This window comes from Crotalus tigris, unplaced genomic scaffold (genome assembly GCF_016545835.1).
Source record: "Crotalus tigris isolate CLP2741 ecotype Arizona unplaced genomic scaffold, ASM1654583v1 scf7180000019068.10715455, whole genome shotgun sequence".
Lineage (NCBI taxonomy): Eukaryota > Metazoa > Chordata > Lepidosauria > Squamata > Viperidae > Crotalus > Crotalus tigris.
Window position 1 is genome coordinate 7,083,632 of NW_024097358.1, and position 269,326 is coordinate 7,352,957.

Consider the following 269,326-nt stretch of genomic DNA (forward strand, 5'->3'; position numbering starts at 1 on the left):
TCGGTTGTGTCCATGGAAATCCATGTGGTTGTAATAGTCTGTTGGTGGTTTCTGAGATGTTTTTGATGTATAGCAGTGTTATCCTTTTCACACCTTGCATTGGTTGAACTGTAGTAGATTGAGTGATCAGGCATTTTTGATAAAGTTTTCTGGGTATCCATTTTATTGGAAGACATTGTATAGATGTTTTGTTTTCTTTTTCTGATGTTCAGGATTGCTGCGGTGCGTTTGTGCTCATCTAAATAGTGTTCTTACAAAGCTTCTTTTGTGGGAGATTGGGTTGTTACTTTGGTAGTGGAGCATTTGTTTGGTGTGGGCAGTTTTTCAATAGATTCATGTGTCTAATTTGCCATCATTGCCTTTGCTGATGAGGATACCTAGGAAGAGGAGCATGTGATTTTCTTCTTCCCTTGCAAATTTAATTATTTTCATATTTTGGTGTGTTTTTTCTAGTTGGTTCTTTTTTATTATGACAAAGATGTAACCTATATACCCTATCCATACTTTTGTGTGGGAGCCCTGTAGATTCCAGGGATTGCATTATGGTCTCAACTATAAGTCCAGAAAATGATGATCCCATGGGATTTCCTTCAATTTGTAGATATATTTGTCCATCAAACTGAAAGTATGTGGTCAGGTAAAGGATGATACAGTCCATGATTTTAGGCATTTCAATCTTGGTGTATTTGGTTGGTTGGTGTGTAGTAGTATTGTCATGGATTTTTTTGCTACTTCTGGGTATATTAGCTCTGATGATGTTACCTAGTTCAGTAATGAAATGTCTGCAAAAAAACCACCAAGCTCACAATCAGTTTTCACAATCAGGCTGGTTGAACATACTACAAATCAAGGACATGACATGATTGTCAATATGTCAGAATGAGAAATAGGGGTACAGGATTGTCAGTACAGTTTATAGTATGCACAATAATATTATACACAATATTTATTTATTAAATGTCTATCTCACATTTAGGAGTTCAAAGTGATAGTGTTCACTTCTATTTCCCTTATAACAAGATCACTGTAAAGCAGATTGGGCTGAAAGAAGCTTTTATAAAATATTAGTTATCATTTGCTAGCTCTTTCCTCCATATTAATTTTGTCTTTAAAGCCATGAAAAGAAATATCCAAACGAATAAAACACAATTAACTATACTGAATAACAAGCTTGATACACACACACCGAGATTTTCCTTGGGTATCTTTTTCAGGCAGGTGAATTTATTAAAAATCAAATAGCACAGTTACTCAAGAACCAATAGCCTTCCAGATATTGTAGGAATCTGCATCTTATGAACCTTGGCTAAAGCTCAGGCAATATGGGAGTTTATAGTTCATTTATATCAGTGATGGTGAATCTTTTAGAGACTGAGTGCCCAAACTGCAACCCAAAACCCACTTATGCATCGTTGAGTGCTGGGTGGGTGTGGCCCATTGGCTAGGTGTGGTGAATTGGGTGGGCATGGTTGCGGTGGTAACGGCAGACTGGGTGGGACTAAAAAGTTCAATCAATCAATTCCAACTTTGCAAGATCTTTTTTTTTCCCGTGAGAAGTTGAAATTGACTGATTGAACCTTTTTTTTTTTTTTTGCACATGGTGGCGGAGGTCTAAAGCAAAAAGGTTTTATAAAACCCAGCTGAAGGCCTAGGACTGAGGCGACGGCACCCGTGCCCATAGAGAGGGCTCTGAGTGCCGCCTCTGGCACCTGTGCCATAGGTTCGCCACCACTGATCTATATCATGCATGTCAAACTTGCTGCATCATGTGACGTGTCGCAATGTATTGTGACTTTTTTTGCATTGCCGGAGCTGGGATGGGCATGGCATGGTAGTGCCCACTACTCCAATAATCTGCCTATTCTTGGCTGAAGCCTTCTCCAATTTTCTGAATGAAGATGTTTGATATAGAATATTCTGCAGAAGCCTCACTACACTAACCTAACATCACAGGCTACATAAAAAAATAAACTGATACAGCATTCCAAATAAAATTCTGCCAGAAAAAGAGCTGAAACAAGGCAGAGAGAAACTGCATATAAAAACAGACAATGCAATTTTTTTTACCTTGTCAGTCTGTGACTATGTTTCTACTATTAGCATGAGCTTAAATTAAAAAAATAACCCAGACTTAAATATAAAATCTCTTTCCCTATATTTTCATATTGTGGAAGCAGGAGAGAAAGAGATAAAATGTTAATGTAGACAGTTGTCCCATCCCAGCACCATAATTATAACCATCCCAGCGCCATAAGAGGAACACATAACTAAGGCAGAATACCAACAAATAGCCTGAACCTGCAAAGATGAAATTAGGAAACCTAGGGCTCAGTATTAACTAAGACTTGCAACAAATGTTAAAAATAATAATGTTTCTTTTAACACATAAAAAAACAAGAGAAAAGTCAAAGAAACCATCAGTATACTAATGGGAGATGATGGCCAGGAAGTAATGACCAGTAGAGAGAAAGCAGAACTGCTTAATTCAGTCTTTTCATCTGTCTTCATGCAAAAAGATACTATAATCCAATTTACCAAAAATAGAACCATTAAAGACAGACTAGGAATACAAACTAAAATAAACAAAAATAAGATAAAGAGAACACCTGTCAGCTTTAAACAAATTCAAATCACCCGGTCCTGATGGATTATATCCCAGAGTTCTGAGGGAACTGGCAGACGTGATCTCTGAATCATTGAGGTCTTCTAGTACAGCTCCCTCTCTTCCTTGTGGCAGCCCCTCAGATATTGGAACACTGCTATCATGTCACCCCCTAATCCTTCTTTTCACTAGACTAGACATACCCAATTCCTGCAACCGTTCTTCATTTGTTTTGACCTCCATTCCCCTAATTGTCCTTATTGCTCTTTTCTGCACTCTTTCCAAAGTCTTAACATCTTTTTTATAATATGGTGACCAAAACTGAATGCAGTATTCTTGCTAAGGCTTTATGTAGCAGTTTTCTTCTTTAAGATTTTCATCTATGGAATAAGCAATAGGTTTGTTAAAATCAGCTCTTTTAAAGTTTAAGACATTGGTTTTATTATATTCTATTGTTTCTGTTTGCCGTATATTGAATTCCACTATGACATGGTCACTCTTCCCCAAAGGACTCACAACTTCAACCTGTTAGTAAGAATTAAGTCCAGTATAGCTGTTTCTTTAGTTCTCTCCTCTACATTTTGGATGACAAAGTTGTCAGCTTGGCTGATCAGGAACCTGTTTGGTCTCCAACTTGATGCAGAGTTTGTTTCCCAGTTGATGTCAGGGTAGTTCAAGTCCTCCATTGCTACTGTAGTATATTTTCTACATATATTTGTTAACTGGTTAGTAAAAAGTTCATTTATTTCTTCTGCTTGATTGGGAGGCCTGTAATTACCTATGGCAGTGATGGCGAACCTTTTAGAGACCGAGTGCCCAAACTGCAACCCCAAACCCACTTATTTATCACCAGGTGCCAAGTGGGTGTGGCCAAGGTGGGCGTGGTCACCTCAATATTGCTCATGGGGAGGGACACCTGTGGGGCCGGGCAGGGTTGGGGGAGATCCAGGAGGTCTTTGGCAGGTGGGGCGGTGGGCAGGAGGCTTGTCCTGCGGAGTGACGTGAGGCAGGGTGGGCGTGCCATTGTCGCAGGGCAAGGCAAGGCAGGGGCCGGGGCGGCTGCTGCCTGACACCATCAGCCCCCACACACAGAGGCCAGCAAGTGCATGGGGGCCGACAGTGTCTGTCAGCAGCCACAGCCTGCCGGCCCCTCAACTGGCACACTCTGGGGCTCCACAGCCCACCTCCATCAGTTCAGAGAAGCTGCCTCTGAGCTGGATGGCCGGCCGACAGCTGAGGAGATGATGCAGAGAGTTGTGCCAGGGAAAAGGAGAGCATGTGAAGCCAGGAGGTATGGGACGGGGAGGGAGGGAAACCAGCCGTGCTGGGATGCAGCCGGCTACATGGGACCTTCGTGAGTTAGTGGGCGGCTGGTTGAAGAGGGACGGTTGCCATTTCCCGGGCATGGCGCACGTGCCCACAGAGAGAGCTATGAGTGCCGCCTCTGGCACGCATGCCATAGGTTCGCCACCACTGACCTATGGTAATGTCATTCTTTTTTCCTTTTATATTGACCTATATGCATTCTAGGAGGCTTACATTCTTGGTTTTGTGTATTTCATAGTTATGTAGTGATTTCTTATGTATAAAATGCAACTCCACCTCCTCTTTTGCTAAATCTGCTTCTTTTGAACAGTTTGTTTGTCTTAAACTGTATGTTCTAGATAACTCTTTTTTCTTCTGAGGCTGCTGAGTCTTTTGGTTTAGATAGAATGTTTTGGAGGGATTTAATTTGGTTGTGTGCCACAGAGATGCCATGTGGTTGTAATAGTCTGTTGGTGGTTTCTGAAACATTTTTGATGTATGACAGTGTTATCTTTTTCACACCTTGCATTGGTTCAGCTGTGGTAGGTTGAGTGGTCAGGCACTTTTTGATGAAGATAACTGGATATCCATTTTGTTGGAAGACATTGTATATATGTTCTGGTTCCTTTTTTAGATCTTCGGGGTTGCTACAGTGCATTCATGCTTGTCTACATAGTGTTCTTACACAGTTTTTTTAAACATTTTATTAAGATGTAAAGTAAAATACAGAATACAAAGCAAATAGTAGGACACAGTGGGAAGAAAAAGGGAAAAGGGAGGGAAAGAAAGGAAAAAGAAAAAAAAGAGATTGACTTCCAACTTTCCCTGTTGCAGTAGAATAAAACATTAACGTCGAGCCTCAACTTTTTACTTTTTCACAATAGTATAAACTAGCCATTTCTGTAACAACAATCAATCTAATCAGTGAAATCCAAAATCAAAGTTGCATTCTTTTCCACCTCAAGTGCAAAGCCCAGAAGCGGTCTCCATGTAGAAACGAAGGTATTTGTATTCTTTTCTGTAATCAAAACAGTCTATTTTGCCATCTCTGCCAACTCCATCAGCTTATGTAGCCACTTACACAGCTTTTCTTGTGGGAGGTTGGGTTGTTATTTTGTTAGTGGAGTACTTGGTTGATGTGAGTAGTTTTCCATAAACTTGTACGTCTAATTTGCAATCACTACCTCTGCTGATGAAGATATCCAGGAAAGGGAATGTTTTGGTTTCTTCTTTTTTTATTCGTTTGAAGATATTGTTGATAGTTTTGTAAGTTTTTTTTCTAGTTGATCCTTTTTTGTTACGTTAAGGGTATCATCTGTATACTGGATCCATACTTTGTATGTATGAGAATGCTATAGATTCCAGGCATTGCATTATTATTATCTCTGCTGAGTCCTGAAAGGGGTGATCCCATAGGTATTCCTTTGATTTGTTGATATATTTTGTCTATCAAACTGAAAATATATGGTCAGGCAAAGGTTGATAAAAAACAATAATTCTAGGTATTTCTATCTTGGTATATTTGATTAGATCAGGTGTACTGTAAAGTAGTGCAGCTTTGGATTCTTTGGCTAATTCTGGGTCAATGGATGTAATGAGTCCTGTGACATCAAATGAGAGCATGATTTCATCTTCATCTATTGCCACCTCTTTGATTCTTTGGAGGCACTTTGATAGGGAGTTGATGGATATTTGCTTCCCTCTGTGAGATATCCAAGCCTTTTTGCCAATGTTTTGGCAATGTTGTAGGTTGGAGTGCCTCATAATGATACAATTGGATGAAGAGGTATATCTTGTTATGTATTTTGGGGCATCCATAGAAGCATGGGAGGGTGGGTGCATTACTTTTCACTTGACACTTGTCGTCTTTGGTGATTTGATCTTTCTTGGTAAGATTGCTGAGAGTGCTCTTGATCTAGTTGTCTAGTTTTTGTATTATATTGGTTTGGTTTTCACTATAATTCATCATATAGGACATGGGTGTCAAACTTGCTGAGTCACGTGATGTATCGCAATCTATCGTGACACTTTTTGCATTGCCGGAGCTGGGGTGGGTGCGGCCTCCATATGATACAATGGGACCACGGGCCGGCAGTTTGACATCCCTGATATAGGAAAACAATCCATAATATGTTGTGAACTGTTCATGATAGCAATGGTTCAGCCTTTCTGACACTCAGGATTCCAGCATTATTGCAGTACAGAAATTCAATCCTCTGCTACAAATATTCTTTTCCATCAGTAACATATTGCCTCAAGGTTATCATTTGCTTACCCTGGTTACTGAATAAATCTTAATTGGCTAGATAAGAAACTAAGCCAAAACAAAGAATTATAACTTACAGCATGTTTGTACAACCTGTTAGCCATGGATAAACTAATAATAACACTTCCTTTAAAAAGTAATAGTGACTCAGATGGATCAAAGTTCTGCCTTGATCAAACTTTAGATATCATAGGAGGCCTAATTTAAGTCACAACTATTTACAATCAGATGCAGCCAAGAATCTGGTTTGATCATGCTTCTCATTATAGACCAGTGGTTCTCAACCTTTCTAATGCCGCGACCCCATAATACAGTTCCCCATATTGTGGTGACCCCCAACCACTTATACATCACCGGGTGTCAGGGGCATGGCCAAAGAAAAGGGGGGGGAAATGGTGGACAGCCTTGTTTGGCGACCCCCGTGAAATGGTCTTTCGACCCCAAATGGGGTCCCGACCCACAGGTTGAGAACCACTGTTATAGACATAGCTGGAAGTCACACAATTTGCTTACCCATATTCAGTTGAGCCACGGTATGTCCATTAACCTCATTTTCTGAGTTTGCACAGTACACTCAAGTAACTTCAGGACTAAGTTGCACAATGTGAGGGTAAACTGTAGTAAGTTTACACTTCACACTGTGTGAACAGAATCACTCTTATACTGAGTTTGTAGCATGCTGTAAACACTTTGTCCCAGATTCCAATGTAATAATAACAAGAGGGCCTCAATCATTTCAAGACCCAAATATACCGTATGTCTTCATGTTCTAATTATAACACTGTGTAGTGGGGTGGTCTTAAAGCATCCCAAGACTCTAATGTTTTTGCTGTGAACAAAATAAAATCCTTTGGAATTTGTTGCCATGGGATTCAACAAAACCCTCTTTTAATTGCTTCTTTACATAACTTTGATTTGTTGGCCAGCCTTACTCTTATATTATAAACATGTGGCCACTAGATGGCTCTGGCTATCCAATTGGTGCAGCCCTTGCTCAGATCCTTTGTGTGCTTGTATTTGGGTGCCTTTGCTTTATCTTTTTTCAATATGTCAGTGCAACTTTATTTTTATCTCAAGGTGATTCAGATGTACATTGGACATTGTTGTGATGCCTTTGTACATCCTCGTTATTGTCACAATTATACAAACATAACATTTCCCCCCAAGAACTGCAATCAGTTGAGTATAGTGGAATGAGCTCATTAGCTACAAAACCATAGAGTTTTAGAGGAACAGTATAATAATTATACAGCAGAAATATAACTCATCTCATATACAGTAATAATTTCTACCACAGTGTTTTAAACCACTCAACAACATGAACTTCTTAAAATTACTGTAAAGACCTTCAATGTCTTATGTATGGAGAACCTCATTTCTGGGATCAATCTGGAGGAAACAATTTGGAAATATGAATGCAGACAGGTGTTACATTTTTTGCAACTGTCTGGCAAAGAAGCAGGTTGGCAAATTCCAAGGAATATATAAGTCATTCAGTTGGAGAACTATTTTAGCAAGTGTTTGCATATTACAGTAGATTAAAACATTTGATGTTTGACTCATAATGTCTTTCAAACCATGGATTATACTGTGGTTAAAGAGAACCTTGGCCATAATCTGAAATTAATCCCCTGGAAAATCAGCAGAGTGCAGAAACAGCCACCAGAGCTACTTGAGAATTAACATCCTTGTTTGCTTCTTATTTGTATGGGGGAGGGGAGAGAAGAGACTTTGTTTTGAAAATGAAAGAATGATAAAACTTCATCTTGCACTTTCACCTCTGCCCAACTCCAGCACAAAGCAGAAGTGCAAAGCTTGACTTCTGGCTGTTTTTCCAAACCCTTAATAGCTCCATTCTAGGTCACATAACTGAGATTGCAGTTTAGAACGAAGAAGTCAGCAACTTTCTTGGCTCCTAAAGGAATGTAATGAGGTTTTTTTTTCCTGCTGCAGCTTCTCACCTAATTTTCCTTTGTTCCCTTCTTCTTCCACACCAAACGTGATCCCATTCTGTTCCTTTTTCTTAGAGTAATCCTGCTGATGATATTCAGGTAGCCAGACTGTGTCCTGAGTTTATTTTCTCTGCAATATGTCATTAGTTTGGAAAGAATAAAAAACTGTTATGGCCATCTGAATTTTACTATGTCTTCTGGGGCATATTTGCTAAGTGAATGTTTTCCCCATGATTAATGCAAAGGTATATTTAATGTGCATGCAAATACAGTATTTCCACTTACCTCTGTGTAACAGAAACAACCATGTATTATAAAAAACATATTATGTAATAATGCTAATCTGAATAATATTCTTTATGATATGTCAAGTGCAACCTCAGTGATTTGGGAATAAAAAGTAGGTCTCCTGCAGCCAACCACTGTAGTTTAGGTGACTATGGAGGAGGGTCATGTTTGGAAATCTCTACTTCCCTTTAAAAAGAGCGTAAACTCAAAAACAATGTTGTGCCTCTCAAAAACGTGTGGACATTTGTGCAGATACAAATGTAGAATCTCTGTTCTTTCATAGTGTCCGTATCTGTCCACTTAGACTCCCATTATTTCCCTTGTTTCTCTCAGCAGAGGCAAAAAGCATACTCGGGTCACTGCAGATGTAAACAACTCATACTTGGCAGTACTGCAATTCCCCTGCATCAAGGAGTCTCCTTGCCAAATTCCTGCCTCCTTCTTCACCCGCTAGGGGAACACTGACATAGCCACAATGACAAAAATGGAGATGTCTTGTTTGCGGGGAGAGCTCCGTTTCCCCACTCCAGCCTCAATAACCAAGTCAAATCCTTATATAGTCTTTAAAAGGAACAAATTAAAGCAGAATTAATAAAAACAACTCTCCCTCCTCCCGCTCCCAACTAGCAAAATAAAACACGCCTTGCTTTGTAACAGGAAGTTTTCATAGCCAAGAATTGTACACCACACACATACATACACACACACACACACACACACAGAGAGAGAGAGAGAGAGAGAGAGAGAGAGAGAGAGAGAGAGAGAGAAGCTAGGATCCTGCATGTACACGTGCAATATCCCCGCCTCTTCACTTGGCACATGTCACTGCAGCAGAGAAGTCTAGTGAAAAAGTTGTGTCTAAAAATGGATCGTGCTTCACATGGCAACAACACGTGACCGAAAGAGGCAAGGCTTTTTTTAAACAAGCAGTCCTTACTGAGAGGAGGCTCTGGAAAACAAGCAACAGAAGAGGGCAAATCACATGGGAAGCTGTAAAAGACAGCCCTGGATTGCTGGCAAGCAGTTGCCTGGAAAAGCCACAGCAACTGATTTGGCTGGCTGAGACAGACTTTTGTCTCAAACAGAAAACGTGATAGAAGCAATTGCCAAATCTACCTATTCCCAACAAAAATAACTCCTGGGGATTTAAATATCTACCTTTAGCATTGTACAGGCTGGTTATGCAGTACACTATCTAAACCAGCGTACTTGAAACCTAGTAATTTCAAGAGGTGCGAGCTGAAATTCCCAGAATTTCACAACCAGGGTGGAATTTGATAGTTTGTAGTTTATCATGTCATGAGAACTCAACCATACTATAGTTGCTGCACATTCTGTGAACATTCAATATGGTTTGTTTGAACTAAATATGTTAGGGAACACTGCAATTATATTTTGTTAAACTGGATTTCTAATTTAGGATGCTGGCTGAACCTACCTGGCAGGTATTAGTATAAACCTCCCCTACTGAGGTTTATGCTAATGAATTCACAATAAGTTCACAAACCAAGCCAGGTTTCCCAACCTAGAACTCTGCAGTTTTGCTGAGCTTCCGCTGCTATGATTCCCCAGTTAGCAGATGCTGGCTGGGGAATTATAAGAAAGTACAACAGGAAGAGCCTCATGTTAGGAGAAGCTGTTGTAAGACATAGCCAAGTTGGTATGCCTTTGCCTAAGCATTATTTCACTATAGCTAATATTGTCATTATTAGCTGAATCTGCATGTGTTAAACCATAAATCAACATATATAAATCTACAATGTATAGTTCAAATATTGTCATCATCAGTCATTCAATTGTGTCTGACCCTCAGCTACTCTATGGATCAGCACCCTCCATGTGTAATAGTCGCCTCCAACACCAAGTTCAAAGGTGTCCATCCTTCTCCTATCTACCTTTTCAGAGTCCAAATTCCACAACCAAAAGTAGCAATCAAAAAAAATATTGCATTAATTAATCTGCATTTGGTTGTGAGGCTGATATCTTTACTCTTCCAGATATTATTCATGCCAGACATTGCAGTTCTTCCAAGTGCTATATGCCTTCTGATCTCAGGGCTGCAGTCACCACTCTGGTCAATTTTAGAGCCCAGAAAGATAATTCCTTTATTGTTTCAATGGTCTCATTGTCAACTTTGCACTCTGACCTATGTATTCTATGCAGAGAATACATTATCTTTGTTTTCTTGATGTTGAGATGCAGTCCAAATTTGCAGTCCAAATTTTTCACTTTCATCTTAGACTCCAGATCCTTTTTGCTTTCTTCAAGTAATGTTGTATCATCTGCATATCGGGAATTGTTGATATTCCTACCACCAATTTTAACCCCAATGGTAGCAACTATCTTTTAGCATATTTTGCAGATCCAGGCTACATGCATAGATTATGGTTCAGTGTTGTGCAAACCCAGGCAACTAGATTGAAGGAATAATTAAATCACAAGTATGTCTTTGGAAGAACAGACTAAGTGTTGCATGTTAAAGAAGTATTTCTCACCTAGAGATTGCAACCCAACACCTCACTGACATCAGTAAGAAAATATATTCCAGATTAGAGTTTCAGGTTTTCAAATGACTAAACTGCAATTTGGGGAATACAGCAGCCAGGGGTTATTTGTCAGGGGTTTAAGATTGAGCCACAAATTTTGGCAATCCAGATGTGGCTACGCAGTTTAATTAATATTGGAAATTAATCAGACCCAGTAATATTTCATCATATAGGACAGCGGTTCTCAACCTTTTTAATGCCGCGACCCCCAACCGGTCGTAAGTGGAGGACTACTCAACCAGTCATAAGTCGAGGACTACTCAACTGGTGCAGCACCGTTTGCAGAATGGGACTTTTGGCAGGGCAGAGACAGCCTAGACAATTCCTATTGGCTTTTGAAAGCCAATAAAATTAGACTCTATTCAAGAGAATCTATTCTATTGGCTTTCAAAAGCCAATAGAATAAAAGGGAGTAGCACAGCTAAGGAAAAGGGGGGAAAAATGGCGGACTGCGTTGTTTGGCGACCCCTGTGAAATAGTCGTTCAACCCCAAATGGGGTCCTGACCCACAGGTTGAGAACCACTGATATAGGAAAACAAGCAATATGTCGGCTGGGGAATTCTGGGACTTGAAGTCCACACATCTCACACACTTATCAAGTGTGAAGATTTAAGCTTCTATGATAGATGTATTTAATTACCACCCTTCTTTATTAATGATGGATTCCTGTTAACTACCAAAATAGGCATGAAATAAAAGTAATTGTACTATATGGCAACATCCCCACATAGTGCATTGCTAGTTTTGTGATATAGTGAGATTCCTAGTTTACTGGCACTGCCTGTTATTAATTTCCCTTCCACTGAAATAATTAGGAATTGCACGATTTAATAGTGCTGGAATTTCAAGTTTAATTCCTATAGTATTGGGATATCTCTTCTATCAGATTTCCATGGGGTTCCAGAAAGATACAGTATGTGAAGGACAGGAAATAGTCCCCAAACAAGGATGACCAGAAGATTAAAATGTAATTATTGTTGTAGCTAAAAACAACTAATAATTGTTAATAGGCAAATATGTGTATCTTTGTGTATAAAATTATCAGGTGGAATCAGTCCACTGCAGATGGAAATTCTTTTTACTATTGAAAATTACTGACTGTACTTTGCTACCCTGGTCCAGTGCAGTTGATAAATAGATTTTTTTTTAACCAATTAGTCTGGGGCTGAGCAGGAGAGAGACTAGTCCAAAGTCATGCAGTTGACTTCAGTATCTAAGGGAAGAACAGAACTTGATACATTATAATGATTCTGGAAGATAGGATATTTTGATTATCTTCATCCTAAAGATCAAAATTGACCTACCCTGGGCCTCATACATGGAATTTAGAATAATATAGAATAATACCTTCATAGGAGAAAAAAACACTATTTTATCAATAATTAAAATATATTCTCAAGAATCATTCAATAAGATTGAAGTCAATTGTATCCCTCCTGAAATTGTCACCATCTCATTTTCACCTGAAAACTTCCAGTAAATGAGTCCATCTATGCCAACTATGCCATTGTTCATTTCCGCAGCTTTTACTGTCAAGAAATAATATCCTGTTTTTTAATTTCCATCTGTTTGTTCTCCTCCTGCCCGAAAGTGTCAGGAGTTAATATCTCTACCTTTTTTCTGTACCCGATGGCCTGTTACAAGCCAAACCCAAGTAACATAAATCCACCAACCACTTAGTCCAGGGTAGGCAACCTTGGCTCTTTTATGACTCGTGGACTTCAACTCCCAGAATTCCTGAGCCAGCATAGAATAGCTGGCTCAGGAATTCTGGGAGTTGAAGTCCACAAGTCATAAAAGAGCCAAGGTTGCCTACCCCTGGCTTAGTCCGATGTCAAAGATTGTTAATACATACCTGAGAACTGACCCACAAGGCCACTTCTTTAGCGCTTTTTGTCTCACGTGCAAAAATCTGCAAATAAAACTTTTCATGGTAGTAAGATAAAATTTGCTATCTCTATCCATGAAGCTATTGCTAAAAGTATAACTACAGTGGCCTGTGGAAAAGCTGGCATCCTAGCGATGTGTAACAATCACAGACTAGTGAATCATTAACTTAAATGATGGTGCATCCCAGTTCTGCAGCTAATTCCTTCTCAGTTATTAAATAGCTGCCAAACAAGTTTCTTCAAGCCAGCATGCCAATGGGCAAGGAAATGATGAGTTACTCAGTGCTAATTGTGTCCAAGTGTTTCCCTGCACGTGCAAGATGCCTTTATTGCTCAAGTGAGAGTAACAGGCTGTGGCACAAATTGGTATGGGAAAAAACAGTCAAAGTTCCCTAGTGCAATTGTTGGCATATAAGCTGACTTTGAATTTCCCCTAAGCTTTATTGAGGAACTAAAAACAATGACAAGACAAGCAACTACAGCACTGTGAAATAGATGCTATATGAAACTGGACTGAGGGCAGTGGTGGGATTCAAATATGTGAATAACCGGTTCTCGGTGTGGATGTTGCTTCCGGAAGTCCATTCTGGGCCTGGACAACAAAAAATTAGCTACCAGTTCTACCGAAGTGGTGTGAACCAGCTGAATCCCACTACTGACTGAGGGAAAGAAATCTGATGTTAGGAGCTGACCTGCAAAGCTCTTCTCTCTTAAAAACTTCTGCAGCGTTTTGGCAAGATACACCCAGAAAAATGGATGGTGGCCACCCTAGACTGCTTGATGCATATTTGATATTCTGTAACTGTTCTGTGCCTACCTGGCTGCATTTGCAAAGCCATCCAACCACCAAAAAGCAAGATGAAGGAGAATTCTTGGCTTTGTCTAGGAAAAAGAGTTAGAAATCTCTCTGCTGAAAAAACTGCAATGCTATGCCTAGAAGTTTTTTTTTTTTTTAAAAAGGAATACAACCTTATTTAAGGAATTGCCCTACATTCCAGACTATCTCAGTTTCACAAGTAGCTAAAATTATACCACACCCAATGCAACTCCACCTTCCAACTCAAAGCTCTACAGAACTCACAAGACTACCAGTGTACCTCACACACTATCTCACATACATTCCTACAATATACAGTACAATATATACATACAATATATATATAAATATTACATTTCACAAACTCCTCAAATCTTTCCCTTTAAAAATGAAAACTGCTACAGGTAGTCCTCGATTTATGACCACAATTGAGCCCAAAATTTCTGTTGCTAAGCAAGACATTTGTTAAGTGAGTTAAATGAGTTTTGTCCCATTTTATTACCTTTGATTTTGCTTGCCAGAAGGTCACAAAAGGTATCACCTGACCCCAAATCACTGCAACTGTCATAAATATGAGTCAGTTGCGGAGCATCCGAATTTTGATAATGTGTCCATGAGGATGCTGCAGTGGTCGTAAATGTGAAAAACAGCATGTCACTTTTTTCAGCGCTGTTGTAATTTTGAATGACCACTAAATGAACTATTGTTAACTGTAATAAACTCCTTGAAGCTACCTCCAGGATAATCAATATCCTAATGGCCATTTGCACCATGCCCTCCTTAAAAAAAAGTACCAAATTCCAGAACTTACCAGAACTCAGTTTCATTTATCCCAGACTTCAACAGGCACTTTTCAGAATACTTGCTCTTCTCACTGTTTTCCTAAAATATACAATTAAAAAGAGTGGAGAATCTTTAACCTATAAGTTTGAAGCGGCCTGCAAGGGATTCATAACAAATCATGGAAAGCTTCCCTTTCTGATTCTTCTCAATCTTCACAATACTTCTTTGTTGCCATGCAAGAGGAATTGGGCAACAACCTATGCTTCATCTGGCTTAGTCTCCTTCTGCATAAAGGGAGCTTGGGGGATTTTCCTTCCTTGGTACAGAGCAAAAAACAAAAAAACGAAAAATCTTGCAGCTATGTGAGTCCTTATCTCAAGGCCAAGGCCTTGAAGGAGAGAAGAGCTTCTCCCAAGCTTTTTCCTGGATGATGTCTGACCTTGTTATTGTTGCTCCACTTTAGGGAGATTCGAATTCAGATTTTCATAAAGTCACAACATCCACTAATTGACCTTAGCTTAGTTACAATCCTTAAACCAGAGTTTTTAAACTTTGCATTATTGTGACCCCCCCCTTTATAAACAAATGATTTCAATGGAGTTACAAATAGGCAAGAATTAAATATATTACTTACTTAACAATTTGCACTTTAATCTATATATTGCCAACCCAAAGTGCATTTTGACAGCATGAATTTTGACAGTGAGCCTGGTGAGGATGAATTCCCTTCCGGTGGGCGGTTTTGGGGCACTCGGTCTCTAAAAGGTTCACCATCACTGGCACAGAGTCTCCTGCCTGAGCAAGGAATTGGACTAGAAGACCAAAGTCTCTTCCAGCTCTGTTATTCAGTTACTCTTTATCATCTTTGTTGCTCTTCTCTTGTTGCTCTTTTGCCCCTTAGGAATGACTCTGTAGTTATTGTCCTTTGGCCTTAAGAAAGAGGGCACTCCAATGAGAGACTTTCCTTTTGGGTTTGCTCCAGAGAAGAATGAGCACCGGGGAATAGTGTCTGGTCCATATCCACCTCTCCCATCGTTTGACATTCATTCTTACTTCTTCCTGTTCCCTAAGGAAGTTATTGGGAAGCCAGTGTGTCTTCTAATAATGATGATGCAAAATCAGTGGAAATGTTCAGAAGTATTTATTCTGTCTGATTAGTTAATTTAGCCTTTATTTCCAGTGCACAGCTATTCCTGTTTCATGTCTAGTAGCAGGTGATGGCTGGTAGGACTGGGAAGGAGATCTTTCATATCAGGAATAGACACGATTTTGATGATAAGGAGCATCAAAAGAAGTTGTGCAATATTTGATAGTGAGTGAGCCTTTGCCAGAGCTTCAGGAGTAGATTACAGGGGTGTGTGTTTTTTTTGTCCTTCCTGCCCTTTTTTTTTTTTTTTTTTTTTTGAGGGGTTTCTTGATTTGGTGTAGCATTGAGCCTTCTTGGCTTTCTCTGCAATCCTCAAGTGTTTCTAACTTCAACATTACAAGTATTGCAAATATTTGGCTTTTGTCTTCAGAGGAAATTCCAAGGAACACACAAAAAAGTCTGCACATGGGACTTTGGTTCACTTGATCATTTTTTACAAAAGAACAAACCATATTAGAGAAGAAACACAGTGGGATAGAGGCAAATATTTGATGATTAAGCTCAGTCGAAAGTAATGCAGATAGCAATATTAGATCTAGATATGTTTATGTCACCCAAGCAGTCCAATTCTATGTATTCTTACAAAAAAGGATTTCAATATTATACCCTAACTTTGATGAAAATTATTTTGGCATAACAATTCAATTATAAATCAGTTAGTTTTAAGGATACACAAGGTTGGGATCACTGTCTTTTACACTACTATAAGTTAGCAACATAGCTGCTATATTTTGGCCATTTTAACCTTCTAGACCAGTGTTTCTCAATCTTAACAACATTAAGCTATCTGGATTCCAATTACCAGAATTCCCAGACCAGCCATGCTGGCTGGGGAATTCTGGAGCTGAAATCCAGACTTCTTAAAGTTGCCAAGATTGAGAGACACTGGTCTAGATATTCCTCAATGGTAGCCTATATATAGGATGCACAGTTTCATTACACCAGGTCTGAACTTCTATGTCACATCCTAGTACAAAGGCTGTTGATAGATTAGCCTTGACTCCCCATTGCAAAATGTTGATCTTAGAACCTGACTATTGTGAGAAGCTGTTCTTTTCACTCTGGACCAGTTATGAAATTTTGCAGAAAAGCTTTTTTTTTTTGGAAGGGCCTTGCTTGGAGAATCCTGTTAGGTGGACCCAGGAGAAAGTTTTCCCCAATAGTGTTCTAAACAGTGACACATATTCCCTGTGGAATTGTCATTACCCCAGCATTGTTTCTTTTCTTGATCCCATTCTCTGAGCTGGTGACAAGCAGGCTTTGATGTTTAGATATGTAGATTGAGGTGCTCCTGCCCTGTGCTCTGAGGAGTGAAGTCCGGGAAGGAAGATCCTCAAGTGTGGATTATTATGAGGGGGTCTGATGGCTTCCCTTATTTTGAAAGGATTCCTGTTCCTTTGCTGGAGCCAATGAAGTACTAGTCTAAGTGTTAGGATTGTAAGTCTTTTCTGAGGTTTGCTGACAGTACAGAGAAATGCTTTTAAGGGGGTGGGAGCAAATCAGAGGCTTCTAACCTCCAAGGGTCTTTTCTATGTTCTTTTCTATTTAAATTCTAACACTTTTTCTAACAAAACTTAAAGATGCAACAATTTGGCTTTTCAAAAGCATTTTGACTGGATTATTTTTTAAAAAAAAAATCGTATGATTATTACTTACTCTGTTAAACCATTTTGGTTTTTGAAAAGGGAACATATAAATATTCGAAATAAATAAGCCGTCATGCTCCCCTTTCTTGCCTGAGCAAAGGAAGGAATAAATCACGTTCTAAAAAAAATAGGAATCAAGTCAAAGTTTTGAAAACACCAGATACATATCAATGCCATTGGGTTTCGGGCGCGTGTCTACTGCTTACGCGCAGGAATGCCTGCCCACCTTTACTTTGGGTTCTCTTGCCAGGTTTTCCTCCTGGTTTATGTAAGTAGCCGCAGGAGAGAGGGAAAAGGGAGCGGCGGCTTTGCACGCGGCTAAGCCAGCTCCTTCCCCTGGTGGTCGCTGCTGCTGCCGCGGTTGCAGCCTGCCCTGCTTGGCTCGGCCAGATCACGAGGGCCGGCCATGAGCTATTGGGCGGCTTGCCCCGCTCTACTTCCTTTCCGCGAAGCCAATCGAGGTGACTGCCTTCCTTGACCCAAGCCTGGGAGAGAACGGGCTTGATCTGCTTTCCCCTGTTCTTTCGTCCCTAGTAGTAGCTCCCGCGGCCAAGAGGCATCCTCCGAGCGACCAAGGCGCAACACAAATGTAGGGCGAGTTTGGAGGAGCGTGTTCGCCCCAGCGTGACCTCCCCAACCATGCAAAAGAATTTAGACCGCCTCATGATTGCGAGGGTCAAACAAGCTTCCGTGCCGGGCAGCGAGCCCAAACTTCTTGGCACGGCTTGCCGCAGCCCTCTTCCAACCCTTCCCTTTACACCCTCTGCCTCCCCTTCTTAATGCAGAAGCCGTTAGAGAGGGTGGGTCGGCGGCGACTCATTCGGTGGAAGGGGGCGGTTGACAGAGGCAAGCTGCTGCAAATCGCCCGCTTTAATGACCAAGATACCAAATATCTCAGGCAGAGGCTTAACTTTTGAAGCGACTAGGCGACGGGCAAAAAGCCGCGCTAATTCCTCTCAGTGAAGCAGGTCGCCGCAGGGGGGAGGGATCTCGCTTTGGATAGCAAACGCTGCATTGCAGGAGGAAAACGTGACTGAGGAAGAACAGGACTCGACTGCAGTCCAAGAAACGCGGTGTTGCAGTGTGGCATACTGAAAAAAAAATATTCCTATATGATGTAAGCAGGAAAGTTTTACTCTGCTTTGCTCCAGGATCCCAGAAAAAAAAAAATTGTGCTTTTCGCCACCACTAACCACTGCAAACCTAAGTTTTTGAGAGTGTATACATATTTATGTATATGTGAATAAGAATAATTTTAAAGCGGATCTTAATTTAGTATACGTAAACATTCCGATGAAGGTTCTAAAAAACCTTAGTCATTGTTGATCAATTGATCATCGACTAGCAGTGATATTTTCACTGCAGTATATTATGGTATCCTGGATTTGGGCGCTGCATAACTCAGAGAACTAGTGATACCTTGAAATACCTTGTTACTAGAAGATGTTATTAGTTTTAGGGGACACTAATTAGAAAAACATAATATATAATTTATGGGCTATTCAGCATCATTATACAGAGTGGTTCCAAGGTACCACAAATCATCAACAAGGGTTGATAAACCTATAGCAGTTGCACATAGGACTGAACCATAATTAAGAACAAGCACGTTGAAATGCTATTGCAAAAAATTCTGATCTACATGTAGGATTATATACAACATTGCAGAAAGTAACACTTGTAAAATAGTTTAATTGTACATGGAAAATTTTAATAGCATTTATTTGTATATGCTGTTAAATGTAAACATTCAACAATATTCACATAGGATAGAAAGTTTGGTGTGTTTTTTTGGGGGGGGGAGGACCGTTTGTGGAGGAAATTCTATAAGCTTATTTATTGTGGGAATGCTGCCACTGTTGTAACATTTGGTACAAATGAGGTTATGTTAAACCAGTAAGTAGGGTTTATTCATTCAGTATAGCATGTAATTTGAATTCAGCAATTGTGTTTTGTTAATTTGACTATTTAGCATGCTGATTGATCCTAACTATAGTTGAGTCCCTGGGCAGTTAATAAAAATTAAAGACATAAAACTAATACTAATATTGGGGGTCTGGAACTACTTTCCTAGAGACCTTAGATTATGCCCAATAAAACCAACTGACAACCAGCATAAATTTTCAGGCAGGAATCTGTACATTGCACAGCTTAACAGTTTAGTTGCTCTACTATACCAGTCTGGAGCTTTTTTTAAACTTGAAAAAAAGTATATAATGCATTGTTGTTATACATTTTCATTCAACATAAATTCCTTAATGGGTAAAGTTGAATTGCTGATTTACCAGATACATGGGTAAAAGATGCTCCTGTGGAAATATTTCAATAGTTAAACACACATGAAACTTCGATTTTAATAACTCTTTGGAATCTTATCCTCTAGGAAAACAATGCAGTTAATTGCAAGATCATAAATCCATCATTCTAACTAACTGGTTGCACAGCATTCCATCTGTTCCCACAAAATCATCAGAAGGTGGGCGCTCCTCCTTTGATGTCCTTTTGTACCCTGTAGTTTCTTCCTGGATGTAAAATTAATGTCTACAACACTGCCTATTTGATTGTACCTCAAATATGTTGCAGGTCTCTAGGCTTAATTTCTAGATTAAGCCTGACAAGATGCTTAAGACATTATGGCAGCAACAGAAGAGCAGGTTGTTCCACATTAGATCTTATCCTTGCCCCCAAAACCATTGCAATTCACTAGGAACAACTTCTGTTTGGTTGCCCAAGAGATCTGTGTGATTTTTAGGATTTTGTCATGGTCCTGCCCACTTTTTGGAGTGCAGCCCCAAAAGACATGTTATTGAAAAAGGTATACATCCTTAGATTTATTAATTTGTGTGGTCCTTTCTCAAGTCTGATTCACTTCCCTTTTGAATAAAAGCTGAAGAAACAAATGTAGGATGTGCAAAATGGAAGACAACTAGCTTTTCTTCATAGGGTAGAGACCATTTTTTGCAGCCTTAAAGAAATCTAGTTGCAATATCTACTTTAAAGAACTGTACATACATAGAACTTTCACATTTAACTGCTTTTCTCTGCTTAGATCAGTGGTTCTCAACCTGTGGGTCGGGACCCCATTTGGGGTCAAACGACCATTTCACAGGGGTCGCCAAACCACGCTGTCCGCCATTTTTTTTCCTTTTCCCTAGCTGTCCTACTCCCTCTTATTGGTGGCTACACCCACTTGGGGGTCACCACAACATGGGGAACTGTATTATGGGGTCACGGCATTAGAAAGGTTGAGAACCACTGGCTTAGATATTGTAGCATGCTACTATTTGTTTCCCATTCATGTAGTCTCTGCAGCATATTGATCTTTGATCCACTCTCCACTTTAATGGATTATTTAGGAACTACTTAAAGATAGAATTTTGATCGGGCCTCATTAAGCATGATCAAGCTAGTTAAATCCATAATAAACAGTTAAATCAATATTGTTTCCATTTAGCCTGAGGAAATGAGGTAAGTCAAAGCAAGTCATCTCTGGAAGTAAAGTTGCCTTGCGGTAAACATCAATTCCTGATGATTATAGCATTGTGACATAAATACAGGTAGTCCTTGATTTTCAACCACAGTTGAGATCAAATTTCCCATTGCTAAGTGAGACAGTTGCTAAGTGAGTTCTGCCCCATACTATGACCTTTCTTGACACAGTTCTTAACTGAATCACTGCAGTTGTTAAGTTAGTAACACATTTGTTAATCAGTGGTTCTCAACCTTTCTAATGCCGTGACCCCATAATACAGTTCCCCATGTTGTGGTGACCCCCAAGTGGGTGTGGCCATCAATAAGAGGGAGTAGGACAGCTAGGGAAAAGGAAAAAAAATGGCAGACAGCGTGGTTTGGCAACCCCCGTGAAATGGTCATTCGACCCAAATGGGGTCCCGACCCACAGGTTGAGAACCACTGTGTTAAATGAATCTGGCTCCCCCCTTGACTTTGCTTGTCAGAAGGATGCAGAAGGTATTCACATGGCTGGGACACTGCAACCGTTATAAATACATGCCAGTTGCCAGTTTTGATTACATGACCATGGGGATGCTGCAATGATCATAAGTGGGAAAAATAGCCATAAGTCATTTTTCAGTGCCATTATAACTTCAAATGGTCACTAAATGAATGGTTGTAAATCAAAGACTACCTGTATGTTTATGTAGTTTCCTTGGCAGCAATCTGGAATTAGTTTTGCTTTGTATATATGTATTCTCAGACTGCTCTGCAGTGCTTGGATTTCCTTTTGATCTCCCATCCAAGTACTAACCAGGTCTTTTAAGTATAAACCAGGATTAGTTAAATCCAGCCAGGAATGAGAATTATTTGCTGAAGGGTGTGCTGTGAGTTTATTGATAGATAGCGGTTTGAATCCAGATCCCCATTTGAGGGGGGAAACATACTGTTGAGTTTCAATATGCCAAGCCATGATTAGTAGAATATAGTAAATCACAATTGGCTGGGCTTACACAAAATACTAAGCTGTAAACTTATTTAATAATAGTAACTGGGATTTCCATTGCTAAGCTATGTGATTGTAAAGCTCAATGACAATTGATTATCGCTTGGCATCATCAATTCCGTCAATCCCCAGCTGCTCTCATTAAGCAGGAACCTCACATGATCATGGCTTGTGATTTCCTGCCAGTTCTCCATTTGCTTGTGGGAGGCCTGTGGAAAGGCTACCGATGATCATGTGGCCAACCCAGAGTCAGAAACCTAGGCCAGTTGCAGAGCACCTAGATTGCAGTCATGTGACCTGGGGAACTGCAACGGCCAGAACTTTGAGGACTAGTTATAAGCATCACTTTTTCAGTGGTGTTGTAACTTCGAACACTCACTGAATGTAACCGATAATGACCTGTGCTGTTTTAAAAATGGCTGAGCTCAGATATCATGTTAGATCGTGTTAGAAAAAATCGTATTTACTGCAGAGAGTCATGGCCCATCAATGACTCTTACAACAGGGGGCCTAAACCCCCCCCCCCATCCATGGACTAGCACTGGTCTACAGCATGCCAGCAACCATCCACGCAAACAAGCGAAGCCTTATCCATGGGATGCAGGCAACATGTGAAATCACGTCTCCTCCAGTCCGCGGATAAACCTCTCCCCACAGAACCAGTCCCTGGTGCCCAAAAGCTTGGGAGCTGTTGCCTTATATGATACCTGGTGGATCGGGTCAACCTCGGGATATTTTTTTTGCATAGAGTGATGGAAAATATATTATGGAGAAAAAAGATGTCCTTAAGAAACTCATTTCTTAAATTGCTGACCTACCTATTTTTCAAATGCAGGATTTCAGCCCATGGAAGAACAGACAATGCTCATTTAGTGATCCCAATTGGAACCAGCAACTTGGTCATTAAGCAAAGTGGTCACTAAATAAAACCATGATTGTGCTTATAATCTTAGCTCGACTTTCTATTGCTTTATAGCAGTGGTGGTGAACCTATGGCACGAGTGCCAGAGGCGACACTCGGAGCCCTCTCTATGGGCACGCATGCCGTTATCCCAGCCCCGCCTCCCATCCCAGCCCTGTCCTCACCAGCAGCCTGCCCTGGAAGAGAGTCATCCCTGGGTGTGGCCTGCGCGGAGCAGCACAGCCAAGCACATGTCAGTGGGCAGCAGATGATGCTGAGGGGCGCGGGCAGAGGGTGTGGCGCTGCCAGGCTGCCTGGGCGATCTGTGATGGGCTATGGATAGCCCTGAGGGTGGGCAGGATGAGGGCAGAGCAGGGTGGGTGGGCAGAGTGGGGGTGGGACAGGGCAGTTTTTTTCACTGCTTTATAGCCTGCAAAGATTGTAAATATGAGGATTGGTTCCACAATTTCTCTGTCATTGCCTTATCACAGCAAATGGTTGCTAAACAAAGTAATCACGAAATGAGGACTGCCTGCCATCTTCTGCAAACAAATGAAATTATTTTGTCAAAATTATTTGACAAGCAGTTCACTACCTATGGTCTGAATTGTTGCATTGAGGCATGTAAAACAGAAAAATCAAGTGATTCCTGCACTTTATAAAATACAGTTTTTAAAAGGAATGATTTTAAACCCTTTATTTGGGACTACTTCAGTTCCCAGAAAACAAGGTGATGAGAAGATACAAAACAAAACTCTTTCATCATGCAAACTACCATGGGCTATGGAGCTCTGCTACAGCATATCCTGACAGTCAATAGTTGATGCTAATAACAATAATAGAAAAATGCACATTATGCATTGGGATGTTCAGAGTATTAAGGGTACTGTCAATTAACACTGAAAAAGCAAATATTCTTTTTCCAAAAGGATGTCCCTAAAACTAGCCAAGATGAATCAAGCAAAAGGACATGGCTCATCTCTGATTGCCCTTTGTTCTGTAATCTTTGGGGCAAATTGTCCTGATCCAGCAAGTTGTGTAATGAAGTCAGCAAATACATCAACATGTAATATGGCAAAACAAAATGCACACTTTTAAAAATTACTTTGTGTTGTTTTGCAGTTGAATAATACTTTCCCAATATCAGAACTGCACTCACAGTTGTACACATATTTACAAGATTTCTCAACATGTTTCATTTTTTGGAAATGATTGAGATAATGTAGAAAACTGGAAAATAAAAATACCAGATAGGCAAAATATGGTAGCATAGTGGGAGTCAAAACAGTTTAAAAGTTAGGCAAGATGTTAATCTGTTTACTTCTTTCTCAAACTTGCACCTGCCTGCAAATTTTATAAATAGCTGGCAAAGCTAGTTCAAACATGCAAAATCAAAAATGATGCAACTGCCAGGCTGTCACACCTTCTATATACATTTGTACAACAAATGCCAACGTGGGAATTGATGTTTTCAGAGATGCAGAAATTTCTCAGTGTCACACATGTTTGAAGAGGCCAATTAAAGACCAAGCAGTTAAATTGGATGTACAATTTAAGCTTGATAAGTGTTAATCTGGGTTAGGGCTACTAGGTTTGAGTTCAAAATCTAGATGACCATTAGTCAGCAGCAAAGGGTTGAGTTTGCTATATCTCTTAGCATTTGGTGATTATCTGCTTTTTATACTGCCCACCCAACCTTCTAGTTCTTTTCTCAGCTTTTGGGGAAGTCTTACTTGAGGACCACAAACTTGGAGAGAGATTGCAGTAGCTCAAGATCTGATGCTCAAAAGTAGGAATGCATTCCATTCTGTTATTGCTACATTTACCCCAAAGGACAGATTGGCTGTGTTTATACAATGCACTTGTTGAATTAATCCATTTTGCATAATCCATTACAAATTATATAGATAGCATGGATTAGCACAACACACATACACAAAAACTGGACAAAAGCTAATATTGATTAAACATAATGTACTGTACAATACTAAGTCTTTTAAGCATAGTGGTTAAGTGTGCTGTGTGATCATAGTGTGCACATTAATCCTAGGCTATAAGGCTAAGTATTGACTCAAAACACAGACTGGATGGAAATAAGTAAGAGCAGGTGGTTAAGCATAGATCTATGGGAAAGGAATTACTTTAACCAGACAAAACAATCACTCCATAATAGCCCATGAGAAGAAAGCTATTTCTATAGTGTAAGGGAAACAAAACCTTCAGTGTGAGGAAAACAATAATGAAAGAGACAGCTACTCTGAACCATAGTGAAGCTCCATTGGGAGGGTCTATGACAACTCATCGCGGCCAACTTGCCACGGGACAATTCTTCTGTGGGACAAGAATTACACTGATATCAAAGAAACAGTGGAATAGAATCATTAAAGGATGCCAAAGGAGGAACAAAATGCAATGTGAATGACAAAAGTTAAAATATTTTTTTAAACTATTTTAAATAAATAAATTGAATTGTTGAATTGTCTCGCAGTGAGTTGGCCATGGCAAGTTGACTTTGGCAAGTTGGCTGAGGTGAGTTGTCCAATTCCACTACAGGGACATAAGGCAACCCAGAAAAGGTGATGAGAGAAATGTGTAGAAATATCAAGGCACATGCTTGGCATCTGGGGCATACCTGATTGCCCCATACTTGATTGCCCACAAAAGAGCCCAACAAGCATCTGAAGTTTCCCTGTTATCTACTTAGGGCACCTGAGCCATGTTGTTTGGACTGGCTTACATACATTTGGCAAATGTCATACTGTATTTGAATATTCAGAGTATAGGTGAGAGAGGCTCCACCTGGGCTTTGTATTGAAGTTCTCCCGGATTCCAAGGTGTTGTAGAAGGAGTGAGCACAACAGCCTGACTGGGTGTTTGTGGTTTGGTTACTTCTGCAGACAAGGTGGTTATGGAGGCAAATTCAGCAGCAGGTTCCATTGTGGAAAATGTGGCTTTTCCTGTCTCTCCATCATCCAGTACTTTTTCTTGGAAATCTGAGTAGGCAGGGCAACGGGCAACTGTTCCATTTTTGACTGGTTTAGGCTTAGGCTTAAATTATTGTTACAGTTTTCAAACAGTTTGGATGATTGGGAGGGACACTTATCCAAAACATATTTCCTAATCCAACAGTTGACTATATTAGATCATATGAACACAACCCATGGAATTTCTCAGCATGCAGCAAAATAGAAGATCAATCTTTTGGCTAATAACTACCTGTACATTGGGTTCAGATCTCAGACTAAACCTTCAGGTGATCAGATTAACCATATCATAAAACCATAAAATGTAAGATTAAATAGTAACATCAACAATCCCACCATCAACATATTCAGTAACACACCCCAAAAAGTTAAGATTCCAAAACTCAATGAAAGACAATAGTTAACAGGGAGGAGGACTTCTATTTTGGGACAGGATATTCTCTATGGCTGCACTCCATTGACTTTCTATTCATTTAGCTTCACAATATGATTTCCCAACTCAAATGTGGGAATGTGGGAGTTTCCTAGAATAGTCCCAAAGTTCCTGCATAATTCAAGAAACATTCTTGGATCAGCAGATAGGAATAGATTGTTTAGGAGCAATCACACTCAATACCCATGCCAGCTCTGAATTCCAATAGTCGATTAGGGACATAGTGAAATTAGATAATTGATTACCCAAGTATAAGGCACCTGGGGCGGGGCATCTTAATGGTTCCTGCACCATATGGAGGCCAGAGGTACTAAATGTCAGGATGACCAAAAAGTGATCTGACCATGATGAAATATTAGTAGAAATGTCTTCTACCTTCAGACTGAAATATCTGCTCCCAAGATAAAAACCAGATCAAGCATACAGGCACCGGTATGAGTTGGGTCAGTTTCAATTTGGGACAATTCCATGAACTCCTGGACCATTCTGTCTCCCATAGCTAGGACATGAAGATTAAAATCCTTTAGCACAAATAGCTGCGATCGTAAGCATTTTTCCTTTCAGCATGATGTTGTATGCAAGTGTGTAAGAGACAGAGTTTGCATTACAGACAAGTTTGGTCTTATGATTCCAGATAATACATATGATAGAATGGGGGAAATTAATCACCAGACCAGAGATGAGACCAGGATGTCCAGGAAATGCTATGATGTGAAAGTTCTATCTGTGAAGAATGCAGTTCAGAGGACTTACAGCTTCCTCTTCCCAATTACCAGCAACTATCCTATCGTCAGGATCCTATTGTTGTTATTATCATCATCATTATTATCCTATCCTATGCTACATATAAGATATTTGGGAGGTTTACTACCTGGAAAGAAAGGACATGTAATAAATAAAGTCCACGGTTTTGTGCAGGGCTTTTTTTCTCATAGAACGCCCAGAATGGAGTTCTGGCACCTTTTTTGGGTGGAACCTTGTAGGATAGGCAAGGCGGGTTGTATGACGTGTGAGTTCCGCCACTTTTTTTTTTTTTAGAAAAAAAGCACTGGTTTCGTGAACCAAGGAGTAGCCTGCATTACAACTTCATCTTCCATGTTAATACATCATCAGCAGGCCAGGTAATGTGTACTAGAATTTGAGAGAATTTGTAGTGTATAAATTGTAGTTGACGGCTTATTGTGTCAAAGTGTACCCACCAAATAAACCATTAATAAACCATGATTTAATACAGTGCTTACCCCAAGTCATACCTTTTTTTATATTTCATGTATTTCACTTGGTCTCTTAATTCTTGATCATTAACAGATGTTTCCAATTTGGGTTTATAGAGAAATTAGAATATATGGCTTGGTTTATACAATGGAACGGCTCGAAATATTTTTTTATTTCCTCATGGTTTGGGAAGTTATATAAACCTAGACACCTCTGATTTTTAATAAACCATTATTAAAATAAGATTTAATATCCTAAGTGAAAATGCCCTAGATTCACATATTATTTTGAATCATAAATTATGATGTAGTGTAGAAATAACTGAACTGGTTAGAAAGAAATTAAAGGCAGCCTAATCCCAAATATCAAATATGTCATGCTGAAGTGGGCATAACCTTTAAATTAGTTTTAGTCTTAACTTGTTCTCCAAACTTGAGTTGATCATTATTTTAGGTTCAGAGAGATGAGAACTTGTATTGTAGGTTACATTTTGGTTAAAATTCTGATTTGCAAAATCCCCATATGTAGGATTACCAGATCTGGCTTTCCCAAATCCAAATGACCACTAGAAGGCACAAAGAAATATAGAAAACTCTAACTCTACTGCCATCTAATGGTCATCCAGATTTTTGTGACTCAAATTTAGTGGGCCCTTCAGATTTAGATGACATAGGAAACTACTGGTCATTGCAATAAACATCTTGAACCTTTTGGAAAATGCAATGGCTAAGATAGTTCCATTTTCTGATTAAATCCTTGTTGAACTCCCTGTAGAAAGGGAGTTCCCAAAATTTATAGGCAGTTTAATTACCAGACACTTGGTCAATATTGCCCTATCATATTGGAGGAATGCTGTGTTATGCTACGACACTATGATTTATGCCAATGGTGCTCCACCTATGCCTTGCCATAGACATATCAATACATGCAGTTCTTTCCCAATCAGGTGTGTGTTTGCTGGGTTAATTTTGCAAATCCCCCCCCCCATGATATCATTCTTCTCCAATCTAATGACTTTTAGAGTATTACTACTCCCAGAATTAAGATAATTCTGGAAGCTGCAGTCTCAAAACTCCTGGAGGGCATCAGACTGGAACTTGTAGCTAAAGTCTTACCATTGTGGCTCAGACTATTATCTCTTATAAGAAATCTTCTCCTTTAAATTTCAACCAATATACAGAATATCTAAATATTTTTAGATGTCTTTAATGTTCAGATTTCCTACTGCCATGATACTATCTTGTCTTGCAATGAGGCCACTTAACTATTATACAGAAGATGCTATTAATGTTTAAGATGAGCTATATAAATAGTAGGTATCATGCTGATGCACACATGCTTTAGAAAACAGTTGGGAATTGTACTACTTTCCACAAGTCACACTTTCATAGTAGGCACTGTCTACTCTAAAGCATGCTTTTGGAAAATGTGTTTATTCTAGTTCAACTGGTCTGTACTAAAAGGGAATCAGAGTGGGCAGAAAACAATAAACCACTGGTTTCCCGTCTTCAGTGGCATGCATTCCTCTGAACTATATATACAGTACACATTGTTTCACAGTGCCTTCCTTCGCTTACTCAGCAATTGCTCTAGACTCTCCCAGATCTCAGTGAAGTGAGTAACATCCCTTAAGGAAGACCTGATTACAATGTGATACCTAAATCCAAGTGCAGGAATGCAGCCAAATGAGTGTTGCTTCACAAGGCACATGGCATTTAATGAGACTCTTGAGCAGACAGCATGGAACATATTAAAGTGGGGGTAAGCAACCTATGTTTAGACTACAATTCTTACATTCCCTTGTCATTAGCCAGGATGCTGGAGTTCATGGGAGCTCAGAGCACTCCACAGAGAATAAAATAGCTCCTCCATGTTCATTTATTTTTTAAAAAGGGAAGTTAGTATTCTCCAGATATGCTGAGTTCAACAATTCCTTCATTAACACATCAGGAAGCCACCAGTTTGAGGAAAGCTGCTTTTAAGACAATGATGTGGCCTAGGGCAGGGGTCCCCAACCCCCAGTCCATGGACCAGTACTGGGCTGCGGCATGCCAGCAACCAGTCTGCACAAACAAGCAAAGCCCCGTCCCCAGGGTGCAGGCAGCACCCAAAACCATACACCCTCTGGTCTGCGGAAAAATTGCTCTCCATGGAACCAGTCCCTGGTGCCCAAAAGGTTGGGGACCTCTGGACTAGAGAGAGGAGGAAGCAACTTTTGCTTGCATAACAAGGAAACAGCTTTTGATGAGATACAATTTGAAAATTCCATATAACATAGCTTACTCTTAAAGTAAGTATAGATCCTGGTTTATCTTTACATCAGCATTTTTCAACCTCAGCAACTTTAAGATAGTTGAATTTCAGCTCCCAGAACTCTCCAGCCACCATGTTTGGGTGATGTTGATGAAAGCTACTTTAGATTAAGAATAAATCCCTGAAAAGATCATTTTAAATATCACTTTCAGAGTAGCCAAATTAGCGTAACAAAGCATTTGATTCTATAAACCAGAAATTCATTTCCTCCAGGTGCTCTACTACTCCACAATCACTTACTGTTTGATATTGGTCAGGATTATAGACATATGAAGTATAAAACACTTGGATGTTACAATACTGCTAACCAAAAGAGGGATGGATATGCAGATTTCTAATTATGCTGTTACTTTCATTACCAGCCAACCTGATGGGATTTGAAATCCAACAAATTCTGGAGGAGTGTATGATGTTCAAACCTGTTGAAGAGTGATAATTGAGATGCACCCCCTCTCCCATTTGAGCACTTTTTGACAGCATGGCTGGCAGCACAAAAGTATTAGATAGCATATGTGTGTGAATAGTGATCAAAAATATTATCAGTGATTTTTCAAAACAGGATGATGTTTGCTACTGTAAGGAGGAAAAATTCGGGAGAAAAGATAAAGAACGATTGCACTGGAGAAGGTCCACTCTTATTCTGAAAAAATATCAGCGAACAAAAATTCTTTTTTCATTTCATTACGATTTTTTGTCAACTCTACTTGGCAGTTGTGGTGAAGGGGGACGAGCAGAGCTTCTTATCACACATCACGTTAAAACATCACGTTTTTCATGAATACTCCCTCTTTCCACTTTGTTATGCTTAAGCTTCAGCAACTCTCCGGCCAAACGGGAGCGAGAAAAATAATACGCAAAGTCACTGCTTAAGGATGCAGCTTGACGAAAAGATGCGCAAGCGCAAAAAAAAAATGTAGAGGGAACTACAACTCCCTGCCACCCTTGCGTTCAAGTCCTGTAACGAAGCCCAGTGCAATGTGCCTGCTATTGCTGCAGCAGCAGTAGAAAGTGTGTCACTGGGACACGAGGCTCTCCCTAGGAGTCACATGGTGGATGTTCCTGAGCCGCGTGTTGGTGTCTGCGCAGTTGCAAGGAGAGAGTGAGCTTTGGCAGATTAACATTTTGCAGGAGAAGAGAGAGGCAGTGGCATAATCGAGCTCCGGCTGGCGTGAGAGAATCTTTGCACGCGCAGTCAAGCTCCAGTTCTTTCCCATCTAAGTGCCGGTGCAAATTACGAAGTTTAAAGAAGCAAATCGCCATCATCCCGTGCAAGCATTGCAACATAACTTCGGGCAGGGGGGAAAAAAGAAAGAGGAGAGGAAGAGAGCAGTTCTTTGCTTTCCTCCCTCCTCACTAATCGAATCTCAACTTGCATCATCGCTTGATATGAATGACAACTATCATCTGAACAGAATGGCGACTTTGGATGACAACAACAACGCTCCAGGTAAGCCCCTGCTTTTCATCTATCCGATTCCCACATCGATTTAATTTTCCCGTATTAAAAAAACGACGCTTTAACCTTCCTCATTCGCACATGTACTCTTGATACCTTTTGTGTGGGATAAAGCCCAGTCTCAGAGCTCAGCCTCCTTCTCCGATACGTTTGGTTTGTGCAATAGCACCCCAGCTAATCGGAGTCTGTTTTGTCAGAATAAGCTGGAAGGATACGCAGGGATCACACCTACCCAAATAGGGTGTTTATTTATGAAGAAGTTGCTTCTGAAGGAGTCTTTCCGAACCGCCATCCCACAGAATATACTTTGGGAAGTGGGAGGAAAGTCCGGAGGAAAATCGCTTAGATCCTCTCTTCTAGCCTGTTCCCATCTCCCGGTCAAAAATCATTAATTTGCCAGACGTGCACTGTGGCTCCCTCTTGGGGATCGGTAGAAAAGGGAGTAAAAAATTAAGTATCAGTTTTAAGGGAGGAGATCAACCTCCTCTTAATGAAAGTGTAGAGCTAAGCACTTGGGTCACTAATAGTCGCAGGCGGCGCCCTCTCTTGTCCTTTGAATTGAGGGGCCGATGGCGAATTAGGGCAGTCCGGAAGAAAAAGGAGCTGTTTTGCTTTCCTGTTGCGGCTCACAATTATTTTTCAATGTAATTTCGTCTGAGAGAATCAGGAAATTCGTTATCTCCTTCTCGATATTCTCCCCGCGCAGCTATGTTATCGCCCTGAGATGTCGCTCCCAGGGACCTTCCACCTCCCCCCCCCCAACGTTTGAAATCGCGTTGCCCCATTCTGGAATCCCACCCTTTTTTGGGATTCCCCCAGTGTGAGTCTCACGTGTCCTCTGTTCGGACTCAGCCACGTGCAAAGTTTGTTTTCCTCACCAGCTCCGCCCCTACCACCCATTGGCCTATCCCGCCTCAATTATATCTTTAACCACGCCTATTTTCGAAGTCATCATTCGGGAAGAAACAGTGTCCTGTCTCCTCCCTCCTGGGTGGGCCTTCTGATGGTCTTTGCTCGCGGGTGGAGGAGGAATCGGAACCAATGGAGGATGAGGGGAAGGGCAAAGCGTGAGGGGCGGAGCTGAGACAGAGAGGAGGGCAGGGGAACCATGTGAGAACGGGACACGTTGGGGAGACTCGTCAGACCTGCCAAGCTTATTGGTGCGTCTCCTATTCATTAAAATCAGTGAGGAACGGCGCTAGATCTTTGGGGCATATGAAAATTTTGATTAAGTCATGAGGCCAGTCCGAATGCCAACTGCGTGAGTGGAACCTGCCTGTTTTCTGCATCTTGGGATGTGCCCAGATAAACTAAAAATTAAATCATACGAGCATTTCAACCCTTGAACCTCTTCATTTTATTCTGAGACTAATCTGTCCCTACCACCACCACTAACCGCACCAGATGGCAGCCCCTAGCTAACCTTGATTAACTGTATAATCTAGGGTTACCCACTCCCGCTCTGTTGACCAGTACCGGGCCGCAGCATGCCAACAATTGGGCCGCAAACCAGTCCCTAGTGCCCAAAAGGTTGGGGACCTCTGGTATAAGCTGCTATAAAACTGCCAAGGAAAGTTTATGAACATAGTTGCAAGTAGCTGAACTTGATGCAAGATATGTTGCATTTGTTTTAAGGTAACTGTCATCACAATACAAGAGAAATAGATTCATTGAGGGGATTTCCTGAGTTATCCATATTGCTGGATTGTAAATTTCTTTAGCAATGAAACCTACTGGGATTGGGGTTGTCCACACCCCATATAATTGCACTCGTTTATATTCAGTATATTAGGGTTTGGTTTCTTTCTGAAAGTGGTTTGTATATATGTATATATGTTTAATAGTAATCTGTTATAATAAGTGATCAAATTCCCCTTTTCCTGCACATATATTTGTAGTGATGTCTTTATATCCAAATAGCTCTTACGCAGTTTTATTGCAAGCTTTCCATTGAGACTAATTCATACTAGTTTGTCCTCATGAAGTGAACAAATTGACAACTTCTAGCTTTGTATCCAAGACTAACATGTTGGCACTGCTCCAATATTATCTATACTCTCCATTTGGGTGACATATATTACAAGCAGACATGACACACCTTTCCCTTCTTTAGACCCATTTGGAAGTTCTCCAGCTTGATGTGCTCGTAACTTTCAGTGCTGTCTTGTGCCTTCAAGCATTATTTATTCTCTATGACTCACCTGGTATGGTCTGTTTTAATATTCCTGGGAGGGACAGCTGCACATGTGCACAGCTTCCTCCTGCTCCACCCTTCATGGTGTGATCTGGCAGATTTTCAAACCCTGCTGCTTACCTGTTAAACAAATAGAGAAGGAAGTGTGTTGTAAAGGAGAGAACAGCAGCGGAGGAGAAAAAAGGTCCTCGATCCTACAATTTGGCAGGAGTTCCCTTAGATCCAAATCAGAGACAAGATGATAAAGATGTTTGCCTTAACCAGCCAAGGGAGTTTTGGCTGCTTTCCAGGTCTCCCTGGCAGTTCTTAATTCAACTAGACACTTAACTGAAACTATCTTCATCTTATTTGTCCTTGATAACATTCCTGGTCATTATGCTTAAATTCAGAGATTGTCAAAAGTTTCAGATTAATACTGGGCTGCAGGGCATTTGGAGCAGTCTAAACCAGGAATAGTGAAATTGCTTTTGGGATGTTTGTTGTCTTTAAAGTTACTGAGAATTTCCTTTGGCTGCAGTAATTGGTGCTTTTTTTAAACAACAACAACAGAGATCATCTAGTCCAACACCCTGCTCAGTCAGGAAACCCTATACCAAGGCTTTTCAATCTTTTCACCCATTGTACCACTTTTAGGATATGGCAATATCCAAGTACCACCAGTCACCTAGCAAAGTGTCAAAAACTTGATGACCCCCCCAAAAAAGGAAAAAAGTGATAAAGTACAGGTAATTCTCAACTTACAACAGTTTGCTTAATGACTGTTCGAAGTTACAGTGGCACTGGAAAAAGTGCCCCCCAAGCCACAGCCGAGCAAGACACCTGCCTGCCCGCTCAATGGCGTTCTTCCTGCTGTCCAAGGTTTTCATTGTTGTGAGCATTTCTGTTGAGCAGCAGGGTTGGGGGGGGAGTTTAGCTTTTATTCCCCCCCCCCATCTGCTGGGTGGTTGCAGCAGGTTTTGATCACTTCACATGACACTGTGACCGTCATAAATATGAATCAGTTGCCAAGTATCTGAATGTAAATCACAAGACCCTGGAGATGCTGCAACATTCTAGCTGATTGATGCTTCTTCAGGGCTCAGCAGAAGCACCAGGATCAGTGCCAAGCTCCAGCTGGAGCCTGGCGCGAATCCTAGTGCTTCCACTGAGCCCTGACAGCCCTGCAGCTCCAGCCATCTCTCATTCAGGCTTGTGCGGTGCTGCCACTAGTTCAGCTCATTCCCTTCCCCCACTACTACTTTTCTAAGATGGTCGCGTACCACCTGTCAGATGCTAATGTACCACAGGTGGTACCCGTACCACTGGTTGAAAAGCCCTGCCATATACTATTTCAGACAAATGGCTGTCCAGTCTCTTCTTAAAAACTTCCAGTGTTGGAGCATTCACAGCTTCTGGAGGCAGGTTGTTCCACTGATAAATTGTTCCAACTGTCAGGAAATTTCTCCTAGTTTGCTTCTCTCTTTGGCTAGTTTCCATCTGTTGCTTCTTGTCCTGCCTTCAAGTGCTTTGGAGAATAGCTTGACTCCCTCTTCTTTGTGGCAGCCCCTGAGATATTGGAATACTGCTATCATGTCACCCCTAATTCTTCTCTTCATTAAACTAGACATACCCAATTCCAGCAACCATTCCTTATATGTTTTAGCCTCCAGTCTCCAGTTTCTGATAAGAAATGTCATTCATAAGCCACCCCACTCCTCACCCCATTTTGCAGCCTTCTGATATCAGTTGACACTTAGATTGCCATTTTTATTTTCTGCAGCTGCAAAAGGAAAAAAAGCCCTCTCATTTCCCCACTTACTCTCATTGAAACCTCATTTCTGCAGAACCAGTGGCAAATTAGTGGATAAGCAGGTTGCCTCTGCCTCATTAAATATGGAGAAAAAGTCCCTTATAATGTAAGAGGTACAAATGAATGAAAGGAGTCCCATTTGTGGAGCCCCTATTCTGATCTTCCTTGTTGTCTAAGAAGGTTAAGATCTAGATTAAAAGTTACAATTTCAACAGGATCAGGAATCCAGTTTCCAGGTGCATTGAGAGTTAGAGGATACTTACTAGGATTTTTTTTTAACCTAATTGGTATTTGGGAGTATAAGGGAATGTCGTGTGTGTGTGTGTGTGTGTGTGTGTGTGTGTGTGTGTGTGTGTGTGTGTGTGTGTGTAGGAATGCCTGAAATGAGTTTATATTATCCATAACACTAGAATTGGAGAGGGGGTGGTGGTGGATGTTTCAGATACAAGAAATTCAGTAATGCAGGCAGTACAGCAAATAAAAAAAATAGATGCAACTTCTAAAATATGCCTAGGCATATTTATTTATTTTTTTAGGCAGTAAAGTACTACAGAGATTTTTTTTTCTGAAGAAGGATTCTTCGCTAATCCCAGTTTTGGATGGAAAATATTTTGTGGGGGCAGTTGGGGGGGGAAAGTATCTTGCATTATGATACTAAAAGAGTAGTACAAGGGTAGAAGACCTTAGCTAGGAGGTCTTGTCTTGATTAAGGCAGGTGACATCTTAACCTTTTTTGATGATGTAGAGCAGCCAAACATAGGTAGCAAGTTCTAGCAGTTCAGCCTTCTCAAATGGGATGCATTTCAGGTATGTTGGGACTGCAGATCCAGAAATCCCTGCCAAGACCTCAGTTTGGGAAAGGCTAAATTAATTCATGCCCTTCCTCTTCTCTGTTGGCAAAGGAGAATGCCTTTGGATTGCCAGGCATAACTGGTATTGTTTCAGTTTCTCCTAAGCAAGTAGTCCCAGCTCTTGGGCTGCACTTAATAACTGAGCTGGCAGAGATAAAGCTTGGCAGTCCCAGCCAAGCCTGGCTTGTTGTCCAAAGCCTACCTGGGCATCGAATGTGCTTCTCCCACGTGATCTTGTTTATAATCCTTCCGGTATGGATAATTTTGTTTTTGTTGCTCCAAGATTCCTTGGCAGTAATACTTGCTTCCTGGCAAGTAGCGCAGTTCTGAAACCTTTTTGAAAGTCTTTTCTTAATCACCAGGTTCCCAATTTAATTGGTCTTTTAGATATGATGGATTTTTTTAAAAGAAATAATTATTTTGGCTTCCACCTGTTTTTCAGTGAAATTTTGGCTGCCTGATTCATTGCTATAAATTGTTTGCTTTTTCATATCCCACCCCACCCCACCCCCATTTGCAGTTTACTATATAGGTCAGCATCTGAAAGCAGAAAGAATTGGATTGCAAAATAAATAATTTTGGTGAGATGAGTTCAGAGTTCGCAGCTAGGAAATAAATTTTATAAAGTTTTATCCAGATGTGTTTGGGAAGAAAAGTCTGCCACACTTCCCATACACTGGGCTGCTTTGTTTTCCTGCTCCTAAGTTTATTTACAGTAGTGCTGTTGTAATTCATCCTCGTCCAGTTTCTAGTACATGGACACTGTGTTCCCATTCACTGTTCTGCCACATTTTATGCAAGTTGATTGTCCATATTGTAAACTGATTCACTAATTGCCACTAATTGGGTATATGATGATACACACAAATAGTATGATATGAGAGGCATATAGGAAGGAAATAAATTTTGTAGTTGCAGATGATGAGAGTTGACATTCCTTTCTTAAAGTAAATGTCTATGGAGATTCTCAGTCATTCAAGTCTGGTTGTCTCAAAGATGCTTTTTGAAGAGGCAACTGGACTTTTTTGTTTTTCTTTCCTTCCATTCCCCACCATCCAGTCAGAGCTGAGATGAGAAGCGAAATGGCTTCAAAGAAAAATAAATCCAGTTGCCTTTTGAAAAAGCACCTTTGAGACTTTTTTAAAGTATAATGCTAGCTAGAGATGATTACCCTTGATAAGCAAAAATGCTTCTGTATTTCAGGATAAATGCTTGAAACAGAGTTGATTCAGTAGATAAGAAGCAAGGAAAAACTCTCATAGAAATTTAAAGTTTGGAAGGTATCTGGAAGCCATCTAATCTAAAAGCCTGTGTGCTACAATAATCTTACTAAAGCATCCTTGAATGGTGGGCATGTCAGTCTTCCAGACATTTATTCATCTGGCTGAGATGGAATGTAAAGTATTCTCATGGAATTCTTGCCTTACATATATGACTCAGTAGATCTAGATTGCTAGCTGTATATGAAATAGGGAAGCAATTTAATCCCAAGTCAATCCTTTGATGTATGTGGGAGTCTTTGTATTATTACCCTTAGCAGCTTGCTAAGTCTTCAGCTATTTGTTCACTAAACATTTCTTGAACCACATTGCCTCTCTGCTAGTATAATAAATGAAATATTTTCTTTTCTCAAATACATTCAGAAATGCACAATGTTCTTTTTTTAGTAGTGGTTTTCTAAGATAAAGTTCAGCATTTGGCAAGGTGTTTCTGTCTCTTCTCTTTCTCCTTTCCTTTTTCTTCTGCATTTCTAAAACCTGTTTCTTTGGTCACTTCCCTAATCTGAACTCTCCTAGTGTGCAAAAATGGCCCTTCCCAGAATTCCTAGCCTGAATGGCTAGAGCAGTGTTTCTCAACCTTGACTACTTTAAGATGTGTGGACTTCAATTCCCAGACTTTCTAGATGAGCACGCTGGCGGGGAAATTCTGGGAGTTGAAGTCCATACATCTTAAACTAGTCAAGGTTCAGAAACACTGGGCTAGAGGTATTTTGGGAAATGCAGTCCTGACACATTTGGAAGTGCCAGATGAGGAAAGGCTGTCTTAGCCTGGAAGCCTACAAGACTTCTGTTTTTAAAACACAGTTACAATAATCTTAAATGAAAATCCTCTTGAAAGGGTTTTATTTATTAGATATATGCCCTTCAAAATGTGTGGACTTAAACTCCCAGAATTCCCCAGCCAGCATGTTGGGGGACTTTGGGTAACCTTCAAGGGGCAGGTTCTAAGGTGTTTAGAATTTTTAGGATCAGTATCAGTACTTGAAATATGTGGTATGGTGGTGCAGTGGTTAGAATGCAGCATTGCAGGCTGACTCTGCCCACTGCCAGGAGTTCAATCCTGATTGGCTCAAGTTTGATTCAGCCTTCCATCCTTCTGAGGTCGGTAAAATGAGGACCCAGATTGTTGGGGGCAAATATGCTCTATAAACTGCTTAGAGCAGCAGTGTCAAACTGCTGGCCTGTAGGCCAGATGTGTAATGCAGAAGCCACGCCCACCCCATTGCTGGCAATGGCAAAACTCTCCCAGTACATTGCGCGATGTCACGTGACATCATGAGTTTGACATGTCTGGCCTTTAGAGAATACTATAAAGTACCATGAAGCAGTATAGGAGTTCTATTACTATTGCTATTGAAATATGTCCACTAGAAGTATGTCAGGAGTATCTCACAGGATCTGTATCTTGTAACCGTGTTCAGGTGCAGCATTTTGAGTCAGCATAGTTTTTAGAATTTAGCAAGGAGAGGACATGTTGTAGTAATCAAGGAGATATTGCAAAGGCATGTAAAGTGCCAAGATTCTCTTCGTCACTGCACTGTTGATGAATCCAGTGGCAGCTGAGTATCAAACCTGTTCATTCAGTGGGAGAGCAACTGTATTTAAAACAGAACTCCAATTCACTGGTCCCTTTTTATGTCTTGTCAGCATCTTGGTTTTGTTGGATTTAATTTCAGTTTGTTTTCCATTACCCCACCAGATGCTACCTAGCATATGATGAGTTTCTTCTTTAAAAGATTTATGGTAACTTTTTGAGGTGAAGCAGTTGGAATTACATACTGTATTTTATAATCTGTTCCACCATTGACAGATTTACTCTGGAGGGTGAGAGATTACTATCTGTTGACAATCCCATGTATCCTTAACTATGGGGTCAGGGTAGAACCTCAGATTCGGCTCCAAAAGGTTTTTTGGCATATTGATGATCCTGGGATTAGTCTTCATAGCCCCAACTTTATATAGAATAGCATAACAAGCAGCTGCTTTGAGGTGTGTCATATGGGGCCACATTCATACCTGGATGCAATTCTAAGGATCTTTTGGTGGTAGAACCCAGGTACTGTATAGCCCTCAGAATGCATGATCTAGATTATTATGATCAGTTGGAATTTATGAGCAGAGGATAGTAAGTAACTGATCCTGGGTACACTTTAAAAAAGAAGACTGAATCTATTTTAATAATGGGATGGAATACCACTAGAAAATCCCAGGGCTGTATACAAGTCTGAGAAATAGAAGAGATTATTGTGACAAACCATTTTTGTATTATTCTCAAAAGAACTATGTGAATATGTCAGAGTAGCTGCCAGCAGTCAAGCTTGATTCAGTGGAATGTTTGCCATTTTGTTTATCTGAGAGAAAGGCTGCTCCAATATTTTAGTTTACTTTTGTCCGATATGAGCTCTACAGCTTCATGTTGTCAGGGGGATTACTTGCAACAGTGAAATTTAAAAATCTATCCTATTTCTAAGATGGTTAACAGTTTGTCAAGCTTCACCTAGATGGCATATTAGAGACATCCAGTTACCTGCCAGAAACAATCAATTGGGAGACTATGCAAGTGCTCTAGGGTAAGAGACTATCAGATTTTTTTTCTTTTTCTTTATGCAGGTGGTGTGATCAGTTACATTGGTTCAAATGGATCTTCCCCAAGTTGCACCAGTCCCATTTCTTTGTGTGGCAGTGACAGTTTGAATGGCAGCTGCCAACTGTCATCCCATCCAGCGTTTCCCAACTACTTCCCACCTTCGCCCACTGGATCTCTGGTGAAAGATTCTGGACGTCTCTACGGGGGTGGTTCAGCTGGACTTTGTGATGATGCTTCCCCATCGTCATCGTCATCTTCCTCCTCTTCCTACAGCTCTGGAGGTTCTCCAATGGGACTCCAAGTGACCTTGGATGATGGGAGGCGTGTCTCCCCTATCAAAAGCACCACCAGCAGCAGCATCACGAGTGAGTGATGAGCTGGAAAGCTGCGCTTTGGGGGATGGGATCTGATTGAGAATGCTGAGGTGAGCATGGATTTGGGAGTGAGTGTTGAGATGACCACATCTCACAGGGTAGTTGTGGGCTCACAGTTCCATCAACTACCGACTCTTTTGGCAGACTGGGATTCAGGTACTTCAGTTTGTCAGTGTTGCCTTTCTGACATTGATTCTAGCTGTGTTCCTCAAAACCAGCTATGTGCATCCAATGCTTTGAAAGCTCACCAATATTGAAGAGGCTGAAGCTGTAGCATTGTGAATCAATCTTCACACAAAGAATCTCACAGTCTTTGTCTCTCTCCTTCAGAACTCAATGGGATGGTCCTTCTATGTAAAGTTTGTGGTGATGTTGCTTCCGGCTTCCATTATGGTGTCCATGCCTGTGAAGGCTGCAAGGTAAAGTTTTTGATGTATATACAACAGAAACATGTTGGACTTCAAAATTCACCTGGCTTAAGATTGTGAGAAGGGGGTTACCTCAACATACTCAAAACTTTCCAATACTTTGAACAAGGAGAAAATATCTCTTTTCACATAAATGAATCTATGAGAATATCCTCTTTACAAGTCTTTGATTAGAGACTGAGACCTGCTTGTGGGCATAGTAGCACTTTTGAGCATATTGTGCTGTAGAGATCAGGTCTATGTATTGCTCTTAGTGACATCGAACATTTATAGTGTGATTTGATTACTTATCTGCTCTTTTGATAGCTCCGTCTCTGAGTTAACTGCTCGAGACTCCCCATCCAAATGCAATGGTACTTAATAGAGCCATTCCAACTGTTTTATTTGGGGATAATAAAAATTGTCAGCATTTCTAGATGGTATAGCTCAGGGGTAGGCAACCCAAAACACTCAAAGAGCCACTTGGACCCATTTCCCACTAAAAACAAAACACTGGGAGCCACAAAACCCTTTTGATATCTAAAAGGAAGATAACACTGCATATATCCTTTTTTACCTTATATATATGTGTGTGTGTGTATATGTGTCACACACACACATATACACATGTACACACACACACACACACACTCTCACACACACACACACACACATATATATATATCATAAAGGTAACAAAGGATATATGCAGTGTTATCTTCATTTTAGATATCTGTCTCTCTTTCTTTCCGCCCTTGGTCTGCCAGTCCTCTTCCCCCACTCTCTTTCTCTCTCTCTCTTTCCTCTCTCTCCTTCTCTCTCTCTCTCTTTCTCCCCCCCTATCCCATCTGCTCACCTGGCAAGCTGGCTTCAGGCTGTTCTCCAACAAGCTCAGAGGTAGACAACCTCGGCTTTTTTATGACTCAGGGACTTCAATTCCCAGAATTCCTAAGTCAGCATAGCTGGGCTAGCTAGCTCTCTCCTGCCCTTCCTGCTTCCTGCAGCAAAGGGAGGAGCCACGCCCAAAAAGATTTTCAGCTTGTCGGAGAACAATGAGTCCACTCTCTTTTACACACACACACACACACACACACACACACACAGAGAGAGAGAGAGAGAGAGAGAGAGAGAGATGGAGAGAGACAGAGAAGCAGGGAAGCGCAAGTGCCTCTCTCTGTCTCTCTCTGCAAATGGCAGAGGAGGCTGGGAGCCACAGGGGAAGGCTCAAAGAGCCGCATGCGGCTCCAGAGCCGCAGGTTGCCGACCTGTGGTATAGCTGCAAGAATGCTTTGGATGCTGACATGCAGCTAAGCAGGGTATAGGATTCCTCTGCAGTCAATTCTGCTTCAGCTATAAAAATATTTTAATACAAAGGCAATACAATGCATTGTTTTTAGAGATTCTTACTTGCAATTACTATGGAGAAAATATTTTTGTGTCAGACTATATGTAGGTAAATAGCAAATGTAGTTTTTTTCTCCTCTCAGATTTGCGCTATAGACTAGTGTTTCTGAACCTTAGCAACTTTAAGATTTAAGCAACTTTCATTTTCAGCTTTCAATTTTCAGGTCCAATTTTCACCTTTCAATCAACATGGAGAATTTTGGGAGTTGAAATCCACCAGTTAAAGTTGCCATTGTTGAGATTGCTCTAGACATTTATAAGCTAATGAGGTTCCTACCCTCTTTTCCTAGGGCCAAGCGTGTAACAGAATTGTTGCATGAAAAAAAAATGCTCTTGAGAACATTGACACCAAAAGCACTTGCAGTTATATTCTGCTTCACAATCCCTGGTTAAAAATGCCTGTGTCTCACAACTGCAGGGTTTCTTTCGGCGCAGCATTCAGCAGAACATCCAATATAAAAAGTGCCTGAAAAACGAGACTTGCAGCATTGTCCGCATTAATCGGAATCGTTGCCAGCAGTGTCGCTTTAAGAAGTGCCTGAGGGTTGGCATGTCTCGTGATGGTGAGTTCCTGTGGCAGGAAATTAGAGTTCTCAGGAAGAGCAACAGTCCAGTCTTGTTTAAACCTTTTGGTGGACTCTCTGGGTGATCTCCAAAGATACGATATTTATTCAAAGGGTAAATCATATACACTACAGTACAGACGTTTTGGGTTGTGTTGCATCTTTGGGGCAGATGTTGTTGACCCTGGAGAGCTCCTAAAAGGTCTTAATAAAAAAAGGTCTGAAGTTGGAAATGGCAAGAGATGGTGGGGAGAGAGGAGTGACAAGAGTTGCTGTCTTTCTCCACTGGTAATGTACCTCCTGGAGATATTAGGATCAGGTTCTTGCATGGTGCACTTGGGCAGCATTGTTGAAGGGCTTGGGGAAGGTTATGTGGGGGTTGGGGTTTTTTGGGGAGAGAACAAATATTTCAGTCTTGTGGAATTTCTTTGCTTGCTGGCATAGATTGTTCTCTAAAAGGACTAAGCACAGTTAGACCTGGTTAGTACTTGGATGGAAGGAAATCTCAGAAATGTATGCTGGAAAAATAAAATGGAAGCAATGGCAAACTACTCTGTATTGTGGCAATGATGAGAATATATGCCACCTAACTCTAAACAATTTGATACGTGTAAAACCCCCAGATTTCCATTGATTAATTTATCCCGCTATTGTTTTATTTGTCACCAAAAGGGAAGGCATGTGTAAGCCTTCTTTCCTTAACTCATCAATAGAAAGTTGTTGAAGATGATGTTTATCCCATCCCTGCTTCACTTCACTGGGCTTTTTGGAAGAGTTTTTGCTTCTAAGAAAAGCCATGGATTAGATTGCAGTGTTTAAATACCCATGTTGATCCTTGGATTCCATAGAAATATTTAATGTATTGTCATCTTTTTTCTGTGTCCTGTGCAGCTGTACGATTTGGGCGCATCCCCAAGCGTGAGAAGCAAAGGATGCTGGCTGAGATGCAGAGTGCAATGAACATGGCTAATAACCAACTGAGTGCACAGTGCCTCCCTGAGAATCTGCCCACAGGGCATCCACAGTCCAGTACTCTCTTGCTGGGCCATCAGTCTCAACTGGCACCTTCTTCCCCACCTTCCCGTGTAGCCTCCCCACCCCAGACATTTCCTTGCTTCTCCCAGTTTTCTCAGCAGTTAACACCTCCACGATCCCCAAGCCCTGGAGATGTCATGGAGGATGTCATCGCACAAGTGGCTAAAGCCCACAAAGAGATTTTTGTTTATGCCCATGACAAACTGGCTACGGGGCCCCACCCACCAACAGGGAGTAACAGTTCTCCTAGTTGGGACAACAACTGGTTGGTCAATGGCTATCACACCAGTGGGCTGCATCTTCAAAATGACAATTGGAACCCTGGCTCTGCCTCTAGCCCTGCTTGTCACCAGCATATCAATGGACATAGGTTTTGTCCCTCTGGGGAAACAGACTTCTCCCTTAGGCAAGGCGAAACCAAAGTCTTGGTAAGTGTTACATTGCCATGGACCTTCTCATTTGCCTTTCAAATTCAGTTGTTGCTAAATTGTTCTTCGGCTGCTGCTGGTTGGGTTTGTGGCCAGAAAATCAAGTACTTCCCTGGGATGGGAATGAAATTCAAATCAAGAAAGTTATGTTCGTCTTAGTCATTTGGTTAATTATTCACCATGTGATTGGGGTGTATTTTTATCTCCACTATTTTTATGTTCTGGATGCTTATTGTTTATTAAAATTAGGTTAGTTGTTCTGCTGGTGCCTTAAGAGAAGTTGCTGCTTATTTACCTTATTCATCTAAGGAAGAGGGTTTATTTTCCCCGTCTTTAAAGTTTGTTCTGCAGATGCAGATGTTCTTTTTATTTCATAAACTATTATGGATCCTTCAGCAAACAATAGCTGGAATATTTTTCTTAGAATAATAAATAATGCCCATCCATTTGGAGTAGTGTTCAATAACCTTTCAGAGCCTTTTGACCTCTGAGTGAAGGTCAGAGAATTTGCCCCATTAAAAACTGATTGGGTGTGCAATCTGAGGTTGCCATTATATAAGAGGTAATCTGCCCAAAATAATGGCAGGAGATGGATCCTGCTGTTCAACTATATGCATGTAAAGGAAGGAATGTGTGCATTGTAAATTCTCAGTATTTCACTGTGGTTGCACTAATCACTATGTGAAAGCTCAGTTTTCATGATTTTTTTAAAAAAAGAATATGAGCAGTAAGAAAATCAAAGTTTGCTAAAATTTTATTTTAAGAATGTACATCACAATTAGCAGGTAAGAAAACTTTTTTTTCTTAGAGCTATGGAAAAAAATTATGCACACAGCCAGAAATGGTGCTTAGCAGTTTTTTTTTTTTTGCAGGGTTACCTATTTCCAACCACTTTAATCCATACCCTAGTTTGTCCTTACATGACTATTTCCCCTCCTAACAGGCGTGCCCAATGAATTGTCATCCTCATGGTTACAGTGGCCGCACAGTTCAGGAGATTTGGGAGGATTTCTCACTGAGTTTTGTGTCAGCTGTACGAGAAGTTGTGGAATTTGCTAAACACATTCCGGGATTTCGGGAGCTGTCACAACATGACCAAGTCTCACTACTCAAAGCTGGCACATTTGAGGTAGGAAAATTTCCACCTACAGTTTAAGATCCTCCTTAGTCACAAGCTATTGATATTCTGTGCTGGAAATACTTCTTCCCAGAAACCTACTTCGTATTTGTAAATAGTGCATAGCAAACACAGAGCAGCAAGGTTGTTTTTAAATCCCATCACAAATTTCCATCTTTTTTTCTTTTAGTACCAAGAAAGCATTAAAAAGACATTGTGTGTTGGCTTCTCTCTCAAATATAAACTAATTAGAAATAATTAAAGATTGTTGTCAGAATGGTCTGCTTCTAGGAGACTGTAACCTAGCCACACCCAGAGCAAAATAAGTGCTTTGAAAACCAGGAAAAGAATTTAGCTGAAATTCTGACACATCGTTTTTGAGATCTTTGAAAAACAACCACCTTGCGATTTGATCCTTAGTATGTTGCAGCCTAACTTGAGAGATGATCGACATCATTTTTGCAAATTAATAGTGGAGAAAAGGATTAGGGCTAATCTTTGCCAACATGTCTGTATGATATGGGATTATGTGTTTGGGCAATCTCAGCATCATCAAAAATTGTCCTTTTGTATCTTCATTACATTTAATGTATACTTAAAATGAGTGCCATTTGTGGCGCATCACAACCTTTGCATTTCCTATGGATACCACTGGTCCTGATGTTACTATGCAGATATTTTCCAATGTTAAGACATATTTATTGACATAAAGTCAAATTTTTATGACTTTTCAAAATAAAATTTAAGTCAACATAGTTATACAAATGTGCCAGGTATATTTTACTGGAAATGTGGATATCTGTATACATAGTAGTGGAGAAAGATAAAGATAACTTCATGTTTTAGCCCATGGGATTGCCATATCTCTCAAGCTTATGCTATGATAGATAGATGAGAGTTTGCATTATATTCTTAAACTCATTGGCTTTGGAAGCATCTTGGAAGATTCTTGGCAGGAAACTCAAGTATTGAAAAATGGTGAGTTACATCCTAAAACTTGTATTCATGGAAAACTCAAGATGATTGTGAAGTAAGCTGTGTGTGTAAGTTTCATTTTTCTTCTTAAGTAGGCATATTGATGGGCTTTTTATAGCAGTGAAAGACATCAAGAGAATGTAATACATTAGATTCTTCATTTTGAGTCTGAACGTTGCCGTGGCATGAAAGGCACAAATTGCAATAATTATAATTACCCTTCCTAAATTGTAATTATAATCTCAAAATGTGAAAATGTTTCTGATGTCATTTTGGTGTTTGTTTTTTCAAAAAAATTAAAAAGCACTTGACAAGTGTTTGTGGAAGCATACTTATATTCTGAAAGTTCTTTATCTTTTCTCTCTAACCCCAGGTGCTAATGGTTCGGTTTGCCTCCCTTTTCAATGTCAAGGAGCAGACTATAACATTCACCAGTCACACAAAGTACAACCTTGAAGAGTTGTGGGGGATGGGCATGGATGACTTGTTAATATCCATGTTTGAGTTCAGTGAGAAGCTTAGTGCCTTGCAACTATCTGAAGAAGAACTAGGCCTCTTCACAGCAGTGGTGCTGATCTCTGCAGGCAAGTATCCCTTGACCCCAGTCCCAATATACAGACTTTCTGATTGTATCCTTTGCCCAGCATAGCCTGTTCACATTTGTTTGCTGTCCCTGCCATACCTTGCCAGATTTGTGATTCTTCACTATCCAAATGTAGCCCCCAGCTCCCTCACACAAATCTTTTTTTTTTTAGTCCCTACCCTTCAAATACCCGAAACCTTGTAGGTGTAACTGAAATCCTCCGTATTCCTCTTCGATCCCATAACCTCTCCCTTCAACAGTATATTTTAGCGGTTTATGTCCTTGGGGACAAGACCTTTGTTTGCTGTGAAGTAAGATGCATGGTCATGGTTCTTTAGAAATCATAACCATGTTTCAAGGATTGTGATTTGCAGATCATCTCTGGCATGATTTTCTTACAATTGGGCATTCTTGTGACCTGAAGGGAGACTAGACATTTCTGATAACTGCTGTCTGGACTCTGGTTTTATGTACTTCCTTTACAGCAGTGGTTCTCAACCTGTGGGTCGGGACGCCATTTGGGGTCGAACGACCATTTCATGGTCGCCAAACAACGCAGTCCACCATTTTTTCCCCTTTTTCCTTAGCTGTGCTACTCCCTTTTATTCTATTGGCTTTTGAAAGCCAATAGAATAGACTCTCTTGAATATTGGCTTTCAAAAGCCAATAGGAATTGTCCAGGCTGTCTCTGCTCTGCTGAGCCCGCCAAAAGTCCCATTCTGCAAACGGTGCTGCACCAGTTGAGTAGTCCTCGACTTACGACCGGTTGAGGGTCGCTGCATTAAAAAGGTTGAGAACCACTTTTTTACAGCCTTGCTACACAGTACTTATTGTCGATCCCTCTCTATGTAGATCGCTCAGGCATCGAGAACCCAGCATCAGTGGAGCAGCTACAGGAAACACTGATCCGGGCGCTGCGAGCCCTCATCCTCAAGAATCACCCCCAGGAAACATCCCGCTTTACTAAATTGCTTTTGAAACTGCCTGATCTACGCACCCTCAACATGCACTCCGAAAAGCTGCTCTCCTTCCGCATTGATGCTCAGTAAAAGATAGCGCAGGCAGAAATACTGCGAGTCCAGGCTCCTGACCAATTATCCTTGCTTTATTGCACTAACCAGACTATTTTGGGCCTGGATATGGCTATTTATGTGGGGGTAGCAGCTGCTCCTCCTGCCTGCTCAGAAATAAACAGCACAACCGCCTTTGTAAATATATCTGTGTATATTGGAACTGTGTGAAGAGAATATCCCTCTTCCTGGCTATGGTGCCAATTTCAGGAGAAAAATACAATGAAAGCAAACTGGATGGTTGTCGTCCTCTTTTTGTTCATTTCTTGCTCTCCTAAGTTGAAACTACGGTGGGAATTGGGATCAAGTGTGGCATGATCCTCATGATCCTTTGGCTGCTACCAGAAGGAAAACAAGTCTTAGATACAGGCAGGTAACTGGAGCCCCATTTGTTTTTTCTAGGGAGGGTGATGTGGTATGAAGTCCTGTAAAAACCACTAGGTGAAAAGGCTCATCTGCCTTATTGTTTCCTTAAAATGTTCCATCTTTTATGTTTTCCTTTCTGGTGTAGGAGACCTATGAAACCCTTTGTAATAGATGCCACTTCCAGGCAAACTAATTTTGAAATAATACCCCGTTAGTAGGAATGCAAGAGAACTAAACCACCTTCTTTGAAATACTCCTGTCTAGCAAAAAGAAAAAGAAAAAAGGAATAAACCATCATCCATCCTCAGATTAAATTGAAATAAAATGAGGCGATGATGTCAGTTGGCCTCTTTTTCCACATCCTGAATTCTTGGTGAACTTTCTGTGTGTAGTGGAACTGAGGTTGTACTCATTAAGGGAGGCTTGATGGGTACAATGGTAGAACAATTGTAGAACAATTTCAGCCCCAACCCTGTACTCAAGTTTTGGCAGTTAAAAGAAAGGATGTTATATACCAGCCACCATTTACCAGAAATGAGACACCAAAAGTCAGTTGGGGCTGTGAGGTTTTTTTTGTCTTTGTTTAAGGGTAGGTTTGTTTGTTTTTTAATCATATATTTATTACATAAATATATAGTAAAATAGACCAGCAACAATTACCATAAAAATATCTTTCTTTAAAATCCTGACCAAAAACACAAAAAGGGTTATTTTTTTTCCCCTGCCCCAGACTTTTCAGGGTTATTTTTTTTTCAAAATCGCACGTCACAGACAAATTGTGATTGTCGTTATTTTTTTACATCAGCAGCTTCCTGCTTCCCAGATGCAAAAAAGGAAAAGGAAAGGAAAGAAAAACAGAAACAGAAAAAAGAAAAGACAGTAAGGGAGAAGGGGGAAAGGGGTGAGGCAGAGGGAACACTTTCCCCATCTGGTTTTTCTTTCCCTCTGAACTCTTCCCCCCAACCCAACCCCCCCCCCTTCAGAAAACCCCATCTCCCAAATGTACATTCACTAACTCCCTGCTCACAGTTTCTTTCCCTGCTCTGGACTGCGAGGGAAAAACCACGATGCATAGTATATTGGGGTTTAAGTATAAAGTTAAGTACAAAGTTGTCTCCTTATTGGAAACTCCTTTCTATTCTCCCATAATCTTTGATGATAATCTAGATCCAAAATTTTAAAAAAAAACACCCTTTCAGAAAGAAAGACTGGCTGGGGTGTGTGTCAAGAAGATAGTGGGATATCATTTATAGGACTGCATGAGGTATGTGTTGGCAAAGAAATACTGAAAGGAGGTATGGGAATAATCATCAGTGTCTCTCCATGAACAAATCTATAATGTGAAAAAAAAAATCTACTTCTTACCCACAAATTTTCAGTCATTAAGTGCCCTGCATGGATGGAGGAAGAAACTTAGGGGCATTGTGTCCTGAAAAGCAACACCTTTTACTACAGATTGCAAAGGATTTTGCTTCTCCAGGAAGGGTGGCTCCCACCCCCATAGAGGTGGCACAGCATACAAAAGAGGTGGGAGAGATACTGTGTTCCTTGCACTGAACTTTGGGCAAAATGTGAGCATGCCATGATGGGGGAGAATGACACCTGAGGTGGCAGAGTATCAAAGTATGAACTATCGTGGGAGGGATTCACACCCTGAGATCTTTGCATCACTTTAAGGATAAGTTATGACCTAGGCAGCAGCCAATGTACCTTCCTACCCCAGCTGACATAAAATGAGGGACACTGCCCTCTATAGGTAAGTGGGCACATAGGAGTAAAGTCAGAGGCCTCCTTTCTCCATTAGCAGCTTTCTTGTGTAGAGTGTCTTGCATATATAAATCTTTAGTACAAAGAGGGAAAAAGGAAATTCTACTTTTCTGCATTCAAACTCCATATGGAAAAGCTATTTCAGCTCCCCTTACGAGGTGGTGTTACGTATGTGCTGGTGATGGAGAGAAGAGAGTTTTAAATGAGGACTACAATCCAGATCCTAAAAAGACATTTACAGGTAGTCCTTAACTTATGATCATTTGAAGTTATGATGGTGTTGAAAAAAGTGACTCATGACAGTCCTTGATCTTATAATCACTGCAGCATTTCTGCGTTCATGTAATCACAATTTTGGTTCTAGGCAATTAGCATGTATTTGTGATTGTTGCAGCATCCTAGGATCATGTAACCACCATATGTGACCTTCCCAGCTAATTTGCGATAAGCAAAGTCAATGGGGGAAGTCAGATTTGTTTAACAGTTGAATGATTCAGTAATAACAGCAGCAAAAAGGTCATGAAATCAAATGTGACTTGCTTAATGACTGCATCACTTAGTGACACGCTTCAGTTCCAATTGTGATTTTAAGTTGAAGACTACTGTGCCATTTTAGCTTAAGGGGGGTGCAAAATGCATTCATTCCTCACAGCTGATGAAGTGGTGTTGCCCAGGCTGAAAAGGTTTACTTTGGCTATAATGTTTTAAGTAATCAAGTAATCCCTGTGAAAAAGGGGCTCTTGCCTTTTCCTTGTAAGATATAACCAAATGAAGTTGGCTGTTTTACAACATGCTATTATTTGATCATACTCCAAAGGTATGGATTGAAACTATAAAGAAACTTTGAATTAATCTAGTATTGTAAATTCTAGCTGAAGTGATAATCTGTGCTAGTTCATTCACAAACCTATTGCTATCTAACCATGTTATCTAACAAGCCACTATTATAAAAATGTCAACCGGATCATCATCCAAAGACTCATGGTCTCAAAAGATGAAAAATCATTTTCTTAATTTTAAATACCTCAGGCTGGCTTTCTATCTTTAAAAAAAAGAAACCAAAAACTTAGTTTCTCAAATTATTAATGGGAATACATAATTTAGCCAGATCACTTCAGCCTGCTAGGCAAGAACAATGAAGGGTTCATAGCTCTACACTGGGTGCTAAGCTGAAATCACAGAAATGTTTCTAATTGGACAGACCATCTCTCATACCTTTCAGAGTATCATAGGGACAATTAAACACATCAACTAAAGTAGTATAATAATTAGCCAAGTCGAATGAACTAAAATAGCTGACATTTCTGTCTCCCCCTACACCTGCCTTTCATTTGAGACATTGGCAGGAGGCTTTGCATGTATGTTGTGCAAAGTGCAGATGGGGTTTAACACTTTGTATACATAGGATATCTGCACACAGTTGAAAGAACTATACTTATCAAATACATATGCTCTAGATGAAGTCAAGCAGGAAGTTCTGCACAAGCTCAGTGAAATGAATGAGTAGTCCCACTCATTTCAGGTAGTGTTTAGAAACTGTTTCTTTTCAGTTCAACTACATGTATTATATATACACATAAATATGTTCAGGCTCCTTCATCCAAGGTCATATCATTTGTGACTATTTTCTCAGGACTATAAAGCCAATCTTACATCTTGAAGTTCAGTATGTGTAGGAAATTCATAAAGGAGAGTACCAAAATACTATTTTATAGAGGCTGTACTATTTGATATAAGGCAATGAGGAATTATTATCCTGCCCCCTCCTTCCTGATAATCAGGGGCATCTTTACATGCTTTGTAGATTTCAAACATAAGATGTTCCAGTTACACCTTTTCAAGGCAGAACTAGTTTACAAGTTGGGTTACATATAAAATATTTACAGAATTACAAATGCTGAACAGACTGTTCACTTGATTGTTGTGTGAAAGTGTGTCCTTGCTGGCAACTTATACAGTATTATTAAGGCTTCTGGAAAAATGAGTATAGAAAACTAACGTCAAGATGGGGTAGCACTGAGCCTCGAATGGTAGTTCAGCTGCCCTGACAAGATGGGGGAATCTGAGACATTGGTGAAGTGAGGGCAAATGACAAACATGTTTGAGACAGAAACAAACAAGAATGAAAAAAATGGGGTAAGGTTACAGCAAGAAGGAAAATGTCTGCAAACATACAGAAACACATATATCTACATATAAGATATACCTCAACTCTGCCACAAATGTTTGGCAGAAATGTTTGAACCCAGAGAACAGGCAAGGCTCAGTACTTCTAGCTTTTAGATATATTCTGCCAGGCACAGCAAGAATTCTCAGTATGGGAGAGAACAAACCTGCCTATAAACAAGGAATACAAAACTGGCATGATAGAAGCAGAAAGACACTGTTGTGTGTATGAGATAGGGACCTTCTTTTCATAGAGAAGCAAATTTGTATTAGATATGTTTGTTACCTCTTAAGAATATTAAAATGCATACAAAGTCTATTAACTCAAAACCACAAGATTGGACACCCATACATCTGAGGTAATTTACACCGCAAATTCACAAGTCCCTCATTTACAGTATTACAAGTAAAACCTGCACATTTAGACATGAGCCAATGCTGATAGGGTGTTCAGGACACATCTGGGGTCACCATAAACCAGAGTGTATCTTTCTCATATATCAGGAAGATGTTTATGTAGGAACACCACCAACAATCAGAATAACAAACCCATTGAGATAAAGAATACATGTGACCTCAGCAGGGTCTCCTGGCAGTAGTACAGTGCCTAAACTGTTTCATGGCTTGTGCCTTTGCTCAGTCTACAAAAAGTGCAGAACAACCTGCCTTTGGATGGCACTCAATTTTTCTTATGCTGCCCAAATTTTAAAAAAACAGAAACAATCTGTTAGGGCCCTGGGCTGCCAAAGATGATGATGCACCTTAAAGTACATATAGTACAGGGGGCAAGGAAAACTCATCTCAACCCCCTCCCCTCCCAAAAGAAGGTAGGGTATTAATTCTAAATGAAGATGGGATTTGGAATAAGGTAATGACAGGAGGATTGTTTGAGATCTGTTTTTGAGCTTCTGGGTTAAGGGGTAAATTGCAAATTAGTTACCTATGCAAACCTTTTCAGCCTGGCAAGAAGGGTTATAAGTGGCAAGAGAGGCAAGGTTTCTGCAGCCCTTCACAGGCAGCAGAAGTATATAGGTAATCCTTGTTTAGCAATTGCCTCAGTTATGACAGTGATGAAAAAACTATGCAACTAATCTTTGCATTTACGACCTTTGCAGGTCTGTAAAGTAAAAGAAACTGGTATAAGATCGTAAGCACAATCGGTTTCACTTAGTAACTACTTCATTTAACAACCAAATTGCCAGGGGTAAATGAGGATTACCTGTAGCTCATTTTTCTGTTACCAAAATAAATGGCATTAGCCTCCAGAAGTTTTTTTTTTCTTTTAAAAAAGTATATGGCAGGATTTTGGGTCAGAACATGAAAGGCTGGCTGCTGAGGGAGAGTAGTAAGTCAAGAACTAGCACTAGAGAATAATGTTTGTTTTTCAGTGTGAGATTGTCCAGCTGGAACACCTTGATCTGTGGGGAGAGAAAGGAGGGAAGGAAAAGAGAATAAAGAGGCTGACCTTAGGCAAGAATGCCAAATGCACTGGAACAGTTTTTGGCAGACAGGCTGGGGAAGAAGATCTTAAAAATCATTATTCTAGGTCAAAATCAGTTTTTCATTTTTTTATGTATTGCTTATTCTAACCAAAAAATAAGAAGAAATATGAGACCTTCCAAACACTGTAAATAGTTTTGCAGAATGCTTGGCTTCAGGAGCCCTGTTTTTCTGCACCTCTGTTTTGAAGCAAACAGCCCCTCACTTGGATGCCATGTGAATTTAGACAACTGGAATACACTGGTATGAAATTAAGACTGAAGATAACTTTATCAGTTAAAAGGTGATCTGAAAAAGGATTTACTCGGGTTCTTCTCCACAATACATTGGCTTCAACTCAATTAATGGAATTTCTGGAAGCTGAACTTTAGAATTAACCCAGATGTTTGAGCTGATTAATAATTTTATTCTGATTTTTTTTGGAGAACATTTAGCAAGGTGGCTAGGATTTGATTGCTGAAGAAAGCAACAACTTTTTAAAAAAATCCTCAGAAAAAGACAATTATCATGTTTATTTGTGCAAGATTTCTTGGCCTAAATAAGTGGGCAGAGCACTCTGAAATACTCCAGACATTTTCAAAATGCCATGTAAGAAGCACAATGGCCACAAATACACAGCTTCAAAAGGAAAATGCAGAAATATTTTGTATACTGGCCATTTTGTAATAGGTGCCAGCTTGGGACAAGCATTCCATCTTAAGTGAGCAAAAAGAAGTAATCTTTTAAGAAGAGGATTTCAAATGGCTGGTTTTTTTTCAGCCTGCCCTTATGCTGGTTTTTAATATTTTTTAGCTGATCAGTCCAACTCTTTGATATTTACATTCATTTCTAACCTAATTGAATTGATATTGTTTCAAACTCCTTTCAGCTGAATTGACTGTGTTTAATATGTGCACATCTAAAGACCTCAAATCTCCCTCAAGCCACCCTCAATTCTTTCAGATGCTACATTCATCACTGACCCAAGGAGAGTTTCACACATTCGATGGTCCTAAGAACTACTGAATGTGTCATTTGATTTAGTAAAAACATTATTTATGTGATCATGATCAACTAAATTGCAGCTCATTCATATCAGAAAATCATCAGTATGGAAGGCATATGCTAATAAACATGCTTGAGGCTTAGAAATTACATACCTTGCAAAGCATCTCAATTTCTGAAATGGATACAAATGGGCTGGGAATACTAACCACTTTGTGAAGTGCAGATACATTAGTGAAAGCTGTACCTCTCCCTGAATGAAATATGAATAAGGATAGAAAATTAGTTAGTCAGTAAGTAAGCACCCTTTGATACATTTCTATAATATCTGGGATGCATTAAAATCTTTTCAGTTTGGAATGAATAAATAGATAAAAAAGAGTATAAAAAGATAAAGAATAGCTTGAATTGAGTTCAACTCCTGATTACAAGGATAATTCTGAATGTCTTTTCCCTTGTCAAAGTTTATTCAATATCTAAGTTAGAGAATACACATCTCAGAGATCTGATTTCAAGCCAAATCCCTGAAATGCATAGAAACTTAAGGAGTTTTTTTTTCTTTCTTTACAGCAGTTGTATGCCAGCCCAATCAGGGACTGAGGGTAGGTGTGATGCTGAAATACTATTGCAATAGTAACAGATGGATTTTTAAAATACAGTTGGAAAATGGTTAAATAGAAAAAGGCTCCTGACTGAAAACGTGGTACAGCATATTGCTGTTTTATCAAGACTGTTTAACAAGACTACATAAAGTCAAAGGACAATGCAGGAGTTACAAGTGAGTGAGAGTCACAAACCAATACCTAATGCTCTGTTTTATTTATTCAGTGAGTTTCAGCTCACTGAAGTTTGTTGTAACTCTTTTCTGGCCAGAAAAATGATTCCTACTACTCACATCTGCAAAAATTCCTGAAGTATTTCCACTGGAAGAATCATGGAAGGAAAGAACTGAAAAAAACTAAGGAACCTTATGGCATTTCAGGGAAGCATCCATATTTAATTCTGAATCAGAATGGGTGTTGCGTAGTGGGAAAGCAGCAGATTAAGCCTGAGTTCACACATTATATGTTTTAACCATGGTTTACTGAATAAATTAACTGTGTTCATAAAATATGCTAAACCATGAACTATGGCTTAAAAAGATGGCTATGTTTCGTTCTAAACTAAAATCAAGGAAAATCACATTGTATCTTAACATAATGTATGAAGCCAGCCTAAGGATAATGCAGTAGGCTGAGAGTAATGGTTGCACAAAAACAGTCTATCAAGAAAAAGGTGGGGGCTGCTTTGGATGGTTATGCTAACACAATATTTAAAAACTTACTAAATTGTGATGATCTCAGCACAGGAGCGAGCTCTGGGCTCTTGTAGCAAAATGAGGACAGCACAGAGGTACCTACAGATCAGAGCCTATTCCTCCTGTTTCAAATACTGTGCTTCCCTCACCAAATACTCCTTCAAGATAATTGTTTCCATGGTCTAACATTACCCAATTATACCACCAAAAGTAGATATAGCAGTCAAAATCTCCAACCTTGAACTAAGCAAAAGCTGTTCTTGCAAATAAGTGCTATATAAACCCCCATGGATAAGTGCTATATAAACCTCTGTGGCAGATCACTTGCATGGCATCAGAGAGGTCCCACACTTGGTTCCTAGCATCTCCAATTATCAGAAGCTGCTTTCAACTCTCTGAATGAGGGAACAAAAAATGAAATGTTCATGAAAAATGCAGCCCTGCCTTCTGTTGAGGATTCTGAATTGCAAGAAACTCAAAGCAATCAGATCACTTCACTTCACTGCTCTCTAGCCCCACTTTCTGCTCGGCTCTCAGGTGCCACCGCTAGGGGAAGACAGCCTGAAGCTTTGGGGACTGCTACCCGCCCAAAGAGAGATTACTGAGAAGCAGAGGCTAGCCTTGCTTCCATTTAAGGCAGCAACTTATGTCCATAGAATGAGTCTTTGATTCAAGAGTATATTTTCTGTCAAACTTTAAAAATATAAGATCAGGGCCTAGAAAAATAATTTGAATGGCCACTTTGAAGAAAATCCAGTGATTTTGATAGGATTTCCTTCCGGTTAGGAGTTCAGCCTAATTAATCTCTGCCTCTCACATACACAGAAACAGACACAATGTTCTTTCATACACGCAAGCACACATAACTCATTTTATTGCACAGGGAAAATTAATGTAAGAGGGGAACTATTTAACAAAGACTTGCAAGCCTGTTTCATGGGACTGATACAGACTTTAGAAGTTACGGGTATTATTAGAAAAGGGCAAAACAATAAGGGTTACAGCAAGAAGGGGCAGTGTTAAGTGGTCTGAGTAAACTAGCTATTTCATGTTTTATTTTTTGGAAAAGCTGGACGAAGGAACCTAAGTCTCTAACAAGCTGTGTGCACGTGCACGTGTAGATATACAGGAAATAGCATGTTATGACATAAATAGAATGAGAAAACACCAGTCTTTGAAATTGGCCAACTAGGCTATAAAGTTTCTCATCTTTGGATGCTTTTCAAATTGTTATTGCATGGATATGAGGCTTTGGGGATAGTTTCAAGCAAGTTTCATCAGCCTCTACACTGGACAAAAAAGTTTTCTCCCTCAAAGAAATCCACAATTAGCTCATACCTTCAAGGCAAAACTTCTGCATCTGCACATTCTCCAGATACATTATTTCAATGGACCCAGCTTTATTCCTTGGGGAAATAGCTGGTGGAATACAACTGGGCTTGTGTAACCTCTGCGCTTTAAACACAAACATTTAACTCCCAAATCAAGAAAAGCTGAATGCTGCTCTAAGAAAAATGGAATAATTAAGCAAAACTGCAAATGTGGGCTTCTTTTGCATAATATATTCTGTTTCGGCACCAGAGGTGTGCATTCCACACCACTGGGAATCCCACTTAAGGTCTGTTCTGAGATTTGATTAGGCTTCATAACCTGTCTTCGCTGCCATACAAGTTAGAAACTTGGTTTTAAACCCCCCCCCCCCCGGCCACAAGTCTGTTAAGATCTGTATTCAACATCACATTTGAGGACTGAGGAACAGGCATTGCCTTGAATATTATTCAATATGACTGCTGGCATTTAGGACCCAAGACTCCCTCCAATTCAACCCAGCAATTACTTCCCCATTTAACCCCATGTCATTTAAAGATGATAAAAATAAAGCAAAAATCAATCAAACAAAAAAGCATTGTTTTTCCAACCCAAATTTTTGTTTGTGTGATTTTTCTTTTCTTTTTTGTGAACAGACCCGTACAAAGATTTTTCTTAATTAAAAAAAATTATACATATTTTTTTTTTATATATATATATATATATTCTGTATATTAGCTTAAATTGGAGCTGAGTTCTCCATGCGCCGGCCGGCCTCTGAATCTTCAGATGGTACATCCAACATGCACCCAACCCATCATGTAACATTTCCCACGGCGTCTTGAATGAGGTAAGAGGTAAAGGGTTTTTTTCCAACGGAAACCATGTGACAGAGAGAAAGAACAAGGGAAGGGGGGGAATAAAAGTATACCCCTCTCCGGAATAACATATTACAGTTGCAGAAAAAGAAAAAGGTCTGGCTATTAAACTGACAAGAAATGGATCTAACACAGATAAAGCAGTTTAGAAGAGATAGAGAAGTCTGATCTATTTAACAGTGTTAAGTGCCAAAATACTTGCATTAAGGTGATCACAGTCTGGCTTGCATTAAAGGTGAAACAGACAGGAAGAAAGCGGGAAGCTGGTGGTTATTATCTTGTTTTTGTTTTTTCTTTAGAAATACCTCCTCCAAGGGCAAATCTTCAGAGTGGGGATTCGTAACTGGATGTTCTATGTCAAATATGGCCCTAGATACCAATTGCTCCACCTTTCCCAAGCGTCAGCCAAGAGGCAAAAATACAGGATTAAAGGCAGGGCTGGTGGCTATTGAATTGGGGCTGTTAGGCCTGGTCGACCACAATTTACTATTCCTTTTCTCCAAATAATGTTCCCACAAAGCTAACTGCTGGCCAGAACTTCAGAGGTTCTATTTTCCAACAACCAGTTACAACCACATAAGTATAACACTAAATAATGAGGGGGAAAAGCTGAAATCAAATGGAAACAATATCTAATTTGAAAACTTGAGGTGTTTTTTTTCTTGCTAGCTTGGCCAATTCAGTTTTACAAATGTGAGTAGCCTGCCTCCAAGTTCCCAACTGGATCAGTTCTGATATAGATCATGCAGCTTGAGGCTTGGGGCATTGCTCTGCCCATGACAGTTCAAGTTAGGCAGAATGGCCCTCCTTCTGTGCAAGGAAGTGCATTTGAGTATTATTTCATTCGTCTAGTCCCCCTCTGAAAGGGAAAATTAGACTTAATCAGTCCAGGATAAAACCTTTCTAACAGGCTTCTGCCTTATAAGAGAAATCTCTGCCTTTTCTTCCCATGTGCACAGACACAACTGGGACTACACAAGGGCCAGTAACGTACAAGTGCGGGGGACATGGAATGCTGTAGGAGAAAGAGAAGTTATTATGCAGAGCCCACAACCTCTTAATACAGAAGGGCTGTACAATCCTGGGTTGAAAAGGGTGTGCCATGTCCCCATGAATTTCACTGTCTTTGTGTTTTCTGTATTGCTAAGTGCCATTCCCCCCACCCACCCCGCCAAAATAAGAAAGAATTGAAACCTAACTCTGATTCTCTTGGGAGCACTGAAGAGTTAGGATTTCTCCTCGTTTCTTCCCCAGAGAGAAGGGCATTGAAGGGAGGGTGCAGCAGGGCAGCAAGAATACTAGTGCAGAAAGAAGTGTACCGCCACGAGGCGTGGGAAAGCGTGTGCAAAGAATTAGCAAAGGCCGTTTCAAAGCCCAGTGGGAACATTGCATGCAGCCTTTCAGCTGGGAGGGGGCAGCAGGTGTGGGTGGGAATCTGTCAAATCCACTCACCTTGCTGAATATGGAGGTAGATTGGCTGAAGCTTTGGGGAGGAAAGAGGGCACAACGGCAAGGAGGAAGGTTGACGAATATACCTCTCAACACTGGAACGCAAAGCGGGCACCTCTTAAGAGGCAAGCCCTGCAGTGCCATTCGAAGCAATATAAAATAGATCTTTCTTTTCTTTTCTTTTCTTTTCTCACCTGTTTCCCCCATTAAGGGCGGAGCTGAGGGGAAGGATTTTCATCTCACTCAAAGTGCATTTGTCCTTCACACGTGGACCTTCAGCCTCAATTTAGGTTTATTATTTTTTTGCCAAAACATCTGTGACCTTCCTCCTCCCACCTGCTCCTAATAATTTAATAGGATTTTCTCTTTTCCTCTCTCTCGGTTCCATTTCTTTCTTTCTTTTACAAAAAAAAGTGCATTTTCGATTTTAGCCTCCCAGGGAGGATAACTAAATGCTAAGGTTCTTAAAGAAAAAAACAACCAAACACACTCTGACGTTTCCTGGGACCGTTATGTGCAAAAGAATATATATATATATATTTATATGTATATATATTTATATATATTGGTAATCAAGTCCGTTTAAACGAGAGAGGTTTGATCAGGGCTCAAGAGGTGCCAATTGCTTCCAGTGTTGGGGGGGGAGGGCAGAAAAGTTTTATTTAAAGAAGGAGAGAAAGGCAAAGCATTTTGGAGTGGGGGGGGGAGAGAATAATATATGGACTGTTTTTCTCTTTTTTTTATGTTAAAGTTCAAGACAGACATTTCACCCTGGAAAGATGACTTTGGACAACAGGGGAGATAACAAGGGGGTAGGTGGGAATTGTATCGTCCACTTAATTATTTTTTTAAAAAAAAAAACAAAAAATCTGCCTAAACAAAGAATGTGTTGGCTACTGCACATTTCTACCTCATAACCCAGATTTTGTATAGCTTTGACTTTTTTCATGGCCCACCTCCTACCAAGGATGCCCTTGCTTCCCCTAACCAGGGGATTCATTGATGCTGACGTGCAATATTTAGAAAACCAAAACAAAACAAAAAAAATGAAAAGAAAAAAATGAAAACAACAAAACAGAACAAAACAATGAAAATCTGTTGTGTCCGAGGTGATGAGGTGAGGGTCTTGTGACCCAAGTCCAGACATCGCCCCAGCCCCAAATTGCCCCATGTCCCCAATTCGCCCACGCCACCCTGTTTGCCCCCCTCCATCCCTCCTCATGCCCTAAACTTCCTGATCCTCAAAGACCTCAAGGAAGAGTGGGGGGAAGAGCTCTGTGGGGCATTCCACCTTCATGTGCAGGAAGCGGCTGGCGTGGCAAGCCCCAATCATGCGCAGGTCGGTCACCTTCATGAGGAGCTTGGGCCAGAAGTGGGGAATGTTGTGTTTGCGATAATTGATGTAGTGTTCAAATGCCAGCAGATAGGTCTCTTGGCATTTTTCAATCTTATCAACGCAAATTAGCCCACTGCGGTCTGCAAAATAAATGGAAAAGAGGGTACATGTCAGGCAGGCTACACATTGCATGTGTAAATTTGTCTCTCTGCAAACAACCAAGTTGCCCCAATCCCAAGTTACCTTTCTGACTCACTAAATCTACTGAACCCTCATTGCTCAGATTAGAATTAATTCTGCGTCCTCCATATGGGCAAAACACAGAAACTGAAGTTCAGCTCCTTAGTTTTTCTGCTCCCCGCCCCCAAGAAAGACTCCATTGAGAGCATCCACAAATATGCTTGCAGGAAGAGACAAAGACTTTATGAGAGAGGATAAGAACTTTGTCAAGGTCTGTAGGAACTGGCCTAACTGATTACTTTGGACCCAAAGGATGAAAGTTCCCTATTCCTATTCTAGCGCTTTAGACATACAGAACCTCTATGTGTATGAAGAGGCTCTAGAGATTAAAAGTGACCCTTGCCCACTGCTTACAGCTATCTTATGATGATCTTCAGAAAAAGAATACAGGTGTCCTCACTTAATGACCATTATTGGGACTGCACCTTTGTCACTAAGCAACACTTGACAGAATTGCTTTTTGACAGTCATAATATAACTGAGAATGAATATGCTTCACTTAGGCATTTTGACAAATCTGAAGTTGCACATTGCCCATCCTTGATCTCAGGGAAAGGCTGTAGCTAAGATGCTAGCCCACAAGCAGTCAAAAGTTCAGGTTCTTCTTTCTCACAAAGTACAATTTTAATATGAAGTCTTACAAAGCTATTGATAATTGACAGGGATAATACTGAGCTACATGCAGCCTTGGTCTGACTCACTTATGTTTGAATAATGCCAATCACATAAGAGGCACACTGAGAGCATAGTCCACCCTCCACACATACCTGAGGACATAAGCAGCACAGCCTGGAGCAGTGCCACTTCAGTGTCATCCAGGCTGAAGGCAGAGAGGGATTTTCCCAGATCAAAGATGGCATCTGATACTACGCCCAAGCCACCGTTCTTCAGCTGCTCCCGCTTGACGGCCATTTCACCACTGAGTGTCAGGGTTTCGCTTTCAGGGTCATAACGCACAGCTGCCCGCAGTGACATAATCTCCATGCAACAGCCCTTCAAAAGGATGATCTGGTCCTCACAAGGCAGCTAAAGACAGAGAGAAGCATGATCATCTTGGCCCCAGGAATGCTTGGCTTTCTAGAATAGTCCCACTGGAGCGAAAGAAGACCTTACTCTACCTCCCAGAGAAAAAAGGTATTTTTGCTTTCCAGGGCAGAAAATTGGCGCAATAAAGAGAGACAAGGAGTGATTGTGCTATCAATAGTGGGGCCCAGAAGTAGCAAGAGCATACATTCTCTGGGTCAAATTAGCAGGAAATCAAGAGCCAGAAGTTAGTAGTGGTAGGAAATGTGATGCTTCTTTTGAAAGTCACTTATTTGCAGGAAATGTTCTTCTTTTAGCAGCTGGCTCTGTTAACCAGGAAGCCCACTGAAATTTGCTGCCCTCAGCTAGTTAGAAATGCTCTGAGGATGGCTATCAGATCATCTACAAATAACAAGTTACTGCATGATAATTCTCCTACAATTTTCGGCCTGAGACAATGTTCCTTCCCTCCTGCATTTATGACCAAGTCCTTGCTTTCCAATTTTGACTTATTTATCCACTCTGAACGTTTTGCAGACCTAACAAAATAATTTGTGATAATTAATTCATCAATCTAAAGCCATCATGTACGAAATATCAAAGAGGATACTTTACTCTGTTAACATTAATGCTGTATAATATAATGTGCTGAGTTTTCACAGCACATTAAAATAGAGTAAAATGATGTTGGTAGTTCAGGATGTTCTGGAATCCTGCCTTTCTTTCAGCATGCTGTATAAACCCATCCACTCAATTTCCCTAAATTAAATAGAATTAGAAGAAGAAAACAGAAAATTATTTTCTGAAAGTATGATAAATGAGGCCCAACTACTTTCATTACTTAAGGGAAGGATTTGGTGTAGATTTACCTGATGTTCTCTGTTTGTACAACCCACAGCCTTATCGATTCCAGGCTAAACTACTGCAATGCAGTAGTCCTCATTAATCATCCATTTGCTCAGTAGCTGTTCAGATTTATGATGATGTTGAATGAAGAGACTTTCAACTGGTCCTTGAAATTCTGATTACTTCAGACCTCCCACATCATGTGAACAAAATTTGGGCCAACTTATTTATTTATTTATTTATTTATTTATGAGACTTATATACCGCTTTAAGTGCAAGCACTCTCTAAGCGGTGTACACCAGTAAGCAATGTATATATATTTTACATTGCCCCCAACAATCTGGGTCCTCATTTTACCTACCTCGGAAGGATGGAAGGCTGAGTCAACCTTGAGTCGGTGAGATTTGAACCGCTGACCTGCTGAACACAGTCAGCTAAAGTGGCCTGCAGTACTGCACTCTAACTGCTGCGCCAACTCAGTCTTACCTGCATTTAGTCTTTGGCAACCTGCATTACCCGCCAGGTAGCGCTAGCAGTTCCCTACTTCCATGCCTGCCATACTATATGCCTCTACCATAGCGGCTGCAGTGCTCTTTTTTTTTTGCACTCTCCATTTGTGTGTCAATCAAGGCCTCCATTTCATGCTCTGTTCAGGACCTTTTTTGTTTTGTTTTGTTTTTAAGCAAAAGACGCCTGTTACATTAAAGAAAGCCTCAGTTGCACCAGTGAGAAAGAATAACTTTTCTAGGTGGAGCCTTTTCTCATACCCTGGGATTCTTCTGTACAACCACGTCCTGGGAAAGGCACAGTGGAAGCTCTGGGAGGGGTGAAGAGACGTTTTGGCTGCACTAAGATGAAAAAAGGCAGTGTGAAAGGGGTTCCGCCTGGTAAAAAGTGTGCATGATGTAGTTGATGGGGTGGGGCAGGGCTGAACAACAGCAGCAGCTGTCAGCAGTGGGTAGATAGATGGCAAAAAGGGCAGAGATGGAGGGGAGATAGGCAAAAGGGGGGAGTTAAAGAGGAGGCAGGCTCTTACTTAACCATGGCATTGGCCTGGGTCCTCAACTAACAACTGGCAGAATTTAGTTAACAGCAATCAGGATGCTGAGATTACTGTCACTAAGGAATGCATTCATGAGATGTCATGCTTTAGAACTGCATTGCCTAGTGATGGAAATTCTGGTCCCAATTACTGTACTTAATGGAGAACTATCTTTAGACTGTAGCTGAGAATGCCTTTGAAAGCTACTCAGGAACTGCCATAGGTGCAAAATACTATGGACACTTTGCTTGTGGTAGGCAAGCATAGGCTATAGCAGTGATTTTGTGGCACAGCCTTGGCTGCCAGTGAGTTTCCAGGTACTATTCGAAGTGCTGATTTTAAATTGTAAAGCCACTTATTATGCTTTGGCTTCCTGATGCCTTCAGGAAACTCTGAAATGTCATTAAGTGGCCAGTCATAAATTGAGGACCACATATTTATATGTCTTCCTAACAATCAGCCAAAATGGTTTTAATTTTGATAAAAGAAGAATGTAAAGAGAAATTTTATGGAAGTTCAAAACTTTACAACCAGATAATCCAATTCCTCCACTCTCTTTGCTCATCATCCTTTGCTTACCTCTGAAAACATGGGCAGTTTTTTGGCAAAATCCACCACACGGGTGATGGCAGGGGTGATGATCTTCGTAAACTCACTGAATGCCTCCAAGTCTACTTTGTCCCCATCAGGCATGGAAGCCATTGGTGACTGACCAATATCTTCAGGCTATGAGTGGGAAAAATAAATATTAGAAGTCTGCAGAAAGTCAGGAGACTCCATACAACTAGAAATTTATCACCTAACATTGGAAATATAACTGTTATCTGTCAATATCTTTTCCTTGTCTCAACTTTCTTATAAGATGATCTCTTTTATGTTACAATATCCTTTCTACAATTAGCATCAAAATATTACCCTATTAAATACTTTAATAAACATTTTAATTATTATTTGAACATATTTTATTTAAAAATCTTTAAAACCATTAGAAGCAATTTAAATGTTTTACTTTTAAATTATTTTAAATTCATCCTACTTTTATTTAGTTTTAAATTAAAGTTTTAGCAGATATTACCATACTCTGCTAACACACTGTGCAAATGTAAGAGTTACATTGCTGAAAATAAAAGTATCAGTCCCTCAAGTCTGGGAAGATCAGAATCCATGGTTCTACTCCAATGCACTAGTTTGAGAATGACACCCTCTGCCTTTGGCTGTTCTGGATCTGAGTGCTTTTGAAAAAGGGATACAGCCTTGGAAAATCTTCAACTGCTTTCCAATGAAAATGTGGAAAGTTCTCCACACTTCATTTCCCAGTCATTTAGTGTACTTGGGAAGATTGTGCGCAAATCATGTGCTGATCAGGCTCAGAAGTCCCCACCTCTTGGTTTTGAATTTCTTTCTTATATGCAAGCAGTTCAAGAATAGGGCCTGTTTAGTTTCATCACGTGAACTAAACAGTAATGCTTCTTAATCCATTTTTAGAGTGAATTTCAGGGCCACTTCCTATGTTCAGTAAGGAATTGCTGCATACTATAAAGGCTGAGGGAACAGACAGAACAATCTTAACCCCTCAGTCAGATAGCCTATTTCCTCTCCCCACCCCCAAGCCTCACTTTCTTTGACCTCCATGTCCTGACCTGCCCTGACATTAATTGGTTATGGCCAGCAGAGGGCACCCCAGGCCAGCAATTCCTCTCTGCTTAGAAATAGGGGAGGAGAGAGGGGTGGCACAGAGGGGTTTCCATTCCATCTGTCCTTCATCAAAGCTGAGAGGTCACAGCTGTGTCCATTTGCTCAAGCAAATTAACCCTTCAAAGGTACCTCTGCACTACTAAATCTGCTAAATCAGTATTTTCTAAAATCAGCAACTTTAAGATGTGTAGATTTCTGGGAGTGAAGATCATACACTTAAAGTTTGCCAAAGCTGAGAAACACTATGCTTAATTATGGCAGTGTAACTAATCTTAATAAAAATGATTGAATTCTTGGCGTTATTGTCAAGTTTACTCTGACTGAGCTTTGTATAATTTTTAACATTAGTTGGAGAGGCAAGAGATCTGTACATTTTCAAAAGTAAAACTGCAAATAATTTTAAATGCATATTGTTGTTTTTTCAAGGGCTGGGCATACTGTATGTTTTTATCAACTGCACTGAAATAAAATAATATATTAGCTAGACAATTTATGTATGAGCATGAATGAAAAACAGATTTTAAAAATTACACTCTGTATCTCCAGTCTGAAATTCATTCAAATTCAAATGAATAATAAATGGAATGAGAAATAGTCTAAGGGTGATACCATGCCAAATGTCTGTTTTTAAAAAACTTTCACAATACATTTATAGCATTTTATTAAAGGGTATGTGTGTATTCTGATTAATGTGATTTTAGCACAGAACTTAAGATTTTTTTGGGGTGCAAAATGGTAATTTTTACTGGTACAAAGCTCCACTTTGTAACTTTTACTCATAAATGGGAGAGCTGCAAAGTAGCTATCATACAGCTGAAATGTGTACTTACCAAGTATCTTAATTAGTTATGAGGAATGTGAGTATACTTTGTCCAGATGCATAATTCTAATTACACAAACTCTAACTATGTATTTGCTTCTTTATCAGGAAGAAAATACAAATACACTTCCAATGCTCGGTTCTCAGCAATGCTTAGTACAGTGTTTCTCAACTTTGGCAACTTGGAAGATGTATAGACTTCAGCTCCCAGACTTACCCAGCCAGCATTCTGTGAGTTGAAATCCACACATCTTCAAGTAGTCAAGAATGAGAAACACACTAGGTCCAATAGCAGCACAAAATAGAGACATATGTTAAATTACATGTATATTTTTTGGTAATCAAACTTGATGCCCAGTAAATTATGCATATATTCACTTATTCTGCTGGACTTACTTTTAATCTATGAAATTCTGGGGAAAGCCTGGGGTAAAGGGACTACAGAAATATATGGACTTTCAAAACAAAAATAGGGGCAGAAAATATTATACGCAATCCTTGCTTAATGACTTTAATTGGGACTGAAAACTGTGGCTAAGTAAAGTGGTCGTTAAGTGAAATATCATGGGACTGCACTGCTTAGTACTGGCTGTTGTAGCAGTCCCAGTTGTGGTTGTTAAGTGAATCACCTGTGATTGTTCAATGAGACATCATGCAATTGCAACTTGCAACTGCTTGCTGGTTTCCCCATTTTGCCTATCAAAAGCTGGCTGGGAAGGTCACAAATGGCAATTGTGACTTGCAGGATACTGCAACTGTTATAAATGAACAAATTGTATTTATATGACCGCAGGGATCATGAGACAGTCATAAATCACTTTTCCAGTGTGGCTGTAATTTCAAACAATCGCCTAATGGATTATTGTTAAGGAAGAACTATACGTAATCCAAAATAAAGAACAAAAATACGTAAAATTAAGCATTGTGTACATCAATTCTGACAAACAGAATTGTGTACCCTATTTGCCAATACAATTTACCAGGAATTTCCGCTTCTGTTTCCAATGGCTGCCTTGGGCATTGGTGCTGCAGTGTGCATCCGTAGCAATTCGTATCAGCTCCCATTCTTCTGGGGTTGGCTCCGGCCGGTGCTGAAGGGATTTCAACATTTCCTCTTTGCGCCGTCTCTCCCGGTTCTCTTCAATCAGCTTCCGTTTGGCTACTCTCTTGGAGTCATCCAGCACCACTAGGAGGGTGGTGAAGAATGAAGAGGTATGAGAGGAGGGGGGACTTCACATAGAGCCAATCAGAATTCTGCAACCAATTTGGCCAATTCCAAGGTGCCAGAGGGAATTAAGGATGATAGGATGGCTTAATTAAAACCTTAGGGAATACTAGGACAGCTCTCATGCTATTCCAAGGAGTCAAAATATAGGGATTCAAAGATGGTTCCTATGCAATTTTACACACCAAATTATTTCCCTCTTTTGATCCTTCAACGTGCATCCATTTTGGGGGCACATTTCTTCTCCTCTGCTCCCTGTAACCATTCCCATTCCCATCTCCCCAATTCCCCCCCTCCCCAGTTCTCCATAATGGGCGCAATGCCCTTACAGTCCATGGCCATGCCAACAGCAATGCACTTCTTGAATCGACAAAGTTGACACTGGTTGCGGGTGATCTTATCGATGACACAGGAACCATCATATTTGCAGGAGTATGTTGGATGCAGGTTTTTCTGAATGGTCCGTCGAAAAAAGCCCTGTAGAACAGAGAACACAGTGAGACCCAGGTAGTCCTTAGAAAGCAGAGCATGTATTCTTTGATTCTCTAACCCTATTCCACTCTCCCTAACCCTTGAACTTCTATACTCCATCAAAGAGGATACAGTCCTGTTGTACATAGTGCTATTGACTTTCCTAACTAAACAGACCTTTACTGATATACTGACAGATATGTAATCATAGAGATGACTGAGGTTAAAAAAATATCATTTTAGTATTTGGAACAGTAGGTTGCTATCAGTGTGAATTTGTGGGTTTCAAATTGTAAGTATTTCTATGGTTCTATCCCAAGATATAGTCACCTTGAGATATTCTGGTACCATGGTTTCTTAGGAATGAATACGGGACAGTTTACCAGGAAACTATAGTCTTTCTACTGAATCCTCTAGAGTTTTCGTTTATTTCATTGAGCCTTCTGACATAAACTTTCCAAAGGATAACATCTGGGAACTGGTTTTTTTTCTCCCCCACTACCAACCCTTAAATTTTTCTTAAGCCTACTATTAGCTTTTAAACTTTTTCAGCCCAGGACTAATTCTATAGTTCAATGCAGAGCTGGCTGGCATTTTGCCACAATTGAGTGATTTATGATGCCACTTGAATTTTCTGCCCAAGGCACTGTGTCTGCTTACAGTTTGTTTGTTTTTTATTTAAGTCTGTGTTTCTTTTACCTTTTGGTTGTTGTTTTTTTAAAGTAAATAAAAAGAAAGCAAAGGTAATGCTTTTTAGCCATACGTCAGGTACAACCTACTTGTGAAACAGCATTACACAGCTGGGTATAAGGGCACTATCTTTTTTGCCTTTCTGTGCAAGCAATTTTAATTGTTTTACTTATGAACTGGTCAGAGTCATGTATATAAAAAGGGCAAGCTATAAATTTACTAACTTAACTCATTCTTCAAAGAGGTTGCTGCAAAATGGTAAGATCAGTCCTACCTAGAGGGTTCTAACTACCAAAAGTAACATCTTGTCAAACCACATGAAACAGCTCTCATGCGATTTTTATAATGTATAAATAAAGAGAGAAAAGAAAAAGAGCAGCTTGCATCAACTGTTAGGATGGCTCTTGAAACAAATAGAAGTGGGGGGAGCAGGAGGAAGAATGGACTAATAACAAAGAGGGAAATATACTCTGGGTGTATTCCAAGATATATTTATGTTTGTTACAAACTTTATATTTCCATATTAAATGTGGAACTGAAACCAGCTTTTATGATAGCACTTTACTCAGTCTCCATCCAGAGTCTTTTAATGGCCACTCATCTTTTCCCCATCCCCATTCAAGGAAAAGTAAACACAACTGTGCACCAATCTGAAGTACTACAAGAAATTGTAAAAAAGTTCTAGAAAATGTCTCTGTTTCAGGCATGCAACCAAATTCTTGTATGTGTGCTTAATATTATCTTGCCTCTCTGTATACAAAGTAATTATTTATCAAATTGAAAACCTCTTTTTTCTGCCACTGTGTTCTGAACTGTGTTTGAACTGAACACCCGTAATCCAGATCCAATAGTGAGTTGACTTGGGAGAAAATAATTGAATGAGGCCAAGAATGAAGATTTAATTCCTCTTATTATAATATCCGCTGCACTTTACATTAAAAGAAATACCTCTGCGGAATTTAAAGACATGCAAACAAGCACACGTTTCATATACCTTAACTGTACAATGTCAAAGTAATGACATTAATAAAAACAATTCAATAAATACGCCTAGAAAATCTACATGTGCCCAAGAATCTAAAGACCTGAATTCCAAGTCATATTGTTACTAAGTCCACCATAGATGACACATTGCAGCCCCCAAAGGCACACACCCCCAATAGCCTCCTGTAGAAAGAATAGTCTCCTGTTCAGGCATGGCTCCCAATTACCACAAACTAGTTGTTGAGCCCCGTGGGCCTGACATTCATGGGCAGGCGGCGACCCGCCTGCTGAACCGCCACCTCCCCGTGCCCTCACCAGCCAGAACCACCGCCAGACCTCCCAGCTGACAGCCGCAGGTCCGGAGGGTCGTCAGCTGACGGGTGCAGGAGTTCGGCACTGCAGCAGCCTCCTGGCTGCCCGCTTCCTCAGCTGGAGCCATTGCCGCGGATGGCAAGCTCACCCATGGCAGCGCCAGCTGACGGGTGCAGGAGTTTGGCAACGCAGTGGCCTCCCGGCTGCTCACTTCCTCAGCTGGAGCCATTGCCGAGGCTTGCGGGCTCGCTGGAGGCAGACAGCGCATCCGGGGACATTGGGGCCGGTGCCTACAGTCTTGCACCTCAGCAAGGAGAGGCCCCGTGGTGGGAGCACATCCGCAGACATTGGGGAGACCAAACTGGCACCGCATTTGCGATGCAGTGGGCACTTTCAACGTGGCGGCACCTCCTGGAGGGGGCAAAGGAACTGTTTGAGGTCTGGACCGATCATAAAAACCTGGATGTACTGCAGACACCGAGACATCTGTCCCCTAAACACGTCCGATGGGCACAGTACTTCCGGCAGTTCCGGTTCCAGCTCAAGTATGTACCGGGGGGGGGGAGAATTTCCTGGCAGCAGGCAGCACATCCGTGGACATTGGGGCTGGTGCCTGCAATCTGGTGCCTCGGCAACTCGTTGAGAGGCCCTGCGGCGGGAACACGTCCACAGACATTGGGGACAACGCCCGCGGTCCAGCACTTCACCGGCTCGACAAGAGGACTCCCTGCGGTGGCCTAAGGAGGGGCCTCCCCCGCAGGCCATGGCGCGGGACACGGAGCGGTGCTGTGGGAGGCATCAGAACAGGGGGAGGGGTTACCTGCTTCCTGGAAAGTCAGACTCTGATGACCTGCCTGTGCACCAGCCAGAACGTGGAAAGGAGGCAACGTCCCGGTTGACTGCTTTTGAACTCTGCAGGCCAGATGGTATCTTGTGGGCTGAGGGGCTTGCGTGTGAAGAGGCTATGTAAAGCACTGGGAGCAGTTCATTCCCAGTGCTAACTTTTTCCTGCACAGATTAAACAACCGTTTGTCAACCGTACCTGCTTGCTAGCTCTTTCCTGGGCACTGAGGACGTCTTCGCACACAAGCCCCACCCCCCAGCCCACAAGCCACCATCCGGCCTGCAGAGTTCAAAAACAGCCAACCGGGACATTGCCTCCTTTCCACGTTCCGGCTGGAGCACAGGCAGGCCTTCAGAGTCCGGCTTTCCAGGAAGCAGGTAACCCCTCCCCCTGTTCTGCCGCCTCCTGCAGCACCACGCCACTCCGTGTCCTGCGCCAAGCCTTGGCAATGGCTCCAGCTGAGGAAGTGGGCGGCAAGGAGGCCGCCGCGGTGCCAAACTCCTGCACCCGTCAGCTGGCGCTGCCGCTGGCAAGCCCACAATCCTCGGCAACAGCTCCAGCTGAGGAAGTGGGCGGCCGGGAGGCTTCCGCGGCGCCAAACTCCTGCGCCCGTCAGCTGGTGACCCCCCCCCAGACCTGCGCTCGTCAGCTGGGAGGTCTGGCGATGGTTCCGGCTGGTGAGGAGGGTGACGGGAAGGCGGTGGTTCAGCAGGTGGGTCCCTGCCTGCCCATGAATGTCGGGCCCACAGGGTTCGACACTAATTAATTATAGGAAAATTTCTGTGGATTCGATTCCTCTACAATAGGGGTGTCAAACTGCCAGCCCACTGGCTGGCTGTGTCACAAGGAAACCGCGCCCACCCCATTGCCGGCAATGAGGAAAAAGCTCCGATACGTCCGCGACATCACATGATGTTGCGAGTTTAACATGTCTGCTCCACAACGTGCATGGCTGTAGAATGCCCCTTGTATTTTCTGCTGCAGGGTCTAATGCTGACCCTAACGCAGCTTATAGCAAAGACATTCCGTCTTTGAAAAAACAACAACAACGACGTTATTTTGTCTGCAGAAACCCCCTTATCTTACAGTCTTGTACAATCTTTCATCAGCCACATCTTCCCAATTTCTTTACTGTTTCCTATTATCATTGATTAGTCAAACCACATAATTTCTTCTTCCTTTCATTTTGGGCATTAAATATTGATTATAAAATTCTCCCAGACATAATATTTTAATTTTTTGGCCCTTCATAACTCAAATAATGCTAATCATACATAATCGTAACTGAAGTGTGGTAGCCAGAGTAGTGAATTTGGACTGGGAAGATACAGATTCAAAAACATACCTTTCTTAGTTGCAAAACTCATTAGGGAACTTTCAGCAAATCAGCATCTCTGTGCCTTAATACAGATAGCCCTGCATATATCCTACAAATATGATAAATAACTAGTCATATTTGCAGATTTGGGGTACAGATAATGGTATTGAGAAAGACTGGCAAATAGGGCAAAGATCAGGTATAATAAATACTAATTAGTATTCTGTAATTGGAAATCATGAAAATACAATGGATTTAACTTTTTTTCCCAGACTTCATCCAAATCCAGATGTTTTTGTAGCTTTTAAAGACACAATCTCCTTCTCCTTTTTCATTTTTCTAGTCCAGTGTTTCTCAATCTTTTTAATGCCGCGACCCCCAACCGGTTGTAAGTCGAGGACTACTCAACCAGTCGTAAGTCGAGGACTACTCAACTGGTGCAGCACCGTTTGCAGAATGGGACTTTTGGCAGGCTCAGCAGGGCAGAGACAGCCTGGACAATTCCTATTGGCTTTTGAAAGCCAATAGAATTAGACTCTATTCAAGAGAGTCTATTCTATTGGCTTTCAAAAGCCAATAGAATAAAAGGGAGTAGCACAGCTAAGGAAAAGGGGGAAAAAATGGCGGACTGCATTGTTTGGCAACCTCCGTGAAATGGTCGTTTGACCCCAAATGGGGTCCCGACCCACAGGTTGAGAACCACTGTTCTAGTCTAATCTTTCCCCCCCCAAATGCTAGCTCAAAAAGTTTTTATGAATTCTCCTCAATTGCTCCATATATGTTATGTCTGCTTGCCATCTCTAGTTCCTATCACCAAGTGACCAAATAACTCACATTACTTTCTGCAGAAGAAACCGTGTGATGCCATATAAAATGTTTGGGATGATTTACCATTATGCAGCAGAACCATGCACATAATTAATTTTTCTGGAATGAGTTAATTCAAACTGCAAAGAGACCTTCACTTATGAACCAAAATTGGGACCAAAATTTCCATTGCTAAACAAGGCAATTGTTGGGTTACATCTGATGTTATGACATATTTTCACCAATGTTAAGTGAATCACTTCAGATGTTAAATGAATCATTCAGTTGTTAAGCAAAATCCAACTTTCCCCATTAACTGCTTGTTGAAAGCTTCCTGGAAGGTCACAAAGGATCACATGACCCAGGGAAGATGCAACCATCATAAATACATGGCAGTTGCTAAGTGCCCAAATTTTGATCATGTGACTATGAGGATGTTGCAACAGTCATAAGTGTGAGGACCAGTCATAGTCACTTTTTTCAGTGCTATTGTAACTTCTAGTGGTCATTCAATGTTTGTATGTTGAGGACTACCAGTACTAAGGTACAGGAATTTTTCACAGGCACGTTGAAGTGTCATATACCATTTCTTGAGCTAGCAGAAATTATATTGGCATAGAATTTACTATTGGCAACCTATCCTGCCACAGACATGCTGTTAGCAAATGGCACTGATCTTATTTACAGTCTGCAGACATATTCAGAACAAGGATGAATTGATATCCCAGGCTTTGTTTCCCTCCTCTCCTACCTAATGTCACCAGCTAGTAGGAAAACATCTATTAATCACTCTCAATATAGATAAAGTTGGTCAGGTAAGAAATAAGTTTTGACAAAAGAGTGAACTGCTTGAGTTTTGTGGAAGTGAATTGTAAGTCAGCATGATTATCAACTAAGAATTTAGCTCCATTTGAGCACAAGTCTAGCAATATTTTCGAAGAATGCTAAACCTGTATGCAACCCTGCAAAACTTGTATGCAAAAGGACGAGGGGTGACATGATAGCATTGTTCCAATATCTCAAGGGCCGCCACAAAGAAGAAGGGTTAACCTATTTTCCAAAGCACAAGAAGGCAAGACAAGAAGCAATGGATGGAAACTAATCAAGGAGAAAAGCAACCTAGAACTGAGGAGAAATTTCCTCATAGTTAGAACAATAAACTTGCCTTCAGAAGTTGTGGGTGCTCCATCACTGGAGGCTTTTAAGAAGAGACTGGACAACCATTTGTCTGAAATGTTATAGGGTCTCCTGTTGAGCAGGGGGTTATACTAGAAGACTGCCAATGTTCCTTCCAATTCTGTTATTCTGCTAACCCAAACAACTGATAGACATTGGATGAATTGCATCATGAAACAGCAAAGAGAAACCTGTTCTGCTTCACCATATAGTTCCCCTCAGGCTGATCCAAGTCTCTGAGCCTGAAATTGGGAACAATCTGGTTTGAAAGAACAAGGACACTCATGCTGCCTGGAGCAGACTGACCTTGGATGACTGCACCAAAGGGCTGGAGAGTAAGAGGCATGCCTGTAACAGCCCAAGTGGCCAAAAGTTCCTAACCCTAGAAGGTCACTTGACTTTCGCACCAATTGAATGGTCACTTTCAGATTGGTAAAAGTATCACAACCTACTGACTGCTTAAAGAGCAAAGTATTACTGTATACTGAGGATGACTTTAAACTGCCTTGGGAATGACTTGAGATTCAGGTGAAAGCAATGTCAGAAGGTTATGGGGGAAAAGGTTGCTGGGCTGTATTGCTGCTGTGATCAGGTGCAGATGTGGAAGGCCCTTGGTTGAGAAACACCTTTCAAGTATTTTTTACCTTGCAGCCTTCACAGGTAATACAGCGGTAGTGGTATCCTGTGGCTTTGTCTCCACATACAACACACTGCTCATCTTTGTCCAAATAGCTAGGGATGTACCCTGTAGGAGAAAGCAGCCAAGAGGTCAAAGCTAGAAAGATGAAACAGCAGCTGCAAGAGGTTAAGACTATTGAAGTAGACTAGAAAGCATTCTTGCCCATCACTCACACTCCATAGAGAAACAGAGCAAGATAGCAATAACTACTCCTTTGTGACTACTTACCAATATTTGTTAGTTAGATACATTTGTCCTTTGAACATAAAGTTTATATAAAGTGTTCATTCCCACTATATTTCTTTAAAACTGAACTTTAGGCACCATTTTATAAGCCAGTTCTGGTTCTCTGTGGTTTGTTTTTACAAAATGAGAACAAAATCACTTAAAGCTCAACATAACATCGGTTCTCTTAAGAAGGACAAGTAGCTAAACTTGCTATTCTGCAGTGCCTTAGAAGAATGTCAGGATGCAAAATCCCCTTTGCTTTGTTGACAGCAGGTAGAAGGTGGAGGCTTAGAACTCCATGACCCATCTTCCCTCAGAATAGAGTGTACAAGACGGTTCAAGTCCTGCTTCCTGGCTGAGTGACAGGAGGCAGTGGCAAAGCCTGGCTTGCTTGCTCCAAATCTTTCTGAAACGTCCCCCCTCCCTGAAATATTGATAAAGAGCAGAGAAAAGCGTAACCAACATGTATGTCCATAAGAGGCCCTTTGTCTCTAGGCAAGGAGAAGAAAGCAGCAGGCATGATCATCCCTGCTAATTACTCCATCCCCTTTGTATAACCTTGACTTTTCCATCAATACGAAATAACAATGTCCTCTCCTAGCTGTGCTCTTCCAATCCCTACTTACCCACTCCCACTCTCTACTATTGTGGCAAAAGGAACTGTTCTTCCTGTGGCTGTAATAAGGAGCTAGGCAGGGATATCACAGAAAGACAGACTATACAGTCTTGCTATAAAAGCTGGCATCTTTTTTCCATTGCCTGAGGAATAGCCAATAACAAATTACCTGTCACCATCCAAACTGCCTTTTTGGCTTGCTTGCCCTATCATCTCTACATTTCTTTTACCTATATTTATTCTTAATACCAACAGCTACAGAACCTATCTTGACTTTGGCTGAGAATGTTTCCCATTCAGTTCTGGGCTCAACCAGTTTGGCTTTAAGGATGTGCAACCTTTTTGGGTTGGCAGGCAATGCTCAGTGCTCCTTCCTCAGGCAATGGCTTCTCACCACTGTACCTTATGATCCTTTTTCCAGCCCTTTTGGCTTCTTTACTTGTTGTATCTGCTCTCCTATCTTTCTCTGCCTTCTTCCTTTCTCTCCCTCTGTTTCCCCTGCTATTTCCCCTGAGGCCCCTTCTCTGAAATTAAAGTGGGGAAGGGTTAAAGAATGCATAGATAGCTGCAGGATGTTTTCTTAATAGAGCTCCATGTTTTACTCAGCATATACAAAAGGTTCAAGGATGCATGCATGTCTTGAAACTTTGTGTGTGGGCGCACAACTCAACTCTGATTATGTGGGTCTTTGTTGAAAAGAAACTTCATGCTCTTCTCAAACGAGCATGCCATTAATATCTATTACGTGTTTACTGCTATATGAATGAACTTCTTTGATTCCTAGAAATGGCTGAGAGCTGATTCTCACATTACATTTTCCATATTGGACATCCCTTAGTATATAAAATGCATACTTCCCAACTAACCACCACCACCACCTATAGAGCACATGTAGATGTCACACAAATACGCCACTTTTTTTTTTTACAGTGGAACTACTGCCAATTCAAAATGCCTAATGAACATATTCCTAGGGAAATACTTGGCAGTTTGTATTTTTCCAATACACAGATATACGCATTCCCATGGACAAATCTGAATCGAATACTGAAAATTGTGTGTATAGGGCAGAAGGGGGAGGGTTGATAACGAACAGCATAATAAAAACAAATTTGCATTAGCAAACTTGTAGAAACAACATACTGAATCAATTTTAGGTGTAATAAAATACATTTAATAGACTTTTAAAATGGCTGTGTAATGATACAGAGCAGTGATAGTGAAACTTTTAGAGACCAAGTGTCCAAACTGCAACCCAAAACCCACTTATTTATCGCAAAGTGCCATGGCCCCATCAGCATTGTGATGCCCTCGGGGGTGGGGGGCGTGGCCACTGGGTGGGTGTGGTCATGGCAGACTGAGTGGGCGTGCCAGAGTGGGCGTGGCCACTTTGATGTTGCTCGTGGAGGGATGCCTGTGGGTGCTGGGCAGGATTGGGGGAGATCCAGGGGCTCTCTGGTGAATGGGGCAGTGGGCAGGAGGCTCATCCTGCGGGGTAAGGCAGGGGGTAGGGTGGGGGTGCCATTGCTATGGGGCAAGGTAAGGCAGGGGTGGCTGCTGCCTGACACCATCAGCCACCACACACAGAGGCCAGCGAGCGCATGGCGGCATGCTCTACCACCTCTACTCAAGCTTGCTAGCCAGCTGTTTCGCCTTCTTTGTGCTGGATGGGGCTGCTGCTCCGGGCGCCAGCGGTGGCCTAATGGACCTGAGCGAGCTGGCAGTGGCAGGTGTGCCCAGAGAGGGGTCTGAGTGCCGCCTCTGGCACGAGTGCCATAGGTTTGCCATCACTGATATAGAGCATGATATCTTGGCAAATATATTATTTTATTAATAAAAAACATCATTTTTCATCTTGGGTATTTATAATTTCCCAATGACAAAGAATACATAATTTAGTAAGTAAATTGATCTAAGCACTTCCAAATGAAAAGTGCTTAGATCAGCATGCTGGCTGGGGAATTCTGGGAGTTGAAGTCTACACCTCTTAAATTTGCCAAGTTTGAAAAACACAGCTTACTGACAGCTGTTACACGAAGTGATTCTACCAGTCTATATTGTTGATATTGATCAAAAAGACTTTCTATGGCTTAAGTAAGGATCCTTGTGTGGATATGCCAGAGACAAAGAATGAAGCCTTTCACAGGCAAACTGTGCTCTGCTATAGACCTACAGCCCTAAAAAACAGTTCTGGCAATCCTTTCTCCAAGTTTTGGTATTTTGGTATTAAGACAATAACTTTCAGGAAAAGAAGAAATTCCATTTTCTGTTCTGGCCCACAGAGAACTTTCTAAATCTCTGGAATGCATAAAAGCAATAAAATCTTATGGAAGTCTTCCCAGATAGACTGAGAATCATTCGTAATAGCTTTTTTTAAAGGGCTAATTACACAGGAAAACACAATGATCCTGTATTTATAAAGGATGGCTTGAAAGATGCCTTCCTACAAAAGGGGTCGATCTTGTAAGGCAGCAGCACAAGCAAGTGCATGTAGTCCTCAACATATAATCATTCATTTAGACCATTCAAAGTTACAGTGGCCCTGAAAAAGGTGATCTGGGACGACCCCTTGCCTTTATGGCCAGCTCAGCAACTGCAGACACATTATCAAAATTTGGGCACTTGGCAACCGGCATGTATTTAAGACAGTCACACTGTCTGGGGTATGTTTAATAGCCCTTTGCGACCTTCCAAGATGGCGTCTAACAAGCAAAATCAATCGGGGAAACTGAATTCTCTTAACAGCCCCAGGATTCACTTAACAATTGCAGTAATTCTCTTAACAACCATGGGAAAAAGATCACAAAATTGGGCACAATTCATTTAACAAGTGTGTTGCTTAACAATGGAAATTCTGGTCCCAATTCTGGTCATAGGTCGAGGACTACCTATATTTGCATTTGCTGATTGAGCAGAAGCTATGATATCACTAATGTAGCCTCTACAAAACAGAACAAGAAAGTCCCGAGCAAGTTGTTTTCCAACTTTAAAGAAACTTTTGGCAAGTCTTTTTTTTTTTAAGTGAAAAGTGACTTGGGGAATATGTTTTTAATACTTGAGAATACATAAGACAGCTTTCTTCAAGCCTGGGACAAAAATGAGAGCTGAACCCAAGAGGAGGAAGATGTGATGGATATGTCCACCACCTTGAATTATTTGTAAATATAATAAAGCTAGGATACAGATAAATAAACATACAAACCTATATAATTCTCCAAAAGCATATATAAATATTAAAATACAATGATTACAAAGCAACAGGTGCAAGCTTTCTCCCTGTTATCCATAAGCAGCTACAAAAACTATTTTACGTTTAGCTGAATTTATTTATAAACTTCCCCACAATCAGTAATTCTGCCTTATCACAGTTTCTGATTAGAGAGAAGTTTGGCAAGTACAACTGGAAGCACATTTTAGGTGTATCTTTACGCCATCAAATATACATATGTACACTGTGAAAACAGGCAGATGCTGGAACATCCACAAAAGGAAGATTTATCACATCTTCTGCTCTAATTGTTTTATTTTAAGTATTTTAAAAAGAGCGTGGTCATATGTAATTCTGCTTAGCATTTTAAGCTGCATCCAATCGGATACATGTAATTTAGCACATTACATCCAAAATCTCCTCACTCCAGCATGACTGACTGTTTAGGGCAAGTGGCATAAGTGATATTATGAATATCATGATGTCATCATGCAAATAACACAATAGAAAACTCTACTTAATCTGAACGATGGCTCAGTGGTTGAAGATGCTGAGCTTATCAGCTGGAGAGCTGACAGCCCAGGTTTCAGATCTGAGCTCTGCACAATGGGGATTACTTGTTCCAGCTCCTGCTCACCTAGCAGTCCAAAAGCATGCAAATCCAAGTAGAGGTGGGAAGGTAATAGCCGTCCGGGAGCCTTTGGCATATAGCCATGTTGGCCACCTGACCACAGAAAATGTTTTTGGACAACACTGGCTCCCTCGGTCAAGAAACAGAGATGAGCACTGTGCCCTTTAGTCTGATACGACTGAAAGAGAAACCTTTGCCTTTACACTCATTCATTCTTCTATTATTATTATTTTTTTGGGGGGGGGGAGAGAAATGGAAGTGAAAAGTGGTTTAGTCATTATTTGAAATATCTGGAGTCCACTGGAGTTGGACAGTCAATAAATTTAAATAAACAAATAATTTATGACTGGTTCAAATTTTACCTCGTGCACCTTTCCTAACTCTACAACTCGTAACATATTTAGGCTGCAAAGTTACCAGCAATTTTTAAAAGTCTTAAATAATGATTTTTCAGAGGAGTTTGGGGCAATTTGGAAGGACCTCATTTTGTTCTCCAGGTGCTTCTTACTTCTAACAAAATTGGCATACACACCCACACAGTTTTTTCATGTTTGTTTAAAGTAGGACTGTAGCAATCCTAAATTTCACAGCCATAACTCTTTGGCTTGCACAGAATTGGTATGCTTTCATTATTTCAATTACATCTTATCTACAGGACAGTTGGAGGGTATAGCTTGAGCACCATAGTCAATCACTGTGTTTGGAGATGAGTTTTGACTTTAGCAGCAAATTCTGCTTTGTGCTTCCACCTACTCCACAACTCCAGAACTTGGCCCAAAATTGACGAAGTTTTAGTCAACGAAATTACAAAATACAGATGACTGAAAACAAAAATGCCTGCTGATAGATACCTAGCACACCAGGAAGAACAGTTCTAGTTTAGCCCCTTTGTTATATTTTTTATTTAGAAGGAATGTTTAAACATGTGAAAGTATGACTCTTTAACCTGCTTCTGAAGCACTGCAATCCATTCTACAGGCGTAACATTCTGTTATTTCATTTTATTAGGTTTAATATGTTCTTAGTTACTGAATGTTTTTCATACTATGAGAGATGCACATAAATAACATTGCATCTGTCATTTAAAAAAAAGACAATGAAAGTAAAGAATGATGACTATTATTGAAACATGGAAGGAGGAGTAAAACTGAAAAGTGAACCATGATTTGACTTTCAGACACAGTGCCTATCTGCTATGTATTGTGGAAGTTAGGTTCACATCAGAAATTAATGTTCCAGTAGAGTTCATATATATTAATTGAAGATTTGATTTGAAGATTATTAACAATTGAACAATCAAGAAAAATGTTAAAGATTATAATCATATAGACACATTTCAAGAATTATTTTTGAAAATCACCCCTTGCATATTTTGTAAACACAGATAAAAGATATTGTTTTAATCTGGTAAATTAAAGCAGGCTTCCAAGGTAAAGATTATGGTCTTGCATGTCAAATAAAGCAGATTGTTCTCATTTAGTGATGTAAATGATATGTGAGAAAGACGTTGGGAGACCGGGCCAAGAGATACTGCCTAGGGAGCAGTCAGATAAGAGAGAGGCAAGAAGCTCAGATGAGACTTCTTGGGCTGTAAAGAAGATGGTAGGAAATTTACACTTTCAGACTTGCAAGATTTTGTTAGCTTTACACTAAAGTAGAATTAGTTCATCTAGTCCTGTTTCCTTTCAGGACTATCTAGTAAGACTGACAAATGATCACAATCAAGACTGGCAACTCGGTTGTTAAACGAAGCAGTCACATTGCAACTGTGTTATGATCTCAATTCAGATTTTCTTTGCTTTACAGACATGTGGAGGTCATAAATGCGAAGAGTGGTAGCAAAATTATGGTTAAATCATCATTGTAACCGCAAATGATTGCTAAATGAAGCAGCTGCTAAACGAGAATTATCTGTAAATAAAAAAAGACATGCACGGTCCCTAAGACAGCCTCAAACTAATGGGAGTTAACTAACTATATGTTCCACACATCCTCCCCCAAGCAAAGCTTCCAGCCATGCTGTTGAGGGATTATGAGAATAGGAGGCCAATGTATCTGGATCAAGTTAAAAGAGAGTACCATAAAATACTCATAAAAATAATGGTGTTATATGTTATGATTTATTTTCTAATCACAAACTTTCCATAATAATAAAGTTTCTATGTGCTGTAGATATATTAAAAGTCAGGATAACCTCTGCCTGCAGTTTTGAAAGCTGATGAACATGAAACAAAAAGAATGAGGAAAAAACTAAAATAGAGCAAGACAGCAGTTCTCTTCTGGCTGAGGAATGAAGTCCGGTTGGTCTTAGTCTTGCTATAGCCTCCTTTTGACCCTAAGTCTCCTCACAGATGAAAGAAGCCAGATCTGCTTCCTTTCTGCTGTCCCCTGGCAGATACATTGTGAACTTAAACCCAATACTCATTCTCTGTAGAAAAATCTGGGAAGAATTTTCTAAAGAGGAAACTAACCCCAACTTGCCAGATTCTTGGAGGAAATGAAAGAAAACCAAGAACCTTTTTAGTGCAGATATAGGGGCACTGCCTCTTTTCCTAGCCTTGTGGTATGCTTCGTTTTACACAGACCATTCTTTAACTGTATGCACAGTAACGGCAACAAAGCTGCTAAAACCTTATGAAAAGAGTTTTCTTCAATGTGGTTTATCCAAAGGGCGAATGTATATGAATGCGAAATAATCCCATCTACTTTTTTATTTTTATGAGAAAAGAATGAAAAATGTTATTTCTAATTTGCATTTCACATGGACATACCTCTTCAGATCTGTAAAAATGGAAGTAAATATGTTCTGCAGCTGGCTAGAGAATTCTGGGAGTTGAAAAGTTACTAAGATTGGAAATTCTGGTTTATATTCTTTGTTTAGCCTCTATTTAAAAACAAATCAAATAAACACTGCTGATGGGTGGATTAATGTAAAATTATTGCCATGCTGCTGCATCACTTTAAAAAACTCTCAAGAATTAAAATTAAGAGTTTTGAACAGCATATTTTAATAAGAGGGAAAATGAAAAAATGTTGACCATGGCCAGGTCTTGAGAGGTGTAGGAAGAGATTGGCTAAACGGGGATAGAAAAAAAAATCACACAAGGGGGAAAGATGTGGTCTGGCATTCTTTTGCATTCACCAGTCCACATGTGATTCTCTCTTGCCCCATGACCCACTGTGGCCTCACCTTTAGAATCCCGCCCCCAGCTCTTTAGTGGTTTATCTTCCTATTGCAGGCTCTGCTATTTGACATTCGATATCTTGAGGTGCCCCATGACTGCCTTTTCTGGACTAGTGAAAAACATTTAAAAAAAAACACAACCCCCCCTCAATAGGTTCAAGTCAAAGTTGGATACATTCTGGGGATATTGTTTTATTTAAATTTGTCAAAGCAGGTTTCCCCCATCTCCTTTAATTTCTTCTATCTTTCCAATCCTCTGGAATATCAATCCTTTGTTATATAAGTATAATAATAACTTTGAAAGCCAGTTTGGTCAAGTGATTAAGGCATCAAGTTAGAATCCAGGAACTCTGATATCTAATCCTGCTTTAGGCATGAAAACTGGTTGGGTGGCTTTGGGCCAGTCACTCTCAGCCCAATTTACCTCACAAGGTTGTTGTGGAGAAAATAAAGTGAAGTGAGGAGTATTAGATATGTTCACTGCCTTAGTTATTTATAAAAATAATAAAGGCATGATATAAATAAATACATAAACAAACAATAAATACATTTTTAAGAAAACTCAGTTGGAATAATTGTTCCACTATTAAAATCTAATTAATAATGTGATTTAAGAGGAATTTCCAAAGAAATACATGCTTGAGTACAAGATAGGAAGCTAACAGAGATCCTGTCCCCTTAAATCTTCATGGAGATTTGCAAATCTCCATAAAAAGGCTTACAAATGGTAATGCCAGACCTTCCAAATTTGTAACTGACAAAGCCAAACAGACCTGTCGCTATCAGCTGGATATGGCCTTATATGATTTTTCTGCCTGCTTAGGACAGTGGAAAAACAGAACAATCCTGCTGTAGTTATTACAAAGTGCTATCATCTTTGGATGGATTGTTTTCTACCAAGTAAAAGTTCTGTTCTTACAGCAAAGGAAAGAATCCTAAAAAGTGAGTCACTTCCTCAATATCCTGCTGGCAGGACTACAAGGAAATGTACTGTCTTCTAGTATCACAGAAGAGATAAGCACATTGATCTCAAAAATTCTGAGCATTGGCACACTTGGAAGAGATGCTTACCTGACATATTGCTTTTCACCGAACATTGGCTGCTTTTTCTTTTACGTTTCCCATCCGGCCACCTTCAGAGAAGAGAAAAAGGAGAGAATCTGTCAGAAATATGGAGTTTTGCGCATTCAATTTATCTTTCTTGCTCATCTGCTCAAACCTTATCCCCTGCCTCAAAAACGTTCCCAAATCACCAGAGATCAGCTCACCCTTTTTCTTCATGGTGCAGCATTTCCATTATCCTACACTCTTTAAGAAATCAGGAGGTGTGAGCAGTACAAGGGGACTTATCTGAGAAGAACAGAAGTGATAAAGAGGTTGGGAAGATGTTTTAATGCACATATGCATGGTTAACCCTCTCTAGGGCCAAGATTCCCATGCTATCCTTCACACAAGTAAGAGTCCTGCTATTCTGTTCTTACCTCAAGCTAGAATGGACTTTATGCAGGAGATCAAAAAAAGGGAAGTTAAATTATCAGAAGGCACTTAAAAGAAGCTAACCCAACCCAATCTAAGGTCTTACTTCTTGCATTGAGATTTATGGCTACCCTAAAAAGAAGTGAGAGGTTGTCATCACAGCATTACACTTGCCCAAGAAGCTCAGGGTGATTGTTCCATTTAATCTTGTGACAGCTTTTTAGTATAGGTTAGGACTTAATGACATAACCTATCCAAAGTTAACTTCTGCCTTAAGATAATACCTTGCTGGAGTAAGAAAATGTGATAGAAAGAAAGGTGTAAGTTACAAGAATCCTTTTGGTAGCTGAACCATAAGTGTCTATGAAAGGGAAGAGGAAAAATTCATGAAACATTGGAAATTCCTGCTAGTACAAAAAAATAGAGTCCCAATTCAGCTAATATTTGCAACTATACCCAATATTTTGTGCACATGTATTTAATTTGTGTTATTAAACTTGGATGGTATACTTTATTAATTTGAAAAGAAGATTCAAATTACAGTATTTGGGGAAAAGCCTAATTAAAGATTGTTATAAATTGCCAGAAGTATATATATATATATTTTTTAAGAAAAGAATAGATGATTTATTGATTACTGACCCAAACTCTAATGAATAATCAAGGAAAATTTATCAAAACTGTCTATTACCCAATGGTCTGAAATTAAATTAATTACCAAAAATCCTATGAAACTTTAAATGTTTCAGTAATTTGAGTACAGTATAGTATGCAGAATCTGAGAATATTTTTTTTCTAGTCAAAGATCTGAGAAATTGTTTTTAGAGAAAAAAAATCTTTAAAATAAATGTTAGAAATTTCTGATAATAATTCTTCCAAAGATTTCAGACAATTAAAAACAGCTGAAAAAATGATCTTGTGTGTATAATTTATATGCATATATGACTGAGATAAAAATTTTATGTAGGTAGAATATTCTTAGAAAAAATGATTTTTTAATTAAAATATAAACTATATTTCTCTGCAAAATATGTACAGATACTCCTTATTTATAACCATTCATTTAGCAGTCATTTGAAGTTACAGCAGCACTGAAAAAAGTAACTAATGGCCATTTACAACAGTTGCACAGCATCTTTACATGTTTAAAATTTGGATAAGTGGCATGTATATACGAAGGCTGCATCATTCCAGTCATGTGATTGCCATTTGCAACAGTTCCAGCTGACTTCCAACAAGTAAAGTCAAATGGGAGAATCTGAATTCATCTAATGACCATTTGATTGACTTAACAACTGCAATGATTCACTTAAATGTGAGAAAAAAGGCCCTAAAACTGGGTGTGACTCATTTATCAACTGCCTTGCTTAGAAATGGCAATTCTAGTCTCAACTGAGGTAAAGAAATCAAGGACTAACTGTACATAGGAACACCTACATGCCCATAATCCAGGGAAAATCTGGCTTTTAATTATTTCAAATTATAGACCCTGTGCACTTTTTCCTAATATACCTCCAAAGAAACTGAATATTCTTAGCACTATTAGAGAAGGGGCAGAATTTATAGCTTCCATTGTAGAGAATTTAGTATTTCAAACAATTAGCATGGTATAGTAGGTTAAGATGTTAGACTAATCAGACTGAAATCTGCTATCGGCCAAGGAAATTCTCTTTGTATCTTGAATTAGTAGCTCTCTTCCAACCCAATTTATCTCACTGAGTTGATATAAAGATAAAATGAAGGCATAGGGTATAAGCTGCCTTGAATTCCTTGGGGAAAGACATTATAAAGCAAAGTAAATACATGAATTTCTCATACTAGATTGAGCTGTATGAACCTAGAGAGCCAGTTTGGTACATGATTAAGGCATTAAGCTAAAAATTGGGAGACTGGGAGTTCTAGTCCCATCTTGGACATGAAGCCAGCTGGTGACCTGGGTCAGCCATTTTTTCTTAGCCCTAAAAAACAGGAAATTGTAAACCACTTCTGAAAAACCTTGCAAAAAAAAGTGCAGGGACTTGTCCATTCTCTTAGAATTGGACACTATTGTATAAAAGAAAAAAAATGAACTTATCCAGCTGTGTTCATAATTACATCAGTTTAGCCCCTAATATCACTCTCTCCCCATCTTAGTTTCAAGATGTTTGTGAGCAAGAGAGGAAATTATTTTCCAGAAAAAGAAGGCTACAAAGATTAAGCCTGAATGCCATCTAAAATGCAGCAGGGTTGACTAAGACAAAGAATTTCAAGGTTCATCCACTATATAAGAATATATTCTTTGCAATATGTGATCTTGTGGGCAATTCTGTTGAGCAATTTGTTACCCACTGAAAAAAGCAATCCAGGTATTTAATGGGACTGTTCTAAGAGGCCTTCCTCTTGATGTTTATTGAGAACCTTCAGAAGAGGCAGCAGCAAAAGAGACTTCTTAATGTGCTAGAGGAGAAAAATACCATAGATATTCAAGTCTGATTCTATGCTAAAGCAACAATTGAGATGAAGCATTGTTATTTCTCCCTTATAGTACTGGCAGGCTTGTCAGTTAGCAGTTTAGTTAAGAGTAGAAGCAGCAGGTAGATCTCCCATTGTGAGCAGTTAGCATAGCATTCTGCTAATGGTCACTCCAATTTGCAAAGGATTGATTTTTTTATGGGGAGGGTCTATTACAAGTGATACAGGTAACATCTTGCCTAGACTCTGAGGTAAAAAGGTATAATGCTTTCCTAGCTATCTCTGGACATCTGTGATCTTGATCCATGCTTCTTGACTCTTCAAGGAATCTGAGAGGTATGATGAATTGGAATGAGAGGTAGTTAACATGTCTGTTAGGAAAAAATAGATGCTATTGGTTTTGTGGTATACCCTGCCTGAAAAGATCCTTTTTGGAGCTCTTTATATGGGACAACTATGGCTCTGTATCTAATATCCAATTCTTGGGTGTGAGATTGTATCAGGGTACAGCTGCAGAACACCTTAGATCAGTGGTGGCGAACCTATGGCACATGTGCCAGAGGTGGCACCCGGAGCCCTCTCTGTGGGCACAAATGCTGTTGTCACAGCCCCGCCTCCCCCTGCAACCGCCTCCTCACCAGCAGCCTGCCTGGAGGAGAGGCTCCCTCAGGTGCGGCCCACGCAGAGCAGCACAGCCAAGCACATGGCAGCTGGGCAGCAGGGGCAAGACTCCGCCCTTGCGCCCCATTATGTGCAGATGATGCTGCAGGGTGCAGGCGGAGGGTGTGGCCACCATGGCGCTGCAAGGCTGCCTGGGTGATCTGTGGTGAGTGATCCTGTGGGGAGTGGAGCGGGGGGCGGACCAGGGGGCGGGGCGGTTTTTGGGCACTTGGTCTCAAAAAGGTTCGCCATCAGTGCCTTAGATGAACCAGATTATTTGGATCATTTTCACTTAAGATTCAAGCTTGGATATGGGATGGACCATCTTCAGTTGCCCTCTGGATGACCTTTAATGAGATTTGAGAAACCTGCCCATCATAGTATTTTTGGATTTCTTAACAGCCCTCAATAGCATTAGCCTGGGATCCTTCTTGACATTGGCAGGAAGGGATTCAGAATTGGAACACTCATTCAGTGTCCATTTAAAGTTATGGTGGTGTTGACCAAGGAGGACTTATGATGGGTTCTCATATTGCAGCTCTCACAGCATCCCATAATTACATGGGGTGCTTAGCAACTGGCTTGCAATTATAAATCACAGTCTTCCCCAGCCACACAATTCCCATTTGTGACCTTCACTGCTGGTTTCTGATGAGCAAAGTCAAGGGGGAAACCAGCAGGAGATTATAAATGGTAATCACTTGACTGGGGGATGCTGTGATTGCTCAGAATTTGCCTGATGACAGAAACTGGGATTGCTGCAACTGCTATCATAAGTTGGTGCAATTATGTGATATCACACCTTATAACCAAGTTGCTTAGCAAATGAGTTTACAGTTCCAATTACCATTGTTAAGCAAGGACTACCTATACTTCTGCTCTTTTTCTTCAATGCAGTTCCACTCAAGAGATGGGGGATGAGAGAACGGCCAAGAGAGTTTGCTCTCTATGGAATGCTGCAAGGCTCAGTTTCTCTCCTCTACTTTTTTATATTTACATGAAGCTGCTGGGAAGTTTGTTGTGCAAACAGCAAAAGACATTTTGTTGAAATCTTGGCCTAGTGTCTGAAGGCTGTGAAGGATCTGGGTAGGGTTCGCATTTTTTTTCACTGAGCAATATCTTCAGAATTGCCATTTGACAGGGCAGCACCACTTCTGAAAAAAGCAGGTCTATATCTCTGGCATCCTTCTGAACCTGCAGCTACTGCTTGATGGTCAGATGGAAGCTGGAGACAGGGGACCTTTGTGCAGCAATGGCTGGTACACAAGGTGCAGACTTCACTGAAGCAAAAGACCTCCTGATGGTTAATTTACCACTTGTCTGGATTACTACAATGTGCTTAATATGGGGCTGCCTTTGAAAAACACTCAGAAATTTAAATTGCTCCAGAATGCAGCAATCCAGGTATTGGTTGCTACAGGCCAATATGGGCATATACTAATTTTCATTTTCTTTTATCTTTTATGAATATTTTACTGTGAGAAACATTAAACAGAGCAAAATAAAAGTATGATAATGATTAATTATAATTAGAAATTCTGCATATTAGTACTTATTTTCCCACCCCTCCATGGTGATCTTAACATTAGTGAAATTTTGACTTCTTCTTCTTCTTCTTCCTTTTCCTCTTCCTCTTCCTCTTCTTCTTCTTCTTCTTCTTCTCCTCCTCCTCCTCCTCCTCCTCGTCATCATCATCATCATCATCATCATCATCATCATCATCATAACTGTCATTACAACATACTACAGGGAATAGAGTCTTCTTCATTTAATAGCCTGGGTTCGTCTCCCCCAACAGAGTAAGTGTGCAGAAATGCATGTCTCTCCACTAGCTTTTCCTTCCAAAATAAATTCCAAAGACAAAATGTCCTTTTTGGCCTAGATCAAAAACAACAACAAACGGTGACCTCAGCTGAAGCTCCACCAATCATCTGCCAGTCCAAGCACTTCATTTGCATGTAGATATCTTATTGGCAGTTGTGGTGCTAAATGGAATGCAGAAGGCAGAGTGGGGAAGACACCCTGTTGGACCTCTTTGCAACCTGCGTATTCATAAAGTACTGAATTGGGAGGGGGAGTCTCATGTTTCTGCAATTTCATAGCACTTCAATTTTTAAAAAAATTCCCAGCCTATTTGCAAACTATTTTTAAAAACTTGGCAAAGAGGAATGTTTTTAGTGATTTCTGAAATCACCCCATAAGACTGAGCTCAGGTGGGTCTCTTTAGATAAAACAGTGATGGTGAACCTTTTAGAGACCGAGTGCCCAAACTGCAACCCAAAACCCACTTATACATCATCGGGTGCTGGGTGGGTGTGGCCCATTGGGTGGGCGTGTCTGCGGTAGTAACAGCAGACTGGGTTCAATCAATTTCAACTTTGCGAGATCTTCCCCTCCCCCAGAAGTTGAAATTGATTGATTGAACCTTTTTTTTTTTTTGCACAGCAGTGGAGGCCTAAAGCAAAAAGGTTTTATAAAACCCAGCTGAAGACCTAGGACTGGGTCGATGGTGCACGTGCCCACAGAGAGGGCTCTGAGTGCCGCCTCTGGCACCCGTGCCATAGGTTCACCACCACTGAGATAAAAGGTCCCATGAAGTCATTACACATAAAATCCTATGAACAAGACAGAAATGCATCAAATATAGCCCAAATGCCAGGGAGATTTCTCCTCAGAATTAAATAACAGAGCAAGAAAAATGCAGCAACAGATAATAATAATAATAATAATAATAATAATAATAATAATAATAAGCTCCCAAAATGGTTGTTAGAGCATGAATTCTTCTGAAAAGGATTTACAAGAAATGAAAAATAGCTCTCATTCAGCAGCTACAGTGTCAACTGATCACCTGGAAGCACAATTTGCTTTGACTTGGCTATCACAACTGTGATGAGAAGAACCACAATTGCCAATTTTATATCCTGGAATATGTTTCTTTTTATATACATATTATTTGAGATTTCTGTACCAGAAATGGTATAGCATCTAGGCCAGTGATTCTCAACCTTTCTAATGCCGTGACCCCATAATACAGTTTCCCATGTTGTGGTGACCCCCAAGTGGGTGTGGCCACCAATAAGAGGGAGTAGGACAGCTAGGGAAAAGGGAAAAAAATGGCGGACAGCATGGTTTGGCGACCCCCATGAAATGGTCATTCGACCCCAAATGGGGTCCCGACCCACAGGTTGAGAACCACTGATCTAGGCTCTCTACAAAATACTACCCATTAGGTAGGCCAATTGCAACCTAGATTCAGGAATTGAATCTCGGGGAAACTTAATCTTTCTCTTCTTTTTCTGCTAGGATTCCCCATATTACCGCAAGCAAGAAAATATGTGCTTGGACTGTACCACTCAGACAACAGGAAGGCACCTGCACAATTTAATACTTCTCCATAGAGAAATAGCCCCTTAGCATGAGAAATTATATTTAAGAGAAAATAAGTTCATTTTGCCCCTTCCACACCCCCACCACAGACATACACCTGTTTACATATTTATAGTTAAATGGAATGGAAACCTGTAGTGATGTAAACTCCCATCTATAATACAAAGTGATTCAGCCCTAATGCAGGTTTATGCAGTGTTAAAAAACAGGGCTTCCACATCTGTCTCATAGGCATTTCAACAGAAATATACATCCAACCAAATGCAGCCTTAATGTTTGAATTACAGCAGCAGGATATGCAAAGGAAAGGCAGAAAAAATTAAAGCTGTTTGTCAGTGAAGCAGCCCCAAAACAGCACAGGCTGGCAGTGTGTACGTGCACTCTTTGAACAAACATTACATATCAGCATGTACACAATGCAGCTTCTAAAAAAAGACTATCGTGACTGCAAAGTTGAGGGGGAAGGCAAGACTGGTACGACCAGACTGATACCCCTCCCCATTTCTAAAGCACCCAACAGGATGTCCTCTCATCCACGTAAAGCTTATAGGCACGGCTTGTACTAGGAGTTCCTGGAACCAGTGCCAGACTATGCTCTCTCTCGGCTGTTCCTCACAACAGCTTGCATGACGGTGCTTGGCTCTCTGCCAGCAAAGGAGGCCAGGACGGCACCTGAGGACAGTATGTGCCAGCAGCAGAACACGAAAGAAAGGCACAGAGATATTCTGCCTTATAGCCTTCGGGATTCCCCAGAGAGGTCGGAGAGGAGAAGAGAAAGAGCAGGGAATGCAATAAATTGTTTTTGATCTGGGTGCCAGCTTCTAGGGAAGGAAAAAAGACAGAATAGCCCTGTGAATTCCAGTGGGTGGGAAGGGAAGGGAAAGGGAAAGACTTGGAGGAGATTCTGATTTGAAATATTTGTGTGCTAGAATGGAGACAATGAGCTTTGATTGCCAAGTTCAAATCTTCCCTGAATGTAAAATTCAGTAGGAAGTTTGAGTCATCACCATCTCTTAGATTTAGACTTGTGGTATAAGGATATATGGGCTGGATAAGGCACCCCTGCATGCTATGCTACACATTTTGAAGAGAAAAATAAGAGGTGTGTGTGTGTTATAAATGCAGTAGATGCTGTAAATATATATGCAGCAACTACCTTCCCCCCACCCCACAAAAATATCCATCTTTACAACAAGGGTCTCAAGTAGATGCTTCTACCAAACAAAATCAAAACTTGTTTTCCCATTGCATGATGGCTTATTGTGGAAAAATTGGATATTCAATCCATATATAGTCACTTGTTGGGATGCAATGCTATAGAAATCAAATCAAATCAAATCAATGAAGTGATAATTGCTCAGATAATAACTGTGAACATAGAAATGATTCTTTTTATGGTAGCCAAACTTATTTCTTTCTCTTTATGAAAGGATACACAACTCAAGAGTAATGGATTTCTTGGATGGGCAAAAATAGAGAAGAACAGAGCATTTTATCTCAAACTTGTAAGCAAATCCTATCCCTAAGTGTTTGTGTATCTAGTTAATTAATTAATGAACTAGCTGCTCAACACCTAAATAACTCTGGGCAAGTTATGCCAACATATGAAAAATATCACCAATCAAAACAGCAAAGTCCCAAACCCAAACCCATAAACATTCCGACAAAAAAAGAAAAACACCATAAAAAGTGTCTCCACAATCATCCTATTCGCAACAACTGGAAAAACAACTAAGTCTTCAATAATTTCCTGAAGTACATAAGGATGGGAGCCACATGAATCTTTGAGGACAGTCGACAAAATGTCCAACAGAGTAGGCGCACTTCTTGGGTTGTGTAACATGACATTGTTTAATTGACAGGACTCATAAGTATACTCACCCTGCTAGACAAAATTAGACATGCAAGGACAACTGGACACAAGCAGTGCATCAAAACATTAGGTCCTATGACATGAAATGGCTTTAAAGGTAATAACTAGCACCTTGAATTGAAAATGGAAGCCAACTGCCAACCAGTGGAGTTCAGAAAGCAGAAGGGTCACATGGGCATAACGTGATACTCCCATGACTGTCCTTGCTGCCACATTCTGGACCAGTTGTAGTTTTGGAATGGTCCTTAAGGATAGCCCAATGAATAGCATGTTACAATAATCTAATCATGAGGCGACTAATCATGAGTGACAGTCTCAAGGTCCTCCAGGACTAGTAAAAGGTACAAAAGTACCTTTGCCACAGCTATAGGAGGTGAAGGTCCCCTTTGCCACAGCTATAGGAGCAGGAGCTGAGAATCCAAGAGGAAAGCCAAATTGTGCATAAATTTCATTTGAAGAGCTGCAGCCCCACTGAGAATCAGCAATGGAATCCCTCTAGTCTAGACCCAGGAGGCCAAACAGACATAGCCACTTTGTTTTGTAAGAATTGAACCTGAATTTGTTCTTTCCTTTCCAGACATGTATAGCTTCCAAACACTGGATTAGGACTTTGATTGTATTGCTTAGCTGGCCAGGCGTCAAGATGTACAGTAAGATATCATTCACATATTGATGATACGTGATCCCAAATTGGTGGATGACTTCACCCAACAGTTTTATATAGATACTGCACAGACAGGGAGAAAAGCATCAAACTCTGCAGCACCTCGCCATGAGGGGATCACACCCATGGGTGTGATCTCGCTCCACCTGACAATACCAACTGAAGAAGACCCAGTCATAGAGAAAGGATGAAAACTGCTGTAAAATAGAGGCTTCCATCCCTAAACTCTGAGGCCAGTTCAAAGGGATTGAATAATTGACAGTACTGGAAGCCACTGAGAGATTAAGAAATATGAAAACAGATTCACTACACCCATCCTAGCTTTGTTCCAGGGCATCAACAAGAGAGACCAATGCTATCTCTATACTAATCCCTCCAGGGTCCTTCTAAGCTAGAAACCAATTCCGTCTCTACCATGTTGCCAAGAAAAGAAAGGTTAGAGACTGGAAGATAAGATCCAAGTCTATCTTCTTGAGGAGAGAAAACATACCAGTCTCCTTCAAGATTGAGGGGATCATCTCCTCAAAGAAACTAACATCACCATAAAGATCCAATCACAAGTCATAAAGCCACCCAGAAGAGATCTGGATCTAACAAACAGGTGGGTGAAATAAAAGGCTAAAAAATCCTATCCACTTTCTTAGAAATGACAGAATCAAAGCTGCTTAAAATGCCTTGTCCTGGACACCTCGATTGGATTATGTTCAATCAGAGTCCAACTGTTTGCAAATCGACCAAGTAATAAGAATATTCCCCACAGCCCTCTCCAGTGGCGACAATCTCCCTAAGCATGAATGCTGGTAAACATTTGGCCACTTTTATCACTATAATATAATATCTAATACAGGTTCTTAATCACGCTCAATGAGGTTTGCTCTTCATCTTCCTTCCATAGCACATCAGGCATTTCTTTTTGCACTTCATCTGATGGAACTCCTCCGAAAACCCAGGCATGCTCAGCAGGAAAAGAGAGACCTCAAAAGGGAAATCTGGTCTGAGTCCCCAGTTGCATGTTTATTCTGGATTGCAACTAGAGCCTCAGTTGAACTGTTCATCAGAGAAAACCACAGATCCAGAAGAGGACCCCCCCCACTTTCTTATATTTTACACAAATTTATACTCTGCCATGTGCAATAAATGAATAACTATTTACACATCCTCTAATTTACATTTATCACAGAATGTAGAAATCTGGAAACAATATTATAAATATTTGAGAAAGGAAAGCATTTTGCAGTCAGTGTTCAAAATCCCTCCCTCACTTCCTATCTTACAGTCTCAACAGAATATGTAGGGATAAAGCTTGCTAAATCACCACTTGCATGAAGCAGTGTCTGGAACTTCTCTGTCAAGGTTGTGCCTTTTGAGCATCTGAAGAGTGCATTTTACTGACCATATCAGCCCCATCTACTTTCATTTCAATATCAAGGATCCAAGGGAAATTTAAGCCCCAGTAATCCTCATTTGAAAATTAAGCAGAGGTCAAGTTCCTGATGCTAATCTGAGCAGAGGGCAAAAGGATTTGTTGGCAGAGTTTTAGGGGAAGGCTACTGAATGTAAATACATACCAGGCAAAATCCAAACAAATCCAAACCTTTGGATTCTCCCAACTCTTGCAAAATCACAGAAGTACAATACCAATTATGTGCAGCAGGTGGCAGTGTGGTTTACTCCTATTAGCTCCACCCAGAGTATGACTGGAGAAAAGTTTATCCTTGTTCAGCATAATCACTAACATTATTAAATAGTTTATTCATTTACTCATTGACATTTCACCCAACATTGGCTGTGTCTTATCAAGTCCATATTCAGAACCCCAAAGGTCAAAAAGGCACCTCATGATAGTTGGAGTGGAAAGTCAGTCAAAGATTCAACCACTGTCAATTGTTTAGTTTAATCTTTGTTAGTTTTTTTATATGGATGGGATGTGTGTATGGGGGGGGGGAGGAAGAGAGAGGCCTTGACCTGATGCACAAATCCAGCTTTGGGGGCTTATTTATTTTTTAATTTATTTTTCAATGTATTGGGAGAACCCAGAAAAGGATCAATTCGATAACCAAGTTAAGCTTGTGGGGACCAATCCAATAAAACAATTCTCAGAATGCCAGTTCTGAGCCAAGCCCATGTTTTATTATTTTCTATCGTCCAGCTCATGTACATCATGGACACAGACACTAATCCATATAGGTAAAGAGAAAAGCCTAAGGTCCATGTATATATCTTAGGATATTATAAATGGGTTGTATAAACAGAAAATGATTGCCTCCAAGCTCTTCAGCTGTATTATACAGTTAATTTCTGCCCTTCATACAACAGCATGAGAGAAGAGCTTCTCTGAAACAGGAAGTACTGTATCCTATTATTACATTCCTGGGTCAATTAATCATGGTGGCCTTGGGCAAGTGTTTCACCTGTCTTTTAGCCAAGCCCAACCTTCAAAACTTTCCAGGAGTGATGGGTGTTGAAGTTGGATATTTCTGAATGATGTCTGATTAGATGAGTTGGAGGCTAGAATAAACAGCTCATATGGAGAAGGTAAGGTGAAAGATAGTTATACAGGAGGCTCTATTCCATCACTTCCCAACAAATACCCTGAAAGAAGTCATTTAAAGTTGGAATTGCCAATGATCTGTTCCTTGAATTGAGTTACCTCATTCTTCTAATTGTATAGGTCAAAGTTGGTTGGGAGAACAAGACCGGCTAACTTCAGATATGCCACCTTGAGCTCCTTATACAAAGAGGGGAATACCTGTATGATCAAAAGAAATATTAACATATATTTCATTGTGATGAATTTGGGAAAAATTGAGTGGCACCAAATACTGGGGCAAGATTTTCACAAACTAGAGGATGAGGTATTGGCATGCATCAACTCAACTTTGAAGTCAACCATTGCTAGATTCCTTATGCCTAGTGTTGTTATTAAGTAGAGTCCTTAGTAGTCTTAGTAAGTTTGTTCATTTGCACTTCAGTTGGTTGTTAAGATTGTGAATGCATGTTCTTTTAGAGTCTGAGACAATAATGCTTTGTGCTTATATGTGTTTGCCATGCCAACTTTACCATTGAGGGGAACATTGTTATTGCCTATTTTCAGATCACTGTCACTAGTTACACAGTGCAGGAATTGCATGATTTCTATTCAAATCTATTCCACATGACCTTTATCTGCAGGTCTCAATTTCTTCTGGAATGATGTTGCCTAATTAGACCCCCCCCCCAGGATAGGTTATGGAACAAGGGTGCCATCTACTGGCCAGGTGTGCTCACCAGAAACTAACCACATGCAGACAGATTTAAAGGGGGGAGAGGAAGTGACTGGAGGAAAAAGAGCATTTTACAGGTTATCACTCACAAGATGAGGTCTCTTTTCCGGTTGCTGGAAAGCTCTTAAGCTCATAAATGAACACTGGTTTCAAATACTAAAGCATGGAGATATAAATAGCCTGAAATATAATTTAAAAATTAGATTATGTTGCCCTTCACATCAACCCACATACACATAACAGAATACATTCTCTATTCATATGTATGTGTACAAAAAAACTGGGAGACTATGATTTCTAATTCTGCCAGGTGGATTCCCTTGGGCCAGTCACAGGAAGGAGACAATAATAAACCAAACTGGAGAGCCAGTTTCATCTAGTGCAGGGCTGAGCATTTTACGACCCCTGGGCCACATCTCGCCCTTTCGCTAGCCCTGTCTAACCCACCCATCCAGTGAGGTGAACTGAAACTTAGAAAAATCACGAAAGGGAAAGGAGAGAAAATACTTTTCTGTGTCTGTGCAGCACTTGTCCCTTGGAGCAGCCTGAGGAAAGGGTGGTGGTGGTGGCCATGGCCAGAAGGCATCTGGGCTCGGCCACTCACCACTGCCTTCTTGAAATGCGGCCTTGTAGGCGAATGGGTGGAGTGCAGCCAGCATCTGTTGGTTCAGCCCTCCACAACAGTTTCCATTCCTCATGTGGCCCTTGGGAAAATTAATCGCCCACCCCTGGTCTAGTAGTTAAGGCACCAGGCTAGAAATCAGGAAACGGTTCTAGTTCTGCCTTAGACGTGAATGCCATCTGGATGACTTTGGGCCAGTCACTTTTTCTCACTCAACCCTTTCTCACAGGATTGTTGTAATATTGAAAATACGAGAAGGAGGAAAGAATATATCTGCTGTCTCTGAAAATCGAACATGAAGGACAAAAAACCCCCCCCATTTTTAAAAGCAGATGATTCTATAATGTAAATCAGGTTTGCTACCAACAAAAAAACCACCAAAAGAATTACAGACTATTACAACTGCAATAATCAGTTAGAGACAAATTTCCCAGCCAGGGTGGAAACAAAGTTAAAAAAAAAAAAAAACAGATAAATGAAGACATTGGTTGGTTGCCTTTTACACCTGCCTTTCCAAGTAAATCTCTTTTAAAAAATTATCAACAATGTAATCATATACAGGAGCATTTAAATGCAGGGAAACCTAAATAATGATACTAATTTTAATCATACATACATAAATAAAATACTTGGTATCCATATGGTGCTTTCCCTGCATTGTTATAGTGCACTTAATAGTTGATACTAATAAATATGCTAGTATCAATTTCTTCCTGCTATATTAACAAAATAAAAATAGCAGGGATCTCATGGCAAAATTTGAACTGTGAAGTTCCCATTTCTGCTTCCATGGCTTGGAAATGAGAGAAGAAACTCAGTTACTGGCCCATTAAGTTTTGGTTGTAACCTAATTTCATTTTTAAAAATTCTTTTAAATTAAAAAAAAATGAAAATTTAGTAGGTTGCAAAGCGAAGGCCAGCTTAATCATAATCGTTCTTTCTAACAATGCTTCTTGGTCTCACACAGGCCCCTCTGGCATAGTTAGAAAATAAAAAAGAACTTTTTGTTAAATGAAGTTTCATATACTTTTGATGAAGACTTTTCCATGGCAATTATTTTGAGAAGGTACCTCTAAAACATCTCAAAATCTAAGTAGGGACTCTATTCTACATGATGTGGAACCAGTTTATGGGAGGGGGGAGAGGCAGAAATTACTCCATTCAAGCCTGCTCCAGAAATGTCATTCTATTATCAACACATGAATCACACGGTCTTCTTGGAGATAGCCCCTAGGCTGTGGGCTTCCTGGTCATGACCGACTTGGTTAGTTCTATCCTTACAAAGATCTACATCAGTTGATACAGATATTTTAATTTTAATTTGGAAAGGATTTTGCCCCATATGTTGATCTCTAAATATGAGACAATTGAGGTTTTTCTTAAATCAAATTGCTTTTACATATTTTTTAAAATTTTTATCTTATTATTGTATATTATATATTATATTAAATTTATATTGTTTAAAGTTGCTTGCAGCCCCATTTGGTGAAAGATAGACTATAAATCTGACAAACAAATTGCACCATGGTCTGAACAATCCCTTTTTTTTAGGGTTCTCTGAATTTCTTGTTAGCCCCCAACTAATAGTGAAAAAACTCAAAAGTCCGCAAAAAAGTCTAGTTCAGTATAATTTTTTTTGCACAATTCTAATCCCAATTCGCTTTCTTGTACCTTTATAGAGGGTTTGTAGCCTGTTGCAATTTACTCACATTCTGTTCTTTTCAGTCTTCTTTTTCCATCCTTAGCTTGATTTCTCCATTTAGCTCTATAGAATCGGATTTATCCTCCTGACTGAATCTTGGCAGACCCAGTACCAACTTCCAATTGGGCAAAGAACAAATACTGAAAACCAAGACTGGCGGTAAGAGGCTGAGCTACCAGCTACACTCCTATCAAGAACAGAAATGATAGACCTGGAAACTGCTTTTGCTCAATTAGAGTCTGGTGTGTGCTGTGGGGGGAGGGGAAGGGGAAAAGTGCATCCTGAAGGACAGAAGGTACATGTGGATTAATTTAAGTTACTCCCTAACTTGGTTCCCTGTCCTTCCAATTATTGCAAACAAGAGCAAAATAGCTTAATTCTGAAGAGGTTTGCCAGTATTACATTGAAGGACCTTGAGCAAAGCCAGTATTTCCTCAGTCATTTATAAAAACAGAAACTGCCTCCTTATGAAGTGATCACTACCAGAAAAATGGCAAAAAAACGGAAAGCAAAAACTGTGTTATAAACTTTAGGATTTGAGAGATGGGAGAATTCCAAAACAGCTTGGTCCTCCATCCTTGCTTAACTATCCTGGCTGCCAATACTTTATGCCAGCAAAGTCTGGGCAAACAGAGGCAGCAATACAACTGGCTGACAGACAGGCAGTCTCGGCAGCAAAAGACACCTGCTGCGTTGTGGGGCTCAAGAGGGTCCAGTCCCTGCCAGCGTTAGAGAATGGGTTTATTATCCTGACTATCCCCACCTCTACTTGGCACTTCAAGATGCCACGGACAGAGGGATAAACAGACCCAGCTTGCAGCCTGGCACACATGGAGACAAGCCCTTCTTGGGAGTGGAAGTAGACAAAATCACAGTTGTTCTGGCTAGCAAATAAATGGGACCAAGAACCACACAATTCTTTTCCTTTCTCACTCATACATATAGCCACACAAGGACAAATGTATGGTTTGAGTCAAAGAATACTGATGAACCTGAATGATGCAATAAACTGGATCTGCATCTATGAGAATTACTATAATGCAGTGGATTCAAATATAATATAGGAATTTGCATAATATGAGACTCCTATTTACATCAGGTTTCCCAAAGTAATTTCTCCCCCCCCCCAGTTGTTGGCTGTTATAATTTGCAAGCCAGAATGGATATTGACCCTGTAGTCCAATAAATTTCAAGAACATCAGCTGTCGAAGAGCTGGCCTGTAGGAAACAAAACAGGAATTTGCACTGATGTCATTTACTCAGCTCTGCTTTTCAACATCTAGAACAGGGATGTCAAAATGCCGGCCCACGGACCAGTTGCATTATGCAGAAGGTGCGCCCACCCCAGCTCTGGCAATGCAAAAAATGTCGCGATACGTGATGTGATGTGGCGAGTTTGACACCCGTGATTTAGAAGAAACTTGCTAGAGGAAAGTATTCTGAGTGTTTCACTGTTATGCAATCAACATGTGGGTGACGAGCAAAACTAACTGATTGTTCTCAAAAACTAATTTAGATGATACATGGATATAGAAGCAGGACCTTTAGACCAATGAAGATATATCCTTAATAGACTGCTATCTATAGTCTGGGTTTTCTTTAAACCTCAGTGATAACTGGAAATCTGCTCAGAAACCTGAGGTTGATGGCCAGAAGTATTTTCTACAAATTTATGTTGCTATGTTAGATGTGACTATATCTTCACAGAACTAAACATGTTCCAGTTATTCATAATAAAATCTAAGCTGGGATATTGGTTTCACTAGGTAACAGGTTCAGGAAATTAGGCCAGTACAAAATGAAAAAAGGCTGAACCAGGCTTCATAAATAATTTAGTCAAGGTATTTGGGTATGTTTGCATCTATCTGCATTTTTTTTTTACAGAAACTATATAATTCTGCAGTAGTGGAAGATAACTACATGATTCAGAAAAAAGATAAAGCTACTTTAAAGAGTCACAGACAAATACCACATTTGTACTCCCAAATTACTTTTGAAGACCCCTAAAACAGCTTCTTGCATATTGGTGACTGGCTTACATGGAATCAATAATGTTTATACTTATAGCAGTGATGAATACATTTTCAAGTTTATTTCATCTTTTAATTTCTAACACTTTAAATTATTTGAGTCCAAGTTATTAAGGATTGACTGCTTTCACCTAAAGTGTCTGCATTTTGAAGATATGTTTATTCCTATGTCAAATAGAAGTCAGAACGGCAGATACTGTTCAAGGAAAAAAATCTTTTTGACAGTGGCCTCACATCCCTAGAGCAAGCTTTCAGTAATGATGCTTCAGACCTCTTGTCTGCAGACTCACCGGAAAACTCTGAATACATGTATTTTCAGTAGCAATTTCATGAATTCTATTTTTGCACTGTTGGATCTTATTGGTAATTGATTTTTAAATTGATGCTATTTGTATTGCATTTTTATTATACAGATGGCTGAATGTGCTTTTATAGGTAGCTATAGAAATTAAATAAATTCACAATAAAATTTTAAAATAATAGCAATTGATTCTATATTTTGCATTCATTTTGTATGAGAAGGGGTTACAATATTTGCCTTGAAGTAGGTATCCCTTAAAGCTGGCTATTTTGGACAACTCTCAGTCCTTCCATTCCCTTTTTAGAGAACATTAGTAAAATGGTGGAGGTTTAGTTGCAGAGAGTTCCAGATTAAGTAGATTATTTGGACCCTTTTCAGTCAGCTCTCAGGCTGGAATCAAGAGAGGATTGGCTGCACTTCTAAATGACCTATGATGGAGTGAGATTTTGATGGCCTTGCTGGATTTCTCAACCGTCCTTGATAATCATCCTCCCTCCATGAGTGATTCTAATTGATACTGGAGGAGAAGAGGTGGAGTTGCTAGTTCTCTGTTGTAGAGTTTGAGGCACCCTTCCCTTTTCCCTTACAATATCTACATAAAGCTATGAGGAAGGTCATCAATCTGTGTGTTGATAATATCCAGCTGTGTATCTCCATCCAAGGTCAAACTGAAGATATAGTTAACCATCCCTTGTACCTCATGTTTCAACTCTTGCAATCTGCTACACACGGAGCTGCCCTTAAAAACCACTTGAAAGTTAAAAGCAATCCATAATGCAGCAGCCTAGATATAACAGGCATTTTATCCATTTAACATTTATACTGCACTATGTGGGATGCACTAACCTTAAAGAAATCAAATAACTTTCACATCATCACACTGAAATTATTAAAAAGAAAAATAAGGAGGGTTAAAATTAATCTTAGTGCAGATAGCTGACTACATCTGTTGATTTATAACTGACCTGAGTGTTATGTGAACACAAGCACAGAGAAGTCTATCTTGCCCGCACTACCCAAATATGTCATAGCACAATTTATTTCCCAGGCTGAGTAGCAAATATGATTTGGGAAACTGAAATGGAGATAAAGTATATGTGACTGGGACAAGTTAATACATATCATTTGACTACTAGAATATACTTGGCCAGCCCTTTCTCTCAAATGTTTTTCCTAATTGTTTTTCAGGCTGAATCTCTTTTGTCAAACCTTTTGTTGTTATTCTAAAAGTAAAATAAAATATGGAGAAATATATGAAAACAAACAAACCCACTGAAGTTTCTTAAGACTTCACATTCCTAACCTAATGCCAGATTTGTTATTCAGTTTCCTTTCTGGAAACAAACAAACAAGAACCGAGGATACTGCAGTGTGAAATTGACAACCTCTAGTTATAGCATTTGGAAATTACCTCACAAACTTGGCTGAAAACAAACTTCTCTATCAGATCATGACATGACAGCAACCTCTGTGCATATTGCACATGCCTGTAGGCTTACATATTTTTTTTTTCACATACACAATATTACCTGCCTCCCAAGACATTAATGGGGAAGGGGAATGTTATCACCTCAGCTTTACCACATTAATTTTGTTACCACCTCAGAAAACTAGAATTCAGGTTTCAGAAGATGTCACAAAGGTTACTAATCCAATTATTTTACATAAACTTATACCCTGAATTTTAATATGAAGTTGTTTGCAGCTTTGATTACCGTTTGTATATGATCATCTGTAGTTAATCCTTAATTGCTACAGCTAAATTTATAAGCCACATTCACAAAAAAATGTGCTTTTCACTTATTGTTGGACATTGGCTACTTCTGATGTATGCAAAATCTTAAACTTTTTTTAAATAAAATTAGGATAGAGAGATTCTACATAAGAATGTGTGTGCCACGCTAAGTTTTAATAAACATATTTGCCTCTCAGTGATTGTAGTGATTGCAGTAAGACATGAAAATCCACAAAATAGTAATAAAAACCAATAATTACAGATAGGACTATTCCAACAATCTTAGAAACAAGACTTTTCAATGGAGATAAACTCACACATTCAGCTTCAATCTATGAAGTGTCTAGCTAGAGAATATGCACACATAAGAGTGGGGAAAAGACCTTACATATCGCAAGGAAGTTGTCTGCTGAAATCATTACCTTGTTCTAATCCAGGACCTTTGTTGGAATCTCCAATCTGTGGCACCCCAATTAAATCACAAATACTGTAAATCACTGAAGTCTCAAGAGATCTTGGATAATTTGGGGGTGTAGCATGGGCCAGAAAAAGTAACCGACTTTTCCCATAATCACCCATCATATATATAAATAACATAACAATAAAATCAACAGAAGAGAGTACGTGCTTGTGTCAGGTTGAAGTTTTACATCTAGAAGTCATCAGATTGTAGTTTGGGTTAAAAGAATTCAAAGATGACAGAGTTGAGGATGGCTTCTTTCTAATAACCTAAATCAGAGACAGACAGCATATTGTCTGCAATTACCAATAACCTGTAGATATTTTTCAGGTCACTCAGCAAGGTCTCTAAACCACTTGATTTTCTTTACCTATTTTTTTAAGGTTCTTTCAATTCAGCTAATGTTATTATGTGAATCAGCCCAGGTAAAGAAAATGGATAAGAAGAAATCTACAGGAGTATATTGATGAACCTTTACTTCTAAATAGCAGAAAAATAAGGCTGCTTTTCACTGTATATCTAAAACTAGTTATGAAATTGAACTCTCCTACTAATACCACTAAACATTATTTGGAAGACTTTGGATCCTCTACTTTTATTTTCAGTCTTCACATCAATCTGTATTTTCACTCATAGCCTTGTTCACACACCCACATGGGCAATTTAGCAGTTTCAGCCACATACTAGCACCCATTCACAGGGCAGTCCTATGAATAGAGGCCTGCGTTTGAGATATGGTTCTCCTTCAAAGGGGAATGTATGCTCAGAAAACTCCACTTACAGCAAAAAAGCACACCTGAAGGATTATTGATTTGTTTCTTTGTCCAACAGTAAAGAAGAAGTTGCTGAAACAAAAGATTTCAATGCAATATTTTCAAAGCAATACACTATTTCTCAAAGTTTCTAGATTTTAGTAATAGAAGGATTCTTCAATCTTGTGGTCCCAAGATTCTCAGCAATAATTAGTTTATGTAACCCCAACCTTAGTTAACCTATTTTTTGTGAACCACATATGAATTAGCCAAGAATAATATATAAAAAAAAACAGGCCATGTGATATAACAGAATAACAGAAAAACAGAGTTGGAAGGGACCTTGGAGGTCTTTCTAGTCCAGTCCCCTATAACCCTATAACAGGAAACCCTATAACATTTCAGACAAATGGTTATCCAATCTCTTCTTAAAGTACTACAAACAGGGAGGTATTACCCCTTTACTGAAAAATATCTACTAGTAAGAAAGCTGTCTCCATGCTTGGGAGGAAAAAGTACAAGAGATGGGCTTCAGAAAGATTTGCAACAGAGTATGCTGGCTCCCTGCTACAAGTGTTGCCTTTTTGCAAGAAGCAGAAATGCACTCCTTTGCCCACTTGAGGACACTTAGGTTCAATGTCAAGACCCAACCTAAAGCCCATGAAGAAGATGAGGAACAGCTACTTTAAAGGAAAATAGAGGAAAAAAATTAGGCAAGAGATCCTGGACAGGTTATTTTGTATAGCTCTCTGAAACAAGCCATGATTTTTGCAGGAGCCACTGTTGTGAGTGCAAAGGACACTGAAGGAATGTCCAAGTACCTGAACCTCTGCACAGCCAGTCCAGAGACAGCAATTTTACAAAATATTATTGCATTTGAGCAGGGCAGGGAGAGTGCCCTTCAAATTTGTTCATGACTAGCAAGGAGGCACAAGGCATGCTTTGAGAACCATTGCAGTAATGTAATGCAATATTATCCTCACACTAACAATTAGGAGCTGCCTACTGACTTTTCTAGTTCATAATTAATTCTGATTAAAATAAGAACAAGAACAACCCAGCTTTTCTCATTTACATCTTATCAAAGTACAACTCATTCCCCGGCAACATCTCTAATTTGCTATGTCCCCATAGTGTTGCCTTTCTCCTGTCCTCAGTCCATACAGTACACAAGACAGCCTTAAGTCATGGTTAGCTGTACAGATGTTTTCCCTTCAGTTGATCGAAACCAGTGATAATTTCAGGATGCATATAATCTGTTAATTTTAACTATCCATGTTGGCAAAAGTACAGACAGATGATTCAAGGGAGAAGGATGAGCCAACTACCTATAGTTTATTTTGGTGTATACAATCCTTTCCAGTGCTTTTTTCCTATTAAAAAAAAAAAAAAGGTGCCGGAACTCATAGACATCATACAACCCGCCTTGCCTACCCTACAAGGTTCCATCCAAAAAAGGTGCCAGAACTCCGTTCTGGGCATTCTATGAGAAAAAAAGCCCTGATCCTTTCCCTTCTGTCCCTTATGGCTCCCTTCATTTTTTTCTCTGTGTAAAAAGAGCTGATGTCACTGCTAGAAGATTCCTCCTCCCCCCCCCATTATTATTTGCCCATAGGCTTGTTTTCAAGTGGGTTTAGTGCTCCTTTGAAAAAAGCATTAAACTAATTCTTAAAACAAGCATCTCTGATATCTGGTTTATGGAGCCTGGGATGGAGCAGGTTTGAAAGTATCACTCCTGTTTCATCGCTTCATATAGTAAACTTGGGGAGGTACTGGGTTTTCACTAAATCTCTGGTGTTTAGCAATGCTTGTGACCATTTGCTGCCAGCTGGTGATTTTCAGAAAAGGGAAGACTGCCAAAAGCAGAAGGTTTAACAAAAGGCTTTGCTTAACATGCCTGTACACTGAAATCAGGATGTCACCAGAACTGAGGATAGAGGGGAAGAATAGGAGTCAACAAGTTTTATGCCTGTTTAGTTTTCTGCTGGTTCAGGGATGAGTAAGTAGCATTTTAATTGAGCCATGAGGAAAGACTTACAATAAAAAAAAGCTGGTAGTGAGAAGTTGCCCAATTTTTCAGATCTACTTTTTTAAAAAAGCAGTGAAAAGTACATTGAATACTAAATATGATGCTAAATTGTATGTTTCGGGATGTGAATGCAGAAAACAGCAGAGGTAGCATCAAATGGAAAACACTAAAATCATAGAGATTTAACTATATAGTCCCCTTTCCTCCCCCTAAAAGTTAATGCGATATTGCAGGACAATCAGAAATGGGATAACTGAGAATCAAGAGTATTCAAAGATCCCTGAGATCTTTGTAGAAATTTAATTTTTAATTTTCAGCACAAGGCTACTTATTAGTGTGTTTCATCAACAAGAATGGAGCTTTTTGCCATGTGCATTTCTAGAACAAATTCAGAACTAAATAGAGGCTTTGAAACTACCACTGAAGGAAATCTAACTATTTTAATGCTCTGTAGATTGCCATCAATTTGATAGCCTTACCGGGTGTCCTCTGGCTCCGATAGGCACTCCACCGTGCTAGGCTTCTGTTCCATTCACCGCAATTCCATCCAGGACCAATAAAGAGAGACCAAGGTGGGCTCCGCCCCCAGAGGCAACACTCCACAGTCGCCACGACAGATGTGGATTTGGGATTTGAGGGAGGAGAGGCTATTATGCTATGAGGCAAGCCCCATTGTGGTCTCTTTCACTGTTGGCAAATTGCAAGCATTCTGGGTTGAAGATGAGACCCTATAAAGATAAAAAGAAAGAACAGATTTCTTATTCATATTTTTATCTTGAGTCCTTCCCATTCCCTTGACTTTGCAACATTTTTTTTTAAAAAAATCTAATTCACTGACATATACATGTAACATGCTGGTTATAAAATTACCCAATTTCTGAATCTTTCCTCCCAAGTGCTCAATTTTTGCAATTCAAAACCATACAACATGCAGGATGAAATATATAAATGAAATATAGTTTTGTCCATGCCTGCTTATTATGGATATATTTTATATGTCAAGTGAAAAAAAAACAGGAGGAAGAAAAAAAGAAATATTTTTGAGCATTGACACATTGGCTGAATTCAACATGCATTTAACCAAGGCAGAACTATTCTTTGACAACAGCATTATTCCTTTCTTCCTGTGATGGTGCTTTCCTCTTCTCTCTAGACATCCATTGCTGTACTGGTGTTAAAGCAGCATTTCTCCCCTTATTCTCATATTATTCATCAGCACCCTAAAAGTGTATGAAATTAATTATTTTTTACCACTTCTGATGCTGGAAACAAAGTCATGTAACCAGTGGTGGAATGATTGGAGAAGAGCCTTTTGAATGCTTTAGTCGATGTGAGACACTCTCCCACACTCCCTATCCCCAGTCAGATTCTTCACTGTAATTCTGTTACTCATTCTGTAAAGATTTGGACAAACTACTTTAAATTATTGCCTCTCTTCCATGCCCAATGATGGGAGGCTAGCATGTTATCCTGGTAAAGGGGAAAGGCCAAGAGTCAGAGTTTAATAAGATATTAAAGAATATTAGGCATCCCAGCCTTGACTCCAAAAATCTGGATAGTGACTAAATAATAGGAATGAAATTCAGCAAATTCTAACTCTTTTTTGCCATCTAGTGGTCAACAAGATTTCTGCAGGTCAAATATGGCAGACTCATTAAACAGTTGCGTTCTGGCATATGTCTGACTGAGTAGTGCAGATGCTAATAACTTTGTGCTCTTCTTATATTTTACACATCAAGTCTCCTTATCCCTTTTTATTACTACAGCTAATAGGAGTTCAAAATTTCTCTTCCATAGCTCTTCTCTAAAGCCTAGATGTTTAATCTTTCCTAAAGTATACTATTGGTATAGTATATTAGTTAACACATTATTTGCTTCACACAGCTTTTGTTTGTTTTGTTCTTTTAAATTTTGCTGGTCATTGACCGAATAAATATCACTGATTTTCTAAAGAACTGAAAATGTTGAGATGCAATATTTGTTTTTATGTTCCATGTTCTTGACTGCAACTCTTCAGAACTAGTTTAGAATAATTATCAAGAATGTGAGCTATAAATCAGTAAGTCCCCGGCAGATAAGTTCAAGACTTTTTTTTAAAAAAAATTACATTTCACTTTTAACTCCTTCTACAAGTTAAGAATGGTAACAGTATAAACAGCAATGTCTTTCTATCTTTCTATCACATAAGAGTCATTGTATGTATTACCGTACCATAATATCTTACAGCATACTTAAAAGTATTATAGATTCTTATTATTTTATTACTATTTTATTACTAAGAAATGGACATTGAAAAAAGCTAACAATTTTTTTTTGTTTGCTTGTAAGGCTTGGTAGATTTCATCTATTAAATGGTAGGGGATATAATTAATGAACCCATTATTGTATTATTAAAAAACATTAGAAACATGTAACTTGGCTGAGGGTACTGACAAGAAAACCAACTGATTGATCATCAAATTAATCCAGAGTTGTCACTCGAGACACAAATGACCAAGCTCAAATTATCCTACTTTAGACACATTTTAGAAAGACTCAGCTTTCTGGGGAGGGCTTTAAATGCTGGGAAAGGTGGAAGGTAAGAGGATGACAAGCAGCAAGGTGGATGGATTTAGTTACAGTGGTGATGAGTGCTCTATCGGGAGACATAAAAGAACAGGTTAAGGATAGGTTGTCATAGAGAAAATCTATGTATGTGGTTGCTAGGAGCTGAAAATGACTAGACAGCATACAATCAATAAATCAAACTTGGCTCACTCTTTAACCAACATTCTGCTATATACTTCTGTTCCAGTATTTCATAGCTGAATTCACTAAGTGAGGATTTTAAAAGCCATAGTTGTTTGATAAATATAATTTATAAGGAAACTATAATACTATTTCATTTGATGTGTGAATCCAAAAATTGAAAAACAGTGGTCCACAGTAGGTAAATGCAATCAGTCATTTAGCCTGGAGCTGCAGCCAGATAGTTTCTGTATCAGTTTTGGTGTCTTATGGGCAGCTCTAATGTGTATACATGCCCAAGCTGAAAAGTGGATATAGGACTTTAAACTCAACAATCTGAGCCAATGGAACATGTCTCTTTGAAATAGCGTGTGCAAGTGATATGTGGTAAATGAAAGTCAAAGTCCATCTCACACAACAATCAAACCAAATCATTTTGTGAATTTTGTGAACACAGAACTACATCCTCTTGTCTACATTCATCATCAGGTATAAAGAGCTATATGAAAAGGGAGATGTGGTTCACCACTGAATCTGCCATTAGGCAAAATAAGACAGCAGTCTTGGACAGTACAAGCTGATGCTCATGGAACCACTGTTTCGTGAACCCTAAATGACCTTGCCTCTCTAGTTCATTAACAGGAATAAAAGAAAGCTGAACTCTTTGTTCAATCAACTTCAGAGAAGAACAAAAAACAATAGAAGCACCCATTTGCCTTTGACCCCAAGCAAAATGCCTTGAACTTGTCCTAGTTCAGTTATGTTATCCCTGCTGACAGATGCTGAGAAATCTCTTCTATGAATTTATAAAATTCCTCTTGAAAAGCAAACTTTGAATCCCCCAGATATGACAGGCTTGCAGCACCAGAATTCTAGAGCTGCACAGCCAAAAGCCCACTACACCCCCAGGAGCTGGACTGAGAAAAGCCGATCAGTATCAATGGAGCTTCATAAAAGTATTGGCATTTGATTCCATAACAGCCCTGTGTGTGTCTTGTGCTGCAGAGAAAACAGAAGGTTCTTTCTATGCCTAGCAATATCAGAAAACCTGTCGAAATCCCGTGCTGAAGCTCAGGATCTCTAGACAAGATGGTCACAAAGAAAACAAGCACCTAAGTTAAAACAGGAACCAGGCTGAGAAGGAGATGGGGGAAGGAAGTTTTAAAAACTCCACTTCAAAGTGAACACCATTACTTATGCATTGTTGTTGTTGTTAATTGCGAAGTCGTGTCCGACCCATCGCGACCCCATGGACAACGTTCCTCCAGGTCTTCCTGTGCTCTACCATCTTCTGGAGTCCATTCAAATTGACACCTACTGCTTCAGTGACTCCATCCAGCCATCTCATTCTCTGTCGTCCCCTACTTATGCATAAATTTAAATAAAGACTTGCCCATCAGAAATAAACCTCCCTGTTAGAAAGATATACAAACCCAAGGATGGGAGAGTCATGGCTTAAATAGGATCATCTACTTCCTAGCACAGAACTAGAGCTGAGGAACTGCTGTAGCTGGCTCAAAAGCAAGATTTAGCTCTAAAATTTGTTCTCCATATGCAGTCTTGAAACATGGTGAACATTTATACAATCTGTCATTTCCCTATACATTTTGGCTTAGTCGATTCCTTGGACCTCCCAATTTAGAAATGTTTACGTTGATTTCTTCCTAATATATGCCCCCACCAACTAAAGTTATCAGACCCCCATCATGGTGATTAAAGTGAGGGGAGCTGAAATTCAGAAACTTGTGAAGAGTCACAAGTTTCCTACCTCTCCTTCAGAAAAACTAAAACAAGGATGTCCTAATGCATCTATTAGTTTTTATCATGTTTATGACACACTAACACTCCATGTTTATACATGTAGCAAATGGCAGGAACTGTATTGGGTAAGATTATATTAAGATGGGTAGCAGGAATATTATATAGAAAGGGGCAGTGCAATGATTCAGTGATTAAGACGATAGCTGACAGCCTGGGTTTGAGACCTGAATGCCATGTGATGGGGTGAGCTCCCACTATTCGCCCCAGCTTCTGCCAATCTAGCAGCATGAAAATGTGGGTAGATAAATAGGTACCACTTTGGTGGGAAAAGTTACTGCATTCCATATTTTCATGCTGGCCACATGATGATAGAAGCATCTCTTAGACAACACAGGCTCCCTCAGCTGAGAATTGGAGATGAGCACCATCTTTTTGAATCTGTCATGACCGGGCAGGGGAAACCTTTAAACCTTTATATAAAAAGTATCGCCAGAACAATTGGGGCAAGTAATAGATATATAAGCAAGAGAAGACATATGAAAATAAGGAGAAATGGCCTCTATTTTCTTCAAATAGAGCTAATCACTCATAAGTGATTAGCTATTGTTTGGTATCTCATCTCCTCTATTCCCGGTTAGTAAATATATACTAGGCCTCAGTCGTTCCCTTACTTTCCCCTCCTTTCATCCCCTCTTTCTCCAAGCAGTATTTTTCTCCCTCCTCCCGCTCTTGCTGTCTCAGCCATAGACTTAACATGCTACATGCAAAGCGCTCTGTAAGGAGACCTGCAGCTCTCTGGCACATTGCCAAAACTGTGTTATCATCAAAGGAAATGTGAAAACTGTCAAGTCCTGCTGGCCTCCCCAAAAAGGAAAAAAAAAATGAGGGAAGAGAGAGGAAAAAATGCTGGGAGGCCCAGCTTTATCCTCAAATGACCTTTTCATTGGGACTCAACTCTCTTGAAATGGATTGGGAACTGAAATTTTGCAAGAATATAGATAGTGTTCAAGTTGCGGAAGGGAAATCATGGCAAAGATGGTGGAGAAGACACAGTTAAATCAAAGAATAGATCACCAACTCCTCCTGTATGCAAAGAAGAAGTTAATAACTAGAAAGAAATGGATAGGAGACACACAATTTTGAATTCAGCAATGCAAAACTATGAACTGCAATAGAATTATCATTCTATCTTCAGCAATTCAACCATCGTGTAGAAAACATACCACTGTTTATTTTATAAGGCTGAAGTTCACTTTCATATTAATACTGAGCAATTTTTACTTAGTTGCAATACTATCTTCAAGCATTTTAAAGAACTTTTAAAGAAAGTGTGTCCTTCTCCCCCTCAAAAAAAATTCCTAATTGTTATCTTAACATTTTATCATATTCTACTGCAGCCTTCCACAACCTGACTGGGAATTTTGGGAACTGAAGGTCAATTAATCCAGATGATATAAGGAATAAAGCGGAGGCAAGGGGATGAGACCACATAAAGAAAAAGGTGGAGCTGGATAAATAAGAGCAGTCCTGTTTAGTCAGAATTACGCCATCATCAAGAGCAGGAAACAGGTGTAATAATAATTATAATTACGTAGCAATTTCACAGCACTATAAGTGCTTCATTTAAATGTCGCTTTTCATACATACCAAAATTGTAGAGGCTGAGATAATAGAAATTCAGTTTACAGTCACCCAAAAATTACATGGCAAGAACAGTATTCTAGGTAGGAATTTTTCTCCTAGTATTGTCATTATGCTATACCTCATCACCAAAATGTATTCATTACAAGTTTTCCTTAATGTATTTGGGAAGATTATTGAAATGACAGCAAATCACTTAGCACAGTGGTTCTCAACCTATGGGTCGGGATCCCATTTGGGGTCAAATGACCATTTCACGGGGGTCGCCAAACAATGCAGTCCGCCATTTTTTTCCCCTTTTCCTTAGCTGTGCTACTCCCTTTTATTCTATTGGCTTTTGAAAGCCAATAGAATAGACTCTCTTGAATAGAGTCTAATTCTATTGGCTTTCAAAAGCCAATAGGAATTGTCCAGGCTGTCTCTGCCCTGCTGAGCCAGCCAAAAGTCCCATTCTGCAAACGGTGCTGCACCAGTTGAGTAGTCCTCGACTTACGACCGGTTGAGTAGTCCTCGACTTATGACCGGTTGGGGGGGTCGCGGCATTAAAAAGGTTGAGAACCACTGACCTAGCATGTTCAAATTTTCTCTTAAAAGGAGATTCTTCAAAGGGTAGTAATATGTATTGTAGTACATATTACTGCAATAAGAAACCATTATCTATACATCTTTGCAACATTTATTAACTTCAGCTACCAAAACATTCTATGCAATGTAATCATAGATATGTTGTTAATAATATCAATAAATATGATATCCATTCAGGTATGGATGCATAAGTTGAATAATTCAACCTAAGTTACAAAGACAAATTATGAAAAATACTAGTTTGACAATTTTAATACATTTTTTTTTAAAAAATAAGCTTTAAACATTTATTTTGCATTTACTTGCTAAATTATGTTAATAAATAAGTATCAATAAATTAAACACTTGGCTAGAACTTGGCTGCTTTTGAAAGACTTAAGTGGGGTGAGATCTGCTTGGATGAGAAATCAACAAGAAATTTCTGAGCAGCAGGTCCAAGGAGAAGTCAAAAAGCATTGCAAAAAAACAATGGTATGCCATTTTCATATTTTTGTCAAGAAAACTAGGTACATAGATATGCCCATAAAGTTATTAAGATCTGATCTTGAATCAAAGGAGTTATTACTTTTTATGTAAATAAATTTAGTATTCTGAATACATGAAATCCTCGTTTAGTGGTCAGAATTGAGACCAACAACTCAGTTGTGTTAAACAAAATGGCCACTAAATGAAACGGCGAACTATGACCTTACTTCAACTTTGCTTTACAGACTTGGGAAGGTCATAAATGTGTGGATTGATCACAAAGTTACTTCTATGAACAATCATTAAGCAAGGAAGTTGCTAAAGGAAGATTTCCTCTACCTGCAAAGCTGACCCTAGAGGAGGGAAGATCTTGAGATTAAATTTCTGTGGTTCCTCTTTGTTCTTACCGTAAAATCGGAGCAAAAACCTCTGATACCCCATATGTTATTTCACTGTAATTCCCATTTGTCCCGATGCCTGGCAATGCTGGTTGATGATGATGGAGAGATGAATAATGACGTTTGGACAGTCCTGGATTCCCCTTTCTCTTACTTAGTTTTGTCCACTTCAGGCAGGCTGGAAGCTGCAGTCTTAATGTACCTCATGGGCACCAAGTTAAAAAATCATGGTAATTCATATGGATGAAGCACTGCTACTGTTGAGATTGACATTCCATCTGATAGTCCTTAACTTACAACTATTTGTTTAGAGATGGTTTGAAGTTACAATGGCACTGAAAAAAGTGACATGACTAGTTTTCACACCTACTAATGTTGCAACATCTGAATGGTCTCATGATCAAAATTCAGGCACTTGGCAACCAGCATGTGTCTATGACAGATGCAGTGTCCCAGGATCAGATTCACTTAACAACTGCATGATTCACTTAACAACCATGTCAAAATAGGTTTTAAAATGGGGCACAATTCACTTAACCATTACTTTGCTTAGCAACAGAAATTTGGACTCCAATGTGGTCATAAAAGAGCCGAGGTGGCGCAGCAGTTAGAGTGCAGTACTGCAGGCCACTTTAGCTGACTATGTTCAGCAGGTCAGCAGTTCAAATCTCACCGGCTCAAGGTTGACTCAGCCTTCCATCCTTCCGAGGTAGGTAAAATGAGGACCCAGATTGTTGGGGGCAATGTATATGTATGTATGTATGTATGTGTATATATATATATATATATATATATATATACACACACACACACACACACACACACACACACACACACACACATACATACATATATATACATTGCTTACTGGTGTACACCGCTTAGAGAGTGCTTGCACTTAAAAGCGGTATATAAGTCTCATAAATAAATAAATAAATAAGCTGAGGACTACCAGTAGTCCTCCACTTACAATCATGCACTTAACAATGTTTCAAAGTTATAAGAACCTTAAAAAAAGTAATTTATGACCCATCCTGAAACTTATGACTGTTGCTCCACTCTCATGGCCATGTGATTGCAATTCAAGTGCTTGACAATCAGCTAGCATTTATGATAGTTGCAGTATCTTGCAGTCACATGATTGTGATTTGCAACCTTCCCAGTCAATAAGCAAAGCCAACTGAGTAAGCCAGATTTGTTTAACAACCACACGATTCAGTTAACAACCATGGTAAAAATGGTCTGGTCACATGATGACTTGCTTAACGATGGCACTCTTTAGCAATTGAAGTTTTAATCTCAACCGTTGTCATAGGTCGAGGACTATCTGTGGAAGTTTGGACATGTTCAAACATTGCCCATCACTGATTCTATATATATTTATTTGTTAAATTTATTTGCTACCTATCTCTCCAGGGGGCTACTCTGGGCATCTTACAACAATAAAGAGGAAGAAATTAAGAGAGAGTAAACAGAAGTAAAATAATAGAATAAAATAAACAATGAAAAAGAACACAATGATAATACATCAATATGATGGGTGGAGAGCAGAGAGTAAAAGGGAGGGGTTATATCCTTTTTCCAATTGGGATGTTACTACCTCATTTGTGCCAATTGCATTGACTTAATTTTTGCCAGAATGTTACATCAAAGTTCTCCTATTTTAAAAAAACAGACAAGAAAATTCTGAAAACAAGTATGCCTCGTTTCTCTTAAAAACAGATTCCAAAACTATTTGAAATTTTGAACACATTATTTTTCAGTTGCCCATGGCAACTTGGAGGAGTTTCCAGAATTGAAACTGTTTGGGATAAAAGGCAGAGTGGAAATTTGCCACCAGAAAGAGAGAGCGAGTCAGATTATTCTTCCCTCCAAGTCAGTCTCATTGTGGTTATTGAACATGCAATAAACATGCAATAAACAACCTCAGTGTGGTTACTGAACATGCAATAAACATTGCTTGTGTGGTTTCCACACTTGCAACATTTGCGGCACATTTAAAATACAGGAAATTAAGACAGCGATGGGAATTGAGCTAGGAACACACTACCTGAGGGCCTGCCAGGAACAGCTGAAATACCAGGAGAAAGATGTGTTGGCCTAACTTCAATCTGATTAATCCACATGTTAAGCTTGGGAGGGGGAGAGAAACAGAAAGAAATAAGGTGTGCCATGCAGCAGAATAGGAAAAGATATTCAATTTTCCTCCTTGAAATTCAGGACAAATTGCACAATATTGATTCTTTTACAGAATCTAATGACTCTGAAACAGAACTTCATGAGGATTATTCACTTGCATGTATTCCTCTATTGTTTTATTTTAATGAAAATAAGAATGTGAATAGTCCTCATGTTTCAAGAAACTTTCAGCCAGCATTTGTGGAAGGTTAAAGACAAAACTGGAAAGCAACATTTAAATTCTCTAATCTAACACCGAAAATAACACTGTGGTGTGATTTCAGCTCATGACACCTCATTTCTGGAATTAGTATCCAGCTGCAAGGGAAAAGATGAAAAGAATGAGAGTGTCAGCTTTTACTTCTGACATGATTACTAGAAGTCTAGGCCTAAAATTCACGAATCTGTTTATCCCAGCTTCAGTGGTGGGATTCAGCCAGTTTGCACCAATTCAGCAGAACCGGTAGCTAATTTTTTGTTGCCCAGGCCCAGAATGGACTTCCAGAAGCGGCATCCACACAGAGAACCGGTTGTTCACATATTTGAATCCCACCACTGCCCAGCTTGTTTATTTTTATGTATCTTTAGCTTGTGTTTCAGAAGTCAATAAAGGAAAAAGATATAGTTGGATCCTTTAGGAATTCATTTACTTCAATCCATTCCACCTCCCCTGCATATACCTACTACTGAACATAAGGACACAGAGAGCAATTTTCGATTTTCACCAAGTACTAGCCATTTCATATAATTTTTAAAATATATTTATTTTCATCTATTCATAACAATATAAGAAAATAAATATATATTGCTTTAGGAAGATGGGTGCTTTCAGTACATTCCTTCTCACTCCAATTAGAAATTTGAAATTAAATAGAGTTGGCTATATTCTTGAGACCTGTTTCTCCATAGATTATGCTGCTTTTTCAACATATTTATCTCAGATGAATTGCATAATGGCTGATGAAGAAACATAATACAAAGTATACTGAACATAGGATGGGGGCTATAGAGCCTACCTGTTTAAGCACCTATATAACTGTGGTTCTCTCTTTTAAAATGTCTACAATTTAAGAAACATATGAAACTATTAATATATACACCTGGCATAAAAATAGATGGCCATTAAATTAAGGTTATCTAGTCAAAACCACTTATGTCATAGCAATGTTGCAATGAAAGAATTTTGATATGTCCCCATAGTACATTTGTTTCATTTTATATATCTATTCTCTCAGTGAATGTGGTAGCATCTAAGTCTTTGTAGTCCAAGAGATCAATACTCAAGTCCAAAGAACCACAGATACAAGGTGAAATAGGCCTACCATAGAAAACAGCAAAAGAAGTATCATCCTTTCTTTGTAGACCATTGGGATTGGAGGAAAGCTAAAGATGAAAGAAATTGTTTCACCAGAGTCACAACGTTTTTATGTTTACAGTTTTGTATGGAGAGTCAATCTGAAATAGTCATTAAAGGCATTGGTCTAGAAAACTGGAGATTAAGTTCTAGTCTTGCCTTTGGCATGAACCCACCTGGGAGACTATGAGCCAAGGAAGGAAAAATAAAAAAAGGTAAAAAAACAAGAGGAGGAAGTAGAAAAGAGAGGGGGGGGAGAAAGGGAGGGAGGGAGGGAGAGAGGGGGAGGGGCGAGGGGGAGGGGGAGGGAGAGGAAGAGAGAGAGGGAGAGGGAGAGAATTGTGGTGACACCGTGGTGGTTAGAATGTAGTATGGCAGGCTATTTCTGCTGTCTGTTAGCAGTTTGATTCTGACCAGCTGAAGGTTGACTCAGTCTTCCATTCTTCCGAGGTTGGTAAAATGAGGACCCAGATTGTTGGGGGCCATATGCTGCCTCTGTAAATCACTTAGAGCAGTGGTTCTCAACCTTCCTAATGCCGCAACCCTTTAATACAGTTCCTCATGTTGTGGTGACCCCCAACCCCCCATCCAGCTGGCCGGGAGGTATTAAAAACTTGACCAAAAAAAAAAGGAAAAATGGGAAAGTATAGGTAGTCCTCGATTTACAACAATTCGCTTAGTGACTGTTAGAAGTTACAACAGCACTGAAAAAGCGAATTATGATCATTTTTCACACTTATGATTGTTGCAGCATCCCCAGGGACATGTGATTTATATTCGGATGCTTGACAACTGATTCATACTTATGACATTCACAGTGTCCCAGGGTCACATGATCAATGGCCAGGGGCGTGGCCAGCTGATCACTCAGGTTGCAGAGTGCCTGTGGGGGGGAATCTGTGGGTCTCTGGGATGGGACTGGGGTGGGTGCCTGCCTTCCTTCCTTCCCTTTGTCCCTTCCTTCCTTCTTTTCTTCCTTTCCTTCACCTCCCTTAGTCTCTTCCTCCTTCCCTCCCTCTCTCCCATTGTCCCTTCCTTCCTTTCCTTCCCCTCCTTTAATCTCTTCCTCCTTCCCTTCCTCTTTCCCAGTGTCCCTTCCTTCTTCCCTCCCTCTCTCCCATTGTCCCTTCCTTCCTTCTTTCCTTTACCTCCCTTAGTGTCTTCCTTCTTCCCTCCCTCTTTCCCATTGTCCCTTCTTTCTTTCCTTCCTTTCCTTCACCTCGTTCTTAACCTCTTCCTCCTTCCCTCCCTCTCCCATTGTCCCTTGCTTCCTTTTTTCCTTCCTTTCCTTCCCCTCCCTTAGTCTCTTCCTCCTTCCCGCCCTCTCTCCCATTGTCCCTTCCTTCTTTCCTTCCTTTCCTTCCTCTCCTTCTTAGTCTCTTCCTCCTTCCCTCCCTCTCCCCTTGTCCCTTCCTTCCTTCCTTCTTTGTCCCTTCCTTCCTTCCCTCCTTTCCATTGTTCCTTCCTTCCTTCTCTCTCTCATTGTTCCTTACTTCTCTCTCTCTTCGTCCCTTCCTTTCTCCCCCGCTCCGTGCCCAGGAAGGGACAAGGGGAGGGGGATAGGCTGCCAGTATGGCTGGGGGCTTTGCTGCCGGCAAACCTGCCTATGCACAGGCAGAGACAGAGGAGAGCTCCGCCTAGCTCATTTGCTCAGCTTCGTCGAAAGACACGCCACTTGCTAAATTAGCAGAAGCTCCACGATCAATGCTGGGCTACAGCTGATTCGCACTTCTGCTAAATTAGCAAGCGGCATGTTTTCTAGCAAAGCTTGAGCAAGTTTGCTGGGCAGGAGCCAAGGAGAGCAGCTACAGCTGCAGAAGCGCAGATCAGCTGTAGAGGCTCGCCCCGATCCTGAACAAGAGGGAAGGAAGGAAGGACGGAAGGGACAAGGGGAAAGAGGGAGGGAAGGAGGGACATAGAGGGAGAAGGAAGGAAGGAAGGAAGGAAGGAAGGAAGGAAGGAAGGAAGGAAGGAAGGAAGGAAGGAAGGGAGGGAGGGAGGGAGGGAGGGAGGGATGGACAAGGGGGAGAGGGAGGAAAGGAGGGACAAAGAGGGAGGTGAAGGAAAGGAAGGAAGGAAAGAAGGAAGGAAGGAAGGAAGGGACAATGGGAGAGGGAGGGAAGGAGGAAAAGACCAAGAGGGAGGGAAGGAAAGGAAGTTCCAGCCAGCAGAGGCTTGGCAGCCAAGGAGAAGAAGGTGGCGGTTTCCTCCAAAAGGGGGCTCCTTTTCTCCACCCCTTCCGTGGGTTTGTGGGGAATTTCTCATCACCAACTCTGACAGGTGCTCCTTCAAGCCCGCCGCGAGCTTTCTCGCCCCCTTTGCTTCTCCCCTTTGCTTTCGTGAGGATTGTGGCGCCCTTGGGAAGCCGATCGTGCGTTGAAGCTTAGGAGAGGAGGAGGAGTCCCTTCCTCCTTCCCTCCCTCTCTCCCTGTCAAGCCCCGGCGGGCTCAACATGAACGGGCGGAGGAGGAGACGAGGACGGGCGGGGTGGCAAAGGAGACCAGCGGCTGTTGCCAGACCTCCCGGTTGTCAAGCGCAAGTTTGGGGGTCGCCAGCTGATGAGCGCAGGAGTTGGGTGCTGCGGCGGCCTCCCCTTCGCTGACCTGCATGCATGAGAAGAAATCAATCCGGTTGCTGCACAATGAGTCTCTGGGGAGGGCGGGGCCTTCCTCTGTGCCTGCGCTCTTCATGTGCCCCCTGCAGGGCACATTTGGTAGAATTCATGCAGACTGCCGCCAAGCAGCATAGTTTCCACAAACAAGTGAGGTGGAGCAGAGGGGGGGGAGAGAGAGAAGGCAGTTGACAAGCCCTGCCTAAGACCATCGGAAATATGTGTTTTCCCATGGTCTTAGGCAACTCCTGTGAAAGGCTCATGTGACCCCCAAAAGGGTCGCGACCCACAGGTTGAGAACCACTGGCTTAGAGAGAGCTGTAAGGTACTGTGAAGCGGTATATAAGTCTAAGTGCTATTGCGATTGCTATTGTACATAAAAAGAGAACTGGGCATTTCTTGATTCACAACATAGACACAATTTAAGGATTCTCAGATTTTGTGAATACTAGGAATATCTAACAAACTGTCACCACTGGAGGAGTTTGAACAAAGGATTTCATTTTAGAGCTACCTGCCATAAAGCTCCACTTAAACAGCAACTGCTGAGAATGTTCCTCAGCATCTTCAGTTTATCTTTGTTTTTTTAGGGAGGGCTGGCTTCCCTTGGCTGGCAACTATCAAGGAAGTATATCTGGTGGGACCCAGAAAAAAGGGCTTTTTTGTGGTGACTCCCTTTCTTTGGAATATCATTCCCCCAGAAATAAGAGTGACCCCCCCATCTTTTTGTTTTTCTGAAGACATGATTTTGTCAATGGGCTTGGGTACCTCATTTGGAGTTAATTAAGTACTTTGTCTGATTATCGGAATCATAGGGTGGGCAGGCTTTAAACTGTGATTTTTTATGTTGTATACTGCCCGGAATCAGGGTGTGTAGATTGGGCAGTTATATAAATCTGTTTCATGAATAAATTGAATGAATAAATAAGCAAGCCCTGAGCTGCAGCCAACGATCATTTTTATTCCCTAAGAATCTCCATGGGGTCAGGCAGCACTCGAAGGAGCTCTTAGAAACAAAGATAGTACTAGAAAGCAGCATATTGTTTTCTGCTGCCCAATTTCTATTTATAGTGAATACATTTAACTATAATTTAATACATATTATAAATATAAACATAAAAAAAGCATAGGTGGAGCAGGGAATTTGAAAAACACGAGGGAGATTTTGGCAGACACACCAATACATATGGGCATACTACTGGACATTGCTGCATCCACCAGTCATTTACCGAGTTCTAGAAGCTAAGAGTGCACGTACTGAAAAAGAGAGGGCGCCAGGAGAACCCAGTTAATGAGCCAAACCACAGCCTGACTGATTATGAGTCATCAAGTCAATGTTGACACTTGCTGGACACATAGATATTCTTCATGACAATCTGTTCCTAATCTGGTCTTCCAGGTTTTTTCAACAGTGCTCCCATCAGCACTGTAACTAAGTCCATCCCCCTTGCTGCTGCTTTCTTTTCCCCTTTCCCAGCATTAGAGCCTTCTCCAGAGGGCTAGGTCTTCACATAATGTGTCCGAAGTAACAATATAAACAAGCTCGCAATGTCATGGAACTATAATGTGCATAAATACAATTTCTGGAGCTTTTGCCAGAGAAAAATATAATTGTAGTTTTGACAATTTATCAGAGCATCAGAAGGAACACAAGGCAGGTGCCAATGGACAAACTTCTATGTTTGCAGAACCCCAGTTATATTCTCAAGAGGGAAACAGTATCTACTCAATTTTCTCTGCAAAGTAGAAGATGATTAATACATTAGTTCTGTGTTACTTAGGAAATAAAAGAGGTGCAATTACCAATACCAAACTACCAAAACCTTTCTTCTCTAAAACTCTTGGAGTTTCTACAGCCTTTTTCAATCCACAGCAGGAAGTAGAATTTCCCACTATGACAGGACAGTCTTTCACCAAAGACTTGGGAAATGTGTTCCTACAAGTTTTTATTCTGGAACTAACTTTTAATGATACATGCAAAGTAAGAATCTATAAAAATGAATATTTTCACTCTTTTTTTTTTTAAGTATTTTTCTGAGCATGAATAAAACTGTATTGGTATTCAAACCTGAAAACAGAAAAAGTGTTTTTCAGATGAAATATCATGCTATATTCTCATTACAGTATTTCAGTATTAAAGACTTGTTGAAGGCAAAGAAGATCTTTAGCTAATGTTTTGTTGAGCAAATATACATATCAAAGGCACTATAGCATTTATTATTAATTGCATATTGATATTATTATTCATTGCTTACATTCTTTTATTCATAATGTATACATGATTCTCTAGCAAGTTTAGGCCCAAATATTTCTTTTATAAATACTGGCAATATATTGTTAGAGTAAGTGTTTATTGAATCAACTATAAAGAACCAGAGTTTAATGTGAGCCAAGACTCAACAAAATTTAAACTCTCAAATACTACATTTGATTCTAGGAATTACCCCAATATATATTGAACAGCCCTCTATAATGTAATATTTTTTGAATGTGGTGGTATAACATTATGTTAAGTAATGAAACGTGGGAAGATTGTGTAGCTCTGGCCAATTGTGGTTTATTTTTGTTAACTACAGCTTAAGATGAAGAGCAAAAGTTGCCAACATATCTCAAAATACTGCTTTGCTTCAACAAGAAAGAATTAAAGCATAGTATCTCTCCAAATACAATAGGAAGACAGGTCCTATGGAGCACATGGAGGAAGCAGTGTCCCTTCTTTGCAATACTTTAAATCACTCTGCCTAAAACTTTTGTGTTCTTGAATGTGAAGCTTTACAAAGAACTATAATTAACATTCACACAGTCCTCAAGACTTTCCAGAACACCATCAGAATGGATCCACCTCCAGGGGTGCAACAGAGAAAGCACAATTCCTGGATCCCAAACAATGATACTTGTTAACTGAAAGAACAAGGATTATATATTCCTGTCAACCTGCAGCTAGGCAGACATCAAGGAAAATAAGCAATTCTTCAGATAACCTAGTTATATTGAACACTCTGCCCAGCAGGGACCAAGTCACCCTAAATAAGACTGTTGGATAACTACAAGTCACCCTAAATAGGACTGCTGGATAACTATCAGCAGATGCAACAAGGGCAGAAAAATATTGACATTTTGCTATCTTATTGCCACAAAGCATTTCCTAATACAGACTCTTATATGTTGGGTAGACTCACTCCAAGTCTTCCTCCAATGGCACTCCAGGTATCTAGCCTAGCAATTTATCTCCCAGTGCTCCTCAGCAAACCAAGAAGCTCTCTAGACTGGCACACATAAGGGCAATATAGTCCAGCCAGCCACCCATACCACACAGTGACCAAGGCCCCAGGCAATCTGCTCATAAGATCCTTGGGGGAAATGCCAATTTCCTTCTGGAACCCATTAGATCCATCAGTTACCTGGGGTAGGCCTATCAAACAGGCCCACCTTTCTGCAAGGGGAGGATGACACCAGCGAGCCAAAAGTTACCAAATGTATCCAAACAATATTTAACAGTATTTTTTTAATTTTTCAGCCTTTTCAAGGCTGTGTCAACCAATTCTCTGCTTAAGGAAGCAAAACACATTGAGTATACAGACATTAATTTTTCTATTAACTCTTTCTGGGTTTCTACTATACATAAGCTGACTAAATAGATGTAGCATCTTACAACACACCACAATGCAATCATCCTCTCTCAAACTAACCAAAGAAAGAAAACTTCCTTCGCTGCACACATGCAGCCACAGTCTTTAACTGACCTGGTTAAATGTGCTGTGCAAACACAGACAGTATAAAGTTAAACATATATTCCATCCTGTTGTTTTAAAAGCCAATAAAGTGGGAGGAGGAGAAAGCAAGACAATTGTACTGTAGTGCAGGAGAATCCATATTGTACATTATGAAAGTGCTTTATAGATACGAAATAAGATTTGACTTTAAATTAAACTACAGTTTAGACCAGCTTTTTTCACTGTGATGCCCCAGATGTTCTGACTGAGAATTTTAGATTTTGCCTGACAGAAATTTGTACAGTTGAAATCCAATACATCTGGAGGTCATCAGGTTAAGGAAGGCAAGACTAATGTACAAATTGAGGCTGGATGAGTTATTAAGCTTGTGTGATCTCTTTTTCAAACACAAGGAGAAGGGAAGTGCTGAATAGGTTTCAATTATTACACTAAGTGTTATATTCAGGAAAGACAACCTGACTTTAACTTCAAGTAAGTTAAGGTTTACTTTAACCATACAATACAAAATACAACATGTGGTCCTAACTAGTTCTCTAGTTATAACTAATTTACTTCCAGTCTCTTCTTCAGAGCTGGCCAGTAGAGTATGCATGTGTGTACCTACGGATGTATGCATGCACACAAATCATGCCTACAACTCATGTGATTCAGAACTGGCTCAAGTTATAAGTCTTAAAATAGCCGTGAAGGTATATCTGTATCAATGTTTTTCAACTTTGATCATTTTAAGTTGTGTATGTCAACTCCCAGAATTCTCCAGTCAATACACTGGCTGGGATTTCTGGGAGGTGAAATCCATACATTTTAAAATTGAATGGTTGAAAAACACTGATTGATCATTATTTACTGTATATATAGCAGAGGAAAAACTGAGAGATAATAACTGAAGTTTTCTGGTGAATCTATAGCTAGACTGAGTTGTGACCAACTATTCACAGAGATCCTATGGTCTATCACATTACACTCATTTTCATTTACCCTTATGATTTCTTTTTGTGCATTTGCTAAATGTGCAAATAATAGTATTATTGCTAGTGTGAGGATATTGCGTCATCTCTTGTTTTTCAATCTATTGTTTGTAGTTTGTTCTGATCATGGCAACTTATGACAAAAACCTTTGACTTCTGAGGAAGTATTTGTTAGTGGTGATCATTTTCCATTATTTATTCCTCACTAAAGAGGAAAAATAGGAGTTTTTTTAAAACTCTTTTCTTTTAATATAATTCTCAGCTACACATGCTTGGTAATATTAAAATAAGAATGCAAATGAAACACTTAATTGAGAGTAATGAAATAGGCTTATGCCATAAATGAATACAACAGTATGACCTTTAAAATTTCATCTCCTTCTCATACAATTATGACTCAGCTCTGGAAATATGATGCTTTGCTGTATTAGTAGAGCATATGATATTAGACCATTCTAAATACTAAGTATTTATCAAGTAATTATTATTTTCAAAAATGTACAGGCCCATGAGAATTCGAATGGTTCGAGGACAAGTGTCCCAAATTACTTATGTCTATGACATCTTCAATATTATAGCATATTGTATAATGGACTTTCAGTTCAAATTGTTTTCCAATTGGAACATCTTTTGAGATGTTCAGTAAAATATACACATTTTAGGGTTTTAAATCTATGCCTTATTATTTTTATAAGCTGTAAAATTTAACTACAATGCATGGTTTTTTAAAGTTTTCATTTTATGCTGTTCTGACAGTTGTTTACATATTTAATTTTCAACATACAACAACTTGGGTCTTTCAGTCTTCTTATTAATCATGTTGCCCCCATCCCCCTAAAAATATTATTGCCTGCCTACTGAAACTTGAAATGGTGTCCCCACTACTCCCAGACTGAATTTGTGCATACAGAGAAAGATCCCTTGCATACCATTTAACAGTTGTATCTTGCAGGAATGGATCAGCAAAATGATTGAGTAGCAGTTATTGGGACCCTTGGTAAACTGGTTAACTTTCTAAGCACTTTGAGTTCTTAAGAATCCAGTATGAAAACTGTTGCATTTCAAAGAAGGAGATGATAGAATAAAATTATGCAATATGACAGTCAGAATTCTAAGAAGGCTAGTTTGCTTTCTGATAAATGGCTATTTGTGACTACATTTCATAAATAGCTAGTTTGTTACCCTTTTATTAGGGTACCCATCACTGTCCATAGCCCAAATATGACTCGGACACAAGACCTGTTGCTCCTATTTAAGTGAGTATAACAAGATCCTTACTTGGAACTTTCAACATAAAGCATATGAATACAAATCCTTCCATACTGAAGAAGGCAAAGCTATATAATTTAAGGAGGATGTATATTCCTTGTATACAGATAGTCCTCAACTTATAATAGTTCATTTAGTGACTGTTGGAAGTTACAATAGCACTGAAATATGCAGCATCTCCATGGTCACATGATCAGAATATAGGCATTAGACAACTGATTCATATTGAGGATGGTTGCAGTGTCCTGAACTCAGATGATCCCCTTCTGACAAGTGAATGGAGAAGCCAGATTTACTTAACAACTGTGCTAACTCAACAATTGTATTCACTGTGGCAAGAAAGGTCATAAAATGGGCAAAACTCATTTAACAACTGTCTCACGTAGCAACAGAAATGTTGGGCTCAATTGTCATAAATTGAAGACTCCCTGTGGTTACATGCACATTATTCTGGTTGCAGAATTCAAAGGTTTGTAAATTGACAGTTTTTGTTTTGTAAGTTTCTATTTCCTAGGAGTGGGTGCGATGGCTCCATAGTTAAAAACTCTTGAGTTTGTTAGCTGGAAAGCTGACAGCCCAGGTTCAAGGCCCAAGTGCCATATAACGAGGTGAGCTCTTGTCCCAGCTCCTGCCCAGCTAGCAGATCAAAAGTATGCAAACACAAGTAGATAAATAGGTACTAGTTCAGTGGGAAGGTGACAGTGCTCTGTATGCCTCAGCATATAGTCATACTGGCCACATGACCATGGAAGCTCCTTGGGCTAAGAAATGGAGTTGAGTACCGTCCACTAGAGTCGGACACTACTGGACACGGGACACCATCACCTTTATCTTTAACCCCTAAGAACTGAAAGATGCAATCAAATCTATGCAAATAAGTGTATGCAAACAACAATGAAGCTAGAGTGGGCTGAATTAAATTTTTAGCAATCATTAGACAGGATAACAGCATTCTCCCAAGCTTGTCATATCTAGCTGAACAATAAATAACAATTAAAAAACAATATACGTGCAGATTAATTTGCATAATTTACTCAAATTAGAGAATGTGGTGTCATGTACCAGAGAAACATGGATACTAAACTGAAGTACAGCTATATTCCACACAACAACATTTAGGCTACTGGTTAATTTTAATTGGTCTAAGTAACATAAAGTAACATAAAATCTAAGTAATAATAAAGCTTGAAAACAAGGGGAAATAACACAGAGAACGCAATTTATATGTACAAGAAGTTCTGTTCTCTACTACTATGGCAGACAAGAAACAATGTGCCACAGTTCAACTATCTGCAAAGTCGTAAGTCCAAGGAAATAAAATTACCATATCAAGAGACAAAGAGAACATGCATCAAAACAGGGGCCAAACTCTATGTATAAGAGACAGACTTGAAAGATATATGGGACTGTCTAATTCCAGTTAAATAAAAAAAGGACAGAACTGGCAACTGACTGATGATTGGCAGTATCACTGAGGTGCAGCTAAGTTAGGAGAATCCAGAACCCATCTCAGAATGCTTTGGCTTTGCACCAATACTAGAGCTTTTCTTTCCATGATTTCCTTTGGAAAACACTTTCCAACACTTTCCAAAAGAATATGCATGCCAGAAGACCTTTTAACATGAAAGATTAAAGTTTTTTTATGCAAAAACATATAACCCACAGCAAGAGAAGCAATGAAAGCCAAAAGCTTTGTACATTGTCCTTTTCCATTCTTAAACTTACATTCTCCAGAAATTCAATGATGCAACTTCTATATCACTATATTTTCATGCTGGGAAGCCTTTCATCTGTTAATTTGTCATGTAACTCTTAGAAATTTAATAGTTTTCTGTTTCTCCTCTATAAATTTGAGCCTAGTTCTGAATTCATATACAAAAAATTTGGGGAAGAGAGAGGGACAGACAGGGAAACATAGAAAACTGCTTTTCTTGCAATTTTATAACCTCAATAATTAAAAAAAACAGTATCTGACAAACTGTCTCCCCAGCCCCGCCCTTTTCCATGGCCCCCTCCTTCCCAGCAGCCCCCCCCAGAGGAGAGTCGCCCCTGGGCACAGCCTACGCAAAGCAGCGCAGCCAAGGACATGGTAGCCGGGCAGTGGGGACAAGACTCCGCCCTTGTGCCCCGTCGTGCGCAGATGATGCAGCCCATGGGTGGAGGGCGTGACCACCATGGCGCTGCTGGGTTGCCTAGGTGATCTGTGGCAGGCTATGGAGGTGGTGGGTGGCCCAGTGGGCATGGCAGAGTGGGGACGGGGATGGGAGGTGGTGGTTTTGGGGCACTAAGTCTCCAAAAGGTTCGCCATCACTGTCTTAGCCCATATCTACCACATTTACCCTCATGGTAGACCAGCTCAGTAAATATGGAGACACATCTCTACCTTTCAACTTCTCTTTTATGAAAGATAAGTTTTATTTATTTATAACATAACATGTGAAAATACAAAAGGAAACGGTAGGGGACAACAGTAGAAAAATGGAAAACAAAAAAGGTGTGAAGAAAGTGGGGGGGGGGAGAAACAAAAGGCATTGACTTCTGACTCTCTCTGTTGCAGTAAAATCAGACATTAAAATCAAATCTCAACTTTTTTACATTTCTACAGTAGTAGGCACTAGCCATTTCTGTATCGGCAAATCAGTCTAATTCAGTGGTTCTCAACCTTTTTAATGCCGCGACCCCCAACCGGTCGTAAGTCGAGGACTATCAACTGGTGCAGCACCGTTTGCAGAATGGGACTTTTGGCGGGCTCAGCAGGGCAGAGACAGCCTGGACAATTTCTATTGGCTTTTGAAAGCCAATAAAATTAGACTCTATTCAAGAGAGTCTATTCTACTGGCTTTCAAAAGCCAATAGAATAAAAGGGAATAGCACAGCTAAGGAAAAGGGGAAAAAAATGGCGGACTGCATTGTTTGGCGACCCCCGTGAAATGGTCGTTCGACCCCAAATGGGGTCCCGACCCACAGGTTGAGAACCACTGGTCTAATTGGTAAAACCCAAAATCATGATATCATTTTTTTCCACCTTTCAACTTCTCAAAGCCTTGTATTTTCTGATGCCTAGGTGGCCACTTTATTCTTCTAGTGTTAGTGCCCGGCCTACAGAAATCCTCTGGCTCCTTAAGCTTGCCAGCAACTGACATTCAGTGGTTAAAATACAGTTTTCTAGTGCTTCTGCCTGCATTCTAGAAAGGCAAGTGGTGTCCTGTTAGTGCAAAAAACCAGAAGAAGAAGGTGCCGGAGGCCTACAGTACAAAATCACTTCAAAGGTAGAACGATAGTGTGATTGCTTCATAATGGCTAAGAGTCATTTTCAGCTTTGCTATACATTTGCACGCAACATGAACAAAGAGAATAAAGGATCATCTTCCATATTTCAAAACAGCCTGATTATTCTTATATAAATACACTCTCTCCTCCTCCATAAATGCTTTGTAAAAGAGCAACGTTGGAAATGTTTGCATGTATGTAAAGGAAAATTTGGAGTTGAGTAGAGAACTTAAGAAAATTAAATATAGAACATATCTTGTGGGGAATGGAGAGAAAAATGTTTGCACTGAATCAAAACATCAGTCTATCTAAACTTGTTACTATCTAGCCCAAGTAGATACCCTCTAAATATGCTTTGATGACAAGGTTTGGAACTCTGAAAATTATAGTTTAATATATGTAGAGTGGCCTAGCAGTTAAAATGGTGAGCGTGTTGACCAGAAGGTTGGCTGTTCAAGACACAAACACCACATGACAGAGTGATCGCCTGTTCCTGCCCCAACCGCAAAACCTAGCAGTTCAAAAGCATGCAAAATGAAAGTAAATAAATACCTTTCCACTTTGGTGGAAAGGTAACAGTATGCTGTGTGCCTTGGCGTATAGTCATGCTTGCTACATGATCATGGAATCATCTTCAGACAACGCTGGTTCCCTCAGCTAGGAAACGGAAATGAGCATTGCCCCTAAGTTGGAGACAACTGGATAGGGGAATTTTTTACCTTTTTTATATATACTTGAAAGTTGCAGACTAATGATGGCAAGCTTGGACTGACTGCTAATAATTCTCTAGGTTCCAGCAAGTTTTTTTCTCTCAATACTGAACCTTTCTGCCTGCAAAACAATGAAATCCATCTTTAAGTAGATAACTGTAGATATTTTTTTAAGAAAATAGTGGAGACTAAATGCTTATAAACTAGCTTCTCACCTCCCACCCAATCACAGGATGCACATTACGATGCATCGCTTCATAAAATAAGCTAAGGTAGTTCCACTACTGCAATCTTGCGAGTAAAGTGCACTAGTTTGATTGCTCAAGGAGACTGTACAGCTGGAACACTGTGCATTATGAAAACTGAATTTCTCAAGAAAATTACCTCCTTTCTCCAGTAGGAATAATATTAATATCCTACTTGTTTAGTAGTTTTATATACTGGAAAACTGACCAACAGAGTGGTCACTAAAGGGCATTTGCCTCAGATTAGGTGACATTCAAAGCACAAATCTCTTATCCATTAATTCAGTAACCTTTATGAAAATCCGCAGGTGTTCTTACAGCAAATTTTTCATTCTCCTTGTAAACACCTTTCATCTTGACTATTGTGCAAACACCCTGGTTGTGCAAGCTTGTGATTGTGCAAAGAAATAAACACCTTAAGAACACCAGTTAATTTTCCATGATCTCAGCTGCTTAGCTGTTCTCACAGGAAAACATCAATTTATCTTTGACAACTAACACTGTCTCGTTGCCTTGCTGATGCACTATCCCTCCCCCAAGGAGGGAGGTCTGCTTATGGAAGAATAATCAATACATCATATATTTTTAAAATTGTACCAACATAGCCACATCATTATCCCAGTGTTTTCCTAGGTTATGTTGCATGGGGCATAGGATTCTTCCCTTGCTCTCAACTTAAACTTGGAAGCAAAGTCAATTTTGCATTACAGCTTTAGTTTTTTGTGCCATTCTCAGAATAAGGGTCAGATCACTGGTTAGTCCAAGTTTAACACCACTTCTCAGTATGTCACCATTTTCTTCATCCAGCTATTGCTCAGGGATGGAATTCAATTGCATGCTGTGTCATAAGCAACCCATCTGGAAACTCTGGATCATCCTTATAATTTCCCTGGAGATAATATCATTGCATACCTATTGGTAGAAAAAGCACAGGAAGGAGCAAGAGAGGAGATCAAAACTGCATAAAACAGTGGATGCAGCCAGTTAGTACAGTGCCTTAATTTCTGGCATTTTCGACCTTTCTATATTATTTAGTTTTGGAGTTACTGTACATGGCTTAACCTACTGCACAACGCTGCTGTGAAATTAAAAGTCAAACAAAGAAAAACAAACAAAAGGCAAGACATGGCAGATTTCATGTTCCATTATCTCTCCAGTGCTCTTAAATACACAGTTCTTAGCATTGGCTGATACATATCACAGTGGTTCAATTAATTTAGGTTTACTGAATAAGCCACAACTGGCAGAATCTGTTATAAACATACTGTTATAAATCATGATTTACAATTTGCACCCAAATTATACCTGAACTACCGTATATTAGTGCAATGTGCCAATATAGTCACAGAACAGGCACTGTATGAAACTCTTCTATCCTGACATATCATGAATCTGAATTTCATATAATAGCCATGAAACATTTAATTAATCTTTCAGATGCCATCTCCAAAATAAGAACAGAAGGTACTTCTAGTATACAGATTCACACTTTCTGCCACCATCACCATCACCCCAATTTTTTTCCATTCTATTGCAACTAATCATGGTTAAAGTTCTACGTACTGAGGATTTCTCCTTCTGGAGATGTGCAGCCTGTCTTTCAGCCATCTTCTAATTCAATAGAGCTTCCCCCTTTCCTTCTAGAATTGCCAGAGAACCCCATTCATTAACTCCAGGCCCCTTCTTCCTCTCCTCACTCCCCTCTCCTCCATTTTCTTTGCCCATCCCAAGTAAATACTTAAGGCTGGGTAAATAAGACAAGCCCCCCCTTCCTTTGTTCTCCCCCTTGGCCACCTGGCTGCCCCACCTTGGGCACACCTCTCCTCCTTGAAAGGCCCCCAGCACACACACCCCAGTCCCTAGCAGTCTGCTATAGCAGCAGCAGCAGCCGCCCCAGGCAGTTGGGGGCAGGGAGTGTGGTGGGGAGAAAAATTGTTGCACAATCCGGCTTAGTCAGTTTCTGGCATGACCCAGCCCTAGAGAGATATGGTTGGGGGGGGGGAGGAGATACAGAGATAGATCATGTTAACTCTTGCAGTGCTGTGTCCTTGTCCCTTCCATGCGAAGGAATGGAGTGAAACAATGGTACATGTACGTCTCAATTTAAAATCCCATCATTCAACTTTGATTTGAAAGCCAAGGGAGAAGCAAATGAAGAAAATGGCAGGGTATCTGGGTTCTGGTTCTACTCTATTCAGGGGAAAGGAGAGGACGGAACCAGATTTCCTAGTTTCTACTGTGAAAGGTATAAATAGCCTTGTCATGAATTCATCTAACACATATAGGCTATGAGCCAGTATGATTTAGTGGTTAAGATGCTGACCTAGAAACTAGGAGACCATTCTCTTTCAGTCAAACCCACCTCACAGGGTTGTTATAGGGAAAGCAGGAGGAGGGAGGAATATTATATATATTTTCCACTTTAAGTTATTTATAAAGTAAAAAAAGGCAGGATAAAAATCTAAGAAATAATAAATAAGCAAACCATTACTTTCACACCTTCATTAGGGGATAATAATGCTGATCCTCAGAAATACTGCAGATTGTTACTTAAATAATATAATGTGCCTGTTAAGATTCTTATCAAAGCCCCAAATATTAATGCTACTAGTACAATTGGTCTTAGTTATAGAACTGGTAATTTTTAGTTCTAAAATATTAGGATTTGGGATAGAGAGGGTTAAGTATGGATAAGAAACTAGATATTGCATACTAGAATAGGGTTGATGAGTGTGCAAATAGTTAAAATAGTTAACTATTTGTATATCTGTGTTTGTATGTGTGCACATAAATCCATCTCTAATTGTACTGATAGTCTGACTTTTCTCTGACTTTTCTCTAGCATGTGTCCTTGTCATTATATTTTTACAACAGCCTTGCGAAGTAGATCATGCTCAGCAACAATGTTTGCAAAAAATCAGCTTCTCTTCCAGCTCAAGCTAAAACTTCAAGCAATATAACTCCCAGATGTCATGAGTTATCTAGGGGAAAAAAAGTAGAACCTGGGTGATTGTCAGAATTTAGCACACTGCTCCCAACCCTGGGAAAAATAGAGCTGTTAAGTTAAAAGAAAGAGAGACTCCGAGATTCTTGTACTGGGTATGTAACAAATATGGGGGGGGGGGAGGAGGAAATATAATACTGAAGGTAGCACGTGCTACCTTCAAGGCAAGGCATCAGAACACAATACATTCTCTTCTCAAGTGTTATAGGACAAAGAGTTCTATGACTTCAACTCAGTCAGGTATCTGCAGGAGAAATCATGAATCACAGGGTCTCCAGGAGAACAGGAATCATGGCGGCAGAAAGGAAGCAATGGGATAAGGAGGAAGAACATTATGACACATGCCACTAAGTTATAAGTCTGCTGAGCAGAAGCAAACCTCTTTCTTTGTGACAGTGTGTCTACCCCGTCTCCAGTTTTTTTAAATCTTGAGATGTTGCCAAAATGTGGAATTATTACTTTGGGAGACTTTGCAAATTCTGTAACTTCTAGAATTTAAAACAACACTTACACATTTATATAAACACTGAAACGTAAGGTGAAAACAAAGACACACACATACTATGTCAAATTCTGAAGATTTATCAAAACACCCTGAAGCTGAGTTGTCCTATTTTTTTCTCTCCCCCAAATGCTACAGTTTCCCCAAAATTGTTTGCCAAGTTAGCTACACATTTGGTGGCATCTGCCTGAAACAAATTTGGGGAAAATCATGTCATCATCCTTATGATATACAATGCAAGAAGCTGCCATTCTCTAACCTTGTCATTAACTGGGAAATGCTCTTAAAGAAATGGTAGCTGCTGTTTGAATAATCAATTAACTTCCAAAACAGTGAAAATAATAATAGTATTAACATAGTATTTTAGAAGGCTGCAAATACTTCCCATGTGTTACCTTGTTATAACCCTTAGCACTCTGTAAAGACAGAGCTTATTGCTCACATGTTGCAAACGTGGGGGCGGCGAGAGGGTGATTGTCAAACATCATCTGGTGAATTCAGAAGCAAGGTCTGAAACACTGGATGAAGGGAGCTGCAGCGCAAGAAAGCTTACACTTTTTAATAAAAAAAATTGTTGGTCAGAAAAGTGTTCCACCATAGGTTAACACGACTCTCCTCCCAGAGGGATCCTCCTGATCCTCATTTTGTTTCCTTGATCAGTAAGCCTTAGTAGCTCTCAAACACTTGGCAAGGCATCATCTCCAGTCAACAATTCTCAAGATATTACCTCTAACTGCCCTCCAAGCCAAATCATTCTCACTTTTCATCCTTCCCAAGTGTCCTTGCTTTTCCTGTGCAGAGTCCCAGCACACTAACTGTCCCCCCCCCACCTGCTACTTCTGCCAAGCCATGGAACTTATATCATGAAGTGTAAATACCATGGGTGGGAGAGCCAAGCTGAGTGTTTATTACATACAGGACTGGCGCACAAGAGCTACTGCCAAGTATAGAGTCTGGAAGCATGCCGAGGACGTACACAGAATTCATGTCCTTCACGGGGACATGGAAATACTGGGGGGTGGGGGTGGGGAGAGGGAGGATTCTTTGCAGCATGTGGCTTGGGCACAGGCCACTGCTGGCACACTGAAACTTTTTATTCATTGTCATCTGGAGAAAATAAGTGAATCAAAATGGAGGAAACAGAAATGAAGGTCTTCTTCTGTTAACAATCTTCCCAATAACCTTACATGTGTTCCTCAACTTATGACTGTAATGGAATCTGCTCATTATGGTCATAAGTCATCATAGTCCTAAAGTGGAACACCATGTCACTGACCCTATTCAACGACCTTTGTTGTGGCAATCATTAAGCAAAACCAACAGTTGTTAAGTGAATGCAGGATTCGTACAGTGAACACTGTGGTTGTTAAACAAACCAGTTGTTTGCCATGGGTCATTTTTCCTGAAAATGGAAAGTTGTTGGTTTTTGGCAAAAACATTGGGACACTGCAGATGGCTATAAATGCAGGCTGGTTGTCAAGTGCCCAAAATGTGGTCAGGTGACTATGGGAGGAGGCAGCCATTAGAACATCAGAATCAGATAAGTGTCTCTGGGGAGATGTGTCATAACCTCAGTGCTAAACAATTGGTCTTAATCAAGGATTATTTGTACTTCTTGTTCATATTCATACATGCAAGCTGTGGTATGGATGGAAAGATTTTCTAGAGACAGAAAAGAAGAGTCTTAAACTTCAGTTTTCTTCCAAATAATTTCAAGAGTAGTAAAGAACACCAGGAATTACTATAAGCCTCTGTGCCCTAATCTATTAAAAGACTTGTGATTTGGTTGTGTAACACTTATTTGACTTCCAATACAATCAAGGATTTTTTCACTATGCTAATGTAAATCTTCATAATTTGTAGCTGCAATTGTATGATGGCAGGAAGGTGCAGTAGTGCAAATAATTGTCTTTAGCAAATTCATATCAACTTGCTATCACAAGAAAAGTTCTTTCCATAGTGACATTTCAAATATACATGTGATGGAAACTGTATTGACTGAACTAGGCCAGGGCTTTTCAACCTTTTCACCGATTGTACCACTTTTAGAATATGGCAATATTCGAGTACCATCAGTCACCCAGCAAGGTGTCAAAAGCTGGGTGACTGATGGAAAAAAATGGAAAAAAGTGATAAAGTACAGGTAGTCCTCAACTTACAACAGTTTGCTTGGTGACTGTTCAAAGTTACAATGGCACTGGAAAAAGTGACTTATGACCATTTTTCACACTTATGACCACTGCAGCATCCCCAGGGTCATGTGATTTACATTCGGATGCTTAGCAACCGATTCTTATTTATGATGGTCACATTGTTCCAGGGTCATGTGATCACCTTTTGCAATCTTGTGACAAGCAAAGTTAGTGGGGAAACCATGAACAACCATATTACTAATTTAATCTCTCTCCTTCTTTCTTTCTCTCTCTCCCTCTCTTTCTTTCTCTCTCCCTTTCTCTTTCCCTCTCTCCCTTTCTTTCTCCCTCCCTTTCTTTTTCTCTCTCCGTCTCCCTTTCTCTCTCCTTCTTTCTCTCCCTCTCCCTCCTTCTTTCTTTCTCTCTCCCTTTCTCCCTCTCCTCTTTCTCTATCACCCTCTCTCTTTCTCTCTCTCCCTCTCTCTCTTTTTCTCTCTCCCTCTCTCTATTTCTCTTTCCCTCTTTCTCTCCCTCTCTTTATTTCTCTCTCCCTCTCAAAGATCCTTAAAATCCTTAAAAGTTATGCTTGGGCGGAAGACTTTTTCTTTTACAGATGGGGCAGGTGGGCCCGACATTCACGGGCGGGCAGGACCTCACCCGCCGTGCTGCCGCCTCCCCATCGCCCTCCATGCCAGCTGGCTCCGTCGCCAGACCTCCCAGCTGACGGGCGCAGGTCCGGGGGTCGCCAGCTGATGGGTGCAGGAGTTTTGCGCTGCGGCGGCCTCCCCTTTGTCCTCCGCACCAGCCAAAGCACTGCCTGACATTCCAGCTGATGGGCGCTCGTCAGCGGCCCTTGGGGGCCATGCAAGCCCTAGCAACTGCTCCAATCGAAGAAGCAGGCTGCTGGGAGGCCGCCACGGCGCCAAACTCCTGCGCCCGTCAGCTGGCGACCCTCGGACCTGCACCCGTGAGCTGGAACTTCAGGCAACACTCTGGCAGGTGTGGAGGGTAAAGGAGAGGCTGCCGCAGCACAGACCTCCTGCACCCGTCAGCTGGGAGATCTGGCGACGGAGCCGGCTGATGTGAAAGGCGATGGGGAGGCGGTGGCTCGGCGGGCGGGGTCCTGCCTGCCTGCGAATGTCGGGCCCACTCACCCCATCTGTAAAAGAAAAAATCTTCTGCCCAAGCATAACACCAGCAGTTCTGTGCCACAGAGGCTTGAGATACGGAGGCACGGTACGTGGAGCAGCGCAGTGCCATGGGAGGTGGCAGGACAAGGGGGAGGGGTTACCTGCATCCTGCCAGCCGAATTCTGGAAGCTTGCCTGAATGAAGAATTTTAGGGGGTGTTGAAAGCGAGACAGACTGAGGGCTGTATTAAGACCATAGAGATGGCTGCGTAAGGAAGGGAGGCGAATTCGGGGTGGAGCAGAAAACATGGGGGGGGGAAAGGCATTAGGAAATAAGCACCAAGGTACATGGTGCCTTGCAAGGGATTCCTGAGTGTTCCGCAATTGTTTTTCCTCTCTCCTCTGCGCGAGAAAAACTTTTGCAGCGTAAATCTGAAACCAGGTGTTCCTGTGAGGTGCGCAGGAGGTTCTCGGGAGAGGCGAGGATAAGCTTGGCGTTTCCTCTCTCCCAATCCCCTTCCTCTTCTTCACCCCCTTCCCTGGCCTGCCTGCAATCTGAGCTCGCGGCTCTGTGGCTTTTCTTTGCCTAGCCTAGCCAAGCTTTCTTCCACCCGCCCCATTCCCGGGAGTGCCGAGGAGGTACGGCAGAAACACATGAATTGGGATTGTGGCGCCCTTGGGAAGCTGATCTTGCTTTGAACCTTAGGAGAGGAGGAGGAGTCCCTCCTTCCCTCCCTCTCTCCCTGTCAAGCCCCGGCGGTCTCGACATGAACAGGGTGGGGGGAGGGGTTGAGGACAACGTGCAGGGTAGCAAAGGAGACTGGCGCCCGGTGCCGGGGTCAGACCTCCCAGCTGACAAGCGCAAGTTTGGGGGGTCGCCAGCTGACAGGCGCAGGAGTTCGGCGCTGCGGCTGCCTCCCCTTCGCTGATCTGAGTGCATGAGTAGTCAAACCAGTTGCTGCACAATGAGTCCCTGGGGAGGGCGGGGCCTTGCTCTGCACCTGCGCTCTTCACAAGCCTCCTGCAGGGCACATTCGGTAAAGTTCGTGCAGACTGCCGCCAAGCAGCGTATTTTCCACAAACAAGTGAGGTGGGAAAGAGCGGAGGGGGGGAGAAAGGTGACGCCTTGGGGGGGGGGAGGAAGGCAACACCGCATACCACCAGCCAGGTGGTCACGTACCACAAGTGGTACGCGTACCACCGGTTGAAAAGCCCTGAACTAGGCAACATCAGAAGCTGGAAAGAGAACATCAGAGACTTGCCTCCCAGCTTTTTCAACCTCGATGCATGAACTTCAACTCCCAAAATTCTGGAATGCTAACTGGGAAACACTGGGAGTTGAAGCCCAACATCTTAAAGTTACCAAGTTTGAAAAAAATGCTAAAATCATATAGAAGATTCCCCTCACTCCCTAAGCAGAAATATGAATGGAATCCAAGTATCCTCTAACTTGGATCCAAGTTAGAATCCAAGCTTTCTCTAATTCAGAGGGCCTTATTTCATCCTTCTGCAAAGCTGAATTCACAGCTCTCTGTATCACATCTTTCAACTCAATAAAGCAGAAAAATTCTAAAAAAAAAATACTAGCCTGAGGTACATTTTTACTAGCTAACAAAAATTGTACTTCTTTTATCCAAACATGATATAAAAGATACCTAGACAAAAAAATGAAACAACCCCTATATTTTACAGAGGTTATCTGGTTGAACATTAGCAAGATTTCCTCCTCAAATGGCTTTTTGCACAGCTGCTATAATTACCTCAGATAACTGGGCTTGCATCTGCTTGGATTCCATCTGCTTCTGATGAAATCCCACCACTGCATCTCAATACTGTAGGCTATATTATACTGGATATATAATATACGTCTCCTGTCACCAGAATAATTGACTTAATTTTATAGGAACTTATTTTCATTTTTTAGGTCATTTGCAATAATTAATAAAACATAATTTGAACAATCTCAGGCATTTCACTAAAAGAATGATTAGCTAATATATCAAGATATTATGTACTTTCAGGTTACAGTACTTTTGGTGCTACTTTAACTACTGGCCTGAACTGGCATCATCAATTGTTGGTGGGCTGTTTCAAATAATAATTCAAAACAGTATTGGATTATTTCCACACATACAAAACACAGCTCTGTAAAATTGAAAAAAAAAGGTTGAACTATCAGATATGTCATTTTAATCTACAGGTTTTAGAATCTCTTTCATGTAACAATAAACGAACAACAAAAACAGTACTAACATTATTATGCTGAAGACATGGTTAAACTAGAAACATTTGCCCAAACACTTTTCAGTGTCTTCTTGTTTATTCCCCAAATTGCAAAGGGTTCTTTAAAGCAGGCTGAGACTGTTAAAAGTAATTTCAAATAGTTTTACATTGGTAGTTAAGACATGGTAATTAAGGATAAAAGATGCTTCTTCCAGAAATTTCCAACTTCCTCATTTCTCTATTATGATGACATAGCCTTGCAACTTTTTACTGTATTCTTAATTACATCATCTCAGAGGCACTGAGTTCTTCATCAATAGTTGTTTTTAATTGTTTAACAGTCTGTAGTAAACTTCTTTGAAAGTTCCACTGAAAAGTATTTTGAAGAAGTAGCTTCAGCATTTATACTAATTAGCCAAATTTCATTAATTTCTGTAGTCAAGCAATTTGCCAGTATCTATTTATTTTGAATAGTTAAATCTGCTTTAAATAATCATAAAAGAGATACAAGAAACAGAGCACAGAATCTTTGTCTTTTGCCTACTGGGAACTTCTGCTCATGACAAATTACAGACTTTTATGGCTTTAGAGTTTGTACCATCTAGAATAGAGGACCAATGTCCTGATTCTCTTTGACTGCCTTACCCAAAGAGGGCTACTAGTAAAGGTAGTCCTCGAGTTATGAATGTAATGGAACCTGCCTATTCCATTCGAAACTCGAAGATTAGTAGGAGTTAATCTCGTACCTTGAACAAGATCATTCCCTGCTTTCACCCACACATTCACTAACCGAATTCACAGTTCGTTAAGTGCACGAGGTATCAAAGGGTGGGGAAGGCCATGGGGGGGACTAGTGATGGAACAGGTCCACAAAGCCGCTCCGAACCACTAAGATACCTTATGCTTCCCCCTTCCTTCTTGCGGCACCAGATTCACCTTGCAGAGATCTGTTGCCCCTCTGCCACTATTTATTTGACTTTGAGGGAGAGGAGAGTCGATGAAAGCTCCTGGGGGCTGTAATATCGCATGAGTTCAGGCACCCATCCTCTTTTGCAGAAAAAGCTTCCAGTTTCCATCAGATCTGTCAGGTCTCCATCCGGGCAAAAAATGTTTGAGTGCCTATGGGATGCTTGAAACAGAGTGATTCACTCTGTTTCCAAGTACCCCATTTGCACGCAGACAAAGCTTCTAGTCTCTGTCTGGAATCGCTCCCTTCCAAGCATCCCATAGGCCACAGATCGGCAACCTGCGGCTCCGGAGCTGCATGCGGCTCTTTGAGCCTTCCTCTGTGGCTCCCAGCCTCCTCTGCCTTTGCAGACAGAGACAGAGACAGAGAGAGGCAATTGCGCTTCCCTGCTTCTCTCTCTCTCCTCTCTCTCTCTCTCTGTATGTGTGTGTGTTTGTGTTTTTGTGTGTGTGTGTATGTGTAAAAGAGTGCACTCACAGTGTTCTCGAGGAGCTGAAAAGCTTACTGGGCGGAGCTCCTCCCTTTGCTGCGTCTCTGCAGGAAGCAGGAAGGGCAGGAGAGAGCTAGCTAGCCCAGCTAGGCTGACTCAGGAATTCTGGGAGTTGAAGTCCATGAGTCATAAAAGAGACGAGGTTGGTTACCCCTGAGTTTGTTGGACAACAGCTTGAAGCTTGCCAGGTGAGCAGCAGATAGAAGGGGGGGGAGAAAGAGAGAGGGGGGGGAGGGGGGGAAGAGAGAGAGAGGAAAGAGAGAGAGAAAGAAAAAGAGTGGGGGAAGAGGAGTGGCAGACCAAGGGCAGACAGAGAGGGAGGGAGAGAGAGAGAGACCCTTTTGACATCTAAAATGAAGATAACACTGCATATATCCTTTTTTTACCTGTGTGTGTATGTAATTTTATTCTCTTAAAGCATTCTCTCGGTGATCATTGTTTTAATAGTATGGATATTCCCAAGTCATATTTTTATTTTTATTTTTAATGTGTGTGTGTGTGTGTGTGTGTGTGTGTGTGTGTGTGTGTGTGTGTTATATATATATATATATATATACACACACACACATACACACCATACACACACACACACCTATAATAAAGATAAAAAGATATATGCAGTGTTATCTTCATTTTAGATATCAAAAGGGTTTTGGGGCTCCCGGTGTTTTGTTTTTGGTGGGAAACTGGTCCAAGTGGCTCTTTGAGTGTTTTGGGTTGCCTACCCCTGCCATAGGCGCTCAAAAACCTTTCACCTGGACGGAGACCTGACAGTGACTGGAAGTTTCGTCTGCATGCAGATGGGGTGCTTGGAAACTGAGCACGCAGATGAAGCTTCCAGTCTCTATCAGGTCTTCGTCCATGTGAAAAGTGTTCCAGCAATAGCGGAAAGGAGTTGGGGGGAAGGAGCAGGAGACAAGCACAGCTTTTTGTGCTGAGAATGTAAGTTTCTGGGGGCCATGATCTCACGAAAGTTCAAGCACCCAATCTCTGCAAAAGAGGATGGTTGACTGAATTGCGCGATATTATGGCACCCAGAAGCTTCCATTGACTCTCCTCTCCCTCAAAGGCAAAGAAACCACGGAAGAAAGGAGACAGTTCTTTGCTAGGAAAGTGAGTCCGGCTCGGCAGGATGGGAAGGGGAAGCAATTGTGGAGAGTGGGGGATGGAATAGGGTGAATGTTACAGAGCTTCTGTAGTCATTCATAAGGGCGAAAAATTGCGGTGGTGCTGCAACATTCATAATTTCTGGACTTACTCATAAACTCTAGAGGGCGCTAATCACATAATTTCCAATGGGCGCTAAGTGAATGCTCGTAACTTGGGGATTACCTGTATATAATTTTTATTCCCATTTTACAGACAAATGATTTGCCAGACATCTTCTAGATAGATTGGAATTAAGGTTTATTTTATATTAGTCATTAGGAGAAAATAATACAATCAGAATCTAGGCAACGATGAGACTATAGAGAAATCAAGGGGTTAGAAAAGGTATGCTAGGAACCTGGATTGCATCTGATGTTTTTTGAAGATGGAAAAGTTTCAGCAAAAGGGTGAAATATATTTATTTTATGAGAGGATGGGAACTATTATTATTTATCTTCTTTTTTTAATTTTTTTTATTACCTTAAAAGCACCCAGAATGGGATTTTATTATTCTACTCTATGCTCCTCTTTTACTAGAATTTTCTGAGTATATTTTTTATTGATGTTTTCCCAGCAAATAAGTAGAATGACTGAGATCATTTTTAATAAGGGATGGTGGGAAAGGGAGGAAAGTTCTATTCATATAGGCAGCAACTGAACCCCTATCACACCAAAATTTAAACAGATGGAGGTCTTCACCCAATCACATCACCACAGACATCAGCTGATCAACAAGGATAAATCAGAAGGAATTAGCAAGGTTTAGCTAAGCTTGTGTGAACAATAAAAGGTAATTAACCATCAATGGGCCAATTTGATTGGAGTAGCTAGAACAACTGATGGGGTAAGGTGTGCGTGTGGACATCTCTCAAAACAGATAAGCATGGAACACATATTACATTTAATCTGTCACGTCTGATGTCCTGGATGTATGCATGCTGCATGATAGTGTTTATTTAAGCATTGTTTAAGCCACTTCAGTTGCTGAAGCTACTCAAGGTGATGTACAACATATTCATAAACACGTTTTAAAAAGAACAGAAAACGAATAGTAATGATAACAACATTAGACAGCATTCATAAGAAAAATACTTCCAAATCGCCCTGCAAAATAAAATCGCATCTATGAGGTTCCACCCAATGCTTTACAATCACACTGGAACAGCTGACACATTCCCAGCCAGCATGGCCAGCAGATCTCACCAGACTATTCAGCTACAGATAATTCATGAAGAAAAGGTGACTGAAAGATACGAGACTTCATCCCTTATGTATATTGCAAACATATCACATATTTAAATGGCTAGGAGATGAAATTAATTCCTAGCAACATTCCTAAATAAGTTCAGCAAAAAGAATTGACTGAAAAACACAGATGACAAGATTCTCAAATTATACAAATTATACATCATATTTAATCTATTCAGAATTGGAAACGGGACAAGTTCAAGAACATTTCAGAACATTCAGGTATACTAACAGTATTTGGGGAAAGAGAGTATGCCATATCAGCATGGGAATTTTTTCAGGCTTATTTATTTATGTACTTATTTAACCATATTTCTATCCCAGTGCATTCCACAGACTCTCAGGCATACTCTTCCAGGCGCACAACACTATCCCACATATTATTTCTGAACTGCAAACACACATATTGCTTATTGGCGGGGGGTTGGACTAGATGACCCACAAGATCCCTTCCAACTCTGTTATTCTATTCTATATAAAGATTAAACAAAATCTTTCTCATGCATATACAAAATTAAGATTTCAGAAACTATTAAATAAAAATAAAAATATGTTATTTTTTATCAAATAAAAAAATGATAAGTCTGTTTTATGAAAAGTGGAAGAGCAATCTTCCATTGCTCTTCATTTGTTTTTTCTACAAATGGAAGAACAATCAGACCTGGCATCTCTTATGCAATATCGCATTGAATCTGCTGCATCACCAAATTACACTGCATATGCATCTTTAGCTTTTTAATCTATGCTTGCTCTAAGTTCAATTACCAGTTCTCACAGGCCAGACTAGCTTTCTCCAAAGTGGCTCTTTCCAGATATGCAGGAGTACCTAGCCCTTAGAATTCCCCCTGGTCATGTCTATTAGGAATTCTGACAACTGCATTCTCAGCATATCTCAAAGGTGCCAAGTAGATTCCTAATTGTTTTCTTGACTGAAGAGACACTATAGGATCCTTTGTCTTTTAGAAGAACTGCAGAAGACAGGATGTTTTTAATATCTAGTTGGCATCAGAACTAGGGCTTAAAGGATAAATGCTTCAGGCAATGCTATAAAAATATGTCAGATTTTTAAAAGACAATGAGTTCATTTCTAGCACCAAATCCAAGTTGAGAGACATATATGGGATATGTCAACTTTTCAAAGTAACTTCCATCCCTGTTTTCTTGATTAAGTATTAATTATATTGGCAGAAACAACAAATGGAATAGGACATAATAGGGAATTGTACTGTATTATATTAAAAAAAAAACTGTGAGGAAAGGGGGGAACACTATAGTGGGTACCCTGGCAAGATAGGGACATAATTAACTCCTTTCCCACTGTGCACATCCTTCCTTCCTCAAACCAACAAGCATGGGCATAAAACCACGCACGAGGAACTCGTTGTTTTGGACTGAAGGATCCAATTAAATTTAAATTTTGGGATGTAGGCAGAGGATAATGTCAATCAATGCAGCACAATCTGTCACAACACATCTGTTATAGAAGGCCACCACAGTTTCCACATAAACTTGGCCATAGTCAGCGTACTAACTATGTCTTGCAAAGGAGCTGGAAAGCAAAACTGCACCAGGAAAGAATTATTTGTACTGTATCTATGTTCCTTTATACAATAGAGTTTCACAGACACACACACATGAACATATTTTATTTTCCAGAAATATTGTTAAATCTGTCAATTTTTCTGGATAAAAAGCTTCTGTTAATTTAGATTTGCAAACTAAAAGGTAATTTTTTTAAAAAAAATCTTAATTAGGAAAAAAAGATATGCACAAGTAGATTAATTTGATTTGAGGCAAGCTGCACACCAAATTTGCACGGCATTCACATTGGGGCTCAATTCACAGCCCAAAATATTCCTCTGAGCAAGCTAGATGCTGGCAAAATCAGATTTTGATAGGGATTACACAGAATCACCTTCTGTTCATCTTTGCTTTACCTTGGCCCATGTTTGTCACAATTTTCTTCCCTTATTTTACAATGATTGTGATGGTTGAGCAATTTCAATCATAGAGGCCTTCGAAAGGGAGAGCCAAAACAAATTTTAAGCAATCTCCCTTCAACTTACGGGAGAGACACCGAAGTTGGCCATATGTGTGTTAAGATGCCAAAGTGCTTCTCAGCAGCCAAGTGCCAAAAATCAGCCATTTTTTTTTTCTTCCTCCAAGTTGGAACTGGAAAAGGGAAGGGAATTCTCTCCAATAGCAGCACTTCATTTTCTCATCATGGAGGATGATCCCATCCATTTTATTCTTTCTCTGTTTCCAAGTTTATGCCTAACATTGCTCAAAAGGGCAGGAGAAAGGTAAGGATTTTAGAGTTAAGAATCAAAGGACAGTCAAAAATTTGGGTAAACTTGTCTAAATGTCATCTCTCCATTACACTAGAACATCAAGATTTGAGAGGGAGCCCCCCTGAGGGTCCTCCCCTTCTCTTCAGTCACAAGTTTCTACTGCCACCTTTCCCCATATCACAGGTCTCAAAGTGAACATTTGGCAGAATAACAATGCCAGGGTTTCTGTTTGTTTACATTTCTATCTTAGAAATTGGTGGAGTTTATTTTATTTGTTAAATATATTTGCTGCCTATCTCACCGTGGGGCTACTCTGGGCAGCTTACAATAGTAGAACAGAAAAATGATAAAAAAATGTAAACATAACAATGAAACAATAAACAATGATAGTAAAATAGTATGAATTAGAAGATGGGAGGAGGAGGAAGAGGAAGTACAGAGGGGAGGTGGAGGCAGCAGTTGCCACCTCCAGTCCGATATTCCACTGTTGAGACCTCAGGCCAACCGGCAGAGCCAGGTCTTCAGGCCTTTGGGAAGGATACAGGGGTGGGGACAGACCTCACCCTGGGGGACAAGATGTTCCAGAGAGTTAGAAGACTCTTCTCCTGAATCCCACCAGTCAGAATTCCTTGACTGACAGAATCCACAGCAGGCCTCCTCTGCTGGCATGAATAGGGCGGGCCTCTCTTAGAGGGATGAAACACTTCATCAAATAACCCGGACCCATGCCATGGGGGATTTTAAAGTTCCACACACTGTAAAAGCTAATAAATTTATTATTTGTCAATCCATGGAAGCTTTATACCATAATACATTCATTCCTGTCAGGTGCAAAAAGACTATTGTTTTTACTGCAATAAAGAAGCTTTCACGCTAGAATTATTGTAAATAATTCCCTAATTTATTCCCATTGTGGCACAGCAGAATGCATCCATTACCAGTTGATTAGGGATATGCAAATTGTTCCATGCGCTAAATTGCTATTTTGGGAAGATATGAGTTACGCTTAAAAAGAGCATATTGAGGTCAAAATTTCAACCTATACTGGGTTTTGAACTAATTATTTCAAATGCAGCAGATTCAAGTTGCGAACCAGACCTAGAAGAAATACGAAAACAAGTCAAATGGTCTCCTTGCATCAACATATTTTTCAGACTGTATACAGGTAGTCCACAACTTACAACCATTCATTTAGTGACTGTTCAAAGTTACGACGGCACTGAAAAATATGACTTACAAATAGTCCTTGCACTTAGCAACTGTCAGTTTCTTCACGATTACATGAACAATATTTGGGCATTCGGCAACTGATATGTATTTATGATCGTGGCAGATTTCTGGGGTTCCATGTTCATTCTTTGTGACTCCTCAGGTGTCTTCCATCAAGAAAGACAATGGGAGAAGCAGGATTTGCCTAACTGCTTGAATCATTTAACAACTACTGTGATTTGCTTATCAATCATGTCAAGAAAGGTTATAAAATTGGGAGCAATTCAGTTAACAACTGTCTTGCTTAACAACAGAAATTCTAGTCTCAATTGTGGTTGTAAGCTGAAGACTACCTGTAGTAGTTCCGATGAGGTTTAAAAGCCTTTACAAAAAAGGCATGGAAATGTTTTACAAGAGAATTTAGGTTTATGTGCTGCACACCAGATGGACATACAACAGAACTGCCACCCCAATATTCTATCTCCCCAATGTAACGGAACTTCAACCGCAGAATTCCCAACATGCCTTTTCTTCCCAAATTGCTGAAATCCCTCTTCCTTCACTTTCAAAATATGCAAATAAGCAATGGAACTGGAGTATCAGAGCATTTCATTTCTACTTTACCATACTAAGAAAAAAGTCCTAAAGAAAAGAAAAATAAAGTTAATTTCCTGTCACACCCCAGTTGCATAGCTGTTGGAGAATATGGAAGAAGAAATCATCAGAATTGTTTTGTAACAGCTCAGACTGCAATGCAGGAGATACAAATGTAATTAAATTTCTTTATAGAATTAGTAACCCTTTTAAAAAACATAGTAATCTGGAATATATTCCAAAAACCTCATAAGGACTAACAAACATAAGACCTATGTAGTTTGGTAATGAATTTCCTATAGAACAACTTCTACCTACGTCAAGTTACCACTTAAATTGGATTCAAAAACAAATATATAATGCAATTCACAAATGCTTCAAATATCTGATATATGACTCTGTTTACAAACATAATGGCCCATACTTTGCAAATATGATGGTTGAAGATGCTTCTGAGATTTGATATTCCACATTTAAAAAAATCACTATCATCAGTATCAAAGTTACTAAAATTCTATATGGTCAAAATACATAACTCCATATCATGCTCCTCAGAATTCTAAATTTTATCCATGTACCATGTTGATGATTTTCATACTAATTTGCAGATCCTCCTACCTGCAAAACTGGAGGCTACGGCAGTTTATTTATTTATTTATTTTAGAATTTATATTCTGCCTTTAGCCCAACATTCAAGATGGCCTGTAGCAATTACGTATAATAACATAACAAAATTAAGACAACTGAAGGTCCTTTCTTGCATATCCAATAGTTGACCTCCTAAACAGGTTTGTTTGAACTTACATGCTGCTTCAGTTCTGTAAACTCTGAACAGCTTATAATATTACTAGGAGTAAAAATAAAAATTAATTACTACAATTATCATCAATTAATTCAAGATACTGCAATTCAGAGATGACATTATCTTGCTTGTCCCCAAAACCTTTCTAAAGAACCATATTTTTTCACAGCTCTTAGAAAATGTAATATATCTGGAGGTGAGATACAGTATTCCAAGGAAAGAGAGCCATTACCAAGGTGGTTGAAGAGATAGTCAACCCCTCTGTATGTAGGGCTTAAAAATGCTATTTGCACCTTGAATTAGGGTTGCTGAATCTGATCTAGTGGCACAATTATCTACAAATTAAATTATAACTGGGATTCAAGCAGAATTTCCAAATTGTGAACCAGTCTTTCTGTATGTCTATGGAGATTCTCAGTCATCCAGGTCATGGTTGTCCCAAAGGTGCTTTTTCACGAGGCAACTGGTCTTTCTTGTTTTTCTTTGAAGATGTTTCGCTTCTTATCCAAGAAGATTCTTCAGCTCTGAATTCCATTTCTCATAATCCAGTCAGAGCTGAAGAAGCTTCTTGGATGAGAAGCAAAATGTCTTCAAAGAAAAACAAAAAAGTCCAGTTGCCTCGTGAAAAAGCACCTTTGGGACACTTTTTCTGCATTTAATAGCATCCTGCTTCAAATAGGTTCTCCCAAAGGTTTCATATCAATGTTATCAGAATAAGTAACTATACTAAAATTCAGTGACCTAGGGATTAAACAATAGTTCCTTAGCAATAGCTTCTGGAAATAAACTAATAGTAAGGTTGGAAGAGTCCATTCATGGACCAAACAGTTTTTGACAGATACTAACCACTCTCCAATCTTCCCTTTTCAGAGAAGGTTACTGAGAAAGGAAGTATTGTTCTGCAGTTGACAAGAACTCTGGAGGAAATAGATTATATAGAGTCATTTGAGTTTGGTTTCAGGCCAGGGTTTAGTACAGGATTTTGTCAGTGATTTTGTGGCAGAGTTGAGATGGTTGGGATGCATCCAATATGACACTTAACTTCAAAATTTTCAGAAAATTTTCATGCTTGTTGATAATTATGGAAGTAGATCCAGTTAGATGGTAAACTGGTGGTATAAGGTTGTACTAGCCTAATGTGATGAGGGTGGTCTTGAAGGGCAGAGGGAAAATCCATTAGCAAGGCAATGATGAGATAAACAAGATATAAGCCAAGGAAGTTTATAAAAATGCTTTGGACAGCCTCAACCCTTAATTCTCATGGAAATAAAAGACAGAGGAAGGGGAGCAGAGTAAGACTTGCAAGACAGATGTCAACCCAATAAGGCAAACCAGACATAAGAAACAGACACCACGCAGACATAAAACTTCATTTAGAACATGGAACACTTACAGTAACAAATTCTTGGTTTACAAAGCACAAAAACTTGGTTTATAAGGTACAAAACATGCTAAATCAAAGATGAACAAGCCACAGAATGAGTTACGTTAATATCTGAGCTTACTCACCTGCAATCCTTAAGTTTGCCTGGATGTCAAACTAAAACATTTCCAAATTATCTTATTTCATCCAAGATTTCTGAAAAATAAAATATCACCATCTGATTATTACAAAGGTATCAATCAGTCTCATTTTACCTGATTTTATTGATATCAATCAGTCTCCAGTTTCTCCTTTTGGAAGAAGGATCTGAGGAAACAATAACTTGCAGTTGCAAAGGTCCCTAAAGAAATTATCAGGTTTCAAGCTAGCTTACAGTAGCAGGATAAAATTGTTCATTATAATGGGCACAGGATGGGGATTTGTCCATTCTACCAGATCTCACTGAGTTGGCATGCTCCATATCCCTTCTGTGAAACAATGCCAGCTAGGGGTCCCCAACCCCCGGTCTGTGGACTGGTACTGGGCTGTGGCATGCCAGCAACCGGTCTACACAAACAAGCAAAGCCCCATCAGTGGAATGCAGGCAGCACACAAACCCAGACATTCTCTGGTCCGCGGAAAAACTTTTCTCCACGGAACCGGTCTAGTTCAGAGGTCCCCAAAAAGTTGGGGACCTCTGAACTAGAAGGATTCAGGAAATGAGATGTCTCTATTGTGGTGTTTGCCCCTAGAACAGCATCTATCCTGAAATCTGGATGGCTCTTATCCTATTAACTTTCTGTAAAGATCTCTTTTAAACTTAGACATCAGGGCTAGAATGTTAATGGAATGAAGACATGTATGAGATTTTGACTGAGAGCTAGTTTTTTAGAGGTCACAAGGTTGAGATGAATGGCTACATAAATTCAAGAAAGAAAGTAATGTACTTAACATGTTATACACACATAAAAATAAATTATGGCTTAATATGATGGTCTTATTTACCCAACTTGCTAAGACAATGGCTGACTTCATACAATACTCTGAACTGGAAACTAGTCAACACCCATTTATGTTAGTTGGAAGTGTTTTGCGAACCAGCCATTGAAAGTTATCCAAAACCAATTCAACATACAGAATAGTCTCCAAGAAATAAGTTTACTTTTCCACTATCTGCACAACACAGCTTGTATTTGATTGTAACTGGGTCTTGCTAAAAGATCCTCAAGCCAGTCTTTTCCTCAAGTTTTCAAAAGGAACTGAGAATGACTATAGGAATGGTCCTCTGTCCCTGTAGCATAGGCAAGACAATGGTGTGAAAATAAGTGCAGTTGATTCAGCTTACAATCAATTATCTGTGATTTAATATCTTAAACACTAGATTCTGATATGGTTCACACATTGTGCTAAATTAAGCATTATTTCATAATGGTTTCTTTAATCATAATTGAATAGGTTGATTTATAAAACATACCAAGCCATTAATCAGGGTTTGAAATCACAATGACTTCACCAAGGATGCTAAACAAAGTCAAGCAAACAACTTTGTGGTTTGGTGCAATGTATGATTCGTGTCAGGATTATCAACTCCTGGCTGATGGCAGCGTGTAATCCTGCCAAACATCCTGATCATCACCCAAAGTGCTCCCAGCAGTGATGCATTCTCCATTTTTAATTCCATTTTTATGAGAGCTGTGCTTTTGTATGTGTGGGGGGAGGGTGTTAAAGGTAAAATAAATACCATATGGCCTTCAACTAAAAGGGATACACTTAGTGGCATCATGACCTCATCTCCTCCTTACACTTGGTGTAAGCTAAGTGCAACTTGTGGCTGCAAAAATGTTTCCAATCTTCAATTTGCCTAAATAACCTTTTATGTTGTGTCAAGGATGCATATGTTCATCCAGCTGTGTGCTGTTTGTTCTGCTTGTTCGTTTTTTTGAAGGAAAAGTGCTCTGTGCATGTTCAGAGCCTGTCTTCTTTAGAGAAAACCAAAACTACATCCCTATCACTTGTCTGCACATTCCAGGCTGAAATAGGTTCAACAGCTTAGTCTTGGTGAGAATCCAAATTCAAATTAAGGCCCCAAAGGGAAAAAAAAAAAACTCTCTGCAGGAGATAAACTAGTTCCTTTTCCAGTCATTTAAATAACCCTCTTAACATGCAACTGCCTGGCTTGCTCCCAATTCCCACCATTCCTGCACCCAACATGGATTTTTCCTGCTGACTCAGGATATTTGCAGCTGCAAAACAAACCATGGCCAAAGTCCACAGATGAAAGGGAGCCAAGATGCACCTGGAGGCAAAGGGGTGGCTGAAGGAGAGTGTTGTGGGCAGTAGGGAAGCCCTTGTTTGATATGGTAGTGTGGCATAAAGGCAGAAATGTGGATGTGTGGATATGAGTGTATGCTGCAAGAGAGACTTGGAGCCAACAACTGAAAGAATCCATGTGGCTATAATAAACCTTGGAGATTTTAAAAAACTGCACAAGGGAAATGCAACTGAGATTTATTGGCAGGGATAAGATAAAGCAAACTTTTGAAATAATTTCCTTCACAAATTCAATCTGGCTTTCTTTGGGTTGCAAAGAATCAGTTTAATTTTTAAAAACTATAGGGAGCAGGCAAGATTATAGCCTTAAGATTGCAGATTTTGAAGAGTGTTGCTAAATGCTTGGTAATATTGCTAAACCAAAAGTAAGTGTTTAATGGGACATTCAGAGCTCAGGAGATAAATCTTCCCACAACTAATCATTTTGTAATTTTATCAGGATACAAGCCCAATCTTTCCTTTGGCCCTACACTGATATATCCTCAAATTATTTTAATGAAAAAGACTTAAGTTGTTACTAAGGTCTAAGTCATCCTTTCCCCCTATCATTCCTGTGGAAATTCTCAAGAGTATTTTTTTTTATCAAGCCTTTGAAGTTGTTTTTATGTTGGCACCATATTTTCTGTACAGTATTTATTACTGTTGATGCTTATTGATGGGATGGACAATATGTTGTAAGGTTTTATTTTTATGATTGATGTCTTAAAATTATGATAATCTAGAAATTTTATTAAACAAATACATTTAAGTAGCATCAAAATATTTTGTATAATATAACTTAAAATTCATAGATAATACAGATAGTCCTTGGCTTATGACCATAATTTGGCCCAAACTTTCTGTGGTTAAATGAGAAATTTGTAAAGTATTTTTTGCCCTACTTTATGACCTTTATTGCCACTGTTGTTAAGTGAATCACTGCATTTGTTAAGTTAGTAACACAGTTGTTAAGTGATTCTGGCTTCCTCATTGACTTTGCTTTGATGCAACCATCAAAAATATGAGTCAGTTGCCAAGCATCTGAAATTTGATCACGTGATCATGGGGATGGTGCAATGGTCATAAGTGTGAAAAATTGTTGTGTCACTTTTTTCAGTGCCATTGTAACTTCAAACAGTCATTAAATGAACTGTTGTAACTCGAGGACTACCTGTATTGGCATTAATCTCTAAGTGTAAATGCCCACTGCTATAATAAGGAGGATACAGCCTTGATAAGTTTTTTTGGACCTTATATACTATAGTATATGTTTATAATTAAAATGTCTTAAAAAAAGAAAGAAAGATAGAAACAAATACAAACTAGCATTTAAGTAAGGAAAAAAAGAAAGTTATCACAGAGAAAGTTAAATGTGCAAGAAAGAAAAAAAGGAAAAGGAAAATAGAAAAAGAAAAAAGATACAAAGAAGTGATTGAAGAAGCTTCTTGGATGAGAAACAATAAAAAAAGAAGTAGCTTCCTTCTTTATCAGGCCTTCTTTGCAGAAGTTATAAGTACAATTACAAATTTATCTCTTACTCAATAGATAGAAAATAACTTTATTTATTCTACATTATATACTGTCCAATCTTTAGAACTATAAACCAGAAGTTCAAGTACTTCCATTGTGGATAAAGCTGAATCTTTCCATTTTTGTTTCTACAATAATCTCACTACAGTTATCATATTCAAAAGCAAAGTTCCAAGATTTTTTTTCCAATTATTTGTCCAATCCCCAAAAACCCCCTCTTTTCTCAATTGTAAATTAATCTTTAAAATCTTCTGAATCAATGTAAGTATTTAAATTCAGAGTTATTTCACTTTTTATATGTCACCAAATACAATAAAATGTCCCTTTTTGTTGTTCACATTTTGAGCATAAATGTTAGGTGCCTTTATGCATTTCTCCTATGAAATACACAAATGGTACATCATTTTATAAAAAGTCTACATAAATAATGTAAATTTCAATTGTTTCAAAATTTTATCATATGTTTTTTTGTCATACATTCAATGGCTTCTCTTCTTCTGTTTCAAATTTCAATAAAAGTAATGTTCATTATTTTTACACAATTCCATTTCAAACTTAATCTTACAACCATAAATTATTTTGTCTACTTTAAATCTATCTAGTAGCTATAAATAAGAGAACCATTGACAACTATATCCCTCTGCCACCAGTTCATTTATTAATTTTATATTATATTCCTCTTCACAAAATTTTAGTATCTTCTGATAAGTTAGCCATTTGGGTTTGCCTATTACTTCCTGTCTATAAAATGCTACTTGTGCTGAGATCCACAAAGGTGTTTTCAAATACAATCTGGATTTGTATCTATTTCATATTCTCAATATGGCACATCTAACATAATGATTTGTAAAATCCATATTAATCTTGCCCTTATTGTATCACATATATCCATTCCACCTAAATCTCAGGTCATATCTTTCCAACTCCACAATCATTTTATTTCTCAACAACAATCACTCTTTCATTCAAACCATACAGCAAGCTGCAAAAAAAAAAACACTTTCAAATCAAGTAGACCCAATTTTCCTCTTGTCTTTGCCTCTTGTAACACCATATATGCCACTCTTTAAAAGGTGCATCAGTTGTCAATATAGGCATTTCCTGAAACGAACACTTCACTCTGGTGAGATATTCATTTTATTACAGAAATTCTTCCCAGCAGTGACAGTTATAATTTTTCCTATATTAATATAGTTTTTAATTTTTTCTACATATTAACAGTTACTTTTAAACAGTATACAATTTATGTATGTCATAGTGCAGTGATGGCAAACCTTTTAGAGACCGAGTGCCCAAAAACTGGCCCCGCCCCTACTCCACCCTCTGCCCCGCCCCACCTACCCGCAGGGCCATTCACTGCCTCCAGGGCCCACGCAGATCGCCCAGGCAGCCCAGCAGCACCATGGCGGCCACGCCCTGTGCCCGCGCCCTGCAGCATCAACTTTGCGGGATGGGGCATGAGGGCAGAGTCTTGTCTATGCTGCCTGGCTGCCATGTCCTTGGCTGCGCTGCTCCATGTGGGCCATGCTTGGGGGCGACTCTCCTCCAGGGGGGCTGCTGGTGAGGAGGGGGTCATGGGGGAGGCAAGGCTGAGGCAACGTGTGCCCACAGAGAGGGCTCCGAGTGCTGCCTCTAGCACTCGTGCCATAGGTTTGCCACCACTGTCATAATGATACCCAGATATTTTACCTTCTTCTCACTTTTAAAACCATTTTATTCATCTTTTATTTTCACATTTTTATTAATATCTTCATTTTTTGTTTATTAATCCTGAAACCTACTAAAGTATCAAATTTTTTTAATCTGTCCATTAATATTTCAATTCTTTTTAAAGGATTTTCTAGTACCAAAGTCTTTAGCAAAAGCCCTTAATATACAATTTTTTCTTGCATCTCTTTTCATAGGATTTAGCTGCTTATTTCTCTGACATTCTTACTGCTCTTGTCAGAATCTGTTCCAATTTTTGTTGAATTCCTTCTCAAGGTGGCGCCCAGAACCTGATACATGTAGTAACAGTAAATTGAGTAAAATATATGTATTTGATGATTTAAAACTAATATTGCTTTTGATTCAATATAAAATTGTATTTCTTTATTTGCAGCCATATCATACTGCTGATTCATGCTCAATTCGTAATTTTTTTCCTTATAAGCAGTAAGCATATATTCCCAGATGTTTGTTTTTATTAAATTTTATTGCTGTTCTCAGATCATTTCATTTTGCATTTATTTTGGTCTTTATTTCTCCTTTCCGTCCTTATTTCTCCTTTCCATCCTACCCAACTGAAAATTGGCAAACAGTTCCCTATCTTTTCACCCAAATTATTAATAGAAATACTAATGGGTACCAAGTTCAGGACTAAACCTTCATGGCCTTTCACTTCTATGAGGAAGCATGGTGAGCAATTCTGAGCAGAATCTTAATTATTATTCTGTACAGCTTATATATCCCTTCTCATTCAGTTTTTTTTCTTTCCCTGATTCACACATCACATTAAACTATGGTTAAATTATTACAATTTAACACATGAACGATAACCCTCATAGTTTGCACAAAATATTAAGCCCAAATGGAACAAATCATAAAATGTTCTCGTTAAAAAAAAAAGAAAAACGGATCTGATCTCTTACCACAGAACCGCATAAAAAAACATATTTCAAAAAAACTCCTGAAAGAATTTATTCCTCCAAAGAAATATGTGGAATATTAAAAATGTGAAATCAGGTATATGAGACATGAGTCATTTTTCAAATTCCAAAATCATGAATCCAGTCCAATTCATAACACAACTGTCTTTATAGTGATAAAATATGAGAAACTCAGAAACCTGAAGATACCCAAATAACGCATGAAAAGTTAAAGCAGAGTTGTCTGCCTGTATAAAAATGGTGTTTAAAGTATGGATACACAATCTACAACTCCCTAGGTTTTTTGTCCAATCCCAAAACCACTTTCTCAGCTGCCACCAATTTCCAACAGATTAAAATGTAAACAAAAATCATTGTTTTAAAACTGAATGAGAAGTGAAAGGATTGGATGCAGAAATGTCCGAAATGGTGTAGGGTTTCCTGCCTGAGTAGGGGGTTGGACTCAATGACCTCCAAGGTCCCTTCCAACTTTATTATTATTATTATTATTGTTGTTGTTGTTGTTGTTGTTGTTATAGAAATCAAATTATGCAAAAGTAGTTTCAGAAAATTAGAATACATTTTAATCCAGATGGTCCATTTCCTTATTTTACCAAGCCCAATTGAGCATTGCCTTGCCAAAATGTATCCTCAGACACATTCAACAAGTCCCATGCATAACTTTGTATCCCAGCAACATGATGCACTCATGTTGTAAAAACATATAATAGAAGATATTTTCTGAATTAACTTTTGCCATAACTCACCCTCCCAGAGCCCTAAAGTAGATCAGGTAAGAGGATACTTTATAGGAAGCCATTTGTTTAATTATCAGGGAAATAATCAACAAATCCAATGGAACCAAATGAAGAAGAATCCTATTGGAGATTACTAGTTATTTACATTCTCTCCTGATAATAAAAGAGCCTCTAAAACCTAGTATTGTGGGTACAAATAAGAAATACATTTATTTTGCAAATCTATTTAATTCACATTCCCTTAACTGAGACATAATCTTAAATGTGTACAAGAGTGTTAGAAGAAATGGATATGAAAATTGGTTTGGGATTTGATGTCATTTTTTAATGCAAATTAATACAGAACTGAACATTACATTTTGCACAGAAATGGAATGAAACTAAAAAATGGCAGATTCAACATCACTTCTCAGAGACAATAAGCCAGACATGTCAAACACAAGGCCCGGGGGCCGGATGCGGCCTGCGAAGTGGTTTCATGTGGCCTGTGAAGCCATCCTGTAAACAGTGAGAGAACGGCCCTCGCTGCACTGGCCCTGGCCCAGGCCAGCCGGGAGCCAACGTACAATTTTGTGGTGGCCATCTTGGCACTTACCCCAGTGGACCATGCCTTGGCACTTGCCCCGGTCCCAGCCCCTTCTGCTAGAGACCCTCAGATCTGTCCCACTCCTGCCCAGGCCCCCATAGGCACCCTTGATGCAAATGATGTAGAACTGGCCATGCCCACCCAGTAGGCCACACCCACTCCATCCACGCCCACCCAGTAGGCTGCATCCACTCTGGCCACACGCACCCGGCCTCCCCCAGGGCAACTGCAATGCTGATGTGGCCCTCAGTGAAATTGAGTTTGACACCCCTGCGATAAGCTGTTGAATACAAGCTATCAGTGAAGTGCTACAATTAGAAGAGTGAAGTTTTTAAGATTTATCTCAGGGTTCCAGAACAACTATGTGATGCAGTTTGAAAGGATAAACCAGGGTAGAGAATTCAGTTTTTTTAAAATATCACCGCTCAATTTAAAGACCAATCATGGGATTTGATATTAAAGTCTTATTTTGTCCCCTTTCCCCCAGCTCTTTTTTCTTTATATCTTAACTTATTATGTACAGTTTTAAAATTTGCAAGTTGCATGAGCTTTGAGTTGGTCTATTAAATTTTATTAAATAAAAATCCCAGTCCAGGATCAATTTTGGATAGAGTATTTTTAACGGTTAGCTTGGCTTATATTGTTTTCCTCTTCTGCGTGTATTTTTAAAGTCAGTTTTCAATTCTTATGGAAAAATGTGCTTGAAAATCAACAACATGGACAATGCTTACTGAAACACAGAACCCAAAGAAGCAATGAATAAAATTTTCAAGTCTGGCTTCAAAGCCTACATAGCTTCTCTGCCCTTTCCCATGACTTACAAAAAGCAGGGAACTCATCAGGAGAAAGGAAAAGAGAATTCATGCCAATGTGATGATTTATACAACTGAGGAAAAACAACTATATTTAAAGGACTGTAAAATCCAGAATGCAAAGTTACAGAATCTTTTCTTAAGTATGGAACATACCCAACCTAATATGCAGTTCAAGAACAATGCTGACAAACCAGAAAAAAGATTCAGAAGTGAGGTAACAAATTAGAAAAGCAGCTGCAAGTCCAATGGTATCCTGAAGACCAAGACTGCTTGAACGCATAACATTAACACTCAGAAAAAGTGACAGATGACTGAAAGGGAATCAAATTGCATGTTCTCTTTGAGCATCAATTTAAGCACAAGTCACTTTCAAGCCTCACGCACAAAAATGCCTCTACAGATTGCATCACACACTTTCCAGGAGAAGAACTCACCTCATTAAATGTTAAGGCGGAAAGAGATCTTGTCTGCCAATTCTATCAGAGTAACACAAAGACGTCTGATATTTTAACAGCATGAAGGAAAAAGGTACCCTGGTGCTTTAAAGTTTCTGAACACTTTTGTATATTTGTATTGCTGCATAAATATGACATAAATTTCTTATGTTCCCCATGTAAGTCCTGAAACCACATAAAAAGAACCCAACTAAACAAATGAGTCAAAAGTATTACACTTGTTTATTTATTCATTGAGGAATATGATCCAAAGCTGCATATTTGTGTGTGGCAAACTCTGAGAGAAAGTTCTTGAGAGCTCAGGTGATTTTGTCATCCAGATTCCCAGTCCGTGGAAAAGGACTAGAAAGAGAAAAAAGAACACCAAAGTAGGTTGGCTACAAAATACTGGAAAAAATGATGTTTTGAGATCATGGTTGAAAATATTTAGATGATGAACTATGGAATGAATTGCACCTCCAAGGAACTGATAAAAATATACATTTGGCCAAAGCACGTCATGATTGATCAGGATGGTTTTAAATTGAATAAAAGAAACATTTTAAATTCTAAAAACTACTGCAGAAGAGTTGCTGAAAGGAAGTCTTTTAAAGAAAAATCAGAAGGAATAATGGTTCATAAAGTTTATGGTCTTTATTATCTATACATAGATGTTCAGGGTATAGAAAATAAGATGAATTTGAATTAATATGATCTAGTAAATACATTTGTTTATTAAATTTATATGCTATCAATCTCATGGATCAAGATCATTCTGAGTGAGTTATAATGTAATAAACAGACAAATATAAAAAAATATAAATATAAAAAGATTATCTGGTAGCTTGACTCCAATGGAGTGGAATATAATAACTGAAGGACACCATTTGTTCAAAAGGAAAAGAAAGGGAGGATAAGTAGAACTATGTTAAAAATATCCATTCTTCTTCAGAAATGCACATGAAAGAATTTGGCAATACTGAGAAAGCATTTGGATTAAATTAAGTGGAGGAATAAATAAAAGCAATATTGTTACTGCTGTCTGCTATCACCCTCCCAACCCAAGAGGAGATGTGCATATTTTTCAACAAAGGCATGAAGTCATAGTGACGGGAGAATTTAATTACCCCAACATCTGCTGGAAGACAAATGTTTCCAAGTATGGAGCTTCCAGGAAATTCCTGATTTATTTTACTAACATCTTTCTCTTTTAGAGAATGGGGGGAAAACACAAAAATATCAGCAATGTGTGACTAGATATTAATTAATAAAGGACACAGTTGAGAAATGGAAGTAACAAAAACACAGGGAGAGAATGACCATGCAATACTAATGTTCTTGATTCTAAAGGGAAATAAAAACAAACAAATGTTAAAGACTTAAATTGGACTTTAAAAGAAGATCTTAACCAATCCAGTGCAATGGTAAGTTGGATCCTATGAAAGAAGAAATTGGAGTTTATAACAATGGGAGGAAAAATGATTCAGCAAACTATAAATCAATTGATCTGACATTTAATATCTGGGAAAATTCTAGAATATATCATAAAAACCTCAATTTGTAAATCCCTTGGAGGGGAAATGAATGAAATTCAAAAATCCTAGGGTCATAATAGCTTGAAGTTATAGTCTGACTATGGAACATATCATGTTTTAGATTGTAAATTCCTCGGGGCAAGGACCTTTTCTTCCATATTCTGAAACAATCTTATGCATCAGTGTCACTATACATTAAACAAACTCAAACTGCAGGAGGTGGAAGCAAGCCAAACATTTGAAAGATTCTAATTTATTTAAAAGATGATTAAACTTCACATGAGGAGCTATATGAGGACCACCTTTTATAGGCAAACCTCGGGCTAAGAATGTCTGATTTATGGACAACTTGTACTTACAAATGGGCTGCTTATTTCTAAAAATGGCGAACAACATTCTCCTTCCTTGAGGTAATAAACTGCAGCAGCCACACAATGTTTTCATGAACTGCTGAAGCTCCATGTTTTTAATATACAGCCTGTTTTCAGCAGTTCAAAACATATTGCATAGCTTCAGCGGTTTGTCAGCTCAAGGAAGAGGGATGCCATTTTTAGCAATAGGCAGCCCATTTATGAGTTCCAATCTTACATATAAATTCAAGTTAAAGGCAGACTTAGGAATGGAATTGATGCTTAACTGGGGTATCACAAATTTTCCAAGCCAAAACTGCACTGGACTGCCTCAGATCTATATACCTCAACACAAGGAATTCAATTAGAACTATTCCCAATGCTCAAGTTCTATATGCATCTTACTCCAATGACTTCCCATTTCCCACTTCTCTTCTTTTAGCATCATATTTGTAGATTGATCTAAATTATCAGGCAGCACCTTTCTGAAATGAGAAGAAAAGGATGGCACATCAGATAGCAGTGTTAATTGACCTGTGTGATGATCCAGCCCTATTTAGCTTAATGTGGAAAACACTTTATAGTAGGTAAGGATAGTAGAAGTCCATTATTCCCCAAAGACAAAAAAAGGGGGGGGGATATCTAGTCAGGATGTCTATGTGAGTAACAGGATGAGAATAGTGAGAATAGGTATAAATATATATTGGCTGGTCTTGCAGATGTGCTGGCAGTCAGCAATATTTGCAACACTAGATTACAGAACAACTCCATTTACTAACACATTTAAACTTTTTATTGCTTTTGAACTCTAGGTGTGGCTTATAAAAGCACATTTACTTATTTTAATATTTTATTTTATTCATTTATTTTCTATATATTCAATACACTATTGGTTTCAGTCTGAAAACAATTCATTCTCCACCCATTCATTCTCGATCTGATCTCTTGTTTTATTACATACTTAAGTTCTCCATTCCCATTGCATTCAGTTTATTTTTATGTTTCTTTTGAAATATCTAACTTTTATTTGTATATGGACATAGGCAAGCTCTTAACCCCAATCACTTTCACTTCTTTCAATGAACAATCATTCCTCACGAGACCATACTGTTCACCATTTTATCAATATTTGCTCATATTATTTCCTTATTCATTTCTTTGATTTTGATAAATATTTATTAAGATAAACAAATTATTCACTTGCTCTATTTTTTCCTACTTGTGAATAATTTGCAAGTGTTCAATTTTCTTGGTCTTCAATATATATATTTTCATATAGACATTCCTTTTTGTATTACCCAATCAAGCTTAACATTTACTGCAGCTCATTTGGATTCTCTGCCAGTAACACAGCATCATTATATTTGGGATGTGCAAAATTCACTATGTCCAGGACATCTCAATGTACTTACAATTCAGAGGGTTTACCATCTTCTGGAACAGTGTGATCCAGAGGAGAAAGAAAACACTTAAAAGAGTTCTGTTCTATTTCATCCCTGAATTAGTGAGTTTTTGCATTAACTCTAACTTACATACAAAAAATAACACCTACCTACTTACAACACTTACCAAAAATCATGACAATTTGCCTACATGCTTATTTACAAAAACATTAAACAATCTAAAGAATATTCACATATCTTGGCTTATTTCCTGCTCAGCATGGAACAATTTTCAAGCATTCCATTTATTTTACCACATTTATCAACCAACCTTCATATTCCTATAAAATCTTCTATTACAAGCCTATGCAACTTATGACAATTTTTCTCTATATTACTAAGCATACACTTTTCTTACATTCACACATTTCTCAATGCTCTGATGAACAGCAAGTACCTAGTCTGTCAATCCCTGCCAAGAATAAAGTTGTACAGTAGCTAATTAAAATAAAACTTTACATCCTTACTATAACCTACTCCCTTTCCTATCCTCCCAAACAAGGCTTGGCCATGAACAGATCTTCTTTACCCTTCTAAGATCCAAAATAAATAGACTTTGTTGTCTTCTTCAGTAAAGAAATTCCACAAATGGAGAGGGTCATTCTTTATTAGAAAAATATTTATTTTAAAAACTCAACCTGCTTCCATAATATGCTGAATCTGATTCTAATTACAAAAAGCATATATAAATGGGTCTTCCCCAAACTGGCCAAGCTCAAAATACTGGGGATGATAATCCCACACATTAGGATACAAAGATGGAAAATGCTGGCAACATACATAAATGTGATGCTACATCCTACTCCAAAATAAGAGTTTTATACCTGTTCCATGTGGAGTTACTTATTGTTTAGTTAGTAGTTCTTTATTGTTGTTCCCCCACTAGCAGAATCTTGTCAGAATAAAGCAACCATCCAGACAACAATTAGATATATTTTGTGAACTGCTGGAGGAGTCCTTCTTTGCCCTCTCCCTATTTCCTTTCCAAGCTCCGCTACCTCTTTGCCCTCTAGGAAAGGGTCCTTTCCTCCTTGAGACTCTGAACTACATTCCACCACAAAAATCAGCAAATGTATTGGTGTATTTCATGCACCAAATCCCACTAGTAATTTGAGTGTCACATTATGGACCCAGCCAAAATTTTAGGTGTTTTTTTTTTAACCAATTATCTCATCTAAAGCATCTCGTAGGCTTTTGATTTAGCTTTTGCTACACTTTTGTTACATGGCTTGCAGTGCAAGAGTGCAACTAGTGTTTTAATAGTAGTGTGTTTCTGTACCTGCTAGTTCATTCACGTGTGCCAGAACTGAACTGAAGGGCATCTCTGCTTGTTTCTTTCTACTGCTTTCCACTGTCTTGTAAAATTAGTGCAATATAAGGAATAAACACACATCAAATTAAATGAATGAAATGAAAGCAACATTAGCCAAATCTAAAATTGGCAGTATTATTACTGTTTTAGGTGATTTTCTCTTGAGATCATGTATATTACATGTGGCTTTATTCAAAAATGCTAAAATTTCAGTACCAAGGCTTTTCAAATGCTTTCTCCCTTAAAATCAAAATAATAAAAAGAAAATGCATGCTATTGTTATTTATACACATAACCATAAAGATCAAATCAAAGCTTCAAAAATGTTTGAATAAAGGCTATCCTAAATGCAATTTGCAAAAGCCAGTATTTATTTATATCCTAGCTGTCATTCTTCAAAGTACTGACTAATTTTCTCCACAGCTACAGCCCTATGAAGTGGGTTAGACTGGGAGACATTGACTGGCCAAAGATCACCCAGTGAGTTTCTATGGCTGAGGATCTTGGTTTCCCCACTCCTTGTGCAAACATCTTAACCCCTACATCTCATTCACATTATTTTAGAAACAGCTTTTAGCTAGCAAAACAACTTTCCAGATATATACAGTATATTACACATGAAATTTATATGAATAACACCAAGAAAAATATGTTTACTACATGTAAAATTTAAACCTAAATAAATTAGGAACATACATCTGTAAAGTGTATATTGCACAGGATAGTACTCCAGACAAGGAAAACAGACCAAAATAAATCACCACAAATGATAAGGCGGCAAATTTTTTGTCTCTGAAAATATTCTGATATAAAAAATTGTGGAAAAGTCCTCTTACTGTTTCTGACACATGTAAAGTATAAAGGTCAGCTAATGTCAAAGGACCACATCCTTTCAGGTTGAAGCAAAATGGTCATCCATCTGCTTTACTTATCAAAAGACCTGGGTTTGTTCTCTAACATTCCCAAGTAAGAGTCTTCTGATACCTTGAAGTGATGATGTCAGGAAGCATAACAGATTAGATCAGTGGTGGCGAACCTATGGCACGAGTGCCAGAGGTGGCACTCGGAGCCCTCTCTGTGGGCACACATGCCGTTGTCCCAGCCCCACCTCCCCCATGGCCCCCTCCACACCAGCAGCCTCCTTGAGGAAAGTTGCCCCCAGGCATGGCCCGCCTGAAGCAACGCAGCCAAGGACATGGCAGCCGGGCAGTGGGGACAAGACTCCGCCTTTGCGCCCCATGGCAAACAGATGATGCTGCAGGGCATGGGTGGAGGGTGTGGCCGCCATGATGGGCTGTGGAGGTGGTAGGTGGCCCTGTGGGTGGGTGGGGGCAGGGCAGAGGTGGAGCGGGGGCAGGGCGGTGCAGGGGTGGGGCAGTTTTTGGACACTCAGTCTCTAAAAGGTTCGCCATCACTGGATTAGATGAACAATTGGTTTAGTGAGTTTACCAAGTGGTGCTAAGTCATGAATCATGGTTTATAAATTATAGTCACTGGAGTTGTACCATATACTGTAAGTTAAAATCACATTATACTATAGAATAAGATTACTCAGAGGTAATGATTTGTCTTAAATTGTGTTCATTGAACAAGTCATGATGGTTTAATTCAGGTGATAAACCAATAGCAATTATTAACTTTTGAGAACGATAGCAATTATTTTGGACTGGAAGCAATTAAGTAACTTAATATCAGCCAATGGTGAGGATGGCAAAATTAGGCACCTCAGATAGAGGTTTACTGGAGGGAATGAAGGTGAGAGCAACCAATGTGGAGAGAAACTTGAGTAGTACAAATGTTTTTAAATCATCAAACATATTTCATCATCATTATTATTATTAACTTAAGGCACCCTAGAAATTTTACTATGACACAGATACATTATATGCCTCAGCATATCATCTGGGAATCACTGTTCGATAGCCACATAGATTTTTGAAATTCTCTGTATAATGAAATATAAAAAGAGTTTGGTTTTGATAGATCCAGGAGGATTCTAGTCTTAACAGTTGACAGTCAAAATACAATAACCAGTATTAGTGTCTGCTTAGCATAAGAACAAATATACACTTCAAGTCGACAGATAAATTTACTGTTTTATTGGAGTGTTGTACACCATCCAGAGTCACTTTCCATGAGATGATTGGCCATAAAAATTTGATTAAACAAATAGATACAACTTAGTGCATGGCTTATGGGCTTACAATGACAGCAGTGTAAATAACGGAATCTAAAGGCTACTTTCTATGTATGTTTAATTGGTCCTTTTTAAAAAATGCACCACAAATAAGGGAAAATAGATTCCGTTCCCCCTTTACTTTTCTTACTTGCATCTTTACTTGCATTTTGCGATGTGGACATGAGTGGCTTGGTTAAAATGGGCATTCCAGTCAATACATACTTTTAGAGAATAAGATTAACACTTGAATGGACATGTTCTTTAACATATTAGATGCTATAAAACATTTTGATAACACATTAACAATATCTAGTTCATCACAGCTGTACAGATACTTGGCTGATAGTTATATATTTGGATGATTAATTGTAGCAAATACAACCCAATTAACAGGAGGAAAGTATCAAGAGAACCCACTCTGTTCTTCTATTCTCAGTTCTTTCATTTTTTATTAATAAATTAGAAATTTATACATGTGCAAATACAATACAAATACATTTAGATTACAAAATTGTAGAAAACAATAGGCTTGGTTCTCATGCCCTGCCATGATTTTTTGAACCAAGTTGGACCATAAGAAAGGCTGAGCACCAAAAAATTGAGGCCTTTGAGCTATGGTGCTGGAGAAGACTCCTGTACTTGCACCCTTGGACTGCAAGGCGTTCAACCCAGTCAGTCCTAGAAGAGATCAACCCCGACTGCTCTTTAGAAGGCCAGATCCTGAAGTTGAAATTCAAATACTTTGACCACCTAATGAGAAGGAAGAACTCACTGAAAAGAGCCTAATGCTGGGAAAAATTGAGGGCAATAGAAGAAAGGGACGACAGAGAATGAGGTGGCTGGATGGAATCACTGAAGCAGTAGACATGAACTTAAATGGACTCCAGAAGATGGTAGAGGACAGGAAGACCTGGAGGAATGTTGTCCATGGGGTCATGATGGGTCGGACACGACTTCGCAACTAACAACAACAAGCTTGCTAAATTGATAACTCACCCAGTATGACAAGAAAAAATTATGCCTTGAAAGCCAAACAGTTAGAAACACAACATACTAAGTCAAAATCAAACCAATCACATTTAACTTAGCACAGTGAACAGATCCAGTCAGGGTAATGGTTGCAAAAGACAAATGGCATATGTTCATACAGACATGGATCTTAGTCATGTTGGATCTTGTGTTTTGATGGGAAAAATCTTGTATGTGGAGAAGTTATGGGGATTGTCCAAACATGTAAAGGAAATACACAGATAGTTCTGTGAAAATAGATGTGCAAATGAACTTATGAGTGTACGTATGCCAAGTCCTTTGACATATGCTCTCTCCCTTTGCTGCCTAAGACAATCTATCTTGAGCCCTCCATTACTATACCCAACTGGAATCTAAAATATTTAGGGATAGCAGCTGCTGAAACTGCCAGCACTCTGGTTTGGAAGGAGGATGCCAGAAGGATGACATAAGAAAGGTAACAGAATGGTCCCAGCAGTAGACAATGAGTCACTTAGAGTGCCTGTCCCCAGAACAAAACCACGGCCCCAGGTTACCCAACAACACTGCTGTCAAGTCAGAATAAGAATCAGAACATAAGAAGCATTAATGGAGGTCATATCGTATTCTCCCTTCAGGGTAATAGGGTAAGTTATTGTGAAACTTGTCAGAGTCAGAGATGAGCAAAGAAAAAGAACATGATGAAAAAACAATGAGTGGTCATTTCCAAGAATATGAAACAAAAAGGGAACTCTCTTCTCTTGGCCTATCACAGGCCTGACAACTGATCAGAAAACAGCTGACCTATATCTGCAGGTCATGAACTGACAGGATCAGTCTCTGGGTCGGCATGACTCAAGGCAGGGTGGGGGAAGAAATCGATCCTTTGAGTTCACAGCTTTCAGAGGCTACCAGAGAAAGAAGTTCTAAGAACAACAATACAAAGGTAGATTTTCAGGATGCCCAAACAAGATTGCATTGTCCAGGATCTTAAATCTGTTATGTGAATACTTCCAACAAGAATGATTTCACAAAACATTAAAATAGACTTTCAGTCATTTCCTCTTTCCACATAATTAAAATCCTCTCTTTTTCATATCTAATAGCTGAGGATTTTTACATGGAAATTTGAATCTCATATTAAGACAGCAACCTTTAATATTCAGTAGAACACTTATCTCTTTGTGTATTTTTCTTTCCTCCATGTTTGCACAAACAAAATGATTGGGTTCACACGTTGTACTAGACCAAAATATGCTTGTTTGTGTTTTAATATAATGAAAGCATTGTAGTTTAAAAGCCTGGCTTCAAAGCTTAAACTTATTTTTGAAATACAGTGGCTTACAATGAGAAACAGTGTTAAAATAAACTAATTTGATATCAGTTTAAGAAAAATGCAGCCACCTGAAAGAATCCAAGGTGTAGATATCACATAGAAAGGTACCATGTAAAACAGATTTGGCCATGCCAAGGAGTTAAATCAGGGAAAAGGAACCTGTGGCACTCTGCATGTTACAGATATAACATTCTCAGAAAGTATGGCAAATAATGAGAGACAATGGAAATTTCAGTTCAGAAACATTTGGGCTGGATCTATACAACATGGTTACCAGATCGATTAAAATTCCAATTCCTGCCATGCCAAACTTAGTTTTTTTATGGCTCAAGCACCATGATTAGTTTATGATTCAGCATATTGTGCAAACCCCAAAACTGAGTTAATTCACAAGGGGCTTAAGCAGCTAGTATGAATACAGCCTTGGAATCATATAAAGTTAAGCCAAATGTGGTTTATTTACTAAACACAGTTAAGGAAAACATATCCTTGCACAATATGTGAATCCAGTCACATCTCTTTCACAGAAAAAAATCAGTTAACTCTGAAGTTGCTGTGGGTAACACTGTCACTACACTGGGAATCTTCTGAAAGTTTACTAGGCAGCTTTAGTGATAAGCAGTGTCCTGGGTTTTGGAGACACCATTTACAATGCCTAAAATGAAGGTATGCTCTATGGCAGCTACAAATGGTAGCTACAGCTCGTCAACTTGAATTAAGAGTAATCAAAGGAGACATAGATAGGTAGTCTTTATTCAGCAACCATTCACAGTTATGACAAAGATGAAAAAGTAGTATTACGGTCAATCCTCACATTTATGATCCTAGCAGGCAAAGCAAAAGAAAGCTGAAATAAAATCATAAGCACAATTGGTGATTACTTCGCTGAACAACCAAGTTGGTGGTCTCAACTAAACAAGGGCTATTTGTATATATAGAGGCTTTTAAATACTTGCATAACTGATGAGCATGGTACGTATAAACCTGATTACTACAGGAAATCCTCGACTTATGACCACAGTTGGGCTAGCATTTTCATTGCTAAGCGTGGCAGTTGATAAGTAAATTATGCCCGATTTTTTTTGTCACGATTAAGTGAATCATTGCAGTTGTTAGGTCAATCTTGCAGTCATCAAGTAAATCCAGCTTCCCCACTGAGTTTGTCAGAAACCAGCTGGAAAAGTCACAAATGGTGATCATACGATCCCAAGAGGCTGCAACAACTACCTGCTGGTTGCCAAGTGTCAAAATTTTGATCACATGATTATGAGGATGTTTGATGATCATAAGTGCGAGGACTAGTTGTGGGTTGTTTTTTTTTTCAATGCCATTGTAACTTCAAACGATTGCTAAACAAATTATTGTAAGTCAAGGACTACCTGAATATCCATAATTGATATGCCTGCTACAACTCCCTATTTCCCACAGTAATTATAAAATTCTGATGTCTTCAATTTTCTTGTGGGAAAAAAGGATTTTTCTTTCTTGTTCTCTCTACATGTCAAGTCCCAACCCACCACCACCCAGAAAAACAAGAAAAATAGCTTTTTAATAAAAGCTGTGGCTTGCTGTCCCCCCCCCCCCCACTTATGCTTCCTTTCTGTATCTTTTACATTGTGACTGGGGAGTGGAAACAAAAAAAAAAGGGCTCCCTTAAGCAACCTCAAGGTTGATTTTCTTGTCTAAAACCTTTAGGGAAATGATTTGCTTTTTTTTTTTTTTTTTTTTGAAGCAAAGAGTATCATTGGGCAACTTAAGTTACATGCATAGCAAAACTAAAGGACAAAAAGGCAGACCCCTTGGGAGCCATTCTAGGAGAGAGAGGTCAAAGGTTTCTAGAAATCAGACTTCACATAATTTACCACAACTTAATTGTAAAAGGTAAAAACTTGGCTATTAATAATGCCATCAGAAAGGATCCTCCATTTAGAGAGGGAGACATCTTTAATTATGGGGACAAACAGCAAGATAAGGCCAACAGGGGCCAGCTTGATGCTCCAGCTGTGAAGTCCCCAAGAAGCAACCAGATGCCTCCTGATGAAACTGTATTTAGGGCCAGAGTTAGACATAGCTGTTTTTTTTCTTTTTCTAGTACTTTAAGTAGCAGAGAATGGCGGATTTAGCTGCTATTTTAATTTCTCCAAGTCCTTCAAAGTAGTGTTCTTTAACTACTATGGAAAATCTACATGGGAAACCCAGAAGGTTTCTGAGGATATCTGAAAAACAATTGTTGATGCTCACCAGGCAGGAGAACATTATAAAACTATTTCCAAAAAGTTTGGACTCTACCCATCTACTGCCATGAGACTGTGTACATAAGGAGCTAAATCAACACCATTATTACTCTATCCAGGAGTAGTTAACCAATCAAGATCATGTCAAGAGCAAGGCATGTAATACTCTGAGGGGTCTCAAAGAATCCTAAACTAATATCTATGGAACTAAAGGCTCCTCTTTCATTGGTGAATGTCAGTGCTCATTAGACCACTATCAGGAGAACAATTGTGTGCATGGCAGAGTTGCAAGGAGAAAACAAGTATTCTCTAAAGAGAACATTGCTGCCCATCTACATTTTGCAAAAAATTGTGTGGATAAACCAGAAGGCTACTGGAAGAATGTTCTGTAGACAGAAGAGACCAAACTAGAAGTTTTTGGCTTGAGTGAAAAACATTATGCTTGGTGAAAACACTACCATTAAAGCATTACCACATATTAAAAATGATGGTGATGGTTGTTGTATGGGCTTGCTGTGCTGCTTCTGGATCAAATAGCTTGCTATCATTAACACAACTATGAATCTGGAATTGTATCAGCAAATTCTACAGGAAAATGTTGAAGTACAGTACATGTCCATGAACTGAAGTGAAAGAGAAAATTAGTCATGCAGTAAGTAACAACTGAAAACACAAAAGTCATAAAACCAAAGATGGTTCAGGTAAAAGAAAGTTAATGTTTTGGAATAGTCAAGACAAAGTCCTAACTTCAATCATATGAAAATATGGAACGATCTGAAGTGGACAATTCATGAAAGGAAGTCCAACACTATCCAGGGAGTTGAATGTATCCCAAAAGGAGGAATGGGCTAAAATTCTTTCAAACCAATGTGCCAGATTGATCAACAGTTATCGTAACATTTATTGCAGTTAGTGCTGCCCACATCAGTTATAGAAAGCAAAGGTTCACATACTTTTGCCATACACAAATATGTAGCTTATGTGGGTCATGTTTTAGATCATATTTGTGCAGAATTCATAAACTCTGAAGCATCGTTATAGGTAATGTTTTCACTGGCTGCATTTTCTCCCATTTTTAAACCCTATCAGATACTTGCTAGGACCTTAATTTGGACAATTATTTGCTTTCCATTGTGGATGTGTTTCGAGAAGGGGGAGATATGCTGATTTTTTTTTTCTCCCAGTTGCCTTCTTAAAAGTTGGTATCTCTTTCAGCTTTCAAGCATAGATCTAATACTGAATTGCACAGTATCCATCTGACTTCTGGTTCTTTGAAGCCTTTTATTTCTTCTCTTCTCAAATGCTCTGTTGTGAATATTTTTTTTCTAGATGCTTACAAGTAGTTGGCATTTTCTAAAAAGTCTTGTTTTCCTTAATTTTCCAAATTATATAGGGTTTTTTGTGTGGGCAGCTTGTAGTATGCATAAATTATGTTCTTTAGTTAGTGGTTCAATTTTACTTCCAAATTGGTAATAACTCAGTCACTTGAGTTCTTAATTAGGAATTTTGAAATTTAAAAAGTGACGTCAACAACAAAATGCTACAATACTGAATATTTCAGTTCCAGATTTCAACCAGTAAACTATAGTAACTTCCATAATACAGATAGTCCTTGATTTAGAACCATAATAGAGCCCAAAATTTCTCTTGTTAAATGAGACAGTTGTTAAATGAATTTTGCCCCATTTTACAATCTTTCTTGCCACAGTTGTTAAGTAATTCACTGCAGTTAAGTTAGTAATACAGTTGTTAAGTGAATCTAGCTTCCCTATTGACTTCGCTTGTCAATAGGTCACCAAAGTTGACCACATGACCTTATGACATGGCAACTGTCATAAATATGAATCAGTTGCCAAGCGTCTGATTTTTGACCATCTGACCAAGGGAATGCTGCAAGGGTTGTAAGTGTGAAAAATGGTCATGAGTCACCTTTTTCAGTGCTGTTGTGACTGTGAATGATCACTAAACAAACTGTTGTAAGTCAAGGACTACCTGCACTATTTATTTTTCCTTACCAATATTTTAATGTTTATTTTCCACTAATAATCAACTTTCGTACTCAGTTAGCATTTTCATTGTCATAATTAAAGTCTCCTGCTTCAATTTTCTTTCCCTTAAAGAATGTTTATATTTTCCAAAGAATTCGCCTAACTCTATAAATGCTTCCTTCATTTGTATAAACAAGTGCAGTTTTCCTACAGGGTCACATGCAGAGGTTAAATTCATTATTAGCATACAGAATGGCCTATTTTGATTATGGGAATTCTACTTCATCAAGTAGAGAGAGAAATACATTGTAAAATATTGATTTAGGTTGGTAAAAAAATATGCTAGAAACAACATCTCTTATATAAACTACATTAACAAACAGGAAACTTTGCAGCATCCACCATATGATTTCCCCAGTCCACAGCAAAAAAACAATTGCAGGACAGTTTGTTTTAAAAGCAATTTTGAGTTCACCCTCTTCAAGTACAGATAGAGGCTTTGGAAGACAGCACTTCACAGACTTATTTATTTGTCTCTTTGTATGTGTGTACACCTTCAAATCATTTTTTGACACCTGACCTCTGGCTGGACTAACCTGTCAGTTTTCTTGGCAAAGTTTTTTGGAAGTGTTTGCCACTGTCTGTTTCTTCCTAGGACTGAGTGTGTGATTGACCCAAGTCCACCCAGCTGGTTTTATGGGTAAAATGGGATTAGAATTCAGTCTCCCAAATTTCTAACCTGATGCCTTAACCACTAACCAAAGTGGCTCTCACATTACAGATTATGCTCCTATTAATCCAAAATAAAGCATGAATCTAACAAAGGCTTCCCCGACGGGGCACACTCCAGAAATTTTAGACTGCAGTTTGCAACAACGTAATCCAATACACTTGGAAAGCATCAAATTTCAAAAGGCTGTTTCAATACGCTACTTGTCTCATAGCAAGAAAATCAGTAAACAGGGTCTAAGGAAAACAAAGCAGAATGACCAAAGCAGCAATCTTATAAGCGAACAGGGAAGTGCAAAACCAAAATATAAAACATTTAAATTGGTCCAATAGTTCATTCTAGAATAAAGAAACAAAATGAATAAAGAAGCAGTTGGGGGCAGAAATAGTTGTAAGGGGAAAGAGGTGGCCTCAGTTTCTCCATCCAGCAAAGATGTTGCAAAGACAATCCCAGACAGGAAGTGTAGCTTGCAATGCCACTAGATAGGGAACTTGTGTTCAACAGCTTAGGGAGGCCTCATGGCTATCCGAGAAGCACAGTATTAGAAATAAGAGGTCAGCTCTTGTGGTGTGAAGAGGCCTCTTGGCATTACACAACTGTTGAGACCTTCCTCTAGTCCAGTGTTTCCCAAACTTGACAATTTTAAGGCATGTGGACTTCAACTCCCAGAATTCCACAGCCAGCGTTGCTGGCTGTGGAATTCTGGGAGTTGAAGTCCTCATGCCTTAAAATTGTCAAGTTTGGGAAACACTGCGTCTAGTCCCATGGCGACATTCTTCTCACTATTCCCCCTCAGATACGTTGGGTTTGGATCAGGTGACCAATGCGCCAACTATTGTTTGAAGCGATAAACATAAAGAAAGAGAAAGAGGTTTACCACTTAACTGGCTAGTTGTGAAAATTGGAAAATTCAAGTTTTAGTCTTTGGAGTCCCTTTTCCAATTTTATCAGCCTTTCCTAATGCTCGTGTACAATACCAGGCTTAGCCCCACATCAGGTTTCTAACTACTAATGCAAAAAGAGACACTGCAGTGCATTTGGTAAGGTGCTGGAATGAGACTCAGGCATCCTGAACCCTTTCTTGGAGTGGCAGCTGAAAAGAAGATCACGCTGGTTGAGGTGGATGTTGAGACAAGGGAAATGTGCTGTACAACCTATGTAAAATCAGACATTTGATTCTCTTCTCTAGTAAAAGCTATTTTGCATCTACTTTCTGAGAACCACCACCTCTTTAAAAGCCTTTTTAAAATGCAGGTATGGGTTCTGCAAGGCAGAGGCAAATGGAGGGGGAAGAATCTAAATTGCTGCTTGGCTGTGGCCTTCTATTAAAAGATGCACCATGAAAATAGGGGATGGTGAGCCATGGAAAATGGCCTGGGAGCAAATGCTGAAGCACTATATTGCTTCTTTGTGAGCAGTCAAAGCACACCATATACATTATCTCAACTGTCCTTATAATTCTGTAAGGAAAGTATGACATGAATTTACCTAAGGCCATTGTCGTATTAAATCAGAGGCTAATTCTGGAAGTTGTAATGTAACACATCGAGGTATCAGATTAGGAAAGGCTTTCACTTGGCAATCCATAAGTCCCAATCAACATACTGTGGTAGTGTTTTTTAATATATTGGGATGGGGTGACATTGGCATCAGAGAAAGATTTATATGTAAAAGAGAGAAAGGGGAAAGATGAAGTCAAACCACAAAGAGAAGTCAGTATATGAAAAAAAATCTCTGGATTCATATACAAAGCTGCACTAGACTAAAATTGAGTTGGATAGTTTGTGTGAGCACAGCATCTCATAGGAAGTGACTCTGGGCAGTGTACAACCATTAAAATAAAACAATAAATATATAAAAAAACAATGAGTTATATTAAAAACACAACCATCTGGTGGTACAGGACAGAGTAGATTAGTAAATAAAAACCATTTTAAGATATCCCCAGTCCCCTGCTTGATGACAAAACCAGATCTAGAGGGTCTTATGGAAAAAGGATGGAACTAACCTCACTTCAGGGGGTGAGAATATGTTGCATGAATCTTGCCAATGAGTTGCCTCTTTTAATGTCAATCTTTTTTTTAAAAAAAAAACAACCCAACAACCTGGAATGGCTCAAAGCTACCAATTTTATTTCCTTTCAACAGTTTTCAGATTTTCTCTGCTGCCCACATTCCACAGCAGTGAGTTGTTTGAGGTATAAATTTAATGAGCTGAATATTCCATTTATCCCAATACTATGTACTCTAGTTTGTAACAAATCAATACATCTTCAAGGGCATCAGATTGGGGAAAGTCTCAGCCAGAATGTCAGACAGAAGTATTTCCCAGCCCTGTTACATGATCCTTTCAACTAGAGGTTCCAAGATCTACTCCTTTACCACAGAGCTAAAGCCTTTCTTCTAAAAATAGATGCATATTGTAACTTGCAGCCTTTAACAGCACTTAGATCAGGGGAACATAGGCCCATTCATAGCTATGCCAGAGTGATAAATTTAAGAGCAAAATGCAAGATGCAATTAATAACATCTTTAGACCTTTTGGATTAAAAAAGAACAGCAGACATAAAAAGATAAGAGGAATGAGAATCTGAGTCAACTGGGACCATAGGATAGGATAAGATTTTAACTCTTTGTTCCTGCGGTTTTTGTACTTGCTGTTGGTAATGGGAGAAAACCTTAAAAAATTTAATCAGGGCTATAATAGGAGAAAAAGTTGCTTACCTTATGACCATAACTATGCCCAGAATATTAGAGTTGCAAGTTGTGCCAATTGTTAAGCAAATCACCATATGACCGATGCAATTTTGCAACATTTTATGGTGGTCACTAAGTGAATCCATAATCATTAAGTGAACCCATTGCCTGCAGTGGACAGGTTATATGTTGTTTAAGAGAAAAATAACCAAAGCATCTTTTAGCTTAGCACAAGGTGTCAATGCAGTTATTCTATATTTCCTTCTTCAATAGATTTCCTTTAAAGAAAAAAGGATTGAAAAGAGCAGTAGAACATGATCCATAGAAGAAAATCCCCAGATCCCTATAGAAGTTCAGATGGGGCAATGCACAATGAAGGACACTCAGATTCCAGAATACGCTAAGCCCTAAGTAGTTCGTTTGGTTTTGGCTTAGGGTGCTTTCAAAACATAGCCATTGTGGCTTATCGACAAGCTATGGCTCAGGACAATTTTGAGTTATTCAAATTGTCTTGTGTTATATTTTGCACTAGACAGAAGCCAAAGGATCCTGTTCCAGATTTTAATTAATGATTATTTTTATTGCTGCTATTAAAATAGGGTTTAATCTTGGAGCTTTACCTGAGATTATTTTATTATAATGTTATACAGTTATATAATGTTGCCTAGGCTGTCTCAAAGTAACTGATTAAATCCAATAAATAACTTTAGATAAACAAATAACTAAGTAATGCAATACATGAATTGCAACAACAGCAAAATCGGAGTTCGGGTTTTGTTTTGTTTTTCTTTTGGCAGGAGTACCATTGCTTGATGATTTTTGATAACTGGAAGAGGAAATTTGAATAAGGAGAAGAAGGGAAGGGAATTGGATTCCACATCAGACATACAGAAAAGGGGCGTTGTCTTACCTGAAAGCCTTTTCGCAGCACGGAGATGGAGAATCCACCAATGGGTTTAGACTGTATTCCTGCCCAATCAGATCAAGTCAGCCAAAGTTGCCACGCCCATCCTGGACCATAGAGATCCCAGTCTTGATGCAAGCGTAACCATTGATTGACAGCTAGACGTTGTGGCTCACAAAAATTAACTAACCCTAGGCCTAATGACCTACAAGGGTGGGAGTGGATTCTCCATCTCCGTGCTGAGAAAAGGCGTTCAGGTAAGACAACGCCCCTTCTCCAGCACTGGAGATGGAGAATCCACCAATGGGACATACCAAAGCCTACTGTCCCTGAGGGTGGGTAGTAGACTGGTCCAGTGTGGCACTTTGATGTAAAACCTGTTGGAGAACTCTCCTACCGAAGAAGCCTCTGCCGAGGCAAACCTATCAATTTTGTAGTGTTGTATGAAAGGAGATGGTGAAGTCCATGTAGCTGCCCTGCAGACGTCCTCAATGGACGCCTGGGTGGCCCATGCTGCAGAAGTGGCTGCACTCCTTGTAGAGTGGGCCGTGACCCATCATGGAACCGGCAATGACTCAGCTTGATATGCCTCGGCAATGCATGCCCTGATCCACCTGCCAATCGTGGAAGAAGAAACCTTCCGCCCCCTGAAGGAAGAATAGAAGGATACAAAGAGGGCTTCCAATTTGCGGAATGTCGCTGTCCGTGAAATATAGTACCTAAGTGCCCTGCGGACATCCAGGCTGTGCCATTGCCATTCCAGCGCATGCGATGGGTTGGGGCAGAAATCCGGTAGCACTATTTCCTGGGACCTATGGAACAGAGAGTTAACTTTTGTGATGAAAGTAGGATCGAGTCGAAGGACCACTCGATCCTGGTGGAAAATGCACAGGTCATCCCTTGTTGAAAGTGCTGCCAATTCTGAAATACGGTGTGCCAATGTGATTGCCACCAGGAATGCCACCTTGTGGGACAGGTAGCGGACGTCGCACATCCTCAGGGGCTCAAAGGGGAACTTGGTAAGAGCCCTAAGGACCCATGGTAGTTCCCATGAAGTGTACCTGTGAACTATAGGAGGCCTGGTATTAGAAGCCCCCTTAAGGAATGAGCGAATTAAGGGGTAATGTCCCAAAGACCCCACCGAGTCGCAGGTGAGGACCGTGGAAAGAGCAGCAATCTGTCTGCACAGCGTGTTTGTGGCCAAGCCCCTCTCCAGGCCCTATAACAGATAGTCCAGAATATGGGGAATCGTGAGTTCCGAAAGTGACAAGTGATGACCAGAGCACCATGATTGAAAATTCTTCCACGTGGCCTCGTATATCCGGTTTGTGGAAGGACGACGGGAGGCCTGGATGACAGTAATGACCCCTGGCGAGCAGAGCTCCTGCATTAAGAGCAAGCACTCAAGTGCCAGACGGCTAACTGGAGCCATTGGGGATCCAGATGAAGTATGGCCCCTTGGCTGAGAGAGACCTGTTCCGGAGGAATCCGCCAAGGGTCTGCTAGGGAGAGATTCATCAGATCGGCGAAATAATGCCTCCTTGGCCAATAAGGGGCCACTAGGAGTATCTCCGCTCGCTCCCGAAGAAGCTTGCGGACTACCACCGGGATAAGAGGTAGAGGAGGAAAGGCATAAAGCAGACCTTGTGGCCATGGGCTCCAAAGAGCATCCGTTTGCTCCGCCCCTGGAGATGGGAACTGGAAAAAGAACCGAGACAGCTGAGCGTTGCTCGGGGATGGAAAGAGGTCCATGAGTGGAAGGTCGAAACAGTGACAGATCTCTCTGAAGACTCTCGGGTGAATGCACCACTCCGAGTGATCTACCGTGGCTCTGCTCAGAAGGTCGGCTTGAGTGCTCACCTCCCCTGAAATATGATCGGCGCTGATGGAGGCCAGATTGTGTTCTGCCCAAGAACCCTGTAAAAGCGACTCAGTCAGTAACACCCGAGATCTGGTGCCCCCTTGGCGGTTCACATGAGCCTTGGTGGCCACGTTGTCCGTGAGGACCAATATGTGACGCCCCTTCACCAGACTGTGGAAGTGGCACAGGGCTAGATGTATGGCCCGTAGTTCTAGCCAATTTATGTTGTGGCAAAGGTCTGAGTGAGATCAGTGGCCCTGAGCCCACTGCGAAAGCAGGTGTGCTCCCCAGCCAAACAGGCTGGCGTTGGTGGTTAGTACTATTCGATTTGGTTCCCTAAAACATAACCCTCTGAGTATGGCGGGTGATCGCCACCACCTGAGAGAACACACCACCTGTGGTGGGAGACTTGTCTGTCATCGGGAGGCACTGACGTTCTGTCTCTGAAAGGGGAGCATGAACCACTGTAGTTCCCTGGAGTGAAGCCTGGACCAAGGGATGATTGCTATGGCTGAGATCATCTTGCCTAACAGTTGGGAGAGACTGACCAATGTTATTGTCCGACCCCTGTATAATTTCAGGATTGACTCTCTTATGCTGTTCTGGCGTTCTTGGGATAAGTACACCCGGCACTCTACCGTGTCTATGATCGCCCCAAGGTGCAACAGTCTGGTTGTGGGGACCATGTGACCTTTGGGAAAATTTATGGACAACCCGTGGTCCTGGAGCAGCTTTACCACAAGTTTGAGGTCCGTCCTGGCGGACTGGATGGACGATGACTGGATTAATATGTTGTCCAGGTAACATTGGACTCTGACTGGAAGTGAGCTGCCAGTACCGCCAGGATCTTGGTAAAGACCCTGGGAGCCGATAAGAGGCCAAATGGGAGCACCCTGTATTGGAAATGGCGCCCCTTGCAAATCTTAGAAACCGGCGGTGGGCAAGAGAGATGGGAATATGAAGATACGCTTCTGTAAGGTCGATAGACGTGAGGAAGTCCCCTTTTCTCACGCTTCCCAAGATGGAGCGGAATGTTTGCATTTTGAATTTGCGGTATGCCAGATGAAAATTCAGACCTTTGAGATCTAAAATGGCTCTCCATCCCCCTGATGCCTTTGGAACAACAAAGAGGATAGAATAAAATCCCCGACCTCTCTGGTCTACCGGTACCAGTTCTATGGCCCGTATGCTTAACAGATGTTGAACAGCCTCCTTCATTAGTCTCTTTTTTGTTCAGTTTCGTGGGTAGGGACAAGAAAGAAAATGAGCTGGAGGGTTGGAAATGAACTCTAGGAACAGACCGTGATGTATGATATTTAGTACCCATGCATCTGTGGTGATGGCCTCCCACTGGTGGGCGAAGAGGGAGAGTCTGCCCCCTATGGGAGGAATCACCAGAGAGTCACCTGGATCGGCGGAATGGTTGGCCGTTCCCACGAAAGGGCCTCTTGCCCTGAAATTGCTGCCTAGGCCTGTCTGTCTGTCTGTCAGGCTGTCTCTCCTGTCTATCTTGTCTGGCCGGAAAGGAACGCATAAGTTGGGAGTAACTAGCTCCTGCACGAAATGACTGTCACCTTTGGTAATAATTTGGCCATTTGTTCGCTTTCTTAATGAGGTGATTAAGGACCTTGTGCTTATCCTTGTTCTCAGTTAAATAAGGATTCAACGCATCCCCAAACAACTTACCCCCCTGATACGGAGCAGCCAAAAGACGCCACTTAGACTTGGCATCTGCCTGCCAGTGCTTCAACCACAGCATCCAGCGCCCAGTTACGTTAGACGCCATAGCCCTGAAAGAAAACCTGGCAGCCTGGAGGGTGGCATCTGACACGTACTCTGTGGCTGCCACCATTTTGCTAAGATCCTGATGTGTACAGATATCCTCCGCTGGGATACGGGCCTGGAGTTGCCTGAGCCAGCGGAGAGCGGATCTGTTGAAAAAGGATACTGAGGTGACCGCCCTAATAGTCCATGCAGCAACCTGATGCATTCTGCGATAGGTAAGTTCGCACTTACGGTCCTCTGCTTTGAGGGCCTCAGAGACATCCCCGGGAATGGCAGTGGGAGATACTAGGGGCCCGAATGGCTCGTCCACCGCAGGCACTTCCAGTGCCTTCTCCAAATCCTTAGCCACATCGTATAACTTTTTATCAGTATTACCTGGAAGAGGAAAGGAGGCGGGAGATGTCCATTGTTTCCTTATCACATTCAAGAACATGGAGGGACAAGGGATGCGATGCTGAGCAGCCGGTTCGGTGAAATTTGGATCCACCTCCGATTCTGGGGAAACGGTGGTTGTTGATGCGGAAGGATCAGGGCCTAGATGGGCTGTGGATGTGGCCTTGCGGAGCAAGGTGACAAAGAAGGAAGGATTGAAGAGACCACTGAATGAGGGGGCTTCTGGGGGAGGTCCCTCCTCCTCAGACATTGGAATCCCCTGTTCAATGTCGTGTGCCTGAAGGGATGAACCCTCAGAGCAGGTAGACCCAGACGGTGAAGATGGGGCATAATAGATCTGAGGGACCGATTGGTGTGTAGTGGGAGGAGGGACAGCCCCTGAACCAGAAGCTTGCACCCTGGCATCAAGAGCGTGGTCTACTGCTTGAGCTATCAATAAGGCAAGACGGTCCTCCATAGAGAGGAGAACAGGCTCGTTTGGTCAGAGACCAGCTGCAGTAGGGGTGAATGTCACCTCTGGGATCCCATGCTGAACCCGTGAAGCCGTGGATTGGGAAATCAGAAGAATTCCGCCACTCCCACTCTGCGCTGGGGAATGAAATGACTCCCCCATTGACCATATGCCCAGGGGGGAGGTTGGAGGACCTAATGGTAGGTCCAAAGCCAACCCCTCCGCTTGGGAGGTCTCTATCCTGGCCCTCTTTTGTACCTTGGAAAACTCTTTTTCCAGAGCTTGGTATCTCTGGCTGGCCTGCTTTTCTGACCTCTGAAGCCTTGGTAGTAGTTTTGTTCTTGCTTTTGGCCGCAGGCTTATCTGCACTCACCAGGCCAGGAGAATTAGGATTCATTGGAGCCAATGAGGATAGTAAACTGCCCTTTGTGGTAGACATAGACTCCTCCATTCTCTGATACTGCAGGAACATGATAGGGGGCCCTGAGATGCAGAGAGTATTATGCACTGGATAAGGATAGGCACACTAATGGGGACGCCTGGAATCCAGGTAAGACTGCTGCATGGATAAGAACATGCGCATGATAGGGGATGCCTGGAACCCAGCGATATCTGTTGCACGGATAAGAACAGATACACAATGGGGGACACCTGGAATCCGGGAAGGACTGCTATGGGTAAGAACAGGCACACGATGGGGTATGCCTGGAACCCAGAAAAACTTGTTAATGATTTGGAAATCTCAAATCCAATGAGTCAGTGTGAGCAGGATAGAGCCAGGAGACGCCAAGTTTGCAAAGACTAATAGAGGTGGTGAACCAAGGAAATGAGTCTGTATTGTTGTGGATTTCTACAACAACAACCTACTAGATCTGTAATTAAACAATTACAGTGAATTCCAATTAGAACTCAACAATGAGCACTTGGAATTATCGGGACTCAATGTAAAGTGAAACTGAATGCAGAAACAAGATGGCGGCCGTCCCCCTAATGGCGGCCTGCTTAGTGACGGTGGACCTGCAGTGCATCCTGGAAGACTGTCCATCCAATTCTGCCTGTCCTGATTTAATCCCCTTCGTGGAAACTAGGGAACATTTTGAGGAGGAAGGAGCCCCTTCCTCCAAACACAATAAGTGGAACCTTCCGAAATCTGGAACCACGTGGTCCAAGATGGCGGCCGCATGCGAAAGAATGGCCGCGTCTGCCTCATTTCAGGAGGCTCTGTGGAAGAAGACTGCTGAGTGCGAGAGCTCCCTTGTTCTTTTAAAAGTCTGTCTCTCGAACTAGAAATTCAGCTAAATCTGTTAATTTTCCCCCTCCTATGCTGCCTATCAGTTGATTGGCGGTAGCGATTTAGTGCGCAAACACGCTTACAGCCTGAGAGACAGTCGTATAGGCTGAGCTACAGGGGCAAATAGAGGGAAAATATCGGCTTAATAAATCTTCGGAGCTGCAGCCGCAGCCTCTAAAAACTTACTTAAGGTTCCCTAATAGGATCCTGAGCACGTCAGAAAAACAAGGAGTCTCCCCCCACCTACTACGTGACGAATCACCGGAGCTGCAGCCGCAAGCTCCGATGCCAAGGGAGACCGAGCTGAGACCGGTTGGAAAAATAGCAGCCGCTATTCTACCGGTGTCTCAATTAATCTAGGGACCCTGGGCAAGGAATATTGAACAGGGTTAGAAGCGGGGAAGAAAGAAAATATGGAGATCTCTCCTAGACTTTCAGTTTCTGTTTCCCCCCCTTAATCAGAAATTTGTTGAAAATTTGAAATTTTAGGATGTTCCTGAATGGATTAATTAATAATAAAAAGGCCAAATTCTATTGCTAATTACAGCACAGCTCAGCAACTGGGGAAAAAATCCACCAATAGAGACTGTACCTGCCTAAGAGCCAAACTTGCACATCTGTGCTGGGCAAGATCACGTCAAGACTGGGATCTCTATGGTCCAGGACGGACATGGCAACTTTTGCTGACTTGATCTGATTAGGCAGGAATACAGTCTAAACCCATGGTGGATTCTCCATCTCCAGTGCTGGAGAATGCAAGGATATAGCTATTTCCCACAGAAAAAAGAGCGTTGTCTTACCTGAACGCTTTTTCTCAGCAGGATGGTGTAGACTCCACTGATCGGGTAATTTAATCCCACCTGCTCAGACTAAGACAAAAAAACTCTGCCACGCCTCCTTCTGGGTGTGACTTCCCAGTTTTTGTCGAGGCGAAGCTACCAGACGCAAGGCTCCAAACAAAAAAGGAAGACACAGGCCTAGACTAACACTAACAGGGTGGGTGTGGAGTCTACACCATCCTGCTGAGAAAAAGCGTTCAGGTAAGACAACGCTCTTTTCTCCATCAGGATGGATGTAGACTCCACTGATTGGGACATACCAAAGCTGCTCATGTCCCTATAGGGAGGGAGTCTAGGCTTGTGACCCCTGAGAACCCACTATTTGCTGTAGGACTCTCCTACCGAAAGCAGCCTCAGCTGCTGCAAATTGATCTATCCTATAATGTTTTATGAATGAGGAAGGAGAGGACCATGTCGCAGCCCTGCAAATCTCCTCGAGTGATGCCTGGGTAGACCAAGCCGCTGAGACAGCAGCACTACGTGTAGAGTGAGCAGTAATATGTGAAGGTACCGGAAGGGACTGGGAAATATAAGCCCTGGAAATACACATCCTTATCCACCGACCAATGGTGGAAGAAGAGACCTTCCGACCCATAGTTGAGGGTTGAAAGGACACGAATAATGCCTCGGACTTCCTGAAGGTCGAGGTTCGTTTAATGTAATGGCGCAGAGCCCTGCGCACATCCAACATATGCCACCGTCTCTCCAGATGATGGGAAGGGTTAGGACAGAAGTTAGGAAGGACTAGTTCCTGCGAGCGGTGAAACCCTGTATTGATCTTTGGAACAAATGCAGGATCCAACCTGAGGACCACTCTATCCTCATGGAACATGCACAAGTCCTCCCTGACCGACAGGGCCGCCAATTCTGAAATCCTCCTGGCCGACGTGATGGCCACTAGGAAGGCTACCTTCAATGTAAGGAAGTGAAGGGAGCAAACTTTCAGAGGTTCAAATGGAGAGGACGTTAAAGCCTGTAACACCTTAGAGAGGTCCCAGGATGGATAACGATGAACCGTGGGGGGCCCTACATTGGCCGCACCCTTGAGAAAGGCACTGACTGCTGGGTGTTGGGACAGGGAAACCTGGTTGTCACAGGTGAGAACTGTCGACAAGGCTGCTATCTGCCTACGTATGGTGCTGGTTGACAGACCTCTAGTTAACCCCTCAAGTAAGTAATCTAATATGTCTGGGATGGAGACAGCAAGCGGTGAAAGCCGCTTTTTGGTACACCAAGAGCAAAAACTTCTCCAAGTGGCGTCATAGATTCTGTTGGTCGAGGGACGCCTCGAGGCCTGGATGATGGAAATAACCCCAGAGGAGAAAGACTGTTTGGTCAGACTCTCCCGCTCAAGTGCCAAGCGGCTAATTGGAGCCACTGTGGATCCGGATGTTGGAGGTTCCCCTGGCTGAGAGCTACTCGGTCCGGGGGAATCTTCCATGGAGGTGAAATTGACAGGTCCACCAGGTCGGCAAACCATGGGTGTCTTGGCCAAAATGGAGCCACTAAGATTAGCTCTGCCTGTTCCTGGATGAGCTTGCGAATGGTCGCTTGTATTAGTGGAAGAGGAGGGAATGCATAAAGTACGCCCTCCAGCCATCTGCTCCGGAGGGCGTCCGTTCCCTCCGCCCCCCTCGCCGGAAACCTGGTAAAAAATCTGGGGAGCTGTGCATTGATCGGAGAGGCAAAGTGATCTAGGATGGGCTGTCTGAACCTGCGTGATATTTCCTGGAATAGGATTGAGTCTAGTTTCCACTCTGAGTGATCCACTGTGACCCTGCTCAGGGAGTCTGCCTGTTGATTCGCCTCCCCCGATATGTGCTCTGCCCTGATGGACCTCAGGTTGGACTCTGCCCACAGCCCTATGGCCTGGGCTTCCTGCATGAGTGTCCAAGAGTGGGTGCCCCCTTGTTTGTTTACGTGAGCTTTGGCCGCAATGTTGTCTGTCAGGATTAATACGTGTTTCCCTGATACCAGGGGGGAGAATCTTTGGAGAGCCAGGTGGATGGCCCTGAGCTCCAGCCAATTTATATTGTGAGCCAGGTCTGAACTGGACCACTGACCCTGGGCTAAGTGGTTCAGAATATGACCGCCCCAACCGAACAGACTGGCGTCTGTGGTGAGGGTGATCCTGGTGGGTTCCTTGAACAGAGTGCCCTTGGACAAGGCGGACGAGGTCCACCATAGGAGGGAGGACAGAGTGTGATGGGGAACCCTGACCTTCCTGTTGGAGGCGCTGATGTTGCGTTTCTGAAAAGGAAGAAGGAACCACTGGAGGTTCCTGGAGTGCAGTCTGGCCCAAGGAACGATGCCCAGGCAAGAGACCATCTTCCCCAGGAGTTGGGATAATTGTACCAGGGGTACTCTTTTTTCCCCTCGGATCTGCAGTGTCAGCTTCCGGATGCTGACTTGTCGCTCCTGGGAGAGATATACCTTGCATAGGCTGGAATCTATCAGAGCTCCTAGATGGAGCAGATGTCTTGTGGGTGTGATGTGACTCTTTTTGAAATTCACGGAGAACCCGTGATCCTGAAGTGTTTGAATAGTGATTGCCAGGTCCGACTGCCCTGATTGGAAAGATTTGGACTGTATCAGTATGTCGTCCAGGTAGCACTGTACCCGTACGGGTATCATCCTTAGATGAGCCGCCAGCACGGCCAAGATTTTTGTGAAGACCCTCGGGGCCGAGGATAGGCCGAAGGGAAGAGCCCGGTACTGGTAGTGTTTGTGTGCGTAACAGAACCGCAGGAACCTGCGGTGTTCCTGGATGATCGGAATGTGTAAGTAAGCCTCTGTCAGGTCGATGGAGGAAAGGAAATCCCCCTTCCTGATACTTGCCAAGATGGACTTTAGGGTCTGCATCTTGAACCTCCTGTAAATGAGGAAGTAATTTAGACCCTTTAGGTCCAGAATCGCCCTCCAACCGCCTGAGGCTTTGGGAACTACAAACAGGATGGAGTAGAACCCTTCCCCGATCTGTTCCTGAGGAACCCTTTCTATGGCTCTGATCTCTAATAAATGAGCGATGGCTGTTGTGATTAGTTGTGTTTTTGATGTATTGTTTGAAACCGGGCACTGTATAAAACGATCTGGGGGAGAAGATCGAAACTCTAGGGAGAGACCCTGTCTTATGGTCTCTCTGACCCAGGCGTCTGTGGTTGTGTTTTCCCAAACGTCGTAAAACAGTGCCAGTCGACCCCCAATGGGGTAGTCCTCCTTGGCGTCACTTGGACCGCCTGTAAGGACGACTGCCTGATCCCCTGAAGGGACGCTTGGTCTGGAACTGACCCCTGGCTGCACTACTCTGGCGGTCCTGTTGCCGATCCTGTCTGAAAGAATAGGATCGCGAGCCTCTGGGCCAATCCCAGGACTGCCCTGCCCGAAAGGGCTGTCTCCAATCCCAGGAACCGCTGGGACGGAATGATGGCCTACGGAAGTCCTGTTGGGGCTGTCTATCTGGTTTTTTAGAAGGATGGGCCAGCGCCTTGCGGTTGTCCTTGCCCTCAATGATATGAGGCTCTAGGACCGGACCAAAAAGGTGGGTGCCACTGTACCTAGATGTTGCTAAGCGCCACTTTGCCTTTAAATCCGTGCGCCATTGCTTCAACCAGAGCAGCCTACGTGACGCCACTGAGGCTGCAATGGATCTGGCTGAACATCTAGCCAAGTGTAAGGATGCATCCGCAATGTATTCGGATGCTGCCACTATTTTCCCTATTGTTTGGTGCGCTCTGACCTGATCCGGCGGAATGAGCGTCTGGAGTTCCTGCAACCACATAATTGCCGAGCGTGCAAAGGAGGATGAGGTTGCCGCCCTTATGGCCCAAGCCGAAGATTGGTGAGCTCTACGAAAAGAGAACTCGAACTTTTTGTCCTCTGCCTTCAAGAATTCAGCCATGTCCCCCGGGACGGCGGTATTGGAGAACAGAGAGGTCAGCGGAGCGTCTACAGATGGGACTTCTAGAAGAGAAGCGAAAGAAGAAGAGACATTGTAAAGTTTCTTGTCTAAACTGCTCTGTGAAGGAGTGGTAGCAAGGGATGCCCACTGCTTTTCCACCGTAGACCTGAAGACTAGTGGGCATGGAATCTGCGGTTCCTCCTTGACCTTTTCCGCAAACAGAGGGTTGGCTTCCCGGTTGGATGAGGAAGAAGGAGTCTCCTCCTGGGCTGAGGTAAGTTTTACCGTGTCAATAGCCCTTACGAGGAGTGACCGAAAAATGGCCGGATCGAAAAGCCCGGAAGAGGTCACCTGTTCAGGAGCTGGATCCTCCTCCTCAGACAAGGGAGTGTCTGCAACTCCCAGTTCCACTGATCCCTCCTCCCCTAATTGTGAGGATGTCTCCGAAACAGCAGAGCTAGGTCTAGTATCACGCTCCACCAGAGGTGGGGGAATAGATGCGGGAGGAGTAGGATGGGACTGCACCTGGCTACTCTCAGTTGATGACATAAACTGCCTGAATGCTTGGTGCATGAAGGCCTGGAATTGAGCCTGGGACCACATTTCCCCTTGGTCCCTGGAACTGACCCCAACCTCCGTTGAGGCACACCTGGTCTCAGGTGGTTGGTGTGCTGATGAAGGAGAGGAGCGAGGAGGACCTACCTGCTCGGTTTCCCCCCGAGGAGACCAAGGTCTTGGGGCATCCTGAGATGATTCAAATTGAGGTTCTGTCAAAGGAGTATCCAGTGGGGCGGGGGAAACCGTTTCAGTCCCACTGGATCTGAGCCTTTGTGCCTTGGAGAATTCTCTCTCCAATGCTAAGTGTCTCCTTGTGGCCTCTCGCCCGGCTGATTTGGAAGTATCTTTGGAAGACAGATGTTTGGTTTTAGCTTTTTTCTTCCCCCCCATGTCCAATTCTTCAGATCTGCGCTTTGCTTGAGCGGGGGGGACACTAGATTGAGAAGCCTGGGGCGAGGAGCTGTCTGCCATTGCTGTCTAGGTATTCCTGGACAGTAGTACCTAGAAATGGGGGGAGGAACCCAACACGCAGATCACAGTCAGAGATGGAAAACCGATCCTCGCTCTGAACAGAAGGCAATGGCAAGAACAGCCAGACAGTGTTCTAATGCTGTCTGTACAGGCCTTGTGACAAAAGGTCACGGGCTAAACTGAGAAACAGGTGGACAATAAAAGAATCTCTTCGCTCTTCTCTTCTAGGCCTTAGGACCAGTTAATAACACCTTGGTCTGCTCAAATGCAGCCAAGGCCCACACCTGGAGTAGCCCCCTCAAGTTTGACCACAACTCCTGTGGATACAAAAATATCTTCCCCCCTGAACAGGTCTGCTCACAGACCAAGTGACACAGGCAACAACTATGCGTCCGCAATAATGCAGGAATAACTGCCAATGATTATGCAAAAATTTCAATTAGGCCTCCAAAATGGCGTCCGCCACGTGGGACCTCTAGAAGCAGCCGCGCTAGACCATGCGGTCAAAATGGCGGCCGCCAGGCCTTAAGGCCTGGAGAAGCAAAACCCTGTCGTATTTTAAACAGGAGAATCAATTACACAGCAGGGGAATACAAGGCTGATTTGGGATTCCTCCCCCAGTCCCCAAGCACTTGCAATTAGTAGCGCAGCCCCTGCTGCGATCCAGATAAAGCTGCAGTCAGGAATTCTCCCTCAAGGCCTTGAGGCAAGTAAATCACTCAGGAGGTCTCCGAGTTGAAAAGCCGACCTCCGCTACCCAGCTGAATTGGCGGAATCGCAAAGAGGCTACAGATCGTCGGAACGGGAGCTCCCTAACGAACGAAGCCTGCAGCCTCCTTTTCAAAGCCCAAAGGGCTGCAGGGGAGGGAGGACAGAGTCCCTATCCCCCCCAACGCAATCCTCTTAATTTGGAAGTGAAGCCGAATTAATCTAATTGTTAATCAATTTGAATTTAAAGTATCCAATTTTAATTTGAATAGCCTAAAAGAAAAAAGGAAAGAATCAAACTTAGCTAGGAGCCTTCTGAAAAGCGTCTTGCTGAGCACGAGACTAAGACAAAAACTGGGAAGTCACACCCAGAAGGAGGCGTGGCAGAGTTTTTTTGTCTTAGTCTGAGCAGGTGGGATTAAATTACCCGATCAGTGGAGTCTACATCCATCCTGATGGAGAACACACTTATTAATTAAATCCTTTAGGACCATAGTCCCCAACCATTCCAGCTCTGCGCTGGTGGGGGAGAGTATGAATTTGCATGCACACCTGATGTTTGCACAAATGGAGCTTTGCCCACTTGCATGGTCACCTCATGCTTTACCTAACTGCAAGTACTACTGCTTTAGTTCCAGCTTTTGCAAATAAGGAATCTCACCGATTCTGAAGAGGAGAGACGGGTGCACATACAGGCATGCTCCCGTACCTTCAATAGCAAGTTTCATCTACAGAAATCTACAGAAAATACAAAGTTATGTCCCATAGTATTACAAAACATAACCGGTTGGAATTCTTTATTGCTAAGGTAAAGTTCAGAGATGGATCATATCTCCCTGGCTAAAAATTACAGCCTCTGAATATGGAAAGAATCAAAAAAACAGTCACAGAGATCTCAACTGTTCCCAGCAAAGTGTTGTGCCATTCTTTTGATTAACTGAATGGAATAAGGCTGTTTTGTAAGCCAATTTGGCACCAGATTTTTCTCCATCCCAGTCTGTGATTAATGTAACTTCAGATCTAACTCTGGCTTGGCCAGAATTCAGAATATCAAGAACACCTAATTAGGATTCCTCATCAAAATGGATTTCTTACCTAGCCATAAGAAATCTGCAATTTAGCATATGATGCAGCAAGCTTCAGATATTTTATGGCCAATAAAAATTATGTAGTATGTGTCTTATTTCTGGTCATACCATATAAAATCACATAAGCTTCTCTTTCTCCAGTCCTACTTCTGTGTTCTTAAGCAAAATTTGGCTCTTCCAAAATAACAATGAAATCATATTGGTTATTTGAGCATTTACCCACACAGGCAGTCCTCAACTTACAACCATTTATTTAGTGATCATTCAAAGTTAAATTGGCACTGAAAAAAGTGACTTACAACCATTCCTCACACTTACGACTGTTGCAGTGTCCCCACAGTCACTCCTGAATATTTGGACACTTGGCAACTGGTATATGTTTATGATGGATCTGGCAATGAGACTTTCATATGGGTATTAGCAAAAGGTAATGATTGGATATCAAGAATTGGATGGCCCAGCATAAAACTTTATTTGGTATTTACAATGCAGGTGGTTCTTGACTTACAATCATAGTTGGGATTGGAACTTACATTGCAGTATCCCAGGGTCATGTAATCATCATTTGCAACTTTCCCAGCCAGTTTCCAACAAGCAAAGTCAATGAGAGAAGCCATATTTACTTAAGAACCATGTAATTCACTTAATGGCCACAACAAAAAAAGTTATAAAATTGAGCATGTTTCATTTAATCGCTTTGTTAACAATGGAAGTTTTGATTCCCAACTGTGATTGTAAGTCAAGGACCACCTGCATTGTAAATACCAAATAGAGATTCATGCTATGGCACCCAATACGATATCCAATCGTTACCTTTTGCTAATACCCATTTGAAAGTCTCATTGACAGATAATCCATAATTTTAATTTAAAATTTAATTAAATTTTAATTTAATTATAATGCTAGATGTAAGCCAATGGAAATACAGAGGCTTTACAAAACTAATTCCTGTACTATAATTAGACTTAATATTATGGGGCATTGGTCTTACCTGAACGCCTTTTCTCAGTACGGAGATGGAGAATCCAGCAAAGGGTTTTCTCTGTCTGCCTGCTCTTGAGACCAAGTAGCCAAAACTTGACACGCCCCCTCTTGCTATGAGATCCATTCTTAACGAGGGCGAAGTGGCTGAAGATTGACGAGGTATTGCTCTCAGTTCCCTACTAACGGCCTAACTGACCTTAGGGTGGGTGTGGATTCTCCATCTCCATACTGAGAAAAGGCGTTCAGGTAAGACCAACGCCCCTTCTCCAGTACAGGAGACGGAGAATCCACCAATGGGACATACCAAAGCCTCACTGTCCCGATGCGTGGGAAACAGATAAGGCCGGAAGCGTGTCCTCGCAGACCACTTGCTGGAGGACCCTCCTACCAAAGGAAGCATCCGCCGAAGCAAAACGGTCGATCTTGTAGTGGCGTACAAACGGGGAAGGCGAAGACCATGTCGCGGCCCTACAAATCTCCTCGATGGACGCCTGAGTAGCCCATGCCGCCGAGGTTGCAGCACTTCGAGTGGAATGGGCAGTGAGATGACCTGGGGGCGACAGAGACGAGACCTGGTATGTCTCCGCGATACAGCTCCAGATCCACCTTCCGATGGTACCGGCGGAAACTTTCCACCTCAGAGTGTCCTGTCGGAAAGACAAAAGGGGGCCTCTGACTTGCGGAAAGGCTCCGTGCATTTTATGTAACGCCGTAATGCCCTGCGGACGTCCAATGTATGCCACTGCTGCTCCAAGTCATGTGTTGGATTTGGACAGAAGTTTGGGAGAATAACTTCTTGTGTCCTGTGAAAAAGAGAATTCACCTTCAGGATGAAGGAGGGGTCTAGCCTAAGGACGACTCTATCACTGTGGAAAATGCAGAGGTCATTCCTGACCGACAGTGCGGCCAGTTCCGAAATTCGTCTGGCCGATGTGATGGCAATCAGGAACGTCACCTTCAGTGACAGATGTCGTAAGGAAACGGTCGTCAATGATTCAAAGGGCGACCGTATGAGAGCGCGGAGTACTCACGGCAATTCCCAAGATGGGTACCTGTGTACCACAGGAGGTCTAGTGTTACACACACCCTTGATAAAAGCACGAATTCTGGGATGGTAAGCTAAGGGGACGGAATCCTCAGAGGTGAGAAGGGTGGACAGAGCCGCCACTTGCCTGCGAATAGCAGCAGGGGCAAGGCCTCTGTCCAGCCTGTCCAGGATATAATCAACTATTTGAGGAATGGTCAGTCTGGCCATGTCAGACTGTTGCCTCCTACACCAAAGGCAAAATTTTTTCCAAGTGGAATCATAAATGCGATTGGTCGCTGGGCGGTGTGCAGCCTGAATCATGGTAATGGCGCAAGGAGAAAATAATTCCTGCGCCATTATGTGGCGCTCAAGCGCCAGACGGTCAATTGCAACCACTGGGGTTCCGGACGAGTGATGGTTCCCTGGTGTAAAGACACTCGGTGAGGGGGAATTTTCCATGGGGGTGATTGAGACAGGTTCATCAGGTCGGCGAACCACAGTCTCTGTGGTCAATATGGTGCCACAAAGATCAATTCCGCCCGCTCATGGATCATCTTGCAGATGGTTGCTGGTATGAGCAGAAGTGGGGGAAAGGCGTAAAGTAGGCCTTGTGGCCACTGAGTCCGTAAGGCATCCATCCCCTCCGCCTCTGGAATGAAATAGCAGGAGTAAAATCTGGGGAGTTGGGCATTGTCCGACAATGCGAACAGGATGGCCAGTGGGAGATGTCTAAGAACGTGTCCGGATATAGTACCCACTCCGAAAGGTCCACCGTGGTGCGGCTCAAGAAGTCCGCTTGTTGGTTGTTGACCCCTGATATGTGTTCCGGCCTTAGCGACCCCAGATTGGGCTCTGCCCAGGCGAACAGGAGTCATGCCTCTGTCGTGAGGGCTTTGGACCTGGTGCCCCTGAGGGTTGATGTGTGCCTTGGCCGCCACGCTGTCCGTAAGGATTAGGACATGACGATCCTTGATCCTGTGTCTGAAATGTTGTAGGACTAGATGGATAGCCCTGAGCTCTAGCCAATTGATGTTGTTTCTCAAATCCGCGGTGGACCATCATCCCCGCGCAAATTGAGAATGTAGATGGGCTCCCCAACCATACAGACTGGCGTCTGTCGTGATGGTTACCTGTTCTGGTTCCTTGAAGAGTGACCCCTTGGTCACAGCCCGAGAACACCACCAGTGCAGCACCCTGCGAATGTGCACCGGAACCCTAACCAGGCGATTGGATGCGCTGGTATTCTGGTGTTGGAATGGAAGAAGGAACCACTGTAGGTCCCGCAGATGAAGTCTGGCCCAGGGTACTATGGCTATGCAAGAGACCATCTTGCCTAATAATTGGGAGAGCGTTACCAGGGGAACTGTGTGTTGCCTGTGTACCTGGCGAGACAGTTCCCTAATGCTGACCACTCGCTCCTGGGAGAGATAGACCATGCAGTTGGATGTGTCTATGATTGCTCTCAGGTGCAGTAGCCCGGACGAGGGAACTGTCTGCTCTTCTGGAAATTTACTGAGAACCCATCTTTCTGGAGAACGCGAATGCCGGTCCTTACGTCCGCCTGAGCTGCCTGAAGTAATGTTGCTTGAATTAAGATGTCGTCCAGGTAGCATTGGACGCGTATTGGGATTTTTCTGAGTTTGGCAGCTACCATTGCCAGTATTTTTGTGAACACCCTGGGTGCTGAAGAGAGGCCGAAAGGAAGAGCCCTGTACTGGAAGTGTTTGCTTTCGTAACAGAAGCATAGGAACCGGCGATGATTTGGATGAATGGGAATGTGGAGGTAGGCCTCCGTGAGGTCTATCAATGCCAGGAGGTCGCCCTGCCTGATGCCTCCCAGAATGGACTGGAGGGATTGCATCTTGAATTTCTTGTATGTTATGTAGCGGTTGAGGTTTTTGAGGTCCAGGATAACTCTCCATCCTTCTGAGGCCTTGGGAACCATGAAGAGGATGAAGTAGAAACCCCTGCCTGTGTATTCTGCTGGAACTGATTCTATGGCCTGAATGTCCAGCAGATGTTGTATGGCCTCCTGCATGAGGCTGCGTTTGATGGGATCCCTGGATACTGAACAGACCATGAGTCGTTCTGGGCGTGTGACTAGAAACTCCAGGGACAGCCCAGACATCCAGTTGTCCGTGGATGTTTGTTCCCACTGGTGGAAGAACTGGGTTAACCTTCCCCCAATGGGTAGGTCGGGGAAGAAGTCATTTGGCCTTCCGGTAGGAACAGCCTGTTCTACGAAATGGTCACTTAGCCTGGTTCTGTTGTCTGGACCGAAAGCCTGATCTGTCAAAGGGGCGTTCGTACAGTCTGTCCTGTCTGGGGGTGTATGGTCTAGGGGTCTGGTTGACAGTCGTGGTCGTCGTTTGACGAAAGGGCTGTCTTCAAAAATAAGGCGTTGAGCGTTTGTCAATTTTTTTGTTTATGTGTGTCATGACCTTACGCTTGTCCTTATTCTCAACGAGATAAGGGGCCAGAGCCTCCCCAAACAAGTTGCTTCCCAAATAAGGTGCAGTCGCTAGGCGCCACTTAATCTTGGTGTCGGCCTGCCAGTGTTTTAGCCACTGCATCCTTCTGGCAATTATGTTGGATGCTATAGATCTGGAACAAAAAATGGCCGATTGGAGTGTTGCATCCGCAGCATATTCCGTGGCCGCCACCATTTTGGTCAGGTCCTGGTGAGTCCGTATGTCCTCAGCAGGGACCCTGGCCTGTAGTTGTTGTAGCCACAAAAGGGTAGTCCGAACTAAAAAGAAGGCCGAGGTGGCCGTTTTGATGGCCCATGCCGCTGACTGATGAGTTTTGCGGAAAGTTTGCTCCCACCTCTTATCATCAGCTTTGAGGGCCTCCGCTAGGTCTCTGACAATGGCTGTCTGTGAAACCAAAGGAGTCCAGGCTTCATCCACCTTGGGAATCTCTAGTGCCTCATTGAGATCTGTGGATGTACTGTACATTCTTTTGTCTGTTCCACTCACTGAAGGGAAGGAAGAAGGGGAAGCCCATTGTTTCTTGATCCCTTTCAGAAAGATGGAGGGACATGGAACGTGATGTTCAGTTGTCACCTTCTCAAAAAATATCGGTCTGGGTGTGGAACCCGAGGCCGCCTGCGGTTGAGGGAACTGGTCTGTCCCTATATTCGCCGTGGCCGTGGTCTTGCAGAGGATCATTAGAAATAGGTTGGGATTAAATAGGCCCCCTGAAGGGGAAGGCTCAGGTGGAAGTTCCTCATCCTCTGAAAAGATAATTTCTGGTTGCTCCTCCTCTTGAGGAGAAGAGTAACCGCTCATGGAGGATTGGGCTGGAGATGTGGGCTCCTGAATGACCGGGAGTTCCCTGGGGAGTTCAAAGGATGGCATGGCCGAGGCGAGTACCTCCTAATTGTGTTGAACAGAGTGTTGTGCTAGAGCACGGTCTACTACTTTGGTTAATAAGGCCTCCAGACATCTGTCTGAGAAGATGTCTCCTATGTCCTGATCCCTGATTACAGTGGTCGTGGGTGAAAAAGTGGGCTCTACGACAGTGGCCGAGGCCGTAGCTGTTTGTTGGGCTAATGTGGAAGGCGAGCCCAATGGTACCAGTGTTCCTGAAATGGACCATACGCCTTGAGTTGATATTGATGGGCCCAATGGTAATTCCATCTCGGTGGCCGCCATTTGATCTAAATCCAATTGGGCCTGCCTCTGTGCTCTGGAGAACTCCTTCTCCAGAGCCTGGTACCTACAGCTGGCTTGCTTTTCCGCCAACTTGGAGGGCTTCTTAAGTGTATGCTTGGTCTTAGTTTTGCACTTGCCTGCCGCCTTCTGGCCAGAAGGAGCGTTGCAGCTGTAATTGGGAGGTGGAGAGGTTGTGCCCATGGACAGAGGCAATGAGGATCTCTCCATCCCGTTAGAGCAATCTCAGGAAAAAAACGCTGAGAATAAGCTCTGGCAGGCAAGTAGTCAGCGGAAGTGAGATTGGAGCAAATACCAAGACTGCTTCCCTGATCACCCGACCAATGAAAATTCTCTCTGGGCTATGGTCACGATAATTGAGGCAGATACCGAAGGCACGCTTGGAACCACTCTCTGGGCTCCGCCCGGAGGCCTTAGGTGACCAGGCAATGTGCACCAGTAAAAGAAAAAAGAAAAAATGAAAAAATGAAAACTTAAGGCAACCTCCAAGGAGGAATAAAGGCCTGAAGGATAAAAACTGAAATGGCGGCTACCAGATTGATGAGGAAGGTAGAGGGACCCCCCTTACTGTGGCCTGATGCTGCTGTAGCCCTGTGAATGGGCCTTGCTAGGTTTTTCTGGGCCTCCACGTGAATATCAGATGGTCTCGCCTGCTTCAGGCAGGCCTTTTTGGGCTTGGAAGGCCCCACGAGGGATCTAAAGTTCATTGGTTAAAGAACTGCTTATGCCAAGGCCCACGTGTGCCTGGGGATAGTTACCCTCAGGAGGGACCCCCCCAGCTGCCGCAATGTTGGGATGATCGGCTAACAGCCGGCAGAGACGAAGAAGACTGCTATTCTATCTCCGATGATCCCAGCGGTTTAAAAATGGTGGTCGCGGCCTGTTTTCATCTGAAAACGGTCCCTGCGGCCCTGCGCCACGTTTGGATGTCCAGGGGGGACGCCTAAGCAGCGCTAGCCGGATCTCTTACTTTATTTGCTTAAGAAGCAATGATGGCGAAGAAATCGTTCGTTGCCTGAAACAGCAACTAAAATGGCACCCGCAGTTGCCTGGGCTGCTCGAGCAAGCTCCGATGATCCGGATTCAAGTTGTGAATCCGAGTCTGGAGCTTGCGATTTCCCCCCAAAGTGGGATGAAAAGCTGGGAAGGCTGGGGAGAAAAGCCCAGCAAGTAGTCTCTGCTGGTGCTCCTTCCCCCCCAGAGCCCTGGGGATGGAACGGGAGATTGGAAGGGATTTCCCCCCCTACCCCCCACCTCCTAATTAAATTGAGATCAGTGCTGATCTCAGTGTTTGTGGGGAATTTGTTAAGGGAGATTAATGTTTTAAAGGTAGCCAAATTTTTTAGGAAGAATTCACCAATGGATTAAATTGTCTAACCTGAAATCTCTGAGAGCCAAGCCAACACGAGTCTTCAAGAGCTGAGACCAAGTTAAGAATGGATCTCCTAGCAAGAGGGGGCATGTCAAGTTTTGGCTACTTGGTCTCAAGAGCAGGCAGACAGAGAAAACCCATTGGTGGATTCTCCATCTCCTGTACTGGAGAAACTCAGATTCTGATCACAGGTTATATTGGAGTTAAAGAAAAGTACTTTTATTCCTACAATTTGAAACAATGAGTTGTAAACCAAAGTCCTACACATCATCTGAATATGAATAGGGTGGAAGGGAGTTCAGCTTTCTATAATCTGTCTAGTGAGTTGTTCTCACTCATTATAAATTTTTCATTTTTTCGAAAGGATTCTTTAACAGACATTATCTATCTAGTCAACACAAACATACTGTGATACTAGATAAGGGGAGAATTAATCAGCAAACTTCAGCTTGCTGTGTGATAACTGGCACTGAATCTACTGATAAATGGTTTATTCATTAGTATAAGACTTGATTTTTATGAAATGAAAATAAGCTTACCACTTCCCTTTCCTTGCTTCAACTCTAGTTTTCAGAACCAATTTACATAAACTGATATTTGACTTCCAGTCTATCCATGACCATATGTCCTACCTTTGACTTACATGAGCTTCAACTATTTGTGTCAGACTCAGACCCTGCTGTCACAAAACTAAGCCCCAGGCCTGATATATAGATAATATAACCATAAGTAAACAAGGCTACCACAAAATAGAATCAGGGTTCTAAGAGCTCTTGTAATTCTCATTAATTGATTATTACACACCAAAGAGCCTTCAGACAGATCACATTTAACTCTACTTCTGAATACTGCATCCAACTTCCAATACGTTTAAATCAGTGGTTCTCAACCTGTGGGTCGGGACCCCATTTGGGGTTGAATGACCATTTCACGGGGGTCGCCAAACAAGGCTGTCTGCCATTTTTCCCCCTTTTCTTTGGCCACGCCCCTGGCACCCGGTGATGTATAAGTGATTTGGGGTCACCACAACATGGGGAACTGTATTATGGGGTCGCGGCATTAGAAAGGTTGAGAACCACTGGTTTAAATACTTACAAGGTACAAATATGAAAAATGGCTAAACATCCCTGCCCTTTCCCACTGGGATCATATTTGCTTTTTAAGTTATTATTTTCTCAAGATGGTCAGAAATTTCACTTTTAAACACAGAAATGTACAGCACCTAACTAACCTTGGTTAATCTGGAAAAATGAACTGGGGCTAAAATAGTGTTTGAATGGGAGACTATGGGTGAATCCCAGGACTTCAAGTAGACTTGAAGTAAAAAAAAAAAATGTCCCAGAAGATAGGACCAAACCCACTTTCATACTAATACTAAGAAAATTACATGAACATATCCTTAAGTCACCAAGAATCAAAGTCAGATTTGACTTGAAGGCTCATGCATGCATGTACACATGCCACATGTGATCACTGACAGTATAGTATGCATACAACCCAAAGAAAGTAAGTTTCTGTCCTGATAACCTTGAAGTCCAAAAGCCATGCATTTAAACTAGCATCAATGCATTCTACCCCATGACACAATCATAACTAAGCAACTTTTTATCTTTACTATCAAGTTCTCTCTTTCCCATTTAGGAATTAAGAACAGAGAAACAGGCAGGGAGTACTTAATATTTTTTTATTGGTGGTTGTCAGGCTGCTTTTTGCTTAAAATGACCCACAATTGCTTTCCCCCTCCTTGTAAATACATGTCAGAAACATCTGATTTACAGATATGGAAGATAATCAACACCCATGTTCCATAGCTTAAAATGTTAACATTCCAAACTACTTTTTTCTTGTATCTCCATTAGATGTGTGTGTATGTAAAACATACAGTGGGGCAAAAAAGTATTTAGTCAGCCACCAATTGTGCAAGTTCTCCCACTTAAAAAGATGAGAGAGGCCTGTAATTGTCATCATAGGTAGACCTCAACTATGAGAGACAAAATGAGAAAACAAATCCAGACAATCACATTGTTTGATTTGGAAAGAATTTATTTGCAAATTATGGTGGAAAATGTATGTGGTCACTTACAAACAAGCAAGATTTCTGGCTCTCACAGACCTGTAACTTCCTCTTTAAGAGGCTCCTCTGTCCTCCACTCATTACCTATATTAATGGCACCTGTTTGAACTTGTTATCAGTATCAAAGACACCTGTCCACAACCTCAAACAGTCACACTCCAAACTCCACTACGGTGAAGAGCAAAGAGCTGTCGAAGGACACCAGAAACAAAATTGTAGACCTGCACCAGGTTGGGAAGGCTGAATCTGCAATAGGCAAGCAGCTTGGTGTGAAGAAATCAACTGTGGGAACAATAATTAGAAAATGGAAGACATACAAGACCACTGATAATCTCCCTCGATCTGGGGTTCCACGCAAGATCTCACCCCGTGGGGTCAACATGATCACAAGAACAGTGAGCAAAAATCCCAGAACCACACGGGGGGACCTAGTGAATGACCTGCAGAGAGCTGGGACCAACGTAACAAAGGCAACCATCAGTAACACACTACGCCGCCAGGGACTCAGATCCTGCAGTGCCAGACGTGTCTCCCTGCTTAAGCCAGTACATGTCCAGGCCCGTCTGAAGTTTGCTAGAGAGCATTTGGATGATCCAGAAGAGGATTGGGAGAATGTCCTATGGTCAGATGAAACCAAAGTAGAACTGTTTGGTAGAAACACAACTCGTCATGTTTGGAGGAGAGAGAATGCTGAGTTGCATCCAAAGAACACCATACCTGTGAAGCATGGGGGTGGCAACATCATGCTTTGGGGCTGTTTCTCTGCAAAGGGACCAAGACGACTGATCCGTGTACAGGAAAGAATGAATGGGGCCATGTATTGTGAGATTTTGAGTGCAAACCTCCTTCCATCAGCAAGGGCATTGAAGATGAAACGTGGCTGGGTCTTTCAGCATGACAATGATCCCAAACACACTGCCCAGGCAACGAAGGAGTGGCTTCGTAAGAAGCATTTCAAGGTCCTGAGTGGCCTAGCCAGTCTCCAGATCTCAACCCCATAGAAAACCTTTGGAGGGAGTTGAAAGTCCGTGTTGCCCAGTGACAGCCCCAAAATATCACTGCTCTAGAGGAGATCTGCACGGAGGAATGGGCCAACATACCAGCAACAGTGTGTGCCAACCTTGTGAAGACTTACAGAAAACATTTGACCTCTGTCATTGCCAACAAAGGATATATAACCAAGTATTGAGATGAACTTTTGATATTGACCACATACTTATTTTCCACCATACTTTGCAAATAAATTCTTTCCAAATCAAACAATGTGATTGTCTGGATTTGTTTTCTCATTTTGTCTCTCATAGTTGAGGTCTACCTATGATGACAATTACAAGCCTCTCTCATCTTTTTAAGTGGGAGAACTTGCACAATTGGTGGCTGTAGTTTGACATTGTGCTTATTAAATATTTATGCTGACATTCTGTCTTACTTCTAATCAGCTCCAACTTTTAGTTCTGATTTTTAAATGTGCACATCCCACAATTACAGGTAGTTCTTGATTTACAACAGTTCATTTAGTGACAATGAAGTTACAACATCACTGAAAAAAGTGATTTACGATCATTTTTCACACTTATAACTGCTGTAGCATCCCTGTGGTTATATGATCAAAATTCAGAGGTTTGGCAACTGGCTCATATTTATGATTCTGCTGCTAACATTTTGCTTTGACAACAGATGGAAATGCAGCCATTTTCTCTATTGCTTTTAGAATTAGTTGCTGCTGGGAGAGGGAATAGGGATGAGAGTCCAGCTAGTTATAACAATAGTAACTTCATAGTGGGAACCCAAGGACATTGGGCTCAGATGGGCTGGAGAGTTGGGGAGAAAGCCCCCCCCCGCTTCAAGCTAATTGGGGAATATGATTTATGACTGTTTATTGGAGGAGGAAATTGCACTTTGTTACTTTGCATCCAGGGGAGGGGAATTTAGTTTTTGGTTTCAACTATGTAGTGCCGATACTTTGTTTCTCAAAGTTCTTTTGAAGAGTTTCATCTATCAGAACCAATGACAGTGTCCCAGAGTCATGTGATCCCCTTTTGCCACATTCTGATAAACAAAGCTAATGGGATAGTTGGATTCACTTAACAACAGTGTTAGTAATTTAACAATTGAATGGTTCACTTAACAACTGTGGCAAGAAAAACCATAAAATGGGGCAAAACTCACTTAGCAAATGTCTCATTTAGCAACAGAACTTTTGGGCTCAATTGTGGTTATAAGTTGAGGACTACCTATATAAGAATCAGGCTAGAAGCTTGGGTACCAGGAATGTATTTCATGATGTATGGAAGTCAGGCATCATGAAATGAATTCAAAGGTTTCCAAGCTGAACTGGGAAACAGTTTTTATGACAAACCTGCCACCTTTACACAGTCTGCACCTTCCCACAGTCACATGATGATAATTTTCAATGCACTTTACTGGTATCTGATGCTTACTTCTGGTTTCTGACAAAAAATGCTCAATTAATAAAATGGATTCACTTAACAACTGTGGCTGTTAATGACTGTATAAAAAAAATCGGGTCCAGTCATGTAATATTTTAACTTAAGAATGCAATGATTTATGACTGTAATTTTGAACTCAGTTACAGTCATAAGTCAAGGGTTTGTACATAATTTATTTATTAAATTTGTTTACTGCCCAGCTCGCCATGAGGCAACTCTGGACAGCTTTTAACATTAAAATATTAATTTGTTGCAGCATAACAAATTAACGGCTAATAAAAACAACTACCCAAGAGCTGGTTAATATCTATAAAAACCCACATGATGCTCTTGAGAGCATGTAAGAAGAACAAGTGTTAACTATAAGAAATGAATCTATATAAAATAGGAGGTAAGTAAACAGTTCCTCCAAGCAGGCCAGTTTTTTGAGATGGTGCACTGTGTGGCACTGAATATATACAATGTATCCCCTCCAAAATGGTACAAAATACCAATTTTTTTGTACCAAAAAAATTCTAGCCCTCCCCCTTCTGATACATCACAAGTGCATCACCATACTTGGCTGCTTAAAACACACACACACACACACACACACACACACACACACACACACACACACAAGATTTGCCTTTATGCCGCCACACCGTACTTCTGTCCCTTTGGGTTGCTTTTCATCTTGCATATCCAAGTATGTAGTAGGAAAGGGTAACACTGCTCTTCTGTCCTTAGATATGCCTGCACTATTATATCTTTGCTAGTACCATTTCAGACTATTCTTAAAAAGGTATAAATTTACATATTTTCACCTGGATATATTTCTAGATATACACAGACACAATGGCACTCATATTTGAAATTTATTTTTCTCCTACTATAAACATTGATTTTTTAAAAAATAGGAAATCTCTTCCTTTTCACTTGATACCTTTTTATTGCTGTTTTACATCTACTGCTCATTTATGGATTTAGCAGATAGACATCTCATTTGTCTTCCATCAAGGCACTCAGAATACTGAAGGAGAGAGTCCTAGGTTGTTCAAGCAAAACTTTATTATGATCATAGATCACCATAAAGGAAATGGGATACAAATAATTAATAATTTTTAAACAGCTGAAAGGTGTAAAAATGAAAGTTACACATGGTTAGAAAGCATTAAAATGTGTTTCTTAAAAATGTATGTATATATAAACAAATCTTTTAAAAATAAAAACATTAAATTAATGCAGAGGAACAAAAGTTGTTTTTTTTATTAATTAAATCTATTACAGTACAAAACACTCAACTAAACAATGAAATGCTCATTAAGGCTAATTTGATTGTAAGTGTTGCTTTGCAGAACTTGGCAATATTATATGTTGTATTAAGATTAGCAGCAAGGAGATGTAAAATTGTCCTGTGTGCCTTTGGTATTTAGATAGTAATGTTGGGATGAGGCTATTATAAATGTCTCTATAATGAAGGTTGTTGTGTTGTTTCTGTATGTACCTCAGCTGTTTTTCTACATCTCAGTGGTATGCTTTGTACCCCAAAATATGGAAATGCAGCTACAATCTGCAGCTGAGTCCTTAAGGATTGGGCGGCATATAAATATTTGAAAATAAATAAAATAAATAAATAGTGGAACAGCAAACACCAGTAAAACTAAGGATCACTAGTAAACTAGAGACCATTAAAATGTATATGGACTGACACAATACAACTGTGGTAAAATAGGGAGACATCTGTGGGTTCTCTTAGGTTTTCTTGGAGGTGAAGCACATCAGTTTGAAAAATTAGACCCATTTAATTCAAGGCATAGATGTTGTCATCATTTGGCAGTAGCAGCAAACAAAGAGTTTCTATTCCTAAATTCTAAATTATATTATTGTAATGAATAAAACTTTAGAGAGTCAGGAGTGAAGTTTTGTGTAAAAGAACAAATTCCATGCAGTTCTGAATAAAAAAAACTGATGCCCAGTCCCAAAACTCTTCAATACTGGACTGATAGATTGGTTTGTTTTTCATCCCACCTTTATTATTTTTATAAATAACTCAAGATGGCAAACATACCTAATGCTCCTTCCTCCTCCTATGTTCCTCACAACAACCCTGTAAGGTGGGTTGGGCTAAGAGAGATACAACTCACATCAAATCATCCAGGCAGCTTTCAAGCTAAAATGTGACTAGAACTCATGAGCCTGGTCTTTAACTACTAGACCAAACTAGCTCTCTATACTTATTTTATAACACATTCAATGTTATAAATTATGTTGACCTTTAGTGTTTTGTCAAAAAACCAAAAATATCTAGGATAAATGCTACAAACTCAGTTTATCTTTATTTTAAAGGAAAAGATGCAATATAAGGCATCTCCTTAAAATCGTATTGGACAACCTTGTCATGTTCAAATATCACCATACAAAATATTCCAAGATACCAGCCAGTCATCCATCTCTTTTGCTATCTTTGTTTCCAATTTTTTTTTTCTAAAAATCAGTGTCATCGGCCTACTAAATATGTTCAAAACAAACTGGGATTTATTTTCCTATGTATCCCTATACACCATGGGATTTCCACACATGTAATGATGCTCTCATCTTATGTAGTGATGAATATCCTACAAATGCACAATGTGCTTTCCCATTTATTAATGATTAACATCAATCTGCGTAATTCAGAATTAGGGTTCTGGCCTTCTTTCTAAAGCAGCAGGCAGAACTTCCAGTATAATTCTGAGTATGAATACTTCTTCTTTCAATAATTAAACACTGTCATTGTATCCCCAAACAAATTTCTAGCAGTATTCTAGGACCAATACTATACCATGTTGTGAATTTGTATATTGTTTATATTGAGAAAGCTTGGCAGGCAAGGTACCCCAGTGAGTACTGAATGTTAAATCTGTGTGCTATTCATCCTCCTACCTGCTGTCTAACTAGAATTCTAGAGATAGTAGGAAATATTGCTCCATCAACAGGATAAATGTACGATTCAGTTTCTAGCCCAGGTATTTTCTATATATGATATGAAAACTCCATATATAGTCTCAAGCAGGTAAATGTCTCAGGAAATCCTGATCACTGATCCACAAAGGTACAAACTTGATGTGCCACAAAAAGTGAGCATAGATGTTACTAAAAAGATACTTGAAAAGGAAAACCAAGTCCAGGTAGATACAGCAGATGAACTGAACTGCAGAAAAAGGGTAATTTTCCCAGTTTCAAGTAGCCTGTCTGGGAAGGAGGTCCTTCTACGTCAGTGGTTCTCAACCTGTGGGTCGGGACCCCATTTGGGGTCGAATGACCATTTCACGGGGGTCGCCAAACCACGCTGTCTGCCATTTTTTTCCCTTTTCCCCAGCTGTCCTACTCCCTCTTACTGGTGGCCACACCCTCTTGGGGGTCACCACAACATGGGGAACTGTATTATGGGGTCACGGCATTAGAAAGGTTGAGAACCACTGTTCTACGTGCTAAATGGTGATCAGTTCTTGACAATGAAGGTAGCTTATTTATCATGGTTTGATTCCTTCTTCCTTCCAAATTCCTTGGTAAATTTAAGAATGGCTACTATCACAATGTGCATATTAATGCCATATAAGGCAAATTTCCATACTGTGAGGAAGAATCTGAATTAAATTCTAATGCAGAAATGGATATACTATTCCCACCAAATCTGATAAGCCTCCAAAGATATTGGAGTTCAAATGAGGGTTGAGAGTAAATGTGACAATCTTCACCCAACACAGCTCTTCTTCTTATACATTCATTTTGGTGGGGTTTCTGTGTGACTCTTAGAAGCATCCTTACACCAAACATTCATCTTTCCTGCCTCTCAAATAATGTCTCTTCCTCACCCCCCCCCAACACCTCCTTTTTTTCTTCCTCTGTGATGGGAACCAACCATTTAAATCAAATGTGTGTTTCAGCTGACATATCTCCACCCATATAACACACTCACACACACTAAATCACACACAGCCACAGTTCATACCAGCAATAGTGAACTCTGCCCCACTTCCAAAAGACAGCACCGATAAAGCTCTCAGAAAGACATAAGATTTGAAAGGAAGGCAGCAGCCCAGGGCAGGACCAAGCGTCAGCTGAGGTTGCTTATACTATGTTTGTACAGTACTGTAAATGACCTTAATACAGGTTAAGCCACAGCAATAGGGGGGAGGGGGGCGCTAGACTGCTTCATTTGCATCTGATCAACGAGTCTTCCCCAGACCAGCTCCTTGATGGTTCCTTCCAACAGAATTTGGTCTTTCTTGAGCACTGCAGAAATCAGATGTTTTGTATCCCCAAAACAATGACCAGGAGCTTGCCTGCACAAAGTCAGCATTCTACCTAGTCAAAACAGGCAGAAATCAAAGGAGGGGAGTAGAGGAACCAAAGCAACAAACACAGTAAACCAATCTGAGCTGTCTCTAAACCATACAATCTAAGGAAGCACAATCCAGAATTCATGATTATTGTATTTGGCAAAATGGCTAGGAGTACGTTGTTTGTGCAAAACAAATTTCACTCCTGCCATGAATTCATCAGATTATTTTAGGCAACGTCATATTCCCTTTTCTCTCATCTGCAATATAATATTCACCTACCTAACGGGATTGTTGTAAAGATTTACTGAGTTAATAGAAGTGACACACTCTGGAAAACAGAAACTGTCATCTAGGTTCAAAGTACTTTTATTAGGATACATTCCATCAACATTTGTTTAAAAGAACTATGATTCCTAACCTTGATACAATATTTCAAGTTCTATACATCTCTCAGCTTTGAACATGCCTCTAGTATTGGAGAGAGTTCTTAAATATTTTTATGTTAGGAATTAATATCTCTCTTCATTTCTAGACATCAGCTTTTATATATTTTTTAAAGAGAGAAAAAATCCAATATTCATTACAAAGACACTATATATAGTATCTATATATAGATTTATTAAACTCTTTGACACAGCAGCTTCATTAGTTAAAGAGAGAAAAACCAGGAGTAATATTCAAATACCAAAATATTTTACATACAAACATATATTCTTTTTTTAACTGAATAGCTTGCAAAATTTTTTGATCCTGAACTCTACCTGATATTGGCTACATACAATTCAAATCCAATTTTAATGAGTAGGTTAGAAAGATAGTCATGGAAAGTTCCTGATTTATTTATTTTAATTTTTTTAAAATGCCTACATATTGCATCTCAATCAAATGATGAGAGATTCAGCTGGTTAAACTAGAACTAAACCATATAAAGTACAGACAAATAATGCTGTCCTGTTCACAAATTATATTGAACTACACTTGTGATCCATAAGTCTAAAATAAATCATGAGCTTAAAGTCATTTAATATCATAGGACAAATCATGCTTTACCTGATTGCCATGCTCCCACCGATCTCTATCAGCATATCAGATTATGTCACAAATTACTTATAGTTAATGCAATAATGATTTACGCTAATAATATCATTAAATTGAAATAATATATTAATTGAAAACCATACCCTATAAGAAATGGCTTTATTAGCAACTGTATACTATACTTTTATTCAGCAATTGTGAGGCACATTTTTGGGGGGGGCTAGGTCTACCTACTCCTAAATTTTCTCATGTATGGGGAAAAGTTGCCATATCTGGATCAACAACTTGAAAACCAACTGGCCTCAATTTCAGATACCACAGGATGGTGCTATTGCCAATGACTGTCTACTTCCACAGCCTCTTCAGGAAGATTCTTCTATTACATTGGTAAAATTCAGGTTGGTACTTTACTTAATAAAAGGTTACTGTTTCTTCTGAAGTTTAAGGGAGAAGCCATTCGATTTTGATACACAAGAACAAAAATCAAATTATGTACTTCAAGTGGTCCTGGGCAAGTTTTTACCTTTCAGTCTTGTCCTTCATAAGGCTGTCTTTTCTTAAGCAACTATGGAAACTGTTCACTAATGATATCAGCATCACGTGGTAAGCACACACGTGTGCGCGCGCACACACACACACACACACACACACACACATATATATAGAGAGAGAGAAGCAAAACAAGCAAAAAACCAATCACCATGACATGCTCCTATGCACTCACTGCATCGATCTGAGGCAATTATGAACAATGTATAATATGTCCAACAACAGTAGAGAGTAACAGTAATGTATACAAGATATAAAAATATTTAACAAGAAAATTAATTCAACAGCCAGTGTCAGCAAGCAGAAATTGGTGTGGGACATCTCAGAGCAATGGAAATAACTATAATATAGTAAAAAAAAAAATTACAGATGTGAGTGTGAAAAGAAAAGTTGGGTTTTTAACAGATTCTGCAGTTTTTATTCTGCTCTCTGGAATTATGGGTAGAATACCTGACGCTACAACCACAGTCAATATGGAGTGGCGGTCCAAAAAAAAAAAAAGCATTTCCTCAAGGTCATCCTAGCCAAAGGTCAACCCAGGTGAGATGAAGAGGGCACTATGGCACTGATATATAAAAATTATGATAGAACACTTCTATGTGTACAATGGCTCAGCCACTTCGGCCATCTAAAGAACACAAGTATTAATTTTTACAGGTAGGGAAACCTGTTTGGTTGTTGTTGCAAAGCTACCAGGAAAAACCACTTATGTATCACCTTCTATAGCTTAATCCCCATGCAGGCACCTCTGCAAGCTTAAATGGGATCTATTAATACTGCCCAAATTCAGTGACAGCAGGGCAAAGCACCCACCCATCTTTGAAATGTATAAGACCTTCCCCTCCCCACACACTCCCATCTCAAAAACAAGTCTATAACTGCTCTCCAAGACAAGCTTAACTTACATATGAACCATAATCAAAACAAAATGCTTCATTTCCATCAACACTGGGGGGGGGGGAAGCAACATCCCTCAGCCAAGTAACCACAACTGATTCTTCATATCTTGTTTAAAATAAAGGCAACCAAATTGGGGAGCATGGCATTTCTTCTTTTTGTATGAAATTTAAAAGCTATTTCTCTCTCTTTCATAACCAGCTGCTAAAACTACACATTCCCATTTTGTTGGCAAGTTCCAGTTGTTTCAGATGGTTGTCCTCAATGCCTGCCAAATTTCTCAGAGTATAGTTCCTATAATATACTGACATCATAGCTTGATCATCAAAGCCAGCTTAAGGGGAGGAACATTTTAGAACAATGCAATTTGGTCATAAACTAATTTTGTTCTCCAAAAGGTGATAACTACTTAAGTCTCTCTCTCTCTCTCTCTCTCTCTCTCTCTCTCTCTCTCTCTCTCTTCTCTCTCTCTCTCTCTCTCTCTCTCTCTCTCCCTCCCTCCCTCCCTCCCTCCCTGTGTGTGTGTGTGTGTGTGTGTGTGTGTGTGTGAGAGAGAGAGAGAGAGAGAGAGAGAGAGAATTTCACACACAAGTTTCCAATCTAGCAAGGGTGTTTTCACATACTACAGCAAGATTAATTGAACTGCTCTTGCATATTTTGAATGTATACATTAATGTTGCTAGCTAGTAGAAGTTTCAGATGTTGTTAATATGGTACACAAAGATTTACTTTCAGTCTAAGTAATGCAAAAATCTGCATTCATATTACACAAGTATGGGGCAGGTGGACAATACTCTCAACAGGGTAATAAGAACAACTCATGTTGCCTTATCTCTTTGTCTTGTTGACAAAAGTTGTTCTTCTAATGTAAGAAAGAATTTCTGGGTTTAATTCTGTGCCTTGACCTTTAAATAAGTCATACTCCTGGCCTGCCCTAACCTCTTTACTTGCTTACTGACAGTGCAAGCTGTTTTAGTGTGGGCAAAGCTCAGGTCACTTCCAGATCATGACCTTTGCTCTTCTAAGCGTTGCCATTATACACTTAATGTTAGTAACTTCCTTCAAAGTCTCTTAGTCATAGATTTTTTAAAAACAAAACAAAACTTTGCTAGTAGTACACTCCTTTTTTCCCTTAGTGGTATTAAAAGGCAACCTTAGTATCTTTTTTTCATTCCCCCACATTTCTATATGCAGGCGGTAAAATGACAATTAATATTACATAAAGCAGCAATAAAAAAAATCTTGCAAGGGGAGATCTGGATGTGAAGCCAGCATGATAGACATAGGCTGATGAAGAGAAGTTCAAATAAAGATATGAAAAAATATTTTTAGTTAGTAGAAAAACTGACTATAACTATCTATGTCCAATGAAAAACCCCATAAATGTGCCTCTAGCCTTGGCCCAGGTTGGAAGTTGACTTCTTTACCAGAAAGAAATTTCCCCCAAAACCTGCCCTAAACTGCTACATTTTGACAGGAGATCTCTTTAAAAAAAAACAACACCAAAAATATATGTCATTGAATGTCTGGAATGGTTGAAAGATATCTGGCTGATATCTGGTTGGAAGATATTTGCCTAATTACCTTTTGATTATCCACACAAGGGATGGTCTCTGGACTGGTCTTTAAAGAGAAAAGCAGGTATCTTTTTTCTTTCCCTGCAACCCCCAATTCATCAACTTGCACCATAAGCAAACTGATGTACCATATATCCATTCTCTCCCTCACAAAGAGGGGGAGGAAGGAAAGCTTTCACTGGAAAAAATGCAAACAACACTGACAAAATTGGAGAGAGGGACAGGGTGACACAACGCCCCTCCTTGCAAGATATATGGAAAAACTTGCATGCTAACTGGGACCATCATGGACACAAACTGGGATATAATTCAGATTTATATCAATCACTACTGTTCAGCTTTCTCTTTTAATTTTAAATAAAACTGAGAGCTACACAGAAGCATTCAAAGCTTCTGATTTTTAAACATCGACATGCATTAAGTGCTCAGGATTAATCTGCCAACCATGTTCCCCTACAGACAGATGTCTCTCTGACAGCAGAATGAGCATCAGAGTCGCCCCTCAGAATCCCCCTTTCTCCAAGAACAGGATCCCTGCTGCATGGGTTCCTTTTCAACCCAAAGTACCCCCTTCCACCCCCCTCAAGCCAAAAGGGGGACACTTCACTCACCCTGAGCCCTTCCCCTATTTTTTTTTTTAAATGGAATAGCAAAGTTAAATCCAGCTCTACCAGGAAATGGACCTTGCTGCCAACATTTAAAACGTAGTCCCCCCTACAGCCCCCCTAGACTTGTGACCCACCAGCCACATGCCAAACGTCCTTATTTTTAAAGAAAATATTTACCCACATTTCCCCCCCCTTTAAACACAAATAGAAAAATATCTTCCCCTTTCCTAATTCTTCTTACCCCCCCCCCCACTGCAAATGTCAAAACGAATTTTCTATTGTGGGCCTTTGCAACGAATCTTTGCATTTAAAAACAACAAGAAATATGCAAAAGCAGAGAAACCTTCCTGAGATTAGAGCCTGAGATGCAAACAGTAAGAAATCAAATTCACTCAAAAAGGGAAAAAAGTGGGGAATTAACCCTACCACCATTTCTTAGAGAGAAGGAGGTTAGAGTCAATAAGCACATTTTTAATTTGTGGTGTTAAAAAATAAATTTGCTTTGGAGATTATCACTTCTGAACAAACCATTTTTTGCCCCCCCTCCCCCCAAAATTATCAGAAATCCCAAATCAACACTAATCTCCAGGAGTGCAATAAATAAACAAGCGTCTTTCTTTGGAAGGAGAAGTGTCTCCCTTTTTCTCTTCATTTTTGTCTCTATTTAAAACCTCCTCCTCCTCTCCATTGCTGAAAAGAGGTGTGTGTGTGTGTGTGTGTGTGTGCGCGCGCGCGCGCGCGGGTGTGTGTGTCTGTGTGTGTATATATATAATAATTGGATATATATGTGTGTGTGTGTATATACACACACACACACACACACACACAGAGAGAGAGAGAGAGAGAGAGAGAGAGAGAGAGAGAGAGAGAGAGAGACGGGAGGGGAAAACAGTAAATGATGAGATTAAAAGGGGGGGAGGAGGAGACTCCACAAGATTCCACAAGCGAAAAATCCCTATATGGGAAAGGGGGGGCGCATCTTTTTCCCACCACCCCGCCTAATCTCGTATAGATTTGCAACGTTGGCAGTGACAGGAACAGCTGCGAGGGGACGGGGAGCGCAGGGTGGAGACAGCTGGAAGAGGGTGGGGGGCCGAGGAGGGAAGACATATTGGGGTTCACAAGCGCACACGAAGCTTCCCCTTCAGAAGCTTCCCCTTCAGAATTGCAGAGATCCGCAATTCACTCTTCTTCCACCCGCCGTAACCTACCTTTGGCGAGGCGACGGCGGCGGCTACTCTTCGTCTTCTTCTTTCTCCCCCCGCCCCCCTTCTTTGCAAGCAGGAAGCTGGTGTCCTGCCCCCCTCCCCTTCCCCTCGCAAGCTGGAGTTTCCCCGCGCACTCCTTCGCTGCAGCCCCAAAGGGGGGGGGGGTTGGTAGAGAAGACGGCCAAGAGGGGTTTGTAAGATCCCGGCTCGGGCAGTAGCGGCGCTCGCCTGGTGCGTTTGTGTCACTAGAGCTGGGGAAATGGACTCGAGAGCCGAAGGGAAGGAGGCCGGCCTGGCTCCTCCTCCTCCCCCTCTCCCCATCCCTCCCCACCGCCACCGCGGCCGCCTTGGCTAACGCCTGCACCCTGCAGGCCGAGGACGCGCTGTGCCAGAACGGCCGCCGCGCGCACAGCGATTTTCCTTCTGCAAAGGAAAGGAGGGAGCAGGTTCGATCCCTAGCAAAACATCTCGCCTTCCCCAGCTCTTCGCAGCCCCCATGCACTTTTTTTCTGCGTTACAGAGGCATACATTAAAAAGTGGAAATTCGCATCATGTTCACGAGCGAACAGCTTGCCCGAACATTCTGCTCATGTACGCTTTCTCAGAAATGTATGTCACGATTTCTTCAACTAGGCTTATTTCCAAATAAGGGTACATTCAACTCCAATCGTAGCAATACTTTTTTTCGAACAATTTTTTTTAAAAATAAATACACCATATGTGTATATGAATAAATCTAGAGTTCACTGTTGGCGTAGTCAAATTCTCCCCCCACCTGGAAAGACTTCTACACCTTGTGCCATCAAGAAGAATCAAACAGATAAAGTGTTTACGCCAGCGATTACCCAGCTGCATGCCGAGTTCTGCCTGTCATACATTTGAAAAAGCGCACGAGCCTAAGAGGAAATAAACGAAACAAAACACTCACTACTGTACTTAGGAAAGTATGCTCTTCTTACCATAGGGCAGACGTCAACAATCTTTGTAAGAAGGGACTACTTACCCTCCAGACGTTTTAAGAGGAGCAAAACTGTAGTGGGTGGAGCAAAGATGAAGTAGGCAGAGCTATACCACACACGTGGCTAGAGCTGGGATTTTCGGTACAATTTATATACTGCACTGGACTTTTTTTTTTTATCTTGAAAGCATTTCACATAGCTTATAATTTTTGCCACATTAACATTAGCACTTAGCAATTTTGAATGGATTTATAGCTCCTAAATTAACACTTTAAACTGCAATTTTTGACTAAAGCCACAGTTGGCTGTGTTCATACATAATTAAGCCTGAAGCAAACAAAACAGTACTGAAATGCATAATTAAGCCATAATCTGTTTTACTTGAATTAGTCTTGGTAGCTTATGTGGCCATTGTAGTATATAATTGGCTTACTGTGTTGTGTGAACTTATGTCACTTGGGTAAACTGAGAACAAACAACTATAGATTAATGTGTTATGTGAATGCAGCCTTTGAGCAAAAGGAGTAAAGAATAATAACAGTACTCATTAGTTAAGATAACTTAGGTGAAAAATAGCTAAATTATCAATTATCAGTAGAATATTATTGTTGTTAGTTGCGAAGTCGTGTCCGACCCATCGCAACCCCATGGAAAACGTTCCTCCAGACCTTCCTGTCCTCTACCATCTTCTGGAGTCCATTTAAGCTCACGCCTACTGCTTCAGTGACTCCATCCAGCCATCTCATTCTCTGTCGTCCCTTTCTTCTATTGCCCTCCATCTTTCCCAGCATTAGGCCCTTCTCTGGTGAGTCCTTCCTTCTCATTAGGTGGCCAAAGTACTTGAGTTTCAACTTCAGGATCTGGCCTTCTAAAGAGCAGTCAGGGTTGATCTCCTCTAGGACTGACTGGTTTGATCGCCTTGCGGTCCAGAGGACTCATAGGAGTCTTCTCCAGCACCATAGTTCAATTATTTTGTGCTCAGTCTTTCTTATGGTCCAACTTTCATAGCCATACATTGCAACTGGGAAAACCGTGGCCTTGACTATACATACTTTTGTTGGCAGGGTGATGTCTCTGCTTTTTAGTATGCTGTCTAGATTTGCCATAGCCTTCCTCCCCAGTAACAAGCGTCTTTTAATTTCTTGGCTGCAGTCCCCATGTATGGTGATCTTGGAGCCCAGGAAGATCTGTCACTACCAGAATATTATTACTATTTCCTTAGAAGTAACTTCTATTGGACATAGAATATAGAATAATAGGGTTGGAAGCGATTTTGGAAATCTTCTAGTCAAACAGGGACCCCTATATCAGAGGTGGGAAACGATGGCCCTCTTATAACTGGAAGTTGAAGTCCACAAATCATAAAGAGGACATCATTCCCCACTTCTGCCCTATATCATTCTGGACAAATGGCCGTCCAGTCTCTTCTTGAAAGTCTCCAATGATGGAGCACCCACAACACCACAATTTTTAAAAGAAGAACTCTTTTGAAAGAAGAAGTCTTGAGAGATTAGCAGTTTAAGAAACACTGATATACAACAACTTTTAAGAATAAGCATACAAATCTACATAGCTTCTAAAATAGCATATTCTAGCTTGTAAGACAATTTGTGTGTCTGAGATAAAATGGGAGGTAAAGATTTGCAAATTTAGGGTTATCTATAGGAAGTAGGTCAAAAAGGTCATTTGAAGCCCCACCCCTTTCAGTGTGTTGGTATATGTTTAAACCAGAGTGGGGTTTTGTTTGCATGGCTCCAGCTACTATCTTCACTTTTTTTATCTTCTCCCTGTGGACTCTGTGCTATGATTTAAATTAATAGAAACTGTAGTACAGTACTTGACATGATCAAAGCACACAATATCAATTGCATCATTACCAGGCAAAAAAAGGACACAATTATCTAAAGGGAAAGAGATTGTATTGAATGTCCCAGTATGTGCCTATTGCACAAATTGTCTCAATTTTCTCCCTCTCAAATATAACATCAGAGAAACCCATTAATTTTTCTAAAACAAGTTTAAAAAACTTATTGTGTGATTATTCATTTTAGTTGTTCATAATAGATATGGCATTCTGTTTTGCGTGCAAGAGAACCCAAGGAGATCAGCTGGATCAGACCAAAGGTCTATCTGGATGCCACATCCTGTTTCCCACAGTGGCCAAACTGATTCCTTTGGGAAACCCAAAGACAGGACGTGGATGCGCTGTATAGTCCTTTCCTGTTGTTATTCCCAGCAGCTGGTATTCAGGAACAACATAGTTACCTCTCCATTTAGAGGCAGCCTCCACATAGCACTTAGGACTAGTAGCCATGCTCCCTTTTACCCTCATGTCAGCCACTTGTATGTACCATTTTAGCTTATCAAAATGTTTATCGTGGTGTTTGATTATTCAACACTAATAACCCAATCCTGGCACTACTCCGTCAAAAGGACTGATGTTTAAGGTTAATCTCCAGATATGTAGGAAGCCATTCAGAGCACTGATGCACACAAAGGGCTTTGCCTCAGGGCTGCATCAATAAGCTGCCCTTCAGAGAGTTCAGACTAAAAGGACCTGCTGTCCCAACAGCTGAGCCTGGATCTGGTATAGTTCTTTAATTTTAATGCTGGGCAAAGCTTAAAAAGCAATTGGTGAATTCGCCTGGCTTTATTTTTCTTCCCACCGAATATCACCTGCTGTCAGGAAAAACAACCAATAGCAGCTCTTTTTAACCTCTGGTAGCCAAGGTCAGCTGAAGGTGGCTGGCTGCCTAAGAGAGATAGAGCATAACTGCTTTTCCAGTAACCCCAGTTATTGGTTACAGGCATATAGGTACTCTCTGCACATGACTTATCATTAGAGCTAGAAATCCCTCCCATTTTAATCTTCACCCATCTTTTCTTCCTGCAACTTGTCAGGACATAGATTTAGTGCTCTTTCAGAAGAGTAATAAAAACAGGTTCAGAAATAGACCAAGGGACAGGTCCCAACGCTGGTGGTGGAGGAGATGCAAGCAGCATTGGGAGAAATGTTCCCTCCCACTTCATCTAAGCTCTCTCTTTTTGACCTAAGATCTATCAGTCAAGCCATTTTGATACAAAACCATACTGTACAGGCAGTCCTCAGCATACGATTGTAATGGAGCCTGTCCATTGCAGACATATATCATAAAAGTTATAAAATGGGTTGATCAGATGACCAATCTGACTTTATGACTTTTTTTGTGGTGGTCATTAATCAAACACAATGGCTGTAGAACAATTGTAACAATTGTTAAGCAAACTCTGCAATCATTAAGTAAACCAATGATTTGCTGTGGGCATTATTGAGAGGCCAACAGATCCACTTCTGATCATAGCAGCAACAGAAATAACCCACCAAGTATGTCTTAAAGGTGCTTTTTTCTTCTAGTTGCCTTCTAAAAAGAAAAAAGAAAAGGCACCTTTGAGACAACTATGACCTGGATGACTGAGAATCTCCAGACATAAACCCACCAAGTATACAAAATGGTGCCAGGAATCCCCAAATTTCATTTTGTCCAAGCAACAAAAATCATAAAAATTATACACCTATGAGCAAAAAGCCTATAATCTTCAGATAGAATCAGCAGCATAGTTCAGGTAGAACCTGGTTCTGTTCCCTGGTTTAAATCAATTTTCTGTGCAGCACAGGAAGAGTTCTCTGTAGAGTGTGCTAATCCTGTTTTTTAAAAAAACACAAGTCTAACACTTTCTCAAGAAAGCAGAAAACCTGTGTTTAAAACCAGATTGTAAGTCCTTCTGAAGAATGTTAAACCAAGAGGAGCTTGAATAATCCCTGCCTGACTTTCCTCTGCTCTGCTGATTCCAAGTTTGATGCTTACCTGCAGCCCTTAAAAAATGGCCATTTGTGGTTTTGCCCAGTGGCCAGAAAGTATGGAGCATGCCAGCTGCAGCCTGAAGTGACCAACAGACGTTGGGCAGATTCCAATCCCTGATGTTGTGGAAGTGCTTATCTCTTGTCCATGGTAGATATTGTTGAGAGAAGAAGGGAAATTAATTAGACTTGGGATTGGACTAGATTGAACTTTGCTTCAAAACTGGATCAGCCAAATTCAAAACTTTAAACAATCCCTGCTAAAATGAAGGCAACTTTAAGAGATCTCATCTTTAACAGCTTAGAGGGCATTTTTGTGATTTAGACAGTGTTTCTCAACTTGGCAACTTTAAGTATGGGGAATTATGGGAATTGAAGTCCACATATCTTAAAGTTGCCAAGATTGAAATACATTGTTTTAAAGAATGAGAGAGATGTAAAGATGAGTCCAAGACACAACAAATAGTTCCTCCTGGAAGTAAGAAATTCAGCTGAGTCTTTTATCAAAGAGCTAAATGTTCCTTGAAAAGATTTAAAAAGTCATCATTAGCAAAAATTAGTTAGAAGAACTAGAAAAGTTCAAAAGCTCTTGCTTGGGATCAATCAGGCTCCTTTCCCCAATCTTGTGCATTAAATTGTTTGGATCACATTTCAATAATCTTTTGCCATTAACAATAGATTCCTCCTTTAATCCTTGGCATTTAATTCATATACAGTTTACTAACAGTTACCTTTTAGTACGCTACTGGGAAATTGTTTTCTCATTCTATTACCTCTTTTATCATTGCTACACCTATTGATAATGGTTATTTTATATGACAAAGCCATCAAAAGTGAAATAATAATGTATCAGCATCCTACATGAAATCTTGATTATCCCCACACTATAGATTATTATAAATTACTGATTATTTTCAAGCAGAGGCTAATATTGCTAGTTCTTGAATATGGTGAAGTTGCTTGCTGCAATGCAACAACCTCAGTTTTGTTCAAATACTTTCTAGGGCATTTTTCCTTAATAATCTGGCAAGCCTGCTAAGCCATTTTTTAAATTTTGATTTAGCTTGTGAGCAAGTCTAGATGGGTTTATTTACCATACCATGATTAAGTTACTATCAGTCTAAATCAGGGGTAGGTAACCTTGGCTCCTTTATGACTCGTGGACTTCAACTCCCAGAATTCCTGAGCCAGCCATGCTGGCTCAGGAATTCTGGGAGTTGAAGTCCACGAGTCATAAAAGAGCCAATGCTGGCTCAGGAATTCTGGGAGTTGAAGTCCACGAGTCATAAAAGAGCCAAGGTTGCCTACCCCTGATCTAAACGGATCAGAACGTGAGAGATCTATAATTCATTATCAATAACTCCCTGCAAAATATTGATACACCAATTTCCCAAATTTTTACAAGTAAGTCCCCTTGAATGTCATTTGTTAAGTGTAGAATTTGAATGATGCTGTAAGCTGAGAATGGCTTCATTGTCTTCTTGTACTATCTTATTAGTCTTCTAGAAAATACAGATTACATATAGAAAGTCAATGAAAGTTTTCCAGTCTGGAAAACACCAAAGTGCTTTCTTCAGTGAGGTATTTTATTGGGTTAAGCCTCAGAGGTCCCAAGTGAAGATTTAATTAGTATAAAACATCTTAGCATTTCATATTATTGTGAAATATTATTTTTTAAAAATAGTGAAAAGTGCCCTCATTTTATTATTAAATTTTACTTAATGATAGTTATTTTGACACTTTATATCCAAATAGATTGGCAAGCACACAACTCAAGCTAAGCCAGAATGAAGTTGGTTGATTTTAGCTGAGCATGTTGTGCAAGTCAATGTGGTTTTAAAATGAACATTTTTGGCTTAATATTATGAACAAATCCAGCCACTGCTGTTTATTCAACAAATCATGATAAATGCAACTGCAGCTTAGCTTGATGCATAAATCCATAAAATAATTCTGGCTCTTACTTGTTTCAGTTCCAGCCTGAATTTATTTTATGGAGTTCAGATTCAATAACACAATCTAGCCATGAATTTGTTTTCATATACCTGAAGAATGGATTGGGCAACCTGAATTTTTGGGGCCATAGAAATCCTGAAAAGTTGCTGAAAATTTAGCAGCAGACACTGCTATACCATTTGGCACTGGGATGTGCATGAAAAATGCAGCTGAAGTCTTGAAGTTTAGTATTGTTTGTTTTAACTGTGACAGTCTGACAAACTCACAGCTCACTGCCATAAAGACATAGCCATTGCTCTGCTTAGGATCACCACAATGTTTTATAAACAAGTTATCCTTCAAGAAATCCTTTCCAAATTGATGAATCTGTTAAGAAAACTCCAAGGAGGACATTAGATCTAATCTAGAGTGCTCAATCATCTCATATAGACTGTGCCAAGGAGACTTCTGAACAAAACTGCAAAAGAGAAGTGCACTACAGCAGTGTTTCTCAACCTTAGCAACTTTAAAACGTGTGGACTTCAGCTCCCAGAATTCTACTATGGAAGTTGAAGTCCACATATTTTAAAGCTGCTGAGGTTGGAAACACCGCACTACTGTAATAATAACTGAATATGCTAAGTTTTTAGAGACCCATTTTAGTATAACTTTAGAGAAGATCTAGGCTTGATCACATGGACTGAATTCCTTGGGTCTAAGGAAAGGCAGGAGAGTTGAGAACTTCTAGAAAATAAGAAATTAGAAACATAATTGCACACCATTCTAATTACAAAAATGATTGGGGAGGGTTTAGCAAAAGAAGAAACCATCACAGATGCATTGGGAGCTTTCAGTTAAGCTAAGCATTAAAAGGAATAGGTATAGGAAATGGAAACTGGTATGGAAACCAGGGAGGTGTATCAGCCAGTAGCTAATATTGGCAGAAAGAGAGCTGGCTTGGAGATCTTAAAGCAACAAAAAGGGCTTTGTTTGCTATAGTAGTAGTAAAAGGAAGAAAAGGGAAGGTGTAGGCTCGTTGTTAGGAGAAGATAGTGGCACAGTAATAGGATTTAGAAAAGGGTGGAGTTCTTCACTACCAGCCGTATAGTACTTGGCTTTGGTCTTCTCGCCAAGAATGGCGAGAATGGCCTAAGATGAAAAATTGATACAAGGAGGTAGTAGCAACTCAACTGAACAGATGACTGTTTGTTAGTCATCTGTTCAGCTGAGTTGTTACTACCTCCTTGTAGCAATTCAACTGAACAGATGACTAATAAATAATTACTTATTTATACACAATATCAAATAATTATATAGCATAACAACTTTTTTAAAAACCAAAAGGAAGAAAAGAATTAAAGATTCAAATAATAATTACATGAGGACCAACTAATTGTTTCTCTTCCTCTTTCTGTGGATAAAGAAAACTCCTTGGTTGTTAATCCACTCCAGAAGAACCATTTCCATCCTGGTGTGTCTGCTAAGGAAGAGGAACATTGGCAAAATGGAGGCAAGGGGAACCATTTATAGGCTTGAGAAAATAGAACTGTCTGCTGGATCATGTCAAAGGCATAGCTTTTGCTGCCTTGTTCAGTCAGCAAAATATACCCAGGAAGATCAAGGTAGAACACCAAGATAATGATACTTTAACAATGACAACAACAACAACAATTTATTAAACTCATATATAGTTTACAACAACTCTGGGCAGCTCAACACAATCTAACAAAGAAATCGCATTAAAATTGATAAAGGATCAAAGATGACACAAACAGAGGGGTTGAAGCATCTAGTCTTATTCTTTATGACCAAAGGTCTCAGTGAACCAACACTGCACTGATCATCTCTAGCAACTGGAAGTAAAGCCAAGTATTTTTTATTCAAGGGTAATCTTTGTTAGGCCCAGAGAGTTTATTCTCCATTAATCTGTCAAGTTTCCTATCAAATCTATCTAAGTGGATCACATAACAGCTTGCAGAAACAAATTTCATAATTTTAACTATGTATTGTCTGAAGAAATGGTTTGATTTATCTATCCATAATCTCCCTGCATTTTGTTAAGATAACTCCAGAGTCTCATACTATGAGAAGGAAGTGATGTTGGTCATCTTTTTATCCACTTATTTTACTCCATGCCAATGTTTCTAAAACCTGGCAATTTTAAGAAGTGTCAAATTCAGTTTGCAAAATTCTCCAGCCAATACGAGGAATTCTGGAAGGTGAAGTCTACATATCTTAAAGTTGCCAAATTTGAGAAACACTGCTCTATGTCTTAGCTATAGGCTAAAATACACCAATTCTATACATTTTTTTATTAAGTTGCTTTTTGTGCAACCTTTTCCAGTTCTATAACATTGAAAGATAAACCTGAAGAACAACAGCCTGAAGAACATTATTGTATACTATCTAATAGCACAACTGTTGCCTATTTCTTCATTTTTTTCCCCTTTGTTTTGAAGACCAAAAATATTTTATGGCGTTCTATATATCATGTGTAAGTATGGATAGTACCAACTTGCACTCCTTGGTTCCTACGTCAGATGGCATAGCAAGAAAACACTCAGGATTAGCTAGCATAGATATTAGTGTGTCGTGCAAATGGAGGATGGAAACTCCTTTGGCCAGACAACATAGCCATAAATAAATTAATGTTATATTCTGTGGTTTAAGCATATGTCCTTTTCAGAGGCCTTTGTCCCAGAATGATCCACTGAGAGCGGGGAAACTGTAACATTTCAATAAGATAACAGATCTTCTCCAGTCGCTATTTGGTGGTCAGTAGTATAAATTGAAATCCCACATTCAATTTATTTCTGATTGTAGCAGTATAAACTAAAGGTGCACATTGATTAACATAGCTCCCTAATAAAGGCACAATGTTTTTGGCAGTGGTTTGCTCTCTGAGCTTGTTTCAATTTAGTTTCTGAATGTTTCGTTACCAGACTAGATAATATCATCAGCAGGATTTTCTTGTCCTATTTTCTTTGTATTTTGGAGGTGGGGAGCAGGACACTTTTTGCTTCCTTGGACTTTTATTTTAAGGATTTTTAAGATGATTTGATGAAGAGGAGTCTTCAAATTTGAAAGGGAAATAGTTCCAATGTTAAAATTTAATCACAGCTAGTATTTTTCAACTTATAAAATCTTGACTTCTAAATTTCTAATGTGTACAAAGCATAGAATTCACTTCATGGTATCAACACTCTGCATGTCTTCTGGAATTACATGGGAGTTCACTATTCTTCATTAGATGTGCAGTCTCACATTTGCTGCAACTTTAGTGAACTTATCTAAACAGTAAAAACGCTTAATGTAATTATGGACCTCATCTGTAAATTATAAATACCAGCAGTCTTTGTAATTATTAACTCACCCTTATAGACTAATAAACACCTTATTGGTCAGTTCATGACACTGTTAAATGAACTTAGATATTTGTGGTGATTTCTCTGTGCAAAGTACCCACCTAGTCTGGAAGCAGGTAAGGCTTTTGAGCTCAAAGTGATAGCTTTTAATTTCAGTGCAGTAGCAGATTATTCAGGACAGAGAGCAGGATTTCTTCTGATCAATAAAGTGGAATTTTCCTCCTTTCCTTCTTCTTGGAAGTTTAGAGTAAATTCAAACATAACATCAATCTACGCTTTAGTTTACAATGTTTCATTCTATAAGTCACTGTGGGTTCACAGACCACATCCACATTTTGCTTAGTATAATATGTGAACACTTTGTCTCTTTCCTCATCTTAGAACAAGCCATAAATATCTGCTGTATAATCATTTTGCGAAAGCAGACCTGTTGGATGGGGAGAGAGAAAGATGTTTGCTTGTTTGTATTTTTATGTTTTTCCTCCATGCCCTGTAGATTATATTACATTAACTAGATACTAGGTACTGTCCACTATATACTATTTAATTACTGAAATAAAGATGTTCTTTTTTTCCCACTGGCTGATTTCATCTGCCACTGAAAATTTCAGAGTGATGGAGCAGAACACTTAACACAAGGACATTCTTGGAGGTGGTTGCTGGTTGAAAGACTGGGTTTTGAAAGGCTAAAAAGAAGTCCATCATAGGGGGGAAGGGAGAGAGAGAGAGAGAGAGAGAGAGAGAGAGAGAGAGAGAGAGAGAGAGAGAGAGAGAGAGAAGCATGTGCATGGATACAAATGTATCTCTCTCTCTCTCTCTCTCTCTCTCTCTCACACACACACACACACACAAACACAGAGAGAGAGAGGAGGGAGAGAGAGCGAGAGAGAGAGAGAGAGAGAGAGAGAGAGAGAGAGAGAGAGAGAGAAATTGCCATTTTGTTATGGTATATGTATCTCTGAGGCTGGGAAGCTGGAGCTAGAACTCTTTTAGATTTAAAACATTTATAACCTACTGTTCAAATCTATGGAAGAATGCAATATTGATTGATGAATAATGGGAAAGTAGGGAATCTTGAATAGGACTGTTGTAAGTCCAGAAGAATTACCTTTGTGTCTTCTCATAAAGAATCTCTGAGAAAATTAGTAGAACAATTGAAAGAAGAATTAAAAATGAGGTGTAAAAGAAATCAAATAAGTTTGGCATGAAGAATCTAAAGGGAGGAACAAGATCATGAGGGAAGAATTAGACAGATTTCCACCATATTCAAAGAGCTTGAAACAGATGACAAACTACTGATATCACAAACAATATTTGCAACAGTATTAGTGTTAGCACAAAACATCATATATAAATGTCCAGCCTGAATGGACCCACACCCACACACACACACACACACACACACAAACACACACACTGTAGATGTACACAGATTATGCATATTTAAAACTGATTTAAAATGCACTATATAATAATCATGTACACTGATTTGTATATAAACCCAGTGCACAAATCTGTATAGAGATATACATGCAGAAAAGAAGCACATACACACTTTTGAATTGTGCAACTTAATATGATGGCAGGATTTGCTCACACACACACACACACACACAAACACACACGTACACACACACACACACACACACACACACACAATGCAAATATTCTAGAACTCTCTGAGATATTTCTGCCACAGGCAGTTGCCTGGCTGGCTGTACATAAATCAGTAGAAACAGCCAACTTCTTTGCATCTGCTCTGGTGAAGATTATTGTTTTGAAATTTAACTATGAGAGCCTCCTTTGCTGATAGAAAGAGATGTGTTGCAAAAATTTTTTAGTTTTCATAGCTATGGAGGTTTCATATGAAAAGAGGGAAAATGAGTTGATCTCTTCTTTCTAATTACTAATATATAAAGGAGACAATTGCCACTGTATAACTTGAGTGACTATCTTATTTTTTTTGAAAATGTTTGGCAACTCAAAGCATCATTTCCTAATTTTTCCAAGGAAAAACTCCAAGAGCACCCTTTCCTAATTTTCCCAGTTTTTTCAATTTGACATAAGTCTCAGATTTATGGAATATAGTAATAGTTCATTCATGACTGATAAAATGTATGCCCAAAGACACTGGAAATGTTGTTTCAATCATTTCTGATTTGGGATTTGACATTGGACAAAAATCTAAAGCTTTGTCCTGAGATACAATACTGGTGATGGTAATGTTTCTGCCAATATATTTACCTACATAGTTAGATGCAGTGAAGTACAAAGAATCATTAGAATCCATTGCTGAGATAAACATCAAACTGTATCTGGGGAACTAAACTATACAACACTTATTAATTATAAAATAGTGACTTACAGATCCTGCACAAATTTTGCATATATTCTGCTCCAAGATAGGCTGGATTCTATTTGCCTAAATTCCATAAATTAAACATGTACACATGCACACTTGTTACATATTCTTTATTAAGGCACTTTAATTATTGTTTGAAGATGGAGTACAAAACCTTTCAGCCACTCAACCAATTAAGTTTCACAGTCATTTAAACTAAATCCATACTTTTTCCCAGCTTTTTTAAAAATATAAGCTATAAAAAAACCAAACCAAAATTTTCCTCCAAATCAACGCTGGCTTAGAATAATAAGTCCCACAATTCATTTTAATTCCTAGTACAAAAAACTGCTGCACTTTATGCCAGCATGATATGCATTTTACACCTAAGCATGATCTACTGAATTGACCAAAATTAATGGGATAGCCCATCAAGTCGCCCTGACTTAAGGGATTACAGGGTTGTAAAAAGGGATTTTTTTTTATTCATTGATGGTTTGCAAACTATTACGTGTGTATTTTATACAATAAGTAGGCCAGAATGAAACAAATTGAATGATGGATTAGCATGACATATAAATGCAATGACAGACAGCCAAATCCTGAGTCATAAGTGTCTGACAGTGGTGGGGAACCTATGGCACACATGCCAGAGGCGACACTGTGGGCACGCGTGCCATGCCCCGGAGATGGCAACAGTCCTTCTTCAACCAGCCACCAGCTAACTCGCCGAGGTCCCACGTGGCCGGATACATCACAGCATAGCTGGTTTCCCTCCCCCCGTCCCATCCCTCCTGGCTCGCATGGTCTCCTTTTCCTGGGCACGACCCAATGCATCACCTCCTCAGCTGTTGGCCATCTGTCTACCTCAGAGTCGGCTTCTAGCGGTGGGCTGCAGAGCCCCAGAGTATGCCGGTCAAGGGGCTGGCAGGCTGTGGCTGCTGACGGACACTGTTGGCCCCCATGTGCTCGCTAGCTTCTGTGTGCGGGGACCAATGGTGCCAGGCAGCAGCCGCCCCAGCCCCTGCATCGCCTTGCCCTGCAACAATGGCACCCCTGCCCTGCCTTGCCTCACCCTGCAGGACGAGCCTCCTGCCCACCGCCCCACCTGCCAGAGACCCCCTGGATCTCCCTCAACCCTGCCCGGCCCCCACAGGCATCCTTCCCCACAAGCAACATCGAGGTGACCATGCCCACCTTGGCCACACCCACCCAGTGGGCCACGCCCACCTGGCACCTGGCAATAAATAAGTGGGTTTTGGGTTGCAGTTTGGCCACTCAGTCTCTGAGTGGTTTGCCATCACTGGTCTATGATATTTGTGGGTGCACATGATATGTATAGAAAAAAGGACTTGTTTCCATGCCATTTTAAAGGTTTTTTTTTCTCTCCCAGCAAAAACCTTTATTATTAGTCTATTCACCCAGGTTTTTTATTTGAGTCTGCCAATAGATTTTTATTCCAGTGCAACATATATGCTTTTATCCCAGATCTCATCTGAGCAAATGTGGTGGCAATTCTAATCCCAGAATAATAATAATAAAAAAAGATCTGGGAATCCTGGGAATCAGGCATCAATCAGCAACCAGCCATGAGAATCCTGGGAATCAGGCATCAGTGTCAGACTCCTTTTCCCACTGGAAGAGCTTAATTTGGATGTTAATTAAAAGAAAGCACTGTGTCAAATTATTATTTTTTCTACAATGTTTGGATAAGAGTAATTTCAAATGTCATAGAGCAATAATCATGGCATGCACAAGAGATGTATGTGGAGTTTGTGTATATTAGCTGCTGCTGCTTGCTGTATTTTGTGTGCAAGCTCAGTATGTTATAAAGTGAATACCAGAATATCAGGCTAGTAAAAGAGGCCAACTTAAGAACTGAAACTCCCATTTATAGTCCTACTGGACTAATTCCAAATTGTTTTGGCACTGAGTTCAAAATATATAAATTTATATTTGGCCACAACTCTTTGATAGCATAATTTATCATCTCCTTCTCCTCCCTCTCCCTCCTTTTCCTCTTCCTCTTCTTCCCCTTCCCTCTCCTCCTCCTCTTCCTTCTTCTCCTTCTCTTTCTCCCTCTCCCTCCTCTTCCTCTTCTTCCTCTTCTTCCCTTTCCCTTTCCCCTATCCTCCTCCTCCTCCCTTTCTGACTAAGCTCATCAAAGCAAAGTCCCTTCCTTGTTATGAATCTCTTTCCACTGCTCCCTTGGTGCCTTTTATTTTCCCAGACAATTTATACATTGTACTAAATCATGTTTTACTTAATCATGGTTTATTGAAGAACCCATAATTGGCCTTAACTAGAATTTAATAACTGGAGGCTGAAAAAAAGGTTTGGGCCTAAATAATATCAGAATTTTCTGAGTAATTTTCTCCCTTTTCTTTACAGATGAGAACTTCTAAACCAAGATAGCTAATATAGAAAATCATACTTCCTAGTTCACAGCCAAAATGTAGGGACAGTTATCAAGCAGAGTCAGCCCAGCCATTAGGTAAAGCAAGATGACTGTTTCAAGTAACCCTTGTTGAGAAGTGGCTGCAGGACATAAGACAAAAGACGGTATGCTTAGTCCCTTCCGTAGCTTATTGCCTTTGGATGCAGTGGCAGAGGCTATGTTAAAAAAAAAAACCCTCAACTACCAGCCCAATCAACTTCTGTACATGGAATGCAAAACATTTTGGATCAGCTCTGTTGTTAAGATTGAAGGAAATTAAGTGGGGAGGAGAGTTATATCCAGATTTTTTTTCAAAGTCATTTGCCTACATTTGTAAAATACTTTTTTCCCCCACATTCTTCTTTTCCAAGAACCCAGATGCACTTTGTCCTCAGGCAGTTTCTGAAAATACTTCATATCAGTGGCTTATGCTCCTCTACACACATTCATCATAGGCATACTTTACACTTAGGTCACTGTAGAACAGTTTGTTCTTATTGGGGGAGGAAGATAACTTCATATATGCTCAAAAGTGCTCAGCTTAAGATGTCTGCTGGCAGTCCTGATGTTCTTCATATAGAAGAGTCATGTCATTGCATTAAAAAAGGTAAACATGCTTTAGAGTTAAGCTCAATTCCTGGTGACATCAAGGAGGAATCCATATGGTGATGAAGAAGAAGGAGGAGGAGGAGGAGAAGGAGAAGGAGAAGAAGAAGAAGAAGAAGAAGATGATGATGATGATGATGATGTTAGAGGGGGAGGAGGAGGAAGAGCAAGAATAGCAGGAGAAAATTTGCCATTGCATGCCTCCCCCAAAAATACTGCAGTCATCCTCAAATCTTAAAAGAAGAGGCATTCCTCATAATCCCAATCTTCTTTATCATAGGGACAAAACATCCAATTCTTTCCACCCCAAACTGGCTGAGGGAGGAAGAGAATTGGCTACCCTTTGGAAATGAGAGAGTTCAACTAAGCTGTGCCGTCTGGGGGATGGATGGGTTGCAAGCCAGTATCATGTGGAGGTGCAGGGTGTGGGGGAAGAGGAGAGTAGAAGGAAAAGATTCTTCATGCCTGGGTGACGTTGCCTCTGCCTGTACAGTACACTTTATCCTCTGCAAATAAGCAGTGTCTGGCCACCCCCTTCCCCAAGTGCAAGCTCCGTCTGGCCCTGATAAGCCCCTAGTCAAGCTGAGATCATCACACCACGTACATAACACAATTTACACATAACCTCCACCTTTCTTCCTAGGGGATAACTCAGGGTAAGCAAGCAAGGGTAGCCTGTAAATAGCCCCTATGGGGAGGGAGGGAGGGAGGAAGACGCAAGAGAAAGACATTGTAAAGAGGGAGACTCCAATTATAACCATCTCTCATAATGCTCCCAACATAGCACAGCCATGATCAGTTCCTGGTGTAAACTGAGCATAAGACATTCAGGAACCAAAGGTTGGAGTTCATAATTCTTTTCTAGTTCTTTTCCCCAGAAATATTCTTTCTTCTCCAAGGGGAAGAGCTGCAAACTACAAGCCAGACATTCTGCCTTTCAGACAACTTTTTTCTTTTTGTGTATTTTTTTACTAAAGATTTTTTTTTTACAAAGTTAAAAAATAAACATGAAAAAGTATACAGGAAAAGTAGGAAAGAAAGATAAAGTGTTGAAAACAATAGAAGACAAAAAAAGAGGGGGAAAGGATACTGAAAGAAACAACTTTCAGTTTTCTTTATGCAGTTGTACCATTTTGCCAAAGATGCATCACATGGTCCTTTCTTCCCATCTACAGCCTTTTTTAACTGATAGATCCAGAAATTACCAGTTTGTTTTTATCCGTTTTCAGCAAAAAGTCCATGAAGGATTTCCAGTCTTTTATAGTTGTTGTTGCTCTTTCCCCAGTCAAACAATTTTGCCATTTCTGCCAGTTCTACATCTGTTCCTCCATTTTGGATATTTATGTATTTTTTTTCAATTTTCTGCATACAATAACTTAACTGCAGTTACCATATATATAACCAAATGTTAATGTGTCTATTCTGTTGATTATCTATCCAGCAGAAGAGGCCTACTATGCATCCTGTCTATAAAAATATTTCAGACGGCAGGGCAGTGGACAGTAAAAATCTGTGGATATAATTTACTTGGACTTCAGTAAGGCATTTTGATAAAGTAGACCATAACCTATTACTTGACAAGGTAGAAGAATGTGGGTTAGATGGCATTGTTGTGTCCTGAGCCTGCAAAAGCAGGCTGGGGATGTTGCTATGGTCCCAGGCTGTTGCAAGCTGCCCGGGACCAGACTAAGCGGCGCGAGCCTACGTGCATGCGCAAGGCGCGAAAGCGCGCCATTTTCTGTTGTAACCTTTTTGCCTGGGATTTCTATTTAATGTGAGAGAGGTCTGCGAGCCTCTGAGTTGTGTTGGAGTGAGCAGCAGAAGAATAAACAGTTGTTGGCTACAGAATGCATGCTCTTCTTTCACCATTAACTCGAGGACTTAACACTGGCGACAAAAGTGGGATGGCTTGCAAGCTGAAAGAAGAAAACTTGTAAGACTTACCCAAGGAGTCCTTGAGGAAAGGAAGATGGCGTTAAATTCAGCATCTGGCCTGCCAGTACAGCGTCGCTGGAGGTAAGCTGGCTGATAGACCCCTTCCTAAACAGAAGCAAGGATGGCGAAGATAAGGCAGTTGTCCGAATTCGATGTTGCTCACCCAGAGAGATAGGAGTCCTATGTTGCCAGAGTAGAAAATTACTTTAGAGTGAATCAAGCTAGAGAAGATGGCTTGAAGGCGGCAACTTTGTTTTGTGTCTGTGGTCAGGATGCGTTTGAAATTGTGGAAAATTTGGCGGCCCCTGCTCCTCTAGAGTCTGTAATGTATACAGACTTTAAAAAGCTATTAAAAGAACATTTCCAGCCCAAGATGTCTGTCATTGCGTGGAGACACATGTTTGAACAGAGGGATCAGAGAGTAGGTGAATCAGCCAAGGAATTCATTGCAGCCTTGAGAAAAGCAGCCAAACCCTGTGAATTTAAAGATTTAGAAGAAAGGCTGAGAGACCATTTTGTATGCGGTTTAAGGAACAGAGACTTGCAACAGAGACTCTTTGCAAAGGAAGATATTTCGTTCCAAGATGCTTTGAGAGAGGTAACGGCTGAAGAGGCAGTAGGTGGGGTGGTCAAGAACATGCGGCCCATCAGGAACAGTCCAGAAGCAGTTTCTGTGCACCATGAGGGAGTCCAAGAAGGATTGGAGGAAGATCCTGAAGAAGAGGTGGATCGGCTTTACCAGTCCACGGAAAGGAAACAGAAGGAAAGCAAAGAAAAAGCTCCAGCTGCATCCAAATGCTTGGGGTGTGGAGGTCGCCATAAGAGAGCCGACTGCAGGTTCTGTTCCGCCATCTGCAGAGCGTGTGGAAGGCAAGACCACATAGCATCCATCTATCTTGGTCGTCAGAAGACACAATCTCGAGAAGAATTGTGTCTGAAAGGTACCAGGGTCCCCAGCCAAAATAGGGTGGGTTTCTGCGCATCGTGCAGAAGCATTTGCAGAACAGGCACACACAAACCACTTAAAAAGAAGCTGTCACTCAAGGTGAGGTTGCAAGGGGTTCCTTTAGCCATGGAGCTGGACACTGGGTCCACTCTTTCAATCATTTCCATTCATCCATTTAGAAAGATTTGCAACAGCAGTGGGTTCCAGGCCAAACTTAGGCCATCCAACATAATCTTAACAGATTTTCAAAATTCCAAGGTATGTGTAAAGGGGTAGGCCATCCTTACAGTGCAGCACAAGGATTTTGAAGGTCCATTGGATATATTGGTTGTTGGGGGTGAACGGACGAGTCTTATAGGACTCGATTGGTTTGAGGCCTTGGTCCAGAGTGCATATAGATTATGCTGGGCCCTTTCAGGGGCAATTCTTCTTGGTCCTTGTTGATAGCCATTCAAAGTGGCTAGAAATTGTTCCTGTTTCCTCCACTACTACTGCCAGGACCATCCAGGTGTTGAGAGGAATTTTTGCAACACACGGCCTTCCAGATGTTCTGGTTTCAGATAACGGTCCTCAATTCACTTCTTCTGAGTTCCAGGCTTTCCTGCAGGCCAACATGATCCATCATGCGACTTCGGCCCCTTTCCACCCTTACACCAACGGTATGGCTGAATGAATGTTGCACATCACCAAGGACGCCCTCAAGAAACTGACTTACGGTGACTGGTATCACAGGTTGGCAGATTTTCTTCTTGCACACTGCACCACACCTTATACTTCCACTGGGAAAAGCCCAGCAGAACTCCACTGGGGTCGCAGACTGATAACTAAACTTGACAGGTTGTACCCTGACAGGGTGGCGCCTCTGGTTTCACAGCCAAGGTGTTTGCAAGTGGGCACTCCGGTTTGGACCTGGAACTATGGGTCCGGTCATCTGTGGATTCCAGCTGTAGTCTGCAAGGTCACTGGTCCCTTGTCCTACGAGGTGTCTTTGGACGACAGCCATGTTCTCCGGCGGCACATTGATCAGCTGCATATGAGACTGAACTCTCCCTCTTCCACTCCTGGGTTTTCTCTGGGGGGAGGAGGAGGGTTATAGTGTGCAGGGGGAAGGTCGCTGTCAGCAGTCAAGGGCAAATGAAGAGGCAAGGGAAGGCCCCTCCCAAGGTTCCGCAAGTGTGCCCAACAGGAATTCATGGGGACAAGGAACAATACACACACCACTACTTACTCCAGCCAGGGAGTCACCCAGGGGGTACCAGCACTATTCACAAACTCAGTACAGCTCTCCAGACAGGGAGAATAACCGGAAGCATCCAAACAATCCAAATCCTACAAGAGAACTGGCATGCACTCAAAGAAACTGGCCAAATGCTCAATTGCTCCCGAAGGAAATCAGGAGTAGTCAGAGAGGTGAATCCTGATTCTGGTACTTCTGGCACTGAATGGGGGGCAATAGGGTATTGGGGCATTGCAGAGACCCCATACAACCCTTCTACTGGGCTTGGGAGTGAGGGACTGTGTTCCAAAGATGGGTCTATTGTGGACCCGGAGAATACCACAAGCCCACAAAATACTGGATGGGACTCAGAGGGTCCAGACAGCCTACACTCAGGCAGATCAACCAGGTACGAGGAGGAGCAAAGTCCTGGTCTGCCAAGCCCGGTGGGCAAGCAAGCAGACCAGGCACCAGAACCCAGGTCACGGGGACCACCAGGGCAACAAAGAGGGGGCAACCCAACTCCCGTAATTACACAGGGAAGCCAAGAGTGTTCCCAAGGTCTGAGGAGGTCGCAAAGGGTTAAACACCCTCCCAAATACCTTAAAGAATATGTGAAGTTGCTGTCAAGCTAAGGGAAACTAAGACAGATATACCATACTGCATGGTGAAGTTGGAATTGCGAGTGTTAGGCACGTATTTCCAAAACATTAGCACGGTGCCATACAAAAGTGTGATAATGTAATAACATCCACATTCCATGCATTTCAATGCTGGATGAAGATACCACGTCCCTTTGGTCGCATACACACACACACACACACACACACACACACACACACACACACACATATATGTTTTCTGAGGTTTGCGCGGGTATTAGTATGTAGGTCTTTGGTTATTCGGGTTTTCTCCCACATAAAATTGGAAGTATCTTGGCGACATTTCGACGAAGTCCCATTCGTCATCTTCAGGCTGGTGTTTTCAGCTTTGTGCTTCGAGGAGCAATGTGTGGTCTTAGCTGTTTCTTCCTTTTAACTGCCAGTGGGGGTATGAACTGATTGGGTGGGAGCTTGGCTGTGTTCTGATTGGGTGGAGGTGTGTTCTGATTGGTTAGGGGCTTGGCTGTGCTCTGATTGGCTGGGGGGCTGGCTGTGTTCTGATTGGCTGGGGGAGTGTTCTGTTTGGGTGGGGGCTTTGTTGTGTTCAGGTTAGTCTGAGTTGCAGGGGGTTTTAAGATGGTGGGCTGCCTTGCTATTTTTTGGCTTTGCGTTCGTGGTTGTGCCTCGTCTTCATGGTGGGTGTCAGTTTGCTTCATGTATGGATTGGAGGGGTTTAAAGTGGCTAATGATGCAACTGTGGTCTGGCTTCTGGTTTGTGGTCATGCCTCATCATCGGTGTGGCTTTGGGTTTGCTTTTTGCGTGGATGTGTGGTGGTGACATCCTGTGTGGTTTTTGTGAGTGTGGGTCTGGTGTCATTTTTTGTGTTAGGGAGTCGTTTGTCAATAAGGGCGGGTTTCCAAATGGCTGGTAGGCGGGAGGTATCATCTCGTTTGTTCATGCTGTGTGGGCGTTTTTCTATCTCGATGGCTTCTCTGATTATTCTGTTATTAAAATGTTCACTTTTGGCAATGGTTCTGGTATTTTTAAAGTCAATTTCATGTCCTGTGGCTTTTAGGTGTTGGACCAGGGAAGATGTTGGTTCCTCTTTTTTGACTGAGTTCTTATGTTCTTCAATGCGTGCACTTATTCTTCTGTTGGTTTGTCCGATGTATGTGTTGGGACAATCAGTGCATGGGATTTCATATACTCCTTGATTTTCTAAGTCAATTTTATCTTTGGGGTTTCTAAGGATGGTGGATATTTTTCTGTTTGTGCAGAATGCTGTTTTGATGTTGTGTTTATGGAGGATCTTACTGATTCTGTCTGTGGTGCCTTTTATGTATGGGAGGAGGGCTTTGCCTTTTTCTTGTTCTTTGTCTTGGATTTTAGTGGGGGTTTCTTTTTGGATTAGGTTTGTAATCTTATTTCTTTGGAATCCATTCGATGTTAGTACATTGGTGAGAGTGTGTAGTTCGGTTTTTAGGTGTTGTTCGTCAGCTAAGCGTTTTGTTCTGGAGATGAGTGTCTTGGCTACGGAGTTGATCTGTGCTGGGTGGTGGTGTGAGAGACCGTGCAGGTAGCGGTTTGTGTGTGTTTTCTTCTGCAACTCAGACTAACCTGAGCACAACCAAGCCCCCACCCAAACAGAACACTCTCCCAGCCAATCAGAGCACAGCCAACCCCCCAGCCAATCAGAGCACAGCCAAGCCCCACACCAATCAGAACACACCTCCACCCAATCAGAACACAGCCAAGCTCTCACCCAATCAGTTCATACCCCCACTGGCAGTTAAAAGGAAGAAACAGCTAAGACCACACATTGCTCCTCGAAGCACGAAGCTGAAAACACCAGCCTGAAGATGACGAATGGGACTTCGTCGAAACGTCGCCAAGATACTTCCAATTTTATGCGGGAGAAAACCCGAATAACCAAAGACCTACATACAAATACCCACGAAAACCTCAGAAAATATATATATATATATATATATATATATATATATATATATATATATATATATATATATATATATATTTGTGTGTGTGTCTGTGTGTGTGTGTGTGTGTATGTGTGTGTGTGTGTGTGTGTATGTGACCAAAGGGACGTGGTATCTTCATCCAGCATTGAAATGCATGGAATGTGGATGTTATTACATTATCACACTTTTGTATGGCACTGTGCTAACGTTTTGGAAATACGTGCCTAACACTCGCAGTTCCAACTTCACCATGCAGTATGGTATATCTGTCTTAGTTTCCCTTAGCTTGACAGCAACTTCACATATTCTTTAAGGTATTTGGGAGGGTGTTTAACCCTTTGCGACCTCCTCAGACCTTGGGAACACTCTTGGCTTCCCTGTGCAATTCCCTGTGTGCGTGTGTGTGTGTAGGTCTTTGGTTATTTGGGTTTTCTCCCGCGTAAAATTGGAAGTGTCTTGGCGACATTTCAATGAAGTCCCATTCGTCATCTTCAGGCTGGTGTTTTCAGCTTCGTGCTTCAAGGAGCACGAAGCTGAAAACACCAGCCTGAAGATGACGAATGGGACTTCGTTGAAACGTCGCCAAGACACTTCCAATTTTACGCAGGAGAAAACCCGAACAACCAAAGACCTACATATATATATATATATATATATATATTATATATATATATATATATATATATATATACATACATAAATACATACATACATACACATATTGAGTATGTTTTATCAGGGGGGAAGGGGTGTTGTGTCCGGAGCCTGCAAAAGCAGGCTCGGGATGTTGCTATGGTCCCGGGCTGTTGCAAGCTGCCCAGGACCAGACTAAGCAGCGCCAGCCTGCACGCATGCGCAAGGTGCGAAAGCACGCCATTTTCTGTTGTAACCTTTTTGCCCGGGAATTCTATTTAATGTGAGAGAGGCCTATGAGCCTCTGAGTTGTGTTGGAGTGAGCAGCAGAAGAATAAACAGTTGTTGGCTACAGAATGCGTGCTTTTCTTTCACCATTAACTTGAGGACTTAACACTATCTATAATGGGCAAGGCCAGGTTGGCCGCAGGAAAATGATGAATAAGCACAAATGTGTATTAATATTGTACAGAAAAGAGGGTGATGGAAGCTGCACTGAGAATAACTCATGAAAATTAAATAAATTAGTCTGTACTATTTTTTACTTTGGATCATTTATATTGTGTATATGAAAACAGATTTCCCAGTCTATGTATACTATGTGTGTACATGAGAGAGATATGTCTACTTATCTTCAGGGTCAACATTATGCCAGCTGACAGAAGACCAATAGACTGAGTTTATGCATCACACTATTCTTGATTTGCTTAATCATTATTTACTGGTTAAACCAGTACTTGCTAGATTCACACAGCATGCCAAACTATAAAACATGGTTCATAAACCACAGTGGCTGCAAGCCACAAATTGCACTATGGATTAGCAGAATGGATGAGTCCAGACATAGCTTCCTCATGAAAATTCACTTACAACTATTCAATATGGCAGATTAATAATTCTGGTTTATTTAGTATTCTTGATTGTGAAGATAAGTAGGTAGCCTATTTAATTACAATTATATAGCAAACAGTGTGACTTTCCATGTATTTAACCATTTTTCCTTTTACCATATGGAAAATAAAAATTGATAGCATTTTGGAGGAGTTTTTGGGGACACACCCAAGTTTATGGGAGACATTATGTGATCGTATTCTGCATATCTTCCTAGAACATGGGAAACTGCTTTATGCATGACTATTTATCTGACCTGCCATGATTTTAACCAACAACAGTTTTCAAAGGTTCTACCTGGACAGAAATACTTCCTATTACCAGCAAACAGAATTTTCTGAAAAAGGATGCCAAATGCTACACTTAGAATCATCTATATATAAATCAGTATTATTAGGGCAACAGAATGGCTATCCACAAAACATGAACTCTCTGATGTTTTCCTTTTATAACTCATACTCTTCCAAAATCCTTTCTATCTACCATCCCTAAAGAAGAAATTACAGAAGAGTTGCATAATATTTTTTAACCCACTCTAGTCGGAACTGCCTGTCTGGAAGCGTGTCAGCTGTTAAGGCCTGGCCTTTCCAGCTCTTGTCTATATTAATTTTGTTACATTTTTGCTTGAGAAAAACTTAAAGGGCTTTACATTAGTTTGTGTTTATTAGGCCATTTTTGTGTGCCTAATAAAGAGATATTTACCCTAGCACAGATTTTAGACTGTTTTTCATTGACTAAAGAATTATTTATGATTGCTTCCTAAATAAATATAGACTTTTGTTTACATTTTCAATTGTGCAGCTTCTCCTAACACTAAGAGTTCCACACTTTAATTACATTTCCAGGAAGATCTCTCTGGCAATAAACTGCTTTATGGGAGGTAAATATTCAACAGGTGCAGTAATTTCCTTGTAACTGCACCCCAGCATATGACAGAAAGATTTAATCTATTGTACCTGAAATGAAGGTGTTAAAGAGACAGGAAGTTTTTGTTGAAAAAAATGAAGGTTTACCAAGGAGATAATATAGCTGGCCTAGATTAAGGCACCATAGTCTCTACCAGTCCTAACTGCTAACACAATCATACCCTCTTTATAGGGCTGAAATTCTATCTTCTGATCATCCTTTCTTTTAATCCACTACATTCTCCTTTCTCTTTCCTTTTAGACCCAAAGTTCATGGTTATGGAATTCAGGATGTTGCATAATTTGTTAAGAAATTGCCAAAAGCTGAGAATATGTTTTGGGGAAGGGGGCAGGAGACAAATTGTTTATGTTTGAACTTCGGTGGTTTTACAGTAGAGAAACAAAGCAAAGATTTTATATGTCAGCTCAGAAGCCATATTATTCCCCCCAATTTTCCAGTTGTGATGCACATGCCTGACTTGGACCTTTCTTTCTTCATTAAAATTAATTCTTTGGGATGTGCTTATAATCAAAACTTATCTGCCTACTGAAACTTCTCCTACTGTGAGGCAGTGCAGATTTGCTAATTCAGAAAGGTGGTTTTGGATACTATTGTGGGCATCAGAGGAACATATAGGTAGATGTAATTAACCAAGCACAATGCAGGTAGCATTCTCAAATGGGTGCTTATGACATTTGCTTTTTGATGCGGAACAGTGATTAATATCCACTTTTCCCCATGCAATACCAAACTATTTTGTTGCCTAGTTTCATCCTTCTGTAGTGTTCCACAACCCTTCTTGGGAATATAAATCCATTATGTATTTACAGAGCAATCTCCAGAAGATGAATAAGTTGTGGATCAGCAAAAAAAAAAATAAAAAAAAAATCCAGCCTAAATATTTTCAGGGTGACATACAAAGCATTGACATCTGATAAAATTACAAAAAAATAACTCAAAAGCAGAGAAAATCAAAAATAAAAAACTTTTATGACTGCCATCCTAAATGTCAAAAGTTCTACTGTTTACTGGAACAGCAATCCAGAATCATTGGAAAAGCCCATTGCCATGAGAGTTATGCTGAACACATCTTATAAAATTGACTCCAAATTCCTGCAAATATTGTGAACCCAGGCAATTATGGGCTTTTCAAATTAACACCATCATTTAAAACTGTGACCAGCAACAAATGGGAAACATGTGAACATCCTATAAAATTGTTCTTGCAAAGGGTGCTCAGATTGTACTGTTCAGGGTTGCAACATTAGTGATGCTTATAAATGGTACATTTTAATATATTGTTGGTGTACAGCAGTTTCCTCAGAGAAGGTTTGGCCTAAAACAGGGGTAGGCAACCTCGGCTCTTTTATGACTCATGGACTTCAATTCCCAGAATTCCTGAGTCAGCTATGTATGCTGACTCAGGAATTCTGGGAGTTGAAGTCCATATGCCATAAAAGAGCCGAGGTTGCCTACCCCTGGCCTAAAATATTCTGCTGTCTGAAAAAAACAGCAAGAAATGGCTTGTCTTTGTCAAAGTGCAGACACTGAAAACTCCCCAAGACATTGGGGCTCTTGAAGCAAGAAAGCCTGGAAATACTAATTGCCATTATACTTGTTTGCTAGCATAATACACGCTGCCAAACGTGTATTAGCCAATACTATTCAATAATTCACACCTGAGGCAGCTGTTTTATTCTGGCCATTGGTAGCCACAGCTTTTTAAAGATGTTAGTGCTATCTTATATGTAACTAGATTGGCATATGGCCTGAAAATGGAATCCATATAAGTAAACATCTGATGGACATCAGGAATACTAATTAACAAATAGAGTAAGTTTAACAAAACTGAACTCTGTCTACTATTGTCATGCAGGATATAGCAATTTTCTTCTTCTTTAAAGGAAAAAAAGAATAGCATATTGATGTTATTGCTGAATGAGAAAAATATATTTCTGTTTATTATATGTCTATGTAAATAGCATTGCCTAATCTTCTATCTCAGGGCTTTTCAACTTTTCCACCCTACCACTTTTAGGATATGGCAGTATCCGAGTACCACCAGTCGCCTAGCAAGGTGTCAAAAACTTGATGATCCCCCCCCAAAAAGGAAAAAAGTGATAAAGTACAGATAGTCCTCAACTTACAAAAATTCACTTAGTGACTGTTCGAAGTTACAATAGCACTGAAAAAAGTGCCCCCCAAGCCAAAGTCGAGTAAGACACCTGTCTGCCCGCCCAGTGGCGCTCTTCCTCCTGTCCAAGGTTTTCATTGTTCTGAGCATTTCTGTTGAGGATTGGCAGTGGGGGTGGGATGAGGAGCGTTTGGTTTTTATCCCCCCCCCCGTCTGCTGGGAGGTTGCAGCAGGTTTTGGTCACTTCACATGACCCTGGGACAGTGTGACTGTCATAAATATGAATCAGTTGCCAAGCATCTGAATGTAAATCACAAGACGCTGGAGATGCTGCAACATTCCAGCTGATTGGCGCTTCTTCTGGGCTCAGCAAAAGTGCCAGGATCAACGGCAAGCTCCAGCTGGAGCCTGGCGCTGATCCTGGCGCTTCCACTGAGCCCTGACTGTCCAAAGAAGCGTCGATCCTGGCACTTCCACTGAGTCCTGACAGCCCTGCAGCTCCAGCCATCTCTCACTCAGGCTTGTGTGGTGCTGCCACCAGTTCAGCTCATTCCCCTCCCCCACTACTTTCCTAGGATGCTCGCTTACTACCTGCCAGGTGCCAATGTACCACAGGTGGTACCCATATCACTGGTTGAAAAGCCCTGTTCTATCTTCTCAATGCCCTGAAGTGCAGCTCCCACTTGAGCCACCTAGCATAGTTTCAAAGTTTTAAAGGATACAGCATATCCTAAATAAGACCTTTTTGCCATTTGCCTTCATGGGCATGAATATAATCTGATTTTAAAAAAAATAGTAGAGTCATACCATTTTACTTTTTTTTTTTAATCAAAAGAGGAGCATACCAGTTCATCTGTCTTTTCTTCAATTCTCCTGGTAACGCTAGAGAAAAAGTCTACATTATATTCTTATAATTGAATAATTCACTTTAAATATTGTCATAAATGTTCTCCCTATACTATACCTTAGATGCCAAAATAATATTCCCCTTGTTCCTGGAAAGGGCTAAGAGACTTGGGTGTTTTATTTCAGCTGTCATTAATAACAACATTTTCCTCTATTCAGATCAACAATTTATGTCCAACCTCACCCAACTCTTTGCACATTTTCCTTGATCCCCAGGAGATTCATAACCTATTGCATAGCTAATGATGAGAATTAGCTGGCTTTTGTTAAGACTGACTTTCATGCAATTACCACCCCCTCACTCCCCTCCCTACAATGCCCACCTAGTATTTAGAATTTCTACTGCAAATACATCAATCTTTAATTTCAAGTCTGCTTGTCAGCAGCAATGACTGTAACTGAATACTGGAAGACGGGGTGTGGTGGTGGTGGGGGGTCGGGGGAGACTTGTCATTTATAAATAAGGAGAAATTTTCTGCAAGGTTTCATGGGCCCTGTTTACAATAAATTGCTTTCCCACATACCTATCAGTTAATTTTTATAATGTCTATAGCTTTTCTCAACACTTTTATGATTATCAACTAGCTTTGATTTTATGTAATAGTAGCTTCATTTGTAGACTTTAACAAGTGATCAAACATACACTCATCTGCAAAACATCTGGCAACTTTACCTTACCTTCTACATTTCCTAAAAGGAAATATGTATCAAAAGTGTAAGGGATTTCAGCTGCCATCCTTCCTTCCTTTTGTCAGATCTATCTTACTCGTATCAATGTTCTCCATTGTACTTTATTTTCTAACAGAAACTCTGTATTTTTAATGCTTCATCTTACATTACACCCAAGATTAGTACTTCATCAAGTTTTAACTTGCATGCATAAAGTAACTTGCAGTGAGGACAAAAACTTTACATTACAGATACAAGTCTTCAACTTACAACCACAATTGAGACCAAAATTTCCTTCTAAGCAAGGCTGTTGTTAAGCAAGTCATGCCCAACTTTATGATCTTTTTTCTATAATTGTTAAACAAATTGCTGCAGATATTAAGTGAATCTCACAGTCATTAAGCAAATCTGGCAAGCCCTATTGACTTTGCTTGTCAGAAGTCATCTGGGAAGGTCACAAATGGTGATTACATTACCACAAGATGCTGCAGTCATTATAAATGCATGCTGTTTGCCAAGTGCCCAAAATCTGATCATGTGACTGTGGGAATGCTGCCGTAATCATAAGTGTGAGGACTGGTCATAAGTTACTTTTTTCATTGCTATTGTACCTTTGAATAAATGAATAGCTTAATAGCTGAAAACAACCAATAATCCTTATTTAATGACAACTCATTCAGCAACTATTTTAAGCTACAACAGTGCTAATGAATGGGACTTACAATCAGCCCTTGAAGTTCTAACTACTTCAGCATCTCTGCTGTAATTACAATGGGAGCCTGGCAACCAGCTCACTCTTACAATGGTTGCAACATCTCACAGTCATGTGATTGCCTTTTGTAACCTTGCCTTCATAACTCTTTGGACAGCCTGTTCTAATAACCATTCCATAGGAATATGGGGAATTTAAATCTTTTAAAATCACACCCTTAAGATAATAACAAAAAGCTTCACTGGTTGGGTTCATACAATCCATTCATTCATTGCTAATTTAACCATGGTATATTCAACCCATTTTTCTTCATTCATGTAGCATTCTGAACAATAGTGTATCCTGCATGCATTGGATTTGCACAATATACTGAGCTAAAGTGTATTCATAGTTTTTTGATTCCATATGTTGTATGGTGGCTACTGTTCCTGACAGCCAAGATTGAATAGTGAGAAGTCATGGGTAGGAATGGAAATAATTCAGATAGGTTTTCCTTCAGTTGAAGAAAAGGAATAAGAAGAAGCAAAGAGGGGACTTGAGGAGGCATGTAAAGAAAGATGGCCTTTTGTGTTTCAGGCATAAGCGATAGACTCTGATGACAGAGAAAACATATATCAGAATGTATAAATATCAGAAATAAGCAGATGGTATTGTTCATCACCTGTCCCCCATCCCCATATACATTTCATTTCAAGCTCTTAAAGGGATGCATCTAAAATAACAATGCATTATAACCAGGGTTCATTGATGGCTCAAGGGTGTATGGCACCACCATATGATGCTACCTTCTGCCAATGCAATTGCATTTTTAGAATTTTCAGAAGGAAGCGTCCTTCAGCATTGTTATGTCCCGAGCCTTGCAAACGGCTCGGGGCATTTGCAGGCAGTCCCGGGCAGGTGCAAAGCTGCCCGGGACCAGACAGGCTGTCGCCAGCGCCGTGCGCATGCGCGGGTGCTGGCGCGGGAAAAGTATCACATTGACCCGGGAAATGTCTATATAAGAAGCTGGGAGGTTTTGGGAGCTGCTGAAGCCATCTACTTGTGAGCTGAACACAGAATAAAGAAAACTGAGAACTACAACTGCTTCTCGTGTCTGCTTTCCGCGAAGGACTCAACACTGGCGACGAAGGTGGGATGCCTTACATCACCTGGAAAGGAAGAAGTGTAAGCTTACCCAAGTGAGTCCTGAGCGGCGGAACGGCGTGACTCGGCAGCTACTCGCCAATCCAGTGCGCATTCGGGGGTAGGCTGGCTGATAGACCCGTCTCCTGAAGATGGCAAAGGTTGGAAGGCTTTCGGAGTTCGACGTCTCACATCCAGAGCGGTGGGAGTCCTACGTAGCCAGGGTGGAGAACTACTTCAAGGCAAACCAAGTGAGGGAAGAGAGCTTGAAGGCTGCCACCCTGCTTTGTGTTTGCGGTCAAGACGCCTTCGAAATCGCAGAAAACCTTGCAGCACCTGTTCCAGTAGAGTCTGTTAGCTACGCAGATCTAAAGAAGCTACTGAAGGAGCACTTCCAGCCTAAGATGGTCCGTCATCGCATGGCGCCACACCTTCGAGCAGAGGGATCAACGATCCGGAGAGTCGGCCAAAGAATACATCGCCGCATTGAGGAAGGCCGCCAAGCACTGCGAGTTCAAGGACCTCGAAGAACGACTGAGGGACCGATTCGTGTGCGGCTTAAGGCATCGAGATCTACAACAGAGGCTTTTCGCCAAAGAAGAACTGTCCTTCCAAGATGCCTTAAGAGAGGTCACCGCAGAAGAAGAAGCAGGCGGCGCCATCAAGAACATGCGGCCGATCAGAAACAGTCCAGAAGTTGCATCCGTGCACCAGGAAGACGTCCAAGGAAACTCCGAGGAGGATCCGGATGAGGAAGTCGACCATCTCCACCCCAAGAAGGAAGGAAAGCAGAAGGGAAGCTCTTCAGCTCCACTCAAGTGCATCGGCTGTGGAGGTTGCCACAGGAGAACCGACTGCAAGTTCCGCTCCGCTACCTGCCGGGCATGCGGCAAACAAAGACACATTGCAGCTGTGTGTCTGGGCCGACGAAAGGTACAACCTCAGGAAGAACTGCGCCTGAAAGGTACCGGGGTTCCCAGCCAGAATAGGGTAGGTTTTTGCGCTTCGCGAAGAAGCATCTTCAGGACAGGCACACACAAGCCCATCAAGAAAAAGCTGTCACTCAAGGTGAAGCTACCAGGGGTTCCATTAACTATGGAACTAGACACAGGGTCTGCCCTTTCAATCATCTCCTTGCATACATTTAGGAAGATTTGTTCCGGTAGTGGAACTCAGGCCAAGTTAAGGCCTTCTGACATTGTGTTAACAGATTTTCAAAATTCAAGAGTGTGTGTTAAGGGGGAGGCCACCCTTAATGTGCAATACAAGAGTTTTGAAGGTCCACTAGACGTATTAGTAGTAGGGGTGAACGAACGAGTCTCATAGGACTCGATTGGTTTGAGGCCCTGGGGATACACGTCACAGGACTCAACAGTTTACAAACACTCGACCTACAGGAAGTCTGCAAAAAATTTGCAGATGTTTTCAGCCCCCAGCTGGGCACATTCAAAGGACCCCCTGTGTCCTTAAAGATAGACCCCACTGTCACTCCCATTAGAATTAAAGCAAGAAGGGTCCCTTTTGCTTTAAAGAGTAAAATTGACACTGAGTTAGACAAACTGATCCAACAGGGAATTCTAGAACCTGTTGATTCCAGTCCTTGGGAGACCCCCATTGTCACACCTCTAAAGGCAAATGGGGACATTCGCATTTGTGCTGATTACAAATGCACACTCAATAAGGCATTGCAGCAACATGCCTATCCTATTCCTGTGGTCAGTCATATTCTGGCCTCCCTCAAGGGGGGGGCGCGTTTTTGCAAAGCTTGACCTAGCTCAAGCGTATCAACAGCTGCCTGTTGATGCTGCTGCTGCTATAGCTCAGACTATTGTGACCCACAGGGAGCCTTTAAGGTAAAAAGGCTACAGTTTGGAGTGAATGTCGCTCCTGGGATTTTCCAAAGCGTAATGGAAAACACACTACGGGGCATACCGGGGGTTTGCCCCTACTTTGATGATGTCTTAATTGCAGAAGACTCCACACACATTCTAGCTGAAAGGCTAAGGGCTGTTCTGTTAAGATTCAGGAAAACAGGCCTCAAGCTCAAAAAAGACAAATGCAAGATTGGGGTGCCTTCCACTGAATTTCTGGGGTTCAAAATTGATGCTGCTGGGATTCACCCTGCTGAATCCAAACTAACTGCTATTTTAGAAGCACCTAGGCCAAAGTCTAAGGCCGAACTCCAGGCCTTCCTGGGCCTCCTGAATTTCTACAATTCCTTCCTTCCACATAAAGCCAGTGTGGCTGAGCCTCTTCACAGGCTACTAGACAAGCAAGCAGTGTGGCACTGGTCACAAACACATGAGGCTTGTTTTAACAAAGTCAAGGCCTTGCTCACTTCTAACAGTGTACTTGCACATTTCAATGAGTCCCTTCCTGTGTGCATCGCTTGTGATGCGTCCCCTTACGGGGTAGGAGCTGTCCTGAGCCACCTCAGGTCTGATGGAACTCAGTTTCCTGTTGCATATTACTCCAGAACATTGTCTTCTGCTGAGCGCAACTACGCTCAGATAGACAGGGAGGCTCTGGCTTGTTGCTGGAATTAAAAAATTCCATGATTTTCTATATGGCAGGCATTTCACGGTCTTCACTGACCATAAGCCTCTGCTGGGACTGTTTACCACACGTAAGCAGACTCCCAAGATCATTTCCCCCAGAATGCTTAGGTGGTCTATTTTTTTGTCTGCATATGATTTTTCTTTACTCCACAAGCCTGGGAAAGAAATGGGCCATGCTGATGGCCTCAGTAGATTGCCCCTGCCAGTAGTAGAAGCTGACCCTGCGCCAGCTGTCAACATTCTATCCATCCAAGCCTTGCCCGAGTCCCCTCTGAATGCCAGGGATGTCGCCGCTGAAACAGGCACAGATCACACACTTTCACGTGTCCCTTCTTGGGTTTTGTCTGGATGGCCTGAGCACTGCCCTAGTCCTGAGTTTCAGAGTTTCTGGTCCAAAAGGAACGAGCTGTCCCTTTCTCAGGGTTGTCTGCTTTGGGGAAACAGAGATGTCATTCCCACCTCAATGAGGACTAGGGTCTTAGAATCCCTCCACGAGGGTCATCCTGGCATTGTTCGTATGAAAGCTCTTGCACGCAGCCACTTGTGGTGGCCTGTTTTAGATAAGGATATTGAGGCTAAGGTGCATGCATGCCACCTGTGCCAACGATCTCGCCCAGAGATGCCCCAAGCTCCCGTGCATAGATGGGAGGAAACGCAGTCCCCATGGTCTAGGGTGCACATTGACTACGCTGGGTCCTTTCAGGGCCAGTTCTTCTTGGTCCTTGTTGACAGCCACTTGAAATGGCTTGAGGTTGTACCTGTCTCATCCACCACCACTGCAAAGACTATTCAGGTACTGAGGGGGATTTTTGCTGCACACGGGCTGCCAGATGTCATTGTGTCCGACAACGGCCCTCACTTCACTTCCTCCGAATTCCAAGCTTTCTTACAGGCAAACATGATTCGTCATGCCACGTCTGCACCCTTCCACCCATCCACCAACGGTATGGCTGAACGTATGGTGCGCATCACAAAGGACGCATTGAAAAGACTCACCTACGGGGACTGGCATCACAGGTTGGCTGACTTTCTCCTTTCTTATCGCACCACAACGTCCACTTCTACAGGGAGAAGCCCAGCTGAACTTCGTTGGGGGCGTCAACTTACTACTAAACTTGACCGGTTGCATCCGGACAGACTGCCTTCATCTACCTCACATCCTAGGGCACCGAGACAACTACTTGTGGGTGCCCCGGTTTGGGCTCGCAATTACGGGCCTGGTCATACATGGGTCCCCACTTCTATTTCCAAGGTCACAGGTCCTCTCTCCTACGAGGTAGCCCTGGACAACGGTCGTGTCCTGCGCCGGCACATTGACCAACTTCGCCCTAGGCGGGACCTTTCAGATGAGACTCCTGGGTCTTTTCCAGGGGGGGAGGGGGACCCTTTGGAGCAAAGGGAAGGGCACGAGTTGCTGCCCATCTCCACTGATGGAGCCACTGACTGCCCATTTCAAGCTTCCGCAAGTGCTCCAAAAAGGAATTCATGGAGCTTACCCACACAACAGGCACTCACGCCTACTCCAGCCAGGGAGTCACCCCGGGGGCATACTCACTTTCCACACACATCACACAGCACTCCAGTCACGGAGGATACCCGGGAGCATCCCAACAAATCATTTCCCGCAAGAGAGCTGGCACACAATCCCCAGAGTTGGCCTGACCTTACCCCTAATCCTACAGGGGGTCAAACTTACAGGGAGGTGGTCGAGGAACCAAGTCCCGACTGCAACACCTCTAGCCCAAATCAGGGAGTAACTGAGTTTTGGGAAGGTACAGAGACCCACACGAGCCCGGACACAGAACGGGGCTTAGGGATTGGACAGCCTCCTGACAGGTCTTGGATGGACCTAGGAGGTTCTATAGAGACGCCCAGCAGTGGCTATCACTTCAAGGGGCCCGAGGGCCTGCAGCTAGGCAGGTCAACCAGGTCACAAAGTGACAGAAGCCCTGGCCTGACGAGCCCGGTGGGCGAGCAAGCAGGCCAGGCATTGGGGCAAAATCCTTGGAAGGCGCCAAGGCATGATAAGGGGAACAGGCTCTTGTCACCCCTCAGTCAGGGAACACTTGTCAGAAACCCAGAGCTGAGAAGGTCACAGAGAGCAAGGAAGTCTCCTAAATACTTAGAGGATTACATAACATTGCTGGCTAAACAAAAGCCAGGTAACGGTAGGAGCACTGAGAAGCAGAACACTGCATAAAATAATGATTATATGTTGGTAGTAGTTTTAGCCCGGGGGAAAGGGGTGTTATGTCCCGAGCCTTGCAAACGGCTCGGGGCGTTTGCAGGCAGTCCCGGGCAGGTGCAAAGCTGCCTGGGACCAGACAGGCTGTCGCCAGCGCCGTGCGCATGCGCGGGTGCTGGCGCGGGAAAAGTATCGCATTGACCCGGGAAATGTCTATATAAGAAACTGGGAGGTTTTGGGAGCTGCTGAAGCCATCTACTTGTGAGCTGAACACAGAATAAAGAAAACTGAGAACTACAACTGCTTCTTGTGTCTGCTTTTCGCCAAGGACTCAACAAGTATCCTATACCATCACTTCGTCAGCCAGAACCTAAAATCAGGCCTGCTGCAACTGAACCAGTATTTGGCCAGTATCTAATCCCATACCTAGTGGTGAGATTCAAATATGTGAACAACCGGTTCTCTGTGTGGATGCTGCTTCTGGAAGTCCCTTCTGGGCCTGGGCAACAAAAAATTAGCTATCGGTTCTGCCAAACTGGTGTGAACTGGCTGAATCCCACCACTGCATATACTAAGCCAAATAAGAAATGAGCGCTAACTGAAGATAAACCAAATCTTGCCATCAAACCAGAATAACCCACCTCTTACAAGACAGAATTTGCTTTTGTGATTAGATCTGTAGCTGGTGGCCATTCAGACCAGTTCTATTTTTAACCTATATTTTGGATCTATCACCATCAAAACCTGTTTCTAATGCTCCTTTATTCATCGGATTTGTTCAAAATTGTGAAGTTACAATACATCATTTCAACCCTGCTGTACATCAACTGTTAGCCAATTTGCATGAAGAGGTAAGAGATCTGAGTTGCTAATTATATAATTTTTTTCACTTGTGCAATTTGCAGTTTTCCATATATGATTTTTCTGTGGAATCTCCTCCCCATTCTCCACTCCAAATAGTACATCAAAAAGCCAACCTGAAAAAGTTGGCAGATATAGAAAGAGATAAATGGAATAAGAATCAGGATAGGATATTGATTAATTGAAACATTCTAGTCATATGATTATAAAAAGTTAGTGGCTGTGATGTAGTAATAGAAAAGAAACAGAAAAGGAGAAGACATTTAATATAAAACAATTAAAACAAAGTTTTAGCCAGAGTAGAAAAATGATGGGAAGGTAGTGAACATCTGAGAATATGCAATTCATATAAGCTAGCAAAAACTTATTGATAAAGCCAAAGGATTGCTAAAAAAAAATATTCTTAAGCAGTTCCCATAAACTTTTTGTTGCCTCCCAGTATTTGTTTGTGTATTTTCAAATCTTTTTGTTACAAATAGTGCAAGGTAAGTTTTAAAATATGTCACATTTAAGGCTGAAATCAATATCTATTCAAACAGCCTCAAGGGCTATCCGGCCAAATTGTATTCTGAGAAGTTAGTACCAATAGGAAAAATATAGAAATAAATAGCAATTCAGAAAAGGAATTTGGAAAAGAATTTATTCTAGAGCAGTGAAGAGGTTTGAAGGCTATTCTACGAGTCAATCTCAAGCCAGGCCATAAGTTATTTGAGCACTACAATAGACAGGATGTAGTTAAGACAAACTGACCTTGACAGAGAGAAGAGAAAAGCCAGCGGTTTCTGCAAAAAAAGTGCATGAGAATGTCAATAGCATGAAATCCTCCCTTTTTAAAAGAACTATTTTAATTTAGGGTCTCCAGAGACAGCAGCGACAGCTGCTAGTTGTTTTGTTTTGTTTTGGGATGATTCCTTCTTTAAGTATTTGCTTTCTAATACTTGGTTGCTTGCTACAAAAACAGTACTCAGATAAAAATATTTCTGACAAGATCAATTGCCCAGTGGTCATTTTATTTATTGTATCAATCTTCTTGGGCAGTTGCCAGAATTAGAGGCTGCAGAGTTAAAGAGGAAAAAAATTACATATAAGCTCCCTTTCAAGGTATGTCCTTTGAAAGTGGCATACAGGAAAATAGCATTTAAACAAGACAATAGAACTGCATGTTGAATTTCTAAAAACAGCAGCAGAATCGTTTGGGGATGGAAGAGGAAAGCCAGCAACAATTTAATGAAAGATCTGACAAAACAGTGAACTCTGCTAAACTTAGGATATCAAACAGTTTTGAAGGAAGGAAATTCCCAAAATGAAGAATCTTAATAAAAAATGCTATCCTTGCCATCTCTGAGATTTATTACATATTTATACCTCTGAATTTATCCTTAAGGACAAAGTAGTCTCATAACATGTGGAATATTCTTCAAATAATCTGTTCCCAGTCATAAATGCTTTAGAGAACTAGCATGTTAAACTTGAATTTAGGAAGTCAGTAGGAAAAGTTGAGATTTCTGGATAGTTTGTTACAGTAGTTTAGCCTGGAAGTTAACCATACATACTATATATCATTACCAGGGCTGGCAAACTGATGTATCCAAATAAAAGCACATTTCTAACTACCATTATAACCTATATGGTTATAGGACCAGAAGTAACCCCAAATTATAAATTTGAGCAGACCCTTCCATAACCAATTGCAAATTACTGCTGAGATCAGCCATATTTTTAGCCAATACGGCATCCCTTTTCTCAGAATTAAATTGCTCACTTCTTATTGTCATCCATTTCACCGGCTTCTGAACATTGTTGAAGGGTATCCAAACTTGCTTATTATTCATGTGCATGTGCATCGCAGCACATGCTTTAAATGCTCAATACTTATATTGTATGTGTGATGTGGAGCCACATACTGCAAATGCAGATTAGGATTTTAATATCTCACTCTATGTTGCAAGAAGCATTTAGAGGAATTTCATAACACATGCAGTATTGGCTCACTTTGCAAATCCTATGTCTATCTGATAACTGAATATATACCAATCAGAACAGCATTTATACCATCACTTTCTCTGTCAACAGACAAGGTAATTTAAAATATGCTTATTTCATACATAGAATATCCAAACGATCTCCAAGCAACTAACATTCCCATTGCTAAGAAAAACATATGGCATATTCTCAAAATGAACTTGCCTGTGATTTTTTTTATTTTCTTCCCCCAAGAAGGTATTACGAGTTATATATGGATCTATATGCCAGAAATTCTGTATCCCGTATCTCCTGGGAGGGAAACCAGTGAACAAACGATTATTTGTTAGTTTTGTAACATCTTATTAAAAATATTAGAGTTAGGCCAATAAAAAGGATAACAAACTTTTCTGGTATAGGAATTTTTTTTTCTTAGAAAATTGCCAGCAGTATTTCCCTAATAATGAATATTGATTTGATTTAATATAAATTATAGTAAGGAAATTCATGGTAGAAAAAGTTTCTACTCTCTTTTTCTCTTCCAAAATATATGTGTTCCTTGAAAATTTTCTGTTGTGAGATATTCTACATAATGAATAAAGCACAGGGATACTACAGAAGGCAAGCATTAAGTTGAACCCATCTACATTAACGTTGAGAAAAAGGATATAAATGCATTAAGCAAATGCATAAAAGGCATTCAGAAATAAAAAAAGGCAGGTTTCATGCCTTTTCCTCTTCCTTGCTCCATATCTTTTTGTTCGTGGGTAAGGCCAGGCAAGTCATGACCTTTGAACCAGCCACATATAACTCCCAAAGTGCTTTGATACATTTCCACAAACCTCATCAGTTGAACCCCTAGTATGCTGCGTTGACTAGGCCATCATATCAAATTATAGTGTAGCTTGCTGTTTTGGGCTTAGTGTGTTGTGTGAACATGTACATTGCCATTATTGCGTGAACATATGCATTGTTATGTCCTAACTATAGTTTATGAGAGTTAATGTGTTATGCCAACACAACTAGCGTATTTTCTAAATTTAATAATTTAGAAATTTATTGATTAAATAATTGCATTTGGAATAGGAAGATTCACATTCAGCCCAGAGTTCTCTGGATGACTCTAAGAGTTATTCTGTTAGCCCACTGTATAAAAATTAAAAGATATTCCACCTCTCATGAAACTACTTTGGGCTCTAAGAAAAAAAGGCAAAATATAAATGCTAGACATAATAAATACAATTAATATGTGTAAAAAATAATCAGGTGGGTAATTTAACCTTCTTAGAAATGTGGGTATCATATAATTCATAGAAAAAAAATAAGAGTGCGAAGATAAAATTGAAGTAGCTGGGACAATCTATGTTGAAGTCACAGAAAGTCTGGATGAGCAAGATTTTAAATATTATATATCTATTCACAATTACTAATTACAAAATAATATCTCAGAATATAGTCTACCCCATGGCCCATAGATTGGACAATTAACAACACAATTCCACAAGATATAATAAAAAAACTAAAAAATAAAGGAAATTCAACAATTTATCTTTACTCAATGAGGCCCAGGCAAGCCAAACGGTTGGACATCTGTGAGATCTACTCCATGCCAAAAGTTCATGGCAGATGACAGAGCAAGCAAAAATAAAACCAAGCAAGCTAAAATTGAGGGGTCGTTGGTGCTCTCTGAGCTTGGTTGTTTTCCTGCAGACATTTGATTACTCAAACAAGGCAATATCATCAGTGCTAGTCAAACCAGAATTATCAGTACACTAATAACTGATATCATTTATTCCTTCCAATTCACATAATTCTAACAATTCTCCAAAATTGTTCTGTATTTCTTTGGGAGTGGATTTAATTTTACTTTGAGAATGGATTTAACTTTTTGAACCCCACTAAAGTTGTTACTGTAGAGCAGTGGTTCTCAACCTGTGGGTCGGGACCCCATTTGGGGTTGAACGACCATTTCACGGGGGTCGCCAAACAAGGCTGTCCGCCATTTTTTTCCCCTTTTCTTTGGCCATGCCCCTGGCACCCGATGATGTATAAATGGTTGGGGGTCACCACAACATGAGGAACTGTATTATGGGGTCGCGGCATTAGAAAGGTTGAGAACCACTGCTATGGAGGTTTATTGACCAAATCTTACCCTAGATGACATTTAGAGGGTGCCCACTCCAGTAGATATGAAAATATGGGACAAAAGAGAAGTACAATGGTCTCAAGGTCAATAATACAAAAGATAGGGCATTTTATTAGCTATAATAAATACCTTGAAGTATGTCTGAAGTATATGTAGCCAATGCAAACATTCAATATAGTTCTTATCTGCAGGTATAATTTTAAGACTAGTATTGCACTTCAAGGGCAGCTAGGTTTTTAAGCTTGGAATTTTGCTTAACTGTATACTAAAGTGAGATTGTTCTCTTTTGTATTTCCACTTAATATACAATATCTGGGATATTATCAATTAGCTCCAAGACAAATAATGTATAAAGAATGAATCCAGATGCACATAATTTTAATGATAAGCTTGCCAATGGAGCTCATTCACAGTATTATGATTAGACATGCATTCTTCCCCGAATCAAGCTCAGGAGAAACCGGTTCATCCTGTTTGCAGTTGGAGCTACTGATTGGCTGGAAACTGGAAAAGTCGCTAGACAAACTTCCTCCTGTTCTTTGTCAATCAATTTTGAACATCTAAAAAATTGGTCCCTTTTTCAGATTAAAAACAACAATGGTATGCTTTTAAATGAATAGCCTACTTGAGTTCTGCAGAGAAGAGGAACACAGCTGCAGTAGAAAAAAAATTGTGGTGGTCCTTGTTTGTACATATTGATTATGTTTACAGTATATGAAACTAAAGATGACACATTACTATGTTCAATGTATTAACTCAATTACTGAGATTATAAACCATGATTTGTATCTGTGCATTAAGTGAAACCACCTCTTGATGCTAACCAACCATGGTTAAATGAACTAAAGCTTAATTGTGTGAACACAGCCTTTGTAATTTGGAATGTTCTGGCTTAACATGTACAGGTGTGGTTTTATAATAAACCATGGTTCTCCAAACTAATGCCCATATGAGTGGTGGCGAACCTATGGCACATGTTCCAAAGGTGGCACTCGGAGCCCTCTCTGTGGGCACACGTGCCGTTGCCCTAGCCTTGTCTCCCCCCACGATCCCCTCCTCATCAGCAGCCCCCCTGGAGGAGAGTTGCCCCCGAGCCTGGCTCAAGCGGAGCAGCACAGCCAAGGACATGGCAGCCAGGCAGTGTAGACAAGACTCTGCCCTCACGCCCCATCGCGCACAGTTGATGCTGTGGGGCATGGGCAGAGGGCATAGCCACCATGGCGCTGCTGGGCTGCCTGGGCGATCTGCGGCAGACCCTGGAGGCAGTGAGTGGCCCTGCGGGAGGCAGGTGGAAGCAGGGGGTGGAGTGGGGGCAGGGCCAGTTTTTGGGCACTCGGTCTCTAAAAGGTTCGCCATCACTGGTATACACACACACACACACACACACACACACATATATATACAAATACACATACATAGTCAGTATGCATTGAAAAACAGGAATGTTGAGGATTAATCTAATGTTAGTACTTATCTATTCTTTGGAGTAACTATTTTTCCCTATCCTGAATTTTACAGCACTAGATTAGAACTATAGATTAATGAAAACAAAATTATAAAAACCAGTTAGCTGTGTTACATTTGATCCCAAACTCAGTCTGGCTAACTCCTATTAATGATACTTCACATTTTCATGATCTGGACACATTCAAACATATTGTTTGTCCTTGTGGAAAAAAATGCATCCAAGCTAGTCTTACATCAGTCCTTCAAGAATTATAGTTTAGAGAAGGTGCTAAGAAAAATCTATCATGAAATCCCAATGCTCTCTTTTTAGAATTAGTCTCAGAGGCTACAGTACTGAAGAGAATGTATGTGAAATGGTAACATTATCACCATCCAGAGAGTAGAACTTCTCTGTAGAATGCAAACATTGTCAGATGTTGGGAAACTTACTGGGCCCTGAAAACCCATTTGATGGCCTCCAATGTCTACTTTTGTGCTGGTGGGATGACTGCTGAAAACAGACAGCATCATCTCCTGACACTATGAAGTAGAAACACAGTGCAAACCAATCTCCACAACCGGTTCCCCTACCTGTCCCTGAAAAAGTGAAAAATTCTGACCTTGGTCTCATGCCTATAATTCCCCCCCACCCAACATTTTCTGAAGTGTTTAGGGGACCTTCAGAAAATGTTCTATCAAAAGATTATGTGCCTCTCTTTTATACTATCAATTTCTAAGAAAGAAGAAAATTACTATAAAAGTAACTACCTGGGGGTCTTTTAAGCTGGAAGGAATGGTCCTAGAAACCTTACTATTTCTGACATATATAATTAAAAGAAAGTTTTGCTCTATTTCTGTGCAGGTTTGTGTTAAACATGACTAGGTGGCAATAGGGCATCTATAGGTGTGTCTAATTTTAACTTCAAACCTGGGATGCAAGGGTGAGGCTATTGAACCCTTCCCAATTCTGGTTTTTTGTTGTTGTTGTTGTTGTTGTTGTCCTGGGAAATTTCCCTCACCACATTGCTTATTTTCCATGAGAAAAATGCCTGGAGCAGAACACAGCAGAGAAATGGGAAGGGTTCAGCTATTCTCCCCCACTCCCATTCAGTAAACATTGTAATCCCCCCTTCCTGCTTTCCATATGAATGAAGCAGCCCTATGATTAAAGATATGTCATTGCTGCTGGCATCCAGCCTAACATTTTTCTCAGGAAGCAGGGAGTATATTTTCCCCTCTAACAGTGAGCATTTCATAAACCTAAGATATATTTTGCCATCCAGCCAGTATTTTCTTGTGAATAAATGTATTTATTATAATTATATTCTAAAGATTATCCATCTTGTAGTACAGTGTTTCCCAAACTTGACAATTTTAAGGCATGTGGACTTCAACTCCCAGAATTCCACAGCCAGCATTGCTGGCTGTGGAATTCTGGGAGTTGAAGTCCACATGCCTTAAAATTGTCAAGTTTGGGAAACACTGTTGTAGTAGCTTATGTATCTTGTAGTAGCTTATGTATCTTTCTCACTTTTTCGGATAATTTATAGAGCTAGATTTGAGCAGAATTTTTTTAGAATTGAATTTGCTTCACAGGCTTGTGTAGCTTCTATGGGCTTCCATTCTAGAGTTCATCTAGAAACAGATAATATTTATTATCTACTTCTATTATCTATGCTATTTCTATTAGATAAATTGCAATTCTTTACACATTAACCTTCCTGCACTTTAAATTTGGGAAGATGGACTTCAAATCAAGGGTAACTCCTCATGAGTATGTGAATCCATCATATAATTTTCTTGGCAACTGGATGGACATGTTTACCATTGCTTTTGAGAGGATGCTTTCCCACTTTTTCCTACTTTTTTTTCCTACTATTATTCTCTTATTCTGTTACTTCCAAGTCCAGCTCTTGGTAGATTCCCATACAAGTTTTAACCATGCCCAATCCTGCTTAACTTTTGTGTTGACAGTATCTGCCAGGTGTTGCCACCTATTGAAGCAACAGGAGGCTTGGAAAGAGCTAATACTGTAACAGAAATAATCACTTGAATGATGCACTCCTCTTAAAAATAGAACTTACCATTTGTCCATTTCATTTTTAGTGTCCTGATAGGAAAAAATAACAATAGAAAGAATTCATTAAGAATCATGTTTGATTCCAAATCTTGGTTTGACTCTGTGGGTCCTTAACCCCTCAGAGTTTTCAGATAACTGCCCAACTTCATTGAATAATGGCATTGAGCAAGTATATTAATTAAAAAGATTTTGGAAAAGAAAAATATTCTTCCAGTGGCTTTATGGAACAGAGCTGAATTTCTAGATCAATGTTGCCTAATCTTGGTATATAAGTGGTGGCAACAAGACATGAAATATATTGAATGCCATTTGAGTAAAAATATTAGCCATGAAAAACTAGTATAAACAGAAGCTATAATATAGGTAGGCCTCAATTTATAACCATTATTTAGTGACTTTTCAAAGTTAAAATGGCATTGAAAAAAGTGACTTATTAGCATTCTTCACACTTACAAAATATTTTAGATTCCCGTGGTCATGTGATCATAATTCAGATGCTTGGCAACTGTCATTTATGATTGTTGTAGTGTCCTAGAGTCATATGTTTAATGTTTGTGACCTTTGCAAAGTCAATGGAGAAGCCAGATTCACTTAATAACCATGTTACTAACTTAACAACTGCAGTGATTTACTTAATTGTGGCAAGAAAGGTCTAAATTAATGGGGCAAAACTCACTTAATAACTGTTTTGCTTAGCAACAGACATTTTGGGTTCCTTGTGGTTGTAAGTTGAGGACTAGTGGTACATCATTTACTGTACAGTAAAGGCAGAGAATATTAATCCTGTGCTTCTACTGCTGCTTTTTTAAAACATGGTTAAAATCCCTTTTTAAAAATTGGTCTGACATTCTTCCAGGAAGATGTTAGAAATATCTATCTAAAAAACAGCAACACCCTGTACAATACTTAAATGGCACTTTATGAAGTGTTGTTCAGGCACTAAGGGTCATCAGGCAGGCAGAAGTCATTGCAAGAGCTAGGTGTCTGATCGCTCCTAAAGCTAAGGCCCAGTTGTCTGAGAAGACCACATTGCAACAATCAGAGGAAGGGGGGAGGGGGCATATCTATAACATCCTCACGTGGCCAGTGGCTGATAAGATCCCAGGCCACCATCTTCTCATTTTCTCATTGACATCACAGAATGTTTTACAAGTCTTATTTTGGGAGAACAGGAGAAAATGAGTTCAAGATGGAACAGCAAAGAACTAATGTAAGCTGAATCTGCAGTGGGCTGGAGATGCGATAGGGATTGAGTCACAAGGTTAGCGGGGCATCTTTGGGCCCAGGTTAGCAAAGCAGGACAAATCCTTCATCAGCTATGCATCCAGAGCCAAGCCAGCTTAATCAATTACTAAGATTCTTGATGGGACAAACTATAACTAAATTAGTAGTTTTGCTGAAACCCATTTTAAAGGAATAAGGTGAACCTTGGCTAAAACATAGATGCAATTTATATCAACCTCTCTTCTGAAATTCCACAGTCTTGTATAAGAAGAGTGGGAATCCTTTGAAGGCCAAGATCAAACTTCAATATTTTAAACCAGTGTTTTTCAAGCTTGGCAATTTCAAGCTGTATGGATTTCAACACCCAGAATTCCTCACATTGGCTGGGGAATTCTGGAGTTCAAGTTCACACATCTTAAAATTGCTAAGCTTTAAAAGCACTGCTTTAAACAGTTCAGGAGTACAGTGAGTGGGACCAGTTGAAAACCAACTATGCCATTAGTTTCCAATAATGGTGGTCAAAGACATCCTTAGAGAGCTTAGGTTGTCCAGTTTGCCATTCATACACTATTTATAATTCTCTTCACCAATCTGGTGCTCTGTCTTCAGGTGCTTGTATTGTAGTAAAACTCCCTAACTATTTCAGGCAAAAACTTTTGTAAGTAATACAACATATTTGATATTTGGGAGGTACCAAAATAGAGAATAACAGAATAATAGAAGAGTTGGAAAGGATCTTGGAGGTCTTCCAGTCCAATCCCCTGCACAAGCAGAAGACCCATTCTGGACAAATGGCTGTCCAATATCTTCTTAAAAACTTCTAGTGATGGAGCACTTTTGAAGGCAAGTTGTTCCACTATTCCATTATTCTCACTACCAGAAACACAGGTTAGGGAAGAAATTTAATACAGGTATTCCTTGACTTATAACTGGTTGCTTCACAACCATTCAAAGTTACAAAGTTGCATTGTGGAAGATGTTAGCTGAGTGCTAAGGTTAGAAGTGTGGGCAGACCATAGTTTTTGCGACCCTGGAGTATTACAATGCATTAAACCAGTTTTAATCTCTCTCTCTCTCCCTCTCTCCCTCCCCCCCCCTCTCTCTCTTTTAAAGAATTAGACATTGCCAAAATGTAATCATTTTCCTGCTAAAATTTGTGGCTAGCCTTAACCTGCTAGGAATCCTTATAAAATACAAGTTCTTCCTCTATATACCATCTATGTTGCTATAGTGGTACTGTACACATTTTGCTTTTTTATACATGGCAATATGTTTATTCAGAAGAAAACATTTGAGGCAAAGCAGAAGTGGGAAGTGGGGGAGACAGTGTTGCAACATTTTTGTTCCTTAGATATTGGGACTATGATGTGTTTAGAAATGTACAATACTGTAAACTTCTTTGCACCCTGCCTTCTTTATCTCATCTGTTAACCTCCCACCCTGTCCAATACAAGTTTTTTGGCTTTTTTCCAACAAATTGAAGAATATGAGGCCTCAAGGTATTGGGTGGGGTCTCTAACTCACATTCCTGCTGATTAGATTCTCTCATTTCCCCACCCCTGCCCATACCTGCTATATAAAGTAAGGCCTCCAGAATTCCTGGCCTGGATTCTATCAGCTCACCTGGAGCAAAGTTTATGTTTTTTCCAGATTTGTTAATCTTTGCCAGTTTTGCTCCTTGCAAACTTTCTTCATTTTTTTAACAATTGCATAGTAGTGACACATCCAGCATCTGAATTTTTTCTGGCATGACAATTGATTTTTTTTCCCTGTTGAATAACTGCCTCTTTTGCTGCTTTAGAGGCATAGAAAACTTCCTGGGGAGCAAAAAATAAAAAAATAAAAATCTAGATTTGTTTACAAACATCTCCCCTCCCCCCCTTTGGCTGCATTTGGCAGACAGAATAAATCACAAAAACAACCAACTGTATTTAGTCTAACATGCAAACTTAAAGCATATTGCTAGGTTATGTTTCAGGTTCATTAAACCCAGCAAATTGGATTAATTGAGTAAACCAGGCCCACACAAACTTGGGTTAATGTAGCAAGCAAACATTTTTGATGAAGGATATTGGGAAATGTGAGTTATAAATCCATGTTCTCCTGGTATCAATCTTTCCTTTAATAGTAATTCATTAAGTAACCTGGTTCACACAGCTGAGTCACACTATAGTATGTTTGATTTTTAGCTTAATATAGTAAGCCTCTGTTCTATCTGCTTTACAGAGAATACGAATGCCTGCAACTTTCCTGGAAGCAGGTAAGTTTAAAAACGGGATTGCTTAGTTCCTATGGTTTCAATATCTTTTGATATATAGCAGATTAATAGGTACCGCTTGTTATTATTTATTTTTGTGCCTGCAAAGCATGGATCAGTTAAATTCTGGATGTGTGCTTAGGGCACGGGTCTTCAAACTTGGCCCTTTTTTATTTTGTGGACTTCAACTCCCAGAATTTCTCAGCCAGCATGCCTGGCTGAGGAATTCTGGGAGTTGAAGTCAACAAGACATAAAAGGGCCATGTTTGAAGATTCCTGGCTTAGGGTTTCTGTGTTTAATTAACATTTAAAGCTCTTTTCTTTCAATGCCATTAGACCAGTTTAGCTCAGAGTTGCCTGTACTCCTTGCCTAAGACTCTCAAAGACTTAGGCCTAACTCTGATGTTTTTAAACTGGAAAAGCTGGGGGATGAACAAGGAGTTTTAATGCCTGCAAAACATGCATTGTACCAGTGAGTTGGAGATTAAATCGAGATTCTTTTTTTAATTTGTTCTGTGCTGTTTTCTCCATCTCATCCAATTATCTGTACATAACCCCTCCCATCACTATTATCCTTGCAAGATATTTCCATATGACAATGGGTGTTCTACCCTCATTCTATTAAAAACAGAAGTCTCTACAGTTTTTCTAGAACATAGAAAAACCTTCCACCTTTTGTTTTTAATTTTTTTCTATTCCTCCCATGATTTTGCAACTGAATACATATTTCCTTTAGTTTCAGTGATAGGGGAGCTGTGGACTGGTCTCTAAAATATAAGGTGACCAACTTTTTTACAACAAAAAGGAGGACATGAATAAATTTAAGAAAAAAATATCATAAATAAAAGAAACATTGTATTTATTGCAACAATAATACAGAATACACTATAATATGATAAATGCATAATAAAAACCATTTGTAACAATAACATTTTATATTGTAATTATGCTTACATGCCTATTAATTATTTAAATGAGTACTTTTCCATTGAATGAATATTTTTTGTCAATGTATTATCTTCTGACAATATATTGGAAATATCTGAACAAGAAATATCCTTCATATTGAATTTTACGGCAAGTGCTGCAGCTAGAGTATCAATATTCAATCTCGATTTCTCACTTGTCCAAAAATCTACACGGCTGGACTGCGCGGGGGTGGGCGGCGGAGGCAGGTGGTGTGAGCCAGGCGCTCCAGGATGGCCATGTAGATGTGCAGGGTGAGGTGGTGGCAACGCAGGTCAGCACTGTGTAGACCACCAGCTGGTGCAGCCCATGGAAGGTCAACTGCCCGCCGCGCCCCCGCCCACAGCCGCCCCGCCAGCACTGCTGCCCTGCCATGGAGAGCTGGCCCTACGGCTCGCAAAGCACCAGCTGCGCCAGCTCCGGCCCTGCAGCCGCCCCCCAGCACCACCGCCCCCCCTGCCCATCCCCGTAGAACCGGCCCCGCGGCTTGCGAAGCACCAGCCCCGCTGGCTCTGGCCTTGCAGCCGCCCCCCCAGCCATCCCCCAGCACCACCGCCCCCCCCAGTCGCCTCCAGCACCACCGCCCCCCTGCCCATCCCCGTAGAGCTGGCCCCATGGCTTGCAAAGCACCAGCCGCGCCGGCTCTGGTCCTGCAGCCACCCCCCCAGCCGCCCCCCAGCACCACTGCCTACCCTGTGTATCCCCGCATAGAACCGAACAGGGAAGATCAAGTGAAACTTACCGCTCCAGTCTCCTCCAGCTATCTTTGGAACTAAGAAGTAGGAGATCGTGTAGTTGGGTAGCAGTGAGGGGTGCAAGTTCCTGCAACTTGCACGTGCAAAGTTTGCCGCCAGGGTGTTTTGGCGCGCTCAGCAGCAATTCCTATTGTCTTTCGAAAGCCAATAGGGAGAGTAGATGCAAAAGTTGAAAAAAAAATTAAAAAAAGGTCCCGGAACGCCTTCTGAGCGTTCTATGAGGAAACAAAAGCCCTGCAGATTAGTCATCAAAAAGAGGACATTTAGGAGGACATTTTCGAGAGAGGACAGAACTCACAAAAGGAGGACTGTCCTCCCAAAAGGAGGACGGTATATGGAAAAGGAGGACATTTAGGAGGACACTTTTCAAGGGAGGACAGAACTCAAAAAAGGGGGACTGTCCTTCCAAAAGGGGGACGGTTGGTCACCTTATAAAATATTGCTTTCTCGACTTCCGGTGGTTTAGTGTCGGTGATGGCGGCTACTTTGTAGCCGTCCTCCTGGGAAAGCGTGAGAACTGCGGAGAACAGCAGGCACCAGCTGTTCCGCGGCTCAAAACCTCCCTCCCGGATGAAGGGGGGAGGGGAGCATCACCTGAATAGAGGTAGAGCCTCTTGAACTCCCCAGGAACTTTTCCTTGGGGGGTGAAAAGAGAGCTCCCTCGGAGTTCGGGTTGCCTCCGCCTCCCAGCTGTCTTTGTTCCTTCGGGAACAAAACAAAACGCCGCTACCACCTCCGCGCTTAAAGGGACCGGGTGAGTTATTTTTAAAGCGGACAGAGTTGGATAAAGGATTTTTCTTATTGGATTTCATTTGGACTTTAGTTTGAAAGGTTGACCTTTATTTCTTTTTCTTTTTCTTTTTTTTCTTCGTTTTTTCTTGCGTGGAGAGTGAAAGTAAAATGGCGATCGGAAAGTTTTTTTCTTGAAAAAAAAAGTGAGTGAAACAGAACGTTATGGATTAGATGGTTTTTTTTCTTTAAATTTTTTCTTAAGGTGGATTTGTGTTTTGGGAAGATTTTTTTTTCTTTTGTTAAACTCTTCTTTGTTATTTTTTTTTCCTTTCAAGGGACTTTTTATTTTTTATTTTTTTCAAAGAAGGAGGAAAGAAGAAACAAGATTTTTTCCTTTTGAAAATGGCTTCAAAGAGGCAAGCAACTTCTACAATACCTAACGTGGCTTCTTCTCCTGCGATCTTACCGGCACAGCAACCCAAAGCCACACCACCACCTTCTCCTCCTTTGCCAGCAATAACGGTACAAGATATGAAAGATATAATGGGAAATGCTGTAGCTCAAATCAGAGGGGAAATGAAGGAGCTTTTAGAGCAGAATAACACTATTTTGAGGCAAGATATAGTTATGGCCTTAACAGGACTTGCTTCTGTGGTTGAGAAGTTGGATTCTAGAGTGGAAGAGGTGGCAGATAAGGTGGATATTTTGGAAGACAAATTTGAAGGCATGGAAAAAAAGATGGAAATTTCACAAGATGACATTGTTATGTCTCAGTACAGAGAGATGGAATATGCTTTAAGAATCAGAGGCCTGAAAGAAGACATGCAGCAAGACTTGAGAGAGATTGTAGTAAATGATTTTGCTGCTATTTTGAATAGAGAGAAAGAGGAAATACTCAGAGAAGTTGAAAAAATATTTAGAGTTAACTCTTGGGTTGCAAAGCAAAGAAATTTACCAAGAGATGTGGTGATTTATTTTGGGAAGAGATCTCTGTGTAATGAAATTATACAAGCTTTTTACAATAAGAGGTTTCAGATTGCTGCTCAAGATGTCATTATTCTAAAGGAGATCCCATCCAAAATTTTAAGAAAGAGAAAAGAGTTCGCTTTTTTAGCTAATGAACTTAAAAAAAGATTGATGCCATTCAGATGGGAGATTCCGATGGGTATTGTTGTGAGCCATGCGGGGACGCGTTATAGACTTAATACAGTTTCTAAAGCAAAGGAGTTTTACAAGTCGGTCCTGGGAGCAGGCTCACCACCACCTATGATGCAGAAAATCTTGGATGGTAAAGAGGTGGAACAGCAGTCTGAAGAAGTAGTATTGATGGATGCTGGAAAGTCACAGGCGGAGTGGTTGCAACAAGCAGAGATTAAAGACCAAAGAATGACTCGCGCAGCACATAGACGTAAGGAAAAGGAACAACAGAAGAAAGAAGTTAAAGAAGTTCTCCAAGAGTTTGTTTCGGTGCCTGTGGGAGCAAGACCCAAGAGTTCTGCACCACATTCCTCAATGGCAGATCTTCAAGCAGTCTTCTCCAGGCTTCTGGCTAAGGGAGATGGTAAAGCTCCTGACATGGAATGCTAATGGTCTCAATTCCCCTCAAAAGAGAAAGAAAATCTTTCATTATTTAAAGCAACATAATAATGATATTATTTGCTTGCAGGAAACACATATTATATCTAAAGATCAAAAATATTTAGTTAATGCTCGTCTGGGATCTCATTTTGTATCTTTTGCTCCTGGGAAAAAAGGGGGAGTAGTTATTTATGTTAAGCAAAACTTATCAGCCTGTTTGGTAGAATCTGATCCTCAAGGGAGATATGTTATGATTGAAGTTGGTTTGTATGGTAAGAAAGTACTTATAGTGGGACTGTATGCACCAAATCAACAACAGGAACAATTTTACAGACTGTTACATCAAAAATTAGCTTTGTTGGATTACAGATCTGTTATATTAATGGGAGACTGGAATGGTGTTTTAGATACACAAAGAGATAAAAAAGGATCCTCTATTTCTTTTAAACAGGCTAAATTACCTAAAGCTTTTTTTGATTTGAAAGAGGACTGGGAGCTGCGAGATTATTGGCGTGAACATAACTTGGAGGAGAGAGACTTCACTTTTTTTTCAGATAGACATCAATCTTTTTCAAGAATTGATTTTTTTTTATTACAACGGATTTATATTTTAGGGTAAAGAATGTTAAAATTTTTCCCAGGACATTGACGGATCACAGTCCAGTTTGGATGGAATTGGTTGATGAAAAAGAGGAAAGGAGATCGTGGAGGATGAATGAAAATCTATTTAGACAAGAAAAAAATGTTCAAAAATTGAAGGAGCAATTAAAGGATTATTTTGCTTTAAATATGCATAAGGGAACTTCAATGTCAATGGTCTGGGATGCAGGTAAAGCTTATATGCGGGGGATTTTGATACAAATGAATAATGTTTATAGACAGAAGCAGATGCAGAAACGTAAGGAGCTGGAAGATGAGATTAAATTAAAAGAAAAAGCTTTGATTTTAAATTCTACAGATGAGAAGGTTAAGGAATCTATAAAATTGCTCAAATCACAATTTAATATGTTGATGGCTGATCAAACTGCAACTAATTTACTGTATATGAAACAAAATACATTTTGTAATGTAACAAACCAGGGAGATGGTTGGCTTATCAATTGAGAAAGAAGCAGAGACAGAGAACTATAGATAAAATAAATTATAATGGTAAATTGGTATATCAGAAGGAGTTGATTAAGAAATCCTTTTTAGATTATTACCAAAAATTATATATGAGTACTAAAGTACAGGTTTCAGATATAGATAATTATTTAAATGAAGCTAACTTTCCTAAACTAACAGAAGATCAGAAACAAGAAATTAATGGTTTGATTACTAGCGAGGAAATTGAGATAGTAATTAAAGAATTAAAATTAGGTAAGGCACCGGGTACGGACGGTTTGACATCTATTTATTATAAAACCCTGGTACAAGAGATGATTCAACCTTTAAGTGAGCTCTTTAATAATATATTACAGGGTTCAGAGATTCCCCCATCATGGGGTAGAGCTTTTATATCTTTGATTCCAAAAGAAGATCAAGATCTTACTTTACCAAAGAATTATAGACCTATATCTCTCTTAAATGTAGACTACAAGATTTTTTCAAAAATTTTAGCTAACAGGCTTATGAGGGTTTTGTATCATGTAATACATATGGATCAAACGGGTTTTATAACTGGAAGGTACATGAAGAATAATGTTAGACAAATTATTAATTTATTAGAATATTTAGATAAAAATAATCAAGTTTCTGCAGGATTGATATTTTTAGATGATGAAAAAGCTTTTGATCAGCTGAATTGGCAATTTATGTTAAGATTACTTGAGAAAATGAACTTTGGAGAAAAAAATTTACAAGCTCTTGGTGCTATTTATCAAAAGCAAACGGCACAACTTATAGTTAATGGGGGTTTGTCAGAAGTGTTTACAATAGAGAAGGGGACTAGACAGGGTTGTCCATTGTCACCATTGCTGTTTGTCTTAACCTTGGAAATATTGTTGATTAAAATTCAAGAATCACAGCAAATAAAAGGAATAGAAGTTAATAAAAAAGAATATAAATTAAGGGCTTTCGCAGATGACTTGGTGGTTACCTTATCTCAACCTACTTATTCTGTAATAGAGTTATTACAATTGATACATCAGTATGGACAGGTTTCGGGTTTTAAAATTAATAACAATAAGACCAAAATATTGCCTAAAAATATGACCAATTTGGATAAGCAGATTTTGGTTAATTTGACAGATTTTGAGGTTGTTAACAAGGTAAAATATTTGGGGGTTATTTTATCTGTTTCTAATGCAAAATTGTACAAAAATAATTATGAAAGGCTGTGGGTCAATATACAAAGAGATTTGGAAAATTGGGGGAAGTTGCAGTTATCTCTTTTGGGAAGAATTGTGGCGATTAAAATGAATGTTTTGCCAAAGTTTCTTTTTTTATTTCAAATGATACCTATTTTAAAGAATGAGGTTAATTTAAATGAACGGCAGAAAGGTATTAACAAATTTATCTGGGCAGGGAAAAAACCAAGAGTAAAACTTAAAATTATACAAGATATTTGTGAGAGAGGTGGACTCAAGGTACCGAATTTGAAATTGTATTATGATGCTGTGGTTTTAACATTAATAAGTGATTGGGTTAATTTAACAAATGCAGAAATACTCCTCTTGGAGGGTTGGGATTTACTTTTGGGATGGCATGCCTATTTAATTTTTAATAAAAAGGTTGATAGGGTCTTTAAATCTCATATTATAAGGATTTCTTTACTTCGGGTTTGGAGGAAATATTATAGAAGTGATTTTAAAATTCCATTATGGGCTATACCGGGGCATGCGATAGAAGGGATAAGGAGAGGAGTTAAGACGGATAGCGTTTCTTATGTACAATTACTTAGATGGGATGGTAAAAATTGGCAATTAAAATCTTTGGAAGATTTAATACAAGAAAATATTATTTACTCATGGTTTCATTATAGGCAAATAGTGGAGAGGTGGAAGATAGATCGTAATGTGGGTTTGCTTAGAGAAGATGAGAATTTATTAAAACAAATAGATCAAAGACGAACCCATATTAAGAGAATCTATGGGGTGTTAGTAGAACTGGATTCAGAAGCAGAATTAATTAAAGAATGTATCGTTAAATGGGCACAAAATTTTGATGAACCAGTTTTATTAGATACCTGGGAAATTATTTGGGTGAGGAATGTTAAATTTACACAAACACAAAAAAAATATTGTTTTCTCCTACCTAGTAATTCATGGCTGCTATGAAATTTCAGCTGCTCAATATATTTTAGCATTTGGAGCTGTCAAGGGGGAAGAAAGAAGGGAAATCATTAGAATTCAACCTGAGCTCTTGATTTCATTAAATGCCCAGCCAAGTATTATCGGATGAGATAAAGAAGAGTTGAGTAGAACCAGTTTGAAACCCTTGTATTTTTTTGGTGGGGTTTTATTCAGTGGTGGGATTCAAATATGTGAACAACTGGTTCTCTGTGTGGATGCTGCTTCCGGAAGTCCATTCTGGACCTGGGCAACAAAAAATTAGCTATCAGTTCTGCTGAAATGATGCAAACTGGCTGAATCTCTCCGCTGGTTTTATCCAAATACTAATCAAATCTATCCCTGTTTAGTTCTAATGACTTCCAGAAACTTCAACTATCTCCTTTAGAGAATTGTGATTTGCAAAAATAAAACTAAAACAAAATATGAAGACGATGAAAATCTTAATTATGGTGGTATGATATTGGAGGGACTCGGGGGGGGCACCTACAAAAAATGAGGTTGGGGATCAAGATATGAGGCTTGCAGATTGGAGGCTGCCTATTTCTAGGCTAGCCCCAAGCCAATCATGTGAATTTAGCCGCTACAATCTTTTCCTTACAAAGAAGTTCTAATCTGCTTATTTAAAAACTTTCAGAGGAGAGCTTCACTAGGGCGTTTTTTTTGTTTGTGTTTTTTGCAGCAAAAACAACAAACAGGTTGTGTGTATAGAATATGGTATTGTAATTTACAAATTTATTGTGTCTTTGGGGTTTCTTAAGATGTTGGCTATTTTTTGGTCGGTGCCGAAGGCTGTCTTGATATTGTGTTTGTGGAGAATTTTGCTGATTTTATCTGTGGTGCTTTTGATATAGGGGAGGAGAGCGATGTCGTTGTACTGTTCTATGTCTCGGTTCTTGGGGGGGGTGTTTCCCTTTGGATTAGGTTGGTAATAGTATTTCTTTGGAATCCGTTGGAGATTAATACGTTTATGAGAGTGTGTAATTCAGTTTTCAGGTGGTCTTTGTCGGCTAGGCATTTGGTTCTGGATATGAGGGTCTTAGCTACGGAGTTGATCTGTGCAGGGTGGTGATGGGATTGTGCGTTTAAGTAGGGGTTGGTGTGTGTTTTTTTCCGGTAGGTGGTGTGTCCTAGGGAGCCATTGGTTTTTTTGTAGATTTGGACATCCAGAAAGGGGAGTTGGTTGTTAGCTTCTATTTCCATCATGAATTGTATTTTGGAGTGTAGGACCCCCACACAAAGCAAACGGACACACACCATGACCGCAAACTCGGAGCCAGACCAAAGCCTGGTATGTTACTTCACAGCCTTCTGCCCTGGACATCACATCACAGAACTCAGGAGGCTATAACGCTAAAGCTCAGGATGTTACAACACAGCCAACCACCCAGGATGGTGCAACACAGAACTCAGGATATCACTATACTAGATCTCAGGATGTCACCACACAGCCCATTACCCAGGATGTTACAACACAAAGACTAATGGGCACACAGCCAGCACCTCAACTACTCAGGATATTACGAAACAGCCAAACAATCCACAAACAATAACTCCAACACAGCGAACCAATCCACCTACAGCAACTAAGCCAGCACTCCACACATCCCCACCAATATTTATAGAGAGACGGCAGCTCCGATCACACTTTGCTCACACAAGTACGAAGCCGAAGACCCCAGCCTGAAGATGACGAGTGGGACCTCGTCGAAATGTCACCAAGATACTCTCAATCTTACATGGGAAAATACCTGAATACACCAAGACCTGCATACTTTTATTTATTTTTTATCATATTTTATTAGTTTTCTACATTTATAATTCATAAGTACTTGGTAAACAACATGTTGTCTGGGTCCATTTGTTTTACTTAATAATACACATTAAATTCCTAATTCCTAAATTCCCGTTTTTCCAGCCATTAATAAAATACATTCCATATTTTAAAATTTTCTGTGTCTTCTTTTTCTTTACTCTTCAGTGTAAGTCTATCCATTTCTGCACAGTCCAGTATTTTCTTGATTATCTCTTCTTCAGATGGTGTTTATTCATTTTTCCAATACTAAGCAAATACAATTCTTGCTGCTGTTAATACGTGCAACATTAAATATGCACTTTCTTTATCAAATTTTTCCTGATAATAAAAATAGATCTGGTTTAAAATCTGCATGTTTTCTTACCATCTTTTTAGCTAAATATGTATTTTTGTCCAATTTTTTTTTGCTTTAGGGCACGTCCACCAAAGATGGTACTACGTGCCTGGTTTTTGATTGCACTTCAATAGTTACTAGACAAGTTTTTAAATATTTTTGCTAATCTTGCAGGTGGTAAGTGCCATCTATAGAACATTTTATATACATTTTCTTTATAATTTTATAATCTTTCCCAAAGATTTTGCCATTTTTCTAATTCTATATTGTGCCCCAAATTTTTTGCCCGTGTTATCATTGTTTCTTTTACTTGTTCATCTTCCATTTTTAATCATTTTTGTCTCACTTCAACTAGTGGATGGTAATTGTGTGGATCAGGAACAGCAACTGAAGCTATTTCCAGATTTAAAAAGTCATATTTCATTTAACTGAGGTCATTTTTAACTAGCATATGATAAGATTATATGTAAACCAGGTATGCATTACTTTCTAATTCATCCAGTGTCCGATAATCAGGAAATCCATAACTGCCTTGATCAAATCTGGAACAGCCATTTTTAATAACATACTAGGTACTCTTACAGTGGTTTCTATGTCATGTTATATATATTTTTAAATGTTTACCAAAGTAAAGACGGTACATAGTCTAAGTGCTATTGCTATTGCTATTATGACCAGATCAGAACTGAAACTCCAAGCTATCTGTGTTCCTGTTTCATCTTTCCATGCTTCCACAAGTAGCAATAAAAAAGAAATAGAAATAATGAGTCTGGAGATATTACCCTAATCTCTTGACTCAATGAAGATAGGACTAACCTCAACTTTCTTTTTGATCTCTATAAGAGCAGAAACCCAGGACAAAGTAAATAAACCTAGTAACAAGCTTTTTATGGCATGCTTTTTCTTTCAATAACTTGGTCCAGCAATTTATTTTAATATTCAAATTATCAGTTTGAAAGTACTAATTAAACTGATTAAGTTTTGACAGGAGGAGAACAAATGATCTCTGACAATTTGAGGATATTGATACAACTATAACCTTTTCTGAATAGTTTAGATATAATTATAGTTCCAAAGTAAATTATGTTGAAGAATTCAGAAAATGGAGAGCAAACATCTTGAAGTTACCTCTCAGTAGTTAGAGCCAGAGTAGCAGACTAAGTAAAGTACAGAACACTTGGGTTTCATTTTTTTTCTAGAAATATAAAATCTAGATCACATGACATACAAAGCCATATGACTGTATTAATTCAACATACTAGGCTAAAGTGATAATGATAGTCTGCAAAATCAGTAAACCATAGTTAATACATCATGAAAACGTAGTCAGAGTTGTTTAACACATCCACATACGTCCTTTACAACAGTTCCAACCCTGCATATTCTCACAAAGTTGGTAGAATCTGGGCACCATATCAATTTATTACTGGCATCCCTGTGGTTATTTCAAGTCACTGCAAATCTAGTATTTTCTTTTGAAGTGGTGCAGCTCTATAAAACTTCTGTCTAGTTCAGTGATTCTCAACCTGTGGGTCGGGACCCCATTTGGGGTCGAATGACCATTTCACAGGGGTCACCAAACAACGCAGTCTGCCATTTTTTTCCTCTTTTCCTTAGCTGTGCTACTCCCTTTTATTCTATTGGCTTTTGAAAGCCAATAGAATAGACTGTCTTGAATAGAGTCTAATTCTATTGGCTTTCAAAAGCCAATCGGAATTGTCCAGGCTGTCTCCGCCCTGCTGAGCCCGCTAAAAGTCCCATTCTGCAAACGGTGCTGCACCAGTTGAGTAGTCCTCGACTTACGACCGGTTGAGTAGTCTTCGACTTACGACCAGTTGGGGGTCGCGGCATTAAAAAGGTTGAGAACCACTGGTCTAGTTGTTTCCCTGTGATGGGAACTCCAGTCTCATCTAGCGATGTTTGCTGATTTTTAAATTTCATGTGGCCATGAATATGAAAAGTTGTGAGTATGATTATCTTCACAC

The 269,326-nt window shown here is 40.5% G+C and overlaps 2 protein-coding genes across 6 annotated transcripts; one reads left to right on the plus strand and one right to left on the minus strand.

The window, feature by feature from the left end:
- Window positions 1–30,537: 30,537 nt before the first annotated feature.
- NR1D1 (nuclear receptor subfamily 1 group D member 1) lies at window positions 30,538–52,966 on the plus strand. Of its 2 annotated transcripts, XM_039358799.1 has the most exons (9): window positions 30,538–30,994; window positions 39,728–39,882; window positions 39,978–40,069; window positions 40,409–40,497; window positions 42,308–42,452; window positions 43,344–43,915; window positions 44,859–45,044; window positions 46,381–46,591; window positions 47,443–47,639. In XM_039358799.1, the coding sequence occupies exons 2-9, from the start codon at window positions 39,812–39,814 to the stop codon at window positions 47,637–47,639; spliced, it is 1,563 nt and encodes a 520-aa protein (XP_039214733.1). In that variant the 5' UTR covers window positions 30,538–30,994; window positions 39,728–39,811. The 2 variants fall into 2 exon arrangements, with proteins under 2 accessions (XP_039214733.1, XP_039214732.1); XM_039358798.1 differs by having other exon boundaries at window positions 30,544–30,994; window positions 39,728–40,069; window positions 47,443–52,966.
- Window positions 48,625–212,064, minus strand: THRA (thyroid hormone receptor alpha). 4 transcript variants are annotated; one of them, XM_039358801.1, is made up of 10 exons: window positions 212,043–212,064; window positions 149,325–149,394; window positions 106,639–106,887; window positions 83,823–83,884; window positions 74,850–74,950; window positions 67,933–68,080; window positions 67,359–67,564; window positions 64,443–64,589; window positions 61,719–61,977; window positions 48,625–60,851 (listed from the first exon to the last, which is right to left on the minus strand). In XM_039358801.1, the coding sequence occupies exons 3-10, from the start codon at window positions 106,689–106,691 to the stop codon at window positions 60,601–60,603; spliced, it is 1,227 nt and encodes a 408-aa protein (XP_039214735.1). In that variant the 5' UTR covers window positions 106,692–106,887; window positions 149,325–149,394; window positions 212,043–212,064; the 3' UTR covers window positions 48,625–60,600. The 4 variants fall into 4 exon arrangements, with proteins under 4 accessions (XP_039214735.1, XP_039214734.1, XP_039214736.1 ...); XM_039358800.1 differs by lacking the exon at window positions 212,043–212,064 and adding an exon at window positions 211,043–211,128; XM_039358802.1 differs by lacking the exons at window positions 149,325–149,394; window positions 212,043–212,064 and adding an exon at window positions 211,043–211,125.
- Window positions 212,065–269,326: the final 57,262 nt, after the last annotated feature.

What these genes read in the sequence shown, in the direction of transcription:
- NR1D1 (XM_039358798.1), top strand. Translation starts at nt 30,934, where the DNA reads ATGAATGACAACTATCATCTGAACAGAATGGCGACTTTGGATGACAAC. An exon ending in ATGCCTGTGAAGGCTGCAAG is followed by an intron (nt 40,498 to 42,307) that starts GTAAAGTTTTTG and finishes TCACAACTGCAG; the next exon opens with GGTTTCTTTCGGCGCAGCAT. An exon ending in GGTTGGCATGTCTCGTGATG is followed by an intron (nt 42,453 to 43,343) that starts GTGAGTTCCTGT and finishes TGTCCTGTGCAG; the next exon opens with CTGTACGATTTGGGCGCATC.
- THRA (XM_039358801.1), bottom strand. Translation starts at nt 106,691, where the DNA reads ATGGAACAGAAGCCTAGCACGGTGGAGTGCCTATCGGAGCCAGAGGAC. An exon ending in GGTGAAAAGCAATATGTCAG is followed by an intron (nt 74,951 to 83,822) that starts GTAAGCATCTCT and finishes TTTCTCCTACAG; the next exon opens with GGTACATCCCTAGCTATTTG. An exon ending in TGTGCTGCTTATGTCCTCAG is followed by an intron (nt 60,852 to 61,718) that starts GTATGTGTGGAG and finishes TTTATTTTGCAG; the next exon opens with ACCGCAGTGGGCTAATTTGC.